Here is a 288,358-nt window from a genome sequence, read left to right as displayed (position 1 = left end):
GAGATGGACATCGAAACCCGCCTAAACAAAGCTAGAGGTGCTTTTGCCCAGTTAAAGCCGGTATGGAGCTCTAACGTCATGACCCGGCGTACAAAAGTGAGGATTTTCGAGTCTAACGTAAAGTCAGTCTTGCAATACGGTTGCGAAACATGGTTCGTTCGGAAAGGCCTATCCAGCAAGCTACAGGTATTTATCAACAAATGCCTAAGGCGAATTTTGCGGATTTAAGCACTGGCCACGAACCATTTCGAACGCGGAATTGTGGAGGCTGACTAAGCAGAAACCCATCGAACAGGAAATCCTCACAAGAAAATGGAGGTGGCTGGGTCATACCCTCAGAAGACCCGAAGAATTCCCGTCGAAGCAAGTGCTCAGCTGGCAGCCAACCGGAAAACGTAAACGGGGCCGCCCAAAAACAACCTGGCGACGTTCTGTGGAGAATGAGGCAAAAGTTGTGGGAATGAAGTGGGAGGATCTCGCAGCCGCTGCCCAAGATCGAGCCAGATGGAGAAATCTACTCAAGGCCCTTTGTCCCTGCTGAGGGACGTCAGGATGGATGTATGTATGTATGTATTTGTTTTAAAATATGTAATTGCGATAACTGTTTTTAAGTGCGTGTACCGATTGAATGAATAAGAATGAGCTGTGTTCGGCTCCATCAAAAATAACGCCAACCCTTTTGAACTAAAAGGTTAAAAATCCATCTAAATCTATTTGATACTGAATTATCTTATTTGAAAGCTTATGACAATGTTTTTAAACTGAAGTGCACAAAAAAATGACATATGAAATTCTTTTTTAATTTGATTTATTTGTTTTTTTAGGTTTTACTTATGCAAAACATCAAAAAAAAATTAAAATATGGCTAGTTATTTTTATTTTCGGTTTTAATCATACATTTTTGGCAAAAAAAATAAAAAAACTTAAATATTAAATATCTTAGAAATGGTTAAGTTTCGCATAATGCATTATAGGGTTCAATCGACTGGAAATGCCTTCCTCTATCACCTCCTGAAAGGATCAGGTCTACTTACCAATAACCCTGTATATAGGGGCGCCGCTTAACGGCGCCCCTTAAAGTCCGGCGCCCCTGGGCGGTCGCCCATACGCGCCCTACCCTAACGCCGGTACTGGCTTCACTAGAGTACTGACTTAATTATTCAAGCTCAAAGTTGCATCGGGGCAGGAGGGTTACTCTATACTGGCGAAAAACTTACAAACGAGAGCTTTCGTGCGCTCGGCATCGGCACTTTAATACAACGACATAGAGTTGAGGTAGAGTAACCCCCCAGTATGCAAAGAGATGGAGTAGACGGACTATACGATATTTCATCGACCAGCAAACTATGGGGCTCTAGCTATTAATCAACCGTAGTGGCAGTTAAATTGTTAAATCCAAATGCCAATATCAATTTGCATAACTTTCGATATAGGTCACTGCAATAAAAGCTTTCACCGTATATTAGTTCGTGTGCCTACTTAAATCTGAAAACAGAGGCGAGGCTTTTAGGCCAATTCAATCTGATTTCATCACTATTATCATCATCAGCCTATGTCAACGCACTGCAGAGTACTTATAATATGTTCAGTTTCTTTTCTAATGTCATCGGACGAACGGTTAAGTGGTCTCTACCGACTAATCGGTTTTAAAAGTAAGAAATAATTTGACAACTGTTTTCGGAAGACCTAGCTTCTATCGTCATAGGTATTATCATAAATATGGACTGTACGTTGTTGTACCTAAGTAAACTTACTGGTATTATCATATCTAGAAACTCATAGAGTACCTATGCAAACAAAACTTCAGAAATACATAAGTAGTTTAATATTATACACGGGTATAATATCAACCATTTCACATTACCATAACGGTATTGCTTTCATGGCTATATTGCGTACTCTTACGCATGCAAGCTCACTTCTATATTGGCAATTTTGCGGAGATACAAAACGTACTTAAATTATAAGGAATGAAACTTTAGTTGCACCTGTTTTTTTATACTTTATCCACTGTTGGACCTAAACCTTCCCAGAGTAACGTACGCGTATGCGGGTTTTTATTGAATCAGTCTGATTTACTTTAGCTAGATAATGATGTAGCCCGAGTGTGACATCCCAGGCGCCTAGCATCTGCAGCAGTTACTGTTTGTTTGTTATCGACTTCGATAAACTTACTTGATGCACATTCCACCAATCACAGCGCCATATTTATAGCGAATCGAGATATAGTGAAGCTCATCTATGTCGATAACAAACCCGTGTAGCGGCAGCTGATAGAGCTAAACGAGAGCCCGTTATTATATTCTGAGGTATAAAGTCACATATAACTTACCTTCCCATTGGGCGAGCTCTTCTTGAAGACCCTGGTGGCCTGGCGCTGCTTGTTGCTGCCCGTGTCGTCCATGGCGCCGCCACGACCGCTTCACGGCTGCGGGGATATACAACACATTAGACACAATGTTACTGATACGCTTATTAAAAGCAATGAAAAAGTTTCAACGACAAAAAGCAAAAAATGGCGCCATTTGTTATAAACATTTAATTTAAAATTTAAACACAATACACCATATTTAAGTTTTGAGTTGGTGATATTCTGATGCGCTGTTGAATGAACTACAATTATGGTCGACGGCATCATTAAGCTAGCATTTTCAGCATTAGCGTTTAGGAATAATTTAGTGCTATAGACTGAACATTTAAAACTACTCAACGTTTTTGATGTCTGGTATGCAACAAACTGATACCCTAACATAAAGGCTACTAGAGGAAGAGCCTATAATAGAGAGGAGGGGAACAGAAGAAGACTACATAAGGTACCACCAACAACAAATTCATAGATCGCAACGATACCGAACTGTTCTGCTGTGAATAGGGTAGCCATTGCTTTGCATACAACTTTTTCCGGACGCTTTCTAGGAATGGTTCCATTTTAATCTAAAATTAAAATCACAGTTTCGCGGTTCCTCGGATATTTTCTATACAATAACTGTAACAATTTCCCCGTCGACTGTTAAGGATCTTTATCATTTAAATTAAATTGAATATATTTATGTGCCTATCTCAACCTGTCTTAAGGCTGTCACTAAAGCTGGAAGAAAATCAGAATCTGTCAAATCTAGTGAGGGGGGGTTGAGGTATGCGGGGCGTTCTACGGACAATGACATGAAATTTTAACATAGTACTCGAAAACATAAAAGTGAAGACATGCCACTTTGTTAAAAATATACTAAGTAAGTAATATTGTTTTGTGATACGAAAATATTTATTTTTATTTGAAAGTATTTTTAATATTTAATAATTAATTATATATAAAGTCGTACCCGTGCCGATATTTATACAGGTTGTTGCAAAAAGGGTTTAATACTATGCCGAAACCTACGTGTGCAGCATGTTATTGATGTTATTTCTAAGCCAGGAAATGAAATCAGAATGTAAAAAAATCGCGAAAATATTATCAGAGTTTAATAGTTCAGGGTGTTGTATTAAACTCTGCCCCCGTGTAATAAAAAAAGTATAGTTAGCCGAAAGGGCGTTACTCAGGCGTCACTCTGAAAAACTTTTATCCTACGTAATTTTTTATATTCATGAAAAAAACGCTTCTTCATATAATTTTTTTTTGGTCACGTGACCTTTTAGTTAGACGACCTGTTTTTTTTTGGTGTTTCAAAAGCAGAACAGTAGTTTGCAGAACTCTGCATATACAGGGTGTCACAAAAGGTTACGTAGCTGGCAAAGGGATATGGGGAGGTCACCAGAAAAATAATAACATGTAAGTACCCCCGCAAGGGAGTACATTAGTACAAGGCGAGAGTGTGTATTTTTTTTTTAAGTACTTATGTGTATTTGGGATATGATAGAAATAATATTTTTGTTTCTTAAAAACCAAAAAATTTACACCTTGCTGCGCTCTTTTGCTCACTGTAAGTACACCTACAAATATTGCTGTATTAAAAAAAACGGTTTTGTTATAACGATTATAAAAAAAAAGTTATTTTCATGTCAAGGAGTCATTTACCTAATTACGATTTCACTCAACAGCAGGTGAACTGAAAAAATAAGTTCTAGTTCTATCATCACTTTAGATCGCAAACATTGTAACTCCACTTTTCTCGGCGAAAAGTACTCTTTGGTGTCAATAGAAACGTTTTTTGAATTCACATGTTTTCCTCTTTATTCGAAAAAAAAAACTGTATTCCGCATTTTACCATTTGTTTTCCTCTAAACCCCAAACCGTGATTTTTAAACAAGAAAACTTAGTAATTATACCCTTTATTCTCATATACAACGTGCGATGTAGGCGAACGTGAACGAAAACTATGCAATAAGCCTTTGTTTTTATTACTACTTTAGTAAATTACAATAACATACTCAACAATGTTAATTTTTTTTTGCAATGTTATGTTGTTAAATTAAGATCTAATATTTTATTAACATGAAGTTACTTTCAACTTTTTTTTGCATCTATGCGTCGAATCACAGCATGACGGCTGCTGCAGCTTCCTGGTGTCCTGTCCTCCAACCAATCCCACCAGTACTGCAGGTTGCGTCGAATACGAGCCATTCTCTTCGACTTGACAAGACAGGTGCTCCCGGAAGGATCATAGATCGCACGGAACCCGTACCGTATAGAGGCAACGGACTCCTTTGCAACAGCCCCCCAGATTCGGAAGTAGCCCATGCACTGCATGGCGAGCACAGCTGCAGCAATTTTTTCGTAATGAATCATTGGGATGTCATCCCCGAAGGAGGCTCTCAGCCTACTTCACGACCTGTGTGACATTAGAAAAATGCACTGTGCTAACGCCGTTTGCGAGCTTGATTTGCAGGACCGCGTTGTATGCCAAGTTCCACAGCAGAGGGGTCCAAGACCTACCGCTGTGGAACTCCGCAACTGAACTTCTTCAGTGAAAACAAACCCTCTCTTTTCGCATCCTTAATGTACTTGTTAGACACGTATGACCTCTGTCAATTTTCTGCAGATGATGGTATACAAGAGCCGCCCTAAAGGTTCGCCCTCTAGGGGATAGAGTTGAACGCGGTTACTATTTTTAAGCAAACAGCCAGCGCAACAACTCGCCCGTGGTTCTTATCCTGCTCCGAAAGTGAACGAACGCAAAGTATTGTACCCACTATTCGAATCCGCATTTCGGATCCCAAACTGACTGTCCGAAAGGTCGAAACCGTACCACCACAGAGGTATGACTCGTTCGAAGAGCTTATCAGGCTCTTACAGCAATCAGATGTGTCGGTACATTGAAAGATAATCTACAGGCCTGCTTTATTTATTTAGGAGCACTAATGGCCTCCTTTCAGTCATTGAGTCACTGGCACTCAGGCTGCGGTTGAACAGGAAGATAGACTGTCTAAACAAATCATTTTTAGGCTAGTTAAAAAAAACTTTAGGTGGGTAGTATGCCAACTAGAACTACAAATAAAACAGTATTTTTGTCTCCTCTAAAATTTGGTCACGAGGAGTTACGATGATTACGATCTAAGGTGACGCTGACGATATTTTATACCTACAAGGTATTGAAAAAAGGGTATAAAGCTTAGCCAAAAGTGGATTTAGGTGCCATTCTGATCCACTTTTCTTCTACAATTTTGAAAATTCACGTAACAAAACCTTTTACATAGAAACTTATTCGATCACGTGACTTTTTACTATAGAGACCGAATTTATTTTTCGAGAATTTCCAAAACTTGGAGAACAAAAGTTGTTCAGAATAACCCCTGAGTCAAACCCTTTCGGCACAGTATACCCTTTTTGCAACATCCTGTATAGGTAATATCAGGTTTATAAAAGACCTGGGCCTGTAGAGTGAGACTCGGCATGGGGAGTCATAATTTATAGATCTTTTAGGTTGCAGTGGCGAATGGGCACTGGTAGCCCTGCCCTTTTCTATAACTATAACTATAGGTAATTTTATGGCAATTTAAAAATGGTATAAAATTTATCTATTTGAAAAAATCATTAAAAATATACATTACCTATCACCCTAATTTAAAAAAAAAATTCAGCCCTTACTTTAAACTTATAACACCCCTCTATTTCCTTCAGGGGTTAAAAAACCTGTGTATTTAATATTTTCTTATGAGTTTTTTTTTTTTAAACTAGGCTCTTACATAGTTGTACATAATATTATGCGGTATTTTATTCCACTTGTAACGCATTAAATTCATAGCTACAGTAAACATTTAATTTTTTTCATGGCGAGATACAGTCGCACTTAACCGCTTTTTTGCAAAGCTTGTTAAAAATAGATTTAAAAAATTATGTAAATTTTAGATCTTCAATTTTTAAAAATACTTACTTATTTTTAACAACCTGTAGTGTACAGACTACCACATCTTAAAATATATATATTTTTAATTAACTACGGTTTTTGGTTTCAAATAAAACAAATTATGAACTTACTTTTCAACACCCTGTATATTGTGTAGCTTACCTACCATACACAACCGTTAAAATAAAATAAATTACCCCTCAGAATATAAACAGGCTCGCGCTTTGGCATACTGCATTGACCGTATAGTTCTTATTCGGAGAATCTAATAAGTGTCTTTATGTGCAATGTTTACCTTTATCTATGCATCTGTAACTCTATAGTAAAAAATGTAAACAAATCGAAAAGGCGAAATGTTTTCTAAGAATTTTCGGCTTTTCTGCATCTAAAATGATTAGAAAATTAACTTTCCATAGCAAATGCATATGTATTATAATACTTGTAGTCATAATTTGTTGATTTAATCAGTTTTTGTGAAATATTTGATAAAAAATAAAATGGCGTGGGTATCGCTCCTAACAGGCCGCCACCAGGGCGACGACTGAAGAAATCTGAAATCTGTCACGGTGTCATCATTTTTAAACCGGAATTTATTAGTTTTTTGCAAAAAAAGTTGACTTCTGGTCCATTAAATCCAACTCTTTAAGGTAACTTTGTTAAGAATTTAATTACCTACACATACATATAAGATTCCATGAAAATGGGCCCTCTGATTTCGAGGGTTTTTTCATAATAAGTCAAAAAATGGCAAAAGACATGGTGTGTTTGCAATTTTTTTTAACATACTTATTATAATCCTGCACCAATTTATAAGCAAATAACATGTTCAGTATACCCTCTGCTACAAAATATATTTTTATCAATGTGATAGAAGCCACCGTTTTTCCAATCTAATCAAGTATATCAAGCCGACTTTAGCATTTTAGCTTTAGGGATCCCCTTAATCCATAATACGAGTATATCATTATTAATTAACGCACAATACGATACACCTCGAAAACTTATTTATTATGTAGTAATGCCATGAATACGGGAGATACGAACACATGAACAGTATTCTGGCACGGAAATAATAAATTATGTAGTCTGAAGAGCATGAAATCGATTGTTATATAATCCTTGATGGGAAAATCTCTGTTCTCGGTGGAATGTAGGGGAATCCCGCTTGCAGCTGAATCACTACGAATATAATTTAATAGCATTATACTATTAGAGAATGATTTTGCCGAATATTTGGAGGCAACAGCTGATAATGCATGCTGAGCTTCAGGTCTTTGATGTTGTGCTCACACACCGCTGTATTTGAAAATTAATTCGTGAGTAGATGTTACTTATCCCAAACATTTTCAATGACAACGGTAACTAGAAACAGCGTTCTCTACGTATGTGTTAAAATTTCTTTGAACTATTCAGCATTATATAAATTACTTAACACTAAGTTACTGAAATGTACAGATTCAAATGTTCATCACGTCCCAGCAGCCTTCTAAAGTGGCAATAAAATCCAGACAGATATACCCCTCAGGTGCGTACTTAAGTTAAAGGATACACTTAAAATTCCGGGCCTGAATTTCGTGTCGATAGGTACCTAGTAACGGTAATCAAATCGATTCTCTTCGGCAAAGCTCAAACGTATGTTTTATTTAGTCTCTCATTCGCACTCAAGGAACGTAAGTAGGCACTTCTCTAACGAGAAGGTCTCTCTGGCTACTATGTGCACGAAAGGAGTGACGTTTTGCAACTGGACTAGCTACCGTACCACTACCGAAACATTAGTAATCCTTAAGCAGCGTCGCTCCCCTATCAAACATCTGTCAGATTGATAGAAGTTACGTCAGATTTTGAAACGAGCAACGCTGCTTTTGGGTTGTTAATTGATAATGTCCGGTGGTGGTAACCCAGACCTCACACCCCATCGTGTGTCACAGAGACGCTGAAAAGAGAGACTAGTATCATCTACTGTAACCTAAAGCTAGACTAGATTCGAATGCGTGCGTCAAATCGTCCATGTTTGCAGCTATTTGACTCAAAGCTCACAACAAACGCACAAACTACCGGAGCGGCCAGTGGGGCGCACTCCCCATTAATGTTTAATTGCGTCCTCCATGCGTAATAGATTTTATGTCCGAGGGAAAGCTTCATCGCCGGGAAAAATAATAACAATTTGTTTTTAAGGTCAATCACCAAACAAAATAATCAAACGTTTCAGTATCACATACGGCTACGACCGCGCACAAACATAAAACTTCGCTCTTTGTCGGAAGACGATTAAGCATTTATACAAAAAAAAATAGTAATGTAAGAAGTTGGGGAACATAAGTCTGGAATTGGAACAGAAGTTCTTCAGCAGCTTATAATAATGACGTCATGAACGATATCTCCAGGGGCAAAGTGGAAGGAGTCTTGGGAACTTGTTGAATGTTATGATGGGTGAATGTCCTCAGATATACTTAATACCTACTTGTATACTTGGGAGAAAACGTACATGCTTTAGTTTGATAAATATGTTTAATTAAGGATAATTGTATCATTTCTGAAATTCACACAATAGACAAACATTTAAAATATCTTTCAGACGAAATGATCAAATCTTGAGCGGGGTAAAATTATCATGAATTTTCATATTAGATTTTTCGAAGACCTCTTTTAACATGGAGGTGTTAACCTCGTGGAAGCTTCGAGAGTGATATGCTCATCGCTTATATTCACAGTGACGCTATAAAAGTTTTACGGGCAAGACATGGGCAATATCCATGGTTATACATAACACGAGGTGGGGTAAATTAATTTTCTCTGCGGACGGGGTGGCTCCGCTCGTATAGTCACTCCGTTTTATTGATATCTTGTGCTTCGGCGCTTCGGACGACTATTAGGTTAGGTTAGGAGCACTTTGCATGATAAAATAAAGTGTCCTGGCTGCACGGCACTGTTAACGACGTAGATAATCGTCATTAAATCGCTATTCGCGATAAACTCGTGCATAAAACCAGTTTATATCTACTATAAAGACGCTGTGCTAGGTTGCAGGTCTAGGAATCAAACAGTTCACAGTAGCTGACCGCCTAGAGTGCTTACACTGTAACTGATGTAAGCTACAGTTTATCAATCATTTAAGGACATTATTTTCCTGCACCCCTGTAAATCTTGTCTGTTATGCTTGGGCTGATATCGACTCAAGGAATTGGCAGATACTTATTTATCAAGCTCAGGAGCGTTACTCTATACTGACAAAAAACGAAACGAACGAGAGCTGTGCATTCGGCACGTTTAATACAACACGATAGAGTCGTGGCTCGCGCAGCAGAGCTCCGAAGCTTAGTTTTTCGTCATATAGAGTACTTACCAGAAATATAGCTGTTAAAGAGCTCGCGATACATGGGTGCAGTAATGCAAATAGGTGCAGGCGCCAGTGTATTTATGTTGGAGACTTAGGTAAACACACATGTATGTTGTGTATGCAAATATGATAATGACCATGAACAAGTCAAGGTTAGCCCACGGCACGACTTATTTTTCAAGCTGGCTTATGCTAATGCGCTATAGAAAATGCATGGTCGGCTGAAAACTGGCAAGCCGGCAATGAAGGAGGAAACTACAATTGTGAACATAAACCATATTTAAACATTATAATATTATACTTAAATATGTAGAGGTATTATAACTATAATTGAAGTAGCCATGATAAAGGAAAGCGTTAACCTATCAGTATCGTACGCAACGGACGCATCGCATTCAGTATTATTTGTATAGAAATTCACACAAGTGCGTCACACGTACACTTCATCAGCATTGCCGACGTCGTTTCCCCATACATTTAGGTATGATAATCCGTTTAATGCGATCCGTAGGATACTGAAAGGTGGACGCTTACATTTAAGGGGATTCCTTTTTCCACTAGACTAGAATAACAAGGATGTGGATATACTCACATGTCCCTGATGTCGGCTCCAGGGTGCGCGTGGCACTAGCACCCGCCTGCCGCGCCGCCCTGCAACAACACACACATTTACATTTTACTACAGAGAATTGTGCAGTTCAGCAGTGTATACGACACACAGTGTGACTACCCAGGGTGCACTTGATAATAAGGTACAGTTGATACATCATTCGGGAAGGCTCCTTTCATGCATCCCCTACGATACATGTATGTACTACGTACGTTACATAAAAAAACATATTGCGGCATTCTTTGTTGGCGTTATTTGTTAAGTATAATATTATGATTTTGTGTGTAATAGTTTTTTTTTGAGTTAACAAGATAAATTCATAGAAATATGTATTTCAATCATGCTGAAAATGAGAACTTTGTTTAACCATAACAAATAACGCTCGCAGCTCCGAACATATTCAATTATCAGAATCAAACGAAAACAAACACACAACTAAACAAAGTATATTATTTGATGGACACAAGCTAACAGTAATTAACGGAGCGAAACTGTTATGAACATTAAATAATAACATTTTAGTGTTGGTTTTACCATTCATTAATAATATAATCTATCCTATTCCTAGGTACCTCGTAGCTATTAAAGCGGGATTAGGTATCATATCATACAGGATATGTTACCGATTTATGACGTTCCTATTATAAGGGTCTGTTTCACAATGTCTGGTTAGTGGCTACCTGACGGATAAAATACATGCTGTCACTCTCTGTTATTATTTTTTAGACAGTGACAGCATGTATTTTATCCGACAGGTAGCGACTAACCAGACATTGTGGAACAGGGGCTAAGTCTAATTAATATCCTGCCTATACTCCGGGACTCATGGGTTATACGGTTATGGGTTACGGTACTACCTACTTATATCCATAATGATAAGCGAAGCGACTGATTTATTTACTCAAATAATTTAATTTATTTACTTATTTTCATAAGGCTTAAAATTTGTGAATGTGCCTAACTGTGAATAATCGCCGGGAATTTCGAATTACCAAGATCAACAGTGCACAACGTAGATGTATTTGATATGTATACATTTAAAGTAAATACATATTTAATATAGTCTTTAGTTCTGCAATGGTGAATTCAACCACTGACAATGATGCCAAAAGAGCGACAAATAAAACACCTCTGTTTTCGGCCGGAGCGGAAAACTGATACCTTTTATCTCGACACGTGTAGAAATATTTAGCGCCACCAGATAATGTTGGAAAGTGGGCGGGAAATTGGAAGTGGCGAGCGCTACTCCGATATTCCAATAATTTGTAGGCACCTACCTACTACCGATGCCGCCGCGAGGGAATCGGTATCACGGGTGTCTATCATATCAACGGAATATTTGATAAAATCATAATAGAATTGAGGCACATGGATATTTCATTTTATTTCTTCTCATTCACTTTTTGTGTTAGTCATAATTCTTATAATTATTATACCTGAATCGAGGGATAAGTGTACCTACAAATGTACAATCTCGATAGATGACATGGATTACTCTACGTTCCCCTGTGACCTACTGCAATACACGGAACATGTCTGACGTATTAGATTGTCCCTATTTAGCAGACACAGGTACTAATGAAATTTGCCAGAAACAAACAACCATCACAAATTTGTCTCAAGCCAAAAAAATCCGCCAGCAAAACAGTATGCGTATAAGTACGAGCTTAAGTTATATTGACGATTCGTATTTTTTTAGCATACGTAAAAATGACATATCGTCTTTTTATCTGAACTCTTACGAATCGTCAATAACGTGTACCTTGTGAACGCACCGTTACTGTGAACTCGATCCAATATGAGGACACGGTCGTGGAGCAGATCGGATCTGAAATATCACGTGAAACTGAACCGGGGATCTCCGCCGATCAAATAATACGATCGTATATTGAATGCGCTTGTTCGTAAATGGTTTGTAAGAGGAGAATATCAGAAGACAACAACATTTTGTTGCGGTTGCGTGGGGGCCCTTGCGGTTACAGCAAAGAATATTTTTATAAAATAAGTCAGGTATCTTTCACGTAACAAGTAGGTACTTTATAAAATTAATTCTACTAAATATCTGAACGCTTACAAGTAACACCAAAAGTAGTTATACGGATAATTCGCGTGACGTAACCTTACGAAAAAATTCTTCGTATTCTACATGGGTAACTCAATTTATACAAGAATACAAGCTTTTATCCACATAAGGTTTTCGTACATAGAGACAAAACGCTTATCTCGACAGTTTTGTGTGACTGCATTCGCATATCTTACCATAATACGGAAGAGGCGGGACGTGAGGCGGCAATGTTTAGATAGAGTCCGCGCCACCACTGAGGTCTTATTTATTGGGTACAATTTAAATCATCACCAAAAAAAATAATTGTACGCTAATACATTGCACCAAAAAAAATAATTAAAACCAAATTAATTAAATCAACTCCAAAATCGAAACCCCAAAAAAAAACGTTTACGTTCCAAAATAAATAAACACGCCTCCAAATAATTGCAAGTTTACAATAGAAAATCTTTTTCGTCGCCAAAACGGATAAACCATCACCAAATTATGCTATACTAAAATATAAACATTGACCCCAAAACTAAGTGTTCAATTTTTTTTTTTATATCACCAAATTATCCTACCCAAAAACAATATAAAATATAGTATAAAGGTGATCGATTTACCTGTTAATTTTAATATATAGGCATTTGCGGCTTTAAGAGTGGTGCGGCATGAATTTTGAATTTGCGCGATGCTTGTGGACGCAATGTTGATGTCTAGTACGTCGACCTCAATACATCGCGGCAAATTCACCCCTTCTGGACAAGGTCAAATTTGAGCGGCGCCATCCCCCCGCGCCCGCATACTCATATACATACATTTACCTATCATCATCATGATCATCAGCCAATAATCATCCACTGCTGGACATAGGCCTCTCCCAAGGAGCGCCACAACACTCGGTCCTCGGCCTTCCTCATCCAACCACAACCCGCCTAAGGTCGTCAGTCCAGCGGGCAGGAGGGCGTCCCACGCTGCGTTTGCCTGTTCGAGGTCTCCACTCGAGAACTCGTCTACCCCAACAGTTATCGGTTCTTCGGCAGATATGACCAGCCCACTGCCATTTCAGCTTGCATATTTTGACAGCTATGTCAATAACCTTAGTCCTCTGACAGATAACCTCATTTCTGATACGATCCATCAGAGAAACCCTAAGCACCAAGCACTTAACTATAATAAATTGTATTTCAATTCCTTATTTCTATAGAATTTATTGGTACATGGCAAAATTCAAACCCTCGGCCACACGAATGGGAGTCGAGATGGCGTAACGGATAGATTTTACTAGGCACATACTAATGATTTAATTAATTCATAAAGCAATTTAACAAGTGACTTTGTTTTGGGATAAGCTATTTATTACTTGGTATAAACTTAATTTTTAATATTTACTTTTACTTTTTTTGGTTAGAAAGGATTATTAAAATGATACTGATAAAAGAATATATTGGTTACATCTATATAGCGATGATTTACTTTATTTGGTTTGAAATAAATTTTAATGGTGTCAATATAGTTTTACAGTATGCAGTAAAAAATAATTTGGTTCATTTCAAAAATATTTTGGGAAGCATGATTTGGTGATGATTTATCCGTTTTGGCGGAGATTTCGAATTTATTGGCGGCAGTATCATATAATTTCTGGTGGAGGTTTAAATACAAGCCTTATTTATTTATTTATACTTAAATTGTACTCTTTACAATAGTAATAATATACATTACAATACAATACTCTTTATTTGCACCAAAACTGAACAACATATACAAAATAAAACTTAAAAATAAAATAGTACAAAAAGGCGGCCTTATTGTTTATAGCAATCTTTATCAGATAACCTTTGGATGGAAGAGAGTAAAAAAATATATAAATAAAATAGGATTAGAGGTAACTGAGGTGCAAGTGTACAATCAGGTGGACTTAGTGCTAAAAGTATTTTCTGCCGGTCAACCTAGTCTTGCGGCAAAATCGGGAACTAATCTCCCTTTCATACTATTTACTTCTATGTGTGCAGCCATAGAGTAAATAATACTACCTATGTTGAATACAGCGTCGCTGCTATCGGACTTCAGTGCTGGCGCGGTCACTAGTACCAGGAGGAATATACTGACCAAAAACGAACGACCGAGAGCTGTCGAGCAATCCGAAACTTAGTTTTTCGTCATATACAGGGTGTTGCAAAAAGGGTACTTATACTAAGCCGAAACCTATTTCAGTTTCGGGCTTAGATATAGGTACCATGCTTCAAATGTAGGTTTCGGCTTAGTATACCCTTTTTGCAATACCCTGTAGAGTGACCCCACAGTACCACTATAACCTACGTCTAGAGTTGCGTCTATATCGAGCACACTGCTATGTGTTGATACTAACTCAGAACAAACTTCACAAAGTGTACCGCTGTGTACGTAATGTTCAATGAAACGCAAAACATCGCTGCTCGCGTACAAAGTGCGCAGATAAGTAATGCCCGCGCTAAACGAGGTTTTTCAACCTAGTGTTAGTAAGATAGCAAGCTAATAGGTACTCATGGATTTAGAAATGAAGACAGCTTTGTCTATAGCTTAAAAACTAGTGTAACCCGCGCATAAGAAAACACGTTGCTATCGTAAACTACTGCTACGCTTACGGAATATTCGTTTTTACAGCGACAGTAAAATCGTTTGTAGCTGAAACTATTGGTAAACAAAGTAGATATCCGTAAACGCTGTAACCGGTGAATTACCGGTCCGACATTACACCTGATGCTGCCGTAAAGTTTAAATGAAGTGATCGTTAATATCGCAATTTTTCTGGCTTTCCCGTTTTACCGTAGCTGAAGCTATACCGAGGATGTTGCCAACGTGGTATACTTAGCCGATGGCGGATCGATGACTCGAGTACTCATTCTAAACAACTTTATGAAAACACGTGAAAAATCAAATTATATACCGTCTGTGCTAATTCACGGAAAAAACATACATACAGACGAATTGAGAACCTCCTCCTTTTTTCGAAGTCGGTTAAAAATACAATAAATCGCGAATTCTACAATAATAGAATAAAAAGTTGCTCAGAAAGATACCCTCAGCTCAGAAAGTGACTCTCAGCTTTTACAAAATCCAGGTTTGCTGCTCCAATTTAAATGGGATCAATTTAGGCTGGCTGAGCTGAAATTAGGGGGATATGTACGGTCAGGTGCAAAGAAACCTGACCTCCCTCTAATACTAACAATGCTTCTGAGGGGGATCAGGTTTATCTGCCCCTTACTGTACAAAGACTGCATTCGAGAGAGCCAGGTACAGGAGCTAGAATAGATACCCTCACCACCTTCGGCTTCCATTTTAGAAACACACTGTATAGTGTATGCTATGCCACAGCTGCATACATCTGCATGTTGTGCATTAATGTGAATATAAAAACCTAAGAGAGGTTTAGAAGAGATAAACCTGCACCAGAAGATAAATGAAGACAGGTGATTTACGACATTACTTAGAAAACTCAACTAAAATTTATTGCAAGTTTGCTGGAACCGAATGACCTGAATTTTGCACATAAAAATAGCTGGGAAACGGGTAATTAAAAACTCAAACTACTTCGATGAACCGTATGGCGAGTATTCCGTACAAGTTTTATAGTTTTACCTTGGTAAAGTCATGGTAGGTACGCAAGGGTACGTATGTAACGAAAAACTTGTTTCTTGATCTTGAGAAAATACTAGCCCCCGAATTCTTGTAAAAGGTTAAAAAAGACGTTGTGATATACGAATAATTACTTTTTGAGTGACACAAATAGTTTAAACTTCTGTGGTTCGAATTCCCTTGTAAACGTCCTCTGAACTTAAAATACGGTCTGTGAATTTGGGGTGTATCTTGGTGTCAATGCAAGATTTACATAGTCTTTATGATTATTGTCGGTATTGTTAGGAATATCATTGATTCTAGAACATAAGGCGTGTTATATTTCCGCGGCTCACCGCAGAGGACACAGAGGGCACCTCACACAATCCACTTGTCACCTGCCACTACACCTGTAGACTGTTGGCTACATCATTATACTGCAATATCTGAATGTAGTGATAGATTTGAAATCAAATTGATAAAATGCATTCGTAAAAACGATGACATCTCAACGCGTTGAGTAGAAAAGGTCAGGGAAAAGCTAGCTACACCTTCGGGTATCACATTCCTAAGTAAAATGATAAAAAACAGTACAAATAATACGACTAAACGTATATTGATTCATAGATAATGCTGCTGAATCCTGGGCAACCCATGTAAGCTGTCACATCCATAACACAATTTCAGAGCTTTTTAAAGAGTCCTTTTAAATGGTAAAACAATGTCACATAAATTCACTTCACATAGCTGCGAACGAAGCTGCTTCGTCCAGAAGTTAACTCATTATAACTTTTCCAATACATATTTCATCTCATAGAAATCTGTGAAATCAAAGTTTGGAATTGGTTGTGACACGACTAGGTCAGAAGTGCGGAGTTGGGACGTGTGCTCGACACGAGTAGTTGCGGGATACAATCTATTCAAGTGGAAAGTTATCAGAACGACCATCGGAACATGCGCCAGGGACCGCTTAGAAACTAATTGCCTGCTCCACAGTGTCTAGATAAAAATTAACTACATGATAAAAATATGAGCACTAGGTGTATCATAATAATCATAAGATCAGAAAGGTTACCTGGGTACACGGGAGTGTATTAGTTACATCTAAAATTGCTTACTAATATAGATTCCAAAGCTTAAAGATCAGAGCGGACTTTTAATAAGTATAATCTTTTGAGACTACAAGATAAAAATTAATAGTCTGGGCAAATAATTAGTTTCTCTTTTAAAAAGTAATTATTGCTTGCCAAAATGGGTAAGGAATTTTAAGTTAAAGGCTTTTTATACTTAATTAATAATTCACTCTATAAAAAAAAATGGGAGAAGGCTCACATTTCCTGAAGGAACGGAAAACCCTTTCCAATACGGTCGCGTTATAAATTCAATAAGCAAACAAATTGCGTTAGCCTGGCGCGCCTATCGCGAACTCAATTTGTTACATTCGCTTCGACGTTTTATTAAATTGTTAAATTAACAGCCTTACTTAATCCAATATTAATATTTATAAAGTATTAAGTATGTATTAGTAGAACCCTCAGTAGCAACAAGCAACTTTAATAACTAAACTAAGGTTGGCACTGGATAATGCTCAAACGCGCGCGCGACAGCGATACCGCGTCTGAGTAGTCCTTAAAATTAATGTCAAAGTGGAAAATACAAGACTTCTTTCAATTTGTTTTTGAGAAAAGCAGATGTTTGTCAGGATTCATTTGCGAAGTTGAGGGCGCAACAGAAGTTTCGGCGAAGGCAAGATTACTCCGAAGCCAAATAAATGTTTGTTTAAATGTCGCGTTCGCAATTTGTCCGACAACCTTGGATTATTTAATCGCGAGCGACAACAACTTGTCAAAACAGGATAAAATTGCTCGGCCTATTGTCATTTTTAAGACAAATTTATGTAAGGCTCGACTGAATTATATTATCACTCTTCGTTGTAGTTGTATTAATATTTATTTGGAACAAGCTGTCCCCGCGAGCTTCGCTTTGCCTTAAAAACCTGTGGACACTCCGGGATAAATGTAAATAAAAGTAACCTTAGATGTGAATGTCAGCTTATTACATACTAAATTCCATGTACTTACCTACATCCGTTTATTTTCAAAAACCTGAAAGAGCAACAAATTACGAGTGCGAGTAAAAAAGAAATGAAAGTTTTAAAAAGATGAACGCATCATTCTACGACTATTTCCGATTGAAAAGCCAAGTTCAAATAAAGATAATCCCGGCTAAGAAAAATAAAACGAGATAAAATATAGCAGGAAACCGCCATCTTCAGATTTTCACTTCAATGCACTTACGATCACGCTGAGAAATAAACAAATAAATATTTACTCGCTCAGAAACATTCTAAAGAACAAGAAAATAATCGACTGAAAATAGATAAGGAAAATCCAGATAAATGGGACGTTTCATAATAAAATCTAACTTTCTTAACTTTTTAAACTTTCTTAACTTTTTAAAATATTTTGAGTCTCATAATAATTCTATCACTAGGAACGTTTTACTTGAACGGGAAACACAGAAAAATAATTTCGATTCAAAAATAGAAGAACTTTAATGGCTGTTTTCATGAGGAATATTAGAGGATAATAAGATATCAGATTGAGATTAAGGGGCAGTTTCACGATGTCAAGGTAAATGGCATCTGTGGGATAAAATTCATGTTAACAGTCGGTAACACTGTGAAATGTTTAAGACCGTTACAGCAAGCTTTATGGTACAGATAAGTATTGTCCAGATATCGCAAACTAAACCTGGCATGCGTTGTAATATTTGTATTTCATTAGCAAGAAACTAAAACATAAGTAAATTTCAGTTTTTTTTATCAGCATAGCTAGTCTTCCTAAGCTTATCTACCTTAAATAGAAGCCAAAGCTCTAACTGTAATGGGGATATTGTTATAATGAGGCAACCATTTTAATTAAGTGTTTTTAGAACTGTCTAGCTGAAGATCAGGTTTATTCATACACACTTCCTCGGGAAATATTTTTTTAAGTTAACGCGTGGCCCGAGGGAATAAGCTAGTAGCAAATAAAGTTACACAGAGAGGATTATAGAGAGCCTTTTTCTTTGCGGGTAAAATCTCTTACGACCCTACAATGTAATAGAGTAACACCCGGTTTCAGAATTGAGTATTCAAGAAAACCTCAGTAGAGATTTGCTCAATGGTTGAGTAGATACTTAGGTTTTCTACGTTTCACAAGTCGAACATAGTTTTTATCAAACAGTACTTAGCTAAGTATTTAATCAAGGTGCCTCTAAGCACGACTTTACGTTTCATTATATGTACAAAAAACCGGTTTTAATCGATAAAACTATTGTATAGGATTTTTGTTAAAAAATATTGACGAATTTAATTTCAAACACGTGAAATTATTAAAAGAATTATCTATTTATAATATATTAGGCCATAATGTTATACATTCAGATATTTCTTTTAATTTCGAATCACCAGGATAGACAACGGAACGCATTTCAAAATCCAATCTGTGAAAATCGAAATGTCATTGTCATTTCATTGTCAATCAATCAAATCTATTGTCATGAATTTCATAAATATTCATCTTCAAAACCAAATATAATCTTGTGTATTTTACCATAGTTATCCATTAAATTAAAGGATTCTAACCAAATATTAAAATGGAAAGGAAGATAATAATTAGTTAGTTCAGTGACTGGACCCAGTGAGCAACCAAGTAGAGCACTGACTTGGTAGCCCCGTGTGAATGCTGGAATAAATAACGAAAACTGCCTTCCCTCAACTCGGATCTGTGTGGGACTCCAACATGCTCAAGCGTTGCGTAAAAACCCCTCTTCAACTCCGTGGTCAAGTCGCTTCTGCTGTTAGATTGTGACTAAGGGCCAGTTTTTTGATCCCTAGTTAACTCAACCATTGGTCAAAAATGGCTACCATTGGTTAAAAACCAACGAAATTCGTATGCAGATGTCATGCTTGACACGTGATTTGACTAATGGTTAAAGTTGACCACGGATCAAAAAACTGGGCCTAAGGGATCGATGAACCAACTACATATCGAGTAAGAAGTCGCATGGAGAATTGGAGATTGATCGGCCACACTATCAGAAGGGACGCACCACCGCAGACGCGGTCGCCTCGTGCACACATGGCGGCGTACAATCGACGGCGAGCTGCGAGCGCAAGGCCTGAGCTGGACGGAGGCCAGAGCGGTTGCTGAGGACCGGACGGCGTGGCGCACTCTCGTGAAGACCCTCTGTACCACCAGGGTACCTTAGAACAACAACAAATCAAACCCGGAGCATTATTTTGATTTCTAAGTAATTACTGTGATTTTTGTTGTTTCCTGATAAAGCATAAAATTAAAGAATATAAAAGTTTAAACAAATATTTTTATTTATAGCCATGAAATCTAATATAAGTCCTTACATTCATAAATATTTAATATGTCTCCACCAGTGCTGTTCTTACATGGTTCTTACAGCATATTTTTCTTGTTTTCAAAACTTTGCAGTTCTTGAGGCAAAGGCTGCACAGCATATGGTTCCTCTTCTATTTCATTGTCCAGAACCACAAGTATAATCGTCTAGTTCTAGAGCCATGTTGTGCAACATCTCATAATGACCTTGTAAACCTTCTGCAATTTGAGTTGCATTCCATAATGTAGATATGGGAATCTTCTCTTTAGCACCACAAAGCATCACTCAATGGTAAACACCTTGTTGGGTTCTGGGCTCTATTAAATGCTTCTTGTGACGGTATGGCTGCATTTATGAATGGTGGTGGACATTGTACAGCAAACAAAACTCTTGTATAATACTTGATATTTCACAATAATCACGAGTAAAAATATTTGATTAAGGTTTAAGTAGCCGAAATTGGTTACTTAAATTTGACAGACTCAACTTTGAGAAAGTACGGTTTGAGCGCTGTCAAACGCGTTGTGAAACGCATTTTTGTCGCTAAGCATGAAGTTAAGCATGCCAACTGTCAAATTTGAGATTTCTCAAGCTCTGTTGCTCAAACCAAACTCAATCATAAGAAATCTCAATTCAGAAACAGAAATTTAATAAGTATGAACTTAAGTAGGCTTTGAGAACGACTCAACCTCAAATACTCAGTTGCGAAACCGAGGGTAACTGTATCTCTGAAGTCGACTTTAGCCGCTCAGGATTGAACAAATTGGTTTGCTACTATTTTGTATTGTGTTTTCTAAAGATAGATATCAAAAGTCTTCGGTGAGTTGTAATGCTGATGTAGGTAACTGGATATTTTGAATATTCGTCTTAGTTTATTACTTTTTTTTATTTTCCAGGGAATTACAAACAAACAAACACACGCACTCACGCCTTGTACTAATGTACTCCCTTGCGGGGTAGGCAGAGGTGCATTGCTGCACCCACTTTTCGCCAGAGTGTTATGTTAGTCCCAATGTAATAGGGGGCGGGCCTATTGCCATTTTACGGGCACATCCAAGACCAGGGAATTATTATTAATTAATATTTACTAAATTAATATTTTTTGAGTATTTTTAAGTTTCTTACTTTTTTCGAAAGTTCCAGTGACATAGCGTAGCCGATAGTAGTGCAAAAACACGTTTATGCAGTGTGGAGTTGCGTTTTGTATTTTAAAATTATATTAAAATAAATGCCTATTTTATTTATACTACTTTATGTAACCACATCGTCTTCATAATTATTTTGAATAACTCCTAGAAAATTTATTTTTAACCGTCACGCGAATCATGGTTCTAAACAAAATAATGGACTCCATAACAAATGTATGACTTTAATTTCCTCTATGCTAATAATAAAATTTGATAAAGCTCGGAGCTTAGCCGGCTACTTGCCTCGTGTAGGGTATTATTCTATTAAAGAACTATGTGTTTTTAAAGTTACATCAAATTTACTGTCAGGCTTCGTAGGAACAAGATATATATTTCGATAATACAATGCACGTAGCATGGGAAGCCTTCCTCTCCCCTAGATCGACGACCTTGCAACCATGCTCGATATCTACAGATGTAGAGTTAGCGAATAGGGGCAAGTGTAGTCGATACCGAGTCGAGAGCAATTATACTGAAGCGTCGGAAAGAACACTTCATTTACCACTGTATTACCTAAGAGCTTCTCGGAAAGAGGTTCGAAAGACAATAACTATTAGAATTTATGTATCCGATGCCCAATGAAGGAGGGGTAATAGAATTCTGCTCGAGATACCTATATTAGTTATAGGAGAGTGAGTATCTGAGTATCCATCATTGGGTCGAGAGGCCGCTGTCGGGGGAAGGGACGGGCGAGGGGGGGGCTAAACATTGTTTACAGTAAGACGTCCCCTCTCTAAGCCCACAGAGGATTCATTCAAGCGTAATTATATCATTTTCGACTAGATCGGTAAGCCAACGTAACTGTATTAAAATTCTCCGAAACATCTTTCCAGCGCAACAAAGTAGCAGGATTTATTTTCAATTGAGTGCCACTTTTCCCTGTTACATAATTAATTTCCAAATTGAAACGGGGAATTATTATAATAACTGAGATTTCGGTTCTGCCTTCAGAAATGAACATTCGGGATCCCTTTCACAAGATCCCTGACCCGTCGTCAAATGTCACAGCGAGTTTCAGCGTCGTGCGGAGATTGGAGGACCCCGACTGTCAGTTGTGGGTACGCTCGCAGAATCATGAAGGACGAGTGTGGCTGGAGAGGACGGTAACACGTGTACGCGAACATAAGGTTAACAATGTAGCATATTCTCAAGTCAAGTGTTCTCATTTGAATGTAGTACTCTCGTAAGAAGGATTAGATGCAATTCTTAGTCGGGCACGATGAAAATGCATAGTAAATACGCTTACCGGTTGTGCAAACATCTACTTGTTAGCAAAGATAACATTATGCAAGCGTTGGGAAAACGTAAATATTTATGTAGGAGCTGTGTGTATTTTTGGAAAATAATAAGCTAGTACAGCGAGCGAACTGCAGAGTAGTTTGTTAATGGGCAGGTACTAGGGTCGCATGGCTCGCTGAAGGTGTGAAGAGCGCCGGGAGCGGGTCACGAGCCGGACGCCGCGACTACTCCGCCACCTGTCTACCACTCACTCCACCTCAACATGCACCAGCGAAACTAGGTCGGAAAACTTACACTCTCATCGTAACGAATGGGCGGCTCACGAAACTCGGGGAAATATAATCCTGTCTCCCGCCCCCGCACAACTGCCGGCAAATTAGTAATGAATTGTCCAGGAATTTATTTGCGTAGGAATAAAGGCTTCCAATGAATATCGAAAACAAAGTAAATGGTATAATGAAAATATTAATTGAACTGATCTGATGGAGCTCAAAGCTAAAGTTTTGTCACTCTGGCGATCCGATCACTGCATGAGAGTCGAACCACGACAAATTCGAATCAAACGTCCCAACCCAACACAAAGGAAGCGTCTCTATGCCTTCCGGACGCAAGAAATATAATGTACCAGGGATGCAGGGACTGACAGGAAACCGGATGGTGAAATAACAGGCATTGTGTCCGCGCGCTGCCAGCCGCCAGCCTTCAGTAATTGTCACCTTCCGGCCAATAAATGCTACTGCCAATACTGGATACCAGGATAGCAAGAAAATTAGAACTTGGAACGGGTTTTTAAGTGTGTTAGGTTTTTTTCTGTTGCAAATCGTAATTTGAGGAGGAATGTAAATCTTTTATTTTATTTCAAGTACCCTATCTATTATCTAATTCTGTAGTACTTAATTATACAAAATGTTTAAGTACTTATAATATTTTTTTAACATACCGCTATTAGTTATTACATTACCATGGGATCCCCCTCCCCAGTAGTTCATGGATAGATATAAAATATTTATTATTTCTCGATTCAGAATGATTAAGTACGTCCCGTAAAGTCCAGTTAAAAATTCAAATATTTATTAGTATCCATTCCACCTGTGACCTTGTTTATGGGGGGGGAAGGCTGAATAATAAATCGCATAAATAACAAATACATTTGTAAAGGTGTCCAAGAGATGGAAATTATGGAATTCAATTTGTGTGCGTTATCTTTTGAAGGGCAACTGCGGGAATAAAATGTTTCAGTTGGAAATGTAAATTTGTATCATTGAACACCACCCGTGTTATGACGCATACCCATACATATAGAGGTCAGCAATAATAAAAATCACGAATATTTACACTGTTCATAGACTTTTGTAAGGTAGTTTTTGTAAAGTAGAGTGACCCCCGGCACGTGGGAACACATAGCACCCCGTACATTTTCATTAGTGTCAGCTCGCCTTGCCTAAGTTTAATAAATGTGGGCAGAAAAGTAAACGCAGCGAAAGGGAAGGAATAATACTAAAGCATTTTCTGCATAAAGGCCACGCATAAGGCGCAAGCAGTGCATAAATAAACAACAATACAATGTTGATTAATAAGTCCAGTGCTGCAAAATGAAAAATACCCATTGACGTCGCTCTTTTCCCGCGTAACAATAGAAAAATATAAAACGGGCACTAGTTGTGGTCACAACTGTGCAATGTAAAAATGCGAAGGAAGAAAAACATGGCCGCTAAGCCAATGCTAAGCTCAGCAGCTAAGCAATAAACGCTAAAAGGTCAGTTCATAAAGACTGTGAACCCACATATCCTACTCTATTCTATGCGGGGGTGTAAGGTGTAAGCACCTGCACCTGGCTCTCTCGAATGGAGCCTTTATGAATTCCCCAAGGTCCAAACTCCCTTCCATTGCTTGGTCCATTTCCCACCATGCTGGTGAACTGCGGGTTGATAGGTTCATACATCTAGATGAGCTAAATCTAGATGCAGGTTTCCTTACCATGTTTTCCTACACCGTAAGAGCGTTTTTATACATTGTATTTAAATTCCAAAGAACTCATTGGTACCTACATGTCAGCGCCAGGATCCGAACCGGCTTTTCCGGCGTGCGAAGCGCTTACCCGACAGAGCTACCACCACTCTATAAACCCACATACACATACATTACCTACAGGGCATACTGTAACCAACATACATTACCTATAGAGCCTACCGTAGCGTTGTCATATAAAATCGCTCGTGAAGCATAAAAGCTGCACTATCAGGCAGCGCTGAATGGGCAGAAGGAGTGAATGTTGGGCGACTGGCATTGTGGGCGAGCCCTCGACTGAAGGGCGCTAGTGGTTCAAGTCACTCCAGCGTGTGCTCGAGTCGGCGCTAACACGGCACGCAAAAATGATATGCACAAGATCGAAATATACAGGTGGAGCAACGATATTTTAGTATCAGTGCATTAGCCCTACCACTGAGCTCTTAATTTGAATTAGTTCGGTTAGAAGATTTTTGACTTTATTCATGCAATGATGTCTAAAACGGTTTGACAGTGAACAAGATGCGGTCAATTTTTACTTTGTTTTTGTGTGTGATACACGATCTTGTTCGCATATAGTTAATCCATGGAAGTAGAAAAAAAGATAAGCCCCTTAGCATGATACGGAGGGTTATTCCTATCATCAGAAAAATTATGAGCGTTGATGAATTTTTTCGGACATAGCAAATTGTATTTACCCGATTTTTCGGGAAAATTGGTTTTGTAATGGCGACCCTACGCACCCACACACTCTCATGATGCCGCCATTGTTGTGCTTCAATTTGTAGTTCTCGAGATTCCTTCCGTCTTTTTTTCTACTTCCATGAGTTAATCTTAGGAAATACAGGTAGGTTCACTAAGGTGCGCCTAAAATAAGTGTGTGCTCAATTGAATTGATCTAATGGTCATATTGGTGCTAAGGGCTGCCTTGGTGCCTTCAGAGCTTTTACCAAATGCATAGACAATACCTTTTCTTTTGATAAGCGCATATACTTTTGTACCTTACAATAAAATTGCATTTATAGGTAGATACCTACATAAATATTTTAAAAAATACATCATCATTTTCTAGCACCATTCGCTATGTTGTCCCAGGTGTAAATCAATATCAATATTCTCCTTACACACAACATGAATATGATTTACAAGCTGATTACCCGTGTGATGGATGTTGACGAATGTGTACTGTGGTGTCGAGCGCCTCGAGGGTTACTCTATACTCTATACTGACGGAAAACGAGCGAACGAGAGCTGCCGTGCCATCGGCCAGTAAATTCAACGAGCCATGGTCTTAGCTCGCGCAGCAGCGCCCCGAAACTTACCCTCAAATTCATAGAATGTATTGTAAATTTACAACAAGGTTAAAATTTACTATGAAACAGACGAGATTTGACTCTTTACGTCAGTGAAAAGGTTTAAATTCGTATATCACACCATCAATTTTAAATCTATTGTAAAGTGTCAAAAAGTTCTATGAATTTGGGGGTTAGATTTCATCATATAGAGTGACCCCCCCTGTCACCGAGACACGGTGACACTCGCGGCGTCGCGACGGAAACGAAATCATCTCGATATCGCGCGCGTGACGTCACCCGCCGCCGCCGCCGCCGCCGCTGAAGCCACGTTTAACCAAATTAGGTTGCCCATTTGAGTAAAAAATACACTCACTGTAGAAGACCTACTGAAGAATCTAAGTTTTAATAAAAATAATGTTCCATTTAAGGAAATTTTTCGTGGAACCCTGTACTTATCGTGAAAAAAAATCCTAAAAACATAATAACACGTTTTTGGCTAATCTGGAGCATTTCTCAAAACAGAGCGTGTTCACGAACCATCGCACACTGTAGTCACATTACGTATTTACATTTACGATTCCTGAAACTATTTGTTTGTCTTACACATTACAGTTTACACACTCGTGGCCGCCGCCGCCGGCTCCCACCGGTCGGTCGCTTGCGTCACGACGGTTCTCACACTACCCGCATCACGCTGCGTTTTGCGTGAGTTTTATCAACGCGTTTTTGTTAAGATTATACAGGGTGTTGCAAAAAGGGTATATCAAGCCGAAACCAGCATGTGCAGCATGTTATATCTAAGCCCGGGAAAGAAGTCAGAATCTCAAAATACGTTACCGTTTTTGAGTAATTAACGTCCAAAGTTTTACTCGAAAACTGGGTACCAACAACCCTATCGTGACACAGTGACCTACATATCAACGAGTGTCAACGACCTTATAAAATCACGTACCTATGGAAACCGATCCGTTCATTTTTAAATATTTTATTCTTTAAGCCCGCGCTACACTCGCGCCGCGAAAGCGTAAAATGCGAGTTCACGCCGGTATTTATTTTTACTTGTCTCTAATATTACGTAAATAATAGACAGTGAAAAAAAAGACTTAGTAAAACTATTTCTGTTTATTTAATTGGGTTATGAAATCCGACGAAATAAAAATGCCGGAAACGGGAACGGGTCTTCGACTTACTGGTTACTGGCAACATCGTAGTTTATTAATTTTCTCTATTGGCAACAAGGCAACAATATGGCAACGGGTGGAAAAATTGCTTTCTGCTTTTTTATGTTTACTAAATAATATTACTAGTAACTAATTTGGAAGTTCATAGGAATAATTATAATCGAGATTCAGTGCGGATTTAAACTTTAGCATAATTAAACCGAAACACTTGGAACTTACACAAGTCTGACCGATTTAACCTTTTTCTCGTGGTTCAAGTGTTTTGTTGTTTTTCGTGTTAAGTATTACTTCAAAACAGTTAGTATTGTGAAAGTGAAATGTGATTAATGTGATTATTTGAGGCTGCGGTGGTTCATCAGATGTCTGTGAAGAGTTGAAGATGTAGTGTTGTGTTTGTTGTGGAAAAGGATTGTTGTGAAAATGGATTGAACTTTGGAATTAACTAGGTATGTTTTTCTTTGATTGTATCCCAAGAATGTTCTTGTTGCAATGTTTCAAAACTAGGGAGGTATAACGTACAAATTCCAAACATACTCTTGTGTTTCTAATCAGTAATATTTCTAATTTGCGGCCTCCGATTTATCATATGTTTTTGAGGTTATGTTTTTGTTTACAATAAACACGTCAGCTTTTGACGTAATGATATTAGAACGTAGGGTTGCCAAAAACGATACAGACTAAAATATGGATTAAATTTTGTATGGGACGATAAAAATGTCGTGCGCCCGATTCCAACATCGAAAACGTTATCTCCGGGATAAGTTGTGTGGACCCTTTTCGGCTTAATATACCAATTTTGCAACACCCTGTATATATATAGGCAGATTTCTTTATAGATAATTTATAACAAACAAACAGAGGCGCCACTTGGCGGATAACTAAGTAAAACTCTAAAGGCACAGATCACTTTCTTAACGGCCTATTATAAATTTACTTCCTCAACAGTTTTGTGTATTGGTCTGTGTGTCGGCTACAATAGCTACCAGAGAGCACACCAGAGAAGCTCGCGGTTACGTTGACGGTCAGGAGAGATCATCATCAGATCATACAAACGAAGATACAAGCAACGTTTGGACACGCATTCACGCAACATGCAGCATGATGCTTCACAGTGTGAGAATAGCCTAAATACTCACAGACGCCGTGAGACGCCCAGGCTCAAATAAAAAACTTTTAAACAGATATAAAGTAAGTCGATTAATCCAGACTCTTTCCACTTGCGAGAACGATTATTTAATACCCGGACCAATTACGAACAGATTTAAATTAAACAATCTTAGAGAAGCAGCTATTTTGTACAATTATTTCACAGGATAAAATCTGAGTATTTACTTTTTACAGTCTTATTTTAATTAAGTGTTTCTACGCGAAACTAAATGTATTCACTGGAGCAGACTTAATTTTCTCAAAATTTAATTACATGGTACTTGTGTTGGTATACATAATAGGGATTCCTTGAAATGAACATCGAAATAGATGAGTAGGTACTTTTGAAAATGTGTAATATAATAATGTACTATATAACTAGTTTTCTGTTTCACGTGAAATCCCCGGCGGCGTAGGTGGGAATATAAATAATAATATTATAGGCTTCGTAATTGGGAATTCGTACTACCACCTGGAGCTGAAAATATGAATTTCAGCAACATGCTACCAGAAGCCACGCTGCCTGTACGCCTTAGGGGGTTGTGGCGTTATGCAGACTCAACGATCAGGGATCAGGGATCACGGGTAATAAAATCAGAATTTAAAAAAATCGCGAAAAAAATACTTATTCTCCATAGTAAAAACTCACGTGACCAACAAAGGAAAATGAAATTTTTTTTCACGGGTTTTGAAATTCTCATTTTATTTTTGGGCTTAGATATAACAAGCTGCATATGTATACTGTATTCATTCTTATTTGGCGAAAAGGGTAAACAATCTTTGTGTGTCTTTTTAATTAAATACTATTAAACAAATAAACTACGCCCAAAATAAAAGGTCAAAAAAAATCAATCATTTTTGCTTGTAAGTATTACATTTGTCTTTATGTTTTATTTTATCGCTTAGTTTTTAAATTAATTCAAATAAAAATACACTCCAAGATTGTTCAAAATCTACGACAAGTAAGAAAAAATACATTATAGGTTTCGGCTTAGTATACCCTTTTTGCAACACCCTGTATTATAGAAATGCGTGGTACGTACGACGACGATTGTATCGTCGCGTTTTCCTCGCCTATGGAGTCGGCCCTAAGGTCGTCATTCCTCACTGACGTCACAGCCTGTCGGCCTTACTTTGTACACGGTTCATAAATGGAACTGCGCTTGCACATTTAATTCATATTTATGTAAGTACCTACTTACTTGTTACTGTTTATTTGATGCCATCGTATCGGCTATTCAGCTAACCGCTACAGTCGGAGGTTTTGTCACATGATACTAACTATATGGAGACAGTCAAGTTGTATGTAAATGATCTGTTTTAACCTCTACCACAGAATAATAACTAGTACCAGGTACAGAAGTCCATCTTCGCAATGGCTATCAAAGAAAAATGACTCCATCCCATAAGCAATAAGATCTAATTTAGATCGCGCTCCAGCCGCACACGTTTTTATTTACTTACCTACCAATTTATTTTTGAGGGAATATGCGCCTTATTTCACTGGACTACGGTGCATAATATGTTATACGTGGTTATACGCATTGAAAAAGAAGCCACCCTAATAAATACCTAAATACGACATTTATAAACTAGTAGGAAATAGGAACAAATAGCGCGCGCGTGTATCGTCTTCCGCTTGCGGCAGCCGACTAGATTCGCCCCCCCGAGGCGGCAGGCGCCAGGCCGGCGCCTGCGCCGCCTACGCGCGGAGTGACACAGGCCTGCTCTACTACGCATCTGTTTAGTGAGAAGTAGTATTCATAAATCATAATTATAAAAATAAAATATTTTTAATTCAGATAATAAAATCCATAGTGACATTTAGATTAAAATTAAAATTATAAAAAATAATCATTTAATTATAGGTTTAACTCGTGACTTTCACATCGCTTAGAAAATCAAGCCCAAAATTTTCATAGCTAAGCTATCTGCAATTGCATACTATGCAGGGTAAGAAAAAGAAAACCAATCAATCTTCAGTTTATTATCTCAAACATATTATTAGATATGCAAAAGCTCAGCTCTGCGTTACCAGACAAATGAATGTATGTAGACCGTATGAAAATAGTTATTAAATAGGAGACAAGTTGTTTGACTACAACCCGCTCATAATACAATGAACATTTTAAGGGATAGCGAAGCTCGCGGGACCTGCAAGTAAATAAAATATGTACATGTTAGTGGCCGAGCCTTTGTTTCTATTCTGATAGGAGGCGAAAAAATTATAATGGAACATTTGTAGGTACATAAGCCCCTTATTTTCAGCCATCCTACAGCCTGTTTTCTAGTGGATTCTGCCGACGTCACGACACAGTGAGTGGTCAGCATCAAGAGGGTTACTCTATAATGACGAAAAACAAACGAACGAGAGCTGTCATGAAGTCGGCAGTCGATAGAGTCGTGGCTCGCGCATTAGCGGTCCGAGACTTCGTTTACCGTTGTAGGAAGTGACCTCCCAGACAGTGAGCGCGCAGACATTGCATATTTCATGAGGCGCGATGTGCCGTCCGCCGCCGCCGCCGCCGCCGCCGCCCTGGTGACACGACGGCGACGGCGGGGCAAGGAACCTACTGCTCTGCATCAATTATATTACAAGTATAATTTTAGCTTTTCTCACTTAGCCGGTTCATCTATCATCTACTAGACAACGACTAGGTACATTTGATAATAAAATTTGAAATGGTATTTGGTTTGATTTGGCCTGTAATGTAATTACTGATTATAGATACAGGCAGACTAATGGTGTGCTTACACCGTGCGAACGATCGCCAACATCGCCAAATAATGGGTTTGCTTGGCTCACCTAGACAAAAGCCCAAGCACAAAAATGCACGAAAGACAAGATTTGACGATTATTGGAAAGCTTCAAACAGAAAAAAACGTGTTACTACGCTTGGGATTTTGGCTACAACTTGGATGGTTTGGCAAACGATTGTTTTTCATTCATTAAATTTTCTTTCATAATTTCATAATTCGAATGTATAACTGAATGCAATTGAGTATAGCCACTGTGGTTACTCTTAATTACTAACGAACGTTCGGTCGCTCGTGGGCTAGGTACGTAGCATGAAATATCCTAATCCCTAACTAATATTATAAATGCGAAAGTAACTGTGTCTGTCTGTTACTCTTTCACAAAACTACTGAACGGATTTGAATGAAATTTGGTATACATATGACCTAGACCCTGAGAAAGAACATAGGCTACTTTCATCCCGAAATTCCCACGGGAAAACTTTTTAAGGCGAAGCGAAGCTCGCGGGAATAGCTAGTATTTTATAATTTCTTTCTTCCCTCGTATATTGCAGGGTTGCAGGTTAATAAAATATAAACAACAAGCCTTTTAATTAAACCCGACTCTTTGTTTCACTGCAAGCTGCATATTATATTTGGCGTCCGTAAAAGTTAAATAATGAGCAATGTAAAATGTCAGGAAACTTGTAGAAAAATTAACCAGCCACTGTTGGCGGCGAAGTGTAGCCCGCATCTCGTTAATTATTTGTGTAGAGTGTGGAGCGCCATTACGGAACATTCCAGAACAAAACATGGCGTTGAAGCACATTTGTCACTCACATATCTTTGCTCTTATCTACGATACTATAGAAGTATAGGCACAGTTCGTCTGCCCTATATTGAAGCGGCCAAATTCAATTGAGCGGTTTCCTGCCGAGAGAGTTCTCTCCGCAGGACAAATAGCGATTACTCTTCAAAGTTGGGGAAACCTTTAGTAGAAACCAGATCTGATCAACGTCTAGTTCATCAAAGTTATTACTTTTTTGATTAGAGCTATTTTGTAAACGGTAACAGTGACACTAACTTTTTGCATTTTTTTTTAAATGACTTTATTAAGTTTAGTACTTATCCCACGTAACAACTGAAGTAACCCGCCGTGCTGAGCTATGACGCGACTCCATTACGCTCCCGTGGGTCTAAAGATTGGAAAATAAATGGATGAGAAGTATAAGCGACGTGCACTCTCATCACAGGAAACTTTGCAGCAATGTGGGTCGCCGGTTCAGTTTTGTTAAATCTGTCCTGTGGGAAATTCACAATATTTTTACACCAATTTTAGCCATGTATTTGCACCTGGCTCCTCTAGTAAAACACGAATTATTTATTAAATATTGTCTTGCTGCTGTAATGGAACAACGCGGACTCGGGCGTACCACCCTCAATAATGGTAGTTTTTGAACTTTGTAAATTAATGTTTATTCTGAGAATCCCCTTGAGTTCCCCTGCCGCCGCCGCCGCCGCCGCCGCCGACACAGTGACTCACGGCTCACGAATGCTGACCAGTGACCACGCGTGGCCACGTCATCATAGGCAAAGGGGCCGTCCATTAATCACGTGAGGCTCAAAGGGGGGGGAGGGGGTACTGAAAACCTCACGAAACATCACGAGGGGGGAGGGGGGGTTCTCGTTAGACATCACGTGTATTAATTTTTTGTCAAAAATTAGGTAATTTCTGAACCTATATTTTGGACGGCGCAAAAATTTTAACGATCTGTAGTATGACCTATATTTTTTCTAGTCAAAAATTGCCTTTACATAGACTTCCAAAAAAATACACGTGATCCAGGGGGGGTTGGTCCCAAACCTCACCAAATATCACCAGGGGGGAGGGGGGGTCAAAAAATGAGAAAAACTACCTCACGTGATTAATGGACGGCCCCAAAGGACATGTCAGAATTTCACTAAAGTTTTTTTCTTAATTAATCCTAAACATTACTTACATTACTACTGTCGTACAAAGGTACCTTAACTAAATGGTACCTACACTACTGGTGCCTCTTCTCAAATTCTTCTTAGCGTGTCCAAGACAAACATTATTTGTGATTTTTTAGAGAGGAACCATTTCATCGCAGATATCAGCGGCAGAACCAAATCATCTTTGCCAAGTCCAACATATAATTCACATGATTTAATGTTCTAATGTTGTACATAGGAACTTAAAAAGCTATGTTAAGCTTAATTAACTACGCTTAATTAACTAAAATCATAATACGAGTACAATAATTCTAGCGTTTTATAACAAACACTTACATTAATATCATACCATAAATTCTATTAGCACCTAGCACACCTACATGGGTACTATAAAGTCCTCGTAAATGGAGTATGTACTTATATGTTTACTGGAATTATAATAAACCTTGCCTGAAAATTACTTTTACTATTAAAGCTAAAATCCTTCAGCGTATACAGTCATGTCCTGATTACATTTTCAGCTGAAAGAACTTAAGATGAAGCAAGAAATCTAATTTCACGGGAAAGTGTAGTCTTTAGAATCTTTTGATCTCGTCCTAACAAGCCATCAAGAATATGTTTAAAGGTTGCTGAAACATTCCACTTAGTAGGTAACAGCCTCAATTTAGGAAAGCGTCTCATTATACAGCCTTCAGGGAGATTTCGCAATCAACTAAGCCGAGGTACAACCAGTCATCACTACGGTTAGGTACAGACATAGCGATTAATATGGGACGTTTGTTATTTTGGCTAATTTCGAAAGAAGGCTCATTATGAAGTTTTCAATGACTTCAAGATGAAGGTAAAACGATCATAGTTATGATGATTCCGCACTAAAGGTCTCAATATTTTTGTAAATGTGTATAACATACTACAAAGTATGTACAATGTACATTTATATGAAAAAATAGAAGTTCTAACGTGCAGTTTACGGTGACTGGCCGGAAAGGTACAAATAATACAACTCGAGGTTATATATACAATGTATATTCCAAATATATATATATATATATATAATGTATATTCCAAATATTAGCACTAAATATTTGTGGTAGAGCTATGTTTATTTGCCGTTTATTTTTAACACGAATGCGTATTCAACAAGGGAGCAGACTGTACTATGGCAATTAGGTATTCATTTAATTATGGGGATCGCTATTCACGTAATTACACTTCAGTCTGTAGGGGCATTCTATAGAATGCTGTGAACCCGACTGGGCCTTAATTTATCTATCACGTTATTGATTGTCCTGTACGGGAGTATGGCATACCGTAATAAAGTAACAATGGCAGTCTCTACTCTATCATCATCACCTAAATCATAATTTAACAGGCGATAAAAATCAATAATGCCTTTCTGATACAGACCCTATGCTCTATCCTATAAAACACAGCACAAAGATTAAGTGTAGAGTAATCTTTCTGCCTATTTCTTACCGATAAGGTTTCGGTAGTGCCTGTAGTGCAGAATATTAATTTCGAATCATTCTTAATTCATAATAGCCTGATTGCACAGTAGAGTGGTGAGACAGTATTCTCGGCCGAGCACTCGTTCAATTGCTATACTGTCTCGCCACTCTACTCGGTAGGTGTAATCAGGCTATAAACATAACATAACCCACCACGCTAGCTACTCACGATATTTTCCGTCGCCGTGAAGGATCTGCTGCTTTAAAAGGTTGGAATGTGTGACGCGAGTGTGTTGTGCGTCAACATAACGCGCCATGACCATTATGTATACTTATGAATCTAATATGTACATAAAAGACTTACAATACATACGCCGACATAGGATCATATGGTTTTCACGCTACTTTGATTCATGCCATTTTTCTTTGATTCGCCTTCACCTTTACATAACGGTTTTTCCGATCCTGCCTTACTTCGACAATAGTGTGACTCCTTTGAAGACGTATGATACCGACTTGCAAAGTTTATATTGGAAAACTATGCCTTGTGTAGATAAACTAGACTCTAGACTCGTATTTATTCGTAAGAAGCAACTTTAAAAAACTTGGGCAAGTTCCACACGCAGAGGCAAAAGTAAATAACCTAACCAAATAAACAAATTTATTTCAGTCGCATACTTCGCATTCCTGACACAGATCTCCGAGACTTTCCAGAGATCCCGCTGGAAGAATCATTTGCTTATGCAAATATATTACATTGTACGGTACGAATGTTATAAATCTACGTTTCTTATAAAAGCCTGCAAGCAATGTATGAGGTAACTAGCTTGTCAGGCATGATGGACGAGCGTGGATGTCGGAGGGAAATTATGGATGACGCTGTGGAATGGTAGATGATCGTAAGAGCTCTGTTTTCGTCGCGTTGGTATCTCGTGTGACCAATTTAATAGGTGTTAGTGTAAAGTGGAAGTGGGGAGCGGGTCGCCGCCGCTGAAAGTTTAATGCTGTCTGCTGTTGTAGCGACTCGTGGCGAGTAGTGGCCGTGAGATTAAAGCTCGGGTTTTGCACGGGTTTTGATCGGCTTATGATATTTTTTGGAGTTTATTTTTCCAGTTTGAAGTTGTGCTTGTTTTCCAATAGCAATGGGGCTTTATGTATGTAGTGATGTGGACTCACTTGTTGGAAGGCTGCGGCGGCGCGGTCCGGCCGCGGTCCCGGGGTGACCTCCCTCATTAACCTGAAACAAACGAACAATATTCATTACTTTTACTAATTAAATGACAGAGTGACTGATACCTAAATATTGATGAAAACATTAAAACCGTAGGTTATATTACTTTTGCTTATTTATTTAAACAAAAATCACAGGAAAGACTACTGCTGGGATCACCAATGCAAAAGTGAAGGAACATACTGGATATCAAATAAAATTTTAAAAAACTATTAAATCAAATTTTAAATCTATAGGGACTTCCTTCAATATAATGTTCTTTAATAAGTAAATATTAAACACAATTTCTAAATAGCTAGTGCTACGAAAAGGTATCCTCCTACCGGCTAATGTATAGTGAGGTTGAGGCAATAAAGTGTTCCATATCATTGATCCCGGGATTGAACGAAGGGTTTGGGTTTAGGATCGTGAACTGGAAAGCACCTACCTAAGTATTTTATTGCATTCTCTTTACCTATACATGTTTTTTTTGGGTAAAAATCAACTTCGATAATCTAATAACACTCTGCCGTAAGATGCAGATCCAGCCTACACCGAAACTTTCACAATTCCTAATTATCAAATCATCTAAGTAATTGCAAAATAACGCACATCCCAGCAAAATAACTATTCCAATACCATAATGGTTAGAATTCCGAACTCACGTAAAAGTTTAATTCCCAAAGAGCCAGGCGGTAATTACGCGACCGCCGCGCAGGTAAACGCATTATGCAGCTACAAACAATTAGAATTGCAGCGCCTAGCGAGCTTTGTACTAGAGCTTTGTACGGAATTACTGTACCCGGTGTTATAGTGGCGACACAGGAGGGGTCACTCTAGCCTGCGAAAACCAAGTAGCCTGCCGCTGCTTTTTTATATGTATGTGGGGACATCTCACACACGGCCATCCGACCCCAAGCTAGGCAGAACCTGTGTTATGGGTATCGGACAGCTGATATATCTACACAAATACATAGATAGATACATTCTAAATTTAAATATCAACACCCAAGACCCTAGTACAAATATCTGTCTTTAAACAAATATCTGCCCCAGCCGGGAATCGAACCCGGGACCTTCGGCATAGCGGTCAGGGTCACTAACCACTACACCATTCAGCCGTCAACTTTGACCACGATTCTAACTAGTTGTATTAAACATATCGATTGTACGAAAGCTCTCGTTCGTGTTTTGTCAAGGTAGAGTAAACCTTCCTGTTCACCGTATCAACCAACTGTAGAACGTGGATCAATTGATTAATTACTGTCTCTACCAAATGAAATGGTGTGGGTTACCACCAATTCACCGGTTGAGCTATAATATAATAGTATATAGGTATATTATTATTATTATTATTTAACTCTTTATTGTACAAATATTACAAATAAAAGTACAAAGGGTGGACTTAATGCTAAAAGCATTTTCTGCCAGTCAATAATGTCAGTATAATACAATATAATAGTATAATGCAATATGCACCCTTTCAACCCCTTCACAGATTCACGCAAATGTTGTCTAAAGTAAAATTTATGTTGATTTGTAATTTATAGAGGTTTCAGGACTACTTTCAGTAATATACCCAGAACAACATCCGGCTTCTACGTACACGCCAGAACAACCTACGTATAGCATCTATGTTTACTCTATCTTACGAAAAACTACGTTTCAGACCGCTGCTGCGTTAACCACGACTCTATCTCTCCTGCCAAATGTACCGATTGCTTGACAGCTCTCATGCGTTCGTTTTTATTCAAGCTAGAGCTGTACAGGAAATCTCTATCGCTCACTACATCATATTCCGGTCGGTTCAGTGACGTCACTACTCTAATCTGCTACCAGTGGCGTGCTGCTACCCATCCGCCGCGGTACAAAGGGTAAACACGTCACTAGGAAACAGCGCCGAGAGAACATTTGCGTCATTGTGACGAGAGCAAATGTCATCCGCAGATCATGAATACCTTCTGCGTAGGCCTGAGGTCCTAGTACCTACTGTTGCTGTCACTCATGGAGGTATAATTTATAGTGTGTGATAATATCAAGAGGCTAATAAAGCGCTAAGATTTTCTGATAGAGTAGTGAGGCAACAAGTAGCTACTGGTATGAATAAACATAGCTTTCCTAAGGTAAAAACTGCAAGCCTTTTGAATATATTCAATGAATAGCATAGCACAATTCTAACGCCAATTACAACTAATAACGTAGCTAACTACCTAAGTAGTTTGCCTGCTGACATCAACAGATTTCAGTTTCAAAGTTTGGCTTCAATTCCCTTTATGTAGTACATAGGTCTGTTGTCACCTTCATCTTTACAACTAAATTAAGTTCCCGACTCTGACATAGTTCACCAGTCTACACGTGTTCCTAGGTACAGTCGGGGCAAAGAAACCTGACCGTTCTCAGAGTCACAATGGGGGGTTTGAGGGGTCAGTTTTTTTTGCCCTTGACTATCATACCCACAACTACATATTCTCAGCTGTAACTATGGTAATTTAATATGCTAGCTACCCGAATGCCCATGCTTGTCCAAAGGGAGATAATTTTATTATTCGTACGAGTCTAGCTACAGGAAACAGTATTAAGTACATAATAACTTTATTATAATTAGGTGAGGATGACATGTTCGGTAGATTATATTGCAATAAAATAGACGGGTGGACACACCTTTTAGTATATTTTCTTCAAATTTCATGTTTTAATATGGCTATTTTGTTGTTTCTGTGTGTATGAAATACAAGTATGTATATTCAGACTTTCTTTCTTCCAAAACAAAAAACTTACTGAATCATATTTACAAAAACAGTTTACTGTAGCCAAACAGTAAACAATACTGCAATATCAGCCCATTTCTACATAGGTGAATTCTTTCAGACCTTTTTGTTCCTAACTACTTTGGGTCCGGTTATTTACCGAGTCGTGAAGCCGAATATTTACCTGGCATTTATGTTAGATCGGAACTTTAGGGGGGATGTTAGAAGAGTATAACAATAATTTATAATACATAATCTATATTCAATGTTTATACTTAATCTTCAACATTCGTACCAAGTGAAGAACTAATAATAAACCTCATATAATAACATTAGTTTATAGAGGTCGTGACGAAACCACATAATAATAATATTTATATCGCCAAAACGTGGATCCATCCGGTTTTTTAAACTTTAAGACAACACTTGTGGTCAAAGCATGTTAACTTTGTTTAGGTTATAGTATTGTAGGTTGTTTTGGTCGGCGATGGACCTAGTTTATAATTTAATATCCGTGCCCTCCGCGGAATTCAATTTCCCTTTATGTAAAAGCAAAGTAAACATCGAAATTGAGTTGCGCCCTGTCCCTGTGCCTTTATGAATTGACTTTGCCAACCAACTATCGATTGCTCTCCAGGAACCCATGTTTTTAACACATTAAAAATAAAAGTCGATTCAACTGCGTATGTATACTTCAATGTTATAGTATGTGCTTACATACAATTATTGTATCAAAATATGCGCCTATATGCGATTTCAAATACGAGATTTAACGCGTGTATAAACACGCTAGTCTGAAACGATGGAACAATTAATCGATATCTGATTGATATATGTTTCTGGCATACATTTCAGACACGCAATTCACCGAAAACTTACTTAAAATTTTCGCATGCCTAAAGTCGATTCGTCTGTAATGTGTATAAATGGATCCCCACACAAAAAATTGGCGGCAGGTATACTTAATTAGTACACACTTATTGCCATAAAGAATTTCCATGCATGCTTTTCTGGCAGAGATCATTAGTTTCTAGGTCGCGCAGCAGTGAGAGGGGCGCACGTGAAAACATCGCAACCAAGTGCCTCGTTGTAGCGTCGTAACTGCATTATGAGCAAGAGCCAGGTAACCCGCTCTGGACCAGTGATATACTTCCTGCATGTTTTAATGATACATGGGAATAAAATGGCGGTTCACAACTTAAAACATATGAATTCATGACATGATGACCTACTCCTAAGCAACAAAGATTCCTCCGGATTTTCATGATTTACCGGTACTTTACGTATACATACTCACTTAACTAAATCTTAATTCATCAGAAAACGCAGAGTAAAACTTAATTAAAGTTGTATCTTTCTTATGCGTAAAGTAAATGAAGAGATATTCTGGTTAATATAAAAATTCCGTTGTAATTTCACCATCACCATAAAATAAACTGAATATAATAACTTAAAGTTTTGTTTGTATTAGTAGCATCGAATAAACGAATATTTTGTTTGAAACATGACTTTTATTTGACTCTTCTGTGTTATGAAAAGTTATGATATAATATAACACTGTATACTATAGTCTATATAAAACGGTATTCCTCGTCGTCACATTCATATATATACCTAGGTATATTACATGAGTATAAAACCTTTAATATTGTATATAAATAGCAATTCCAGTAAAAGAAATCATTTGTGATAAAGCAACCGCGTCTTTGTCAGGTTTTCTGAGTCCTTTGAAGGCTTCATTCTACTTTGTAATATAATTGCTTTCAGAAAACAAGAAATAACGTTTATTATTATTACGTCCGTTTCATAAAGATATTACATAGAGTTATAAAGTTAAAGTACCTGCACATTTAAATTACCTAATTATTAAAATTTACGTTCGCGGCCAACATTTGCTTGGAGATTAGGTGTAAGTCTCAAATTGAATTATGATTGTATTATATTTTTTTGACTATGTGAATAATAGGCACAACTAAAAACGACACCAGTTTTATATTAAAGCTTGCTCAATGGTCATATTTTGTAGGTAGAGGTAGATACAGAAAGAGTGGCCAGTATCATCTGATGTTCATTATACATTTACATTATATATATTTCCCATTTAGCTGGTTATCATCTTCTTTAGAATGCTTGCTTAATGTACATGGATTGTAGTGTTGCCCAAATTCAGTCTTGGTCTTGCAGTCTTGGTCTTGTTCTTGCGTTTTTGCAAGACCAAGACCAAGAACAAGACCGCGTATTTTTAGCAAGACCAAGACCAAGACTGACCGTGCATGGCTTGAGCAAGAACAAGACATAGCCTGCAAGACTCTTGCGTCTTGCAGAGCGCTATTTCACTGAGTAGTTAGGTGTAACAGTTCGGTGTATAGGTAAGTACGCTTAGGAATTCTATGAGATGCAAAAAACTGTATCAAAGAAAATGAAAAACTGGACCTATGCGCATTACGACTAATACCATAAACATAGCGAATAAAAAAATATCTATTAAAATCAAAAAGTAAACTTTAATAAATAGTAATAGACTAATAGGTAATTGCAAGACTTGCAAGACTCTTGCTGCAAGACCAAGACCAAGACCAAGACTGGGAGCGCAAGACCAAGACCAAGACCAAGACCAGGTGTATTGGCGCAAGACCAAGACCAAGACCAGGTGTATTGGCGCAAGACCAAGACCAAGACTGGCTAAGTCTCGTCTTGTTCTTGCATTTGGGCAACACTAATGGATTGATACGTCACTAGAGGAGGCTACTTTATTGTACTATACCCATTAGCAGCGAACCATAACAATTATTGTTACAATTACAACAACACTGGGGAACACCGGAAAAGGAACAAGATTACATAACGAGGCGACCGATACCGTTGGCTGACGTGCGCGGCGATAACTACTGTTCACTTTGTTTACTTATGTATAAGACTATTTACTATACCTAATGTTTATAATAGTATCATAACATGTCCTAAACAGTTAGGCACTACAGAAGGAAGATAAGGTATCCTTAGAAGGTATTTACCATCTTGAAGAATGCTGTTGACGCCTTTAAATACATAGGTATTCTTTGCTTTACTCTTTTAGGACGAAGCAAAGTTAAGGCTAGTTCATACATACAGACGTTAAACAAACCTAGGTATATTTTGGTCACGGGCGAATTAAATAATCAACAAACACGATTGCAGCTCTAGGCAATAACAATTTAAAGGACGCAGTGTACTGTACACATTACTGTGTAGAGTAATGTACAGTAAACCAAAGAGACATGTGTACCCACCAGTACCAACACTATTTAAATATTCAATGAAAAGATTGACATATAAAGAAACTCAATCAGCTTGTTTGCGTGTATCCATAATTAATATTATTTGATTCACATTTTTCATCTTCACCTTGTATGAGTCTCAGGTTCCCACTGCTTACTATGGGTGCGGTTAATCTTTTTTGTTAACTGTACATTAATGCAGCAGTGCACGCGTGTATCCTGACAGATCAGATTGAAACGGCTACATTCAAGTGGTAATACATATTTGTCGCACAAAAGCCGGCCATGTGTGGTGGCACTGGCAGTCCGCTAATGGACCGGACGCGCCGGACGGCGATCAATTCACTATGGATTGAAAATATTACCACTTCTGCAACATTGCTGTAATATTTTTCTATGTGATTTCAGAGTATAAAGTCTATTTACGAAAAAAAATATGTAATTGAATCTATTTAAATAACTAATACCGAAAAAATATCAGTTAACAAACTATGCGACCGAATTTTCAATACACCGCCCATATGTGGTCTCACACTCACAACACCACATCAAAGCGCTAAAACATACCAGAATTCGCACCCTAGCACCGTTTAATGCCGCCATTAACACTACTATAAATACAATAATATCTAACACAGCACTGGCACTGCGCAGGTTTTCATAATGCATTATGGATGCGGCACGACTCGACTGACTTTGACATCATTGTTGACGGACCCTAGGGCTTAGTCTGCTGTTAAATGCCAGCTCGAGGATGTTCCGTCATAACGTCAGGTTGTATTGTACGAAAATTTCGGCTTTTCAGCAATAGACCTAGGCAGTTCTGGAATTCCTGCAAAGATTTAAATTCGAATGTCGCCAAATTAACGTGTTGTCATATCTGTACAACGACGCTACAAGTCTGTCTAAGTACCTACTATACCACAAAAATTGCTATACAAATGCAACAAGGAGTGTGTACGTACTAAGAGATACTATGGGAATTCCGTCTCTACAATGTTTACTGCATAGCAGACACAGCCCTCTCTTCGAATGTATTGAATATGTAAAATTGTTTTTATGATTCCTTGATCGTGATGTCTGGGCGCCTTGTGAAGTGAGGTGTCGCGGCTCTACCGACGTATATATAATAACTAGCTGTTCCCGCGAGCTTCGCTTCGCCTTAAAAAGTTTTCCCGTGGGAATTCCGGGATAAAAAGTAGCCTATGTTCTTTCTCAGGGTCTAGACCATATGTATACCAAATTTCATTCAAATCCGTTCAGTAGTTTTGGCGTGAAAGAGTCACAGACAGACAGACACAGTTACTTTCGCATTTATAATATTAGTTAGGATAATATAGATATGTATTTGTGTACACCTATGGAACTACGAGTATCATATGAATTGTGGCCATACAAAACGAATAGCTTAGATGAACCGTGTCAAATTCTATACAATCTTAAAGCGTTGGAATGTGTTTAACTGTAAATAATAAGTAAGTTCGGTGAATGCTACAATGCTATAACTTCAGCATCTCCCTGGTTGTGGTTGGCGGTTTCATTGGACATAAACAGCGGATTGGCCAACCACAACAACAGCAGAAAAAACCATCATTCAAGGCCCTCGTTTCAAGTTGATTCAATCTTCAAAAGAGATTTTATCGTCAGCTGAGTGAGACGAAAGAGCCATCGAGACGGAGCGACTGGGGGTCACTCTATATGTCGTAAAACCACTCTACCTCGTTTTATCAAATGTGCCGATTGTACGACAGCTCTCGATCGTTCGCTTTTCGGCAGTATAGAGATAGAGTAACCCTCTTGTCCCGAATGAATGAATGAGACAATAACGAGCGGAACCAGATAGTTTCAGATCCGGCGGTGACAATGCAAACAATCCTCACACAATTACAATTGGAAATGTTCAATTCGGCAATTATAGCAATAAGGAGAACTTAATTCTGTGAACAAAAGCGTTCTTCCCAGAAGATGGTTTATATTTCATTTCGGTAATTCGCTCTAATTTCGTGACTGGATCTTTACACTAAAGCGTTGATTGAATATGATTTTTATTTTCTGGGATAAAAAATATATTTTTTAATTGATGTGAAATCATTAATCTATCTGTATATATAGGGTACATAATAATATAATCACTTAGCAGCAGTTAGGTACTCGTAGCAGTCAAAGTTTAGTAATGTCAATGCACGGCAAATTCCTGTTAAAATACGAACAATTTGCATTTAAATGATTTATAATCTTAAGAGAATCCTGATACAGAACCTATATAGGTAGGTATGTATAGAAACTTCCTAAAAACCATAATTCTTTGAAGAACAATACGCTTTTTCAAGTGTGAACGCTCGTTTGTAGTCGTTGAGCACTCCGGTCACGATTTACTCCACGTTAATAAAGTTTTGGCAATTTATTCCAGCTCCCGCCGGCCCGCCGGAGTCGGTAAGCCATCATTATTTATGTTATCAGAACTGTATTATATAGAAGCTGCCGAGCGAATCTAAAATGATAATAATTCTCAGGCGATTACTCCACTAAAGTCTGTCGTGAGCGAAACGACGGCTGCTTTCGATTTCCAAATGTATTTGGCACTTATTCGGTAAACAGAATTGCTAACATTCGCTGTACATGTACATACGCGAATAAGACTTTACTGGAACTGAAATTGCCTAGATTTCTGTTGTTGGTGTTATATCGATGTAGCGGCTTGCCGTCGTCATAGAATGAAAGCCTTTGTAGGCTCGCAGTAAAATAATGTTATTGGATACTAAAACGAAGAGAATAAAAATATATCGCCGGCTTTATTATAATGGTTAGCGTTTCTAACAAATTTCGAAATGGAATAATTAACGACACCATGTTTTAATTATGTTTTGTATTATGTACGCCGCATTGTAACCGTTGGGAAATTCGCTACGTATATTGAAATAGCCTATGTCTACAGATGACCGTGCTGTAAAGGAGTTTTCGAAGAACCGACGAATAGACAAATGTAGCAATCCTCGCTCTGCCGTGTAAATGTTATTTTTTTACCTTTTTAAAACATAAGCATTTTATCTAAAAATTTAAATACGTAAGTAAATCATAGCGTTGGATGAACCGAATACATAATTAATATGTATTAATTTAAACTGTACCTACCTAACGTGTGAAGCTTTTGGCGAGAGGACAATAGTAATATGTTGCATGGAACAAAATAGGGTATCGAATCCTGCCAAACTAGCTTGTAGGTACAAACTATAATTGAACTAACACATTACGACGGTGATGTTGCCCCTAAACCCTTATCATCAAGCACGTAGGTACATCAGAGTCGAGTGGCAACTGTTATCAGACGAATGACGATGTTAACGAGACAAGCTATTAGCGTTTATCTGGAAACCTGCGGCCCCATCAGGAAAAATCGCCAGTAAATATCGCATGTAAATTTTCATAGAAAATTTGTAAAAACATTAATAACTCCTAAACTACTAAAAATCGCTGAACATACATGGGGGTGATTTGGCTACCCCTTGACCTAAGGAATCTTTTTTTTTTCCTTTGGACGTCACTCTTTGGGACACCCTGTATTTCTATTTAATTCTCCTTCACATGAACATATTTACCTTAGTTCAACATCGTCATAAGCCTATTAAGCAGTCTACTGCTGAACGTAGGCCTCTCGCAAAGCACGCCACTGGATGCGATTTATAGCTTTCTGTATACTCTATAATACCTTAGTTATGATGAGGTAATCAAATAGATTAAGGTAAATATGATTTCACGCCTGAAGACCAATTGTTGAGAGAAACATTTAGAAGACATCCACGCCACCTGTTTTGAAGAAAATCACTGCGATATGAGCATATGACATGCCACTTATTTGATGCCCAGCGTTGTAGTATCCCTCTTCTATCCTAAAAAAAGCAAGGAAACTGGAAAGACCAATATCTTTCTCCTCCCCCATTCAAACAATACTAACTAATCCTAACTAATATTATAAATGCGAAAGTAACTGTGTCTGTCTGTTACTCTTTCACGCCAAAACTACTAAACGGATTTGGATGAAATTTGGTATACATATGGTCTAGACCCTGAGAAAGAACATAGGCTACTTTTTATCCCGGAATTCCCACGGGAAAACTTTTTAAGGCGAAGCGAAGCTTGCGGGAACAGCTAGTTCTAAATAAAGCAAGTAAACCGAAAAGACCAATATCTCTTCTCCTCCCCATTCAAACAAATAGAGACACGTATGCAATGAACATTGAGCGCATACCGCCGCAACATACGGCGCTCGAGATCAATAAATGCCAAATACGTCTTGTAGATGGGTATAAAAGATGCAGGCGACAAGGGCAAGGCGACCTAAATACCTGAGGGGTCACTTTACACTGACGCAAAACGAACCAACGCGTCGTGGAATCTATACGATGAAATAGAGTCGTGGCTCGCGCGTGACTTTGTTTTTCGTGATTAGAGTGAACCCAGTGCAGCGATCGGACGGAAGGCCGGCGACATGTAATCAAAATGTTATGGAACTTATGCCAAGTTTGATAGCGGAAGTAGTGGATCAAACAAATGAAAACGCACTACTTTTTATTTAACAAACGTTCGTAATACCTCCTGTGATTTTTTAACACAATATACCTACCCGTTATTTGTCAAAAAAATCACAAGAGTTAGAGGTATCACCTTCTGCAACCGAAATAATAAATTCATAGGGAAATGATGTTGCTAAACAGATAAATCTGATGATATAGAAATTCAACTTCACTACGCTCTGACTTCTACTGCAAATAGAAAAGGCGACGAAGAATAACTATACGTTAACCGTGAACATCATTATTCCGAAACAAAATCGGTACCCAACATAAACATAATAGAAGAAACGGAACGTGACCTAAATGTAATTAAAAGGAAACTTGATGATACAGAAAATAGGTTCCTAGAATAACAAAATAGGAATGAACGAAAAAGACTAAGAAAATAGCGAAGCAGACCAATTAGCCACAGTACATACTCGTGTTGGGTAACTAAACACCATGTTGTGCTGAACTATCACTCTTATCTTGAAAGATGTTGGATAAACTATCCGTCTCCGATATCCTTTTGGCGCTACGCCAAATTTCATATTATGTGAATATTTGAACAAGATGTACCTATTTCAAATGGATACGTAATTTTACTAAATTCTACCAATGGTAGCAAATGGACAGAAATAGCCCAAGATCGTAACGAGTGGGCATCGACTGAAAGAGACCTACACCTTTAAGGTTGAAAATGGCTAATTCAAACCGGAGTAAAATATATTTCTCGAGTAAGAACAGAAATGCTCCCTATCCTGACATTAAACAAATAACCTCAATCATGACATGAACCTCCTAATCACATATTTACGGTTCCAGTGGCTCCGTAGACAATAATAATCAGGGGAGGAAGAAGGATTGATCGTGTATTTGTAATAACATAACTAACTCAATACAAATATTAGCTAACAATATACGATTATACGTATTCTACGTAACTTGTTTCCGGGTACCATGAATCATTACGATTCGGAAACGTTTATGTTGATAGTAGCTTTTCACGTGAAGTTCGCTTCGCCTTAAATGATAACTCGTGAAAATTATGGGATAATAGAAATTGGTCTCTAGCTCTGTGTTCCCGTGAAAGACTTACAAACATCCATTCATACTTACAAACTTTCGCGTTAATAATAATGTTAGTAGTATCCCTGTGACTGCGCCAGGGTGCATTGCGTTTCAAAAATGCTAAGTAATGTCGGCTTCATTGTAACATCATTCACATTGAATGCTAATATTGTATTGTATTATCAACAAAACGTAAACTGCTATATAGACGTCAAACTCAACCACAATGTGTTATGAATTAGAACTAGCAAAGTACCTTTGAAAATCGTATTTAACTACTTAAGAACAAAATAAATTGTGCTGAAGGAATTTCCTGCGGTTCTAGCAATTTCCAGAAGTTTCATTTAGGGACAGAGTTGAATATCTGCAGTTAGAGGAGCGACACCGTCACCACAAGTTGGCAGAACCTTGACGTAGCAACAGCACCTGCTTGTCCAATGCCGGTCAGTGCAGCGGCACCTGTTCACGTCTATTAAAACTTTTTTTATATGTAAAAACCATTCGGTGCTATTATTGTACATTACATAATGTACAAACACAACCCTAAATTAAGGGAAATGAAAGAACTCAGCATGGACTTAACAAAGGAGTTTTATGTTTAGCATAATTAACAATTAGGTATTTTTGTATTGTTGGCTTCTATACGCATTGTAAGATAGGTAAGTTAATCAGGCAGCCAAAAACTGTATACATACAGATACAGGTAAAACCTGGTAGTTCTCCCACACATGCACGGATAATCCACTTATCTGGAACGTGAATCATCACATCATCAGCCACACCGCATGCTCGGATCAGAGGTCGATTAACCAATACTCAATTTGTCGATGAGATCTATTTGACATGACCCGCCTGTAGCCCGCACTGCCGCTCCAAGCTGTAAAACCGAATATTCCGTTCACCCATACCCTCTAAGTCCCATAAATTCAGCCGTAAGGTATGCTTCGTAACCCTTATGAAGCGACGATATGGATTGTTTTCCGTTGCCTTTCGGCTTGAAGGAGGTGTTGCTATGGGACGAAACACAATGGACGGATTGTAAGCCGTTTACGTCGGAGCAAGTGTAAATTGTTATTGTTTATTGCTATGCCTGACTGATGCGTTAACAATCGTAAAGGCTATTGTTAAATCTAGATCGACAGATTTAGTTCAACCAGACGACTGAGTCTCAAGGACTTCATTTCATACTTGTTCGTCTCAAATTACGCATCAATTGGATATAACTACAACCAGAACTACAACGTAAGGCAACAAGTATATAACAGCTTCTAGCTTTAAAAATATTACATTTTTCAACTACCTACCTATTATACCTTTATAAATTTTGCCCTAAGCCATTTCGAGTAAAAAATCGGGATTTTCAGGCACTGTATATTCTAAATAGATTCCTTAACACGTCACCGATAGGGCGTGTCCTTTCGGATCAATGAGTAATGAAGAGCTATCCACCAACCATTAATTAAACCAGTTTTCTCTAAAGCATTCGTAAATAGAAACGGTTTCGATCGAATTACTTGCAGTAATTGAATCCCATTTCTTGCCCCCGTGACCGGTTTAATTGCGTTTACTTTATCAACTGCCCGATTGCTTGCTGATTGGGAAATAGTTACAGGATCTGTACAGAATACTGACATGAAAGTAGCCTCCTAAAGTGAGGTATCACATGTTCTTAATATAAGGGGAGCGGGGGGCTAGTTGTAACAGGGGTAAGTAGTAACAAGCATTTTTTACCTACATATTAGAAGAATATTAATTTAATTTTCAATCCAATGTACTACTTTATACGCAATGTATCATTTAAGCGTGGTAAGCATCCCGCCGGACGGCGCAGGAAGCGGTGCTGTGCAGGCGCTCCGAAAAAGCCAGGTTTCGGACTTTTTTTTGTTTATACGAAATTGACTAGCATAAAATTGATATTGTTTAGCAGTTTTTGTTTAACAAAAATACATTTAGAATTTGTTTAGTTTCATTATAATTAATTTTAATTTTACAACAAATAAGCGGTTTATTTTTTAAAAATATTATTTTAAAAACCTGTCCTATGGGGTATGTTGTAACAGTTTTACGGGGCTAGTTGTAACATGTTATAACTTACCCCCTTATGTATTTCTTAGTTATGAAATGTCGCGTCCGTACTTAAATTTATTCTTTTAGTATTTTGAATACTTCTTCGTTTAACTTCCTTAATTTTTATTTTAGAATGATACACTACTAAAGAAAATCTACACGTGCTACCCAAAGTTAAGATGTTTACGAATTGGCCTCTGCTGAAGTCTTAGAAAATAAAATCAGTGTACGAAAAGCCGCAAAAACTTTTAATTTATGTCATGCATTTTCATATAGATATGTGAAAAAGAAGAAAAGTAACAATTCTTTATCAGTTGGCTATATCAAACCCAGATTGGTTTTTCAAGAGGAAGAAGAAGCTAAAATATCTTAGTACTTGCTTACTTGCTTTAACATTTACTTTGGATTGCTTGATTACTTGAACATTTAAAACCTGTTAAGTGTGTGAAGTATTTTTATGTCAAATAAATTTTAAAAAAATGTAAAACTGGTATTCTATTCCTAATGTTACAATTTGCCCCCAGCTTGTTACAACTAGCCCCAATCACGGGGCAAGTTGTAACACCCGCCACTTTTTTTTCAAAAGCGTTTTTACAAAAAGCTTTGACAGTTTTGATTATAATTTTCTTTGAAATTGATAGATGGATAGTTGTTAATTGGAATAGTATTGCTAGATTTCCTGAATACTAAACAAGTAAGTTTTCATAGCCAAGAAACCAAAAAATGTTACAACTAGCCCCCCGCTCCCTGTGCGGTGCTGAATCAGCTGACTGTACCTTATGTCGTTATGAATTGATTTGTATACCTATACCTACCTAATAATAAGTTCTTTTTTCTATTAATTGTAACCTAGAGGAATGACTAGTGGTCGTACAAACTGTAACAAGTTTCAGAATCACTAGGTTAAGCGAAAAATATATTGTAAACTTTTGTAATTAAATAAATAATAATAAAAAAATGTTAGGCGCCCCCTCGGCAGTGGACGACTGTCGCTAATCTCACTGTCCAATCCTTACACCACGGTGACAAACCTTAGTGCAGATCTTGTGTTCGTCACTAAGACGGTAAAGAGAAGACTGACACTATTGTCTAAGATGTCACGCTCGTGATACTAGACTATAGAAGTGAAGCAGAACAGCATAATAGCGTCGCCGTTGATATGGAATCCTACACTGTGACCTTAAACTAATAACACTCCCTTTTTTACAACGGGGTAAAGAAGGAAATGCAAATTTCTCAATCCCGATATAGGCAATTTCAAATCGTAGTGGGAGTGCCTATGTAATATGAAAACTACAGTTTTCTCTCCTGAAGGAAATCAAGTTTCACACCATTTCGCAGAACAGCGGAAACGCGCGGCTGTAATCATGTGTCATGTGTCTACGCCAGGTGGAACCTCATTACGACACCTTCAGTGACAACTTACCCTCAAAAGGAAGTGAAGAAAACATGTCTTTTGAAGCGGAATTGGAACGAAAATACAATACCCGTGTATCGTTGTAAAAGTGAAACGGAATGTGGGGTATTACATTAATGCCTCCATTTTGCCGGGTTATTTCGGATCATTCCACAACTCTATTTGCAGAAGGAATCCATTTGATGAAGCCCGCTCGAGTAGCGCTTGTTCTTTACATATGAAGTATATGAAATTAACCCAGGAGTACGCCTACCAGTCTTATAATTATACATTAATGTAACTGATACTGAAGCAAATAATATGCCATTTCGAGGAGTTAGAACTTCAGACAGAAAATGAGACGATGTAAATGTTTGAGTCAAATAGTTCACTACTTACACACTTTAATGCAACTTTTCGTTTGGTACTGAGACCAGCTCTAGCGAAACACCCCGTGAGCCAACCCTGGAAAGGACCCTGTCTAATTGCAATTAGCACCTTTTTCCACTAGTGAAAAACCCTGTACAAGAATCTTTTATTATTTCACATTGGTTCTTTGAAAGGTCACGGTTATACTTCAGTTCAGTGGATATTTCAATTTAGTAACTTAAATAATTTGTGGTTTTTTATACATAGGTATTTTCCAAGAAATAATATTTCATACGTAAAATAACTTGGTAAGCGGAGCGTGTAACTAGATCGGTCCAAATCCGAACTGAAGCTATGAAAACATATCAAGAAACAACAAGCGCTAGACAGCTTTCCACGAAAATGTGAGTTCACGTGAGTTACCGGCATAGAAATAGTTCTAAGGAGAGAGAACAAGAGAAACACTCACATTAAATATCATTTATATGATATTCATGCTAATATGCTGTTGGTGTGTTTAAAACATAAAAGTAAATAAAAAATAAATAGTATTCGTCAGTGCAGTTGCAATTTGAAATCACGAGCAAACTTTAGATCGAAGTTTACAGACAGACAACCAATACAACATGTCCGATAAATAACGTTTTGCAGTTATGGCACGATATTATTATCTGTAACCATCCTCATCCAGCACCAAGAATGTCTGAGGATATCTGAATAAGTTTTCAGTCACAGTCACGGCCGTTCAAACAGTTGACACGGTGTAGTGGAATGCAGAACTAGACCTGATAATGAAATCAAAGGCAAAAATCGTCGTTCGGGAATTATACTACATACAATCGGACAGTAATTATATACTCTACACGTCTCACTTTCTAGGCAATAAAAACACCAGGTATAATGTCCAGTCCACTATGACGGCGGTGCGTCCGACAACCCCGCTGGGCTTTAGCGCTGTGAATAATGCATTTTATTTGCATTCCTGCTCCTGCGAACAACGGCGCACCTTGCCGTGACATATTTAAATGAGTTTTATTTTCTTTTCATTTCAACGCAATCCTCTGAAGCTGTTCTTTACAGTTGTCCCAACAACAGCGGGGGCTAAAAATGGTTTGTTTCTGGCGATCACTTCGCGATATGAAATGACGTTAATCTTTTCAGACAGTTTCCAGTAGCGGTTGTTATCTTAATTTAAGGCGCGACGGGCCGAATGTTTCTAACTCAAACCTGCTTGAATATAGGCGAGAATTACACGATTATTGTCGGTCATTGCCGTGTATTTAAGACAACAGTAGATTGGACATGGAATAAGCCTGAATGATGTCACATACATAACAAAATAATTCTATTATTTAATCAATAAATTATTAATTTACAAGCGCGACAATAACAGTCTTAATAAAACTACCGAGCTCTTACAATGAAGCGTTGAACATTCCCTCCGCCTTAGGCCGGAAGAGATGTACCTCCTGAGTCCTGGCTACCGCTCGCTCGCTCGTTAATTCATTCGGTTTACGTAAAAAGTCTGGAAGTTAAGGCGTCACTCTCGATTTCTCGTCAGCAATAAGTCTGTACAAACAGCCGCTTGGTACAGACACGCCGGCTAATTCCATTTTCTCAGCCGGGATTAATGCCTAACATTGTTCTCGGGTTTCGCGCCCAACGGACGTATCAAACTTGATGAACTGTCTAACTAACCCTCGTAAGTAAGAAAGCATGATTCGCATCTGCTCACTGGCTGTTTGGCTATATGTCGATACGACTACACGTTAGGAGTGTGAGTATCTGAATAGTTGCTCAGCCCTTGCGTACATTTATCGCGAATACCCGAGTTGGCTAACCCAAATTTAAACCCAAAATAATACTGATAAAAACATTCAAAACTTAAGTATCTCGTCATCATACTTAAAAATATATAAATCTTTGTTCATTTCTGACTTAGATTGCCTCTTCGATGCTTATTCAATTAAGGTGAAATAGTCAATTTACGTGACCGGCTCTCTCAAAGAGGGTGGCAAGTTCAGTGGACCTTTCTATCGGGACCTCAAATAGGCGCTCAATGCCGAGGGTCGGGGCGGCAGGTCACAGTCAGCTGTTTGTCAATTCAATTGATACTATACATACAGGGTTATTGGTAAGTAGACCGGATCCTTTACGGAGGTGATAGAGGAAGGCATTTCCAGTCGATTGAACCCAATAATGCATTATCCTAAACTTAACCATTTTTGAGATATTTAATATTTAAGGTTTTTTTAATTTTTTGCCAAAATTTTATGCTTAAAACCGAAAATAAAAAAAACTAGCCACATTTCAATATTTTTTTTGGTTGTTTTGCATAAGTAACACCTTAATAAACTAATTAAAATAATCAAATGTGCACTATTCGACTTAAATTAGACATAATACCTCAAAATGGTTAAACATTTTGAAAAAATATTCAAAACGCAAAAACAAATAAATTAAATTAAAAAAGATTTTCATGTGACATTTTTTTGTGCACTTCAGCTTAAAAACATGGTCAACTAATAAGCTTTCAAACAAGATAATTCAATACCAAATCGATTAAGGTATCACCAAGATATGGCCAAAACAACCAGCACAGACGGACAAAATTCAACAGAAAAACTAACAAAATTAGCCCAATTTAAAGGTAAAAAGTGTGATTGTTTTCAGTCCTGTTAACTTTAGTATGGAAACCCCTGCTCAGTTTTCTCCGCTTTCTCTGGTTGTTGTATAAAAGACAATGAAGAAGCGTTAATTTTCTTATAAACTACATGAATTAAAATACATGGTAGCTAATGTGTCTTGTCAGATAGACAACTACTTACTGATGCTATAAGGGATAATTTTTAATTAAGAGCTGCGGAATCCTACAAAATGAGCTGACGGGAACTGATGTTGCTGAATAATTTATGACAGTGCCTCCACACTTCCGACCCGCTCGCACGCAGTCCCCGGAGGACCCACACACCTCGTGCTACACACTACACAGTGTGCACACTTGTTTATATGCAGAGTTACGAGTCATCATACAAATCTACACATTGCCCAGGTACGTCCCAAGCGCCGCGCGGGCATTCCGTCTTTAAAGCGCAGTTTTATATCTCTTTTTTACGGACTTCGCTTGCGCCGCATCGTAAAATTAGATCAAACGCCTCGATCGCGCCGTGACGTCACAAGGTACATTGACTGACAACGAGATTAAATTAAGACTTTTACTGTGTACCATTCTTGGATACTTAATTAGATTTCTAATCTTCCTATCGCTGTTTGATTTGGCTTCAAAGGATTCTGTAGCCGGAATGTACAGATTGGAACAGAATTCAAACGAATACAGGATGAAAAGCCAAATGGACAAAGGCAGCGAACAACGAACATCGGCGACCTATCGGAATTGGGACTTTTGTTCCGTGTCAAGCCTGTGGACGCTGTTACTTGTTTTCCACTTTGTGAAATTACTTTTTCATTTCAAAGATAACAATATAAACAAAAACAAACGCTTATTATTTGTCGTGCGCATAATCGAGATATCCATGATCGATTACGTTACTATCGGTACAAGTTAGACAGAGCATGTCGCGGGCGACAAATAAAGCGGAACAAATTGCTGTGGTCGCTAACTGGGGATAGGGAATGAGCCAGCACTAGCCAACAATTCAAGTCCGACCCTCATTGCCCTGATATAGAGTCGAAATTAGTGCGTGGCTGCGGGATAGCGCCCCGTGGGAACCAGCGGGTGGACGCACATAGTTTTACGGCGCGGCTCCGCTCGTCTCATGACTCGCAATGACTCACTATAGTTTACAAGCTAACACATGCCCGTATTAATCATCGATGGCCACACTAACAACTAATGATAGCCTCCTTGACTATTCACATATGGCAGATTAAAATTCTGTGAAATAGTAAAGTATTGTAGCGCAAAAAACCCGTCATGTAATAATACGTAAGTGTGTTTGGCGGAAACCTTGATGAGCTGACAACAAACGGTTTTGGACCTCGCCCGCCGCCGTCATGACTCATGAATCTCACGATCGCATAAAGTTTGGAGGAAAACGGCTTTTAAATAAACCGTAAAGTAAAAAGTTATGGAGATTGCGTCAAGGAAGAAGACGCACAAGCGGAAATAAGATCGAGCAACATACTTCTACTACCTATAAAGTCCATAATATGTATAACGGAATATTACGACTTCATTGTAGCTCTTAGAGAAAAATACATTTTGTAGTAACATTGCATTCCACAAAACCATCTTTCAAGACGTGAAAAAAGTACACCACTATCTAGGGCGGTAGTTCTGACGAAATATAGGCCACAAGTGACCACTTGAGGAGCGCAGGATCTCAAATGGTGGCCGCCTTGAGTGAGAGTGTGTAATAAATATAAATTACGCTCTTCCACACCCTCGCTGCCGGTGGAGCCTTTGACTTTGACCTCAGAACAAAGATTAGTGTGCGGTGCCTTCTGTCGTCCTCGTCCTTTGCCACGTATAGTTTTAGGTAGGTATTTTAACCCCCTTTCTAGTCAGTCTATTACTGTTCGTAGCAGTCCCACAGGACTCGTCCACATCATCCATTATGCCTTTCCGCAAACTTTCACATGTAGGTATAATGTTGTATTTATCAAAATACAAAGGTAAAATAAGGTAAGGTAATATACAATGAGGCAGTTTCTGGTTCAAAATGATTTCATAAAGAATTCCACCTCTATAATTTATAATTATGTAGTAAGTAAATAATACATAAGGAGAGGATGGATATTCAACATCATGTAAAATACATATTATTATGTACTAACTACTATTTACATGTAAGAAATAAAATATACAAAACACCAGACCATGTGTTATCCTAGATAGGTTTTTACCTTTTATTAATTAAGCAAAAAAAAAAGATGAATATTGAAATAGATGTTTAAACATTAGATGACCGAATGCTGTAGTGTAGTGGTTAGTGACCCTGACTGCTAAGCTGAAGTTTCCAAATAATTTAATAACAAAATGTACATACAGAAATTATAATACTTAACACATATTTACTTATTGTACCTACCACATTTGTAAAAAATCTAGTGAAGTGAAGATGAAGATTCAGATTAAAATTGTTACCGGTGGACCAGTGTTTCTTCTTCACAGAATCAAGCTCATTATTTTTTGTGTATCCAGTATACAAATAAATGGCTTTCATTTCCTTGTCATAGCATATAGGTAGCTTTGGCTAGTAGGTCCAAAACTAAATGAGCGAGTTTTTTTTCAATACCTATAAAAATTCAAGATATACCTATAAGCTATTATTATAAAGAGGGGAATTTTGTATGCAACAACTGAATAAAACATGTTATTTTGTACATTTGCAACTCAGTTAAAAACCTGTATTAGAGGGACTTGGATAAGTGGGAAACCTCCATATCAGGGACTCATGCTGAGGTCCCGGCACATTTTTAATCAATTACCTCTGTTAATGGGACAAAGCAAATCTCTATCTAAATATCAGTAAGTAGGTACCTAACTTGAACACATACATCAATATCCCTTGTCCAATGTCCCTTTAAGGCCCACTTATCCTGGTTTTGCTTTATAAGCTTTCTAATATTATTTTTTATTATTTTACTTGTTTTATAAAGTATATGGAACATAATAATTTACTGAATTAAGTGTGTATTTGATGGACTACACTTAGATTGTGTATTTTTCATAATATTGTCAACCGCATAACCTATAGAACATGCAAGTAGTCTACAACGTTAATCAATTAAACTGAAGCTTTATTGCTGAGGAGTGAAGTATCATCAAAGAACGTGCTTAATTACTTAACTACTTTAAACATTTTACGGCTGTACAAAATACCAAAAACACACCGAAAACCATAATTATCAACACTCCCAGACCGCCTAATTATGAGCTAAAATAAGAATGTGAAATGAGTGCAGTACTTACAGATAACGATGTTGAAGAACGAGTTCCTTTATTTACAATAAAAGCCAGAAGTCCACAATAGTTGCTGAATACACTTGAAATACACAAGACTAGTAACTTCACTATTTCGCGCAAAAACTTCAGGTATGCAGGAAGAAAACAAGGAAGCCTAACACTGCGGAGTACAATATTTACAGATATGAATAAGCTTTACACTATAAGCAAGCACAAGGGAACAGTCCACCCAAATTCCACACCACCATTTGCGTGCGTATTGTTCCTTCGTCGGCCATTCGCTCGCGATGGCAGCTGACATTAAAATGATACCCGATGTAAAAAACAAATTTCCCCAATTTTATTTTAAAAAAATTAGCTAACACAGTCACATAACATGTTATTTTATTTAAATTTGTTACTTTTGAATGGTTGTTAAATAATCATCAGTTAGTAGATAATCATTGAAAGCCAAAATATCGACATATCTAAGAATCACTGACTCATGAGTTGGTCACGCATAAAGTATGAGTTATGACTGCCTCTTTCTAATGCTTATAACAAATTTATCTTAAGGCAATTTTGATTATTTTCCAGGATATTCTAATTTTTTATTTACTGGCAACTATAATACTTTTTAATGAGTACAGATAAGAAAATCATAACACTTCATCTACCTACTCCATAAATAAATTTTTGAACACAGTCATCAAAGACAATCCAAACAAAATGTCAAACCGCTGTCAAAAGTCAAAACAAAACAAAAATCTGTCAACAACAAAACTGACGTGTACTTTAACAATATTTTTCCTTGTAAATGAGCAAAATCTTTCGTTAATGGTGTAATCAGTGCAACAGTAGGATGTCTGAGACAGAGAAACTGCCTGATGCTGCGGGCAGCTCGTCTGCGGGCGCCAGTGGCGGCGGACAGGGCGACACTCCCGCCGCTGCACCCTCGGAGCGGGAGGCTTACTTCCAGGCACTGAGGCTTTGGATACAACAAGCACAGCTATACCAGAACATATCTACGTGCTTTCCATACTACATTCTAACATTCCAAGGCTTACAGAATAGCCAGTCCAGTTTTCCTCTGCTGAATAATAACTATCAGTTTCAAGGACAGCAGTGGCAGTTTCCTCTGCCGAACAACCCTCCCAGGAATGCGCCAGAGAACCGCCATGATGTCCTGTCTCCAGCTGAAGGTAAACGTTATAATCCTAAAGTAATAAGGACTCTTATAAACATACTTTTGTTGAATAATAATATGGGGCCTTCGGGCTATAGTGGTAATAATTTTTACTGTTTCTGTAAAAGTTGGTTTGCTTGAACTGTTTTTCACATCATTCGATGTTCCAATTAAAAAGTTTAATTTTTTAATTGGTGTTAATCTTAATTTTATAAATTAAAATTGTTTCAGTGATAGCGAGGCACGGGGGCTACGAGTATGTGATCCCTCCGCTGTACAAGAGACTGCTAGCGGAGTTTATTGATTTCGTTCTCCTCTTCATATTGAAGCTCCTTGTTACATTTATTGCTGTGGATATGTTTGATATTATGTAAGTAAACATTTAATTCATTGTCTCATAATTTCAAATTTAAGCAGGCGCGGATCCAGACCACAAAATAGGTGATGGGCAGGTCAAAAAAGGTGGTTTTGCCTCGCCTTGATGTACTGATAGCAGATTTTTTTGTATGTTGGTAGTAGTAGGTAGATTATTTTATGGTTATAAATGCTAAATTAAGTTTTTCCTCCTCTAAATCCCTCTGGATCATCATTGTTAAAAACCGGTTATATTTTTTTTTACTGATAAAATTCTGTGTTCCGGCAAAAGTTACTAAGAGTAAAAAAATGTAGACTTTTTATATTGTTTAGCGATTTCACCATGTCGCACTTAAATCTAGTGGTTTCAGCGCATGGTTATTGTACTATAACTTTATGTAATCTTACATGTGTTAAAATAAATAAAGAAAAAAAAAAACGAAGACTAAATTCTCATTTAATTGATGCTAATTTTATCTTGATAGGCCAAATAGTTGTACATAACTACAGTTATTTAAAATAAAGCCTTTTTTGACAAAACAAATGTTTCACATTCCTCAATTTCGAATACATAATTATTTATGCATTATAAAGGCAAAAGTTTCTAAGTTTGGAAGTAGGTATGTTTCTTAATCATTCACGAGAAAGCAAATGTAGATAACTGACAACCTGAACCTAAATTCAGGCTAATTTTGTATTGGGTAATTCCCAAGGGATATCCCAATAATAAAGCATAGCAAGCGGGAATAGTTAGTTACTAACTTAAGAAAAGTACAGTTAGTATATCTAAATAGTAATTATTGCGATATCGCTGCATTTTTAGGGTTCCGTAGTTTACTAGGAACCCTTATAGTTTCGTCATGTCTGTCCGTCCGTCCTGCAACGAATTCTGGTGGAGAGATATGTATGTTGTTGTTGTCGTCCTAAGGTACCCCAGTGGTACAGAGGGCCTTCACGTGAGTGCGCCACGCCGTCCTGTCCTCAGCAACCGCTCTGGCCTCCGTCCAGCTCAGGCCTTGCGCTCGCAGCTCGCCGTCCACTGTGCGCCGCCATGTATACACAGGGCGACCGCGTCTCCAATGGCCTCCTAGCGGTTTCCACTCAAAAGCGATGCTTGCCATGTTATATCGGCTCCCCTTCTTATAGTGTGACCGATCCATCCCCATTTTCGCAATGCGATTTCTTGCTCTATGGGCGACTGTTTGCACACCTTCCATAGGTCAACGTTCGGGATTGTGTTCGGCCTGAAGATGCGGAGGATCGACCTCAGGGATTTGTTGACGAACACTTTTATTTGGTTCAATCCCTTCAACCCCTTAGTCAATCTCCACGTTTCTCAACCGAACATCACGGAGCACCGACCGACTTCACCACGGAGTTGAAGAGGGAGATTTTCACGCGACGCTTGGAGTAGCACATTGGAGTCCCACACAGATCTTAATTGTGCGAAGGCAGCTTTCCCCTTATTTATTCTGGCTACGACGTCTTCATCTGCCCCACCCTGGCTTGTGATCGTACTGCCAAGATACACAAAGCGAGGAACAGACTGCAGGCTCTCGTTATCCAGAACAAGTGGATCGGTCTCGGTCGATTTTACGCGCATGTCCACAGTTTTTTGTCGGTTGATTCGAAAGCCCATCAGGCCAGCAGCAGTTCGCAGTTTCTCTAGCTTTCCTTCCAACTGGGCTAGTGTTGGCGATATCAACACTATGTCATCCGCGCTTATACCTACTGATAATCCAAAAAGTGGTTTTTAAAATTATCGAAAAATAACGCTTGTTGTTTTTTACCCTCTTTCCCATACAGTAAAAAAGGTATCTTTAAATATAACAAAAATTGCCTTGAAACCATGTGGATCAAACCCCCCAGTCTCGAGATATATTAATACAAAGTTTAAATTAGAGCGTCCCCCCTCTTAATTTTTGGAATATTACAATAATTCTGAAAAAAATGTGCTGTACCTATACTTCCAAGTAAGTAATTTCAACGAAAACTATAGCGGAATCTGTATCATACATAGTTATTTTTATACAACTCGACCAACTTATGACGTGCAGATGCGCTAACTAAATGGTAATGTATGGATTTTATGGCTACGGAGCCCTTTCATGTGCGTGACCGACACGCTCTTAGTCTGTTTTTGATAATTACGTATGTTGTATGGGATCCTTCTCATAGTATAATTCAAATTTTGCGTCACTTTTAAATGACCACGCGATTACTATAAGTATATATTTTTAAATACCTACCCATATAAGGTAGGATAGCTTTCTTATCTGAGCCTGCCAGCTACTATGGCTTTTTTAGATAAAACAAAAAATATTTTTAACATGTTAGTTTTTTGGTCATATTACGCACGATTATTTAAAAGTGCTGCAAAATTTGAATTCTAATATGTGATGGATCCGTTAGGATCCTTTACCTATAAATAGTAACAAATTATCAATTTTTTTTAACATTTTTGAAATCAATAAAATCTTCATGATTTTTTAAAATAACTGTATATCATAAAAACTATTTGGTTTATTGAGATCAAACTAGTCTCGTTGTATACTTCAATAATGTTCCTGTAAGCCGAAACTCAAACTCTTGGCACGACCGAAAATTTTATGGTTTTAGAATGATTTAACAACTATCTGGAGGGCTTTCGAGATGGAAAAAATATATTAGCATAACCCGAAATCGTCACCACCAACATAATTACAAAAAATAACAAATAAGTAAGTGATAAAATAACAAAATTATTATATTGAAAACCCGTGGTGTGATATGGCAAGTGATTTAGGTGATGGGCATGCCCATCTTGCCCATATGGGTGGATCCGCGCCTGAATTTAAGTTAGGTATGTTTTTTATGATTGGTCTGGAAGTGTGCTGGATTTTTGGCTTGGACCCCTTTCTTGCTTGTGAGACACAAGCATTATTCAAAGGAATGATATTTTAATATTTATATATACCTACTTTAAGTTTACTTGTGGATCTTAATTGATTCTCCTACTACTTATGTAGATTTATTTATGGTTATTGAATGTAGCCACACTCCACTACAGTTAATGTATGTGTGTGTTTAATTTAGAATTTAATTTTCAGTGACCTGGAAAAGTTTGATATTTACAAGATTGGTGAAAATTTTGATGACTACAAACTGGCGATAGAAATCACATCCGAAATACTATTCCTGGAAATCATATACAGAGCACTTGTTTGTGTTTATGAAGTGAGTATGAACAGAAAAATAGATATTATTCTTATGTCTAACGGAATCATAGAATAACAAGTAGGTACAGTAGTGTTATTCTATTGTTGGAATTAATAACTCATAAGATTACTTGCTCATGGCATCCTGAATTCCAAAAGTAGCCTGTGAGTTTCCTGCTTACTAATCCATAGTTTTTACATGAATGAGTAACAAACATCCTTATAAACTTAAGCATTTATATTATTAGTGAGATAGGATATTCATATTAAACATTTTAACGTCTTTAAGTACCTACCTACCTCATAAAAGTTTATTATACTTTGGGCATTCACACATGTACCACCAGGTTATAAATAAACAACTAATCACTTCTGTACATTCCAGGCATCCTGCCTGTGCAGCAGCGCGGGGCGCGCGGGCGGCGCCACCCCGGGCAAGGCGCTGCTGGGGCTGCGCGTGGTCACCGCCTCCGCCATCCTGCCCGTCGAGCGGCCGCGCGAGACCGTCCTGCTCTACCCCGGCCGGCCCCTCACCTTCCCTCTCGCTCTGGCCCGCTCCCTACTCAAGAACTTTCTCATCTCGCTACTCTTTCCACTGTGTTTCATACTCTTTGTCTTCAGACACAACCGCACCGGCTATGATTTGTTGTGTGGAGTTATTGTGGTCGAAGAAAATATGTTTCCGCCTCGGAGAAATGCACCGTAAGGGAGTGTCAGATGGATTGATGTTGCCAGAAAATGATTGAAGATATGCATTACAAATAGGTGTTCTAGGAATAAAAAGTGATAGTAAAAATATATACTTAATACTATGTATTACATTTTTGGTTGATAAGGTTTAAAAGTATGAATATACTTATAAATTAACTACGGGCATTGAGGAAGTTTTTTGAGAGGCTGTTGTAAAATGTGAAGTTTAAAATTTAGAGGTACAGTGGCGTGGATGAGTTAGTTTCAAATATTTCAAATGGTGTCAAATATATTTTTACTTAGGTTTGAGCATGGTCAAATGTTGTATTAGTTCGATAGACTGAGGTGCCATGCCTTAAATTTGATTCCTTTTAGATATTATTGAATGGTATAAGTAATTAAGTATTTCAAAGATTATGTTCGTAAGTTCATATTATATGTATTTATATCCGAATTTGTGTTTTTAATTACTAGCAAATGCTATAAGTACCTAATAATATTAACATCAGAGCTAAGTCCTATCCCAGTTCGCCGTTGTACTCATTTATGTTACGAGGTTTAAGGGTCTGCAATAGGGAATCGAGGGTTGGCATTGTCATAGAATTATGTAGTAAATGATGCTCTACAGCCTTGAAAAAAATCACACAGGTAGTTGAAGAGTCTAGCTAGGTGCTGAATCATTCGAATTTAAGTAAATGATTATGGATAACTGTAAATTAATTTCAGAATATCAAGAAAAACCAGTCAATCACACTCCCGTATTGTAACAACTGTGTCGTAATTATAAAGAATTTTCATATGATTTTTATCATATTATAAAGTTAAAGGCTTGGACTAGGCGCTAAATACCTTGTTTTTTAATAAACACACACTTATTTTGTGTAAATTAATCCCAAACTTGAGCAATTTTTTTCCCTCAAATCTTCATACAAATATCTATGGCGGCTTTCTGTGTTATAAAATCATAAACACAAGTGACGTTTGACTCAGTTGGCCGCTGGCCTCCAAAGAAGGGTCACGTCGGTTTAGGCAGCACTGACAGCTCGCGATCTTATCGTGTACAGATACAAAATCACTGCACATTGGTTGTCATTGCACTTTTTCAACTTTTATGACACCAACATAATTTGATTTGAAATTGAGGAAGCATAATTCTTCCAGTATATTCAATACATTAAATTAAATAAGCGTGATATTACAGTCTCGTAAAGGTCTGATGAGGAGCAGGAATATAGCGAATGGATCTAAGTGATGACAATACGCACGAACATTAGGTTAGGGATCAAAAATACAGTCTCTTGGTGCTGGTTGAGGTATGGTCTCGTGAGGATCTGATGAGGGCAGTAACACGGTGGTGGCTCAATTTTATTTCAAAGATGTTAATAGCTAAAAGCATCGAGTTTGGGCTATTAAGTATGTTTTTCAGAGAGAGAGAAAGAGATTTTGTTTTTCCTCTGGATGTGTTAGGTTTACTGGGTTTACTAAGTTCATTCTGTTAATGGCATCAAGTTGTTATGTGTTCATAAGTAATAATTATTTATTAACAAAATGCTGTTGATTCTCCACGAAAATGTAAAAATAAAAATAAAATAAATAAAAATAAATTCGTAACGTAAAATTGTCAATGACGGAATTTCTTCTATAGACAGTAGCCACAAAAAAAAACAAACGATAGATGGCGTGATTTGAAGATAAAGATACATTTTTTCGACACATAGACAGCAACAACAAAAAAAATACAGATTTAAAGAAAAGAAACACATACTTATACAAAACAACAAAGAAAAAAAAAAGAATACACATCAAAATAACTGGAAAAAATATAAGCCCCAATTTACTTGTGTGGGACAGGTATCTATGCGAAATATAAGCTTGATATCTTTACCCGTTTCTGAGAAAAAGGGCGGTGACAGACAGTCAGTCAGACAGACGGACAACAAAGAGATCCTATAACGGTTGCTTTTTTTCTTTTGACGTTCGAAACCCTAAAATTAAGTAAAAATATTATGCTGCCAAAAAATGTACTTACAGGTATTGAAAAAGCGGTATATAAACAAATTATACCAGCAGAGGGTTCACCATTTAGCTGAATGTTACTTAGAAAACGGCCTTGAGTGGCGGTCAAGTTGGTCCCCGCCTGCGATACTTTCCATTAACATTGGGACTCGTTTTCATGTTTTTAGCGTACAGTCAGGTTTTTAGTTTTTTATAATTGTATTTTTTTATTTGTAACTTTTTAGTTGTTTTTATTTTATGAAATTTTACGTCGGTAGGTAGTTCATGATCATTTTTTATTTCAATAATTTTGGTGTTGTTATTTAAATACCTTAAATATGCATATTTTTGTAATGTGAAAATCAAGTCCTTTCATTTGATACCTTACACGGCAAAGTTGAATTATTATTTTTTCGATCATCACGTTATGTCCTCAAGAGGGCGCTATGTACATTTTAATGGAACGTCACATAGCCTATAGCGTTATATAGTATTATGCGTCTTATTATTTATAAATATATATATTTTACTTAATGTACCTACTTACTTATATCTACTTATACACCTACCTACCTTACTCAAATATACACACATTCCACACATACACACATACACACAACACAACACAACACATCCTAATTATATACCTCGCGTTCGTGACTGAGGTCACAACACAAAGGGCCAGCTGAAAACCAGCGCTGTGGCCTCTCTGGCCACAGCACACGCTGAGCTGGTGCCTTTTTGACGCTCTGGACAGCAACCTTGTTTGTTTATATTGTATTATTTTCTGTTTTTTCATATATATATTTTTTGTAGTATTCTTTTGTTCTTTTTGTTTCTGTTTTTATTGTTCAGTGCGTCAAATAAATGTTTCTTTCTTTCTTTCTTTCTATAGCCATCGCGCCATCAATACGCTTCTAACAATACCTCATACATCAAAATCTATCAAGCCGTTTAGGCTACAGGAGGGAACAAAGAAACAGACAAACATACATATATACATACATACAATCAAAAAACATTACCCTCCTCCTTCGGCAGTCGGGTAAAAAGGAGTAAGACAGGGGGTCATTCTGAACTTTTGCTCTTCGAGTTTTGGAAATTAACAAAAACAAACCTTTTTCATAGAAACTTTGTTGGACATGTGACTTTGAACCACCATGGAAAACGGAAACGAATGGAAAACGAATATTTTTTTTCGCGAATTTGCAAATCTCGTAGAACAAAAGTTGTTCAGAATGACCCCTTGAGTCATCCCCTTTTGGCTTAGTATAGCCCTTTTGCGACACTATGTATTTACTTTGCTTTGTCGTCGGGGTTCAGTTGGCTGGAGGATGCCCGAAACTTATTATCTACACTTTAATACTTTTAGTTACCTTTCTACAAGTAAATACCACATTTGTTTGAGAAAGCTAATCGGGTTCCGAGTATAGAGTAAAGTGGCACCAGTGAACATAATTGTCAATAAAGTTGGCGAGTAAAAGTTTATCGACCCACTGTGCAAACTTACATGTGTGCGTGTCACTGCGTGTGCTGTGTGAAGAGCATTGAAAACCCAAAATTGGCGCGGCACGTCACCCTGTACGGGCCCTTAAGAGGAGAGAAATAAAACTTGTGCTCGCTCAATATGGATGGCATTTGTAACTCAGAATAATAACAGTCGTGTGCCATTTGGACCTTTTTGGTATGAATTTTAAAATCAATATTGCAACGCCGGATTTCGTTCAGAAACAACTGTCAAAAACGCCACAGACCAACTTACATTATAAACCGAGTAAAACAAATAGGTCTTTATTGGCACTTCTGATTATTTGCTCGAATTGATTTCTAATTTAGGAGCGTAATAAATATGTATGTCTTGGTTCTAGTTTCTCAAGAGTTTTATATTAAGTTAGTGTCCGTAGAGATTAATCATATTCTTCTTCAAATACAAATCTAGTCATGTTTTATTTAAATATTTAATTTAAATATTTTTTTATACATTAAAAATTTTGCTGAGTTGGCTAGCGCGTCGCTCAGTCAGTCCGTCGGGAAACGTGGCGGCGCTGCGTTCGTGCGGCGAGGAGTGGCTCAAGTTGTCATCGTTCATGTAGTTTTCTGTGATAAGAATTTACTGTGAAATTATAGTTTAGCAAACTAATTTATACATTCACGATGTCTGCGTCTGGAGAATTTGCGAATCCCTTACGCAAGTTCAAGCTGGTGTTCCTCGGAGAGCAAAGCGGTGAGTTGGGGTCATAATATCGTACCTAATCGTAAATTTTTAATCCATACTTTTCGATTTTACGACACGTAAGTATAGATTCGTCTAGACTGCATAGAATTACTGACCTACATTGGAATGGGATGGGTTTACGAGATATATTGACAGGGTAATAGGTCGCCGACCCATGAATCTGTGGTCCGTTGTTCTACGGTGTATTACGTTACCTAGGTACGAGATGTAGGTTACGGTCTCTAGAGGGTACCTACACGTCGAGACGAGGCCCCACGAGCGGCTCTCACGCTATGAATAACTGAACTCCCGTTATGTCGAACTTTTTGTATCTAATTAATTGGGTCACTCACAATGTATGACATAGAACTTATTGTTTCAGTGGGGAAGACGTCACTGATCACTAGGTTCATGTACGACAGCTTCGACAACACCTACCAGGTAAGCTTTCCAACTCACATTCACAAGCAACAACTACACACTGTCACATATGTTGCATTCCTGAGCCAGAGCTGCTATGAGTCATCTTGTAGAACAGTTACAATATGAATCACAGTAACAAAGTTGACATACAAGTCTCTTATAAGATGCACTCAGTAAACAAGCATGAGTTACCACAAAAAATTACATAATAAAGTAAATTATAATGTTGTAAAAATGCTAATGTACTCTTTTGAGTGTGAATTAAGTAACAGAATTAAAGAAATGCAACATTTACCTTTCACTATCTCTTGATTTTGATGTAATTTTTAATCCATCTTCTCTCACATTGTGACTGCGGCAGTAAAATATTTTAGAATTGATTTGACTTGCCATTATTAATCTATCTATTCACACAAAACTTGTTAAACTTAAGGGTTTTTTTATGAATTTTTGTAAATACTTCAGATTATTGTAATGTTTTTACTATAACCTGTTATGTTACAATGAGTATCTATAAGTAAATAAATAAAGTCAAAGGTACAATAATATTGTAATATCACAAATAAGGGTGCTTAAAGGAGAAAAGCAGATAATAGATTGTTGAATACATCCTTGCACAATGATACTTGATTCTGTTCTGATTATGTAAACATATTAACATTCCAGGCGACCATCGGGATAGACTTCCTGTCCAAGACCATGTACCTGGAGGACCGCACGGTGCGGCTGCAGCTGTGGGACACTGCGGGTCAGGAGCGCTTCCGCTCACTCATCCCGTCTTATATACGGGACTCCACAGTGGCCGTTGTGGTCTATGATATCACAAGTGAGTATTTTGTGCTTATCTTCATTGTTTTTGTGTATTTGCTGGTAGATTGTGGACATTTGTGCTTGCTTTGTCCTTATACCAAATTCAGAATATTTCCATGAGTAAGGATATATAAACAAATCTAATATATAAATATTGTGACCCAGTTCACTAAGCTAAGCAAAATACAAAGTAATTGTAACAGTTCATTGTTCACATTATGAATGAACTGTTTATTTCTGTTATCTTCCCATCTCGATCATAATGTTGGTGGTAATAATATTATGTCTGGAAGGAATATTCATCAACATGCCTAGTACTTTCTTACATCGTATGTGTATTACTTAAATAGGTATGATATGCATTTGACAATATTATGTATGTTTTACTTTGTTCTCTGTTGGAACAAAAGATAAACTATCAATTTTACCATTTAATCCCATTTCTTTGATAATACTAACGATCAAGGTATAAAATAACCATATAAGACTATAAACAAATAGTGTGTTTGAGTTCATAATAATTTTCAGGCAGTAATTAGTGGCATGCAAGTGTCTGAAACGCTGAAAGTGTGTCAGTGACCGTATTGGTACGAACTACTGAAGGCCTCTTCTGTTCTTTACATTTCCGCAACTGCGCACGTGATATAATAATCAGTTATTATTGTAATTGGTTTAAGAACCAAAAGGTTAGGTGATCATGACTCAGTAGGGATTATAGTGGGTTTTATATGCTAAAGAGTAGGTTTTACTTTGTTTTTAGTTAAGGTCTGCCAAAAGCTATTTAGGTACCTACATACTTTTATTGAAAACAAGTTTGTATTGATCAAAGTATTATTTTTACCTTGACAGGCTACTGAAGTGAATTAAAGGTCCTTTATCGTTTATCAGTTTTATCCCTTATCAGTATAACATAAAAAATATAGTACATACAGTAAACAGAATCGCCTAGCTATTAAAAATAATTAAGTACATAATATTAGACGGTCGAATGGCGTAGTGGTTAGTGGTCCTGACTGCTATGCCGAAGGTCCCGGGTTCGATTCCCGGCTGGGGCAGATATTTGTTTAAAGACAGATATTTGTACTCGGGTCTTAGGTGTTGATATTTATATTTAGTATCTATCTATCAATGTATTGGTGTAGATATATCAGCTGTCCGACACCCATAACACAGGTTCTGCCTAGCTTGGGGTCGGATGGCCGTGTGTGAGATGTCCCCACATATTTATTTATTTATATTATATCGATCATAATAGTGTTATTGACCATGACCTGTCTCCACGACTGAACGATGTACTTAATGGTTTTTTTTGTATCTTTCTTTGATTTGTCTGTGGCTATGCCTCGACACGAGGGGATCAAAGCTTTGCGTTTTACGTGTCTTGAATGGGAGTCACCTAGCTAAATTCCATTATCCTTTAGAATTAAAAAGTAATTCACCAAAACATAAGTGTGCCGATTCAATGCCTTAAACCAATCGACGCAACATCAAGGCATCCCTATCACAAATAGGTTTATTGGGCCAGTCTAGTGACCTTGCGGGAAGCAAATATTTACTCCTGCCCACTAAACCCACACCCCGAGTCTCTCAGTGCCTTTATGTACCGAGCCCCTATTTACATAGAGTTACTTTTGGCAGTTTTATCCATTTTGCCTATCATGAAATAATCCGCTTTATCGATGCTAGAGATAGAGGTGTTACGGTATGTGTATACTGTGCGTCTGTATGTGGTATATTCGAAAGGCATGGTCACTGGTCAGTTTAAGCCTGTTGAATGCGTTCCTAGTCTTCATTATAGTGCAATAGTGTGCCTAACCTGCCGTGTCACCCAGATTAAAAACAATGTGATTAAACACCAGTACTGCCCTTGGCTCAATTGCTTATCGAAAATAATAAAATTGTAAACGCATTTATTATTAAAAAATGGCTGACTTTATTATGGTTGTAAATGCGAATATAAATATACCTAATCTGCATAATAAACGTTTCCCAGCGATAAAACAAAATATATCCACTACAGGTGAACCTTTATCGCATTGAAATCTAATAGGTAATAGTGCGGTAAACAGCTAAGTACTTAGGTACTGACTCTATATAATATTTTTTATTTATTTATTTATTTATTTAATCCTTTATTGCACAAATATAAAAATAAGTGTACAAAGGGTGGACTTAATGCTACAAGCATTTTCTACCAGTCAACCCACAGGAGGTGCAAGAAGTGTAATATGTAGATTAGCTAGGTGTATCGTGGTCTCACACGATTAACGATTAAAACAATGTTTAATTAAATAAATATGCATGTAGTAGTATTGAGATTATTATTGCTGGAAACAATAAAAATTCTAGATTAGTTGATAGGCCATACATTACTGTTACTGGACTATAATTTTAGGGTGATTCTCAAAAAATGGCTCCAAAAGCATAATTTCTTTGGCGCATTTTTTTTTTCATGATGTTTGAATATTATACCCCACATATTGTAGAGGCTTTAGACCTATTTAGTTATCTCTTATTGGCCCTAAAATCTATCGAGCCGATTCAAAGTTACAGCGATTTTAAACAATTTTGGGCCAATGAAATTAGATTGGCACCAATGAAATTAGAAAACACACCAAAGAAATTATAAAAGGTCCCAAAGAAGTTAGTTTTAAGAACAAAGAAATTAGAAATTATTTTAAAGAAATTAGTTTTATACGTAGATTGCAAATAATACACAACAAAACTATAAAAATCACGCATATCTTTATTTGTTTTTAACATAATTACCTGATCACGTAAGGGTGCAAGGGTTCTAAACATCCGAATGAACCAACTGCCAACCTCACCTGCCCGTGGTGCACTCTGCTAAATAACAGACGAGGCTCTGGCGACCGGATGATGGCGGTATAACCATCCAAAAACAGCTACTCTAAATCCCATAGCCCGGCGATGGGCAGCAGCGTCACCGGTATAAAAAAGTGTAAAGAGGACGAGGACACGATGCCCCTGGAGTCCGGCCACATGTTCTACCATCAGGAGGGCGACCAAGTGTCCCAAGGTGGCGTAGGATTCCTCGTCAACAAGACCCTTGTCAACAACGTAGTGGAGATCAGCAGTGTGTCAAATCGGGTAGCGTACCTAGTACTTAAACTAACCGAGAGGTATTCCTTGAAGGTCGTACAGTTATATGCACCAACCTCGGCACACTCTGACACAGAAGTCGAAGCAGTATACGAGGATATCTCTAGGGCATCACGTGTACTGCTAGGACCCAATACACCGTTGTGATGGGGGACTTCAACGCCAAGTGGGAGTACAAGAATGCGACGAATCGAGGGTTTGACATCATGGCTTTGGTAGCAGAAACCAGAGAGGGCAAATTGTAGACTTCCTCGAAAGGGAGGGGCTTTCTTTCTGATGAATTCTTTCTTTGAGAATCGGCCCCAGAGGAAGTGAACATGGCAAGCCCCGATGGTAGGACGAAAAACGAAAAAGACTTCATTATGACTGAGACAAGCTGCACATTTTCAGATATGTCCCAGTGATCAATAGGTTTAAAACTGGAAGTGATCACCGACTTCTCCGAGGCACTCTGAATATCAACTTCAAGTTGGAGAGGAGATATCTGGTGAAGTCGACCCTTCGTCCCACACTGCACCAAATTGGAGCTGTCAACACCAGCTTCTAGAGAGGACTACAGTTCTTCAGAAGGGTGACCAAACCCTTCTGAAGAACTATAGACCGATCTCGCTTTTAAGCCATATATACAAGCTGTTCTCAAGGGTCATCACGAATGGTCTTGCCCAAAAGTTAGACGAGTTTCAGCACCCGGAGCAGGCTGGGTTTCAAAAAGGCTTTAGTACAATAGACCACATCCACACAGTAAGGTAGATTATACAGCCTTTGTGGACTATGAAAAAGCCTTCGACTACATCGAGACCTAAGCAGTTTTGGAATCCTTGCAGAGATGCCAAATCGACTGGCGCTATATCGAGGTGTTGAGGTGTCTGTACAATACCGCTACTATGACTGTCCAAGTACAGGACCACAAGACAAGACCTATCCAACTGAAACGTGGAGTGAGACAGGGGGATGTGATATCTCCGAAACTGTTCACCAATTCACTGGATGTCTTTATTAGTAATAATATTATTATTATTATTATGTTGTGTCGTTACCATCACGGGACCATGGGGTCCCGGGCATTTGGAAGGCGTGCATGGGGCCGAAGCCAACACGTAGAGGCCCGTTTGACAACATTAATCTATATGAAATGTGACACCAACCGACGATTTTCCCTGTGTAAACTATGGAAGTAAACCCAAGGAAAACCCCCGGTTAGTGCAGGACTATTGTAGGATATGGAGAAAACTAATACAGGGTTATGGAAGGGGGTGCTAAATGGACTGGGTAACTGGGACTATGGAAGGACTATGGCCCCTGCCTGACCTATATGTTTCACACACGGATAAAAAGGCAGGGGGTGACTCGCACACACAGTAAATGGGCCCCCCAAAACAGTCGCTAGCACATTACAGTGACGTAGCAACAAGGGGGCAACATGGCATGAGGTGCTAAGGATGGAGAGGTATTCCACGGCTCTCAGGACAATCGCGTTATCGGTCAAGATCCCTACAAGCACCTTACTGGGTAATACATCCTTCCTCGAGCATTGCTGCTCTAGCGGTACACCACTCAAGCCAACCAATGAAGGCAAGCAAGAGGTGGGAGATCCTGTTCCTCGTCAGTGTTCACTCTGGACAACCAATAAAGGCAAGCCAGAGATGAGGAACAGGGGTTCTCCCCGGCATCGGGTGGGTGGGGTCGCTAATGCCCAACAGCTCGCCACAAGCTGCCCTGCTTATTTTATTTTTATTATTATTATTATTATTATTATTAGTAATAATAATATTGAATCTGCATATTTACTAGGGGACTTCAATGCACACCCTAATGAACAATTTTATTATGAACTTAATGGTTTTTGTGTGCAATCTAATTGGCAGTGTGCGGACATTGAATTGTTAGGGGTAAACTCTGATACCTATACATTTATTAGTGAAGCGAACGGATCCAGACGCTGGCTCGACCATTGTGTTGTGACTGACTCTGCCATGATGACTGTTTATAATGCGTATGTTATGTATGATGCGCTGTGGTCTGATCACTTTCCCCTGGTTATACAATGTAAATTAAATTTAATAAAACCGAAACTTTATAACAACATTAAAATCAGGGACTGTAATAGAATAAGATGGGGTGATCGGACACTTGACCAAATTGACATGTATACTAAATTTTGCAATGATAATTTAAAATTAATTGACTTTCCTTTAGAATTAAGTGCATGTTGTGACTTTATGTGTAATAATTTGAACCACAGACATATTATTGATAAAATGTATAATGACATTATTACCGTGTTATGCCAAGCAGCGAGTGAGAGTTGCAATGTGACCTCTTACAGGCGTAAAAAGCCAGTTATAGGGTGGAACAAGCATGTCAGTGACGCTCACAGGGACGCCAGACAAAAATTTGAGTTGTGGGTGTGGTATGGCAAGCCAAGGGAGGGTCATTTGTGGAATGAAATGCAGGCCAGTCGTAGGCTGTTTAAATCTCGCCTTCGATGGTGTCAAAATAATAGAGAACAAATTAAAATGGACATCCTAGCGTCGCTGCATTCTACAAATGACTTTCGCGGTTTTTGGAAGGCCACCAACAAACTGAATAGCAAGCCGGGACTGCCTGTGAGTGTTAACGGCATCAGTGACTTAACCGGTATTGCGGAAATTTTTAAGGAGCAGTTCACTGTAACCTCACATTTGGGACCATCACAGTCGTCATGTGAGGGTGGTGGGGGCCAGGAGGCTAGTGTCCGATTCTCGGCAAAAGATATACGAAAAGTGATAAAATCAATGTCGAGGGGTAGGTCACCTGGCCACGACGACCTGAGCATAGAGCACCTCAAGTACGCGGGTCCACATCTGCCCAGAGTGCTGGCAATGTTCTACTCCTTGTGTGTCGGGCACTCGTACTTGCCGGCGCCTATGATGAGGACTGTGGTGGTGCCGATTGTGAAAAACAAGACTGGCGATATTAGTGATAAGGGCAATTATAGGCCTATCTCATTAGCCACGATCAGTGCTAAGGTGCTTGACAGTTTGCTTAATACTCAGCTGGATAAATACCTACAAATACATGACAACCAGTTTGGTTTTAAGTCAGGTCTATCTACTGAAACAGCGATATTGTGTTTAAAGCAAACTGTCAAGTACTACACCGACAGAAAGACGCCTGTTTTTGCTTGTTTCCTTGACCTATCGAAGGCGTTTGACCTGGTTCATTACGACACACTATGGAAAAAGCTTCATTTAACATCAATGCCAGAGGCACTTATAAGCATTTTCAAATATTGGTACCTGAACCAGGTTAACGTCGTTCGGTGGTCAGGCGCTTACTCGAATCCGTACAGGTTGGAGTGCGGGGTGAGGCAGGGGGGGCTGACCTCTCCAAAGCTCTTCAACCTGTACATGAACGCGCTGATTGAGGGGCTCAGCAGTACTCATGTTGGCTGCCATATTGGCGGAGTTTGCCTTAACAACATTAGCTATGCAGACGACATGGTACTGTTGAGCGCCTCAGCGGGCGGGGTGTCGGAGCTGCTTGGCATCTGCGAACAGTACGCGCTTGAACACGGCTTACTTTATAATGTAAAAAAAAGTGAATGCATGGTGTTTCAAGCCCGAGGTAACTATCTACATGACATACCAGCCATTAAACTTAACGGGTGTCCTCTAAATAGAGTGTTTAAGTTTAAATATCTTGGACATGTTGTAACCTCGGACCTGAAAGACGATGTAGACATAGAAAGGGAGCGTAGGGCGTTGTCTGTTCGTGCGAATATGATAGCCCGCAGATTTGCACGCTGTTCAAGAGACGTCAAAATCACTCTTTTCAGAGCATTTTGTACTTCGTTCTACACGAGCAGTCTGTGGGCGAGTTATACGCAGAAACAGTACAGCGCTCTACGGGTCCAATACAATAATGCGTTCAGGCTGCTGTTGGGGCTGCCGCGCTTCTGCAGCGCGTCGGGCATGTTCGCGGAGGCGCGCGTGCAGTGCTTCCCCGCGACCATGCGCGCGCGCTGCACGTCACTGCTGCGCCGGGTGCGCGCCAGCCGCAACACTATCCTGAGCGCATTCGCGGAAAGGTTTGACTGCCAGTACCTAAACCACTGTAGCATGATACACAGGACTGCAGTCAAAATATTATTTTAATATCATTGATTATTTTTAGAAATTTATGTATATGTATTTTATTGTGTTTAAATTTGATTGTGAATATTAATTGTGTTATCTTATGGACTTTGAGTCTGAAATAAATGATTTGAATTTGAATTTGAAAAAATTTAAGACGTTGGACTGGAAAGGACATGGCATATGTATAAATGGCGAGTACATGTCACACCTCCGCTTCGCGGACGACATCGTTATTATGGCAGAATCTCTGCAGGAACTTAGCTGGATGCTAAGTGGCCTAAATGCTGCTTCCCGACGTGTAGGCCCCGGTATGAACTTGGACAAGACGAAAGTCATGCTCACATGAAACCGGAGCCGGTCGTCGTTGGTGAGGCAACAATCGAAGTTGTGCATGAATATGTCTACCTCGGGCAGACTATTCGGCTAGGCAGAAGCAACTTGGGCAAGGAGGCTGCAAGGCGCATCCAACTGGGTTGGGCTGCATTCGGGAAACTTCGTCACATATTCTCCTCGTCCATTCCTCAGAGCACGAAGACAAAAGTCTTCAACCAGTGCGTCCTGCTAGTGATGACGTATGGTGCTGAGACGTGGACACTGACGGTAGGACTGGTCCACCGATTTAAAGTCGCTCAGCGTGCTATGGCTCTCCATAGAAACCCCAAGCCTAACTCTCTAGTTATGCTTGGGGTTTCTCTGATGGATCGTATCAGAAATGAGGTTATCCGCCAGAGGACTAAGGTTACCAACATAGCTGTCAAAATATACAACCAGAAGTGGCAGTGGGCGATATCTGCCGAAGAACCGATAACCGTTGGGGTAGACGAGTTCTCGAGTGGAGACCACGAACAGGCAACCGCAGCGTGGAACGGCAGCGTCCTCCTGCCCGCTGGACTGACGACCTTAGGCGGGTAGCCGGTAGTAGTTGGATGAGGAAGGCCGAGAACCGAGTGTTGTGGCGCTCCTTGGGAGAGGCCTATGTCCAGTGGATGATTATTGGCTGATGATGATGATGAGAGAATTAACCATAATAGACATTGAATGCATAAAGTTAGCGTTATTAATGGTTTTTCATACTCAATACTAATTTCTTTGTATCAAAACTAATTTCGTTGGCGCAGAATGCCAAAGAAATCCAAAGAAATTATTGCCAACGAAATTAGAAATCATCACTTAAAATTTATTTTTACAGAAAGCTGATGTACGATTGGAACCTCTTATTGACACGTGCATACTGTTTGAATAGACATACGTGGACAAAAATATGTATGCAACAAAAACAAATAATAGCATGAAAGTAACAATCGAAGAAATTAGGCACTTACCTGACCAAAACTCGTTATGGCGCAAAAAAAAAATTTTTTCGTCATACTCCGTAAACTTACGCTCCTCTGCTCCTGGTCGAAGATAGTGGGGGACTGAAGGGTGAGGGACGGATGGTGATTATGTCCGGTGATCGTTTAAACTCAGAGTAGGAAGACGGTATCGTTACGCCAAAGAAGTTAGTTTTTTTTCTCGGACAAAATTGAATGCGTTATATTTTTGAAAACTAAACCTAAGAGTGAATAGAAACCTAATTTACAATTACCATAAGTATCTGTTATAATGATAATATATAAATCATAAGCTTATTTTACTTTAAAAAGTGAATTTTTCTTGACCTAAAAATAAAATCAAGTGAAGGACGCGCCAAAGAACTTATGATATCGAGTTTTAAAAAATCATTGTCGCTTTCTTTATAAATTTATGCATTACATTACTAATGTATAAAAACGATCACAAGATACATTATTCAAAAAAAAATACATCCTGGTATAAAACTATCAATTTCATGTATTTTATGGCTTGGACATACCTAAATCGCGTCATTTGAGAATCACCCTTTAGACATAGACACATCGTTTATTTACTAAAAGAATACACATCGCAATTTTACCTACCTATTAGACTTTACAGGGTCCCAGCTCTGTTAATAGATTTCATTAAGAACACTTCTATAATATTTGCTTGTCTGTATGCAAGAATTAGGCTTTATTTTATCCCGGAATTCCCACGGGACACGTGAAGCCAAGAAAGTAATAGGTAAGTATGTAAGAGTTTTTAGTGTCCATGAAACGATGCCATAAACCCGTCTAGGCAACAAAATGAATTATGCAAAACGTCGCGAAGGCACTGACGTGAAAAATATTCAGTCTGAATTACGATATCAATATTTCAGCAAAAGTGACTTTCACGGCTTTTAGCTGTTTAAGCCACTGAACATAAATTATATGGAAAATAATTTTCCCGTGTCCTATGATTTTTGCACTCCTTTAATAACCTAAATATAGCCATGGCTTCTTGTTCTATAACACCCACAGATAAAGAAACATAAAAAGGTAGATGTAGTCTTGGTGTCTTGCCCTTTTCGTGGTCTGTCAATATTCAATCCCACTCTTACTTTTAGGGACGCCTGGCTTATTTGTGTTGTTCCTATAACTACGCCGATAACTGAAAATGTGCGGTTTAAGCAAACATCTGCACTTAGGTGCTACCCGCTTGGTTTAATTGAATGGGAGGTAACGCGTGTGAATTTGCCGCTAGGGGCGCTGGCGTCGACTGAGGTCAAGTGACATTTACTTTTCACTAGTTTTCACTGGTATAATCATAGAGAAAAAATAAATAATTGGGTATAATTTGGCGGGCTTCGTAACAAATTATATATTTTTGTTCATTTCCCTGTTGAAAAGTGACATTTCGTGAAATTATCGCAAATATGGATTATTTGTCGATGAATGTGCACGATTTGAAAGCTTTTCTTTCCGAACATAGCGGAGCAGCACAACATTGCGGCATAGTAACTCGATATGGTGATAGTTTTTTTTATAATTAATAAGCTTATGACATACATACATACATATGCTCACGGCTGTAATCCCCGAAGGGGTAGTCAGAGGTGATTCGCAAGCGCAAGTCACCCGCTTTCCGCTGTATATTATATTATTTGTACTCACGCGATAGGTCGCGAGCCGTATCGCCGTTTTTGAATGAGTACAATGCACTGAAGTTTTCGGGTAGGTGGGCAATCCGACTGTCAGATTATTTCAAGCTGCCCGAAGGCCTCAGAGCCTGAAGACAAAAGTCTTCAACCACTGCGTCCTGCCAGTGATGACGTATGGTGCAGTAACGTGGACACTGACGGTAGGACTGGTCCACCGATTTAAAGTCGCTCAGCGTGCTATGGAGAGATCTATGCTTGGGGTTTCTCTGATGGATCGTATTAGAAATGAGGTTATCCGTCAGAGTTCTAAGGTTACCGACATAGCTATCAAAATATGCAAGCTGAAGTTTCAGTGGGCTGCAGGACGATCACGAAAAACAGAGCTAACGTATAGAATCGAATGCGAGTGCGACAACTGTCAATTTTATAGGTAAAAAGGGTTCGAAAGTGTTGTCAAGTTGACACTAGTCGCACTCGCATTCGATTCTATATTTTTCGTGATCGCCCTGCTGGTCATATCTGCCGAAGAACCGATAACCGTTGGGGTAGACGGGTTCTCGAGTCGAGACCACGAACAGGCAAACGCAGCGTGGGACGCCTCCCTGCCCACTGGACCTTAGGTGGGTAGCCGGTAGTGGTTGGATGAGTAAGGCCGAGGACCGAGTGTTGTGGCGCTCCTTATTGGGATAGGCCTATGTCCAGCAGTGGATGATTATTGGCTGATGATGATGATGAAGGCCTCTGACTAGGCTTAAAGACTGCTGCCGAAGCAGCACGGAAGCGTCCGAAAGAACCACTTGAAATCGGTCTCCCATCCAACGGTTGACCGTGCCAGTTGTTGCTTAACCTCAGTGATCAGTTACGATCACTGAAGCCGGCTCGACTACGGACGCTTCTAAATAAATAAAATAAATAAATAAATATGTGGGGACATCTCACACACGGCCATCCGACCCCAAGCTAGGTAGAACCTGTGTTATGGGTGTCGGACAGCTGATATATCTACACAAATACATAGATAGATAGATACTAAATATAAATATCAACACCCAAGACCCGAGAACAAATATCTGTGTTTAAACAAATATCTGCCCCAGCCGGGAATCGAACCCGGGACCTTCGGCTCAGTAGTCAGGGTCACTAACCACTACGCCATTCGGTCGTCTAAGCTTCTAAGCTTCTAAGCTTATGAAATTCAAGATTTTATAATATAAAAAGTCTAAGTAATAGATAAAGTCGCCTTTGATAAGTTTGACAGCTATACCTCTTGACCTCAGTCGACAGTGGCGCCAACTGGTGAGCAAAAAAACGGTAGTCCCCATTGAACTGTACTGCATCTAAATTTACTAACCCCTGATGACAAAGAGTATAGTTTAACGTGTCTGTATCTGTCTGTGGTAGCGTAGCTCCCAAACGGCCGAAGCGATTTTCGTTTTGTTTTTTTTGGGTCTTAGGTAATTTTACCCCGAGTGTTTTATCAAAGTCGGCTTAGCCGAACATAAGTAATGCTACTTTTAGTAATCAATGTCGGGGGATTTCAACGGTTAGATGATTCTTGTGTTAAATATGTGTGTTATATTTAAGTTCACCAAAAAGTGTAACCACCTATCAATCCCCCCACCCCTCATCTTCCAGACGCGAACTCGTTCCACCAGACCTCCAAGTGGATCGACGACGTGCGCACGGAGCGAGGCTCTGACGTCATCATCATGTTGGTGGGCAACAAGACGGACCTGTCGGACAAGCGGCAGGTCTCCACTGAAGACGGGGACCGGAAGGCCAAGGAGCTCAACGTCATGTTCATTGAGACTAGTGCGAAGGCCGGATACAATGTTAAACAGGTTGGTGTTATGAATGATTATAATCATTTTTGGGGACATCTCACACATTGATTCTGTGGTTATTGGGCAACCAATCATTAAATAACCAGCGGAGTTTAGAAGGGCTTAACTTTAAACCCTAAGTCAAAACCCTTACTTTAGTTAAGCCCTCCGCTGCCGCTGGCACACAGTTAAACTTAATGTGGTTTGAATGAGTGGTGTTGATTTATTTTACTGGTTTCTCTCTTACTGGTTCTCGCTCCAATTTTATTGTTTGACCTCTATTTTCGATCCTGATCATTACAATGTTAAAACTGCTATTCAAATATCGATAATTAGTTACATGGAAACAGTCCTTTTAGTTTTATTTACAGACTAAACAAGGTCCAATAACTAACCGCATATTTTTTCTGTAAATTTCCAGTTGTTCCGAAGGGTAGCGGCGGCGCTTCCCGGCATGGACTCGGCGGAGAGCAAGCCTCCTGAAGACAGTATCCTTTTTACTAGTCACTGTGACACTAGTGCGGTAACCCGTTACCTCTATCGGATTATAACCCTACTCGGATCTTTGTGTCTTGGAAAATCGTTTATATTGCCGTGCAGATAGAGTTTACTAGTTCAAAACTGTGTGTTGATGGAATAAGTTTGATTATCTCTGTAGGTGGAGGTGGACGATTATGGGCCAAAATATGTAGGCCAAAGCCAGTCGCTGCAGCGAGTCATTTGAATCAGTCAGCCACTATGGATTATGGTGTCAATGTTCATACCCATATTTTTTTTCGCAAAATATAACAGAAATGTCAAATCTGAGTTCCAAGTTAAATCTAAAACTTCCAGACACAAAGTTCCGTTGTGATATTATAAAACTGCTAATTTGGTGAGTCGACAGCTACCCTACAATCGTGTGTAACCCTGGTCGATATATCCCAGTAATACAACCGTCAAACTAAACCCAACCGCCATTGGCCATCATGTGACGTCACGCAACGATATTCACACGCCCATACGACAGCACCTCACATTATTTATTACATATTATTATTTACGTGTTCGCATATTAACATGGGTGGTTTTGCATTTGCCGTGGACATTCTGTGTGTGGCTAATCGAAGACAGTTGGAGAGTCGGTGGTGGTATAACCGTTGTAAGTAAGTTTACGTTACTAATCTGTCCTTCACTGTCCTGTCCCATGCTTTTGTTTTGAGCTGAGGTTTGGTGTACACTCGAGTATGTATCGCTTCGAGCTGGCACGAATGTGTTAATTGGATTAGTGTATACTTAAACCATTTTTATTTGGGATTTGAATTAGTTTATTGATGTTTATAACCATTTGCATGCACTTATCATTGTGGAGTACATATTAGTCTGTGTAACCGTATGTATAACAACATTTGAATATATCATCTATTTATTTATTAGTTAAACCGCTTTTTACGCTTTATAAGACATCTTATAACCAAAAACCCGCATACGGAAAAGACACGTGACACGCTTGGCGACTTTCATTTGTTTCCGTATATTATTTTGGTTTATTTTCCTTAATACTAGCGTTGTACAGTGCAAGAGGTGATCCTGAGACAAGCCCCTGGAGAGAACAAGGAACCCGACGGAGGCTGCGCGTGCTAGAGCGAGACAGAGCGATGGACGGTGCCCGCGGTAGAAAGAGACAGAAAGAAGGAGAGATGGCGATGGAAAATGTGGCGTATAGAAAGTGTCGGTCTGAGACCTCTACTGAAGTGCTTCGTGTGCTTTTGTTTGCAGAATCCGCTGTCTACATTCGAAATAATTTAATTTAATTAGGTGATGCATTGGTGTTGATACTGCGAATTAGTGATCATTTTACTGCTCCTTCTTGCATTTGATTTTTTAGATGTTGTGAGTGCAAGTGAGACGCTAATAAAACACTCGCCATTTCGTTTTCTCGACTCCAATGTATCACCTTATATGACTTATTGAGTGAGTCTCTATATTTTGTTTTGTAATAGAACAATGCGGCGGCCACGAAAGCACATCACGGTATGATTCGGGAACAAATCTTAACGCTCGCTTGTAATGTAAGAGTAACCACTAACTAATCAATCCAGTGTTAATCATAAGGCCTAGCATGGCGCACGGGATAAGTGACAAGTGTTTATGGTGCGCTCCCTCGCTAGGCCATGCAATGGGGGAGAGCTAGCTACGAAGCAAGGCTTATGCACCCCATGCTAGACCCACTGTAGTTGGTAAAAGATAACCTTAAAACTTTGCTCACTTTATTTTCATTCAGGGTTCATTGTACTTCGAAATTGTGGTTAGTGGAGATCTCATTAGGGCTCACCTTTGTCTGTCCGACGTTAGTGTTGGGTGTTTTTATGCACTGCGCTTTCGTATTTTCCTGCAACTGAATATTCCCGTTGGCTGTTATACTTTATTTCACACAAAGCCACCACCTGACAGGATCCCTGTTGTATGCTATTAAGAATCACAATGGCTTTGACACTGTGGATCTTAATTGTGAAATGCGGTATAGAGATTATTTAGTGCGATATGTGATTATTTCAGCAGTGTTGTTCCTTCGGGTCTGTTGATGTATATAGCGATGGACGCGGTCCCTTTTAAAATTCAAAGTGGCGTCTGCCAACAACCAATCAGAGAGCGCCAGTGGCGACGCCGACGTCTAGCAATAAGTACTGAGGTCCCGCGATCCTGTACATTAGTATTATTTATTTATTTAGAGCTTAAGAAATGATAACTATCACAATGTGACTTGCGTCGATACGTCTTACATTTATTCATAATTATTGTTGACTAAACTGAAGACTTTAAGCTTGATAAATATGATATAGTGTTGATGCAAGTGATTTTGTGACATAAATGTTATTTAAGCGGAATATTTTAGTGAGATTGATCACTGACCTTGAGCTTTTTATATTTACACACCGACTGACACCCTGTATAACGCTGAATACTTTAGAAACGTGTCATTCCAATATTTGTGAATATATTTTTATTTATATCGATTTTCTATCAAGATTTTGGGCAATATTTTAATTTTTTAATAATAAGTAATTTGGCCTTCGATTTTCCTAAAAAATGCTTGTAATATATCTTTGTATGTAATTTTGAGATTGGGTGAATCAATTAATATGTAACTTTTAAAGTAAATAATGTTTTATTTTGCTACAAACAAGCGTATGTTTTCCATAGACAAGGCTATTCTATATTGCACCTACTTGATAAGCACAGAGTTTACTTGCTTTTACAACATATCCTTAATATATAATTGAACTGCCAGACTTAAATTATAATTATGATGCAACAATATACATATTTCTTATGGTTGTAAATTTGAAAAATGACTTGTAAAGATAATAATTTATACTTATTGATATTATAGCCTTGTGTGTGCAATATTAAGAATATCGTAAGTTGCGCACGCTTCGCATTTGACCCAGTGTTTTATGCCTTAAATAAATGATGGAGGCTTAAACCTTTGTGTCCAGGATAATGTCAACTCTATGTTTATTTACTTAAGGCATAAACTCGTGTGAGCGTCTGCAACTAGGTCTTGTAAATACTTGTACCTCACGCTAGTTATATTTTTAATAAAACCTTTAAAACTACTGATTCTTATTATTTCAACATCAATCCACTATGTATAATAATCAGGGCATTGTGTAGACTAGAACAAGATGCAGGTACAGAAAATGAAACTCGATAAAGAGATAAATTAAAGCGTCATACAGTAAAAAAATTAGTACCTACATACAAAATGCATGAGAAAATGTATTTGCTTTTGTATGGCTGTATTTATAAATTGCAAGCTTATTTATAAGCTGCTATCACACAGGAACAAAAACACTACTCTGCTAGCAATGAGACAATCGACATAGCTGACTTGTAAAAATATAACCTACCTGAAATCTGCCGAACCAATTTCCTTACATAAGTCGCGCAGCCGTGGACCTCCAGACGCAGTCGCCCATGGGCTCCGAGCAGGAAGGCAACGAGAGCGGATGCGTGTGCTGAACACTGCCTACCCGCCGCGGGATGTGGCACTCACCCACCAGTGTACACACCGACACTTTACACACCACACGATATACTTGGGGAGACCTCGATGTATCGCGATCACTGGGTATGGTTGTGTCTTTGATTATATGTAATCAAAAGGTTGTGTATGTCTACTCTACACACTGGTGGTGTGGTGTAGCACATCCTTGTACCCCCCGGCCCCCGCACACCGCTTCAAGGCACGCCTTGCCGCGTTTGGTCCTCACTTTGGTTAAGAGTTTCCGAGTTTTAGACTAGTAAAGATTGCTGGGCGATTTGAAACACCTAAAGGTTTTACCTTATAATACGACGAATTTGTTAAATAAAATACAATCGGCTATTTATTACAAAAGTATAGGTAGCATGTAATCGATCAAAGAGCGGTTGCTAGAACGTTAGATTTTGAATTAAATATTAGTGGTTTGCATAGCGATAAAATAAGGCGTTGATGACTTTGCTTTTTAGGTCCACAAAATGTGTGTAGACCAACAGATTTGTTTGTTACCAAAGATTCTTAATACAGGAGAGTTAGTGAATGCTACAATTTTTGATTTGCAGTAGATTACCTACTAAGGTTTTTATTATAATTTATGCAATAGTCTGCTAGCTACTAAAGATTTAGGTATGCCAAAGAAAGTCGACGTCACAACATAAGGGTGCGGGGTGTGGAGGGTAGAGGTAGAAAGAAAAGTTCAGAAGGAAGTGATTTTCTAATAATTATTCTTGTAAGTTTACCACGAATTTCGATAGAATTGCAGAAAAGAGATGTAAAGGCTGCCTGCACAAAGGATCTGATTTTATAAATACCCTATGTTTGAAGGTGTGAAATTAAGGCTTACTTGTAAGTTCATAATATTTGACATTGCAAAACTGTGAGATTAAAAGCAAAGAGTACCGTTTAGTCTGAAAAGCCGAGAGCTCACAGATTTTGGTAGTTTTCTTCCACACAATGTGGCGCCTCTATCGGGGACTTTAAAAAACTAGAATGGTAAACTATCAAAACCATCAGGTATACTTACATACAAGTATATGCCTTAAGCGGATTTGAGTTATATTGAGCCTAAACCTTCAAAGTGAAATTAATTATAATCTTAGCTAAATCTGGTTTTGTTTATCGTTGAGTTAGGTAAGAATATTTTTTTAAATATTAATATAGATGTGCCTCATATACCTAACTACTTACTTATTTTAGTTTATTTTACTGCGATAAAGATTAATGTGACTTCCACTACCCATGGTTATATGTATTTAGTTTATATTATATTTATTTACTGAGTATGGCCACTAATGACTTACGGTCGCTAATAATAACTGCCATTTTGTTTATTTGTGAGATTTGCTTTTTTAAATATTTTCTTGTAAGTACAAGGGCGTACCCAGGATTTCAGCTAGGGGGGGGCAGCTCTTGAGATGATGGTCGGTCGGGTATATTGAAACAAAAATCATGAAAATTGTCTTTTATTAAGGTCAACTAGGCCAATTGCGTCTACGGGCCAAATTAATCTTTTCGATCCTTTTTGAAAACGGCTTTATCAATGTTGAAAAATGCCATCTAGTTACGGTGGCTTAAACAAAATACTTTACATGAACTGCAGACAGATGGTGTTGTAGTCAACATAATATTATCCAAGTATTCAGTCATTTTGTGATTTTTTTGAAAGTTTGGTACTGTGACAGGTGATTGAAAATGTGAATCTAAAGTTTTCTTTATCAATTGATTTTATTCAGTAGGTATTCTAAACAATAGTCATTGGGCTACTTATATAGACACAAATTTTCAATGAAATAGCTTTATTTGATGAATTAATTATGTTAATTTTTTTATGTTTGATAAAAGTCTTGGGGTAAATGCGTTAGGCGTAATGGGGCTATTGCGATTGTTGCAACGCATTGCCTCAAATCAGAAATCGTCAACCTTTTAACATACATAATTATGCTCACGACTGTAGTCACCCGCTTTTCGCTGTAAATTTGTATCGCCGTTTTTTATTGAGTACAATGCACTAAAGTGGTCAGGAAAACTGCCCGAAAGCCTCTGACTAGGCTTAACAACTGCTGCCGAAGCAGCAACCGGGACCCACGGCTTAACGTGCCATCCAAAGCACGAAAGCGTCCAGAAAAGAACCATTTGAAATCGGTCATCCATCCAAGGCTGACCGTGCCATGTGTTAACCTCAGTGATCAGTTACGATCACTGAAACCAGCTCGATAAGGATTTTTACTATTTATGAACACTAAACTTATTGAAGAGTATGGGTTTTGCCATACACATATTTTAATTGATATCTAAGTTTAATACCCGTATTTGATCCAATCTTACTATTTTTCTAAAGAATATAAATGAGAGGATGTATGGATGTTACTTTATTTTATTCACAACTGTCACTCACCACTATTAAATCTACATTCTTACTCACTTTACAGGTGTACTTAGGTAGTTCTTTTTTCATAAAAATGTTATTAGGATTTATTTGGAGTAAATGCGTCGATGAAAATTAGACGCATTTTCCTGATTTCTACTAAATCATCTGTGAATTCGTCAATAGTTTCTTTTGGCTAAATTAACTGCCATACTATTGCACAAAAAATTAACTGGATAAAGTCTCTTATTTTTTACCCGACGGCCGAAGGAGGAGGGTAATGTTTTAAGATTGTATGTTTGTACTTACCCGACTGCCGAAGGAGGAGGGTAATGTTTTTCGATTGTATGTATGTATGTATGTCTGTTTCTTTGTTCCCTCCTGTAGCCTAAACGGCTTAATAGATTTTGATGTATGAGATATCGTTAGAAGCGTATTGATTGCGCGATGGTTATAGGCTTTGTGACGTTATATTAAAATGTATAAAGCGCCCTCTAGAGGACATAAAGTGATGATCGAAAAAAAAATATTTTTCCAACTATGCCGTGTGGGGTATCAAATGAAAGGGCTTGATTAGCACATTACAAAAATATGCATATTGTAGGTATTTAAATCACAAAATCAAAATTATTGAAATAAAAAATGTTAATAAACTAAAACGTGACTACTAACATACTATTTCATAAAATAAAAACAACTAAAAAGTTACAATTAAAAAAATATAATTATAAACAAACAAAAAACCCGACTGCACGCTTAAAAGATGAAAACAAGCCCCAATGTTAATGGAAAGTATCGCAGGCGGGGACCAACTTGACCGCCACACAAGGTACACCTATCTAAGTCATATTCAGCTAAATGGTGAACCCTCTGCTGGTCCCTGCCTGCGATACTTTCCATTAACATTGGGGCTTGTTTTCATCTTTTTAGCGTGCAGTCGGGTTTTTTGTTTGTTTATAATTATTTCACGGAAAGCTTACCTATTGAATAGTTACATACTAAAAACACATTTGCCTCAAACAGAAAGAGAAGACACTAAATAAGAAACTTTCATAAGATTCCAGCAAAGAAATCAATGCTTTAAATTTGTTAAGAAATAGTTGTTCAATAGTCGTTAGTTTCTTAAAGTCACTTTTACATTAAATTTTTCATACCTTTGCTCCCATTATTCCGAAAACTTTTAGTGATCTAAAAATACAACGTAACCCCAGTTGACCTTAATTAGTTTGATTAAGATACAAAACAAAATAGGTAGGTAGGTAAGAGTAGATAACACGTTTTTAATTCCGACTTGGCAGGAAAATTTACGTTTATTTTATCTTCTAGGGGGGGGCAGCTGCCCCCCCCTGCCCCTACCTGGGTACGCCCTTGTGTAAGTATAATATTATATTAAACAAATATTTATTTTTATATTGGAGTTTGGATGGACAGCAAAATTAAAATCATTTCGGCATTTGAAATTACTGATGTGCCAACGGAAATTGTACCTTCATATTTGATTTGTTAATACACTGCAATGTATTTAGACTATTTTTACATTAATAACGATTGTTGTAAAGAAATGTATTAAATACCTACTGATAGAACAACTTGGATATAAACGGTATCGAAAACTAATATCCATTTTGGATGGATAGTAGACACTTCTTATGATAATAACTGCGATTTTGAGGCATCATAGTTTTACTGTGGTCATAGAGCAATGTGGATACCTTCATGACCACGACATGTCTGTCATGGATAAAATAATTAATTATGTCAAGTATAACGCGCGCAGATAAATAAGCCATATGGAAATGGCGGATAGAGTCGTGCTATCTCGTTCTACTTCTCTGTCAACACTCCTAACTGGCTGCTATGTTCATACTGGTTATTTATTTGCGCGTAGTATAAAGCGTTGCGAATGACTTGAGTAATAGGTAACTATCTCCATAAATGGTTTTCAAATGTGTGTGCCATTGTGAGGTAGGCATACCTTCAGCAAAGTCGAGCGGTGTTCGTTAGCCCTCAAGCTGTCACGAATTGGACTGTCGATGTCGCGTCGGTAGAAAAGTCACGTTCACGTTGCTCAATGACTGCTGTATTTTTAGGCTTAAAAACTATTAGAATTTCATTCCTATTGAGTAATTTTAATCTAGCTATACTGTAGTAAATTTTTGGTTGGAGCGGAGAGAGGTCTATCTACGTGCATCTTTCTTATTACCTTGATCAATAATGACTTGCCATGATCAGTTGTTTATGTGCTAAATAAATTATGTAGGTACTTATTATTACAGTTACAGGTTTGTAATCAAGATGATTGAGAAAGATGTCTACATAGGTAGCATGCAACTGATAATAATGACCAGAATGCAAGTTGGACGGCGAATACTTTTACTACATATTATAATTATAATAGAATAATAATTATTATTATCATCTTAAAACGGACCGTGTACGCACATAGTGACTCAACCGCGTGCTTTTCACTACAAACTTGTTTTTTAATAATGAACTCTATGTCGTAAGCAATAAGGTTGGGTGAGAGGCGCGCTTCACTTTGCTACAATTTTACACAAAAGCTGAGGCGATACGCACGAATGTATGAGGTGTTAGTGAAACGAATATGCTTCATAATAAACCATGTGTGTTGCCGCTATTACCCTCTTTTATTTATAAAGCCAGTTGTTTTAAATACTTACCCTACTCACTTCTTCCACCAATACCAAACATCACGAAATTTTAACTTTTAAGCGGGTTTACACTGACAATAAAATTTGCAGAAGTCGACGTATAAAATCACCTGTTTATACACCCTTGCACAAGTTAACCATCTGCATTTTTATTGGTAGCCTACATAAGCGGTAACTAAAGCCCGATATAGATGGCGCCACTGTTAAGTTAAAAACTTATGCTTCCGCTAAAATCAAATAAAAACGATACGTAATGGAGGATAACAAATAAAATACAGTTTTAAGTTGATCCATTTTAATTTGAAAACTTTTTGAGAAATATAATATTTACAAAATGCTGATTTAACAAGTTGATATGAAAAGGGCAGATAAGCTTACTATTGCTTTATTAACTTTATATATTTGAATAAGTATATTTAACGTTCAGATTAAAGTCTAACTACGTTTAAACCTATACTTGCATTCAAACTAGCTAGAAGGTTGAATTTATTAAAAAAATAGTGTATTCCCATATGCATCTTCAGCCTAGACACCGTAAATAATCAGAGATACATACGATTTACGCATCTTTTAAATCAATGTAAAAATATGAAACCCTACATGATAAATTATAACAAAACTTATTTTAATTCAGTCTACAGTAGTTAAAAAATAATGGAAGCGTATATTAACAAAAGTAGATGGATAGATACTTAAAGACAGATTTAATTATATTATAATTAAATAGAGGTAACGATCTCACTGCTCTCACATAATATGAGTGACAAATATTCTACCTTGCACTTAAATAAATACCACAACACACTTTGCAGTTTTTTTTACATAATCAAGTAAAAAATGATGTAGGTACCTTATTTAATTGAATTTAATTATTTCAGTGTATTGTTGTGAATTATATATAACGTTTTTATTACTTACCTATAGTAAAAAGATTTATTCGTTGTGAAATTCTACATTCATTAGGTTTTCAAGGAAATTTACCAGTCATTGTATAACTGTCTACTTAAATATTTTTAAAGCTTTTTAACAATGGTGGAAATTTCTCATTTTAAACCTTTGACTACCTTAAAGTTAACCCCCAAATAACAAATTTGACTACATATCAGATTTGTTTTGAGTGTTAAAATTATTGTTAGTAAACTTATAATACTGATAGTTAGAAAGTTTGGCCATAAGCTGTAATAGTTCTAATGCTAACACTTGATATTTACACCATTTAAGTATTAAACACTACAGACCAAATGTTTACCACTAAGATAATTTAACGCATGTTTGCTAATTAACAGAAGGTATTTTAAAAAAATATTCTTAAAATATTTCACTTGCAAATATTTTTATTGCTAAGTAAATGAATATGGCACTCATGTTTTGATATACAAAACATACCAAACTTTAGCGTTCAATTACGTAGGTAACACGTAGGTCACGTAGAATGGGTAGGTATGTGCCGACACATACTTAATACACGTGCCTAAAAATACTAAATGTTCATCTTATAAAAACACAATAATTACAAGAGTTTGGTCCACAAAAGTCGGATAGGTATCCAATTAAAGGTACTCTAGGTAAAATTACGAATAACTCCTTTTAGCCTCTTTTAAACGTTACTCTACTGATGTATTGACAATGCCATCTACCGGTATTAAACATAACCAAGTGTTTTATTAACTATACCATAATCTGAGTTGTGAGTTTTTAACAATTTCAATTAGGTACTTGGGTTGGGAATAAATCAAATCACAATCTCACCCAAAAATTAAACAAAATTCCCCCAAATGACAGCGCCATCTATGGCGCTATACACGACAACACTTCACGTCCCACATCACAATCGTTCACTAATCCTCGGAACACGGATAAGTCCTTAAACGTCGAAAAGCAGCGCGATATCGTGCTGCTTGGGTCGTCGCTAGTAATGTTCTGGGGCTCGATAATTCCGGGTGTAGGTTCCGTAGGCGCTGTCGTCGGAGGCCAGCGGGCCTCGTCTCGGGCCTGTCGCGCCGTATAGCGAGTCTCGGCGCTCTTGCACTGCCGCTCCTAGGGGAATAAAACATATATGGTTAATTTTAATAAATTAAAAATAAAATAAATTACATAGAGCGGTGAATTGATTTAGAGGATCAAAGAGGAATTGACCTTTCTTGTAATATAGTTATGCTAGTGTTCCTAGAGTTGGAAATCAGTAGTCAATTTGACCTAAGTACTCTAACTTAGGATGGACATCAACATTCCAAAACTCTTCCGTTTTACTCATCAACCACTAACGGATACCTAAGATCATCTATCATTGCCTTGTCCATGACAATCATGACCAAAGAACATAATTAATCGAATGCTGCAACTCACCAGCAGGCCCAGGCCTGACCCCATTCGGCGTGACCCCATACGCGGGCTCTCGCTGCGCGTTATGAGCGTTCTGGTTGTGCGTCATAGCGTGCTGCGTCATGCCCGGGTGCTGCGTCGCGGGGTGCTGCGTCATGGTCGGTGCTCGTAGCAGCAGAGACTGAGCAGCTACTAGCGGCCCGCCGGCGGCTGAGCTGCCTTTGCTGTAGACTGACTGTGACCTGAAGGGAGAAGGGCGGGTTAGAGTTGTAATGTAAAAAAAAGTGTGGAGAGGGCTGCTGTATGAGCGACTACGGCTGGTGGTGTGGTGTAGATGGATGATGTTTTGTTATGGCAGTTGTAGAATAGAAATAGAAATAGAAATAGAAATATTTATTTGCTGAATATGGGTTTACAATATTAGTTGTTTTACATTAATTTGGTTCCTACATATTCTGCCTGGTAAGGCTTGCAAATTACAATAAGTGGTATTACCACTCTCAAAGCGTGCAATAAATTACATTTTATTATAAATGATTAAGATAAAATTACATTAAATTAATACATAACTTACTTTATAAATACCTAATTAAACTTTTATCAGTCACATCACATGCCACATTTAAATTGTAGGTATACCTAGGTGTTTAGCTCTAGCTACTGATGGGTATCTTATGATTGTATATAATTATAAATTCGACAGTTGGCTGTAAGATTTGTTTTGGTAAACAGTTTCAGAGAGGCATAGTGACTAGCGGAAGATTGGCATGATAATGGTTTTTAGATGTAGTGTAAATATTTAAGCAGATTGTAGAGTTTGTCTAGACAAGAAAGTGTTTTAGAAATGTTTGTTAGTCTAAACTAGATTCATTCGACTATAATCTACGCAAATTACCAACTTCTCAACACAAAGGTTTGAAACTACGTTAAGCGTTAACTCCAACGTAGTTTCAATCCCAACAGCACTAACTAGCTAACTACGAACTTCTAGACAACCTCCACCGGATAATTACATTGAGCATGTCGATATGGTCGTGGTTCCCTGGGCTGACCTGTGCAGCGTGTGTCTGGCCGGCGGCGGCGAGCGACAGTACAGCGACTTGGTGCCGGAGTACAGGGGCTCGGCGTTGTCTGGTCGCGGGGCCGACGCGGAGCAGTAGGTGGGCGCGTGGCGGTAGTGGTGGGGGAAGGCGGGCTTGTCCAGGTCGTCGAGGTCGCGCGGAGAGGAGGCGCGGGACGCGGGCGCGGGGCGGCGCGAGGCCCACTCGTGCAGCAGCCCGCAGCCCGCGCCGCCGCCGAGCCCGCCCACCCAGCACACCCAGTGCGACTCCCACTTGGACAGCACGAAGGCCGGCCCGAGGGTACGCGCGGGGTTGAGTGACGGCATCTGTGGAGGAAGGTGGTGGTGGTAAGTGATCTGGATTTGGTTAATTGATTGTTTCATTGATGATGATGATGTTGATGGGCAGAAAGAGGTCAAAGAACTCTACGTACTGTGTGCAAAATACTTATTTATGTAAGTAAGTAAACGGATATTGGAAGGTACGTATATCCTGAAAATATAATACATAATAAATCACCATCCACCAGCCCGGTGTTTCATCGAACAACATTGAATTTCCCGCTTCAATATAGGATTTATATCGGGCGGAAATTGTAGCACATTTCAGTAAATTCGTACCGCGATTTACGTTCCTTTTAAATAAATGATACTGTCGCTATCGCCCGCCGCATCACCATCAATCTTTACCTTACAATTGCCGATTTCGGCAAGTATACATGTAGGATACGATATACGCAAATGCTTATACAAAACTCAAATGGTCCCGAGAATTCTTCAGTATTGTGTGCACTTTGCAAAGGGAGCAAGGGCGTATTTAAAGGAAAAGCTACCATATTTCGTTGCAAAACGATTGATTAGCAGGGGCGTATTTAAAGATTGCGCGCCCTGGGCTCCTGTAGTTTTCCGCCCCATCAAGGAATGAAAGAAAAATAAAAAACCGACTTCAAAAAACCACCAAAAAGTAAGAAATAATTTAAGGTTTAGACCAATCCTAGGTGATAGTACAAATATACCTAAGCAGGTACTGTCACCTAGGAATGGTCTTAAGGGTCGGCAATAGGCAATCGAGGGTTGGCATTGTCATAGAATTATGTAGTAAATGATGCTCTACAGCCTTGAAAAAAATCACACCGGTAGTCGAAGAGTTTAGCTAGGTGCTGAATCATTCGAATTTAAGTAAAAGCTTATGGATAACTGTAAATTAAATTCAGAATATGACGAAAAACCAGTAAATGACCCTCACGTATTGTAACAACTGTGTCGTAATCATAAAGAATTTCCATATGATTTTTATCATATTATAAAGTTAAAGGCTTGGACTAGGCGCTAAATACCTTGTTTTTTAATAAACACACACTTATTTTGTGTAAATTAATCCCAAACTTAAGCAATTTTTTTCCCTCAAATCTTCATACAAATATCTATGGCGGTTTTCTGTGTTATAAAATCATAAACACAGGTGACGTTTGACTCAGTTGGCCGCTGGCCTCCAAAGAAGGGTCACGTCGGTTTAGGCAGCACTGACAGCTCGCGATCTTATCGTGTACAGATACAAAATCACTGCACATTGGTTGTCATTGCACTTTTTCAACTTTTATGACACCAACATAATTTGATTTGAAATTGAGGAAGCATAATTCTTCCAGTATATTCAATACATTAAATTAAATTAGATAGTGTGCAATATTCTCGTGACATTACAGTCTCGTAAAGGTCTGATGAGGAGCAGGAATATAGCGAATGGATCTAAGTGATTACAATACGCACGAACATTAGGTAAGGGATCAAAAATACAGTCTCTTGGTGCTGGTTGAGGTATGGTCTCGTGAGGATCTGATGAGGGCAGTAACACGGTGGTGGCTCAATTTTATTTCAAAGATGTTAATAGCTAAAAGCATCGAGTTTGGGCTATTAAGTATGTTTTTCAGAGAGAGAGAAAGAGATTTTATTTTTCCTCTGGATGTGTTAGGTTTACTGGGTTTACTAAGTTCATTCTGTTAATGGCATCAAGTTGTTATGTGTTCATAAGTAATAATTATTTATTAACAAAATGCTGTTGGTTCTCCACGAAAATGTAAAAATAAAAATAAAATAAATTCGTTACGTAAAATTGTCAATGACGGAATTTCTTCTATAGACAGTAGCCACAAAAAAAACAAACGATAGATGGCGTGATTTGAAGATAAAGATACATTTATTCGACACATAGACAGCAACAACAAAAAAAAATACAGATTTAAAGAAAACAAACACATACTTATACAAAACATCAAAGAAAAAAAAGGATACACATCAAAATAACTGGAAAAAATATAAGCCCCAATTTACTTGTGTGGGACAGGGAGTACCATAATATTTTTTTTTGGGTTACTCCCCATCTATGCGAAATATCAGCTTGATATCTTTACCCGTTTCTGAGAAAAAGGGCGGTGACAGACGGACAACAAAGAGATCCTATAACGGTTGCTTTTTTTCTTTTGACGTTCGAAACCCTAAAATTAAGTAAAAATATTATGCTGCTACCAAAAAATGTACTTACAGGTATTGAAAAAGCGGTATATAGTACTAAACAAATTATAAACAAACAAAAAACCCGACTGCACGCTAAAAATATGAAAACAAGTCCCAATGTTAATGGAAAGTATCGTAGGCGGGGACCAGCAGAGGGTTCACCATTTAGCTGAATGTTACTTAGAAAACGGCCTTGAGTGGCGGTCAAGTTGGTCCCCGCCTGCGATACTTTCCATTAACATTGGGACTTGTTTTCATGTTTTTAGCGTACAGTCGGGTTTTTCGTTTGTTTATAATTGTATTTTTTTATTTGTAACTTTTTAGTTGTTTTTATTTTATGAAATTTTACGTCAGTAGTTCATGATCATTTTTTATTTCAATAATTTTGGTGTTGTTATTTAAATACCTTCAACATGCATATTTTTATAATGTGAAAATCAAGCCCTTTCATTTGATACCTTACACGGCAAAGTTGAATTATTATTTTTTCGATCATCACGTTATGTCCTCTAGAGGGCGCTATGTTCATTTTAATGGAACGTCACATAGCCTATAACCATCGCGCCATCAATACGCTTCTAACAATACCTCATACATCAAAATCTATCAAGCCGTTTAGGCTACAGGAGGGAACAAAGAAACAGACAGACACCTTTAAAAAAACATTACCCTCCTCTTTCGGCAGTCCGGTAAAAAGGAGTAAGACAGGGGGTCATTCTGAACTTTTGCTCTACGAGTTTTGGAAATTAATTTTGTTGGACATGTGACTTTTTACCATGGAAAACGAATATTTTTTTTCGCGAATTTGCAAATCTCGTAGAACAAAAGTTGTTCAGAATGACCCCTTGAGTCATCCCCTTTTGGCTTTTGCGACACTATGTATTTACTTTGCTTTGTCGTCAGGGTTCAGTTGGCTGTAGAATGCCCGAAACTTATTATCTACACTTTAATACTTGTAGTTACCTTTCTAGAAGTAAATACCACATTTGTTTGAGAAAGCTAATCGGGTTCCGAGTATAGAGTAAAGTGGCACCCCTATTAATTTCTACTCTTCCCTGGTGCCTACCAGTGTAAGTAAGAATTATACTTACTTACCCTAAAATCACCCAAAATGTACTTGAACATAATTGTCAATAAAGTTGGCGAGTAAAAGTTTATCGACCCACTGTGCAAACTTACATGTGTGCGTGTCACTGCGTGTGCTGTGTGAAGAGCATTGAAAACCCAAAATTGGCGCGGCACGTCACCCTGTACGGGCCCTTAACCTTAAATTATTTCTTACTTTTTGGTGGTTTTTTGAAGTCGGTTTCTTATTTTTTTAAATTATTCTTTTATTTTATTATTTTTCGTTTATTTGCAATAATTATCAATCAAAAGTAAGATGCAAATGATACCAATAAGTCCTACTTCTCAATACGAATCATTTAAGCCTAAACACGAGGTAGTTGCTATATACCGTTGAGGAGTTCCCTTGACTGCCGTCCGTTTCCATCATCAGATCAGCTCAAGGTCACCATCATATTTTTTTGTTATAAGAACTATATTTACGTTCTAAATTTCATTAAAATCGGTTGATAAGTGCCCAAAATGGAAATTTATACCCCTATTTTACCCCTTTACCTTGTTTTTTCTCCCTTTTTCGAAGTCGGTTAAAAACAAAAAGAGCAGTCTAGTATGTGTATAGTATCTAGTACCTACCGACCTACATAATATTTATGTATAAGAACATTGTGGTGATACATTTGCATAGATAATGATATCTTCAAAAAAAAGATTTTTCTGGATAGACGAGAACATTTTAGAACGTTTAGAAATAAACTTTGACAACTGAGTGAGGCAATTTTTTTTTCTTTAGATTTCCTTAAAAAAATACAGAGGCGGAAAAAAATATGATTATTCCACCGGCACCCGTTCAGAAAAGAAGAGGCCGGCTTTAATACTAAAATACCTCAAAGTGACCCTGGATAGATCTCTCACGTACAAAACCCACTGCCAAAACACCAAGAAGAAAAGCTCTCGAAACAACCTTCTGCGACGGCTTACGTCTACCAACTGGGGCGCCTCTCCGCAAGTTCTACGAATAAGTAGCTTAGCACTCTGCTTCTCAGCCGAATTTGCCTGCCCTATATGGGTAAGATTTCCATTTCTCAGAGCCAGAAGACAAAAGTCTTCAACCAGTGCGTCCTGCCAGTGATGACGTATGGTGCAGAGACGTGGACACGACGGCAGGACTGGTCTACCGATTTAAAGTCGCTCAGCTTGCTATGGAGACAGCTATGCTTGGGGTTTCTCTGCTGGATCATATCAGAAATGAGGTTATCTGTCAGAGGACTAAGGTTAACAAAAGCTGTCAAAATAAGCAAGCTGAAGTGGCAGCGGGCTGGTCATATCTGCGGAAGAACCGATAACCGTTGGGGTAGACGAGTTCTCGAGTGGAGACCACGAACGAGGCAAACGCAGCGTGGGACGCCCCCCTGCCCGCTGGACTGACGACCTTAGGGGGGTAGAGCCGGTATTGGTTGGATGAGGAAGGCCGAGCGCAGAGTGTTGTGGCGCTCCTTGGATGGTTATTGGCTGATGATGATATAGGCAAGGTCCGCGCATGCTAGAGAAGTAGATTTTGCTCTTAACGACACAATTCGTATAGTAACGGGATGCCTCAAACCGACACCGCTCTACAAAGTCTACTCTCTGGCTGGGATAGCACCCCCTAGCATACGGCGAAAAGTGGCATGTTCTTTTGAGAAGGGCAAACAAGAATGCGACTCCAGACATACACTTTACTCACATACTGCCGCACCTTCCCGCCTTAAGAGCCGCAAAGCGTTCCTAAATAGTGAGGTGTCCTTAACGGATGAAAACCCACAAAACGCAAGGCTAAGGCACTGGGAAGAAAAGAAGCCTCAGGATCCTTTCCTACCTCTTGAGGAAAAACGTGCTCCCGGTATCAGTCTCCCCTGGCACATTTCAAATACACTAAATCGGTTGCGAGCAGAGGTAGGCTGATGCAAGGACAATCTTTGCAAGTGGGACTATACCGTTGGTACCAACCTATGCGACTGTGGTAGGTACCGCCCCCCTGACTATGGAGCATTTACTCTAAAAAAATAGACTATTCACCGACCGGTTCAGAAAAGAACGAAGGTGGCTTTCATAATTTAAATCATATTTCTTAAGACATGAAATCAACATTTGGAAAGATGGCTCAGGGCCGTTCTAGGCTTACGTCCTAAAATATTGTTCTGTACTTTTTTACTCCTCTAACCTAAAGCCCAAGGGCGGCCTGCCGGCCGCCCCTGGGCCGCCCTTCGGCGCCTTCCGCCCCGGGCTGTAGCCCTTTTAGCCCTAGGGTAAATACGCCCCTGATTAGAAGTGTTTACCACCCGCTGGTTCGTTCATAGAACTTCGTACACAATTCGCGTGGAAGAGCCCGGTTCGATACAAAAAGCTGCGTCCATTCAATCGAAAGAATTCGATGCAATTATATGCCCGCGTTTAGTAGAATACAAACTTGCGCTTTCTACAGACAATTGAAATGAGAATATTGGAAAAGCATTCGGTTCGTAGACTCTAGGTAGGATTGCTGCATAATGAGAATTTCTGTATTCAGGAGTCCTGAAAATCCTGAATACCTTATGTTTCTTGTAACTACCTACCTTGGTAATAAATAGTAAAATAAAGATTACCTACTACCTACCTAAGTACGAATATTTAGATGCCAATTTTTATAGATAGGTACTTTCATACTACTATTTTAAAATTCTATAAGTAGTTTTTTTTCTTAACGACATGAATCAGACCAACAAAAAACAACCACATGAATCAAAGTTATCTATTAAATAAAAATAACGAACATATGTTCGATCTGAACACTCGCAGGCCATGGCAATATCAAGCTAAACTTGAACAAGATACAGTAACTTTTTGTTTGTTTTTTCTCAACACCTGCCGGCGTACAAGACGTGGTTCTAGTTGGCAGATGTATTTTTTTTCATTCCTCGGATAGTACGGGTGTTGCGTTGCACAGAAATAACTGTGAAAGATGTCCGTCTTCAAGTTATCATCTATTATAAGCCTGGGCTAAAAAAAATATAACTATAAACGTTTTATCAAGTACTTATTCCAAGACTTTTACGAACCTAGGCAAAATCAGTCACTCAGGTCAGACACTATAAAGTCTATAAATTATGTAGACTATGTAAATGTTGCTAAATAAATTCTCAAGACGATGATGGTAAAAGAGCTTTTTACAACCTTGCCAGTTTATGTCTTTTGTAGAGCAAACAAAATTAAGCAACATTTTTGCAGAATATTTTTAAGACGGGAGTTTTATTTTACGAGTGCCTTGCCTCCAATAAGTGTCCATGAAATGGAGATTACTTTTAATTGATTACAAACAGTAACGAAATACCCTGTTGACCTGCTACACTAAGGTTGAGACCATTTCTCTCTTTATTCCTTGTTGTTTTCAGTCCGGAAACATTATTTCAAATTGAATAAATAAATCAGCATACAAATGAGATGCTTCCACGTAATCAACACAAAAATCACACGTATTTTGATATGGTTGCATCATCATAATATCCTATCATTTTTAAATAAATACGGGTTTTAATGTTTTGAAACATATTTGAAATTTGAAATGAAATGAAATATTTATTCAAGTATACAGGATAAGTTATTCAAAAAATATCACTAGCCCCACACTAGGATACCCTGTGTTGTGGGTACTAGTCTCTTCCGATATTGTGCAATATAACTACTTATAACTAAATCCAACAATCATTAAAAATCGTGAATTACTAATTAACACAATTACAATCCAAAAATCATTATAAAATCGATTAAAGATACTTATAGAGAATCTTAGAGCGAAAACTATCGCTCTGTAATTTCCTTTTACCTTGCAAAAATTGCTATTTCATGCAGACACTTTAGTATTATTTATCTACATTCCCCCGGAGCTGAAACGGAATTCCTACGATGCCTTAGTGAAATTGGAAAACGTAGCCGGCGCACAATTTTATGGTACACCTACTTACATAGGTGTCGAAATCAGAAAAAAGTCAACCCAAACGGTACCTATTGTACAGTATTGTGCAAATTAATGTGAACACAAGTGAAAATTTGAAAAAAAATACATTTATTAGTTCTAGAATAAAAATTAAGTTGTTTTAATAGAAAATGTGTCTTCCTATAAAAGCCAGGGAGGACAAATTTTCTATTAAAATAACTTAAATTGTATTAATATATCTCTGTTTTTTTTATTTTAGAACTAATAAATGTATTTTTTTTCAAATTTTTACTCGTGTTCACATTAATTTGCACAATACTGTACCTATGAATCCAATAGAGAATATTTTCGATTAATCGATAAAATAAATATTCTTCTTAGCGTATCGGTACGGTATAACTACACCGGTGGTGAATGCTGACTGTCCAAGGTGCATCCGAGCAGTTGATATCTCCATCGGAGACTCGGGGACTCCTTTCGTGGACGCCAAAAATCTAAACTCTCCTTTAAGCCACATATTTTACTACCTATTTATCTATGCCGCTGCCGTAGGTACCTACTCGGTGTAACTACAACATAAAGCACTGGTTTCAATCACATGGGCTATTCGACATTCGTTCCGTCGTAGCCGAGACTCCGGCCATCTGCCCCCGTCTCTTGTCTGCATTCAGCAGAACACACAAAAGGCAGGTAGTGCGTCCTGCCGGCGCACAATGCGGAGGATCCGAGGACTCGGCCCCATTCAATACGCAGACATGTTTGGAACTACCTATTTGTTTGTCGGTAGGTACAGTGGAGGGTATGTGAGACACTTGCCGTCGAGTGATGTAATGTAGAAATGTAGATCTTGAGTACCTAATGTACATCTTGAACTAAAATAATCGTGTAACTGCTCCGTATCTTTTCCAGGTAGGAAGTGCGTTTGTTTGTGGCTAACTGAATGGTGGATCACAGAAATGTGACTAAATTTAAGGTATTCGTGCCTATTTATTCGTCGATTAAGTAGAAAAACTACTTAGAAACGCAAAAGGAAAAGCCTAATGCATTATACGCTCTATGACAAATATTATACCAAAATTCATACCGCCTTTATGTAAAACAGTGGCTCGGTAATAACTATTTAGCTAAATAAAACCCATAATAAAATTACACTGTCTCCTTTGTTTTCGTCCGGGCTCCCAACTTTTATGAGACTTTGCGACCCATACTGTGTGTGTGTACAGAGGTACCTACCTACCTATACTTATAGTTACTCATATAACGCAACCGACCTTCGCTACTTTCCATATAATGAAATCGTAAAAAAAAAGTATGGGAGCGTCGCAAAATTCTCCGCTTTTTCTTTTTAGAGTGAAAAATATTCTTTGTTTTTTTTTCGTGTGCACTCCACGTTACGAAAGGTGTTGAAGTCCGTATTAGCCATTTTAGCTCACTAGGGCTTTATTAGCTTTTATGAAAAATGTGGAATTTTCGAGAGATTTTTCGTGCTGTGTCCCTGAAATTTATGTTTTATTACTCCCGCTAGTGTCGTTTTATGATGGGGACGGGATATAGGAAGATATGTACCTAGGTATAGTCCATATAGTCGTACATATACCTATAACTACATAATGTACAGTTACACTACGGTATGATGTCGAACGTTCTATCAGGCAATATTAAAATGTATGTACGGTGGCCTGCGCCTAAAAGTATACAGGCGGAGTTTTTAAAATAGCGATCTCTAGCTCACATGCTGCTCAAGCACATCCACATAAAGACCACTGCTACACACATCACACACAACACGTCCCCGGATTTATAACAGATGTAGCTGGTCCCTTCATCATCAGGGAGCTATTTTAAAAACTCCGCCTGTATACTTTTAGGCGCAGGCCACCGTACTAAGTAATTTAAAAAAAATATCACTTATCAGTTGGTTATCAAAAAGTTCGAATATTAACTTACGTCCTTATCTACATTACATTGCTTACAAAGGATATACGGTATAGAACTATACAATTCCTTCAGTACCATACCTATACACAAAAGAAAAGGCTAATAAATTTACAACGCAACCACAAGCCCAAGAGTATTCAGTGATTTTATTACTCAGAAGAATGGAAAGTGCATCTGACCATAAATTCAGTATCACCTAGATTACCCGCAAGCCCCCCGAGTAACGTAGCTAGTGCGGCTTATTGCACCTTATCTTGCACAGCAGTGCTATACACTAGCATGATACATGATACATAAATGACACACTGGACTAGTGGGATTACCAGTAGGCCTAGCACGGAGCGCAGGACGCGCACGTCAAGTCGTGACAAAAGTTTTCGTCGCAATCGCTCTTTAAGCCGCGAGTAAGTGAACGAGACGCAAATTTTTTGTCGCGGTTTGGCGTGTCTTGAGCCCTGTGCTGGACTTTCTGGTTCAGGCAGGTGCTACAAGCTCGCAAATTGCATTAAACTTCGCCTTTACGATATCCACACTTGATCATATCGATAACCCACTTGATGGAGCTGCACTTACGTTATTGGATAGTGTCTTGTGTCGGTTGTTAAGATATTAGTGGGCGACGTTAAATTGTTGTTGTTCTAGGTAGAGCATGCGCTACTAATATTATAATGGCAAAAGTTTTCAGTATGTTTGTTATTGTTAGTTACTCTTTCACGGCTTACCTATTTTGATAAAATGGAAGCTGGATTAAAACATATAGTCAACTTTTTATCTCGAAATTAACACGGGAAAAGGTTGTCAGCTTGTGAGCAACAGCTAGTGTGTATAAACAAGCTGTTAGATAGGTATACATACCAACTTGAACTATAGATATGGTAGGGTAGACTGTAGACTTGATGAAATTATAGGGTAAATAATCAAATTATTCAGAAGTTCCTATCGATCATGTTGGTGTAAGTATAATCAGAAACTCATTGCAATTAAAAGTTCGAGAGCTAGCAGTTCAGCAGCTTTCTTGTTTACCAACAGCATTAGTTGGCTGCGCACACAGAAAGTTGGAGGGAAATTTATACTATGGAGACGTAAAGAGAATAAAGAATTAGTACCGCCTGCGAATCAATATTTCAAAAACTACGAAGCTGAAATTAATAATGCTTCAAGACTGTGCCAAACAGGAATTAATAAGAGTCCTTTGAGTGGCGAGTGCGGGGGGCGCGGGGGGTCGGGGTAGGAGGATGTTTTTCCAACTTCCGTTTGTTATTGAACTGAATATAATATTTTAAGGAGTTATTGGTTTCTGAGCGGTTGCTGGGCTGCATCGTTTGCTTGAATCTTGCATGTATTCAAGTACCTAAGTAAAATATATTTCTTTGTGAAGAATTGGGTCAGTTAACTCTGAACAAAATGTCGCGAGTTGTAATTGTAAGGAAGTAAATAGATAATATAGCTCCGTAATATACTCTTCTTTATATTCTTTCAAGTTACAATTACAATAAATAAATAAACAACATGTAGAGCTACAATGTGATAACGCTGATAACCATCGACCGATTATTTAGAACCGGTTATTAAGCTACAAAATTTCCATTTGATTTCAAGTCTGCAACCTCAGTTCCTCAGGGAACGAACATGAACAGTATAAAGTTTATTTTCCTTCCCATTAGACTTTACAACGTATAACTCACCGAAACAAAGCTAGCAGCGCAATAAGCCGCCCCCAGCAGCGCGGGGGCCGCCCCGCTCCATCTCCTCTCCATGGCGGCGAAGTACGTGGCGGAGACCAGCCCCGACAGCACCAGCTCCGCGCCCAGCCGCTCCCACGCCGCGCCGCCGCCCGCCGGCAGAGACGCTGACAGGCTGCCCGCGTAGCCAGGGACGCTCACTCTGGGGGAGAGAAGGGAGGTTGGTTATGGTGGGCTGAGAAACTGGTGGGAAGATGGGTAGGAAGAGATCGCTTCTGGAGGTACAGCTATTATACATTCAAGAGCATTGAAAAAGTTCCAGTGATAATAGCACCAAATGACTCCTAAAAGCCGTCTGGAATATTGAAGTAATTTAAGAGCGTCATGATATTTCCAGGATATTTTGATAAAATTCTAAATTAAATGTTTTAAATACTTGGAATCATTTGGTGTCGTGTCGACATTTTGCAAGTGGAACTTTTTATTGCTCGTGACTCTCGTGAGGGTATTAATTATCTTAGTATGTTGCTCTTTACAATCTAGACTCTCCTTTGCTGGTTTTATTTATCACGATCGCTAGTTTGGACACTATATTTATTAATATTTTCGTCCAAACTACCGATCATTAAAGTTATAATTATGTGTTGTGTTGAAGATATAATTATGAAATTATGATACGCGGCAGTGATAAAATGTAGGTACACCGTGTTTTACGTGATACACAATAAAAAGTTTTGATTGTTTTCTCAAGTCTACAGCCTTCAGTGAGCTTCAACAGCGTTCAGCCGTAATCCTAGATGAGAAAATAGAACAACGGAAACTGTAATCAGTGGAATTAGAAAACAATTTGTAACAAAACGTGCGAAGACTGGGAAGCGTTTCATGAAAAAAACAAACAAGTCGGTAAGTCTATGTTGTAGTAAAAATAGCGCGTGTCGAACCGACAGCTCGAATGGACAGTATGTGCGGTCCAGTAGGGGCCTATCCCGACATCTCCTGGTACGTATTATTAGATTATGAGCCACGTAGGACCCGCGGGAATAGCCCCCCTCGGGTTCACGCGACCGGCATACGACGACGACGCTCAAATAAGGAGAGAATGAAAATAAGACCCCTGCCACCATCCTTTTTGATCAACGATAAAAGCAATAACATAGGCGGTGTTTTACTTTTAGTTGTCCGATCTATTCATGAAGTCACGTAAGGTGAAGGTACGTTTATATATCTACCTACAATGGACCGTAACAGCCCACGAAAGTTTAGCAGCCTCTCGTAGAAATAACACTCAGCGAGAGTACCACTTACTCCTTGTGAGAAGCGATAAAGTTATAATTGAACAAAAAGGTGTGACCCGACCTGTGTCCACTAGGTTGCGAAGTTTTACGGGAAACTTTGTCGTGGGCGTGTTCCTGAAACTGAAACTGCAGTGTGCGAGGTAACGGCCCCGCCGGGCATTGCTCTGTGTAATTTGGAACTTATCGGGCATTACCGAGGCAACTTACCGGAATTGCTAGTAATTTTAGTGCTAGGAAAGGTTTCTTGGTTTAAACTTTATACATATGCAAGTATACTATAGGTCACTGGATAAAAATAAGTTTCTTGTCGTGGTCAGTACGACGTGCGAAAGACAAGCACGATCCTATAATAAAGTGTTTCTCCGAAACTCAATCTAAAGTTGCTGACAAACAAACAGATTAACCGAAATCCTTCGATCTTATCGGTGACTCCTCTGCCGGCTGAGCTGGCCGCTCTAATGTCAAGTGGGGTCAACTACGGCATAATGTGTTCTACTAAAAACGTCCACTATTCTGATATGATATAACCGAACGTGTAGGTATTAGGATATTTTAAAACATAATGGATCATGGATCAAACATGGATCATAATGGATCATGGATCAAACATGGATCGGTAAAACGGACTGTTGTATTAATAAACCATTCCACTTATATTAAAATTTAACCAACATTCATTTTATATTTTCTTAAGTATTTATATTGTTCTTTTATCTGGCGTTTAATTAAGTTGTATTAAATTCTGCTCGAATCATTGTAAGATGTTCCTTTGTTTGAGTTAAACGAACCTCCGTCGTTATTTGATGTGCTACTTAATTGATTAACCTATGTAATTTCTGAAGCTGCGTTTGATGTTGTGAATTTAATAACGTTTTCCAATATACTTACATACGAACAATCAGTAGCTGGCCTGAATTATTATGTAGTACAGGTTGATAAAGGTATACTATAGGAATCACGTTCCCTTCACAATTTCACATACGAGTACTTATAGTGCAAGACACACTGAAAGTGTACCCTTGTGTTCGGAATTTACATCTTACGGCTCACGACATAAGAACTATGTAACCGGCAGTAAGTATATTCCTTTGTCCTGCCTGGGTATGATACGGAGACACAGCGGTGTGACTGGATGTCAGCCCAAGTCAGGCCTGTCAGAGGATAGGCGTCTTGATAGAAATAATAAAACTTACAGGGTGTTGGAAAAGTGACTTTAGACGAGAAGGTGACTTTTAAAATTCAAATAAAAAACTCTACTTACACCTTATAATAATAATGATTATAAATACTTAATAAGTAAACGCTGACTTCGGTATATACCTACTTACTGTATTTTCATAAAATTAAATAACAAATCAAATTAAAATATGTAGGTACCTACTGTATTTTCATGAAATGAAATGAAATTTATTTTTGTTTGCTTAACATCTAACATCCTTAAGAATATGCTTCAAAAAAATAGATAAAGTACCTATTGTATAATAAAACAAGATTCTTAGTACAACAGATGGTATTTAATTATTAAATACGGCGTCCTCATTATTTTGCAATGAAGAGCGACGCGGTTGGTTGGCAATCTTCGTTTTAATTACATTTTAAACCTGACAAATAACGAATTCGATGCTATCTTACGATTCCCGTTTTGTACCAGCAAACTGTGATTTATTTGACTAAGTACCGTATTAACCTAATTAAGTACTTACCAAATCAAATTAAGGCAAGCTTGAAATACATATATTTCGACTGATAACCATAATACCTAATATCTTTTATATAAATAAATACGTTAACATACAGCATTGATTGTTACAGTTACCCCATGACACCCCAATTTAATTTGGATGCGGCTACACCTGAATTTTGTTAGAAATTTAGATGGTATCGTTGCATGAATTAGACATAAAAAAAACTAATGTTTTCTAATGCTCGTCGATGGTTGATAAAAAGCTCGCATCCCTTATTCGGGGGCTCATCTAATGCTCTTTATTTATGCAAGCGAATTTGTGTGTTGGGTTTTTGGAGATTAATGTGAATTTAGGGTAAACATTAGATTGTAAGTGCGATACGAAGCGATGTGTGGCATTAGAACTAAGTACTAACATTGATTCATTCCACGTATTCTATTTGGGTTACCTTTGTGTCTCTTTCGGAAAAATAAATAAATAAGAGTTGGCATTTGTGTGCGGGCATGAAACAAGCCACCGGAGAAATGAATAGTCGGCCCACGTTTTATGTAAAAAATACAACAATAAAACCTAGGAAATGTACACAAGTTGAGGATGTATTGTTAAATATAAACGTCCGCTTTTTCTGTTTTCAGGCTCGCAAGACTGAGAATTAATATTTACCTATACGAATAAAATTAATTAATTACTTAGATAAAAACCTCACATGGTAATAAAGTACCCTAAAATATAAAATTTTACTTAAGTAAACGTTTTTTCGATGTAGACTTATCTAAGTTCTGTTAGAAGGTAAAACAATTTAGGTGAGTACAGGATGCTGAAAATAATTATTGGAAGTAGGTAGAAGGAATTGTACCCGCATTGATCTTACGGTCGCCACTGATCCCTACGCTCGACTAGGCCGATATTGGCAGATGATTGTGCATAATTTATGCATAGAGTAGGGTCAAGTGAGCATAGACGGGGGGACGGGCGGGGTCGCGGCGGTCAGACATGGTGTTTTATGCGTGTTACTGAATGCCCACCAAATTGGGAACATTCACACCTTATGTCGCGTCACTGGACCATTCGGCCACATATTTTTTTTCTTTTGTTACGTTTATGATATTTGCTTATCACGTTCAGAGGACAATGCACGAATTAGCGCGCTTCTTTTTATGGGCAAATAATAAGTTAGATAAATATTAGATTGTATTAATTCTAGAATGTGGCGAATATGTAATATATAATTTTATATTTCTTCGCTTGATAGACCGACCTGTTCCGAAATAGTAGTGGTAAACAATTTATTGTTTCTTGCAATGTTACTTTGAATAAACCGTTTTGAATCTTGAATCATGTTCTGTAACCTAATCTAACGAACGTAAACACGAGCCGTATAGTGCCACAATCTTATCTGTTCCGGTGGTCAAAATGTGCAACTAACGAAACGTCATTGTCAAACGTCATTTCATACTCTGTGCGTTATTTGAGTTGTCAATTTCAATTGTTGTTATTTAATTTGTTTTGTGATTTTCTGGGTGAAATACTGCCAAAAGCGCTGTAATGTAATGCAAGAAAAGTAGTACTATATTTATTGGCTTTTATGCAGGAAGAATAACGTATTCAGGCGCCTTTAATTCCGTTTGAAAAATTGGAAGAACGAGTTGCAGCGGCTACAGGTTAGTGTTGCCAAATATGACGAATAATTTTACCCATATACTCCATGTAATTTTATGTAATATTTTCCAGAGAGGCCCGTGCCCCAGCAGTGGGGACGGGATGAGTCGTGATGAAAAGTATATAATCTTTATTTTTCTTTGATTGCAGGTGTGATGACATGACATGATACTTTAAATCTTAGGCAGTATACCAAGAAGAATTTCGCGCACTTGCAGCGATTTTAGACGAAATAATGATGATTTATGACATGTCATTGTTTTCCCAACCAATCAAGAGTTGGCTGATAGAAATTGCTTTTTGGCAATTAGCCTTTGGAAGGAGACCCGTGCCCCAACAGTGGGGACGTGATGGGTCAAGATGATGATGATGATGATGTATTAGCCTTTGCACAATGTCTGAATTTATTTTAATTGTATGCTCTTGTTTCTTGTTACTTTAGAAAATGTAAAATAAAGTGTTCAAAAATAATAATAATACTTAATCAATTGTTTTTTTTAAGTCTATCTATCTCGTTATTCCCACGACCCACATATAATCTAGATTTAATCTCCTATATCAGAAGCAGAACATAATCAGAACTACACTGAAACAAATGTCGTTTGATATATCCACTTTCATTTACTATCGACCCTATACTTTGATTTATCTATAGTACTATACTTATGAATGTACCTAATTGCAATAGGTACCTAATAGCAGAAATGCATTGTCGTTTAAACCAGAAATAGGTAAAATTTAATCGAAAGCAACACTGGATTCGATCACAGCGATGTCGCCACCGGAACAGATAAGATTGTGGCACTATACGCCCCGCTGAGGTAGGCAAACGTCAAATATGATTGTGCCATTTCACAGTGTTTGCTGTTTCACATGCAAATGTTTAGCAGCCTCAGACTCAGGTGCTCATCTAACTACCTTTGCTTCATTCCAAATGTACGTTTGAGTTATATATATGTGTCTACAAACCTTAAATACATTGTGTAAGTAACTACTTACATGCTAAGTAAATACTAATATTTTTTAATCTATTTCAATAGTTATTTATAAAAATCATAACCAATGCAATAAACATTAAAATCTATATCCCCTATCTAGCTAACAAGCGAACAATTACATTTAATTTACTGATGCGTTTTTAAAGCACCCCAATATGTGTCCATATTCCGTGCCAAACTATTAAACCGCTATCTTTTTGTGTGTCGATAATCTACCGCGACATTTGTTAAAAAATATATTTCAAGAGGGTATCGCGCGAATGTTTCGATTGTTCCCGAGTGCCACTTGTCAAAAACCGCGGTGTAATTTACCAAACTTTTTGATAACTATCAACCTTATGCTTGACACAATATGGGGTAAGTCGGTAAACGCTTTAAATTGTAAAAGGGGCGCGATGTGATAGGGAGACAAGTGCGGGCGATTTAATTCCGTAATAGTTAATCCACTGTTCACGAGATATTTAAATAATTAAATATGAAGTGGTTTAATAATATGGTTTTAATATCCGTTTCAATATCAATTCATGGAAATGGCTTAAATTTTCGCATTTATTGGAAACTAAAATTGGACACAGACATAAAATTTTCACCCTAAATCTAATTTAATATATTTGTGGACATTAATTATTATTACGGATTTATAGAACGCTATTCCTTACATTTATGAATTTTATGATAGAGACATCACTATAACTGCACAATTTACCCCTTTTGCCAAAAAATCGCATCCCAGCGGGGGGCGGGCGCGATCCTGTTGCCCTTTGCCCTTTGTTTAGATAACCACATAGACACATTTCATATCATAACCCTCTGCTGCACAAACACTTTTTATGGCAAAGTAACGGGTTGCAGGAAGCGTGTTAACCCTTCGGTGCAAATGTCAGTGCGGTGTCAACCCGCGAACGCCGGCGGTGCATTAGGCCCACAACTGTGACCTCTCGAGGAAGTGAGGGTTATTGTTCGGGATGGGCTTTTTATTGCACATGTCCTCGCCGCATTACTCGCATATGCTGCGATTTGCTATAATCCGTTTTATTATTAACCCCCAACAGACAGTTTGACGTTTATTTACCTATCTGATGGTGCAAAGTAGAAAAGTGCTGACCGATTTGAATGCCTTTCTCTTATTTTTAAATGATTAATTTTAACTGAAGGTCAATTAAAGCTTCGCGACGAAACAAAGAAATGCATACTTACCCAAATATAACTTCGATAGAGACAAAGAACTTTCGAAACACCATCAAAATGTGATGTACAAGAAGAAGTAGATTTATAAGTAAATCTTGTAACCTAATAAATCATTCTTGGAGGAATCTCCACAGATCCGGGACACGTGACGTGCGTGTAGACGCGGCTTCCTTAAAATCCTGAAAGAAAGTTAGCTGAATGGGACTTAATTTGGCGATCGTGCGGTATACAGAAACGCTGATGTACTACGATTACACGGATAGTCATCGATCGAGTCAAGGCAGGTAATAGAGAACCAACTGTTAAGATCTTAGATGAACAATACACTAGCGTTCTTATTATTAAATATCGTTACTTAAGTAAGATCGATGATATGAAAAATATCACAATTTATAAACTAAAAAATAGCAATTTTTGTGTTTAAACCTTAGAAGATTACTTATGTACAAAGAAGAAACTAAAGGAAAAAATATGACCTGTACTAGGTACTTACCTATAAGAATAACACGTAGCCAAATCGAATGAAATGTCCCAATTACGGAGTAATTGGCCGTCCCTTTTCATAAAAGGAATAATGTTTTCAATATTACCTAATAAAATATACATTGAAAAGAATATTGACCTCTCGAAACGAGATATTATTTTATAGGGTTTAAATAAACAGTTAGGTAGCTACTTCGGGAAATTGAACAGTGTCAGTGTCGGTCCAAGACTGCCATGCCGCTATAATCTGTCTTTATCCCACTGTGGAATAATTGTTGCTTTTAATTTTTCTATGAAAAAATGCTGGAGCCATATAAATACAGAAGTAGTAGGTAGGAACGTATGAAGTAGTTTTATATTTCATACTGATGCATATTTTACAAAATATTTAAAAAGAAAACGAGTGACGACAATATTTTTTTGCAACATCCTGTTTTGAGAGGAAATACTTCTATTGAATGCGGGTGGTGGGCGACAGCACAGGATGCGATCTACATACTTCTCCTCAAATAGGTAGAACCTTATCGAAATCAAAGATCTCATACAAATGGCCAAAGTTCGTTCGAACTATTGCACTTCTTCCTCAACTGTCCTCATAAACTTACCGTTTCCCGCCTACTTAGGTGAATGGAGTTTTGTTTAAATTGAAATCTGAAAAGTTTGGCGCTCCTTTCATTGAGTTTCTGATTTCAGATTACGTTGAGTCCGAGTTTGCGATTGCTGCATTGTTTTCTTTGAAAGGCTGAAACTGAAACTTTAAATTTTATTTTATGTAAGCACTTACCGCTTTCTTCAAATACTTCTTAAATTATTAAGTTATTTTTAACACTTGAATAAAGCAAGCAATAAGCCGTTCTTTTTGTACCTAATTACTGTTTTTTTAGTTTTATTTTATTTTCTATTATTTTGTTGTATAATTTTCTATTACGGTGCAAATAAAGAGCATTGCATAGTATTATAAAGCAGTTTATGTTTGTCTTAACATCTCAAGGGTTCACTTACCCCTTTCGTAACATAAACACAAAAGACGCGTTAATTTTCCACCATCACTCATGCGGGACAATGGCGCGGCAGTCGCTGCCAGGAGGGTCACTCTATAGAAAGAATATTCTTTATTTGTACACAAATAGAAAATAATCCACAACAATTACACATAGGCCAAAATTGTGATAAAAGCATTTTTTTAAGACAAGCTTTACAAACAACCTTGACCAACTCTATACCGTCGAAAAACTAACGATCGACAGCTGTATCGAGAGAGCAATCGGCTCGTTTCATACCACGAGATAGAGTCGTAGCTCGTGCAGTGGCACTCCAAAACTTAGTTTTTCATCATATACCTCTTGTATATTATAGAGATAGAGTGACCCCACCTTCGTGACGAGCTCACACGAGTGCCGGGGGGTGACACTGAAACTCAATAACTTTGTACCGGGGGCTACACTTACTTGGCGAAATGCCACTGTGTGGCCATAATTTGTTTATGATTTTTAAAGAAGACACAGCTACATTTAATTGGTAACTGGGAACCATCATAAATGTTGAAATTTCTTTGTTATCAAATAAATATTGATTTCTCCAAATATGCTGATCCCTTTTAACACTCAGCTTGTCCTGGGGCTACAATATTCAATTTACGTACCAACAAATCCGATGTTTGGAATCATTTAAAATTCGCACGATTCTGAGAATATTTCCATTGTGTAATTTTGTGTTGGAGAATTCGTGTTTACGATTCATTAAAATAAAAAGTGCTGTATTTTATCCTACCGTCAATGAATAATACGAGTATCGCTATAATTACATAGGTATAACAGGAAAGTACATAGCTTTTAGCTTCTAACTATAAAATGGCTGGTAGAAAATGCTCTTAGCATTAAGCCCACCTTTTGTACATGTATTTTTTATATTTGTGCAATAAAGAATTAAATAAATATAAAATAGGACGAGATTGATGCCGTTTGCATTTAAGTATGTACTTCTATCCCGGAATTCTCACGGGAAAGTTTTTGGGCGAAGCGAAGCTAGGGGAAAAGAAAACATAGCTTTTGTTCCAACTTATTGAGCATAATGTTCTAGGATATTGTATTCACAGAGACGTAATTTACCTAAAACAGTACTTTTTTTAAATCACAATATCATCCATCTAGTTAATTTGAGATGGATGTCATCTACAGTCGTATTCACAGATAACCCGAGCCGCCTGTCCCAAACATTTAATTGAATATGTTATCTTTTACAATTTACTTCTTTCCATGCGTGGGATCAGTTAAATGAAGATTAATTTATGGTAACAAAAGCGGCGGGTCACATCTCAGCACAGCCCGCATAATATGTTCATTCCAGCCAAATAAGTAGATACAGTCAGGGGCCAATGAAATCAAGCCGACTCTACTAAAGAATAAATCAGCTCTTCAGATGCAGGAGTTAAGAGCTACCTAGCTTTTAGCTTCTAACTATAAAATGGCTGGTAGAAAATGCTCTTAGCATTAATACATGTATTTATACCTTTTGTACATGTATTTTTTATATTTGTGCAATAAAGAATTAAATAAATAAATAAATATAAAATATGTACTTCTATTCCGGAATTCTCACGGGAAAGTTTTTGGGCGAAGCGAAGCTAAGGGATAAGAAAACAGCTTCTTATATTTGGCGAGAAAATTCTGTGATTTTACTTATTTATAGTGCATAAAGATTGCTATAAATCCTGCTTTAATATTATGTTGGTAAGTCCTTTTATCCCATAGTCTGATTTTATTGAGCTTAATTGAAACATCCTGTGCAAAAGATTGAAGTAAAGTACCTACTTAATAACAATTGAAATAAGCATCCTAATTAATTTTTAGTTTATATTCCCCCTTACAAGTACTGATGCTGTGATTAAAACGTGATCTCAAAATTAAGTTTTTGTAATATTGATTGATATCTTAACATGATGAAATTTAATATTTAATCACAGACATGAAGCAAACATTTTCTTAGAGTGGAGACAAAGAAGCGTAACGTCGCCTTACTTTAGTTACGATCACTGAGCTAGCTCGACTACGAACGCTTCCTTACAATACAGAGTAGCTGGCACTAACTAAGTAGGGTAAATCGTGGTATAACTGGCATGTGTCAGTAACTGGCACTTTGACTATAAAACATAATATATTAAGCTTTTGGATATAGTAAGACCATTTTTGATGTGTTTACAGCAATCTCCAATTATTCATTGATATTATAGTTTAATTTTACGCCGCTAGGTGGGTATTTTCCGGCGCTGGAAATTATCTCAGTCAAAGCGGCGAAGATCGCCAAAAAAATGCACGTGCGTTAAGTTTTTCTTAAGGAGACACCAAAATTTGTATAGCCTATTTTCGCGAAAATAAATAAGTTTTTGATAGTGTGACAATAACAAGGAAGTAGGGGAAGGTCTAAACAATATCATAATAGCCCGATTCACTGTGATTTTAGTTGCTTTTGAGTTATATTTGAGGGTGCTAGTTACTGAAATGTAATTTATATCTTCACTTAGTAACTGGCACCCCCCTGCCAGTTACTAATATTTTGGGTTTTGTGATTTTAAGCTATATTATACCTTCTATCGACAGAAAATACGATTTAAAGTGCACTGTAAAAACCCCCAGTGTCTAGGCAGCTTTGTTTCAATAACTGGCACGGGGCTGCCAGTTACTAATCTGCATACATTTTTTTTACGCACCAATAACTGGCACTTACTGGTGCGGTAAACATTTCTTTCATGTTTCTTTTCAGAAAAATGACTAAAATCAAGGCAATCTGCAGTAGTCTGTAATTGTCCACTGCTGGACCTTTCACCAGCAGTGACACTGCACTCTGTTCTCGACCTTCCTCATCCAGCCACTACCGGTCAGCTTTATAAGGTCGTTGGTCCAGCTGGCCCGAAGGTATCCGCCGCTACCCTTGCCTGTTCGTGGTCTCCACTCTAGAGCGCGTTTGCCCCACTGGTCATCGGTTCTTCGGCAGCTATGGCCAGCCTAATGCCACTTGAGCATACAGAATTTAAGAGCTATATCGGTTACTCAAGTTCTCTTACGGATTACCTTATTTCTGATATGGTCCTTCAAAGAACCACCAATCTTTCCAATGCCCGCTGATTGATTCGGTGGACCAGTCCAACCGTCAGTGTCCACGTCTATGATCCATACGTCATCACCAGTAAGACGCATTGACTGAAGACCTTTGCCTTCAGGCATTTATGTGAAAATTTGTCAAATCTTCCCTTATGCAGTCCAATTCAGTAATACAATTCAGTAATTCAGTAATAATTGTTTTATGCACCTTACAGCTTCGTTTTCGAAGTTCCTTCTGCCTAGTCGAATAGACTGTCCAAGGTAGACATAATATACTGTTGCTGCATTAAGGCCGCTATGCATGTTACAACGAGGGAATTCCAGAACTGCGCAGGTCTAAATGGAATCAAAGGCTTTCTTATAGTCCTTGAAGAACTTGATAGAAACACGGTTCGTGATGACCTTATAAAACAGCTTGAAAACATGACTTATAAACAAAATTGGTTAAAGAGCTTCGAGAGCTGAGAGAGAAGCTGTTCGAGAATAGTAATAGCTTTCAGAAGAGCTGTACTAATTCTGTCTTTACCCAGAGCTGAAAGCCGTAAAAACCTTCAATTTCCTCAAGAAATTTCAGCTTAGAGGCAACTATACTACTGTCAGCAGTCTTCAACTTAGCCAAGTCACTTCTCCCAAGCTGCTGAATGAATACATCAAGGTCCACAAGCATTTGCTTTCTCCATTTCCGTTTCCAAACCCAAGGGTTTCTCGATTTGTTGCATTCATATGGACTCACGATTCGTCGCATACTTGTACTGTCATTTTGTCGTAGAAGTCGACCATTACAACGGTGATTTTGAGTCTTACCAGTACAAAACCTAGACAGGTAATTGTACATTACCTAATATCAAATATATTATTGATTTTAGAGTACTTATTGACCTAATTGCATGATTTTTTAAAAGGTGCCAGTTACTGAAACATCATGTGACGGTTACTAATTTTTACTGCCAGTTACTAGGTTTTTTGGGGGTAGTGGATATAAACTTCATTAAAATCGAATATTAATCATATATCTTTACCATTTATGCCTATAATTGTTCGTCATCTTATTGCCAGTAATTCAAGCCTACCAGTGCTTAAATCAGGCCAATACTTTATTTTTAATATATTTTTTTGTGTTGCTAGTCGCTTAAACTGCCAGTTACTAGTACTTTACCTATATTGGTAGTTGCTATAAGCACCTGAAGTTTCAGTATGAAGTGGGTTACAGTTACAGTGTGCAGACTGTGGGAGGGGCACGTTGGCACTTGGACTTACCTACTTAACGATATTAGCGATACTTATAAGACATATTTCAATAAAGTTACATAAACGGGTAAGTATTTTAAGTAAGTATTTTTCATTGATTTCCAGTAAAGATTTTGTTACATTCAGTTATGTAGGTACTTAACCATCAAACGGGTTTCCCTTTAAGTATCTATACAATTTCAATGCAACTTAAAGCTCTCACATTCGTTGAAAAATGAAAAGTTGAATTGTAATAGTTATAAACAAACATAAACTAAGCACCTTTCTATAGCATCATGTGCATACATACGCTCACTAGTCAAATTCGACTTAGCGTTAGTTAGTGCAGTTCTCACAGTGACGTTTCGAGGCCAGGAGTCAGGCTGCTGAAAATATCATTAGGAAGTTTGCTAAAACTGTTTAGCTTAATTTCGGCCTGACCTACTTGTATTGTGAATACTGACGTCTGTTTGCATAAGAATAGACAACAAGTTCGTACATATATTGTATACAGAATGTTGCAAAAAGCGGAAAGGGAGGAGGAGGAGTTCAGGAGTCATATAAAATAAAACCTTTTCATACTCGAATTTAAAGTAAAATGTCACGTGTCAAGACGAACAAACTTTCTATAAAGAAAGAGATTTTTTTTCTTATAACAAAAGTTGTTTAGACTAAGCGTCTTGGAGAGGCCCTGTGAATCACTGCCTTTTTTAACATCCTGTACAGTGTTACTGCTCCAGTTGTTTAAAATGGTGCGCTGAAACAAATAACTAGAGTAGTTTGTTGCGTGTTTTTAATTTTCATGTTCTCATTTGTACCCAGTTAGTTGCCTAGTTTGTCTAGAAGTTTTAAGTACTTACTGGGAAGTGCGAAATACTACGAAAAACATTTGTTAATCAAAACTCGGAAATACTTCGCCGCTCGTGAATACGTGACCCGAGCCGCGCCTCACGGCGATAATCCCGACATACATTTTTAAAACGGACTAGTGTTTTACGAAATGTACGTGTAAATCCTACTGTTTTTAGCAAACAACATATCTAAATGTAAATACATAATACTTAGGTACTTTTATCATTTATGTAATGTGTAAAGTACCTATGCTTTAATTATATAAGTACTTACCTATGGGGTATGCGATTAACGATTATGGGCAAAGAAATCTCCGACTGTCCATATTGAACAGCTACAGTGTCGAGTGTGAACTAAAGTAAATATTACTTAGTTATTCATAATATTATAATTAGGGCGGCTCGTAATCGCCCGCGTTAGTCAGGCGCCGTCTGCGAGCTACTGCTCAAGTTTGTGATGTATTAAAGCCCGCAGTAAGCTGAGACTAAGTGCGCGACTACGCCTACTCGTCGGCAACTTTTTAAAACTTCACAAACTCTTGTTTTATGTCGTTGACAGCAGAAATACGACGAGTTTCGCGCCCGTTCGTTTTGATGTAGTCAAAAAACTCAAAAAGGACTCCGGGCACGTTAAATTTTTTTATAACGGCACTTTCCGCCCTTTCTGAATTACCGGGGCCAACCGGGTCGCATTCCAAGTTTCGGCTGTAATTAGCTCAGTAGGTATCACAATTTAGTTTTTATAGCTGTTTTCGTAAAAGCTACGCGTCGTTTGCAGCTGATGACCCGTTTTTTCGAATATTATTCCTTATCTCCCTGTTGTATTAATTCAAAGAGGAGAATAACTCTATCAAGCTAAGTTATCAATAAGGTGTATTCTTTCGCTGTCCTCGAACCTACTATAGTCACCTTTATCCATAGAAGATTCTAATGAAGGGCAAGGATAATTATGTGATCTTTGTTATCGCCATCATTCGGCTAACAGAGAACCGCAGTTTCATGAATAAATTTGAAGCTAGGGTCGAACATTTAGATAGCCCGGTGTCAGATAGCAACATTCTATATAAACCACCACTTTTGAAACATCCTGTATAGTGATGTTTTGTGTCGTTTGCCCTCAAGCCTGTGGCTCGACAACGGTAGACTGTGGCTCGACAGCTGCTGTTGCCAGCATGATGCTGAGGCGATTATATCCGAGGCGTTGCACAAGGCACAAGAGATGCTCCCTCGTATCTCTTGTGGCTCTCTGCGAGTGATGGGAAAATAAAAATGATAATATGATATGGTACACCCCTCAGGTCCTTCATTGATCGCCTTTCTTCATTTTACTAACTTATTTTGTAATTTTGTTACCTGTTTGAAAATATCTTCATGAAATGCCAGCTATCGATAAAATATCCTGGGGGTCTTGAGAATCCCATTTTTTATGTAACTTCATTGACACTTATTAAGACTTTTTGAATAACTGTAAAAAAAGTTTATTAAAAATAAACCTAAACTTTCTAAACACTAATCAATCTACAGGGAGAGAATAAATATGACAGAGGTCAGAGTCGCGAGCAGGTGGAATTTCACCAAACGCTAAACGCATTTAGTAGCGTGTCATACGTCTGTCAGTTAGTACAAAATGTATTTAAAATTTGATTTAAATACGTTTAGCGTTTGGTAAAAGTGACCCTTCGTGTAGATTCGAAAATAGTGTCGAATCCGGTGCTCGCTGCACAGATCGATTATTATAGCGAAAATATTGCAATGAGCTTTTCGCTAAAAGCTCGTTTTTCAGACCACGCCGACAACTGGCTACATCAGCCTCTTAACGCTGTAAGCAGACAATGATGTATGGGCCATGTGTACATGTAACTACTTTTACTGTACTTATATTTTCTTACAAAAAATGTGGTTTCATTTCTACCCATCGTAGGTACGGTCGGCTGCATGAGTAGCTATACTCTTTTGTACATGTTGTCATACTAAAAACTCGTCTATGTGTGAATGAATGAAAGCTGTTTGTGAGTTTTACAAGGTAAAATAAAAGTAGTAGTTATTTATGAAGCTGACTGTACCTCTGTAATCTTTTAATTAAGGAAGAAACCACAGATTTTTGTAACATACAGCTTTATCGCTTAGCAGCTGTTTGCGGCATTTAAAATTAATACCTTATTCATCTTATAAAAGTTGTTACCTACACTCACGTTTGTAAAACCTTACAAAGGTAATGCACATGCTACTTTAGTAAAGAGTTCATGCAGACAAGAGTGAAGCATAAAGTGGGGGGAAGCTGAAAAGGCATCCTAGTTCCGGCAAAGGATGTGGGTTAAATAAGTACCTCCAAGCTTACGGTTTCAGCGAGCAGGCGGGAACTCAACACTCTTTGAGCACAAGTAGAGCGGGCTGATAAAATAACTAGGTAACTTGGCTAATTAAGGTTTTGCCACTGTGAGATAGCGGTTTAGCTGCGGAGGGCAGTGTTAATGTTTGCACAGGTTAAAGAAGCTAAATGCGCCACAAATCGTTTAGTTACTAATTTATCGCATGTAATAGCTCAATTGCTTTAATTTTCTAAAGGCTCAATGATACTGAAACAGTGTCATGTAACAGAGTTGCGACACTCGATGCACTGCGTATGTGAATGGAGGACATACGTGTGGAACTGGGCCATACGTAGAACAACTCGGCTCGGGTATAGCACACTGCACAGGACGAGATGACATCGACGACCATTCAAGTATCCATGTCACATCTCTCTCTCTTTATATTTACTCTAATAACTATATATTTTAATATATATTCTAATATATGCATTATAGGGATCTAATGGCATTTTTCTCTCACCCAGTCGAAGGTTGGCTGGAAGCAATTGCTTTTTGGCAATAAGCCCGCCTTTGTATACGTTTGTGTTTTTTGATTTGTAACTGTTATCTTTTATGTTTTTATTTGTATGTGTACAATAAAGTGTATAAATAAATAAATAAATATATATATAAGAAAAAGAACGGTATAAGTAACTTTACATTTTACTCTAATATACTTAGGTATCTTTAAGAAAAAGAAACTGTATACTTACTTCTATAGTGTATACAATTTGAACATGGTAATCTTTACCTGTAATAATCGTGATGACCTCATATTGTGATGACGTGTTTTTAAGTGTATATTGATAGGTCTATAAAAGTTTGAATCTCTCTGTAATAAGTAATATACACTTCAATTAAATATATACCTAATAAACGGTCAATTATATTTCACGATAGACATACATAAAACGCCCAGCCGCAACTATTTCAATATTCTTTCATAACTAGCTCCAAGGTATTCGCTGGCTGCCACGCGCGTATCATAAGGGAGGAATGTGTATGTGTAATATCCACATTCTTACAACACCTATTCACACTCTGTACATTGTGTAGGTATACACGTACATGCAGCATTGCCCTCTTTATTTTCGCAGCGATATTACAACGCGAGCCACGGCGAACGGCTAGAAGTAGGATAATTCTTTTTCTTAGCAAGTTTTTTTGTTCATGTCGGTACAATGTGAGCAACAGAGTAATTTTGACGTGCATTATTTATTTGTAGTTAACATTCGGCCTTATTCTGTTTTATTTTTCAAATCACCGGGATAAAAGTTTGCGTGATTCTATTGATAGTGATAGGGCTATGCGACATAACTTAGAGTAGTCCGATTGATTAGACCACCAATTTGATGAAAATCGTCTGGTCTGGTCGGTATATATGACAAAGATTGTCTGATCATTAGGTTATCATCAACAATACTAAAACTCGTCTCTTTAGCGACAATAATAATATTATGATGTCTTGAATACTCACTTTCCACGTGAAGTTGAGAAATATTATCTAAAATTAAGATCGCAATACAGCAAACTTTTTTGCCGCTGTTTAAGAGGAAAGCAGCCATATACTCGCTTCCTCCCACGACGTGGAATCCGATACCGACATTATAATATCTGGATCAGCCATACAGGTCTTCCCTACTCATTGTACTCATTGCGCACCAAACTTATCCCTCTTTCTTTTATTTGATCTTTCATTTCGTTGGGTATATGTACTAATATGTAGTGTATTTTGTTATTCTTGTTGTTGCTATTGTCGTGGGAGATGAAGGTTTCCTTGCCACAAATGGAAGCTAATTAATTTGTGTTAAGATAGGCTTAACACGCCATTATGAGATGATATGGGCACAATACACAACATACGCTCTACAAATTTCCCTGTTAACTCAACGGCACAAAGTACAAAATTGCCTGCCTACATTAATTTTGTGTTTACATACAAATACATTAATACAAATGTGTTCTACAAAACTTTTCAGTCTTGAAGATTGCTCCCATTCCAAACATCTTAAATCAGCATTATACATTTTTATTTATATTTATACTCTTACTTTCTACGTATACATAATGACTGTTGTTTGGCGCCACATGTAGGATAAGTTCCCATGGTTTCCTGTTTAATTCCGAACAGGAACTGCCGCCATTAGGGCAACAGTTAATGTGACCAATAAATGTCTGTCACCCCGCAAAGGGTAAGGAACGTTGCTCTTTCGGTGCTCCGTCTGTGGTTTAATTTAGTACACGAGATTGTTTCGGCAATGGTCGACTTGGTTGTTAGGGCATAGGGGGTTACTCTATGTAACTAAAAACTCAGTTTCGGAGCGCGAGCCACGACCCTATCTCGTTGTATTAAACGTTTCGATACCACGACAGCTCTCGTTCGTTCGTTTTTGGTCTGTATAGAGTAACCCTCTAGACTACTGACTTATGGAGCTATACCTGTGCCCTGTGTGTATGTTTGCACATGCCTATTGTAACTGTTGGTAGGTATATACATAGAGACCATTCCAGACCAGGATTACACGGCTTTGTGTATGTATCTATGTCGGATATGCGGAATCTATGTAGTAATGATATGAAATGTAAGTATAAATTATTCAATATTAAAATTGTAAATGAATCAACAAGTCACACGTAGCTGTAACTATAATTTGAAATGCATTTCAAAACGTGTTGTTAATATCTTTAATAAACAAGACACTAATTCATAAAATGCTGTTGTTGCATGCAGTTATTATGTTAATGTGGCCGGGCCAGCGTTGTTGCAACGTTGGAAAAATGAGAATTTTAAATTTAAATGCCGCTCTCAGGAGACATGCCCTGACTTCGAAGTAATTCCCAACTTTATTTATGTATTTACCTGTGTATCGCTTTTTTTTCACAGTGAAAAGAAATGTAGTTTTAGATTAAGAAAAAAATATGCTGTCCTTAATAAACAATAATAATTATCCCAATCACTCTCCGATAGTAGGTACCGACTTACCTACAAAATACCTATGTATTTATAATAGAAGTTGCTAACGCATAGGGCGGCATTAATTATGTCTTGTCAAAAACGATTTAACCTAATACTTACCTTATTTAACCAGATATACTTAATTTGATCAACACGAATGGACACAACTGCTGCTGGCCCGATTTAATTAATAGTCTGATAAATGATTTGTAGGGAAACCTCAACATTCTCTGCATTTTTTTACAAGTCGGCTAGTGCTTCGGCCTGCTCGAAGCTCGCATACATTTTTAACTCTCCCAGTCAAACATAGCCCAATTTACAAAGGACGGCGCAATGATACTCGGTGCATAATTGAATAAACCGCTATTATTCTCCGCGATGTAACCTCGTGTTACATCGTTGATACACGTGTATAATGTTCCACACCACATGAAATAATAATAACGATGCACTGAAGCCGAAATAAGCTCGTTTCTACATACATACATCGTTTCACCAGCACAGCTTTCTGTCTACACGTGTTAAATTCACTGATATATATATTTCAGAGTGTTTAGAACGTAATTTTGGGAGATTTTAGCATTCCCCGAGGACAAATCTTTTTCTAAGCCTTAAGACGGTATGATAACAGCAGGGGTCCCTGAATTTTAAGTAGGCATTACACTTTAGTCGACCTTCTGCGGGTTCGCTGAAATTTAGGAAGTTCAATGGACTCGCCCAGCGAGAATTTTGTATGAGTTACCTCAATTAAATGTCTAATTCCCTGATGGAAGGCAATTAAGTGTAAGGTAACGTTCATTTGGGCGAAATAATTATTAAATAACGGACTATTTTCATATATTTTTTGGTTTAGGTACAAGGCTAACATCGTGACAAGTCAAACTCAAACTTTTCCCGCTGCAAACAAAGGAACTGCCTAAAAAAGTTTATTTACTTGTCCCGCCGCGGGGCCCGTTCCGCGAGTGAGGCGGAGCCCCGCGCGGCCGATTGCTGCCGGAGGAATGGCAGCAATCTGTCGCCAGAACACGACTCGCGACTGAATAATGTAGCAGACCAGAGGGTCACTTTCGCTTACGATAACCTAAGCAACGTTAAAAAACCCCATTATTCAACATTAAAACTCTCATATCTTTTGAACGGATAAGCCGATTGTTATAAAATATCGCTAAGATCACTCGGCCCTCGGGTAACAATGAACCTAAAAAAACAAAACGAAAATCTATTCAGCCGTTTGGGAGCTACGTTACCACCACTGACAAACAGACACTTTAAACTTAAAATACCCCTCGTTTTCGTCGGAGTTAGAAAACGGAGTTTCGGAGCGCTCACGCTCTATCTCGTTGTATTAAACGCAGCTCTCGCTCAATCGTTGGGTTGTTAAGGTAGAGTGACCCTCCAGCCCCCGGCTGTTGCTGTAGCATCCACGACAAAGGGAATAAATACCCTTTTATTGTTACGCGAAACTGGATATTTAGGTTATTGTGGCGCTGAGCGAGAGCGCTGTAGAACACTGATAAAAGTTGCATGTGTTTGCAACTCACTGCCGGTCTCGCTACTGAGAATACGTATAGTACCTAACTAGCAATGCTGTCATTGGTTGAACAATGATTGAGCAGGACTTCATATACTTACAGAGATTTATATAAGTTTGCTGGGGATAATCATTAATGTGACCTATATCTACATCTACATCTACATGCTTATATACATGGCAAGTCATTGTTCATGTCTTTACCTATAACCAGAACCTCTATATTTCCGACAAACACTAAGCATTAACCGAATAAACGGTTAAATTGCACGTGACGGGTGTAGTGGATGGCCATTGCGAATCTATCGACATTCAATAATGCGTTTAACGCGAACGTGTTATCAATGAATCAAGAGAATAGCGCGCGTGGGCGGACACGGTACCTACTACCAACTACCACATGTACAATTGTACACTTAACTAAGTAGATACAGAATACGTATCTACCACAGCACAGTTTGATCCTGAAATATAGAGATGGATATTATTTTTAACCGACTTCAAAAAAAGGAGGAGGTTCTCAATTCGTCGGGATATTTTTTTTTTTTTTATATTTTTTTTTATGTATGTTCACCGATAACTCCGCCGTTTATGAACCGATTTTGAAAATTCTTTTTTTGTTGTATTGGGTTGAGCTTCCAGGTGGTCCCATTTTTTTTTCAGCATTTTATCTCACCCCTAAGGGTGGGTAAAGGGGTAAAAACAGGGTATGAATTTCCATTTTGGACACATATTAACCGATTCTAATGAAATTAAGAACGTAAATATAGTTCTTATAACAATAAAATATGATGGTGACCTTGAGCTGATCTGATGATGGAAACGGAAGGCAGTCAGGGGAACTCCTCAACGGTATATAGCAACTACCTCGTGTTTAGGCTTGAATGATTCGTATTGATTAGTAGGACTTTTTGGTATCATTTGCATCTTACTTTTGATTAAAAATTATTGCAAATAAACTAAAAACTATAAAATAAAATAATAATTTAAAAAAATAAAAAACCGACTTCAAAAAACCACTAAAAAGTAAGTAATAATTTAAGGTTTACACAAATTATATGTGACAGTACAAATATACCTAAGCAGGAACTGTTCTTTTTTGAAGTTGGTGCCATATTTCTTCAGATTACTTTGTCACTGCACCAACATCAAAAAAGAACAGTTCCTGCTTAGGTATATTTGTACTGTCACATATAATTTGTGTAAACCTTAAATTATTACTTACTTTTTAGTGGTTTTTTGAAGTCGGTTTTTTATTTTTTTAAATTATTATTTTATATCCAACATACACACAAGCTGTACCTATCTAATTCGTCAAACCATCTATCTTTTATCAGTGACTTCTAGGATCAAACCGTTTTACATATGTATGAGGTTTTTACTCTTTTGTTGACTGTACCTTTGTACCTATTATTCCGGTGCACTATTCGAAACTGGCCTGTGAATTCCCAGCACATTGCTGAACAGAAAACTGGCTTATGTGCGGAATTTTACGATCGACCGTCGGTGTACTACGAATTTCAAAGTATTATCTAATAATCATTTATTTTGGTTTTATTCGTCATGAAGTCATGATTATTACCACTTATAAGTTCTAGTCTATTCTAGAGGGATTATTTGCCTTGTTATTTTGTCGTTCTGATATTTCTGTTGATATAAAAGATGTTGCAAAAAATTTTTTTCCGTAAAATTCGTATTCCCTATTCGTCTCAGCACATTTCACAGATCACGGTCGCATGTTGTCTTTACCCGACGTCAAATAAAGGAGGAGTTAAATTGTTTGTATCCCACGGCCATTAGCGGGGTTTGTTTACTTCACGTAACCCACAGCGGCTCTCAAATGGTGCTCACCTAAACGATTGTTGAACCATATTGTGTAAACATTGTTTGTTGCCGTGTAAACTAACAGAAGGGTACGAATATATTAATATCGGATTAGAGCATTGGTGTGGCGAAATTGAATTATCGATTTGGTTAAATTAAGTTAAATTTATTCGTGAAATGATCTAGAGGTACTTAGTGCTGTACATTGTTATTGTCTGAGTCGGAAATTTCAGTATGTATTACAGGTAAAACTTAATCATTTTACGTTCGTAATTACATATTAATAAGATGGAATTAGTTACATACGATATGTAAGCTAATACATACTCGCATATTCTTCTTATAAGTAAGTTGGATATTACGACATCACAATAAATTAAAAAAAAAAAGTTTAGGAGCACCACAGTAGCAGTGTCCAATGTCCATGTCCATACAACAAGACTGCGTGGGCGACGGACGACGCGGGACACGGGGGCACAAACATTCCCACGGGACTTACAAGTATGTTGACAAGCGCATTGAGCATCTTTAGAATTACCTTCATTCATTGTACTTTATTCTAAGTATTCTTTGGTACGTCGGCTCAAGGAACGATATCCGATCAAATCTCATAAGATTAAGTCAGTGATGCCTTAAATCTGCTCAATCATAAATTGCACCTTTCAACATTAAATTAAACGACCACCTTTATCTTATCCTAAACTAACACAACTACGAAACGAAAACACAACGTTTGAAAACTAATTAGTTATTATAGTTATAGCAAACGTACTTGAATGTTTTAGACAGCGAACTTGCTTTACAAAAGGTAATTAACATACGAGGGCCGGTGGCGTGTGAGACGTAGAATAATAACAAAGATGGAGTAAGACTCGTAGACACGTGTGCTACTCGGCTTTACGCCGCGACTACACTCTCGCTTCACAAAAACAAAGTTTCAGAATAACACTCATCTAACCGCGACTCTATTGCGTTGCATTAGGTGTAACGTGTAACGTTGTAAAGCTTTGTGAAGCCGAGGTGCTCTGGCTTACAAGAGTTACAAGTTTTACAACTGAAATCCCACTCCTGTAAATTGGATAGGCGCTACAATGAATTGTTTAGCGTAAATTTACATGAATTTATATTCTAATCTGTACAGTAAATTGGTCATGCGTAATTGAAATTAATTATTTTAGTGATTATGTTCCTGACAAAGAACATTACATGCAACAGGATAAAATAAGTAAGGTTAGTTATAGTGTTAAGGTTCCACCATATGGAGATTTTAAACTTTTATGACTTAAGTGCGATTTATTGCAACACAAATTTATTGATAAAACGATAAAATACAATACCTACATAAAATATCCATAATATATTATAAAAAAAAATCATTCATTAAAGATTCTACTGAAGGCAAATCCGCAAAAGCTCAACGTACTTACAAATACGTAGTAAAAGTAAATGTTAAAGCTATTGTTTACAAAAGCAAACAAATAAATATCGCCCTAATGAGGGTTCGTTGATCTGTTAAAGTGTTGTTTGTTATTTCGGCCGGGCCGTCCTGGGCGAGATCGACCCGTGGGAACAAGTCCTGTTTACCGTCCACCACGTGTGATAATTACCAAAACAAATATCCATAACACATATACACAAACACACGCATAAACACCTGAAATTATACCCCTTTCTATAAAATCCTTGATTTTATTGTTTCTTAATTTGCTACGCGGCCGGTTGCTACGACAGTCGTAGCAGCTACGATTTGCTACGAGATTGCTACGCGGTTCTATTATGAAATAGTTGTAGATTTCATAGCGAATATGGATTATAAGTTTAGTATTTTATTGTCGTTTCATTTTTATCTTCACAATGCAATTAAATATAAAATGTATATATTTATTTATTTATGTACTTAAATAATAATTATTAATTAAAACCAAATATAGCACACATAACAAAAGCGGCAAAGGTAATGATTTCGCGCTGCGCTGCTAAATGCAATATAACGGACCGCCTCATTAAAATACGATAGCACTATGTAGCCGAGAGAGCTCCGTCAATGAGACGTGACGTCACTGCTTCCCGACTGAGCATCATTGTTATACCTAGGAATAGATATAGATATACTATCTTGGAGAAAATTCTGAGAGGAAATTCTGGGATTAATGAAGTGTGTAATTAAATTACTTATACAGCAATTCCCGGCTGTAATTTGCTATTTGAATGTTCCGAAAGAGTTATTATAAGCACTAATACAAATCTATTCTAATTATTAAATTTTATATTTGTATAATGTAATGTACCAAATTACTAGAGTTGTTTGATTATATAAATGATGCTACGTCTGCTTGTGAAATTCAAGTTTTCAGTGCAGCGGGAATGTGTTTGTAGACATAATTACAATCTGAATATAATTAATTATAATCGCAAAATTTTCAGCATAATTTCAGTGAATGAATTTATATTAATTGAACCGTTAAATCAATGATTACGTATGATTATTCGGCTGTTTGAATATTTGTATGAAGTATTAATAAAACAGTATTTTGTGTTTGAATGAAATTACAAAAAAACACACGGTGTCTTATTGACTTGCAGGCAATATACATATACATTATTAACGTGGGTCCGTTCAGAACTCGAGTAAAAAACTCCTGGCCAGGAGCCGAACCGAGGACAATGGGCGCAACAATCGGCGTTTCTAACCACTGCGCCATGAGGTCGTCTATCTTCTTCTTCTAGTGCCGTCTCCTATCGAAGGTTGGCAATCATCCTGCTGATTTCTGTCTTGGAGGCCGCCGCACGGAACAATTCTCCAGTGCTCAGCTGGAACCACTGGCGTAGATTTTGCAGCCATGATGTCATTGGCCGAGGTCGTCTATATAAATTCTAATTTAATTTATTTATAGACAGCGTCAAACTCATTCATCGTTCCCTCAGGCTATTCGAGTTGACATTTAAACAATATGCGAATATAGGCTCTGTATCGATCGCCGGCCGCTTCCCGCGACTAGAAATATAGATATGTACACTGTACAGATAACAAAAAATCAGCTTGATATCTTTACCCGTTTCTGAGAAAAAGGGTGGTGACAGACGGACAGACAGACGGACGGACAACAAAGTGATGATAAGTGTTTCTTTTTTTCCTTTTAAGGTACGGAACCCGAAAAAGAGCAAGACCCAGCGCAAACAGTTTGTTCCTAAAGACCATTGTCATAGGCCGAAGATTTATGAAGATTTATAATACAAACTCTATTGATTAAGTATTTTGCATGATGAGTATTATGCCTTATCACCCTGTGGTTCTACATATATCTCTATTGCTGACTGTACAAACATAACTATGCACTGCTCCAGTGTCATTGACAAAGGAATAAAGAGAGGACATGGCATATCCACGAAAAAAATGCGCCTACCTAAACTTTGGTTTCAATTAAAATGGCGGTTTTTTTCTTGAAAAATGTAAACAAACAAATTGTTTGACAGCTGAAGTACCTTGTGTTTGGATGTCAATCAACATGGCGACCGGTCGCAATGTTGTAATTTTAGGCAAAGACAAAACTACTGTTGTCCTTTTTTACGTAGGATAGCACCAATAAGTTAAAAAGAGACGACGATATATTTTTAAGTACCGATTTTTATGCCAGGTCCTCTCTTTATTCCTTTGTCAATGTCCAGTGTGCACATACAGCACACACTCTGGCACACTATGGGTATGCCATAATTGGATTTGTATCGTGATTGAAGTTAGACGTTTTTACCCAGTTTCCTCTGACATTTTCATTTTCATGTCAGATGTAGTCCGGATTAGCGATTATTGCATCAAAATTGGAGAGCAAAGGATAGTTTCGTTTCTAGAATGTTTCATAAGATCGGTCATGACAGTCATAACACAACAATCATTGTTTGATGAATAAACAAACAAACATGTCAATTTGAGCATTGTTTTATACATAAACACTTGAGCAAATCATGAATGTCATTAGATAATTAGAATGATTAGGTTCTCAATCAAAATATTGTTCTGCATGGCTAGTCATAAGTACCTATGGAGACACAGGTTCAGTTTGAAATTGAATTATTAATAGCCCAGTCGATCGTTTATGTATTTGCATAGCAATAACGTAATAAATAAAATGTGCATATGCAGTTTATTTTATCAATGTTTGAACATTCGCAGAATTTCTCCATGCTACGTATTTTTATAGATTAATCAAATAATAGCTCTGCATCGCAAATTCTGGAACGCTACATACTTTTGCATATACATAGTACTGACGAACCGTCAATATTTCAATGAATGGATAGGCGGTTTCATTTTGACAAGGTACAAAAGTGTATAGCTACTTATGCAGCTGACCGTACATTTATGTATGAGTGGTAGACACATCATAATATTGTAAAACTTATGTTATTTATTAAGCTTCAAACTCCAAACCCAAAGACGAAAATTTCAATAAAACCAAACTAGACTCTCCCGATAGGAGTTTTCCTTCCGCCCCTGAAACTTTCCTAATGACTTCGATACTCGCAAAACTCATTGAAATATCTTATTGATTCAATTACGTATCTGTCTATATTTTGTTCAGGTAAATACCTAGGCTAGAACGTAGAACAGAAACTAACATTAACAATGCAGACTTGTGAGCAGAGATTGCTGGAGGCATCAAACTTTCATTAGCACAAATTGAACACCCACTTGTTACTTGGTACGGACGCCCATTATAAACTGAGTTCACTATTGTTGCGCTGAGTAATCAATAGCTTAAGGGTGCTTTTCCACCAGAGATGTGCTATGCTACGATGCTATGGATGCGTTTGATATCCACCAATCATATTATTGGTGCACATAGCTTAGCACTGGTGGAAACGGATTCAACTAAGATATGTTTTTTGTATGGAATGATGCGTGCTATGGATGCGTGCTATGGATATGTGCTATGGACCATCGCGAGTGGTGTAGCTATGTATGTGCAGAGCAGACCGCGGCAGGACACGTGTGCGCCTCTCCCCTCACCGCGCCGCCGCCCTCGTCGTTTCCCTACTATCGATACATAGCATAGCTCGAGATGCGCATCTTTCTCGCACAGCTACCTAGCGTAGTATTGGTGGAAACGGTCACATATTTTCGTAGCGTAGATATCACATCTTCGCAGCATAGCTGCATAGCACATCTCTGGTGGAAAAGCACCCTTTCTCTATATAATAATGGCTTCGCTGATTTTTTTAGTTTCAAAATATTATGTAGGTACTTACCTATGATCATAATAATCTTTTCTAAGAACATCCTTCTAACCACTAAGTTATTAAACCAACTCATCTGTTCAAGGAAAAAAGTCATCCATTACTAATTAAGCAGCATTAAATTCAAAATGCGGAAAAGTCGGTCGTTAGTACGATAAAGCCAATCTTTCAGGGCGACCTTTTTCCATCACCGCAAAAGCATAAAAATTAAGCGGACGCCAGCACCTTATTACAGGGTCACCGGTCCTAACTACCCGCGGCAGGTTACTTCATGAATAATTTCGTTTGCTCGAAAACGAGATGTTACAATTTGGTGTATTTTATTGTTGAGAGAGATGTTTAAGTGCAAGCGAGGGTCTCCGTCGCAAACATGTAAGTATCTACCTACTTTGAAACCGTTTCAAGATGCAGGTTATACCTACTAAAGATACTTGTGAATAGCGGATTTGCGATTTACTTTTTTTAATGCGACCCTGAAGCTGAATCGTGATAGAAACGTCTACGGTCGATAGATCCGGAACAAACTCACGGGAACTTTTAGGTAATACTCGTAAATCTGAAAGATAGGGAGCTTTCAGATTAAGGATCGGAAATGTAATTATTGCACGTAGAATTTTAGGTACTCGTAAATCTGAAAGCTCCCTATATCAGGAATCCCTATATCTAATTATTGCACGTACGAGTAAAATACGTCATCAACATGAACATAATATTATGTTAATTATTTCAGTGTACTAAACGAGACAATTTAATAACCAATACTGGAAAGTTAGCCGGTCGGAGCTGCGCCAAGCAAACTGTTTCAAACGCTGCACTCCGCAGTTATAGCTTGGCTAATAGCATTCCCAGTTATTGAATCACTTATGTATTCCGTATACAATTCCGTATAATAATATGTCTACTGTTTTCCGCATACAATGCACTTTGGATTATTAAGCAGTGGAAATTAGAACACATTAGAATTTAGACTCTTTGTCATACGATATACTTTTGTGTCCAGTGGCGTGCCTTGGGAGAAGAGACATATAATTAGTACCTAGCTGATGATGATAAAACGATACAATAAAATTAATATATAAACTACAACATAATGTATGGTGTATTATTATGTATACATATTCCTATAAGTATGTCGGATAAACACATATTTAGAAGTAGGCTCATCTCATGAGTAGCTTCACTGTGTATTGTAGGGTGCAACTTCATACGGGTTCGCGGCACTTTTAAAGTGTCAACTAGATACTGGCGGGCAACTTCCTCTGAGGAGTACGCTTGAGCCTGGTGGCTGAGATTCTCAAACTTTTCAACATTTAAGTATATATCTTAGTAGTTTTAGTTTGTGCCGAACTAAATGAACACAAATCGCCTATCAAAGACAACTTAAACCGAAATAACTTATGCACACATATAAATTGATAAATTGCCCTAAAAAAACATATAAAATAAAACAAAAGTGCTTAGGTTCCGACGAAGTGACTAAATTTATAAGTGCATGCTTAAAAGTTTACACGCAAAATTTAACGCTACATTAAAATTATTACATAAGTATTCTATATATTTAACTTTAACCAGATTTAAACTGCAAGTGCCACTTTTACCAAGCAGTGACTACGACTAGACGAAGTTTGTGCACCCTGAGGCACAGTGCCCCCACGTGCACCCAACACGTGGTGAGTCCCGTGTAGCATCTGCCGGGTTCACTGCACGCCGGGCCCGGGGTTTAATCACCAAGTCGGAGATAAAAGACGATCGCTTATGCCGTCACGAGAACTTTTTATTGGGTTTTTTAAGTTTGTCTTGGAGACAGAATTAAATAGGAAACGGGTTCAGTACTTTTAGCAGGCATTACATACCTTAAGATTATGCTAATGTGTTAGTGGTCTGGCACCTTTAGTGTAACCCTGTATTATCTTCTTCACCTTTAGAATACTCTACTATAGCAACCGCAAAATGCAGAATTACGTTAGGTGCGGCTTTTTTTACCTAGCATCGTAGCATTTTTTGCCTATCCTCCCACACACGAATATCAGAAAAATAAATAACTAAACTGAACAAATAAAATCAAAGCCATTGAACGCAAACCGACCCGACGAAGCGTGCAAATTCTTTCTGTGCACAGGTAGAGTTTTACGAAAACGAAAAGTGTTTAAAAAAAACATTTTCAAAATGCGTTCAACATAACTCTGCCCCATACATGTTATTATCCTAAACTTTATTTCAAAGGTATTACGATATATTATTGTGTATTCTAACAGCATCAGCAGGACATCTCTGAACGGATATCAGAGGGGGTGGTGCGTTCCCTTTTGTCGGGTCTTCTCTATTCAGTTGCGTAAAGTATTGTGTTTTTGTATGACTCTCGTATGTTGAATGATTGGTAGTGAAATATTGGATCACATTGTGTTCGCAGGTAGCAAGACGTGTGTGACATTCCCATTCGAGCTATTGTCAGAAATTCGGTGCCATGCTTATTTAGTAGAGATTCGTTGATATTACCTACTCTTATTTTATTATTAGAGGTGCCTTGGTGTGTTGCCTTGGTTAAAGTTATTGCAGAGTTGCAGGAGGTGCTATTCTGCTTCAGATATATAAAAAATATGGATCAGCGTCAATGTAGCCAATTCTAGGGGCACCCAATTTAAATTCAGCATGAACCTAAAAGTCCGTAGAGAAAAAAAATCAACTGCTGCAACTTAACTTCAATTTGTGCTTCTAGAATCGCTCTGAATTCTCTTTTATTTTCTAAATATCAAGTCAGAAGTATCATAAATTATGTATAGATTGATAAGTATGTCCATTTTCAGTACCTAGACATATTCTGATAGGCAGATAAAGTTTCATTAAATTAATGAAATCTTAACAACGAAATCTTATCTTACTTAGCTTCTTATGTTTCATTTTAATTAAAATTAAATCAAGTAAGTATTGCGCTCTTCACATCGTAATCCCAAAGAAGTTATTCTTGGAAAATGAAACTACAGAATAAAATGGGGTACACGGTATACAGTCATATAGCTGTGTACCTACATACCTGTTCATATTATACAAGAGCTCTTACCTAATTAAGTAGGGCGTAGTTAGATAGGTAACATGTAACAATCTAAGGGCGTCTTGCACAACAAAGTTAAATAAAATTAAATCTATGACCTCTTGCTCTGACATTATACTGTCAGAGCAAGAGACAAACTATTTAATTTAATTTAACTTTGTTGTGCAAGACGCCCTAAGTATGTCTGTTTGTTTGGGTAAGTTAATTCAATAAAAGAAAACGTATATCAGTTTTGACAACTTCAAATATGGATAGCCTAAAATAAACACCAACATACAACATTTCAATAGAGATAACAACGTATCCTAGCGGCAAACATGTCGATACTTCCCATAAATCATTTGCCTCTGGAGATAAATAGTAACTGCACACGATACGGCCGTTCGACTAAACTTTAAACTGCACTTGTGACAGGAAAGTTAGGGAAAAATCCGCCTTATCTACAGTGAATACGAGCTCACTCAATGATGTGACGTGAAGCCCATCGAGCAGGAGGGTTACTCTAACTATACAGGGTGTTGCAAAAAGGGTATACTAAGCCAAAACCAGCATGTGCAGCATGTTATATCTAAGCCCGAGAATTGCAAAATTCGTGAAAAAAAATCTGATTTCAGTTTCGGGCTTAGATATAACATGCTGCACATGCTGGTTTTGGCTTAGTATACCCTTTTTGCAACACCCTGTAGAAAAACACGAGTTGTCATGCAATCGGTACGTTTCATGACTTTATGCAAGAATATAGAGTGGTGGTTAGCAAAGCGAGCGCCCCGAAACAACGCTTTTCTTAATCTGAAGAGACCCCCCTGTATTCTCGCTATACAAATATGATCTCAACTGACAAACTGTGTCGATATCGATAAACAGGGTAAACAAGTTGTCAGATCACATTAAAGTGACGAACACTTTCCGATATTGACTGCCTAACAACGCGGAGAGCTTTAAAAGATAAAGCTAGTTGGAATATATTGGAATATTCAAATGGAAACCCTCGGAAAAGAGTGGAGTTGCATGTCGTAAGTTGGCTAAGTTTAGCCAATTTATAAGAGAAATGAAATTTTTGACGCGCTACGCTATTTTCTGACTCGGAGAGAAGTTTTCTAGTTACAACTTTGATCTAAAAACCAGTACGTCCATACTCTCCATACGTACTTACGGGTCTATAACCTTACAAGGTTGGACCATTTTGACAAATACTTAACAAATCCCTAATAATAAGTACAAAATGATTAAGGAAAGTAAGGTAGTGTAAGTCCAGCGATTTCATTTCTGCTAACTAAGTATGTATAATGATTTGATTTCAAATCGCCATTTATGAAATTCAACCGATCCGCTACATACTTTGGCAACGAACGTGTCTCCCTAGGCAATACATTTTTCGAAGTACACGACACCAAAGAACAGTAACAGACACATTAATTGAATACCTGGACATTGCAATGCAAACCCATTAGACAAACAAAACTTCAATCTGAAAAGTAAAGTGAATTTAATAGCGATCCTGCCTCTGTGCAAAACAGCTGGCGCGGCGGTGAATGTAGGAAAAGCTTCTTTATTGGTGTGGGACTAAATGCTTTTTGCTCTAATTGATGGGTTTTGCAAGTTGGTGAGGTCAGGTTTGCAGCAGCTGGTCAGAGCATTTGCATCTACGTGATATAACCGCGAATAAGCTAGGGGCTACTCTATACTGACGAAAAAAAACAAAAGAGAGCTGTCGTGCAATCGGCTCGTTTAATATAACAGAGAGATACAGATCAAATATAAAGTCGTGACAGTAAATAATGCGATTTTGCAAAGAGATTTTTTTATCATTGTCAGTTATTTACCACTTATTTACTTACATTTACATACTTACCTACATTTTAAAAATTAAATACCGATCGACACTGGCGTTTTAACGGATTTGTCCTTAAATAAATATAATTAAATACGGTCTTTAACAATTCGTTAGGATCCACTTCCGTTTTCAAGACTTTATAATTTTACCGTATAGTCGTGGCTCGTGCAGCAGCGCTCTGAAACTTCGTTGTTGGTCATATAGAGTGACCCCCTGTTCCGATTTCTTCCTGCCAACCTGTTTCGGACGGTTTTTTCTCATCCGCCGCGCAACAAGCGTAATGAAACTCGTAAACTGTTTAATTAAGCTGTCGGCTTATCGTCTTAATAGATGGAGGTGTCCACTTTATTCGGACATAAAAAGTATGTCTTCTGCACAATTATTTCATTAGCTATTTGATCTGGCAGTTAATCCTCTATTTAGTAGAGTCTTCTACAACTTGGCCATTAATAGTTATCCAGTTGTAAAAGTTAGTGACTTAGTAACTACATAATATGATACTATCTGTAATGTATACGTTTTTCGGTCTTTGTTTTGTAGAGCGCAAACTATGTACCTAAGTACGTTATCCATATTATTATGATAATGCTTATATCATTATTAAATCAATGTTTAAGCCACTAGTGTTTACTTTTATACCGTCATGATTCCCGTCCCTACATGGCGACGTTGCTACTAACTCTGGTAGTACGTACCTAGACATCTCCACACACGAGCAGCTTCGCCCGGGAACGCCGCAGATCAATTAGCGCTAGCCATTGGTCCCTCAGGGCGGTCATTCTACCTTACGAAAAACAACGTTTCCGTGCGACCCACCAAGACCCTGTCTTAAATGTAGCAATTGCATAACAGCGATCGTTCGTTCGTTTTCTGGCAAGCTAAAGTAACCCTTCAGCGTCTGATCGACGACCTTGCCTTCCCGTCGTCACGACACTGAATGTGAACCGGAACTCTGTTGAATGCAATCTTGACCAGCAGTCATGTGACAATTGATACATTGTGTTCCCAGAATTGGAATGGCTTTGTAGTTGAACACTAGCTTGATGATATCTCGTGTGTGGTGAGTGGTGTGCCAAGTTGAAACCCGAAGTGCCAATTACGATGTAACCTATTCTATTTAGTCAATAAAGTGGTATTCTATTCTATTCTAACCTATTCCGCTGAAGGCTTTCAGTTTCCGATTGATTACCCGAGAAAATTGTACCAGGAGATGATAGATTTCTAGGAAACTTTCACATACATCACGTATTCAGGGAAGACAAAGTAACGATGAAATCATATAAAATCGCGTCGTCGTACGCTTTAGATGGTTGATAGGTTCTAAGAAAAGTTGAGCATAATGTTTATTTATTTATTTATTTATTTATTTATTAAGCTTACATATTAGTTGTAGTTTAACAATGAGTCCCACAAAACTGTTTGTATACAATTTGCCTGTGGGATCGGAGTCTCTTATACTAAACAAAATACTTTTTTATGTTTTAGGTATTGTTATACATATTGGCTTGGCTTAGGTTTGATATATTGGCTAGGATAAGAGCAGCTAGATGATTCTGTAATAAAATCATCTACGTACCTATTCACGGTGAAAACAAAATGTCTTTTTCGTAATGTACCAGTAATAAACCAGTTAAAAGATGTAAGTAAGTACTTCGCTAAAAGGGACACAGACTAATTAATTCACACAAGTAGTAACAATGGGAGATTTTCAACCATACACAAAAACCGATTATAGATGGCGCTAGCAAAACTCCATACTCAACAGCACTGCATATTATTTTTAGCCGCCATGGATTCCAGTCATTTCAGCCAATACAAAAACTCAATGGATGTGAATTCAACCATATGCAATAACTACCTGTTATATTATGCATAATATAAAGTGTTAACTAGTTTAAGACAGCTTTGTACCATTTATGACATCTTCCGTCCGCTCAGAAGAATGCAGCTCATTAAAAACGACAGGCTGGATGCCATCTATTGGTCGATTTTGGAACTTTTAAACGTCAAAAGAAAATCTCCCATTGCACACAAGTAGCAGCTGCTGATAGCGGACTCAACATACCATACAATTTTCATCGCGGGACAATCCCTAAAAGCTCCTTACATAAAGCACTTACCCATAAATGGCGGCAGCGCCGGCGATGGCGCCCCCGCACTGGGCCGCGATGTACAGAGCAGCCCGCAGCGGAGACACCTTGCGCCGCACGCACAGCGCCGCGGACACCGCCGGGTTTATATGCGCTCCTGGTAGGAAGAAGACATATAAGCATTAAAACTATGAATTTCAGAAACGAGTACTTTATATAGGCACACCGGGAAAAAGTCTTTGGAAGTCTTTGTTAAGCCCTCGATTACCAGCTGATCTGATGATGATGATAAATTGAATGCTGAAGGTAAATAGAACGGATGGGTGCACCTAGGGTGCTCTTAAGGTCTTAAGGTGTAAACGACAGTGATTGAATTTCACAAGATAATTGAGATTTTACAATAATTATTTATACTTAAGATATTTAATCCTCAACAAAATGTGGAGTCGACGAACTCACGCCCTTGCGGCTGATTGAGTCAATTAGAAATGTTGTCGCTGTAATCCTCTAATTTAACTTGTTAAAAATTATGTTCACGTAACACATAATTCACGTTGACAAGCTAATCCACTTTGCATAACTGTTTAATCTCAATTTTCGTAGCTTTAATGTTTTAATTAGGTAATACTACGCCCCTTACGAGATTGATTATGTAGCTTTTATATGTTAGGTCAGTGATTATATTCATGTCTGTTATAGGCAAGCCATGATTATAATAATAGGTACTGGTACCCTTTAAGAACTGGTTCTGGCAGAATTATCAGCGCTATATATATATACACACTTATATATGTAGCACATGCTGAGTCTGAACCATTTCGCTATCACTGTGCACGACATGGAGATTGGCAACCATAAAATATTGTTTATTTATTTAATGTATAAGCTGTGTACCTACCTAATTTGTATTGTTATTTGATTTTCCATGTTGTGTATTCTTGAAGGCGAATAAACTATTTCTTTCTTTCTTTCTTTACTTTAGTTTAGAAAATACCATCCCATTTTTAGCAAGCACCAAAAGTTTCATTATTATAATTTTGAGACTGCTTTTTAAAGCTGTCTACTCGTATTAGAACCCCAGACTGCAGCAAACTGCATTTAAATCTGTCCGTTTCAAAATGATATTTACAGCGGCGGCGGTAAGTTTTCAGACGAAAGGTCAGCGAGGCTATAAATGTAATATGGCATAATTTATGCATCGATTCACACTCCAGTACACAATCATTATCGGGAGCCAGTCGACCAAGCCACTGATCATAACGTAGCTAGCATAATGGTAGCATCAGGGCACGTGTCGACTATTATCAGCCAGCTGCTGACAGTTTTTTTTGTTAAGGTTTTTGTTACTGCTAAGCAAAGGCTTAACTTTCTTCACCTTTCTTCCTACATCACCTATCAAGGTAGTCCCACCATCACCGTCTAGTCTAGACCTATATTAGTTACCTTCGATTATTCGAAGTATATTACCTATAACCCTCATCAGTATGACGGCCTGTCTTTACATCTGACAGGTTTATTAAGAAAATGTATTGTAGTTACTGAAACGGGCCATTGATAGATATACTTAACTGTAACTTGTGGGAGAGTTATTACTTGGAGGATAGTTATATCTATAATATAGGCTTGTTTACGCTATCTGTACAACTAACGCTAGACTGTCACTGTGCTCATAAGCTCAGCTCAGCTTGGTTATTGGCTGCCCTAAATGATCATTGCACTAAATGGCCTACATTATCCCTGATAATTACCACCATAGGGCAGTTAATTGGAACTTACAGCTGTAGCTTATCAGAACAACATCTTTCTTTATTTTATTACCTACTTAATTATGTGTAAGTATTCACCTGTTTTATTTCAAAATACTTAGTAATTTATATTTCTAGATAGGTACTAAGTTAGCGTAGATACTGAACATAATTTAAGATATCGGCGAACCCTACTAGCAGTTCTAAAATGACCTCTTTAACAAAAGCTCTAGTGGTCAAAGATAAATTCGGTCAAACAATACAGTTATGTTTAGTTCTCCATTAGAGGAAATTAGCGCGGCACTAAGCCTAGCGAGCGAGGGCCAGAATTAACCGTGCATTTTGAATTAGGTTCCAATTGTGGAGCTCGGTGCCGAATTGTCAGATGAATGTATGATATAATTTAAAGTGTTATTGTCCGCGAGTTTTTCAGTCCATAAATAATTGGACGTCATAAAGTTTATGGGCAAGGGGCGGAAGGGTAAGCAAGGGTGCGATGACACGCGGTCGACCGCGGGCAAGGGGCTGTTGTTATTGTGAAAAAATTGGGATATAAAGGGCACTTTCTGTGAACATCTTTTGATATTATTTATGATTATGTTTTGGGTTTCCACCGACTACTTACTTTTACCTAAGTATATATATAAAGATAGGTGCTTACCTTAACTACTATTAGTTAATAGATTGTGTAACAGAACATGGTAGAGTTTCTCAATCATATGTTTATTTCTGCATTAAATATAAATAACAACTTACTAAGTTTTATTTGAAATTAAAAAATGTGTAACTCAGTGTGTGTAAGTAGGACTGTAAAAGTCTGTAAGTATATTTTTATCAAAATAATATCAAAAACAATCCCTTTGCTCCAAACTTTAATGTCTTTCGAATGGACGTCATTACAGGCAATTTCCTGAAGGGATTTCAAAATCTTTGAAACAAAAAACTGCTGAGGAGAAAAAATGTCGGAGCTCAACTGATGAGGCACAACCCTCGTTAAAAAAAAGGTAGATAATTGTGAACATCTGCACGCTACGATCTACCCCGTAACTCAGCCGCCGGCACCGTTATCAAATGGAAATAAATTACGAAATGATATCCATATAGGCGACTATTATACATGGATGCCCACTTGATTTTGCCTGCGAGGCACAAGCTGAAGCAACATCTTTTCTTTAGTTCATTGGGTTGGGTGGGTTGTAGGTACCTAAGATTGTGTTTTGAAACAAAGCGGCAAAACAAACGACATTCGTCACGAATGTACCCATAATAATTTCTATCGTATTTTTAGGATTCACTCTACCACAATTATATCAAATATTATAATTCGTGTAAGTAGATTCATATACATAGTTTGCTTCAACGCAACTAGGCAGCTCCGGGGTGCACCTTGCGGGTAAAAAAACTCGGAATAAGGTATTCCTCGCCGCAGGTAATACACGTGCACGGGACAGATGCGGAATGCTTTTGTTTTTTTTTCGCGCAACCTCCTTGTTGAAAGCTTTAACCAAGCTGAATTTACAGTGTACGATGATCTTTATCTGGTGAATTTCTGCAACTGAATTTAATATGCTTAGCTAGATATACCTAATACCTATGTGGCTAGCTATCGCTCGTACGTAGGTCGGAATATAGGTAGGTATATTTTATAAATTTACTATGGGTTGGTTTTGATTCAAGATTTATAGTAGATGTCAAAAGCGATTCCGTCTACGAAAGCTGGCCAAAGTTTGATGCAAACAAGATGCTGGATGGATGTGATACGAAGTCACATCCATCCAGCTGACTGCTGTCTTGGACTTAGAAGAACCAGCTGTGGACTGTGCCTGCTGACTACGGCGTACAAATGATGGTATGATTTAGACATTTCAGGACCGTAATCTTACCAGAAATATTGACGAAGCATAGCGTGAGTGTGGCAATAGCGCATCCCGAGGCCAGCGCGGTGGCCAGCAGCACGGCCGAGGCGGAGGCGCCCACGCCCGCGCCGCCCGCCGCGCCGCACACTATGAACACGTAGAGGAAGGACGCCGCGCACTCCGCCACCACCGCCTTCCACAGCCCCAGCGACCGCAGCTCCAGCCGCGCCGGCACCCGCCCGCACGCCCCCGTCTCACCCCCGCGCCCGTCCCGACGCATACACTCCAACTTCTCAAACAACGTCACGATGTGCTGCTCTAAATTATCATCCGCCATGGCAAAAACTTGCTCACCCATTTTTACAAAAAAAAAATTTTGGAACACAACCCGAATTTTTAAACAAAAAAAAACAAAAGTTTATTTTTAATTACGCGCGGATGAAAATCGCGGCAACCGGAAGCCGCGTAACTCCCACGCGACGGAGCCTTGTCGAGAGGCGAGCGATCGGACCGCTCCGAGACGATTGAATGGAGAGCGGGCTCCGGGAGTGAATGGGCGGGGGCGGAGCGCACTTGTTACACCCCCGGCCCTACGCTGCACGCGGCGAGGGTGTAATCAAATACAACTTGCTCATGCCCTGCACGACAATAGCACTTGATTAAAAAATCTAATTTATGTTATCTGCTTAACAGCCGGTGCAATGGTTGCGATTCGCGCATCGTGCTTTGAAAGTGATTTCTGGGATGAAACTTGCTCTCATACTAGTTAACTAGTCCAATAAAATAAAATAGTGAACCAGTTAGCCTGCTACCTACGTTACTACTTAGTTCTCTATGTATCTTATTATAAGATGTTATTGTTACAATGACGACATCGAAGACGTGGATTTAAGGCAGATTAGGGTAACAACATAACTCTGGTATCTCTGGATGAAGAGGAAATGGACATTTATTTATTTATTTAATAACTTAAAACCTATGATTACAGCTACTCGAAATGATTGCAGAGCTTCTAAAAGCTGGGCATAAGTATACACACCACGAGCAGCTCTAGAGGCTTTTAGGTGCTATTTTTCAATCTGGTAAGTGTATGGAAAAGAAACACGTAGGTAGGTAGGTAGGTAGGTAACTGGATGGACCATAAATTAAAATAGTCCCTCCGGAAATAGATATTATACTTAAATACAAGCAAGTTTTCTGAACGGTCACCAGCAGGAATCTACATTCTACATACATATAACTAATATGTATTCCGAAAGGGTGTTCTTATCGTGTCAGAAATAAATTATACATGGGCTTAACTATACATAAAAAGGGCGTATCACCATGGTGAAAGGACTGCCCACGATCCACGGTCGTGCACCACAAAAGGATTCGAAAAGGTTATAAAGTAATTACCGACTTCTTAAAATCTGCAAGCTGAAGTAACAGTGGCCAGTCATCTACTACTCTACTACTAGGTACTATCTGTATATTATGTGGATATTGCCGATGAACTGATAGGTAGGGTAACGTAACGTACCTAGGGACATTTTCGACTACCCCAACTTTGAATGAAGCTATCGCAGCGTACAACTAAGATATTAATGTGAAATTTTCTTTATTCGGTAGGATATATAATCTATTATCACTAGTATTTGTGCTAAAGCTTTAGTGTGGCCAGATTTTATTAAATTAAGATAAAAGTAAAAATGCTTGTTTTGACCTAAGGTACGTTACACGTTTTTACCTTGGGACACTGTTTCCTATAGCTTTGTACTATGGAAAATGCAAACTTCTAAATAACGCCTTATATCTCTGTTCTTATTGATTAACTGCATCTCTATTCTATCTAGTTTCACTCTGGCACTAATAAGAGCAGAGATATAAGGCGTTATTTAGATGTTTGCATTTTCCATAGTACAAAGCCATAGGAAACAGTGTCCCAAGGTACAAATTTAATCGTGTCCCAAGGTACAAAAAAGCAATATTTAACCAAAATTTAAATATCTTTATTATTAATTAATAGGAATCTTTCAGATAATTGCCATGTCATAAAATTAAATAACTGAAAAGTTATACGTGACATCCATGTCTTTATTTTGAGCATGCCTCAATGAGATAAAGCAACACAAAAAACTATACAAAAGCTACTTTTGACTCCAAAAAACTTCATATTGTCTTCACCACACACTCGATGCTGGTATGATCACGAGACTCACTAGTTTTGCCAAGCGAGTAAAATACTATGCCTAGGGTAGAATTTTAATGTGTTTATTTAGCCGGTTTTTAAAATACAATCAATGTCCCGAGGTACAAGCGTCCCAAGGTACGTTACGTTACCCTAACTGTTGGAGTAGAGGAGAACCACAAAGTTACTAAAATAAGTTTATTTATGAGGAGACCCAACAGCCTGGCAATCTGGAATCTGGAAAATAGATTAGAAAACGGAAATGAAAACAAAACAGCCTGTCTAATAAATGTAGAAAACGGAAATGGATATTATGTTTTCATTTTTGCCGCTTCGAAACTTTTTGTAGTGTGACCAGACAAAAAAATGATTTGCCTTATTATGCCCTTTTGCCTTTTGCACACGTTGGCACTGAAGTACGTTTCAAAATCAATGAACGAATAAACGTCAGCGAACATTTGACGTTTTTGACATTTTGACAGTTGCACACAGCGCCCTCTATCGTAATTTTGCGAAAATTTATTGTAATGGTGGTTTTTGTAAACGATTAGCGAAATAGCCTGTATTTTTATTTGTTTATAATTGATTAGCATTTTTACGTATTAATTCGTGTCGGGGCTGCGGCCGTATCATGCTTACATGTCTGAATTAGCAAAGACGCCTGTTTTAGCCGAAGAAGGCTCAAATCAGTGTAGAAAACGTTCTTTACCCAACAGTGAACAGTGTAGCAAAAGAATAAAATCGGACGATATGAATGTCAATGAGAAGAAATCAAACTTTTCTAAAACTAGAACAATAAAGTTAACATCGTCATCGATGAACAAACCAGGAGCTACAACAAAAAAGCTAATTATAAAGAATTTCAAAAGTGCGTAAACATTTTGTTGATGATATTTTTTTATAACCTAAGTTTTTTTTTCTAAACGTTGTTTATATCCGCAGGCACACCGAACCTTCCAGAGAACTATCAGGAAACGACATGGAGCAAGTTAAAGGAAGCCGTGATCGCCATCCAGACCTCAAAGGCTATAGATTATTCTCTAGAGGAGTTATACCAGGCAGTTGAGAATATGTGCAGCCACAAGGTAAAATCTCACGGAACAAAATCACGCTATATCCAATGGGCCTAAGCTCTCATTTAAATACAATAATCCTAAAATATGTTTAATTTCATTTTAATGTAATTTTTAATATCCGTAGATGGCCTCGCAACTGTATGTGAATTTAACAAACCTGGTAGAAGCTCATGTGAAGGCCAACATCGAGCAGTTCCTGTCGGAGAGCATGGACCGGCAGGTGTTCCTCAAGCGCATGGACGACTGCTGGCGAGCGCACTGCCGACAGATGATCATGATACGCAGCATCTTCCTCTACCTCGATAGAACCTACGTCTTGCAAAATCCTAGCATACACTCTATTTGGTAAGTAAACCAAGACTGAGCTGGACGCAGGAGAGAGTAGTTGCTGAGGACAGAATGCAGTGGCGCTTGTAAAGGCCCTCTGTACCACTAGGGTACCTTAGGACAGCAACATCAACAAACCTTTGCTTTGCTTTGTTTTGCTTCACCTTTAAAAGTTTTCCGTTCAGTAGTTTTTGTGTGCAAATGTAAGAAACATCCATCCATACTTACAAACTTTTGCATTGATGATGAGAAAAATGTACTTGTTTAACCTTCACACCATTTGTCTAAAGGCTGGGCCATAATAAGAAACATAAGGAAAGTGCAAGAGATATTTAATTATTTAGCCATTGTCACCTTTTACTAGCCTGCTGGAAATTAAAATCCTTGAGCCATGATTAATAAAACATAAGAAAAGCACAGAGATATTAAATTTAAATGAAGTGTTTATCCATTGTTAACTTGGACAAGCCTAACATAATTAATAAACATAGCTAAAATAGCTAAAAAAAAATATTATTAAAAGTTTTAGTCCTAAATGCTAATCCAATTTCAATCTTCCAGGGACATGGGTCTAGATTTGTTCCGGCATCACATAGCAATGAACACACTGGTGCAGACGCGCACGGTGGACGGTCTGCTGGTCATCATCGAGCGGGAGCGCGGGGGCGATGCCGTTGACCGCTCCCTGCTCAAGAGTCTTCTGAGGATGCTCTCTGACTTGCAGATCTATCAGGAGGCTTTTGAACACAAGTATGATTTGATTTTTCTCTGCTTATGAGGTAGATGGTATAAATATAAACATACGGGCAAGAAATAATATTAATCATTTTCTTTTTGGAATATGTCTGGATTTGGTTACAATAACAATAGATTCATGAAATTCTTGGCTTCTTGGCTGAAATTCTTTAACAGAATATGATAATATTATCAAGGAATGACTAATGCATTATATTAATGTAGACCTGTTTTCAGTATTTTAGTGTAACAATAGAGCATTGTTTAAATATTATTCTATGAATAGAGTGAAAGTGTTTAACTTACTGTTCCGAAGCATTCATAATTATAATGAAAGTAGAGATTAATGCATACTGCAACATTAGCTACTTTCTATCTTGCAAGAAACTGCACTGAAATCTTGAAAGAGTTTTATAGAAATAACTCTTAATTCCATTAAACTTAAACGAGTTTGATGTGTATTATTTATCAATGTTATCAAAATGATATAATGTAATAAAATAACATATCTTTAGCTCTTCTAGCCATCATTGCTACATTATTAAAAATATAAAACCTGGTCTTGCCTACAAAGCAATCACAAACAATCCAAACAACTGCTTATGGTATATCAAGACTCTTACCAAGGTAAACCTGAAAAAAAGTAGCCACTACTGCTGTGAGTTTAACTCAACAGTCTCTATCTCCCTCTAACACCACCCCCTCTCCCTACAGATTCCTGCAAGCCACAGAGCGTCTCTACGCGGCGGAGGGGCAGCGGCTGATGCGCGAGCTGGCCGTGCCCGAGTACCTGGCGCACGTGGAGAAGAGACTGCGCGAGGAGAATGAGAGGCTGCTGCATTATCTGGACCCTTCCACCAAGTAGGTTTAGCGGCTTTTGTGTCTTGAGACTTGTGAGTGATTGAGAGACTGGCATGACTGGACCCTGCCATTCAATTATGTTTATAGTGGATATATATGTGTAAAGTGAGTATATGTGAGTCAGAATAACGTTAGTCACTGACTGCCCAGCAGGACGTATACAAACAAACCCCACCCTGTACAACTTACACATATCCACGAAACAATACAAAAATATTAAAAATCTACGCTAAAACCCATATTTTTTTGCAGATAGCTAGTCTGCATAACAATATAAAACTATCAAAATCACCTCCCTAAACTCCATATCCTCTTCCAGATGGCAGCTAGTCCACACAGTAGAGCGGCAGCTGCTAAGCGAGCACCTGGCGGGCATCCTCAGCAAGGGACTGGAGTCACTGATGGACGGACCTCGGCTGGCTGACCTGACTACACTGTATAACTTGTTCAGTAGGGTCAAGGATGGCCTTAATGAGCTGTGCAGCCATTATAACGCTTATATTAAGGTTTGTGTTGTGTTTGTCATCTAAAGTGTGACAAAGAAGATATTTTTGTCCTTTGAACAGATTATTGACTAAAACCTATGACATGAATATTGGCGTACAGAGATTTATCACTCATGTATTAGATTCTTTTACCTACTGGAGTGTAGTTGCTTTAAGCTGTTTTCCGTAGCCTGGACCATTGCCCACCACTCTATTCTCTATTTCCTCACGATATTTTCCTTGATTACAGCTTTATCCAGTTTCATTACTTTACCTCTCAACTACAGCTCTTAACCATTGTCCCCCCACATTGCCTCTTGCAGAAGAAGGGTCGCACGATAGTGATCGAGCCGGAGCGCGACAAGACGATGGTGGCCGAGCTGCTGGAGTTCAAGGAGCAGCTGGACCACATCGTCACCACCTGCTTCCAGGTAACCTAACATATTTTAATTAATTCACTTTATGACATTACCAATTTACCATAATTCATAGTGAATTGATCAGTATGTAGTATGATGGGTACAATGCAAGGGAAAGGTCACTATACATTCGTTGAGCCGTCATTATAAAACGGATAGTCATAACGTACTACGACGGATTACATGATCCGGCTGCGACATGTATTTTCTTTATAGTCTGGTGATGACTTTTTTAAAAACTTCTTAAAAGTCGAATATCTTGAAACAGGTCACCTTTAGACCAGGGCATCTCATGGTCAAAATAGTTTGTACCTACCCCTACTATCACCCTCTGAAAATTATCCGGTCTACTTACCAATAACCTGTATATTTATTTTTACAGAGAAATGACAAGTTCCTGTACAGTATGAGGGAGGCCTTCGAACACTTCATCAACCAGAGACAGAACAAACCCGCTGAGCTTATTGGTACGATTATGTTCATTTTTACACCATATATATTAATAAATCATTAAATTCATTAAATTATTTCTATAACCAATTGTTACCTCTCTAAGCTCCCAGCTATCCCCACCACATACTATACTCTACCTGTTACCACTTACGGCTCGACAAAAATATACCCCAAAATATTGCAATACAACGAAAGTGTAACCAAAATACTCTTTTTACAGCCAAATTCGTAGACGTGAAACTGCGCGCAGGCAACAAAGAAGCAACGGAAGAGGAGCTAGAGCGCCTTCTAGACAAAATAATGGTTCTCTTCCGATTCATCCACGGAAAGGACGTTTTTGAAGCATTCTACAAGAAGGATCTGGCAAAGAGGTTGCTGGTTGGCAAGTCGGCCTCCGTGGATGCAGAGAAGTCAATGTTGAGTAAATTGAAGCAAGAGTGTGGCGGTGGCTTTACGTGTAAGCTAGAGGGCATGTTTAAAGATATGGAGTTGTCGAAGGATATCAATATTACGTATAAGCAGGTGAGTGTTTTTGCGATAATTATGTAGTTTTGTCTTTGAGAAAGTTAGTTAGTGTAGTTAGTTGTAGATTGAAATAGAAATAGAAATATCTTTATTCATTTACAAACATCGGTAGTAGTATACAACGTCAATTTTAAAGTAGGTACAACTATAATAGTGTGAGCATAAATGTTAACCTAACACAATACACATCGAAAACCAAACTAGGTAAACCCTGTATTATGGCTTTCGACGCCACCCTACGGACATCTTAAGCACACACTTAGAAAGTAGGTATTTATTTTATCATAGGTAAGGAAAGCAGTATCTAAATAACTAACTTAATTAGGTACTTACTTACATAAAGTTATCAACACGTAAAGTTAAGCAATACAATTTAACGGTTAAATATAGGTAGGTACAATCACCAGAATAGGTAAATAGGTATACTAATCATTTAATCACCCTCCTGCATGCCCTACGCTATTAATCGGTCGTAGTACGAGTCTCCTAAATCGATTTTATATACTACCAAATTACAATATTACATATTGGTTCTATGATGCCTTGACGCGGTTCCGTGATAGGTTTCCAGATTATTGACTAGTGCTCGTGATAGCCTTTGTTCCTTTTATATCTAAGGAATTGTCACCGTGTTAAAACGATTAGCCAGTTAGATTAGCGTCTGACGCTGACAGCTCATGGTCCTCCTGACGTATACAAATAAAGTTATTGATGTTGACGTCACTTAGTAAAGCTCCTTTCTTACACCGCAACAATCTAACACCCATTCTCTCCCTACCAGCACCTGCTAGCCTCCGGCGAGTCGTCCAACCTCGAGCTGTCAGTCTACATATTAACCGCGGGGTTCTGGCCGACGTACGGCGCGGGCGCGGCGCGGCTGCCGGCCGAGCTGACGCGGCATCAGGAGCACTTCTCCAAGTTCTACCTGGCCAAGCATAGTGGACGGAAGCTGCAGTGGCAGCCGACGCTCGGGCATACCGTGTTGAGGGCTGGGTTTCCGCAGGTTAGTAAGCTAAAAAACCTCCGACCATTTATAAAATATAGCTAAAAACACTCGGGGCTATGCCTATAAAGAACAAATCTAAATTTTGTTCAGCCGATTGGGAGCTACGGTACTACAGACAGGCAGGTAAACATATAACACACCTCTTTGTCGTCGGGGGTTAATAATCCGTGCAGTAAACCAGGAGCACTTCTCCAAGTTCTACCTGGCCAAGCACAGCGGGCGCAAGCTGCAGTGGCAGCCGACGCTCGGGCATACGGAGTTGATAGCTGGGTTCCCGCAGGTATTTATAGTTAATAATACGTACACTAGTTAAAGTTTTGAGTGTATTAAGACAAAAAGGTTTATAACGGCAGTTTTAGGGTGATGGAGATGACCGATTTTTCGGTAACGTTTGAAAGTAACGAACAATCTATTGAAAAGTGAACAAAATTAATGCGTTAATTTTTACAATTTCTTATGGCGCCGAAATAGTGGTCAATATAAATTCGCGTTTAATCGCCACGACTCGGATTGTGTAAAAACTAACACTTCGCATGCAGTTGGTCTAATCCATTATTATTTTCGTCCCCAGGGTAACAAGGAGCTGCAGGTGTCGCTGTTCCAGGGGCTGGTGCTGCTGCTGTTCAACGACGCCGACTCGCTCAGCTACGAGGAGATCAAGACTGCCACTAACATTGAGGTAAACTCATACCCGCCTGCCAAGCGAGAAGGTTGTGGCAAGAAATGTTTAGGGTTTGAGGAGTGTGTGTTGTATTGTTCTGGTGCTTACAGGTGCAGTGGGTTTTAGGAAAGAGTTAATGATCTGACGTTGTTGGTACGGGTTGCCTGTCAAAGACGTAAAAGAAGAATATCAAACCAATGGCATTGGTCTTCATGTATTCGCGTAATCCCGCAACTCCAAAGGGGTCTTAAAATGCCTTCTACGAATAGTTTATGTTATTGGAAAAATGAACGTTGTAACGTAACCTGGGGGTTTGCAGTCGTGAGCATAATGGTTATGCTTGCAAACCGTTCAGTCAACTTTTAAGTAATTTAATAAGATCCTTTTCGTACATTGTCGCCTACATAAGGCACACCTAATAATCATCATCATCATCACGACCCATCACGTCCCCACTGCTGAGACACGGGTTTCCTTCCAATGAAGGAAGGGTTTTAGGCCTAGTCCACCACGCTGGCCTAGTGCGGGTTGGTGGATGAGTTAGGCCTAGTAATAACACCTAATAAATATTACCACCCCCCCCAGGACGGTGAACTCAGGCGCACACTACAATCCCTGGCGTGTGGCAAAGCTCGCGTGCTCACCAAGACGCCTAAAGGACGAGAGGTGGACGCCGCCGACCAGTTCAACTTCAACGCCGAGTTTACGAACAAGCTGTTCCGGATCAAGATTAACCAGATACAGATGAAGGAGACGGTAGGAAGCTTTCTATAGGGTGTTTAAAAGACGAATTGTAACTGTTGTAAGAATGGTTTGATCTAGTAGTGATGGTAATTTCACCAACGAATGCTCTATAGGTTATCTATATACATTCTACATTTAAAATTACATAATATGTTTGATTTAATTGTGATACATATTACGTCATGACGGCGTCATATTTGGTTAGTCACATGACTTTAACATAAGAAAATTATTTTTTCCAAGAATTTCTAAAAGTTTTATTGTTGCAGTGATTCCTTTCATTTCGAGTTTAGTCGCCCTCTCTCTGCCTAAAATGCCATATTTAGATTTGTTTTAAAAAATGGCAGATCGGTATACTACAGAGATATACCCCTGTCAGTAGTAATGTCACTGTAAGAGGGGTCAGGTTTCTGTACATAAGACCTTATTCGCAAATAAGTTATGAACGCATAGTATATGATCGTTTACCATTTCACCACACAGAGCGAAGAACAGAAGGCGACGGAAGAGCGCGTGTTCCAAGACCGGCAGTACCAGATCGACGCCGCCATCGTGCGCGTCATGAAGATGCGCAAGCAGCTGTCGCACAACCTGCTCATATCGGAGCTTTATAACCAGCTCAAGTTTCCTGTCAAGGTGAGGGTAGAATACTAGGCTAGTATTGGGTTCTAGGGTAGTTTTGTAGGAGTTGTCTAACAGAAAGTCAAAAAGTAGCGTGTCCAAAGTGTTTATATCACGTCGGGGTCACCAATGTAGGAGTTGTCTATCATGTAGTCATCATATGTATGTTCAGTAGTGTTGTGGAACCCACCCAGTGGAGCAGCGTGGTGGTAAATGGTCTCAGCTTAGGAAGGCAGTTTAGATCTTAAAGGGATATGCGCAACGGTTCCAACGGAGCTAGATGCAGGTACTAGTACCCCCACAGAGAATAGAAAGCAATGCACATCACAGAGTAGCAGGAGACCGGCAGTACCAGATCGACGCGGCCATCGTGCGCGTCATGAAGATGCGCAAGCAGCTGTCGCACAACCTGCTCATATCTGAGCTTTATAACCAACTCAAGTTCCCCGTCAAGGTGAGGTTCACAAACACTTACTTACTTACTCCGCTGGCTCAGCGACCCGAAGTGGATCTTGGCCTCAGAAACAAGAAGTCGCCACTGGTCTCTATCCTGCGCAGTCGCTCTGCAGTCGCCTGTCTGTAGCTGGCACCTGCGTCAAAATACAATATAAGTAGTGTTTAGTACCTGTCCTAAACACTGCTTATATTTTATTTTGGAGTAGTCTTACGGGGAAGGAAAACATCGTGAGGAAACCTAATCTACATAATGTGAAACCATCTAGTGGACCAGCGTGGTGAAGGCAGTTTAGATCGTAAAGGGATATGCGCAACAGTTCCAGCGGAGCCAGATTCAGGTACTACAGGTAGCCCACAGAGAATAGAAAGCAATGCACATCACAGAGTAGTAGGAAACCAGCAGTACCAGATCGACGCGGCCATCGTGCGCGTCATGAAGATGCGCAAGCAGCTGTCGCACAACCTGCTCATATCGGAGCTTTATAACCAACTCAAGTTCCCCGTCAAGGTGAGGTTCACAAACACTTACGCATATGTAAAGCCCCGCCACCATTTTCATACTGTTTCTTTATCTGGGCGTGTTATAATGTCCGTTTGTATGCGTCATCAAATACAAGAGAAAGTCTTGTGAACTTTAAAAAAACTTTTTGGCCCCCACGTTAGAAGCCTTTTTCCAAGTATTATGTACCTACCTAACTTCAGATTACATGAGGAACTAATGAATCTCCATCCTTATTTCCAGCCGGCAGACCTGAAGAAACGCATAGAATCGCTCATCGACCGCGACTACATGGAACGTGATAAGGACAACCCCAACCAATACAACTACGTCGCGTAGTCCACCCGACACTCACACCTCCTTGCTCACAGAGAATGCGACCGGCCAGTACGAACGTATGCAAATTTTTTTAAACAAAGGCTTATTCTGAGATTCCATAGACAATATAACTTTTTAAAATTTTCAGCCAGCTAGCACATAATAATAAGGCCAAACTGTAAACCTAAGGACGAAATTGCATACTTTTTCGTAACTGGGTCAGATAAGTTGGTGGTACCGTAGTATTTGTATAACGATGTAGACGGTTAAAATAATAATGATTTTATGTGTTTGCCGTGGATCAGTCTGTTGGCAATTATTTCTTCGGAATTCTGTGATTGATCAATAATTAAAATGCAATACTAGAACGGAGCCAGTTATGATGAATATCAATGAAGTGGCAATGGACAGAAGATAACTTTTCGCTATAATTAATTCCTAAGAATAATAATTACACTAGATAGCGTGTGATATTAGAAAAACGATCAGCGACCCTCGCTTTATGTTTCTTTTCACTTTCTGTGTTAATAATTTGTATAAAGTTGTTCCCAAGATTACGGAATTCATATGAAACCCGCGATTTTTTCTATTGCATTAAATAAGTATTGTGCAATAGGTACATAACAATGTTTCCCGGTTGTGTTGTTTTATTTATATTATGAAATAGAGTCGTCAGTTTAATTTTGGAGGGATCACTAATTAAAGACTATTTATAATTTTACACGTGGTTTTATTTCGTGTCTAAGGGCGTCTTGCACAACGAAGTTAAATAAAATTAAATAGTTTGTCTCTTGCTCCGACAGTATAATGTCAGAGCAAGAGGTCATAGATTTAATTTTATTTAACTTTGTTGTGCAAGACGCCCAAGACTAATTGTACAATAATTTAATTGTAGTAAACTTAACACTATTAAAAAATATAACAGAATTTGATATTACACTAAATGAGCAGCTCATACTAATAACAGATATGGAGATTGTGAACCTCATTCACCAGATATAAGCACCATACAATATTTACACAATACTTAACAACCCTATTTCCTGAATCAAATGATATCATACAACTTCAAAGACCAAGTGGCAGTAGGAATTGTAAATGGTTTTCATATTTCTACAATATTGTGATAGATCATTTAAGCAATACCATAAAAGCAGTAAAGGTGCAGAATTTTAATATTGCTCTTTGACAATAAATATACAGTCTCTTTAATTATATATATTTTTTAAATGTATTTATTTATCTAATCTTGAATACTGCTTGTAAATGGTCTCTGTGGTAGTCTAGTTCTTCTGCCAATGCATTTGCTAGTTTGTCCGGAGTTATTTCTGTGTCTAGGTAGTCCCGTAGAAGAACCTGAGGAAACAAAGAAGATAACAAACCATTAAACATTTATTACTGACTTTCCCTGAGTGATAATTATGTCAACTGCTAAGCCCCAGTTTCATCGTACTAGATAGGGATTATTTGTTGACTTTTGACAAATATGTCAAGAATTTAATATTAAGATGTCGTATAATTGATGAACTAATCCCCTGTTATGCTCTAACCCACTATGGAGAAATTGGCACTAATCCTTTCACCCCACAGGGGTATAATCGTGACAGTTCTGACATTGCGAAAAAGAGACGCTTAGCTACATTAAGCGTAAGAAAGAAACGTTAAGCTGTAAATGTTTTTTGTCCTTTTTGCTGTGGCGCCTGTTTACGTCAGTTCTCTGTGCCAAACAATGAAACAAATGAAAAATCTGTGCCAAACAAAGGCTGACAGTTACAACAAAATTTTCTAAATGCTACCTATTTATTTTTGATTTGCTAGTGATTTGTGGGTGTTTATTAAGTTTATTAGACTATTATCATCACTTAACGAGTGTGTGACATGGGTGGGTGGATTTTGTTCGGTTGTATAGAGCATATTGAACGAAAACACGATGGAATGATGGATGAGATATATTTTCACATGTAAGTAGATACTATCAAGTTTAACAAGCTTACATTCATCATAGTACTATCTATTGGCTCGATTTTAATATAAAACGATACTAATTTTAATACTGTAAGGTCTTTTAGTATCAGTTTTAAGTAAAAATTACGAGGTACCATATCATAACAAATCACATGGTGTTGCAAGTTATTGAAAATTTATTTTACCCACAAATATTATAGTATGCAAAGAAAACACTAGAACGGTGAGAGAAACACGAATTCGGTTTTTGTGAAGATTGTATTTTGTAGAAGTCATTCTCCTCTTTCAAATGAGGTGCCTCTCATTGTGAGGAAACGTTCGTTTCGTTTTTTTCTTCTATGTGTGATTTCTTCTGTATAATATAAAGTTTATTGTATTGATACGAAATACGTGTTTCCTTTAAAAAAAACCCCATCACATATTTGGCCCACGATTATAATGCTCATGCTCATCCATTTATCTCTGCTTCATAGGTTTCCGACAGAAAAAAAAATATCAAGAAAATGGATAGACATTACCGGTCGCACAAATTGGGAACCAAAGAAACATACAAAAATTGTGTTCGGCACATTTTGAAGAGGATTGTTTCGATTGGACGAAGACAATGAATCATACAATCAACTCAGTTTGTGTATATTAAACAATTATATTGAAATCAAATAAGTATGAGTAAAGTTTTTTTTCTTATATCGTCGGTTGACAGGAAAAACTCACTAAGGCAGATTTTTCAATATTCAGATAAATGTTATCTGGGTAATACAAACATTGAGAAACATTGTGACGCAACAGTATCAAAATTATTTCCCAGCAAAACTTTTATCTGGCTATTGAAAAATTTGCCTTTAGTGTCTTTTTCCTATCAACCGACGATATACTCAAGTTTTGTTTTTGTTATTATGATAAGTTAAATTTCCCCATATTTAGGTTTAATTTTTTTGTCGGCAACATCTATGGTTTGAGTGAGAAAGAGAATAGTGCACACGGCGATTGCCAGTCTAGAGGTAGTAGGTCTATGTTTCACCCTATCACCACGATGTCAAACCCTCTTCCGCCGTCATTAAACAAAAGTCAACTCTAACCCAATCCCCTAAAGCCTCATCTCACCTGCGGCGGCACCGCCCCCCCGTGCCTCAGCACCCCGCGCCTCAGCCCCTCCCCCGCGGCCCTGCTCAGAGGGTCTGCCTCGAAGTGCTTCTTCCAAATGCTCCAAGCGATGGCTCGGGATATGAGGTAGGAGTAGTATTTAGCGCCGTAGCCGATTAGGTGGCTGAAGCGGTGTTGCCATGCCTGGAAAAGAAAGTCTTTAATCTCACACAACGGTCATAAATAGCATGAATTCATTTACAGTTGTACATAGATTCTATTTCTGCCGTTCTAGCTGTCTAGCATCCAGTAGCAAGAACAAAGATATCCGAGTCTGTCAGTTAAAACGATTTTTTTTTAAAGTATAACTCGCCGAGAACATGATAACACCAGGGGCGTATTTACCCTAGGGCTAAAAGGGCTACAGCCCGGGGCGGAAGGCGCCGAATGGCGGCCCAGGGGCGGCCGGCCGCCCTTGGGCTTTAGGTTAGAGGAGTAAAAAAGTACAGAACAATATTTTAGGACGTAAGCCTAGAACGGCCCTGAGCCATCTTTCCAAATGTTGATTTCATGTCTTAAGAAATATGATTTAAATTATGAAAGCCGCCTTCGTTCTTTTCTGAACCGGTCGGTGAATAGTCTATTTTTTTAGAGTAAATGCTTCATAGTCAGGGAAGCGGTACCTACCACAGTCGCATAGGTTGGTACCAACGGTATAGTCCCACTTGCAAAGATTGTCCTTGCAGCAGCCTACCTCTGCTCGCAACCGATTTAGTGTATTTGAAATGTGCCAGGGGAGACTGATACCGGGAGCAAGTTTTTCCTCGAGAGGTAGGAAAGGATCCTGAGGCTTCTTTTCTTCCCAGAGCCTTAGCTTTGCGTTTTGTGGGTTTTCATCCGTTAAACCTCACTATTAGGAACGCTTTTCGGCTCTTAAGGCGGGAAGGTGCGGCAGTATGTGAGTAATGTGTATGTCTGGAGTCGCATTCTTGTTTGCCCTTCTCAACAGAACATGCCACTTTTCGCCGTATGCTAGGGGGTGCTATCCCAGCCAGAGAGTAGACTTTGTAGAGCGGTGTCGGTTTGAGGCATCCCGTTACTATACGAACTGTGTCGTTAAGAGCAAAATCTACTTCTCTAGCATGCGCGGACCTTGCCCATATCATCATCAGCCAATAATCATCCAAGGAGCGCCACAACACTCGGTCCTCGGCCTTCCTCATCCAACCAATACCGGCTCTACCCTCCTAAGGTCGTCAGTCCAGCGGGCAGGAGGGCGTCCCACGCTGCGTTTGCCTCGTTCGTGGTCTCCACTCGAGAACTCGTCTTCCCCTAACGGTTATCGGTTCTTCGGCAGATATGACCAGCCCACTGCCACTTCAGCTTGCTTATTTTGACAGCTATGTTGGTAACCTTAGTCCTCTGACAGATAACCTCATTTCTGATATGATCCAGCAGAGAAACCCCAAGCATAGCTGTCTCCATAGCAAGCTGAGCGACTTTAAATCGGTAGACCAGTCCTACCGTCAGTGTCCACGTCTCTGCACCATACGTCATCACTGGCAGGACGCACTGGTTGAAGACTTTTGTCTTCTGGCTCTGAGGAATGGAAATCTTACCCATATAGGGCAGGCAAATTCGGCTGAGAAGCAGAGTGCTAAGCTACTTATTCGTAGAACTTGCGGAGAGGCGCCCCAGCTGGTAGACGTAAGCCGTCGCAGAAAGTTGTTTCGGGAGCTTTTCTTCTTGGTGTTTTGGCAGTGGGTTTTGTACGTGAGAGATCTATCCAGGGTCACTTTGAGGTATTTTGGTGACGAGCAGTGCTGGATTTTTTTAAGTATGAAAGCCGGCCTCTTCTTTTCTGTACGGGTGCCGGTGGAATAATCATATTTTTTCCGCCTCTTCAAAAATCAAAAATCTTTTTTTTTCGGAAGATATCATTATGCAAATGTATCACCACAATGTTCTTATACATATTATGTAGGTCGGTAGGTAGGTACTAGGTACTATACACATACTAGACTGCTCTTTTTGTTTTTAACCGACTTCGAAAAAAGGAGGAGGTTCTCAATTCGTCTGTATGTATGTTTTTTTAAGTATGTTCACCGATTACTCAGCCATTTATGGACCGATTTTGAAAATTCTTTTTTTGATGTATTGGGTTGAGCTCAGGGGTGGTCCCATTTTTTTCAGAATTTTATTCCACCCCCAAGGGTAAAACAAAAAAACAAGGTAAAAGGGTAAAACAGGGGTATAAATTTCCATTTTGGGCACTTATCAAAGGATTCGAATGAAATTTAGAACGTAAATATAGTTCTTATAACAAAAAAATATGATGGTGACCTTGAGCTGATCTGATGATGGAAACGGACGGCAGTCAAGGGAACTCCTCAACGGTATATAGCAACTACCTCGTGTTTAGGCTTGAATGATTCGTATTGAGAAGTAGGACTTATTGGTATCATTTGCATCTTACTTTTGATTGATAATTATTGCAAATAAACTAAAAATAATAAAATTAAATAATAATAAAAAAAAATAAAAAACCGACTTCAAAAAACCACCAAAAAGTAGGAAATAATTTAAGGTTAAGACCAATCCTAGGTGACAATCCTTGTACTATCACCTAGGATTGGTCTAAACCTTAAATTATTTCTTAGTTTTTGGTGGTTTTTTGAAGTCAGTTTTTTTTTTCTTTCATTCCTTGATGGGGCGGAAAACTACAGGAGCCCAGGGCGCGCAATCTTTAAATACGCCCCTGGATAACACACAAAAAGGTAACTATAACTGACCGTATTCTCAACATAAGGCAGCCCGTAGTACTGTTTCTGGACCTGCTTGAGCACGTCCGTGGTGCGGCCGCCGGACGACGCGTTCTCACTGTGGTAGTGTTGGTCTAGTGCGGAGTAGAACACCTGGGAATAAGACACTTGATTGTAAGTAGGGCAAATAAATGTAAATAAGATAAACATCATAATGAAGTATCTTATCTCAAAAGTTACCATTCGTGATGTTGGTTTATTTTACTAATGTAGGTAGTAGGTAAGTACCAATAAGTCTAAACCACTAATACAATAAAAAGGAAATATGCAATGGCAATGGCGATATCGCGAAGTCAAAACGAAATAATTTACGAAGAAGTGTCAACTTCAATACATTTTGAATCCGAAAATCATTGTCAAAACAAGTTCGCGATCGCTGCACTGAACCTACTAGACCGCTTTTATGCTACTGGACTGCTATTTATAGTCTACTTTTTACTCTGGATTTCCCAATGACACTCTTTCAAAACCCACTACAAAATAAACACAAACAGTACACACCTGCAGCTGCATCTCGCTGGCCCCGAACAGGTGCTTGGAGGCGCAGAACCGCTGCAGCATGTCTTCAGGCATCGGCTCGCGCGTCTGGAAGTGCCGCGCGAAGCGACGTACCACCTGACGAGATATTATGAAGTTATTGGTTACTTAGATCGCAGTTAAAAGGCAGCCTCGTGAAGGCACAGATTACATCTCCGCGATCATCTCGTGACGTGATATAAAAAATCCCCCTTTCGGTTTGATAGAACCCTTGGAAGGTCGAAGCGCAGATCCATGGGAGACACATACAATTTTATTTGTCTGATTTCCCGGTATGTAAGCGGATAAGGTCTACACTTCACCAATATGCGAACGAGATGAGAAATGGAGAGATGGTCTTACAACCAATAGGTTTTTTACTAACACATTTCCGCTAAGCTTCTGTAGCACTCGTAGTAATGTATAATGGTGTATGTTTTAAATCGGTATGGCGCGATGGAGGCGGAAATGTGAACTGTACCTAGAACTGAAACTGAAAAGCTTAGACAGCCCGTGGACGTTACGGTGTCGTCAGATCGCGCAACTGGGTGTTTAAAATATAGAAAATTCCATAAATACAGCGTCCCGTTGTTTACCCTTAGGGCACACTTATCTCTTTTACCCTATATACCTGTGGGCTAGTGGCGAAGTGCTCGAGCAGCACGCTGGGCACCTCGGCGAGGTCGGTGGCGCAGCGCGTGCCCGACACGTGCTGGTGCGCCGGCCGGCCCAGCATGGAGTGGAGGGCGTGGCCCATCTGGAAGTGGGGAGGAAGAAGGTGAGTGTTGTAGTTAAGTAATGAATAGGATGTATCGGGGCATCTGGAAGTGGGGAGGGAGATGAGTGTTGTGCTGAAGTAATAGGGGATGTTGCGGGGTATGCACAAGAGTAGCATTGTAACAGGATGCGCCGGGTGTCAGCTCTAGACTACTCAGAGGAGTCATGGGAAAGAATAAAGAAGCATTAGTAAACGTAACTAAACATTACGCACGTTTTTATAATGTAATGAATGATGATGATGATGTCTTCCAAGCCGATACAGCTACGGCGACTGCTAATGGAGATTTAGGCTTCGTTGGTGTGCCCGGATGTGGCTTATGTAGCCAATCTTGGCCAATGTAATGAATAATATGACTATAAATCGTAGCAATCGCGATGAAGAATCCCAAGATCGTCCGGAGGTATTGAAACAACGGTGTCCCAGTTATGAATGAATAACAGGGGGGGGTCAGTGCCTTAATGGCTGAACTTTTAGAAGAAGGTAGTGCCATCTCTTTATATTACTCTTACTACCAAAAAAGATGTAAGATGGCGTTATCAACAAGACCATAGAACAATAACAAGACACATAGATAAGTAGTATTTGAATGTTAACATTGTCATGATCTATGGCTTTTATGAAGAAATTGCGTGTCAGTGTCAGTTCAGTTTTCTTACAATGTCTCGCAAATAACATTTTTGTAATAAAAGCCTATACTCTCGGTATATCGTTATTTATAAATTTTATATACCTACAAATAAAAATAAACATGGTGTGTCAAGAAAAAGCATCTTTATCCGCAAAAAGTGTTTTTATTAAATTCTTGTGACCTGACAGATTCCATATGGATCCAGGTTCCATGTGGTTCCACGGGAACCGAGCTGAAATGGCGGCACTGGCAAAGAGCGATCGACATCTTCATATCCGCTGAAGATTAAAATACTATGTGTACCAAACTGATATATGTCGTCAAAGATTTGCCTCGCGAGGATAAATGATGCACTATTGGACGAAATGACTTTATCACCACAAGTGACAAGATTTGCTTCTCTTGGGAAACATAAACTAGCAAAACATGAATTGGTTTTCATGGTGAAAGGAATACACACACCCACTCGCATATTATTTTACAAGTGACATGAACAAAACTGAACTAAAACATTGTTATATGCGATGTAATAAAGAATTATATAATAATTTGTTTTTTATTTATTGTTGCATGTATGTAGGTACATAAATAGATTGAACTTAAATTTAGATGATAAATGTAATAACTGTTGTGTGGTGTAACTACGTTAACGCAAATATGTCTTATATCTTTATAGATTGAAGTTAATAGCCGGATCCCCACCAGACGATCCAACGCGATCCGATCGCGCGATCCAAGGAATCTTACATACTAAACTTCTTGGATCGGGCGATCGGATCGCATTGGATCGTTTGGTGGAGATTCGGCTATTAACTTGTGATAACAATATCTATATATACAGGGTGTCCCAACAGGGCACCCTGTATGTATGTACAATGAGGTTGAGCAATATAAAGAGATGGCGTTGTAGGCTCAGTATGACGTATAGAGTATGACAAAAAACTCCTCGAGATGGCGCTCTTTTCACAATTGTTTATTTTTTCTCTATGATGAATAATATATTTGATTGACACAGCTTATATACATACGGTAGAAATCTGACTATTCTAAGTATGAATTACACCCTCTGTAGAGGTTTATAGCCCTAAATATGCCATAGATATGTCACTAAATACCATCTAAATACATAACACAGACAATAGATATCAAAACCAATTAGTTACAAGTAAACCTAATAGAGGTCGTTGCCAGCGCCTCTGATAGCGATTGAACATACCGCCCGCCATGGACACACTGTACATCAAATAAACTGTAGAAATCGCTATACATTGAAATAAACAAAACTAAAAGTACACAAATCTCAGTAACAAAACAAATAGTACACATATTGCAATACCTAGACAACACTTAAAATATTAAATAACAACTTAACAAAACAAATAGCAACTGGTAAAACACAAAGTTTGTGCTTGATCTTTTGACAATCTCATTAAGTACATCTAAAACTAAACACACGGGACGGGTGAGATTGTCCAAACCAGCATGCCTTGCTGCTATGTCACCATAAAGTCCATGAGCCCGAGCCGTACTATTCTCCCTTACAAAACAATATCTCCGACTCTAGGTTCAGGTGTAGGATGTGCACATTTGTACTTTACATACTTGCGTACATAATACCTTACAATGTTTGTCACACAAAAAATCCAATACTTGAATCGTGAATTCAATTTGAGTGGCCTGAGGATTAGTTGTTTAAAGTATTCATCACCATAAGCATTATCAACATCACCGCCCACCCTCAGGGCTCTCTTGGAACCAATGAACGGGTTCAGATTGGTGTTTTTTGGACCTTCACAACAAACAACAGAATCTGTTTCATTGGACTTCAACTCTAAACCAGCTTCTGCTACCTGTTCGGAGATGCTTAACTCTTCGGCATCTTCAATCAACAGATTGTATAACAAAACTACTCCATACGACTCAACATGAGGTACGGAGATCTGTTTGATCGGAGCTACCGTCTGAGCAGTGACTAAGTTCACGTGATCTTCCTCCCCCCTTGCATCTACGATGCGAAACTCCACGGCTGCGGCAAATGCTTCAAAAACTGTTTGCAATAGATCTGTCACCTGTTTGTGAATTTCGAAACCTTGTTCTACAGATTGACAGCCAGCCAGTACATCATCCCTGACAGCAGTTTCTGTACACATCTGCTCGCGCTCTAGCTCTACCTCTACCTTTTATTTTTCTTCGACTATCTGAGAATGCTGTGACTGTAATTGCCAAAAACCTTGAAAACCATTCTCAGATATCTTTGCATGATTATTAACAACACTTGTGGTCGAACAGAGCTTATTGTCCTTGCATTCGTTGGTGACTTGGCCGAAAAGTATCCAACCAAGTTTTGTGTTTTGGGCCAATGGGGTACCCGGAGGGCCCCTGATTAAACCATCGACTATAATTTGGCCACAAACCTCTGCCCCTAACAACAAGTCAATCTTGCTGGGGGTTGCGAATGTAGGATCTGCTAACTTTACCTGATATAACTCTGACCACCATTGAAGCTTCACTTGTTGATCAGGAATAGAACTTGTCAGTTCTCTCAAAACGTGTGCCTTGACTTTAACCATACTAGCAGGGTCGTGTAGTGATTTTAGTTGTATCTCTACTACCTGCTTAGAAGCACAAGAAGGCTTCTTGTCACTACCGACACCTGAGACAACACATTTGTGGGGCACTCTTTGTAACTGCAGACGCTGTACGGCAGCTTCGGTTATGAAAGAGGCTTGGGAACCCTGATCTAACAGAGAGCGAAGCACGTTGTTCCCTGCCGAAGACTCGACCTGCACTAAATCAGTAGCTAGGAGAACCTGACTCTGCATATTAGTGGAACAGGAAACAACCTTGTTTGATTCACCTGGGACAGTTGGTGAATCGAAGGGCGTAACTCCTTCCTCGACTTTGTTCTCGGACAACCTTACGGGACATTTTTGTGTATGTAAGAGATAATGTGATTTCTTCTTTGAGTCAGTTCAAGAATATAGCATTCATAGGCGATATTAATATAGACATAAAATCAACCAGTAAAGACAAAAATTATCATGAATATTTAACACTTGCTGCCACTTTGGGACTATTACCGGCTCATATATTTCCGACTCGTTTAACAAACTGCCTCGATCATATATTATTGAAAACCAAAGATCCTGCCAAAGTTATCATTCTTAAATCGGTAACTACTGATCATTTGCCTGTAATGTTAAACTTAAAGTCTAGCAGCATCAAAAAATCGTCAACGGTCGGTGTAGCTCAGCGAATAAATTATGACGCGATAAAAAAAGAGCTGGACCAAACCGACTACTCTTCAGTAATGAAAGAGACTGATGCTAACGATGCCACAAATTCACTCATAAACCTTATACAACCTATTATAAAAAAACATACAAGAAATACTAAAATCAAAAAGAGCCAAAACTTATCAGACCTTGGATGACAACTGGTCTTCTGCGCTGCATCCGCCATCGAGATAAAATGCACTTTAAACTAAAGAAAGAACCTAATAATGAAAGGGTAGCAATAAAACGAGTGACTGTAAATTACAGTTCTAAGTGTCAAAATTAATTAATTTGGGTTATAGAATTACTAAGTGAGCGACTGACTGCGAGTGACGAGAAATCAACAGAACAGCAACTTACAAACATTAATTTGAGTTACTTAAAATACAAAATGAGCAGCTTCATAATATTTGAGCGACCTAATATTTGTTTGAGTGTCAACGTTACGTCCTGCATTTTTTTAAATATTTGGCAAATGTATTTTTTATACTGAGCGGCATTTTATCTTAAATGAAGTGTTTCGAACACAAAAACCACTTTGAAAAATACACTAATGAGCAGAGTATAAAAAACATACACTCACGCCTTGTACTAATGTACTCCCTTGCGGGGTAGGCAGAGGTGCATTGCTGCACCCACTTTTCGCCAGAGCGTTATGTTAGTCCCAATGTAATAGGGGGCGGGCCTATTGCCATTTACGGGCACATCCAAGACCCGAGAACAAATATCTGTATTTAAACAAATATCTGCCCCAGCCGGGCAATCGAACCCGGGACCATCGGCTCAGTAGTCAGGGTAAGATAAAAAAGATAAAAAATATTTATTCGGTGACCAGCTCCACACACCAAAAATACACAAGGAAACAACAAATAAAACAAAAGAACTTATATGACTAAACTTATAGTATAGTTTAAATCTGTAGCATTTTCGTTGCAAAGCAAAGCAAAAAGAAGCGTATCAAAATAAAAAACATAAGCCCTCAAATAGAATATCAGTAACCAATAATCATTAATAAAGCAGCATACAAAACTTTGCTCAAAGTGAACTTTTTAGTAGTTCGCTAAGTATAACCTCACTTAGAAAAATCGAATCTATCTTAATATTGAAGTTGCCCTCTCTGTATTTCCAGTCGCTCACTTAGTAATTAAGTCGCTCGGATAAAATTTTACTATCTGAAATGGCTTTATCATAATCCACTTTTTGTAAGCTCGTTTTGGATTTTATTATAAATCAATATTCGTCGTCAGTTTAGTTAATTTTTCGCTTACTAAAATTCATACCGCTCAAGTTATTAAAACAGTATGTCATCATCAGTCGCAAAGTTTTTTTTTGTTCGCTCGTTTTATAATTCCCCATAATGAAATTCTTGTAACATCGTACAAGCGCTACAGAAATTTCTGCAACAATCTAATTAAAAAAATAAAGAGAGCCTATGATAAAAACTTATTTTTGGAGTCCAAAAACAATATTAAAGCAACCTGGAACGCTATTAAGTCTATTAACAATACAAATTGTGGTAAGCAAAAAACATCTGAACTTTTAAATATAAACCCCGTCCCATCAGTATCTGTTGGTATGGTGAACCAAGCTTTTGTTAACGTTGGTAGAGATTTGGCATCTAAGATCTCGCCTTGTGCCCAGAGACCCTCAACGCCCAAATATGGTTTATCCTCCCCTATCGGTAACTCACTTGTTATTCTTCCAGTTGATAATGCTCAAGTGGAGCGACTCGTAAAGAGCCTTCGCTCCAATTGTGCGACAGGCTGGGATGATATTCCAGCAAAAATTCTCAAGAACTCCTCAGACGTTCTTGTACCACCCATCACACATCTCTGTAACCTTGCCATAAACAGCGGAATCTTCCCACTAGCTCTAAAAAACGCTATCGTGCACCCCATTTATAAAAGCGGAGATAAAGAAAGTGTCACAAATTACCGGCCTATTTCTGTTTTAAGCTCCATCTCTAAAATTCTTGAGCGTATATTAAATAACTGCCTAACGGAGTACCTCGACAAATATCACATAATAGCAAGAAACCAATATGGATTCAGAGCTGGTGTTTCCACAGAAGATGCCGTTGCTGACTTCTCCTGCGCAGTCGTGAGTAAACTGGACAAACAATTTAAATGCTACGGTATTTTCCTCGATCTGTCGAAGGCTTTCGATACTGTGTCTGTACCCATCCTCATGACCAAACTGGAACAGATCGGAATACGTGGTATTACACTCCAACTTTTCTGTGACTACCTCACTGACCGATCACAGTGCGTCAAGATTGACTCCTATGTCAGTAAAAATGAACCCTTAAGTTACGGCGTTCCTCAAGGGAGTATTCTGGGTCCAACACTTTTCCTGGTCTACATCAATGATCTGTGCACGCTAAAAATGCCTAATACTGAGATATTTACATATGCAGACGACACTGCGCTCCTTATCTATGATGTGGACTGGGAAAGTGCCAAATTGAGAGCTGAATCTTCCCTAAGAGTGGTTATGGAATGGTTATCATCAAATTTGCTAACACTCAACCTTAGTAAAACACAATACCTCTGTTTTAATATATCTAACCGTGTAAAGCAAAATAGTGATCTCCGTATAAAGGCCCACTACTGCTCCACCTCAACTAATTGCCAATGCCCAACTATTGGTAAAACTGACAGTATACGATACCTAGGGGTCATACTGGATGACAAACTGAATTGGGGTTCGCATATAAACAGCCTCTGTAAGAGAGTCAGAAGACTGATCTATTTGTTCAAGAATCTTCGTCACTGTCTTGACAAAGAAACTCTGATTACAGTCTACAAAAGTTTATGTGAGTCTATTCTGTCATACTGTATTCCAATATGGGGTGGCACTTACAAGACCTACATGTTACCTCTGGAACGGGCGCAAAGAGCGGTTTTGAAGGTTTTATTGTCCAAACCAAGAGACTACGCTACCGTGAAAGTATACTCTGAAGCGCAAGTCCTTACTGTGAGACAAATATACCTTCTCAGGACTGTGTTGCGCCGCCACTCATACCTTCCCTTGGATGCCAAAGTGCTAAACAGACGACAGGGTTTTTCTGTTTGCGAGTTAAAAAGTTGTCGTACGGTATTTGCCCATAGCCAATTGGATAACCTTAGCTCGAGAGTATATAATAAAATATATAAAAGTTTGCACATTTACCCCCTTAATAAATTTGAAATTAAATGTAAATTAAAAAGCTGGCTATCAGACTTATCATATGAAGAGACTGAGAAGCTCCTGACTATGACTTCATGATAACATAACTAAAAATACCTTGCAATCAAAATACTTTTCCCATAAATTATGTATCAACTGCATCGCTCTACTCTATAACATTACTCCATACTCACATCACACATACACACACACACACACACACACACACACACACACACACACACACAAACACACACACACACACACGCACACACACACACACACACACACACACACACACACACACACACACACACACACACACACATACACACTCAGAGTCATACACTTACAACTTAGGCACACACTCTTATTTTAATCCTAAATCAAGTTACGGCGTTACTTAAATTTATTTTTAACCGACTTCGAAAAAGGAGGAGGTTCTCAATTCGTCTGTATGTATGTTTTTTTTTTTTTTTTATGTATGTTCATCGATTACTCAGCCATTTATGGACCGATTTTGAAAATTCTTTTTTTGATGTATTGGGTTGAGCTCAGGGGTGGTCCCATTTTTTTTTCAGAATTTTATTCCACCCCCAAGGGTGGGTAAAGGGGTAAAAACAGGGGTATAAATTTCCATTTTGGGCACTTATCAACCGATTCTTATGAAATTTATAACGTAAATATTGTTATTATAACAAAAAAATATGATGGTGACCTTGAGCTGATCTGATGATGGAAACGGAAGGCAGTCAAGGGAACTCCTCAACGGTATATAGCAACTACCTCGTGTTTGGGCTCGAATGATTCGTATTAACGAGTAGGACATATTGGTATCATTTGCATCTTACTTTTGATTGATAATTATTGCAAATAAACTAAAAATAACAAAATAAAATAATAATTTTAAAAAAATTAAAAACCGACTTCAAAAAACCACTAAAACGTAAGAAATAATTTAAGGTTTAGACCAATCCTAGGTCACAGTATAAATATACCTAAGCAGGTACTGTTCTTTTTTGAAGTTGGTGCCATATTTCTTTCTTCAGATTAACTGCTTTGTCACTGCACCAACATCAAAAAAGAACAGTACCTGCTTAGGTATATTTATACTGTGACCTAGGATTGGTCTAAACCTTAAATTATTTCTTACGTTTTAGTGGTTTTTTGAAGTCGGTTTTTAATTTTTTTAAAATTATTATTTTATGTATAAGTACCTTCTACTGTTTCATTATATCGGAGAAACATCATAACCCTATAATACAGGATCATTCCTAGCTTAGGGTTATGATGGTTCAACTCACAACGCATTTGTTCAACCTATTTTGTCTAGATTAAGTCAGTAACGTTGTTGCTATTTTTTATTGAAATAAACTTTTATTTATTTATTTATTTATATTTATTTATTTATATAATGGTGCTTTTTGTGACACACTCGGCATCGTGTGGTCACCCTACAAAGGTACACGGTGTGGTTCGCTGCGAGACAATTAAAACAAAGCTTGTTGGTTTGGACAAACTCACGCCGCGTCCCTACATCCTCCTTACCAAAACTTTTACAATTTGCAATTTTGTGGGCATCTGAGCAATATTTACAGGTTACTGAAGAACTTTCAGTTGTGTGCAGTGACTTTACATGATTATTGTGAGCGTGTTGAGTTACCTTTGCATTACCTTTACCATCTAAAAACTCTAGAGATCTAAATCTTTGCTCAAGAAACTCTTTGAAATTATCTAACTCTGGGAGTTCTGATGATGAATCGCGGGTCCTAGCTTCCCATAACTTTCTCGACTCAGGATCCAGTTTTAACGAGATTACATAGATGACCATAATGTCCCATGACTTGATATCGACACCTAAACTGTCCTAAACTCAAAAGTGCATGAAGACATTCATTTGTTGTATCTAGCAACTCTTTGATTGCACCAGACGATTCACCTTGAAGAGGTTTCTGATCAAACATTCTTTTGAGTATACAATTTGCCAAATATTTTTTATTGTTGTACCGTGACTCTACCTGACCCCAACAAACTTCAAAATTATCTCTACTTATAGGGATGTGTCTGACTAACTGCTCCGCTTCACCTACAAGGTAGCCCTTTAAGTAGTGTAGTTTCTGAACTTCGTCTAAAGAATCGTTTGTTCGGATTAACGAGTCGAAGAGATCTCGAACACAGCAGAATTTCACGCTCATTCATGTGTGAAAACCCAAAAAAAATGCTTTATGTAATTTAATAGCTTTACGCAATATCCCTTAATCAAATATAGGGAAATTATTTCCCACTTAGTCTGAATCCAATAAAATATTTTTATTTTTTTACTGGTAAGTCTGATCAATACCAACATTAGAAACAAAATAATCTTGATTAAGTTTTAAATTTTATTAATTGCAACACTTTAAAAAAAACTGCAAGCTGTCATCTTACGTCAATGTCAAAATCACGATTTCAATTTTTCTGTGTCAAAAACCGGTTCTCGTGACGTAATTTCAAAATTTTTGGAGAAAAAAATCTGCTAAGTACATAAATACAATATTATTGTAAACTAAACTTGTTTTATAAATGGATTTTATGGTGATGGGCACGGTAAAACTGGTTTTTCTTGCTTTTTCGTAGGTTCAAATAAGTGGGAAATATTTTCCCACTGTTTGTTCCTACAGTAAAAATATACTAAATTTATCTATACATAAAATAATAATGTTACTTTATTGAACGAAATAATATGTATGGTTTTTGATAAGTACATAAGCGGTTTATGACTACTGATTCTTCTTATTTATTTGCAGCATTTTGAAAAAATGCACAACAGAAACGTAAAATATTGCTTACTACGAAGAATTTAGAAGAGACTGTCGAAAACATAGCTGACATTTCTGATTTATCAGGCACAGATTCGGAAGACGACTCATGCTATGCCAACAGTATTAATTATCCTTCCGATAGTTACCTCAATCAACATGACGACTGCATATTTCCTTATTAAAATATTGTTCTGTATCATTTTATAGCTTTTTTTCTAACACAAAAAATAATTTATAAAAAAACAAGCAAAGTAGCGGCAACTAGCTTGTATAGAAACTGTAGTAAATATTAATCAAAATTTGTGATCTGTACCGGTTAGTGGGAAATAGTTTCCCACTTGATATTATTTTGCTTTCCAATTACGAATAGTGGGAAATTATTTCCCATCGCAAAACCCCCCTTTCCCCCCACTAAAAAAAATTCAAATCATTTTTTTCGTAATCTACGGATCCAACTTACCTAAAAACCATACATGGTTTACATTTTTCTAAAAAAAAATCATCCATTTGATTAAGGGATATACAATGGAGACACTGACCTCATGGAACAGGTTGTCGACGGCGCCGGCGGACAGCAGCGCGGGGCCGCCGCGGTGGCCGCCGCTCAGAGATAGCATCACCACCACTATGGGGTTCTGAAACAAATATAATGCACAACATTTACATTTGAAGTATACACAGAGTTTATGTTTGAGTGAACTAAGGGCAGGAATTAGGACCACGACAATAGTAATCTAATACGACGACGATTTTGTCTCACAGCAGCAGGCTGATGGTGAATGGGTAAAAATAATATGACGCTATAAGGCTCATTAAAACCGCTTGATGTAAGCAATAGAGGCGTCTACGTAAGTTGATACGCAGAAGGCACTTTTTTTGGTGCACTCTGTGAATACCGCGCGACGCCATAGGTTTTGATCATTGATCGCGACGTTTATATAAATACACAGATACATATGGCCGTCATTCCGTTACCTGATAGGTCCCTTCCGGCAGCCGCCTGCCGCCGCGCACGGTGAAGTGGCAGTCCGGGTGCACTACAAGTTACCTGATAGGTCCCGTCCGGCACTACAAGTTACCTGATAGGTCCCGCCCGGCACTACAAGTTACCTGATAGGTCCCGCCCGGCACTACAAGTTACCTGATAGGTCCCGTCCGGCACTACAAGTTACCTGATAGGTCCCGTCCGGCACTACAAGTTACCTGATAGGTCCCGTCCGGCACTACAAGTTACCTGATAGGTCCCGCCCGGCACTACAAGTTACCTGATAGGTCCCGCCCGAAACTACAAGTTACCTGATAGGTCCCACCCGGCACTACAAGTTACCTGATAGGTCCCGTTCCTTGTGCACTACAAGTTACCTGATAGGTCCCGTCCGGCACTACAAGTTACCTGTTAGGTCCCGTTCCTTGTGCACTACAAGTTACCTGATAGGTCCCACCCGGCACTACAAGTTACCTGATAGGTCCCGTTCCTTGTGCACTACAAGTTACCTGATAGGTCCCGTCCGGCACTACAAGTTACCTGATAGGTCCCGCCCGGCACTACAAGTTACCTGATAGGTCCCGTCCGGCACTACAAGTTACCTGATAGGTCCCGCCCGGCACTACAAGTTACCTGATAGGTCCCGCCCGAAACTACAAGTTACCTGATAGGTCCCACCCGGCACTACAAGTTACCTGATAGGTCCCGTTCCTTGTGCACTACAAGTTACCTGATAGGTCCCGTCCGGCACTACAAGTTACCTGATAGGTCCCGCCCGGCACTACAAGTTACCTGATAGGTCCCGCCCGGCACTACAAGTTACCGGATAGGTCCCGTCCGGCACTACAAGTTACCTGATAGGTCCCGTTCCTTGTGCACTACAAGTTACCTGATAGGTCCCGTTCCTTGTGCACTACAAGTTACCTGATAGGTCCCGTCCGGCACTACAAGTTACCTGATAGGTCCCGTCCGGCACTACAAGTTACCTGATAGGTCCCACCCGGCACTACAAGTTACCTGATAGGTCCCGTTCCTTGTGCACTACAAGTTACCTGATAGGTCCCGTCCGGCACTACAAGTTACCTGATAGGTCCCGCCCGGCACTACAAGTTACCTGATAGGTCCCACCCGGCACTACAAGTTACCTGATAGGTCCCGTTCCTTGTGCACTACAAGTTACCTGATAGGTCCCGTCCGGCACTACAAGTTACCTGATAGGTCCCGTCCGGCAGCCGCCTGCCGCCGCGCACGGTGAAGTGGCAGTCCTGGTGCGGCTGCATTATAAAACCGTGCAATGCTATTGGCGCGCGCTACGCTATTGGTCTATTTTTTACCTGATAGGTCCCGCCCGGCAGCCGCCTGCCGCCGCGCACGACACTATGGTGTTCTTAGCGACTGCATTATAGAACCGTGCGATGCCATTGGCGCGTGCTACGCTGCTTGGTCGCTATTGGTCTACAAGTTACCTGATACGGTCGGTACGAATTTTATTATTTCGGTAATAAAACTATGATATTTAAATAAATGTGCGAACCATTTTGTTCTTCGTCCGCATTACCTGATAGGTCTGCGTTATACAGTAGTAGTATTGTAGAACCATGCAATGCCATTGGTGCCCACTATGCTGCTCGATCGCTATTGGTCTATTTTTTACCTGATAGGTCCCGTCCGGCAGCCGCCTGCCGCCGCGCACGGTGAAGTGGCAGTCCTGGTGCGGCTTGCCGGCGCGCGCGTACAGGTCGCAGTAGATGTGGCCCAGAGAACCCTCTGTTGAGTGGACCACGGCTAGCTTGTACACGTCCGGGGACCAGGACTCGCCTGGGGAAATAAGGGTAATTCTTCAATAGGTTTCAATTAGATTCTTCTTCTTCTGGTGCCGCGGTCAGCTCTGCATACTCCTCTCTATTCTTTGCCAAGCGCATCAGCTGTTCTACGCGAGCCACTCCCGTTCATTCTCTTATATAGGTATGGAGCCACTACGTTCTCCTTCTGTCCCTCAATTAGATTATGATAATCAGTTTCGGTCATGGCTTCTAAGCTACTCGTGTACTTTCAGATAAAATATCGCTCATTCAAAATATAATACAAAAATTGCTTGTCTATGTATAAAGAGGGGTGCCCGTTATAAAATGGAATTTCAATGGTGAAATAAAGTAAATCACACTACTATTCATCCGCTGTCGCTATGTGTTCCAAAAAGTTCATGTGTTTAGAATTATGATCATCATTTAAGCCTCTTCAAAATAAACATGTATAAAAAAAATAGAAAAACAATAATACAGCACTCACCAGCCATCATTTCCTCAGGCTTCAAGCTAATCCCATACAGCTCTTGACACAGCATATTTAAACCCTCCATGCAGCCTCCAAGCGAGAAGTACGGGCTAAAATCCGAATTAGCCACATTTAGCAGCTGAGTCTTAGCCTTGTGGGTAAAGTAAGGGGTGTCCCAACATTGGAGGGAGTCTTGGTGGCATTCGGTCTTCTTCATTGCAAGCATCTGGTCGAAGTCTACTTGGGCTCGGTCGTGCAGGTTGTGTGAGAGAGTGTCGAGGAATTGACGCACGTTGGATGAGGTTTCCATGGTGCTCGCTTTTATTGCTCTGTTGGGAGAGATTTGGAGTAAATGAGTTAGTTGTATGGGGAATTGTGGTTTGGAGAAAAAAGCCAATAATGTCTCTCAAGAACCATGGCTTCGTCATCCAACTACTACTGTCTCTGCTTACCTCATCTATCAGCGCTGGTGGGAACCTTACGCTATATACCCTATCTATGGTCGTATTCTAATGAAATGAACATAAATAAAAGCCCCACGGATCTAGGTGACCGGTAAAGATTGGATGCGGTGTAAGCTATAGATCGCGTCCACTGGCGTGCTTCGTGAGAGGCCTAACATCATCAGCGGACTACTACAGGCAAAAAAAAGTACCACCAACCTATCAGCATAACTGCTAAACCCGCATATCCCCGCCATCTCCTTCCTCGCCTCCAGCGTGGTAGTTAACAGCTCGTGCTGGTGTCGGTCCGGCGCCAGGTACAGTCGCACTCAACTATACCCCGGGACCCACTGTCCACTATCTACCTTTGTGTGCTGGAATGGAGACCGCGACTATGCAAACGCAGTGTAGGATGCCTTAGGCTAGATGGGGTGGTTGGAAAAGGAGGCTGGTAAAGATTGGACGCAGGAAATCTATAGATCGCATCCAGTGGCTGGTAAAGATTGGATGCGGAAAGCTGCAGATCGAATCTATTGGCGTGCTTTAGAGTCCTACGTTCATATTGGCTGAAGAATAAAAACACCTTACTAACCTATCAGCATAGCTCCCAAACCCGCATATCCCGGCCATCTCCTTCCTCGCCTCCAGCGTGGTAGTTAACAGCTCGTGTTGGTGTCTGTCCGGCGCCAGGTACAGTCGGTACGCGGCCTCCCGAGCCGCTGCCTCAGCGCACTCCGCGTACACGCCGCTCACGACTATCGAGTCGCCTTCTGTGCTGAAACTGTGAAACAGAGAGGTTACAATATTATGATGTTAAATTGTAGGCTAGACTACATAATAAACTTACGATAAGTTATATTAAGCATGAGCAAGGGCTGATGACGAATCCAGATCTATATTATTCAACATGGTGGTTGGATTTCACGATATTGAGTATTTGTAAACCAACTTCATACATAAAAGTACCTTTAAAATATCCTAGTTTATAAAAGCTCACACATGTGACTTATTGCTCTGTAAAGCCATAAATGAGTGTTATACTTATAAGCCCCTATTACATAAACAAATAAACAAACTTATTTTGAATAAGATGTTCAAAAAACTATCTCCACAGCAATACTTACAACTGTCTTACATTTTGCGGCACAATATCCCGAGGCACTTTCCTGGACTTGGAGGCTCCGGCCATGAACCTCTGCCCCGTCTGCAGGATCAGGTCATTGAGAGCCACCACTCGGTTCCGCGGACCCGCATCCAGTTGGATGCCACTTTGCTCAAAGTCAAATAAGAAGAGTTCTGCTAAGTGCTTGTCTCCTGACGTTCCTTTCTTCACTGAGTCTCGTAGCGCTTCGTAAAGAGCTCTGTCTGTGTTTAATCTGTGAAAAAGGTACTTTTTTATTTTGCGAATTTGGTAGCTTTGTTTAGCATATAATCTCTAATTTTTAATTGGAAAGAATTCTGACATTTTATAAGTGATGCTACAAAAAAAGTTCTTTACCGAAAAAAGGAAAAATTGCGATCCATTTCTGGGCAATATTTTTTTCTTAATATTTTTATACAAAAAGGTAAATCTAAATATTTACTTGCTCAAGTAAACAAATACAAAAATAACAAATATTTCAATATAATAGCTGTTCCCGCGAGCTTCGCTTCGCCTTAATAAATTTTCCCGTGGGAATTCCGCGATAAAAAGTAACATATGTGTTAATCCAGGGTGTCAGCTAACTCCATTCCAAATTTCATTAAAATCGGTTCAGCCGTTTTGACGTGAAGAAGTAACAAACATACACACATACATACATACATACATACACACATACACTTACAAACTTTCGCATTTATAATATGAAGTAGGATCACGACTCACCACCAATGTATCGAATTAATTTTAATTGCTTTATTTTATTCTTTAGCATGGCATCACTTCCTACTAAATTCAGGGATAATAAACCTTTTTAATCAATTTCAAAAAAAGATTGTCTATTCGGTAAGTACATGTTCGGTATGTATGTAAGATTATTGGAACTGCACCATATTGACATATGACAATATATTAGGGCTAATAAACAAATATTCAAAATTTTATAAATGTTTATGTACCTATGTATGTTTATATGCTTGTTGGTATGTATGTTTGTCCACGCATATCTCCTTAACGATTGATCCGATTGTCACTATTCTTTTTGAGGGTTCCGTACCTCAAAAGGAAAAAAGGAACCCTTATAGGATCATACTTTGTTGTCACCACCCTTTTTCTCGGAAACGGGTAAAGATATCAACCTGATATTTCGTATAGATGTACATAATTATGATGAAATTAAAAGGAAAACTACCTCAGGTAATTAAGTAGACTTGTACGGAACACTCAGTGCGCGAGTCCAACTGGCTCAGTCGGGTAAGCGCCCGCTTCTCAAGCAAGAGATGCGGGTTCGAATCTTGGCGCTGACATGTAGGTAACAATGAGTTCTTTGAATGGACAACATTTCATAAAACTAAAGCTGCTATAAATCGAAAACCATTTCGAGATTTAGCTCTAAAGGACACAAAAAAAATGTTTTTGTATTTTTTGGATGTATCATTTTCGAGAAAATCATAAAATAGTAAAAAAGTGCTGATGACGTCATGCATCAGGTGCGATGCATTTTGATGATCAAAGCCTATAGATTTAAAAACAAAGTAACTGTCACTTTCATTTTTGATTGAATTTGACGTTTTATCGTGACGTTGTTGTTTATTTGGGTCATTTTCATTAATTCTGTTCTGACACTTTCTGACTATTTTTTTATTTATTATTAACAGATGACCTCTATATCAGTGTTTTTCAACCTTTTTCATGACGCGACCCCCCTGGTATTAAAAAATATTTCGCGACCCCCTTGACCCTTCGGTTTTTTTAACATTTAGGTATGTATAAAAGGGCCAAAAAAAATTGGGTTTTGTTTTATTGGCGACCATTTAAAAGGTCCTAAATATAGTCAAAGTATCTTATTAGTTATGTTAAACACAGGGTGTTGCAAAAAGGGTATACTAAGCCGAAACCTACATGTGCATCATGGTATATCTAAGTCGGAAAATTAAATCAGAATTTCAAAACTCGCGAAAAAAATACCCATTTTGCAACATCCTGTACAATTCATTTCTGTTATTATTAACAGCCTCTGTATTCACTTTGAAAAATCTGAAAAGAGTAATATAATTAATTTAGACGTAATTTTGAAAACCATTATACATTATGTGTAAAAAGTATCGGGACTGGATCAATAAAACAAAAAATGATTGTTATTCATCCAAATTTATTTTATCACCTTCAAACTATGCTCCTTCAGAAACGATACACATACGCCAACAAATTATCCAATCATCACAACATTTTTTTAAACGCATTTTTTCAGAGTTGTGTTTAGTACTCGCGGCGATTTTTCCTTAAATTTCCCGATTTTATCTTCTATCGATTGAAAACAGTGCCTCGAAGTGGTATTTTGAGTTTTGGAAAAAAGAAGCTAGAAGCGTGATACCTGGTTAATATGGTGGATGCTCGATGGTATTTGTTGAGTTTTAGCCCAAAAATTCATTCACAATGATAGTCATTGTGCGAAGGCGCATTATCGCGGTGGAAATCTTTCTAGTTTTTTTTCCACACATCTGGCCTTGTTTGCTGTATTAAAATCCACATAACCCGCAAATAATATTCTTTTCCTACAGTTTGACTTTCTGGCAAGAATTCCGAGTGCACAACACCACGATAGTCAAAGAAAACAGTCAACATGACTTTGACTAACAATCGATGGAAGACAAAAGGAAAAATCGCCGCGAGTACTAAACACAACTCTGGAAACAGCGTTTAAAAAAATGTTGTGATGATTGGGTAATTCGTTGGCGTATGTGTATCGTTTCTGAAGGAGCATACTTTGAAGGTGATAAAATAAATTTGGATGAATAACAATCATTTTTTGTTTTATTGATCCAGTCCCGATACTTTTTACACAGAGTAGTATTTTATTAAGGTTAATATTATTTTCTGCATTCTTTGAAAGCAAACATGACCTGAATCAATCAAAAAACCTTCTCTAATTTAATAATTTACCGTGGAAGGCAAGATAAAATAAGAGTAGACCCAAGCTAATTGTAGGTATCAACAAAAGATTTCTCGGGAAAACTACAGATTTTGGCCAGATTTAGTAGTAGTTTGCTATAAAAATCTATGCTCGCAAGGATTGAGTAAAATGCCTATAAATGATCGCTGATCTATCATATTATATACAATATCAAGAAATATTAATTAAATGAACTGTCTTTATGATTTTTTTTTCACTGAAATACCCAGTTATTTCGATCTCTGGCGACCCCCCTACAGAAGCTTCGCGACCCCCCAGGGGGTCGCGACCCACAGGTTGAAAAACACTGCTCTATATAATATGTCCCAGAGCATGCCACTGCCTACACAGCTGAAAAAATGCTTCTGCTTATTTTTTTGATATGATAAGTACCTACTTTCCATCATCAGAAATATCAATGTCATTTGAAAATGACCCATTTGTTGGTTGGCATGTAAACAAAGTTTAAATATCACTTGTCAGTGTCATTTATGTTTTTTTTCGAGACTCAGGCAATAGACAAAAATTAAAATTGAGCCTAATATGTGACTTCACTTCCGGTTTTAAAATAATTAACTTTAAAGTTAAAAATAACATGCAAAAATTCATGTATATACAAAATAAAAAAATACGGGTCCACTAATTTTCTATAATCTTTCCGAATAGCTAATAAAAATATAGGGTAAAGAAAATGAAATGTTGTCCATTTAAGTACAATGTATACCATCTTTTGTCTTCAGGCTCTGAGGAATGGCCGAGGAGAATATGTGACGAAGTTTCCCGAATGCAGCCCAACCCAGTTGGATGCGCCTTGCAGCCTCCTTGTCGAAGTTGCTTCTGCCTAGCCGAATAGTCTGCCCGAGGTAGACATATTCTTGCACAACTTCGATTGTTGCCTCACCAACGGCGACCAGCTCCGGTTTGATGTGAGCATTGTACATGACTTTCGTCTTGTCCAAGTTCATACCGAGGCCTACACTTCGAGGTCTTCAACCAGTGCGTCCTGCCAGTGATGACGTATGGTGCAGAGACGTGGACACTGACGGTATGACTGGTCCACCGATTTAAAGTCGCTCAGCGTGCTATGGAGAGAGCTATGCTTGGGGTTTCTCTGATGGATCGTATCAGAAATGAGGTTATCCGTCAGAGGACTAAGGTTACCGACATAGCTGTCAAAATATGCAAGCTGAAGTGGCAGTGGGCTGGTCATATCTGCCGAAGAACCGATGACCGATGGGGTAAACGTGTTCTGCTGTCTTACTCCCAGCGATGAGTCGCTGACTCAATTTCACCTGTATCGCTAATTTGGTACCTCCACCGCACATTTTAGACGCACATTTTGCTGTGACGTCACGCAAGCCAGTCAGTGCACACAGTACTACGGCTACCGTTTCAAAAATAATTACTAGTGGTTTTTAGATATATTTTCTACGACAGCGATAATTATATAAGATAATTGAGATTATCTTTAATTGTATTTTTCACTGTTTGTGATATATTTAGGTACGGTAATTATTTCTCACCGTAGGTAAATCCCCTTTTAATTTGGAGCGCCGCACTTAATAAAATGGATACAGGGACAAAAAAATATATATTATAGTCTCAGATGTCCAGACTCGTATTGAAAAAGTGCCCAGCCCAAAAAGGTTTGTGATCTCTGATTTGTCTAAAATTGATAACTGTCAGAATTCCGTAAGATTACTAATTACAGTATAAGTGATATGTAAAGTATAGAATGGAGGGTACATAAACAATGGAAGACAATACATTTCGGTACTTGATTTTTACTTACAAAGGGTGATGAATTGGATTACTATGTTGCTCAATGAACTCAACACCTATTTACTAATGATGTCTCCAAGATATAAGTGGCTTAAAACATGACTCACTTCTCCACCACACCACTGACACTGATGCAGGCATCCTCAGCAGCACTGGCGAAGTGTGACTGCGGGTGGGCAATCCGGACAAACTCTGCCAGATCTGCCACTTGGCACAGGGTGTCCGACAACTCATCAAAGATCTCCACCATGGGCCGAGTGGGGTTGTTGGTGGCTTCTTCAATGAGCCGGTCTGTGGCTTCCACTGCCTGCTCCTTGAGAGCATAGAAGCCTTCAAAGCTGACTAGCTCAGGTTTGCAAAAGAGGCCCTGTCAGAGAAGTAAAAGGTATAGAGGTATTTATAGAATAAAAATGGACATAAATTGTACTCAGGCTGCATTAAGGAACTGTTAAATTTTCCAGTTTATTATATTGAAAGGTAAATAGTAACACTTACAGTTCTCTCTTTAAAATTGTTAAACAGTGGCTGGGTGCTGGGCCTGGTGTTGAAGGCTGTGGCCAGGGGTGACCAGGTGCTGACGGCGCGGCCCGGGCGCCGCCCCACCACCCATAGTGGTTTCAGGAGTTTCATTGCTTAGCTACTGAAATATTGTGAAAGGTATGAGGTTATGTATTTTTATTTATTTGTGTTACGTTTATGACGGTTTTATAACGGGTAACGAAATGATCATTTAGTTTGCATTATGGACCATGCGCTGTTTTATTCCTATTATCTTTTATCTCTTGAAAGTTTACCAAAAACGCAACACTTTGAAATAAAAAATATTAGTTAAATATAAAAATAAAATTGTCTTGTACCCACCTTGAATTGAAGTCGAATCTATTGTCTAAATGTGCAGTTGATCACAAATTAAATTTCAGTGAAATCATTTAGTAAATTAAGAAAATATTGCAATAAAAATCATGGGAATGGGAGAGCAAAATTCAGCAAAACATAAATTCACAGCATAAATTACATAATCCGACCATTTTCAGAAGAACGTATTTTTGACATTTCATTTCACAGAGTAGATTTTCTAATACTAAAGGTGAGTCTTCACTTCATTAGGGTTCATACCGGCCTCGATTTAGGCTCCATCGCCTGCACATACATACTAGTGATCTTGAAGTGAATATGGACTGAAACTTTTAGATGTTACCGGTCCCTAGGCCAACTATACCCACAACGCTCTCTACTATTATGTATTTGCGTATCTGCCAAAACTGCCATGTGACCATGGAAGTAATATAACAACAGGAATGCGCACTCACCAAAATGATGCAAACAAAAATAGACCTAACGAATTCACCTTAAGATTTATATTTGAAGTGAAAGAGGCCGCGAGCCGATAGAGAGGGTTACCACAGAGCCCTTCCTCTCTTTCTAACAATTGCCAGGATTTAGTTGTGTAAACTTTAGTAGATTTTGTACGAAGAGAGCTATGCAAAAAAATATTAGATTAACTCATAGACTACTGTATGTCATATCATTTTAAAAAACAAATTTATAATAAATCATTATAAACATGAAATTTTAATGAAATATTTGGTAGGTATTTGTATGAATAATAATTTCATAAAAAATATTGGTAGTTTTTCTAAATACTTTACGACAAGACCGAAGTTGTCAAGATGACGGATGACGTTTATACTGTTGTGAGAGACGTTATGGTTAGGGTGACCATTCATTCGTACTTTTGAATCACTTTCCATTAATTAGGACAATTCTGTTTCATTCAACTTTTTGTTTTATTTTATACCTAAGTAGGTATCATTAGGTATTATTGTGGCTGTTATCTTATAAGGCTGGTAAAGAGTTATGAGCTGTTGATTTTTTTTGGTGATAGAAATGAGTATTATAAGATAATTTATCAAGCTTAAAACCGGCGGAAGCACTTAGGTTGAGATATTTTTTTTTTAAATCTTATGATTTTCATCAACTAGATTATGTAAACGGAACACCCACAGAGTAAACACGTTTTAGGTACATATAGTGCCACAAACTTATCTGTTCCGGTGAGAGCGAACTAAATTGGTCCATACCTCATTACTTACTAAATGAATTTCATATTGACATAGATTATATGGACCAATTTAGTTCGCTCTCACCGGAACAGATAAGTTTGTGGCACTATAGTTGCGTTTAATGTTAACCTGTTTTGACACTTTCTTGTCAACACTACACCCAACTTAATTATATTTACTTACTTAAAATTATATTTTCCCAAATTTCAGCTTTCCTTCCAATGAAGAAACATAGCAAAGGTGGTTCCAAGTAATTCCCACAAATTTTCATCATTTTAAACCCGATGATAAATCCCGATTGATCGCAAGTGTTTATTATCGTTACAGTCGAACTATAAAGTCCTGAGAATAAAGAGTGCGATTTTGCTAAGACTTTTTATCATTGTCAGTTATTTATTTACCTGTACAAAAAAACATATCAATATTACATTGCAGTTTGCGCTGCAACAACACATCTATACAAATTTTACCTTCACCCCATTTGTTTACTCAATTGTCATATCACCAAAATACATTCGTACCTACATTGCAATCGAATTATTCGAATAATAGGTGACTTTGAGACCATCGACACCTATTCGCGCCATGATAGATTAGAAGTGATGTCTCATGAATTACCTAAAATTATGGTCCCCAAAAATAGAAAGAGATGGAGGGCTCCGTGCTGACTATCTCTGTCGGCTCGTTTTTTTGGTGCAGTGCGCATTCCTGTTGTATTATTACTTCCATGCATGTGACAGTATATTCGGCCGAATTTTCTTACATAGTATTTGTCAAATAAAGCATACAACAAATATTGACAAATATACAAATATGAATAGCCATGGAAGAAATAAGTACTTCCATGCGAATAACCAAGTGGGATGCCAAGCATTAGAGGTCTAATATTTATTCTGAGAATTTTATTCCACCACATTTTCACATGGTCGAATAATATTCAAGACGGCAACTTTACAAAACAAATCGAACAAAACGTCAACAAACGCGAAAAGTTACTTTTCCATTTACTGTTTGTATTTTTGCAATTCATGTGAAAATGACTGTGTTGTAGTGGATAAAACAATAGCGAAACCATATACTGACCCAACACCTTCTCCGCTACTGCAAGAGGAGATAATATGGTGAGTTTTAAGCATTTTTAAGTGATATCTTTTGTTTACTGTTGGCGCGCTTTATCAACGTGGGTTTAGTAGGCTGTTGCTCTATTTTAGTAATATTCCCCGTAATTCACCACTTTCTGCATTAAATTGTATACTGACGGGTAATTTTCCCGCTCTCCAGTCGACCCCGCCGCCGCCGTCGACGCAGGCGCGCCGCTCCGCCGGTGAAGCTAAGAAGTCCACTCCACCTGCGTCCAACATTGTCACCAGGAATGGTGCGAGAAAGGCCAAGATTCAGACACGGGCTATGTCCGCTGGAGCGAAGGTATGGTTTCATTTGATTTTTACATGAGAGCCATTTTTGCCTACACAGCTACATTGTGTAAGTTCTGTAGCTTTTATAGTGAATTTCGCTTCGCCTTATAAGGTTTTCCGGTGCAAATTCCACCATAAAAATACCCTATGTGTTACTTTGATGTATAAATTTTACTACTGTACAGTTTCATCAAAATCTGTTCAGTTTTAGTAACAAACTTACACACACTAACAAAATTTCACCTTTGTAAATAAGTATATTACATACTGCCACTTTGAGTCTGTTTCTTGTATTTAACTTTGGTAGGATTATAGTTACATGCAAATTACTTGAGTTATCTTATCTCAACAATGCATAATTACAGATCATAAAATATTCACTAAGAGTTTCCATATACATGCCAGATAATAATAATGATCTCTATTACATTGGTGTATTGTTCACAATGAGTTACACAATTTACACAAACCTTACTGTTTAAAATACAATACAAGTTTGTTTAATTTGAATACATTGTGTGTGTAGCCTTCGGCATCGGTGCTGGCTGCTAAGAAAAAGGCACAACTGAGAAAAAAACAAACTGTAGACACAGTTCTGAGGGACCACTACCAAGTTGTAAGTATTTACTCAAATATTATATGCATACTATGATAAACTTTTGTATGGTTTCATTGAATTTGCCCTTATTACTTTGTTTATTCTGTCTTTACAGTAACTATACATCTAAACAGGTCAATTCTAGGTAGGATTAGTCAGAAAGACACATGAAAATCTGTTTATCTCCTGAAACCTGAACACAAGTGTGATGTTTTTTGTATTCACTTTAAAAAAAAAAGTGGGAATCTATTCTTTTATTCTATTCTAAATCCCTATCATACATAATAATATAATTTCATAGCATCTCCTTATCGCTCATACTGATGGTAATAACCCATGTGTTTTAGGCAATGGAGTCCAAGTTGAAGGTGAAGGGCGCCACCGGGTTTGTGACAGAGCCACGCATGGCTGAGCACCGCTGCCTGTGGGATGACACCTACCCAGAGTGCCCCGAGAGACTCATTGCAGTTGTTGACAGGTATTGCATGCTTACTGAAGTTGCTACTTTTACCACACCATAGTGCTGAAAAATCTGATTGACATTAGGACCACTTAAATAAATGTAATTTTAAGGTGGGCAAATAATTGTGGTTTAAAATAAGCTATTTTCAGTTGAATTCAAATGCCTATGAAGAGTCTGGGGAGTAAGTTCTGCTAAACAGATGAATTCTTATTTAAAACCCTTTCTCCCCACCATAGCATGAAATATTCCAAAAATGTAACTTTACATTCCTAACTCTGAACTTCTAGATGTCGTGAACTGGACCTCATCAGCCAGTGCAAGGAGTTCGCCCCGCGCGCCGCTTCCAAGGAGGAGCTACTGTCGCTGCACTCACCCTCAGTGTATGATCTACTAGAGACGACGCATCAGAACAATGACGAGAAGTTTCTGGAAGAAGTGTCCAGCAAGTTCGACGCCATTTATATACATCCGGTGAGTACAAAATAAAGCAAGAAAGGTTGATACAGAGATTTCTGTTGTCTGCAAGTTCCCTTATGTTAATCCAGGGTATTATCTTCCTACATATCAAATTACATCAAAATAAGTAATTACCAGTGAACCTTACAGTTACTGACTTTATCACTTGAGAGAGAACTAAGGTTAAAATGATTAGATTTATGACTGTTGTAGACTTCTTATCTTACACTTGTAAAATACTCTCGCTTTGACAAATATACATTTGATACAGGGTGTAATTATTTCTGTGATGAAATAGACAGTAGGCAAATTACAAAACTTTTGGAATGTAAGAGTTTATTTTGTGATTAGTACATTTTTCATTCATCTCGTTCTTCGGATCATAGAGACATTCCCATCCTGTATTTACTAATTAAGATTTTTATCTAATGTGGTTATAAAATTTAATCCTGCGAGTTTTCTTCATGATTAGTTTACAATAGATGATATTAATCTGGCGTAGATATTTTGTTATTGACATACACACTAAAAAGCCTTATATATTTTCGATTAATATTACGCCAACGATAATTGGGTGTTTCAATATGCTCCAATGTTGGTCAGAGGCCTTCCCTATTCATTCATAACCGGCTGCCTAATTTCCCCGTAAGGCCGTGTCCCCAGTAGGCAGGCTGTTAGCGACCGACAGAGTTTGCGGCGTATCGATTTTGTACGCTCTTCCATATATGTATTTGAAATGGAGTGTCCACAGTCTGCTAGTTTGCAGCGTTACTAGCGCTGACTATCGCAGTATCTGGCAGGTAACAGTTGGCCTAGTGGGGCCACGGACTAAAGCGGGCAAAAGTACAGCCCACTACACTTTCTCTAATCATATTTAACCTCCCCCACAGAGCACCCACGAGCTAGCCCTAATCGCGGCCGGCAGCACCATAGACATGGTAGAGCGAATAGTCAAAGGCGAGATTCAAAATGGCGTCGCTTTAGTTCGACCCCCTGGTCACCACGCCATGCGCGCCGAGCCCTGTGGCTACTGCTTCTATAATAATGTGGCGCTCGCGGCCAGACATGCCATCGACAAGCTGGGGGTCCAAAGGTAATTTAGTAGTTCGTAGACTTGGCTCCGCGACCGGGCCCGTTATCGAAAAACTGCGTTAATGAACGTTCCACCAATTACAGCGCCGTATTTATCGCTACATGGGTTAAAGTGACTTTTATCGTTTTGTGACTTCAATACACGCGATATAGTGACTTTTATCTACGTCGATAACGAACCCGTGCTGCGAGGACTGCATCTGGTAGAAACTTCTGTAGTCAGCAAAACTGTTACTGCTTCTATATCAATGTGGTGCTGACGGCTAGATATGCGATCGACAAGCTGGGGTTTAAAATGTATACATAGGTATTGTGTTACACACTATGATAGTCATGGTAGAGCGGATAGTCAAGGGCGAGGTACTGTATGGCTATGCACTGGTCCGGCCGCCGCCACCACGCCATGCGCGACGAGCCCTGCGGCTACTGCTTCTACAACAACGTGGCGCTCGCGGCCAGACATGCGATTGATAAACTGGGGGTTCAAAGGTGACTATTGTTTATGTATACGGTGTCTATGGTAGAGTTGGTAGATCAGGCTCCGCTTAAACTTATTTAATACGCGTTCCATTGATCACAGCGCTGTATTTATAACGACATGGGATAAAGCTTATTTTATCTATGTCGATAACGAACCCGTGCTGCGGGGATTGTACCTTGCAGAACTACTGTAGTGAGCAAAACTGGTACTGCTGCCATATCTGTATCTATGGGATTAGTTAACTAGAGGTTAGAACGTTACATAACTATGGTAGAGCGGATAGTGAAAGGCGAGGTACTGTATGGCTATGCGCTGGTGCGGCCGCCGCCACCACGCCATGCGCGACGAGCCCTGTGGCTACTGGTTCTATAATAATGTAGCGCTCGCGGCTAGACATGCCATAGATAAACTGGGGGTTAAAAGGTACCTAATTACATTTCCGATACTTCTAAAGGTCCCAGATAATGGACAACATTTCAAAAAACTAAAGCTGCTATAAATCGAAAACCATTTCGAGATTTAGCTCTAAAGGCCACAAAAAAAATGTTTTTGTATTTTTTGGATGTATCATTTTCGAGAAAATCATAAAATAGTAAAAAAGTGCTGATGACGTCATGCATCAGGTGCGATGCATTTTGATTATCAAAGCCTTATAGATCGAGAGAGAGCCAGGTGCAGGTACTTACACCCCCACAGAGAATAGAATAGAATAGAATAGCCTTATAGATTTAAAAACAAAGTAACTGTCACTTTCATTTTTGATTGACGTTGACGTTTTATCGTGACGTTGTTGTTTATTTGGGTCATTTTCATTAATTCTGTTCTGACACTTTCTGACTATTTTTTTAATTTATTATTAAGAGATGACCTCTATATAATATGTCCCAGAGCATGCCACCGCCTACACAGCTGAAAAAATGCTTCTGCTTATTTTTTTACATGATAAGTACCTACTTTCCATCATCGGAAATATCAAGGTCATTTGAAAATGACCCATTTGTTGGTTGGCATGTAAACAAAGTTTAAATGTCACTTGTCAGTGTCATTTATGTTTTTTTTCGAGACTCAGGCAATAGACAAAAATAAAAATTGAGCCTAATATGTGACGTCACTTCCGGTTTTAAAATAATTAACTTTAAAGTTAAAAATAACATGCAAATATTTATGTATATACAAAATAAAAAAATACGGGTCCACTAATTTTCTATAAAGTTTCCGAATAACTAATAAAAATATAGGGTAAAGAAAATGAAATGTTGTCCATTATTTTTTCAAGCATTTCAAACTAAAAGTGTTTTTATTTAGGTCTATTTTAAACTAGCTTGTCCGTTTACCCACTAAAAAAGTAAGTAATTTATTATTTATTTGTTTCAGGATACTAATAGTAGACTGGGATGTGCATCATGGGCAAGCAACACAACAGATGTTCTATGATGACCCGAGGTGAGAAAACAAGAGTCCTTCACTTTTTGAACTAAACAGTGTAAAAGGGATAAGCTGAAGGTGACTCAGCTCATAGATCATCACAACTTTTGTTCTAGATTTCAAAATTTGCATATTTCTTTAATTTAGTTTACTTTAGCTTTGCTTACCAATAGTACGCAATAACTTCACTACCAATACAAATCATCACTTCAATAACAACTTAATCTTCCTCTCCCAGGGTAGTATACTTCTCAATCCACCGCTACGAGCACGGTTCCTTCTGGCCGAACCTGCGGCAGTCCAACTTCAACTACGTCGGTAGTGGAAGAGGGAAAGGGTTCAACTTCAACGTGCCGCTCAACAAGACCGGCATGACTGATGGGGACTATGTGGCTATATGGCATCAGCTGCTGTTGCCTATGGCTTTTGAGGTAGGTGGTGGAATGTTCTTGTTATTTTGTTTATTTATTTTAATTATTTATTGTACAATATTCTGAATTGGAATAAAACACGGTAGGCAGACACAAAGTGATGTTTAATCAGTCAGAGAACGGCGGTAATCTGACTAGCTAATCCTTTCGCTAAGACGAGAAGTATTGTACAGTTCATTTTGAAAAAGTATGAGATTCAAATACTAAAACCTCATAAATAAACTTCCCTTTTGTATATGTTACAAAAATTCCATTCACATTCTAACACAAACCTTATTTTCCAAACGCAGTACCAACCGGAAGTGATCATCGTTTCCGCCGGATACGACGCGGCGGTCGGATGTCCGGAGGTACGCCATCTTTGACTTCACTCTGTAATGTAGACGTGTTGTCTATGCGTTTCAGTTCGCGCCACAACTAGTGCTAGTGTCTGCGGGGTACGACGCTGCTTTGGGCGATGAAAAGGTATTTTAATTGGTTTCATGTGAATCTTTTACCGAAGGTCCTGGGTTGGAATCCCGGCCGGGGCTAATATTTGCTCTCGGTACCTTGGATTTTAAATGTGCTTGTTGTTTGATATCGCCAAATCGCCACACATATCACAGTCTAGGAGGAGGCCCATGGTATGTGTTTGGGAGATGGGTTTAGAAACTTATAATGAACGAGAATGACGACAAAAAAAGTAAGGATTGTTTGGAATAATCTGCAAATAAATATACCTTTGTAAATAAATTGTCCACCAACCCGCACTTGCCCAGCGTGGTGGACTAGGCCTAAAACCCTTCCTTCATTAGAAGGAGACCCGTGCCCCAGCAGTGGGGACGTAATGGGTCGTGATGATGATGATGTAAATAAATAACTATAAGATATATTTACTTTCACCCAAACCGATATCTTCCACTCTCCAACACCACATTCACCACACTTCTCACCCACAGGGCGAGATGCAAATCACGCCGGCCTGCTACGCACACCTAACTCACATGTTGCTGGCCGTGTCGCCGTCAGTCTGCGTCGTGCTGGAGGGCGGCTACTGCCCCGCGTCGCTGGCCGAGGGCGCCGCCCTGACGTTGAGAAGTTTACTTGCGCACGCGCCGCCTACAGGGGAATATGAGGAGCCTTGTAATGAGTATGTTGAGACTGATTTTAGGTTTTTATTAAAGGTACCTACTATTCCGTGCATCGCGGCAGTCGTCGGCCGCGCGCGACTGTCATTTTGCCCCCTATATGTCTGTCGCAGCAGTGCCATACATTCATACTCAAAATTTGATCAATGAGCATAACACATCTTAGGATCCTTTAGGTACGACAGGAATGTATGTAAACCGCGCGACGCGACGCCATTGGTGCGCGCTATGCCGCTCGCCCGCTATTGGTCTAATACATCAAGGACGCGCTCTAAGCACACTTATCATTGCTAGATGCGTGTGTATTTGTCTGTGTCTCTGTGTGTATGTGCGCATGTGTGTGTGTGTGTGTGTGTGTGTGTGTGTGCGTGAGTGTGTGTGTGCGTATGTGTCTGCGTCGTGCTGGAGGGCGGCTAATGCCCCGCGTCGCTGGCCGAGGGCGCCGCGCTGACGTTGAGGGCTCTACTTGCACACGCGCCGCCTACGGGGGAATACCAGGAGCCTTGTGACGAGTAAGTGGTTTTTATAATGGTCAAGGACACATAATGTAGGTACATATTTCGCTAGCTGTACACTGGTACGTACATAAATGACCGGAAGACACTTTTAAAGACTCCGGATGCGGTTGTAATGTATCAAAACCGCGCGACGTGACGCCATTGGTGCGCTCTATGCCGCTCGGCCGCTATTGGTCTAATGCGTCAAGAACGCGCTCCAAGCACACTTATCATTGGTAGATGCGTGTGTCTCTCTCTCTGTATGTATGAGTATGTGTGTGTGTGTGTGCTGGAAAAACCGCGCGATGCCATTAATGTCTAGTGCGCGTTGACATGTCACATAGTTACCATTCATGGCTGCAACTGTATGTATGTCTCTCTGTGTGTGTGTGTGTGCTGGAGGGCGGCTACTGCCCCGCGTCGCTGGCCGAGGGCGCCGCGCTGACGTTGAGGGCTCTACTTGCGCACGCGCCGCCTACAGGGGACTATGAGGAGCCGAGTGACGAGTATGTTGATACTGATTTTAGGGATTTTACATCGCAACATCCTTTACGTACATACTCGTATAATACCACATAACACACGGCCCATCAATCGAATCACTGTTTTTAACGTAAATCGCGAAATAGTGACTTTTATCTACGTAGATAAAAATGGTGTGCAGCGGGGACTGTAACGCTGTTTGTATAATAATGCGAATCTGCCACATCATAAATAATCCCTGACCCTCCGCAAAACTGGGTTCCTAGATCAGCGATAAGAGGGATTGGATTGTCCATTTTAGATACCTACATTTATTTATTTACTGGTGCAGCATATTTCTGAATAATTAACAAACCTGCCATTTCATCCAACAGAATCCGAGAATCAATCCTCAACTGCATCTACACACACAAACCCTACTGGCGTTGCTTCAACTACCAAGACACCTACAGCACAGACTCAATACCCAACGTATGCGACGGAGCGAAACAGAAACATACAGTGACAGTGAGGTGGGAGGGAGACGAGACGAGGCCAGACAAGTTTGATACGAGAGACTGCTATCCCGTGCAAGATAATAAGACGAAGGAGGATATTGCGAAGAGGTTGAATCACTTGAGGATGGGTGAGTTGTTTTTTTAAATAACGTGTGTTTTTAAGTTTTGCCAGTTTCTATTTTTTATTGGGGTAAATAAGCAAGTTCAAGTCACGTTTCATCAACGTTTCATAGTTATCGTTTGATCATTTGGGCCTGTCGTAATCATGGCACCAATGATTGTTTCTCGGAATAACGACCTTGATATTCTCAAGTTCTTTTTGTGCTTCTTTTTTTGTAATCCATCATCACACCATCACAGAGTACATTATATTTCCATCATTATTTGTCAGTTTTTTACGAGTGTTATTATTGTTTATTTTTATACCTATATATTTTGTTAAAATGGTTCACTTTGCGCCTATACCGTCTGCGTCTTACGAACCTCACGAAGAACAGAAGATTAACCTAATAACAGACCCACTGCGGGTGAGCAGAGGTCAGTCTAAATCTACATGAATCTTATTTAATATGATTGTAAACTTGCACCCACCAGATACGCTTTGTCTTAAAACATTTTCTCGTAGGAATTCCAGTATAAAAGTGAAATCTAAATACAAACATAACAAGATAACTAATGGGGTTCAGCGATGAAGACGAAAGACTATTCCTAATCGGTCCGTTCGTTTGTTTCAGTGACCGATCTAACGATACCGCAACATGCCGTGTGCTACGTGTACGACCAGGCTATGCTGAAGCACAGGAATATATGTGAACCGTAAGTTTCCTATATAACTCCTTATGGTCCATTGTATGTAATATGTTATATACTCTCGTTGGTAAATAGTTTTCAAAATCAATGGTTACTGGCCAGAGTTTCTGTCTGCGCGGGGTTTGTGTGTCCATTCAGCAAGTCAATTTCTTATCTTATTAAATAATTACGAACTCATGTGTTATTTTAGTATTTATATAGCAGTTTATCATCACAGTCACAGCCGTATAAGGCGTCCTATACTCAAAAACCGCTCTAAACACCACACCTTAACCCCTAAATTGCAGTCACCACGTAGAGTGTCCATCTACTTCCACATATCACTCTGAAGTCCATGCCCCAATCTTTACATTGCAGTGACCACGTGGAGTGCCCAGAGCGCATCCAGCGCATCCACGAGCGTCATCGAGACTTCGGTCTACTCTCGCGAGTGTTGGAGCTGACGGCAAGAAGAGCTACTGATGAAGAGATATTAGCTGTGCACACAGAGAAGCATTTGAAGAGGTTTATTTAAGTTTGTTTAGGAAGTGCCGTCTTCATACGATAATTGTGTAACATTACAGTTTGCACTAAACTACCCTTATTCGAATGTATAAGGGTTCTGTCAGATCTCTTTCCCCGTGGAATGGGATATAGTATGAAACCACATATCCTATACCGACCGCAGAATCCAGACGCGTCTAAGGATACCTCATTTGTCAAATAACAATGAGTAGTTTTGAACATATAAACGTAAAAATCCATACATACATACATAATAACCCTCCTTTTCTTCGCCGTAGTCGGCTAAAAACAATTGATTCTTCATTCGGCTGTTATTTTCAGACTAAAAGAGCTGTCCACTACAAAGCTGCGCGACCTCAACAGTCAGAAGGAAGCTTTTGACTCGGTGTACTTCCACCCCGACACGCTGGAAAGTGCGGCCATCGCAGCCGGCTCCGTGCTACAGGTATAGTGCTTATGCTATAGCATAAGACCACTTTTTTTAAGCGTATGTTTATAAAGTGGGTCCACGCTACAGGTACAGCGAGAAACACGTATTGACCTAATTTCTGCAATGAGCCTTCCCTATTGACGTAATAACTGTTCCGTATATACGTCCTACCCATCCTAGGCAGCTACACATGGTAACAACCCTAATCTAGTATTTGTCAACGTCCCGCTACGAATGTGAAATCAATATTGGCCCGATTTTAAAACTATATCTCGGGGGCACTATGCACTCATCCATCCATGCCTTTTTTATAATATGACATTTTATTCGTTGTATGTACAACCTGATAATAAAAACCCTTACCCCCAGGCAGTAGACGCAGTGCTCAACGGGACCGCCGGCAGCGGGGTCTGCGTAGTCAGGCCACCAGGCCACCACGCTGACGAGGAGACACCTTCAGGATTCTGTCAGCTGAACAACGCGGCCATCGCGGCTAACTACGCCATCAAGAGCCACGGGGTTAAAAGAGTAGCGGTGTTAGATTGGGACGTGCATCACGGGAATGGCACGCAAGCGCTCACTTATGGTAGAGATGATGTGAGTATCTCTCTTGGTGTGTGTGGTATGGCTCCGTTATCGACGTATCTACATCGATAATGTACCCATACAGCGTTGGCTGGTAATGGTAGTGATAGTTAGATAGTGATCCGGCCGTGTTGTTTACGTTAAATTTTTGTCAAATCGGGACATCGGGTCTTTGTGGTACGGGTCCATTATCGACGTCGATAAACACGGTTCCACCAATCGCAGCGCCGTATTTATGTCAAATCGTTTATCTACGTTGATAATGGACCCATGCAGCGTTGACTGGTATTGTAGTTATAGTATGATAGTTGATCTATGTAGGCTACAATTTTATAAGTGAACATCTGGGGGGGCTCACACACAGTGCAAGTATCGTTAGTCAAGTCTGACTAGTTAGATTTTAGATTCTGAACGACGCGGCCATCGCGGCTAACTACGCCATCAAGAGTCACGGGGTTAAAAGAGTAGCGGTGTTAGATTGGGACGTGCATCACGGGAATGGAACTCAGGCGCTAACGTATGGTAGGGATGATGTGAGTATCTTGATCTGCTACTAGCAAAGTGAGCTTTGGTCCGGAGGTTCCTTTTAGCTGTCTCCAGGAAGTTTACAGAGAAAATTCCACATGTACTGGTTTGAAGTAGCCTCTGTTACAAGTTTGTGTTCTTGTTTTATGTGAATGATTATTTACAGTAAGTAGATTATTAAGCCATGCAAGCTATCGCTGAAATACCAATAGGTATCCTAGGTTACCTAAAGGTCCGTGCGCTGCAGACCGCAACTGCCGACCGCATTTGCAGCGGAAACTAACTAACTAAGCACCTTCAACTGTTTTACGATGCGGAATAGTAAAACAGTTTATACTTTCATAGTATTCAATTAATTTTGTATATAATATTGCAGATCCTGTATATATCGCTACACCGGTACGACAACGGCTCGTTCTTCCCGCACTCCACCGACGCCAACTACACCATGGCGGGCGAGGGCCGCGGCCTGGGTTATAATGTTAATATACCTTGGAACAAGGTATGGATGAGCTTTATTTACTTAAGTTTGATATATCCTGGTAAGGTAATTATGTAGTGGATTATATAAAGTTATAATCGACCACTGGATAGAAACTTTTAAGAGGTATTGTACACTTGTCCAAAATTAATAATGCACATGCAGATCTTCACACCCGAATCATTAAATCGTAAGAGCCTTAAAAAAACACTTGCATTTTGCACCTTGTTCGAAAGAAATAGGAGTCAATATCATGTGTCACATAATCGAAAACAACCGATCTGTCAAAGATTTCTATGCGCATTATTAATTTTGGAGCACTGTATGTCCGTAACCGAGCTCTTATATTCGTCAGCTAATAATCGTCCACTATCGAACATGGGCATATCGCAAATGTCGCGACAACACTCTGTCACGTTTTGCATTCAACCACTGCCTGTCTAAGGTCGGTTGAACACCAACTAGAAGGCATCATACGCTATCATAATCATGATCTCCACTCTCGAAGCTGTTTACACCAAGTTATCATGAAATGGACCTCACAACTACTTATATAATTATTTCTACAGCGTGGCATGGGCGACTCGGAGTACCTGGCGGCGTTCACACAGGTGGTGCTGCCGGTGCTGCGGGAGTACAACCCGGGGCTGCTGCTCGTGTCCGCCGGGTTCGACGCCGCCGCCGGGGACCCGCTCGGAGGTGAGATCACCATTATTATTATTAAATAATTTCTTGCACATAATAAAATTAGTACATAGCGAACTTAATGCTAAAAGCTATCTCTTCCAGTTAACCTTTGGCGTTGTGGAGAAAGTGATACCACCAAGTGACGATTCATTATAATGACTTTAAAAAATGACATATAGTATATCGATAGTCCACTGCAGGATATGGACTTCCTACAAGACTGGAGGGTTATTGCCATTATTACATAACAGAACTTTTAAAACGTGCAAAAGCGAGAACAAATGTCTTGTCTATCTAGATACCCTCCGCACAGCAGTCAATCACCACTGCGCCATCCAGTCGCCATGAAAAAGAGAATCTTACACATATCTAATGATTTGATTCGGGTGGCTAATCCAATGATAGGGCGAAAACTTGATGTACTGTCTACATTTTGTCTCTTACAAAAGCCACTCTACATCAATTAACCTTGTTATAAACGTTTCAGGTTGCAACGTAACCCCAGAATGCTACGGTCGCATGACGCATCTTCTCCGCGGCGTGGCGGGCGGCCGCGTCATACTGTGTCTAGAAGGAGGCTACAACGTCACCTCCATCTCATACGCCATGACCATGTGCACCAAGGCGCTGCTAGGCGACCCCATTCTACACTACTACAACCCCAAAACGACCTACCACTGGTCAGCTGTCGAGAGCATAAACAACGTTATAAGAACGCACAAGAAATACTGGAAAAGTCTCAAGTTCCAACTTGCGCTGCCAATAGAGAATGTGTTAGGGGAGCCGCTCCCAAGCCGCGGATTGGTTGTCACTGAAGATCAGAATTCTACTTGTGAGATAGAGAGACTGTCGGAAATATCCTCGTCAAGCTTAGACGATTCTAAATCGACGAGCTTAACGAAAAGCGACAGCTTGCTAGATGGCTCCATAGAACAAGCTTTGTCTGGCCTCGCAATAGAGAAGCCAAAGTGCAGTGACGGCATACACTGCGGGACGGACGATGAGGCTGAAGACATATCTGAAACTGGCCAAAGCAGCAAATCCCCCGATGCCGGTTCCTCAAAAGAAGGACAACCGCAAGCGAGCGCGAGCAAGGAGGCCGAACCACAGAGTAACCCGTTACAGGACTTATTAGATGAAGACAGGGGCGATCGCTTAGAAAACGGAATGTTTGCGATAGTGCCGATGGCGTGGTGTCCGCACATGGAGAGCCTGTTCGCGATACCCCCTGAAGTGAAGTTCGAACAAACACTCAAGTGTATCAATTGCGAGAATGTGGGCGAGAATTGGATCTGCTTGCACTGTTATGTGGTAAGTATTGGTACTATTTCTTTTTGCTATGCTAATCGCATTTGAGATAGAAAACGAACCTAAAGGCCCTTACACTTTGAACAAGTCAAATCAGGTACACCAAGGTGCACTTCTTACAACCCACATATGTACCTCACAACTCACAACTCGTTTGTCCACAGACTAAGTTATTATTATTTTCTCCACAGACGGCGTGCGCGCGTTTTGTCAACGGCCACATGCAAGACCACTTCCGGGCGACGTCACACCCGCTTTGCATCTCTCTACTAGACCTGTCCGTCTGGTGTAACGAGTGCGAGTTCTATGTAGACAACGCTCTACTCTACGACGCTAAGAATAACGCTCATAATTGCAAGTTCGGCGAAGACATGCCGTGGCCGTATAGTTGTGAGAACGTGGAGATGGGTGGAGGGTCCGATGATGAGGGCAGGGACTTGTAAGGGTGTGTTTGTAAACAGGGCATAGAATATCGATATCAGATAAACATAATGTGTCAGACTCTGTACAGTTTACAGGTTCATAAGTAGCTACTTATACGCTTTTGTACCTTGTCAATTTCATTAATCGTCTTTTCAAACTTGTATTGTTTGTAACTTTGACTATGTACAAAAGTGTGTGTACCAACTATTACTATTCAAGTTAGTTCTATTTATAGTGCTAACTCTTAGAGAAAATTTTGCTTTAGCATTTCATACTGACACCGATTTGCCAGCTATGGTCACTATTAAACCGAAACTAGCCAATCAGGCTACAGGATACAAATATGCTCAATGCTCCTCTGTCACAACCATCACTATATTTTTGGATTGTAACATTACGATAGGTGTAGGTAAACTGTTCTACATAGTTATACTCTATTATTACGGTGTCTATTTTTGTACAATAACAGTCACTTTCACAAAATAATAATATGTACAAATGCATGCCATTTAATTCCCACTGATTAAATTAATGTTTAGGCAAAATAACTTTTTGAAACTTGCATTTTGTAACAGTAATAACAACGAGTAGGTAAAAAAAACTACTAGATTACTAGATTTTAAATTAATTGAATGAAATTGATAATTTAACAGAAATATTAACGATGATTGATATATTTACAATACTTTGACCAGGGTAACTATTTATGTAATTTGTTGATAGTGTTCTGCAGTAGACATCAGTTATTGTCATGTACCTAATCAATGAAGTGCTTTTTGATAATTAGAGGTATTTTTTACGTTGTAAGTACCTTGTTTAACTATGCACTGTAATAATTGGCACAAAATATGTACCCATTTAATTTTTTGTACATAGATAGCCAATACTCGTGTAAAGGCATTATTAATTTTATATTTTAATTTTTTTTATGATAGTCTAATTTACTGACACGCCATAATTATTACTCTATTTATATTATAGGCTTCGTCGCGTCGTATAATTTGACTTTTGTTTTAGTCATTTAGCATATAAATATTTGGGTATGTTTTTTACCCGTGAATGGTCGCCATGGGTTACAAACATCGGTGTTAACTGTATCGCCTTTTTCTGCGTTCATTTAATATTTATATGCAAGCATTTGGTGTACGTTTGTAAAATCATCATTTTGACTTTAAATACGTAGCAAACCTCGAAAATAATTATGTCGAATTATTCTTGTAAATGGACAACATTTCAAAAAACTAAAGCTGCTATAAATCGAAAACCATTTCGAGATTTAGCTCTAAAGGACACAAAAAAAATGTTTTTGTATTTTTTGGATGTATCATTTTCGAGAAAATCATAAAATAGTAAAAAAGTGCTGATGACGTCATGCATCAGGTGCGATGCATTTTGATGATCAAAGCCTATAGATTTAAAAACAAAGTAACTGTCACTTTCATTTTTGATTGAATTTGACGTTTTATCGTGACGTTGTTGTTTATTTGGGTCATTTTCATTAATTCTGTTCTGACACTTTCTGACTATTTTTTTATCTATTATTAACAGATGACCTCTATATAATATGTCCCAGAGCATGCCACCGCCTACACAGCTGAAACAATGCTTCTGCTTATTTTTTACATGATAAGTACCTACTTTCCATCATCAGAAATATCAATGTCATTTGAAAATGACCCATTTGTTGGTTGGCATGTAAACAAAGTTTAAATGTCACTTGTCAGTGTCATTTATGTTTTTTTTCGAGACTCAGGCAATAGACAAAAATAAAAATTGAGCCTAATATGTGACTTCACTTCCGGTTTTAAAATAATAAACTTTAAAGTTAAAAAATAACATGCAAAAATTAATGTATATACAAAATAAAAAAATACGGGTCCACTAATTTTCTATAATCTTTCCGAATAGCTAATAAAAATATAGGGTAAAGAAAATGAAATGTTGTCCATTGTAATAATAACCTCTCATTATGAAATTAATAAACACAATGTTAACATTCAATGTTTGTCTTTGTTTATATTCCGTCCTATTATTTAGCACCTCTTATGACCTACAGTCCTACACGGATCTCATCGCTAGTCCTATTGAATCACTACGTCGGTAATGGCGAAGGATAGTGGGAATTCGAAATCTACTAACTTTTGGTACCGGTAACGGTAAGTAATGCTATCTTATACCCCATTTCATTGGGCTGCCGCCTGCCGCTGCCCCTCGCGCTACCGGCAATAATTCCCTAAATATTGCTACAGCAGGATCGAGAGCAGTTAAATTCGCTTTCAAATATAGTCAATGGCAGACTTCAAAATACGAGCGAGTACTGAGCGTCGGAGCTGAATGTAAACACGCACTGCCGGTCTTTTGACTTCCGCAAAAAAACCGTCTTTTTGGTAAGCGCCGGGCAGCGCGAGTGGTAATGGCAGCGGCATGAGAAGTATCGCGTTTACACATTCGTCCTGCTCACTTCCCTGATCACTACGGCTGAATGTAAACGAGGTATTAGAGTTAGAGAAAGAGATTGATTAGTAAAATCTCAGAATAATAATAACGGCGTCGCGCTAGTAAAATATTTCAATGGTCTGTGTCAGCTGCCAAAAAACGTCAAAATCAATGTTTTTAAATTATTGTTCGCCTTTTTCACCAATTTTCAAATCAAAACAATAATAATAGGAATGAATTAAATTAAATATTGGAATTTCATGATCTATTAAATAATGTTGTTAAAATCTAATATCCTGAAGGCAATTTCATTCAAAAATCCAGTGCAGCTGCCACTTTCTTACTGGTTATTGGTGTGTCTCCGGTTTCTGCTGACTGTGGTGCCGCAGAGGGGCTATCTACACCCCGATGAGTTCTTTCAGAATGTGGAAGTTATCGCAGGTAATAAACTAATCATCTAATTAGTCTCATGAAACTTAAAAGTACTTGTAAGCACAAAAAATAACCTATTATTTTTTAACCATAATTTCAGGAGATATCTTCGGAATCGATGTCTCGAAGACGTGGGAGTTCGACCCTCAGTTCCCCGTGCGGAATATCCTGGTCCCGAAGCTGCTCGTGGGCCCGCCCTTGTACCTCATCCGGTTCATAAACCCCTACACCAAGTTCTATCTCAACATCGATTTGAAAACTCCTTACTACCTCCTTGTAATACCGAGGCTGTTCATCTGCCTCCTCTCGTTCATTAACGACTACTGCCTGTACAGAATATGCGTATTATACGGTCAGAATTACAAGAACCGATTGAAAATATTTGCCACTTCCTATGTGGTGCTAGTGTATTGCTGCCGCAGCTTCTCCAACACGTTTGAGATGATGTTTTTCTCCATGCTCCTCCTGTTTGTAGCCGAGTGCATGTCCTTCTCAGATAAAGTCATTTATCATGATGAGTTCTTGAGACAAAAGTATGAACAAGCCAAAACACCTGTGGAGAAAGTGAAGCTTTTCAAACTTCAGACCCATCTACCCGAGCACTCTCTGAACAGGGTCATAGTGCTGGCCACCCTGGTGGTGGTGGGCATCTTCAACAGACCCACCTTTGTTGGCTTTGCCCTGTCACCCATTTTCTTCTGGCTACACAGAGGCTTGGGCTCTAAAGTAATAGGATTCAAGGATTTCAACTTTAGAATTTTCACTTTTATACTCTGTGGGATACCAACATTCATAGTGATGGTCATAGTTGATTCAGTGTACTATGGGTACTTGACGCTTGCTGACGTGGACTCGATGCAGGTGAACTGGGACAACTGGGTGGTGACTCCGCTGAACTTCCTGCGGTATAACATGGACAAGAAGAACCTGACGCGCCACGGCCTGCACTCGCGCTGGATGCATGTAGCTGTCAATGTGCCATTGCTGTTCAATGTGCTTGGAGCTATTGCCATCTTGCATTTCCTGTCCAATGTTTATAGGTAAGTTTAGCTAGATATTTTATCTGTGTGCAAATATAAACAGAAATTAAATAAAGTAAGCTAAACTAAATACCTAAACAAAGTCTTGTACTGAAGTTGCAATTTAATATACTAGCTCTCTAATTTAATATCTTGTATTAATCAGTATGTTTATAATTCCAGATTCATGCGAGGACAGTACAGCAAGCTGCCCAGAATACAGAGCATCACAGGACTGATGCTGTTCTCCGTCACCATCCCGGTGGCCATCCTGTCTGCCTTCCCGCACCAGGAGGCCCGCTTCATCATCCCCATCCTCGTGCCCCTCGTCTACCTCTACGGGAACCACTTGCAGAGCAACGAGACTGATGGACCCGGCTACAAGAAACTCAAAAACTATCTCCTCTACACTTGGTATATTCTAAATTTACTCCTAACATTGTTCTATGGTTTTATACATCAAGGCGGTATCTACCCGTTTACGAATAGTCTACACTACGAGATAAAGAGCACGTATGGCATGCACACACACGTGATCACGACGCATAGTTACAGTATACCGACGTATCTACTCCAGCTAGAAGATACTAAGAGAATCTGGACTAATCGCGCGACTGGTCACAAATACCGACTCTCTCCGTCGACATTTATTATGAAATTCGGTTCGATGCCGACTAAAGATCTTCTAGAGACCATAGACTACGTTTTAACTGATGCAGAGATGTTGCTGCACAAACGGCAACGCAAGTACAGGTTCTATGTCGCGACGCCGTGCTCGTTAGAGCGAGATATAGAGCTTGAAGCGAGTAAATATCCATACATCAAACTGGTTGAGGCATTTTCGTACTACCCGCATTTCTGTTCAGAGGCTCTCCCTCAGTTCCCCAGTCGTAGTGATAGAAATTGTCTCGAAAAGACAGATATTTTACCTGAACTTGTAGATCTTAATGTGATACAGAGAATCTCATGCTATATTAAACGTTTTTGTTATAAAATTTATAGCGTACATACAACTAGTAACACCTAATGTTATAAAAGTATCATAAGAATGTTTAAAAAAAGAAAGTGTTGTGATGAGCAATCGGTTTATAGATCTGATTTTACTGTAAATAATGCTCAATGTGTATTTTAATATTCATTTCTGAGATTTTAACAATTTGTTGCAAAGTATTTTTTGAATTGGATTGTTGTTGATAGTTTTAATATTATTATTTTTATTTTTATTTTTACACTAATCTTTACCCTTTATGTATAAACTTTTATCACAAACTGCAATCTCAATTTATAAACAATCACTTTGGTACCTATTGTACTTGTTTTAGTATCCAATCAGTTTTAAAACAGACTCTACACTATAATTTACGTAAATAGGAGGTTTATGCTTTACTTTGTTATAGAATGTGCCATTGGTCAATTGAATTTTTGAGTGAGTCAATAGCTCTCTGAAACCGGGTGGTGAGTAAGTAGTACAGACTACAGTATATTATGTACCTAAATGATGATTTACTCATATAAATGTTGTTTCATGATTTTAATGTGGACCGACTGTAAAAAATAATGTTAGTTTATCAATTCTATTGTGAAAACCGAACCGACAAATTAAATTATAAATGCTTTTAGATGTGCTTACACTGCCCACCGAATGTACCTATACGCTATACTAAAGAATCTCTGTAAATTTAGGTATAGGTAGGATATATAAATTGTTACGTATACATGAAATTTATTGCACGATATTGCAGTTTTATCGAAATAGGCATTTTAATTGCTTTTAGTGATTTTTTAATGTTATTTATTTGTATATTTTAAATTGTGAAATAATATTATCTGAATATGTAATGTTTTTACCTTGTTTGTATTAAACGCTAGGTATGCGTAGATCACATTGTGCCTAGGTAACTTATTACATTTTATAACGCTTCTCTTGAATTCTAAATATTAATGTTATGTGGTACCTACCACCTAAGCGAGAATTAACTTTAGGTACGTGTAAAATCACTGAATTTTAAGCAATAAAAGACATATTTTTATTATATTGTTTTGTATTACTTCTCAGTATTGCTCACATGTGAAGAAACATCATAATAATGGCGGACGGACTCACGCTGTCTCGTAGCTATTCGTAGGCCTGTGATTAGTCGTATTGGTACCTTGTGATACGAGCGCAGAAAGTGCTGCATTGCCGTCTGAGTACCTAGGCTAGTGTTTGCACGACACGTAGTGAAGTAGTGAGAGTACAACAGCACTAGTGCCACACAACCTGACACATGGCGAGAAAACACCAAAATAGGTAGGTATGTGCCTAATACGCAAAACATACAACATCCGATTACGATATCAGCGATACATGTAAGTATTGTTTTCGAGCCTAGTACACACTTTTAAAGCCCGTAAAATAATTTGGTACAACGGTAGGTAGACACCGGATATGGAAATATGAAGCCGGAAATGGAAAGTCTCCTATGAAACAAATAATGTATTTGTTTCGTTATACCCCATCCACACGCTCGGCGAACAATGGCAAACAGCAAACAGCAAACACTGACGTGTGGATGGGTGTTTGTCATTGTTTGCCTGTTTGTGTTTGTGTTCGCCAGTGTTCGGCATCGGTGTCGGTTTTTCTTGCCAGATCAAAGGATGTTCGGCAAACAGTTTGCTAGGTACGTATCCATACGTCTGGCAGCGGTCAGTATGCGCGCTAGCATTGCGGGAGGCCGACGTATCAACTTGCTACACTTTTTCGTTGGCGCGCATTTTTTTTATGTATGTTCACCGATTACTCCGCCGTTTATGAACCGATTTTGAAAATTCTTTTTTTTTTTGTATTGGTTTGAGCTCCCAGGTGGTCCCATTTTTTTCAAAATTTTATCTCACCCCTAAGGTTGGGTAAAGGGGTAAAAACAGGGTATGAATCTCCATTTTGGACACATATTAACCGATTCTAATTGTAGTGTATGTAATGTAGGTAGATATAGATTAGTAATAAAGGAGCTTGTGTGGGTAGGGGCCATATATGATTCATTCTGGAATAAACCGTAATGTACATAAGACGTTGTTTAATTTACTTCATTGGCTAACGAGGATTTTCAACGATATCGCGGAAGCATTTCAGTATAAGTAATTAGAATTATTTACGAATCAGCTGGGCATCGAATCACAACAATGTCGGTGGGGAGAATCGGCGAATTTGATGTCGCGAGTGGCAACTGGGCGAGGTACGTGGAGCGATTGGAAATGTATTTCCAAATCAACAAAATTGAAGAAAAGGATCGAGTGCCTATGCTTATCACGGTCATTGGTGATACGGCGTACGCGCTATTGAGCGATTTATTAAGCCCAGGGAAGCCATCATCAACAAAATACAATGTAATTATTTCCACGTTGAAAGATCACCTGCAACCAAAGGTTTCCATAATGGCGGAGCGTTACCGGTTCAGACAAAGGAGGCAATCGTGCGGCGAAAGTGTTAAAGATTATTACACGGAGCTTAAAAAGTTATCAAGTGAGTGTGATTTCGGTGCTAACTTAGAGGACAATTTACGGGACCAGTTAGTATGTGGTTTAAAAAGTGACGTAATTAGACAACGACTTTTTGCGGAGGACAGTCTGAGTTTCAGCCAAGCTGTTAAGATTGCGTGTTCACTGGAGGCGGCGGAGCGCGATGCGGCGTCGGTGGAGGTCATGGGTGCAGGGGGCGGCGGCGCCTCAGCCCATAGCAACAGCGCGGTACATGCGCTGACGTCATCGCGGGCGCGCGGGCCATCCGGCTCGGCGGCGCAGGGCTCCTACGGCCGCGGGCCTAGTGGGGCGCGGAGATGGGCTTCGCCGGACACGGCTCGAAGTGCTGATCAATCAGCTCAGTGTGAGGCGTGCGGCGCACGCAGCCACGGGATAAAAGACTGTCGATTCAGAAGGGCAATCTGCAGTAAATGCGGTAAAGAAGGCCACCTACGGCGTGTATGCCCCGCGTGGGCGGAGCGCGCCGGACACAGATGGGCGGGAAACAGAGGATACAAACAGAGCAAATCTCTGCATCATCTAGATGAAGGAGTACCCGCCCAGGAAGAGGATGACTCAGCAGAATGTGAAGAGGAGTTAAACCAACTCTGCTTGAGTGGCTACAAGCCGGTGAGTTTACCCATAAATGTAGATGGCCATAGATTACGTATGGAATTAGATACAGGATCGGCCATAAGTTGTATCAGTAAGGAAACATATGATTCCTTGTTTAGTAATAGGCAGTTGGAAAGCTATAATTTAGTTTTAAAATTCTATGATGGTAGCAGAGTACGTCCCTTAGGTTTAATTAAGCCTAATGTTAAATGGGGCAACATAACAAAACAATTAGAGCTCTTTGTAATTGAAGGTGGTACTACATCGCTATTGGGCAGGCATTGGTTAACTGAGTTGAAGGTGCCTTTGTTAACAAGCACAGATATGGTTGAACAATGTAATCAATTGGCAGATGGTAAAGAATTGAACATGTTACTTTCCAGACATAAGGACCTATTCAGCGGCGGACTGGGTAGATTCACTGGCGGGAAGGTGAGGCTGCGGGTGCGGGAGGACGCGGTGCCGGTGTTCTGCCGCGCGCGCCCGCTGCCTTTCGCGCTCAAGGAGCGCGTGGACGCCGAGCTCGACGCCATGCTGCGGGACGGCGTCATCGAGCCGGTGGACTGCTCGGACTGGGCCACGCCGCTGGTGCCGGTGAGTAAGGCGGACGGTGGACTTAGAATATGCGCGGATTATAAAATCACGCTTAACCCTGCCTTGTTGGTCGATAGATATCCGTTGCCTAGGTTCGATGACTTATTAATGACCTTGAATAAGTCGGTTATATTCAGTAAATGCGATTTATCCCAAGCGTACAATCAGCTGGAACTCGATGAGTCAGCAAAATATACGGTAGTAAACACACATAGAGGTCTCTATAGGTACAAACGGCTCGTGTATGGCCTATCATCCAGTTCGGGGATATTTCAGCGGACCCTTTCAAATTTGCTAAAAGGCATTCCTTTCACGGGGGTTTTCATCGATGACGTCATCGTAGGAGGTAGGAATATTGAGGAACATCTAAAATCGTTAGAGGAGGTCCTGCGTAGATTGTCAGAAAATGGGTTAAAATTGAAGAAAAATAAATGCGAGTTTATGGTGGACGAGGTGAAATACCTCGGATATATAATATCAAAAGACGGTATCAAAACCGATCCGGAGAAGGTTAAAGCAATGGTGGAGATGGCGCCACCAGAAAACGTAGCCGAATTAAGGTCATTCTTGGGTCTGGTTAATTTTTATGGCAAATTTATCAAAAATATGAGTCAGATATTAGCACCATTGTATGAATTATTAAAAAAAGATGTTAGTTGGGTATGGAGTACTAGGTGCAAGGAGGCTTTTGATACAATTAAAAGGGTCCTAGCTAGCTCGGAGGTATTAGCACACTACGATGAGGATAAACCGTTAATCTTAACGTGCGACGCAAGCGGGCAGGGGGTAGGCGGAGTGCTCACGCAGCCGGGCGCGCGCGGGGAGCGCCCCGTCGCGTACATGTCTAGGACGCTTAGCGACGCGGAAAAAAATTACGCTCAGATACAGCGGGAAGCTTTAGCGATTATAGTCAGCCTTAAAAAGTTTCACCAATATCTGTACGGTAGAAAGTTTTTACTTAGAACGGATCACAAACCATTAGTTAGTATTTTTGGATCAAAATCCGGCGTACCACCTATGGCCGCGAGTAGATTACAAAGGTGGGCGGTCATACTTTCGGCTTATAGCTATGACATTGAGTATGTCACAACGAAAGAAAATATAGCAGACGGTTTTTCGCGATTACCATTAAAGGTTAAAGAATATCCTAACAATCAGATACCCGAGCAAACCTACTTACATCAAGTACAAGACGCATTATTATTAGATGCTTCATTGATTAAAAGGGAGACGGCCAGGGACCCAATTTTGAGCAGAGTCGTTAGTTTTATAAACGACGGCTGGCCGCAGGAGATTGAAATTCAAAGCGTGAAACCTTATTTCAATCGCAGGAACGAACTTTATGTAGAAATGGGTTGCATTATGTGGGGCCACAGAGTGGTCGTCCCTGAAAGCTGTAGAAAAAAAGTGTTAGCAGAGTTACACGAGCCACATATGGGAATCGTTAAAACCAAAAGTATAGCGCGTAGTTATGTATGGTGGCCGGGGGTGGATGAAGGTGTCGAGGCGACGTGTCGCGCCTGCGCGGTGTGCGCGGCCGAGAGCGACGCGCCGCGCGCGCACCAGCCGAGCCCGTGGCCTTGGCACGGCCGGCCGTGGACCAGGCTCCATGTTGATTACATGGGTCCAATATTCAATCAGTTGTACTTAGTGGTAGTCGATGCTACCTCTAAATGGATGGAAATCTTTGCGGTGCCTAGCACTGGCGCGACGCACGCTATTGAGAAGTTAAGTCAACTTTTTGCGCAATTTGGGTTGTGTAAACAAATCATTTCCGATAACGGCCCGCCATTCTCGAGCACTGAGTTCGAATTATTCACAAGGTCAAATGGGATAGACCACATATTTTCCGCACCTTATCATCCCGCTTCAAACGGGGCTGCCGAGAATGCGGTTAAAACGCTTAAGAAAGTTATAAAAAAGGCGAAATTGGAAAATTCGAATGTATCAATGGCATTACAGAAGTTTTTACTACATTATCGTAACACCGAGCATTGCACAACGGGGGATAGCCCAGCGCAAATTTTAATGGGGCGTTCGTTGAGAACTAGACTTGATGTAATAAAGCCAGATAGGGAAAAAAAGGTGTTGAGAGCTCAGCGTAGTCAGGTCGAGGGTGCAGGGGGTAGTGTCAGGGAGCTAAAGGCAGGCGATACAGTATGGTGTAGGCAATACCAACCGGGTAAAAAGTGGGTTGCGGGGGAAGTGTCAGAGAGGTTAGGCACTACTGACTATACTGTCCGTAGGGAAGATGGTTCTGAGACACATAGACATATTGACCAACTAAGGCAGAGGTCGTCCTTAAGTGTTGCACCTCCGCCTTGCGATCCGGTTCGGCGTCGTGATTCAGGGCCGAGGGTGAGCGGTGCCTGCGACTATAGTCCTTCGCTAAGTGATAGCATTGATAACACGGATCACACGGTTACAAAATCGCCTACGCCTACTACAACAGTGAATCTACCACAGTCTCCGCCTACCGCGAAACCTATACGAAGTACTCGTAATCAGAATCCTGTATATAAATAATGGTTTAGTATTATATATGTATAACAAGTAGTAAGTAAGTATAATAGTTAAGTTTAGTGATCACTTAAGTATATGATTAAATTTAATTAAGTAAGTTTGTTAAGAGTATACTGTTATTTAAGTGGAGAGGATTGTAGTGTATGTAATGTAGGTAGATATAGATTAGTAATAAAGGAGCTTGTGTGGGTAGGGGCCATATATGATTCATTCTGGAATAAACCGTAATGTACATAAGACGTTGTTTAATTTACTTCACTAATGAAATTGAAAACATAAATATAGTTCTTGTAACAAAAAAAATATGATGGTGACCTTGAGCTGATCTGATGATGGAAACGGAAGGCAGTTAAGGGAACTCCTCAACGGTATATAGCAACTACCTCGTGTTTAGGCTTGAATGATTCATATTGATTAGTAGGACTTTTTGGTATCATTTGCATCTTACTTTTGATTAAAAATTATTGCAAATAAACTAAAACTATAAAATAAAATAATAATTAAAAAGAAGTCAGTTTTTTTTTTTTAATTATTATTATTATCTCACCATCGTCTTTGCTTTCTTCTTATTTTCCTTTTTTCTTTCTCTTGCTTTAATTTATATAATAAAAATATGTCAACCCGAAAGTAATAGCTCGTCGTCCGCCGTGTTTGCCGGTTCGGAATGTTATGAGCGTTCGCCGAGCATGTGGATGGCTGTTTGTGTTCGGTGATTGTGGTTGGTGTTTGGGACTTTGTTTGCTGTTTGCCGTGTTTGTGACAAACAGCAAGCGTATGGATGGGGCTTTACAAAATGAACGGATCTTACTAAACGTCAAAATTTTGACATAATTTATTTCATTCATTCATTTTTCAGTTTCACACAAAACTACAAAACAACATAACCTACAAAAACGAAATAAGTGCAGAAAGTAAATAATATAATACCTACCTAAGAATGGACAAAGATAATTTACAGTTGAACATTAAGATGTCATTAGAAGTAATACGCACTTACGAATGGCTATTGGATTTATTCGTTTTGGTAAGACAAGTCACAAAAAAAAGTTTCTTAAAAATGTATTCATGCCTACTGTTATTAATTGATAGGTACATTCTTTACTTATAGGATTTCTTCGTTGATGACCATTGGAATAAACTACCGCTGTCATGGCAAAGAAGCTTCCAAGACATGGATCCTGCTGACCTAGGAAAACTCTTGGTTGGACTGCCAACCAAACATATGCTGCCACTTTCTTTCATAGCCCTGTTAAACACCGTAAAAGCTCTTACAATACCACGGCAAACCCAGTCTAACTCATATGAAAATAACCCTAACATTGATGATACAACAGAATTTAATTGTGGAAACCACCCAAGATTGAAAAATCTGTTTCTAAAACATGTCAAGTTAAAGAAGAGGCATGAAATAAGTGTGATGGCTGATGTAGTCAATGCTGTCGCCACTAGGACCCACTGTAGATCTGTAATAGACTTCGGGTCTGGCCTCGGCCACTTGGTGAGGGTGTTGGCATACAAATATGACATCTATGTGGCTGGAATTGAGTGCCAGAGTCAATTGACTGACGAAGCTAGGTCTGTACACTTGGTATGTATTAAATAACATTATATTATAATTTAACCACTTGGTGTTTAGTCGATGGTATTGAGTAAGTACTAATAGTAAAAGTTTTAACAAAATAGATAATTATTGAAATACATAAGCTTAAGTATAAGTTATGGATGTGTCCTTAGGAGCATTTATTTTACTCACATGGATTTACCATCTGATTCAGTAATGTAAGGTTTGAAATATGTTAAAAATTGATGGGACTTGATTTGAACTTAGATACTTATATTATTTTGTTACAGAAAACTGGACAAGGAACTTGAATACACAGCCAAAAAACACCTTTCAGAAGACGCAATATCTAAACTGAAACAACCTGTGCATTTAAATGTGCGACTGTCAACAGAAGATCAGTTGCACCACCTAGTGCTTCCAGAAACTATGACCAACTATGGACTAATAGGCCTCCATCCCTGTGGTGACTTGGGACCGCTACTTCTGAAGCATTTTGTCAAAAATCCTCATGTAAAATTCATATGTGTAGTGGGATGTTGTTTCATGAAACTAACCAATGAGGGGTATCCAATGAGTGAATATGTTAAAACTTTGGACCACCATTTGTCATACACAATGACTGAAATATCTTGCCATGCCATTGAAGTCTACTGTGAGAGGCTTATTAAAGGACAGTATGAGGATTTAAAGGTAGGTTTTGCGCCTATTTTATGGTCCTCAATCTTACAAACCGCCATTACCAAGTAACAATAAATTTATGCTTGTATTGATACTTTCAGATTCATGCCTTCAGAGCAGCATTGGAAAGAGTGCTGGTTGGATTAGATCCAAAGCTTCACCATGCTCCAGTCAGAAGCATCAAGCACTCAAAGAACATGGATTTCAAAGGGTAAGGTTACTTTCAGTTGACTAAGTTGGCGAAAATATATAAACACTACTCTAACGACCATCGCTAATTTAAGCGAATTTAACGAGCGTGAAACGCGTCACTATAAATTCGCAAAATACAATCCATCTTCACTCCCCTTCCGCCTACTACCAGTTAGCCCTACAAACGTTCAATATCCCCGTATACTTCCGACGCGTTGCTGCCATGGGCGGAGCGCGACCTGGCCAGCCTAACGTGTAGAGCGCTGTTACACGCTTTCACAACAAGCGTGAAATACGACATCACCAATTCTCAAACTACTACCCTTGACCAAACTTTCTCCGTCTCTAGCTAAAGCCAGATCTGCAACGTCTTAACATCCCAGTCCTCACATGTCCCGCGGTGCTGGCACAAGCAGACCACAACCTACACGCTAATTCTAAACATAGGCGCTCCCACAATGAGCGTGAAACACGACACCATAAATTCTCCAACTACAACCCATGACCAATCTTCCTCCGTCTTCCAGCTACTGCCAGATGGCGCTGCAACGTCTCAACATCCCCGTGCCCAGTTCCCAAGAGGTGTTGTCACAAGCAGAGCGGGACCTGGCTCAGTGGCGCCGCGTGGTGGCAGTATACACGCTGAGACTTGCTCTCGCGCCGCTAGTCGAGACGGTGGTCTTGTATGACAGGGTGCTGTACGTTTTGGAACATGGTATGTATGTTGTTTAAGCTATTTAATTGTAGGCGGAGGTTAGCCTTGTACTATTAAAAATTAAATTATTTTACTAACCAGAAGAATCTACGAAGTAATTGCTACCTCCAAAACAAAGCGCTCGATTGCCGGAGAATATAATTGAGGGATAACGTCAGCGATAATAAAAAACACATATTTTTTGTAACGAATAATACTTTTATGTATGTACAGTCAATTCACGGATTAAAAAATACACATAACTACAATACAACATTAATAAAAACACTCATAATAGCAAAGTTCAGGTATAATTATTATGAAATGACTAGATTAGATACTTTGGCACTTTATTTTAGTTACTTAGGTCATAAATGTAGGCATGTAAAGCAGTCGGTCTTGCGCCTAGCTCTCTCCGTTGTGTCGGTCATCCGCCCCATTGGGTCATGAGATTGATGGAACAGAACAGACTGCTACTGTTTACTTAAAATCTACTCCTGCGCAATTCGAAGACAGTATTAGTATTGACTTTATCTCACTTTGCACAACTTGCAAACCCTGAGTGTCAATTTTGATAGTCACCGCTAACTATGTTTGGCTGTACAGACATTTTCAGTCATTTGTTTCATGATAGTTACCAAAGGGCGCTGAACTAATTATGTTTCGTTTCGTTTTGCGTCAACTATCAAAACTTATACTCGTCATACAGAACAGAGTTATTCATAGTAAGCCATTTCGTAATCATTACCATTTTTAAAGAGTTACATTTTGAATGTGTTCTGTTGTAACAAACCACAATACAATAAAACTGCTATTGTTATTATTTATTATTATTCATCAAACTTCTAGTTACTTATCTATGTATTTTTAATCAGAATAATTTGTGCAGATTACATTTGAGCTACTAATATAATCGGTTGAGAAAAAAATATTGTAGGTTTTACCCACAAAGCAAATACAAAGTAGAGCTGCCATATTTCGTTTTCTATATAGGATGAGATGAAGCCACTAATTGGGGTTGAAGGCTGAGGTGCGCGGGGGTGCGGGACGCGAACTCCATCTTAGTTCAAGTAGATGAACTTTTATGTAAAGCTCAGGTTAACGCCATCTAAGTTCAAGTAGAAAAAGTAGCCTCTGTGGTTATACATTGCGTAGCTCATATGATATCTGAAGGCCAAAGAAGAATAAATGACGTAATGTATTTCAAATTTATTTGTCATTGCGAACTGGTAGACAGGGACGGACTAAGGCATAATATAAAATGGGGCGCTAAATGGTCAGAATTAAATACAGTATGAGAAAAGGGAAACATGAAAAAAATATTTTAATATGTTTTGTTTATTAAATAGTTACCTATTTAACAGTTAACTTTTTAATTATTTATATATTAACACTTATTGTTAATTAAATGGACAGTACTCACTATCGTTATTACTCAATAGTTTTACTCGAAGTTGAGTAAAAATCTACGTATGGACCTCTGCAAAACTCAGCTCAAAAAACAGCTCGAAGGCTCGCGCCGAGCCGGCCCGATGGAATTAAATGAAAGTAATTTTCGTCGAACCTTCTCGAAGCCGCTCGAAATATGTGTATGTGAATACTAAACGACGCGCCCCGCTCGATAAATCAAAGCTGAGTGGATGGACGAAAGTCCATGCCATGGGTTATATTATACTCGACAGTTTAGCTCGATCGAGTAATACCGTATGTGAGTACGGACCAAAACACCAGATGGCGGGATCGACAGCTCAACGTGCCCTCCAAACACGGAATCGTTTTCATTTCGAATATTCATGTGATTAAAATCAGGTATAATATTAATCACTTGTAAAAAGAACAGTCTTATTAAAATGTTGTCGCTTTGTGACTGTTGTGTTTGGAAGTAGCAATATGCCTGAATCTAATATTTATATTATATTTCTCTATAATTTCTTTGGAGAGGTGTGTGATATGATTAAATAAAGGTGTCTGTTCTTGGATATATGCATTTAGTGAATGGAGCCAATCCTCATTTATGGCTGATAATCATAATCACGACGCACCCACACACTCCCATATCGGCGCCATTGTTGTGCCTCAGTGTTTAGTTAGCGAGATTCCTTCCGCCTTTTTTCAACATCGATGATTTAGTAATTAATTTAAGTTAGCTTTTCTTGTGATGGAATGTTAGGGTAAGCGCCTTCTCTTATTATTTTCAAACCTTATTTTCGTGTTTAGTAGGTATGTCCTCCGCATTAAAATGTAGAGAACATACTTTGCTGTATTTTGTTGGACTCATCCTGTGGATTAGTTTAATTCATTGCTGCTTCAATGCAGTGTCAGGAAATCTAAGAAAAACTAAATATTTAATTCATAATAAACATGACGCCCCCTATTTATTTTTTACGGGCGGCATCCGGCCTGAGTACATCCCTTACTAGTATTTCTTTTTGACACAAGATAGCGCTTCCAGCAATTTAGAATATTCTAGAAGTAAAATAAAATATAATTTAAAATATTACTACGCGTGAAAATATACTTTGCTTTCGTCCACAAATCTTCTATCATCACTGTAGCTCCAATCCAACAATGCAACAACTTCATTTTGATCGAGAAACACGTAAAATAAAATCATTTCAAGACTCAACTGTACCGCTCAAGCTCAGGACCTGTCACGCACTGATGTCAGCACCCCAAGCGTGGAGTAACTGAACTACATACCGTGTGACGACAGGACGAACTTGGCTACGTCACGGCTACGTTGCTTACAACAGCTCTACTATGTGTTTGCTTTGTGGTTTTACCACATTAGACACATTAAATGGATGTTTATACCATAAACTTCCGTCTACGACTTGTAATAGTATCAAACTCCAAGTGTATCGGAGTTTTTATCTATGGTTCCAATGTTAGCTAAATGCTACGGTGCTGCCACCTGTAACTCGAATCCTCTCACACTATTTTCATGAGGATAGAAGTTTGACGAAACTACATTTACTTACTGTAGCCTTCCTTTTGACAGGGAATTACAATAACGTATATTCATGGAAGTAATAATACAACAGGAATGCGCACTCACCAAAATGATGCAAACAAAAATAGACCTAACGAATTCACCTTAAGATTTATATTTGAAGTGAAAGAGGCCGCGAGCCGATAGAGAGGGTTACCACAGAGCCCTTCCTCTCTTTCTAACAATTGCCAGGATTTAGTTGTGTAAACTTTAGTAGATTTTGTACGAAGAGAGCTATGCAAAAAAAATAATTAAATTAACTCATAGACTACTGTATATCATATCATTTTCAAAAACAAATTTATAATAAATCATTATAAACATGTAATTTTAATGAAATATTTGGTATTTGTATGAATAATAATGAGCCGTTTTCCTTGACAGCTGTCAGTTGAGCTTTTGGGTAAGCCGATAGATGGCGTGAAAACGCAGTGTACCAACTGTCAAAAATTACATAGAGAGCAAAGAGTACTAAACTCAGAATAAGAACTCACTAGTTGTGATTAAATGAAATTAAATAATAAACTCTATCTTCAGATTGGCAAGGGACCATGATCCATAGTCCTTAGGCATTATTACAGTATAGCAGTCACTATCACAAGAGTCACTATCTCACAAGAGTCACTATCTCAAAAGAGTCACTATCTCAAGTGCACTAACTCTACAGTATCAAGGGAGGAGGAGCAGATAGCTCAACTACAACTCAATTAATACAGGAGAAACACAAGGAAACTGAGAAAACTTGAAAAGAACGGCTGTACGCACAATCGCACTGAACGCTGAAGCAACAGTGACATCGACATCATAGAGAAAATAATACTACAATTCTACCTACCTACGTCACTTTCACATTTCGTTAGCCTCACAGAATAACATATTGTGATCTGAGTGTGTTCTGAGGGTTTGAAAGTTGGTACAACCCCAGACAACGCCATCTATTTCTCCAAAAAGGAACTTTTTTTTTTTTTTAACAAACGCCTCATTTCATAAAAAATATTGGTAGTTTTTCTAAATACTTTACGACAAGACCGAAGTTGTCAAGATGACGGATGACGTTTATACTGTTGTGAGAGACGTTATGGTTAGGGTGACCATTCATTCGTACTTTTGAATCACTTTCCATTAATTAGGACCTGTTTCATTCAACTTTTTGTTTTATTTTATACCTAAGTATCATTAGGTATTATTGTGGCTTTTTTATCTTATAAGGCTGGTAAAGAGTTATGAGCTGTTGATTTTTTTGGTGATAGATATGAGTATTATAAGATAGGTAATTTATCAAGCTTAAAACCGGCGGAAGCACTTAGGTTGAGATTTTTTTTTTGAAATCTTATGATTTTCATTAACTAGACTATGTAAACGGAACACCCGAATAGTAACGTGTAAATAAAGAAGATCCAATAAATACCTACATTGTATTATACTTATTATAAAAATGTGTGTTGTTTGATTTCGCTCATCTTATTATTTACGTCAATCCTAACTCTCTAATTAAAACCAGTCCATCTCAGTAGAATTTGGTAAAAAGACAGATTGTTGTTGCTAGTTCAAACCTTGGGAATATCTAATTGATATGGAAAAAAAAACATATCAATATTACATTGCAGTTTGTGCTGCAACCACACATCTATACAAATTTTACCTTCACCCCATTTGTTTACTCAATGTCATATCACCAAAATACATTCGTACCTACATTGCAATCGAATTTAGGTGACTTTGAGACCATCAACACCTGTTCGCGACATGATAGATTAGAAGTGATGTCTCATGAATTACCTAAAATTATGGTCACCAAAAATAGAAAGAGATGGAGGGCTCCGTGCTGACTATCTCTGTCGGCTCGTTTTTTTGGTGCAGTGCGCATTCCTGTTGTATTATTACTTCCATGCGTATATTAGATACTTACGCATAGTTTGGTGTTCTGATATGTTATATTGTTAGAAGCGCAATGATTGGCAGTTAGTTTTTACTATCAGAAATAAGGCAGTAAAATAGGTTTACTGTCATCGCTGTTAATATCTGGAAGCTGAATTCTTACTATCTTATTTGTTTTAGGTAAATAAACTATTAGTTAAAAACTGTCATACTCAAACTGTTAAACGTTCATACATTATTATTACTATTATTTGTTTCAGGTTTGTCCTGTGACATCAGAGCTGTATTTGATCCGAAGTTATCTCCTAGAAACCATGTAATTGTAGGCGAACGGTAAATATATTATGTACCTATGTATGTAGTTGTGAGTTATTTCTTTAATACAAATTTTGTTAGAAAATATTATATTTGATTGTTTACTTCTTTACACTAATGTGGGCGACCAATAAGTTTATTATTATTATTAAGTTTACGTTAAAACAAACATAACGCTACGTATTTACATTCGATAACCATTTCAATAGCCAGGTCAATATTAAATAGATTTAGATCAATGAAATTTCACTTTAAAGTTTCTCAAATAGATATTATACTTAAATATAAAATTCTATGTATAAGTTGATATTTATAAGCTCTTTAATCGATACTAGATGAATAGAAGACTATGAAAAAATAGAGCTGAAGAAAAGTCGAAATATAATCTACCCTATCATAAAAACTGAGATCATAAATAAATTATCTAAAGGTAGCTACAATTTTTTAGGCCATCATACAATATATTGGAAGATATTTTCTATACGCCGAATTTGAATAGGCCTATTTTATACAACAAAACACATCAAATAACAACTCATCCGGCCTCGTGATAAAAGTAATTTCAGCGTATGTGATAGTTATAATAAGCTCAAAATAAGTCTGTATAAGATCAACTGGGCACACTGAAAAATATATTTGATACAACGTCATAATGTTTAAAGTAATTTCTTATCTAAATACCGAACTACCTACCTATAAGTTTAGGTGTTACTACCATATCTTTTGATTTTCTTTAAAAAAATGAATTCTATTTTATGGTGGGCACCGAAATAATAATTTTTATCTTTTATCTCTATTACTCTTTGTATTTTTCAGTGTGACCAGTTTATATCCCATACGCACAGTACTAAATTAGTCTATGTGAATTGGTGATTTTCCATGTCAAAATATATGAAAAGAAAAACTCCGTGGCCGAAAGAAGCCGAATAGAACGCTAAAACCGAAGGCATAAATCAACTTAACCTCCATTTGCAATGGCTGTTCCACTTTCAAAGTCTTTGAGCGTCTGACAGATGATTCAAGATGGCGGCATCTCACCGTATACTCTCTGGCTTCCTCTAATCTGTGGGGATCTATGGTATCCTAGATGTAGCAGTGTAGGTATCAGGCGTTGGCGGGGGGTTGTGGGGGCAGCATGGGTGCTGGTTCATCGTCGGAGTCCTCGGAATGTACTCTGGTGAAGCGTCTACGCTCCAGCAGCCGTCGTAGCTTGAACTCCCCGTGCCCGTACTCCCAGCGACGCCGCGGCGCGCCTTTACGACCTATGTTATTGGGTGTGTTAGTTGGTTATAGTGAGACTAACTTACAGGACCCAGTGACGTGGAGGATGGTGTTTTCTACTGAGACGAATCATACACTAAAGTGGGCCAGGTAAGTTAGTTTCACTATAAAATAGGAAATGGTTATAACTATTAGTGTGGAAGAAAAGGTGGTGCTAGAATCAGTTGATCTACTGGTAGTGCGCGTGTTGCAAGCTCTTTTAAGCAAAAAAGAATAATGGTGCGAAAAATAAAACAAAAAAAGCTGCTTCACAACTAAAATATATTTATCACATAAATTATTGTTTGCGGTTTATGGCTACCACAAACTTATTCATAACTTAAATAAATAGGAATAAGTACATAATGGAATGTGTCATCAGATCAATAAATAGGCGTTCAATTAATTTATTATACATAATTTTAGATATAACTAAATACTTTTCACTTGTATAAGAACATAAAATACTGTGTGTGTAAAATGCTAAGTATTTGATTATAGTGCAAATTGTATATACTACGGCTAGCTGTCTAGATTGAGATACTACTTCTACAAATAGCTCACCTGTCATGTGACAATCTTATCGATGATGGAAAACTAATTTATTACTCACTATTGTCCAATATATACAGTCATATAAAAACTAAACAAAGTCATCAACTTAAACTAAAGTAAAAAATTGGGCAAAAGGCGCGTACAGCGAGGTTGGGGGCGGTGTTCCATCTCAAAACATAATCTCAATATAGTTTAATAAATAGTGTCAACCAATGAGCAGTCAACGTCAGAATATACGTCACAAGTTGAATAAATAAGTAACAATGTAAAACATGCGATGACCGTGATATAATTTAAAGGTGCTTAATTGATTTGATACACAGTGCATAAATAATAATTATAACATGCCAATACTAGGAAGTTTTACATTCATATAATCGCAAACGGAAATCAAAACATTTTTTTCAATAAATAAAGTAAGAATTTAAGTGAGTAGAGTGATACCAAGTTATCTGAACAGAGAGGGGAAAATATAACAATAAATAAATCTCAGAATAATCTTTACATAAGTGTAAACTATGGTAGATTTCCTTTTCTCATATACAAAGTGGCGCCTCAAGCGGACACTACGATTAAAGTTTTTTCAGGAAGTGTATTCAACACAAAAAATCAATTTTCCTTTGTATTCGACCCTCAGATATCTTGGCATCACTACACCTCAAACATAAATAAACTCAACAAAAGACTACCAAATCGAACCATAGACAGCTCCAACTTTTTAAATAAACTCAACAAAAGACTACCAAATCGAACCATAGACAGCTCAAACTTTTTAAATTCAGTGCACAAGCGCCTCCCTCTCGTAGCTTTGTGCCATCTTACCGCGGTTCCTGGCCCTCAGCAGCGCCAGTATGGCCGCGACCACCGCCGCGGCTACTAGGGCGCCGCCCGCGCCGCCCGCCGCGCCGCGCCATAAGCCCCAGGAGGCCGGGGCTAGGGAGCTGCTCTCTGTGGGTGGGATGAAGTGTGGATTGAGATTGGGGCATTTATTTGTAACGGCGTTGAATAAATAAATAAAGTATGTTTGTATGCTTTCAGGGGTCAAATGGAAAAATATGCGTTAGATGAAAAATAAAATAAATAATATCTAACTGGATTATCCAGATTGGTGGATGAGTATGAGCGAGGCCCCATTAGTGCGTTGCGCTGCGTTGCGTTGCGTCGCCCCAAAGGTACGATCGTCTAAACGTCCCAAAAATATATGGCAGCGACGACGCAACGCACTAGTGGGGCCTCGCTCTAAGTGAGGTAAATTGGGTTCACTAGTTGTTTAACAGCAATGTGTTATAACATGAATAATCACAATGATTTACGTTATTCAAGTGTGCAATATTATTATTAGTAGAAAGCAAAAAGTGCCGAAATTCTCTAGATTTCGTTAGGTATGCCAAATAGTAGTATAGAGAAAAAAGAAATAGGTAAAGCACACTTTGTTTAGTAATATACGCTAACTTAAGCATAAAGTTGCCTTGACCAATACTAAATGAAAATAACAAATAATTGTAAATATAGTTAGATTTATTTCCAAACCAATAAAGCGCACAAGATGACTAGAATATTAACACAAACAAATAACATAAATAAAGTTATTCTTATTAAAAATTCCCCTGAAGATCTCGAACAGTAGCTTCAAACCACACCGTGCCCAGCGCACAAAGCACATAAAACACGCCCGCGGAAAAAATAAAATAAAACGCAAACTTACACCACTTACCCACTGTGGCCGTCGGCTTGACGGGCACGACCTCGTCGCTCTTTACAACCTCCTTGCTCAGACTCTCATTGCGGAGTGATTCTTCTGAGAACCGGTACACTTTGTACGGGTTGATTTCTGCGACGTAGACGTCAGCGCCATCTGGCGAGACGGCGACGTCGTGCGGGTTGTGGAAGTCTCCTTGTGGGGCGAAGGTCTGTATGAGGCGGCCGCTCGAGAAGTCGATGACGTAGCCGCGGACGGGCACCGTGGCTCCGGGGCCGTTCACCACGTATAAGCGGCCTCCTGGAACGTCAAGGACGTCATTATTGGAGCGAATGTTGTAATAAATATAGCAGGTAAGATGATTTTTGGTCTCGACATAAAAGTAACTATGACTGTTTAAAAACATCTCTCTGAGTTGGAGACCATCAGATTCTTACATCCTAGGTCACTTTAAACAGCGCGCATCGCTATAACCACTCCAGCGCCACCATCAAACGAAAAACACTCTAAAACCACACCATCACATTTCACACTCACCATGCACCGGCGAGTAGGCCACGCTGAACACCCTTGGCCCGATCAGCCAGTTCTTATAACTCGCCACATAAGTGCCATTATCAGTTCGGAAGCAGGCCACGCGTCCGTTCTCGCGGTCCGCCACGCACACCTGCCCCTTGTCCTCGGCCAAAGTGAGCGCGTGTGGCAGATTGAACGAGTAAGGGGAGTCGCTGCTGTCTGGAAGGAAAATATTGCTTGAATGTGGAAGTTTTTTTTTTATTAATCCGTAACTTTAGATTGTCTAGAAGAAAACATAAACACACACCCCATAAATAGTCCACCCCAGGACACAGGCCTCCTCCAAGACAGGAGGTTTATTGCCATAATTTCCACTATTAAATTGTGAAATTTCGGAAAAAGTTTCGTTATTCAATCGGTACATTTAATGCAACGAACTAGAGCGCATTATATTGATTCATCCAGAATTCTAGACGGATTGGCCTTCCTGCTGCCTTGAGAGTACCTATGTCTAGCTTTCCTGACCATCCATGTTCTTCCACCACACCAACACAACACTCACCTCTCCCCCACTGCAGTATCCGCTGCCCCTCGGCATTAAACTTGATGACCCTGGTGTTGCAGTAGCCGTCAGACACGAAGAAGTCTCCATTCCCCAGCACCGCCACGCCGCTCGGCTTGCAGAAGTGAGTCTCGTCTGCGCCGGGCACGAACCTGGGACGGGGATACAGGGTATTGGTGAAGTGGTGGGTAGGTATGGTAAGCCGAAAGGGGGAAGCTCAGTCGAAAATGCTGATATGACTTTTGACAAGTGATAAATAAAAATTGGTAAGTTTTAAAGAAATTTTGTCGGTAAAGTGCCTATTTGGTATGTGACTTTGGTTTTTTACGGATTAGAAAGTCTAGTCTAGTCGTTTTTATTAAGAAAATTTGGATTTTTTAACTTTAAGGGTCGGCAAGGGGGAATCGAGGGTTGGCATTGTCATAGAATTATGTAGTAAACGATGCTCTACAACCTTGAAAAATCACACAGGTAGCCGAAGAGTCTAGCTAGGTGCTGAATGATTCCAATTCAAGTAAATGCTTATGGATAACTGTAAATAAAATTCAGAATATCACGAAAAAGCAGTCCCGTATTGTAACAACTGTGTCGTAATTATCAAGAATTTTCATATGATTTTTATCATATTATAAAGTTAAATGCTTGGACTAGGCGCTAAATACCTTGTTTTTTAATAAACACACACTTATTTTGTGTAAATTAATCGCAAACTTGAGCAATTTTTTTCCCTCAAATCTTCATACAAATATCTATGGCGGCTTTCTATGTTATAAAATCATAAACACAAGCAGTCTGGCGAAAGACAGTCTGGGAAAAAATAAGTATGGAACGCGTACGAAAAATAATGGCGAGCACCGCTCACAGAGTACTTTTTACGCTATCATAGACATCTTTGGCTTTTGTCATCTGTCAGTGTCAGTCAGTCAATCGTTTAGTTTGAAAAATAATTTTAAATCATAAATAAATTAAGATTTAACAGTTATTTATATATTATTATTACTGTGGATAAGTGCAGTGTTTGTGTGGAGGTACCTAACTATTAGTGTTGCTTGATATTATTGATAATAATTATGTTTTATAAAACTTGTGAAATATGTGGTTTAAGAGCCGGTCGTATAGATGGCCAAAAGAGAATTTTCATGGCCAAATTTCCACTGGATGAGGAAAGGTAAGCTACATTAAAGGCTAAAGCATAGGATTTAGATTATTTATATGTATAAAAAAGTTAAAGTCTAATAAAATAACTGGAGGGTCAGCACAACCAACAATAGTGCATGAATGTTTTTTTTTATCGATATCGATATTTTTATTTATCATTAGTTCGCACAGCTCATCAATCAGAACAACTTTTGTCTACTAGTTTTGGAAATTAGCGAAAATCAAATTCGGATCTCCATACAAAAATTACCAGTGACTTTTAATATACCTACTTAAATAATATTTAATTGTTTAATAATAATTATAAAAATGTTGTTTGCAGATGTAAACAGTGGGTTAAGATGACCGGTAAGGAGGATCTGGTTTATGTGCCTATTGAAAAGCTACATCAACTTAATTTAACGAATTTACAATTTTAATTTACATTAACTTAAAGAATTTGTGGCAATCATTTTCTACCACAACATTTTAAGAACACAATTGAAAAAAAAAAACAATTCAATGTGTTCCAATTACTGCAGACACTTTATTTTATAATAAATAAATATAATTATATTTTTCCACTTTTATTTTATTTCAACATTATATCATAGCACTTACGTCAACGGAAAATCTCGAGTTTATTTTATGGATTATATTTTTGAGTTCAAATAGGAACATAACATAACGTTGAACCGAGACTTAACGTTGGTGTCATTGTGTAACACTGAAATCCTATTGTGTAAAGCAGAAATTAAAGTAATACATACACTCGCACTTTTTTTTTTACTAGTTATCGATAAAAATATCCATAAGAAGCACATCACTATTTCAGCGGGGCTATGTTGGCAGTTTTGTACGTCATAATTTTTGTTTTGTTGGTACCCTCTGTTAGTACGCGTGAATAAAAAAAAATAATACAAGTATTTTTTTCTTTTTTTTCCCTTGTACTCCCATCTCTTAAAACGTAGTGTTCTTTTCTCTATGAACACAAGCAACGTTTGACTCAGTCGGCCGCTGGCCTCCAAAGAAGGGTCACGTCGGTTTAGGCAGCACTGACAGCTCGCGATCTTTTCGTGTACAGATACAAAATCACTGCACATTGGTTGTCATTGCACTTTTTCAACTTTTATGACACCAACATAATTTGATTTGAAATTGAGGAAGCATAATTCTTTTAGTATATTCAATACATTAAATTATATAGTGGGTAATATTCTCGTGACATTACAGTCTCGTAAAAGTCTGATGAGGAGCAGGAATATAGCGAATGGATCTAAGTGATGACAATACGCAGGTTAAGGATCAAAAATACAGTCGCATGGTGCTGGTGGAGGTATGGTCTCGTGAGGATCTGATGAGGGCAGTAACACGGTGGTGGCTCAATTTTATTTCAAAGATGTTAGATTAGATAGCTAGAAGCATCGACTTTGGGCTATTAAGTATGTTTTTCAGAGAGAGAGAAAGATATTTTATTTTTCCTCTGGATGAGTTAGGTTTACTCGGTTTACTAAGTTCATTCTGTTAATGGCATCAAGTTGTTATGTGTTCATAAGTAATAATTATTGATTAACAAAATGCTGTTGGTTCTCCACGAAAATGTAAAAATAAAAATAATATAAATAAAAATAAATTCGTAACGTAAAATTGTCAATGACTGAATTTCTTCTATAGACAGTGGCCACTAAAAAAACCAACGATAGATTGCGTGATTTGAAGATAAAGATACATTTATTCGACACATAGACAGCAACAACAACAAAAAGAAAAATACAGATTTAAAGAAAAAGAAATACATACTTATACAAAACAACAAGGACAAAAAAAATAGAACATGAGACAAAAACAAAAATACAGACAAAATACAAAACAATAACACAACGGCTTGCTGTCCGGAGTGTCGAAACGGCACCAGCTCAGCATGAGCTGTGGACAGTAAGGCCACAGCACTTGATTGATCGGTGAGCTGAGCACCAAAATCAAGAAAATATTCAAAGTTTCCATCCTCGCTTTTCACGCACACACATCACAAACTCATACCTTGTTCTAGGAGCAGGGTCTACCCTGCTGCATTTCCATGACCACTTATCACTAGTGTCCCACCGGTTTCGGTGCTCAGCGGAATAGCACCATTAACCATTATTATTCTGAGATATCATCACTTCTTATTCTGAGTTACCCAACATAAAATCACGCCATCTATTGAAATCATTTTTTTAAATTAGGTTTTGTCTATGGTGTAATCCCCAAATTTAAGGGTAAAAGCTAAATAATTATATTTTAACCTTTTTTATACCTATTATATTAAAAGACCTATTCAACTATACCCTACCTACACCATCAAAATAACCGGAAAAAATATCAGCCCCAATTTACTTGTATGGGACAGGGAGTACCACAATATTTTTTTGGGGTACTCCCCATCTATGCGAAATGACAGCTTGATATCTTTACCCGTTTCTGAGAAAAAGGGCGGTGACAGAGAGTCAGTCAGACAGACGGACAACAAAGAGATCCTATAACGGTTGCTTTTTTCCTTTTGAGGTACGAAACCCTAAAAATAAGAAAAAATATTATGCTGCTACCAAAAAATGTACTTACAGGTATTGAAAAAGCGGTATATACTAAACAAATTATAAACAAACAAAAATGTATTTTGTTTGTTTATAATTATATATTTTTATTTGTAACTTTTTAGTTGTTTTTATTTTATGAAATTTTACGTCAGTTCATGATCATTTTTTATTTCAATAATTTTGTTGTTATTTAAATAGGTACCTTCAATATGCATATTTTTGTAATGTGAAAATCAAGCCCTTTCATTTGATACCTTACACGGCAATGTTGAATTATTATTTTTTCGATCATCACGTTATATCCTCTAGAGGGTGCTATGTACATTTTAATGTAACGTCACATAAACTATAACCATCGCGCAATCAATACGCGTCTAACAATACCTCATACATTAAAATCTATCAAGCCGTTTAGGCTACAGTAGGGAACAAAGAAACAGACAAACATACATACATACAATCAAAAAACATTACCTTCCTCCTTCGGCAGGTAAGGAGTAAGACAGGGGGTCATTCTGAACTTTTGTTCTACGAGTTTTGGAAATTAACAAAAAAAACCTTTTTCATAAAAACTTTGTTGGACACGTGACTTTTTACCATGGAAAACGAATATTTTTTTTCGCGAATTTGCAAAACTCGTAGAACAAAAGTTGTTCAGAATGACCCCTTGAGTCATCCCCTTTCGGCTTAGTATAGCCCTTTTGCGACACTATGAATTTACTTTGCTTCGTCGTCGGGGTTCAGTTGGCTGGAGGATGTCCGAAACTTATTATGTACACTTTAATACTTGTAGTTACCTTTCTACAAGTAAATACCACATTTGTTTGATAAAGCTAATCGGGTTCCGAGTATGGAGTAAAGTGGCACTCCTATTAATTTCTACTCTTTCCTGGTGCCTACCAGTGTAAGTAAAAATTATACTTAAGTACCCTAAAATCACCCAAAATGTACTTGAACATAATTTTCAATAAAGTTGGCGAGTAAAAGTTTATCGAACCACTGTGCAAACTTACATGTTGCGTGTCACTGCGTGTGCTGTGTGAAGAGCATTGAAAACCCAAATTTGGCGCGGCACGTCACCCTGTGCAGGCCCTTAAAATACGTATTTGACGACGATAAATCATCATCACAAACAGCATATAGTTGGAAAGATAATAAAATCAATACATATTTTACGTTAATTAAATTCAAGTATCGGTTATTATTTTGACTAATTAAACAAGCATCTAAGTATACAACATCCTATGTAGGTACGTATATTTACTGTGCAAATAAATAATAATAATAAATAACGATAAAATAAATAATAATAAATATAACTTATACATTAAATTGATTTATCATGGCAGTGTAAATAATATACGCATGTAACTGTTTCTGATAGTAAAATACCTAATAAGGAAAAATACTACATTGACGTCGTTTTAACCAACTTCAAAAAAGGAGGAGGTTCTCAATTCATCTTTTTAATTAAGTGTAGTTATCCAATGGGGTGCCAGCAAGGAGACAGTCACATAATATCAAATCCATGATACACATCTTCCATGATGACTTCCTTCTGCATTTATGTATTTAGGTTTCCATATACTTAGTATGTTTTTAATGTATGATCTCATGAAATACATAATTCATAACAACTTTTTCTCTCAACAATGTTATAAGTAGAACATTAAATATTATGTTCACTGCTTATTTATACACAATTAAACATACAAATGACATGTTTAATCAGGTGTAAAGTAGTGTGAACTCACTTCTCTCCAAGTACAAGTTGTGGTTTGGTCCTGTCTCCAGCGGTGAACTTGAACACTTGGTGCATGGCCACATCTGTCACCCAGTAGTTGCCCTGCGTGTCTATGGTCAGACCGTGCGGCATGTAGAATCTGTAAGTGTGTGAGGTATAAATAATTGAGGATAGAAAATATTATGTAAAGTACACTTTGTAAATGTGATGGAAAGTATGATTAACTTGTTGTTAGATTGGTATTGAAAAGTTTGATTGGAAAAGATTCTAAAACAAAATAAAAAGAGAGAGTTATTTTTAAAGAAAGCAATGATAAAAATACACTAACAATAATTTTACTTACAAGTTCTGACCCCATTTATCAACAATGGATCCTGTATCATTGAAAACTAGCAGAGTGGGTTCTGGAATAGGTTTAGTAGTTATGCCCTTATACACATTGTCCATATAAAATGTGGTGGCATCCCACACATTGGCAGCCCGGTGGAAGATCACCAGTCTCCCTGAGTTGTCCAGTGCCACTGCTGACACCTGCCCGAGGTTCACTGAGCGATCCGGCCACTCGGGGACCCATTCTGGAGCTGTGGATTGTTAATGAGCTTTTTAAACTATATATTTTTTTATGAATAAAAATCTAAATAAAAGTTTAAATTTAGTTATTTTGATAATGTTTTAAAATTTTAGTATTAGCTTACCATGGTCTAGCTTTTCCAAAGCCGTTTGTATCTTAGCATAGTGATTTTCTTGGCCTCTGTTATAGTAGCCAGGGTAATACCCAGGTTCCACATACTGTAGAAAGGGAAAATATTATAAATAGTGCTACTATTTCCCCACAATATGATAAATATTGAATTTATACGATCATATGTATATGGTGTTACTTACACTTCGACAGTAAATAGATGTTACTGACGAAAGCAGCACAATTAAAACTTTTATTTCAGTAGGAATAAAATCAATCGACCGAAATTGCATTTTAAAACTGTATCAACACTAACGACTGAGCCCGGCTGAGTGGCTGGAGATTAGGAAAATCGATTGATATCTATCAACAGCAGGCACTTAAACATAACAAATGAAATAAACCAGCCCTATTGGCATTATCAACATTTTTCCGATTTCGACTTTGATAGATTTTGATACAAGTGACGGTGTGGTGACGGTGACGTCAATGCGTCAACACGCGTCAGATGTGCGTGCGTCAAATAAAATAATCTGTGAATAATCATCTGTCAAACAAGAGCATTTACGACGCAGTAGGATTTTTTTGTTATTATTCTGAAGATGAGAATAAAAAACACCCTTGCCTTTGCGGAATAACTTTCTATTTTACGAATTATCAATGAACTACAGTATAATCTGCCCCAGTTCTTATATTAGGCAAAAGTATTTTTCCAGATTTTTCCGTTTCCTGTTCTTGTAGAGCTTGAAATATTTTGGATTTTTGTCGTTTGTCGTTAATAATAGTAACACCATTATCGGAACTGTCATTTTTATTTCGTCATGGAGTGCGAGTGAGACGTGTTTCGTGTTATTATTTTAACATGTATCCCTTTTAGTTACTATTTGTTGCTCTCAGTATCTTGGTGAAGGTGCAGAATACGTTTTGATTATGTTAATTTTAACACAGCCGAATATTAAATCGCTACAGCATTATGGAAGAGGTAAGTCATTGTTTTAGGTTACAATATTTCGTAGCTGTGTCACAACAATATTGTGTTACGTTTATTTACTCACCGCACTTGTGGTTTCAGGAGCTTAACGAAGATGAGCTGGAGGAGAGGCTCTATGCTATGATACACTATGCCGACGACAGCCAACAACAGGTAGAGCCGAGTGGTCAGAATGACAGCCTGGAGGAGATCGTGGCGGGCGCGCCGCGGAGCACCGTGCGGCGCTACTGGCGCACCAGCGGCGACGCGCCGCCCAACAACAACCCCTTCCAGAAAGTAAACAACAACAGAGATGTCGGCAATGTGTCCAGCAAAACAATCAACACTCCAACTAACAAAACAGTGGACACACCATCTAATAAAACAGTAAACACACCATCTAATAAAACAGTAAACACACCATCTAACAACGAAGTCAGCACACCAACAGTCACTGACAAACCAACAATGAAACCATTGATTCAAAAACCAAAAGAAGAAAAGAAAGAAGTGAAGGAATCACCACCACCATCCACTGTTGATATGTCCATCTTTTCATCCCCCATTACCTGCAATATTAAAACAACAGTGAAGAATATTGAGAATGACACTCCTGTGTTCCACCTGGAGTCGAGTGATGAGGATGAGGTAATTGAAGTGGAGCTGCCTCCGAAGCAAACCATCACTATAGAGAGCTCTGATGAAGATGAACTAACAGTCGTTAACCCACCACATTCCCAGCAGAGCCCTAACAAGCCAGAAAAGGCCAAAACTGGTAAGCGAGCAGCTGAAGATGATGCCAGCCAGTCACGAGAGGTGTCGGCAAGTCCTGTGCCGTCTGTTGTGTCCTCTGTGTCTGATGAGTTCATCAGGGGAGACTGCATTGCATGGAACATTTCATCTCGTCGGCCAGACAATCCCAGCTTTGACTTCAGTCTGCATGGTTCCGACCTGCTTGATACACCATCACGGAGCAAAAAGAAAAAGAAAAATAAAGACAAAGCTGCCTCCACCCCTCAGACATCAGATACTCCAACAGTTCTTGCAACTCCACCAAAGAAATCAAATGAAACAGAATGTTTTGCTACACCTAAAAATAAGTCTAAAAGTAAGAAGCGAAAATCTAAAACTTATGCTGTAAGTGAACACAGCATTCCAAATGCGGATGTTTATGATTCAGATAGCAACCAGTCTGTTGATCAGACCAAAAAGAACAGCTACAGTGTTACAGACAAGAGTTTGCCTAATCCAGATGTGTATGAGTCTGACTCGAGTCAGTCCTCTGTTGTAAGATCGCTCAGTAAAAATCTGACCTCAAAACCAATGAGCAGCCCCAGCAGTTCAGATGCAGAACCACAACCTGTTGCCAAAAAAGCAACCGGTGGAGCCCCGGCGGCTCCCACCCCTCAAAGAGGAGACAAAGAAACTTCAGAAATAGTGGACCTAACAGATGATTCCGTTGTCATTGATAATGTGGTTAATGTTGATGACACTATTGAGGAGAACATAGTGATGGCTAATGTGACTGGCTTTGAGGAGTCCAGTGACTATGATGACCACCAATCAGAGTCACTCAACCCTAGTTCGGGTAGGCTGGGCTCCACCAAGGTACCTGCCATTTTGTCAGAAGACCTGGACTTTGACAATTTGAAACGGAATGAGAAGGTGTGCAAGAAGCGGCGGTACTCGGTGACAACTCTTCGCGCTGACATGGAGAAGTTTTACAACGAGAGCTGGGGCGGTGAGGATTTCAATCACAAGGAGATTTTGAAGACCATGTCACGTAAGTAGTGTTGTTACGTAATTAAATACGCATTTATAATAGTTCCAAAAGCCATTACCTAATTGCAGTAACATAAATACTACATTACCATATTGTTTTTTTCCAGGTGACAAGAGTTTGTGGGAAATTGATCCTAAAGACAGAATGCCTACGCCCAGTAAGAGGAAAATAACGTAAGTTACTAAACTTGTTAGATTCCTTTCAACCTCGCTATTGCTATTTAACATAAGTGTAGAGTTTTTACTCCTACACAATTTCTACTCCTGTACAATTACAAAACACACATCAACTGAAATGGGACTTAACATACGTCACATAATATAATTATGACACATAATTATAATACATAGGTATGCATTATGTACTTATGTGTTCATGTTCTGCCTTATCACTAAAGACCTTTGAACTAGCTTGCAACTGAACTGTTTATCACAACACCTGACACCTGCGTGAAGGTATTGATTCTTATGTAGTTTAGGTGAAGGTAATGCATACTGTAATTAAAATTAATATGCAATATGGTTTATGGCCCATTCTATGATTACCATTTCTCTTTATTTACTTTTCGTCTTTATTTTACTTATTGCCATCAATCCTTAAAAAAAATAGTCTACAATTTTTTATAATCTTGCATTGTATTGCATGTCATGTGGGTTACAAAGCTGCAGTTCGTCACAATGGTGAAAGAATTATCCTGTCAGATTAGTTACCAGCTGCTGACTATCCAGAGTACACTGGTCATATTCGTCACTCAGAAGGGCTAGCACGCGGCGCATTAAAGACAAGAGCATCGCGCTCACACACATCACGTAGCCTCAAGAGCGAGCGCGACGGAGAACTTTTGTCACGTCTTATTAGCGCCTCGTGCTACAGGGCCAGGAAGGGATTTATACATCCCAAATATGACGACCGAATGGCGTAGTGGTTAGTGGCCCTGACTGCTATGCCAAAGGTCCCGGGTTCGATTCCCGGCTGGGGCAGATATTTGTTTAAAGACAGATATTTGTACTCGGGTCTTGGGTGTTGATATTTATATTTAGTATCTATCTATCTATGTATTTGTGTAGATATATCAGCTGTCCGACACCCATAACACAGGTTCTGCCTAGCTTGGGGTCGGATGGCCGTGTGTGAGATGTCCCCACATATTTATTTTATTTATTTATTATTAAAATAATACATATTCATCCCCTTTACCCCCTCAGCTGCAACTACTGCAACCGGGTCGGTCACCGCGACGACACGTGCCGCCAGAAGCCGGCCGTGTGCCACATGTGCGGCGGCGCCGGCCACTACGAGCCGCGATGCCCCAACAAGATCTGCGTCAATGTGAGTGTTGTGGTTTATGATGTTTGTGCTCCTAGACAGCTCAGAAGGGCTAGCACGGGGTGCATTTAAGTCGTGACAAAAGTTTTGCATCGCGCTCACTCATATCGCGCAGCCTCAAGAGCGAGCGCGACGGATAACTTTTGTCACATCTTAATAGCGCCCCGTGCTAGCCCTTCTGGAGAGTTTCTAAGGCGATTCAAACACTTGACCGCGCTCCGCCGCGAAGGGCGGATTATTATTGTATAAAAAAAATCAGTTTATACGCTTACCTTGTGCACACTGCCGCCGCCTCGCTTGAACATTTACTATGTTTAACTCCTCAATCCGCGCGGTAAAACTCAGATTTAATTAACAAGATAGACTGTACTGCTTTATAGGCACTGTTTATAAACACTTATGTGATATTATGTTTTTGTCGGTTGCTGAGGGCTGCGCGGGTTTGTGGGCCGCGCCATAACGTCATGAATCGTCGTCCAGCATCACGAGAGTGGTGGCGGCTCGAAGATAACCAATTTTCCCGGAGGCATAGTAGCCACGTTTTAGGTGTAAGCGTTCCGGCCGGAACATTGTTATAACGACTTGACCGTTAGTTATAGTACTCTCTTTTATATCATACACAACTTACAAAGCTCTAAAATTCCCCTTAATTTCCTCCCACAGTGCGGCACTCCGAACTACATGTATTCAACGTCGTGCGGCGCGTGCCACGGCTGGGCGGCGCGCGCGTGCGCCGAGTGCGGGCAGGCGGGCCACGCCGCCGCCGCCTGCCCCGACCTGTGGCGCCGCTACCACCACACTGTGAGTACACCGCGGCTGAGGAATGGAGAGCTTCATAGAGCATCTATTACACAGATGGTGAGCTGTGACGTGACGTCAGCGTAACTTGTCACATGAATTTGGTGTATATTGACCCGGCTGCAAGCTTGCGATGCGCCGGTATCGTCTAATATAAAATAGCATGTATTAAAACACCTGGCGTCACGTGAGCATCCCGTCGACGTCACGCTGTGTATCCAGATCTATGTCACGCTGTGTTCAGTTATCAATTAGCCGGCTCGAAGGACCATGAAAAGGCTTGGCAGTAGGTTAGGTAGTATGGTTTACGAATGAGTCACCGGACGTGAGTGGTTAAATTAATAGATTACTATTTGACTATACTTTATAATTTAAACACAAATCATTCAATTCCAGATCGACAACAACACCCCGCTAGTCCAGCTCCGCGGCGCCAAGAAGCACAGCCAGCAGTACTGCAGCGGCTGCGCCCGTCGCGGCCACCTCGTCCACTGCTGCCGGCTGTCGCTGCCCTTCTCCGGGCTGCCCATCAACTCGCCCTACGTCGTCAACTACCGCCCGTTGTACCCGCCCACACACTACCAACACCCGTTTGTGCCACAGGCGATGACGCCGAAGAACTTCGAGAGGAATAAGAGACAGTCGAAGTCGCCCATGGTGAGTGAGGGACCGGTTAGTAAGAAACGGAATATGTCGATTACGGAGGATAAAATTGGGAGTAGTCCGGCTATCGATAGTAACAGAAAGTCGATTGATGGGGAGCCCCGTGATGCGACGCCGAGAGCTAGAGTCGATTCGGAGAATACTCCCGTCAGCTCTGTAGCCGAGGAGTCGAGTAAGGCACCGGACTACATTAGAATCACTCCGGCGAGTGCTAATAACCATGACAAGCAGGGACAGATGATACAGGACAACGAGGTCTCTGACACGAGCGATGTCGTCACTTCCGCCCGGATCTACGTCTCGTCTGACATCATAGACAAGCTGAAGACAGACGAAGGCCAGGCCTGGGTCACACAGACATCTCAGGAGCACGGGGTCACAGTCTCACACTCGGAAGTCAACTGCTTCCTGAATATAAAAGGCAAGTTCGCCAACCAAGAAGCGTTCCAAACAGCTCTCAGGGACTGGACCAACACTAGACCCGTGACGCAATCACAGAGCACAGAGGCTGTCGTCGAAATAGATGATCAGAGCTACTTGAGTGACAACATACCTAAGAATAAAAACAACGTGTTGCGCAAACTCCGCAAGGCGTTCGAATCCTTGAAAGAGGATATCGGAGATCCGAAGAAGTTATTCAGTGAGTTAAACTACTTCCGGACCAATCACAGCAAGCTACTGAAGCAGAGAGTGATCAGTCCGAAACAGCTGCACAATAGCAAGACGAATATAAACGAGATGTTGAAGAAACTGAACATGGTACTGCTAGGCCAAGCAGGCCTGGCGGATGGACCGGCGCATCTGAGGGAACTTCATGCCCTACAGGAAAAGATTACCAACTTCAGAAACAAAAACATACCGTTGGACCTACGCAAGGAGGTCGGACAACATTTTCACTCGATCTTCACGGCGACGCCGCGCGACGACTACCAAGACTTGCTAGACAAGTACTACGTGTCGCGGCAGACGCCCAAGATATCCAAGAAACAGAAGAAGGCGTTTAAAATGCCTAAGATATTCAACCCTTCGCAGCCGATGCAGGACAATCGGAAGGGCGAGACAGAGAGGCAAGGTGGGGGGGATATAAAGCGCGTGAGAGTAGCTCAGAAGACGATGAGCAAGCTGACTTTCTTCCACCGGCGATTGGTCCGCGCTCAGCCAATCAACGCAGGGCTCAAGAAGGCCCGCACAGAGCTGGTGAGGAAGCTCCACAAGCAGATCTCTGCCATGGACAGCTCCGAGCAACTCAACGCGAAGACACTCAAGAAGATGAAGAAGCTTCAAGCCCAAGCGGGGCAGTTCTTGAGGAATAATGTCATGTAACGTCGTGTACGTGAATTAAACTTACTCTTAGTGTAAAGCGCACCTGTTGTATCATTTTGGGGAGGTGTAGAGGTTTAAAATGAATAGGAGGGTCTTAGTTAACGTAATCCATTTATTTGATATTTACAGTAGGTACGATAGGTTCAATAGGGTGAGTGTTTGCGTACAAGTATTCAAATTAAATTAGGTTGCACACGTATTTCATTCTGAAAGGGGTTAGCTGGTTATTTTTAGCCATCGGTCGAAGTATCCGCTTACTATTTCCGTAATGTTTCTGAAAAACAAAACACATCGACATGTAAATGATAATTTAAAAAAACATCTCTATTTATACAACTATACAAATGATGTATCTACCTTATAGAGAATCTGGAGCTTAGGGGAATGTTTTTCTCTGGAAATAGTGCGTTGACGACCCTTGCAGCTGTCTGCTTCACTCCTTTTGATCTCCCCACCCATACTGGTGTACACTGGGATCTGAAAGACATAGGAAAGGAGAATTTAGTTAGACCATAAAATGTTGTTAATGTCTTCTCAATAACTGATTAAATAAGTAATTCTACTGGGTGTTGCAAAAAGGGTATACTATGCCGCATGGGTGACCCAGCAGCTTAGACACAATATCATAGCCACAAAGTGGCCAATGTAGGAATCATTTGGTCACTTTGTAAACTTTCCTAGTAAGGTGAAAACTCTAAAACCTCTAAAGGAGAGGCCCCATTGATGCGTTGCGTCGCGTCATCATCCCAAAGGACCAGTCCTAAAAATATACGACACCGTCAACGCCACGCACCAATGGGGCCTCGCCTCAAAACTCACGCTGCAGCAACTCGTTCAACCTGCGTCCGCAACACCTGGTCGAAGGCTTGCACCGCCCCGCTGAACGCGCCGCCGCCCGCCCCGCTCGCCGCCCACACCACGCGCCCGCCCGGCCGTAGGTAAACGCTTAATGCTTCTAGCGACTGCGGGGGAGGGATTAGTAGTGTTACTTTAAGAGGATTAGATAGCACAGTACAGGGATGCCCAATTTTCTGGCTTGAATCGATCTTTTGAATCGTAATGGATCGTAACACCGTGAATCGATTCTCAATCTAAATCGTATGGCTTTGAATCGATTAAATCGATCTTGGAAGATCGTATCTTAAAAACGTATTTAATAGATTCTTGATATAATAATCGTATGGCTTTGAATCGATATCGAAAGATCGTTATATTTTAAAAAATTATGACACAGTAAGCATGTAAGTTTTTTTTATTGTTATGACTAAAAGTTATGTAAGATTTCAAGCGTTTGCATTTGACTGCGCGCTGGAGCTAGCCTATTACGATTCAGCCCCTCAATGGGGAAGAAAACCGAGTGAAACTACTATCATAATCGAGTGTATCTGACTTAATCTGACTAATCAACTTATTGGAGAACAAAACAGTGACTGAACCAACCAATAAGAACTGGGGAGTTTCGTTTTCTGAAGATACGATTTTTTCATACGATCTTCTCTGCATACGATTCGATTTTCCTAAAGATCGCATGCCATTGAATCGATTCAAAAAATCGCTAGATCGTATTGCCGTGAATCGATCTTCCAAAAGATCGATTCAGATCGGGAATCGATCTTTTGGAAGATCGATCTACACAGTACAGTAAGTACCTACCTAAGTGTTGTAAAGGCGTAATTTATGGGGTTTGTCTTTCAGTTCAGGGTCAGTAGGTATGGCATGAGAGTGATCGTACTACCGAGATCTTTATTGCTGCTACAAGGCAACTCATAATAATACTGATGAACTTTTTGGGACACTGTGTCTTAAAGAGCTCATTTTTGGTTACTGCTATTCAAGTTTCATGCTGTCTTGTACTTCTGTAGGTGCGTAAATTAAATTGTGAGACATTGATGAATAATTAAACAAACAACCTTTAGATTCGCATAGACATCTTCTGACACTAATCCACAGAGGCCATCGATTCCGTCGGCTGCTGGCTCAGCCCCAACCACTATCAGTGCGTCCACTTGGTTCACTTTACTATTATTATTCAAATAAGTTATTTCACTATTCGCTAAACTTGTTACTTGGTTCGCTCCCTTTGAAACTGTAATGTTATTAGAGTTTATCCCACTCCTCGCTACGTTTGTGTCCCGGATCGCTTCGCTCGTCACCTCGTTGTTCGCTTCGCTTGTCGCATTCGCTCCGCATGTAACGCGGCAACCGTGCGCTCGCAATAGGCTCACTAACTCCCGGCCTAGCTCGCACGATGTATTGGAGATCTGTAAATGATTAATATGTACTTGTTATTATTTACTCGTTAGTGCCTATACCTACTTATGTGTGTTATGCTAATGTCCCTTTCAATTCTACACAAGGTAAAGTGTTAGTAGGACAGATGGTGAGTATGTTTACTTGTCTCATTTAATGATTGGTCTAAAATAGGCATTTTCTTAATGAGTTGAGTATGGCACATACTTTGGTAGGTACTTAATAAATATAGGTAGGTACTTATCAGTTAAGTGACCTAAGTGCGCGCCTACGCGGCGACTTATAGCAATGTTTCATTAGGCGTAGTAGATAAAATGATGCAAGTCCGAGACCGGATGGTCCCTGCGTTTTTAACATTAGGTGATTTTCTAAATATATCTCCTCTATTACGTGAGTTTAAGTCAAGGTGAAGGCTATTTTTGAGCACGATCATCTTTCACACTTCAGACGAGAGTCAAGGCTTTCCCATTGTAAATTGACACTACTTGTAGGTCACAGCACTTGTAGGCTTTAGTGTAAATAAGTACCTAATATTTTGTTTGAGTCACGAAGATTATTACGAGTGTAGGTCACAGAGGTAAAGTTAAGTGTTGGGTCTTCTTTAGTTACCTTAAATAATCTCTAGATTCTTGATCATGTACCTAAGTATGTAAGTGAGTAAATAATTTTCTGGCCCAGCTACGAACTTTAAGGGTTTCTGAAAATTTCAGTAAGTTAGTTCTGTATTCCCAAATAGTGGATCTAGCACCTAGTCCTGAAAATTCAGGTTGAGTAGACGGAGGTACCTACCTAATCGCTTTGTAAGATTGTTATTAAGTACTTAGAGTTGTATATGAAATCAATGGTAGTACTTAGGGTAACGTAACGTACCTTGGGACACTTGTACCTCGGGACATTGATTGTATTTTAAAAACTGGCTAAATAAACACATTAAAATTCTACCCTAGGCATAGTATTTTAGTCGCTTGGCAAAACTAGTGAGTCTCGTGATCATACCAGCATCTAGTGTGTGGTGAAGACAGTATGAAGTTTTTTGGAGTCAAAAGTAGCTTTTGTATAGTTTTTTGTGTTGCTTTATCTCATTGAGGCATGCTCAAAATAAAGACATGGATGTCACGTATAACTTTTCAGTTATTTAATTTTACGACATGGCAATTATCTGAAAGATTCCTATTAATTAAAAATAAAGATATTTATATTTTGGTTAAATATTGCTTTTTTGTACCTTGGGACACGATTAAATTTGTACCTTGGGACACTGTTTCCTATGGCTTTGTACTATGGAAAATGCAAACATCTAAATAACGCCTTATATCTCTGTTCTTATTAGTGCTCGAGTGAAACTAGACAGAAGAGAAATGCAGTAAATAAATAAGAACAGAGATATAAGGCGTTATTTAGAAGTTTGCATTTTCCATAGTATAAAGCTATAGGAAACAGTGTCCCAAGGTACAAACGTGTAACGTACCTTGGGACAAAACAAGCATTTTTACTTTTATCTTAATTTAACAAAATCTGGCCACACTAAAGCTTAAGCACAAATACTAGTCATAATAGATTATATATCCTACCGAATAAAGAAAATTTCACATTAATATCTTAGTTGTACGCTGCGATAGCTTCATTCAAAGTTGGGGTAGTCGAAAATGTCCCTAGGTACGTTACGTTACCCTAATAAATAAAGTAAAGGTCATATGATGTTGGATGTGCGTCTGTAGTTAGGAACCTAAGCAGTACGTTTTGAACGAAATATAATGACACCTTGCAACGATATTAGCACCTCTGTAAATAGGTACTTACCTACCATCATATGAAAAGGTACTACGTTATGTACCTATTCGGATTACAAAAACATGCAATGTTGTATCTGTAGGTAAGATGAATAAGGCTGATTTTAATGTAGTTTCCAATTTAATACAAAATATTAGCTCATCTTTGATTTGTCGGTAGATAATTATTTTACCTATGTAGGTTAATATTTGTAGGTAATTTGTGCGATGGTCTGGTAAATAACTTTATATGCGGCAATGCGGCGCTTGTAAGGACAAAATTATTGAAAACGATGTCATGTTATTTACGTTCTTATATCGTTATAAGTAGCCTTTATACTTATCTAGGTTATATGATTTATTGCACCGACGTCAGAGGATAATCTTCTCTGTTTGAGGTTTACTCTACCTTGACAAAAAACAAACAAACGTGACCTATCGTGCTATATGTATGTTTAAAACTACGAGATGGTCTTAGTAAGCACAGCAGAGCTCTGAAACTTCGTTTTCCGTAAATTAGAATAACCCCTACTGATGTGTTTCAACTATCAACATAGTAGGTACCAATTTACGCAGACTATCATTAAATTTTCCATTTATCATCACATTCATTATCATCATTGAATAATCGTACAATTAGATACTGTATTCTGAAACTGAGGCTCTCGATAAGTGAGCGGTCTCACTTTCAAACCCTTGGTTAACTTAAAAACGTTGTATTTGATGCGGGTTAACTATGTTATTTTTCGTGTATTTTGTTTGCAAACCTTCCCTATAGAAACAGTAGGTAAGTAGGGTAAGCGTTAATAATTTATGACCAAATAAGTATATACTTAAAGATAACATAGAACCTATCACGATTTTCTAACCTTCATTAATTACAAAACGCGATACCAAATCTGTGTAGGTACATAACACAAGTCTATACCTAGGCATAGTATGGGACATCTATGCCACTAATTGATACTTTTATAATGAACATTATGTACCTATACGTATGGGAGTAGGCATAATGGAATTTACCTGATCATGGAAGCATTAAGTTTAGGTATTTTAGGTATTAGGTACCCAGGTATATATTTATATTCTATACACAAACCTTTGGGATGATTTCAAAATGAGTTAATCCCGTGGACCCAGGTGGCTTGAATGAAGATAGACACTCGTAATGGTTAGTAAAACAATGGTAAAATTTCGTTTAGCCAGAGAGTGACCACCCTGACTCAACGATGGCACCATGAATTGGCATAATACTATAATCATACAGTGTACCTGTGTATTACTTTACTAGAATTACACATTTTACGACGAAATGACTGTCGTAATTTTGCTCTCTACTGGTGCTTTAACTAAATCATACCGACCATAATTATTATTGTGCACTTAACCAGATTTATAATATATTTCTTCCTACTTATGTAATCTGACTAATTATTTGTGTAACTATGGAATTGTTTGTTCCTGCAAGATATATTAAGTGTTTCATATAAAATAAAGTCCCGTAACTATATTCACGTTAACATGTACTTAAGTATAATAAGTACACTTTTGTACCTTGACGAAATAAAATTTCATATTAACTAACTCAATTAATTGTCAGTTTTTGAATTTATATCTTTGGAAGGTACAGTAGATTTATAGCGATGCCTGTAGGTATCTACAATTATTGTACATAAAATTCTTTTATATCTAAATAATAATCCAGATGAAGTATGTATTCGTTTTGTTTCTACTGAGAATGACCTTTATGTTATTAGAATGGACTAACACAATTATTTTCAAGGTATTCCAACTTCAACTCCGAACAAAATACATACCCGTGCACACCATAATGCAACTTTAATAGTAGATTTTTCGGCTATTTTATAGCTTTTATAATTGGCCATATTACATCTTATGAAATCTTTGATTTGGTACGTGTAATTGGATAGTTTATGGAAATCTTTTACGTGATTCAAGAAAATTATACCTAGGCAAGTTACGAATGTACGTACTTACCTATATTGAACATTTTAAGCTTACTTAGCAACTCGTCGACATTAATTTGTACCTACGTATCAACATGTGTGTGTGTACCTATGTGAAAGGTGGCCGGGAAACATCTAGAATATAGATACTAGCTGAGAAAAGGAGGGTGTGTCTAAACATACCACGACACTCTTGGGCGGCGGCAGCGCGGGCCCCCGGCGCGCCAGGCCCGCCAGCGCGGCGGCGGCGGCGCCCGCCAGCGCGCCTGTCTCCAGCGCCGACAGCACGCGCCACGCCAGCGCCCACCCGGGAGTCGAGGGTTCAGACATTGTGGATCTGTGGAGTGACGGAGTTGGTTTAGTGAAAAGATGTGGCATGAATGGGACACGCATAGCTTTGGAAGGGGCTATGCAAGTAATACATACGTATATGGTGGAAAAACTATTGAAAAGTATTGGTCAAGTTTGCAAGTTTATTTTTACCTTGTTATTTTGTGATGATATACTGCCAATGCCATAACAAAAAAGCATCAGGATGAAGCATAAAATTATGAATATTTAGATATTACTATATATAATAATATAAATATTAAAACCACTCTAATAACATGAGCACGATTTGTTCAATAATAATACTTTCTTCATATAAAAGAATTCAACGGGATGCGCAAGTTTTTTTGGTAGCTCTAGCAAAAATAATAATATGTATTATAAGTATACATAATCAATAAGTTGAACATGTAAGACGCATGGTTAGCCATTCTCCAGATTATGTACCTACAAAGTATATAAGTACAATATACATTGTCTGGTACACACACAATTTGATAGTCGTAGTAATTTACATGACTTTTGACCGATATGTACTAATTCACATACCACACAATTGTTTCATAGTAAGTTAATGGGTAGGTTTCTTATGTTAGGGTCGTATTGTTTATTATTCTCATCAAACGTAGGTATAATTTCTTATGTAGAGGTACATACCTACTCATATACTTATTTATAAACATTTGCATATTGTACTATTTAATGTACCTACCTACCTAATAGTATTTTACATAAGTATACAATACTCTTTATTTGCACCAAAAATATAAAAATACATAAGTAAAGTATACAAACTTAAAAAGAAATCAGTTCAATATGGCAGCCTTATTGCTTTTAGCAATCCCATATTGTGGCCATAGTATAGCAATGGGCAAAGCATCACGATTTAATATAATTTTGTGTAAATTGAAAATGCCAAGATGACAGCCTCTTTGATTTAAATGCAACCTCTCTGCGGCCCTACCCCAATCCAATTTAATAAGATGTACCTACTTACTTACAATGATGTAAAACGTAGCATTGTATAACACGGGGCAACGTTTCGTAACATTTTAAAAATAAACCCGGTTTGTGAGTCAACTTTAATTTCAACAACAAAAAATAAACAGGTTTCAGAGCGTGGTATCTTTGAATCACTTAATGTTGAAATGCTGGACCAACGCTGAGACGCCGAAAAGTGGCTTAATTCTTAATTTCGACATTATAATGTAATAATTGCAAGCTATGTATACATAATATAATATAATAAGGGGCCCATCCATACTACGATTGCGGTTTTTAAATGCAGTTGTAAGGGTAGGAGGACTTCCTATTTGAATCAAAGTTAGTAGGTAATACCCTAATACCTAACATTAACATGGTAGATACAGTAAAATTGTTGAGGCTAACAAAATGATCCTGTAATACCGTTAAACCATCGTTAATTTGAAGTACAGCCACAGACAATTCTGTGTGTCGCCAGCCTAACGTGACAAATATCGCAGCCGCAGCTTCCTTCCGATGCGTACATTTGAAAGGAAGCCCTCATGTCCTCAGTGGAAGGAGCAGCCGGGGTCAAGGCAAACGCTGCCACTTGAATCTCCTTTTATTGACGGTAGTTAGAATAATACCTCCCATTTGCTAAGTCCTCATTAAAATTTGTAGGAACATACGTTTTGTGTATTTAAGCATGCAGCTCATCTTTTTAGGGCTACCTATTACCTCCTATGTATTGTATGTAGAGAAAAAGGTGGCACTAGTTTCTGTACTGATAAAATTATGCATTACCTACACATTCTCATCCATTTCTTCAAATAATAATTCCATATATTCTGCTCTACATTATTCATTTCTTCAGGTACCTGCTTACCCAATAACTTAGAAAATTATATACTTACTGCATAATTATATAAGTACCTACGCAATGTATTTTCCCTCTGACTACGGACAAGTTCCAATGTGGTGGGTAATACCCCCCAACTCAAGTAAGTATATCTAGAATCATATAAGTATATCATTCTTGTAGTAGCTGCGTGTTGTTTGTTTCATGCCATAATAAATCCCAAGTACGAATAAATTTATTCTGATATGTGACGTGAAAAAACGGGTTCATTATAAGTAGGTATGTTATGTAGTTACATAATATTGTACTTATTGTGCCGTCCTTCGCGGGCCGCTGCACACTAAATACTGTAACCATAGACTATAATAATGCTATAACTCTACACTTTATTTTAAAATTAAGTTTAGCAGTGCACCCTTGGGAAATCATATATTGTAGGTACCTACAGTGAATAGTAGGTACCTATTTCGTACGCAGTTCAATCAAAGTAGATAGATAAGAAAAGAGATGGCTTATGATTTTGATCGGTAAATAGGTCATCTGTAAGCTCTCTCTTCTCTCCTAAACTAAGTACTTAGGTACCTACATCAAAATGCTAACATGAACTACTTAGGTACCAGTGGTGACACCCTGTCTGTATAAACATTAACATCAAGAGTAAGTGGAGAATCTAATAAGAATCTCGATATTATGAATTAACGACTAATGAAGTTATTCAAGAATTCGCCTAGGTAATACTTGTAACCCTAATCTAGAGTCTGATCATAACGAACAGGTTTCCAGTTAGGTTCCGAGCTCAATGCCGCAAGCTTGGATAATATGGATGTAGGGACCGGTTGCACGCTCCTTTTATTTATTCATGTATTTTAACGTAAGGTTAAACGTGAAACTCAAACAATTTTGAGGTCACATGTTTTGTAGGTGTAACTTTAACTGCAAGGGAATGCAAGGTACTAACTAAGTTCTCATATCATTTATGTTCTTGGAAATATAACGTAAAGGAGTTTTGAAAGTTTTATTCTTATTTTTTATATTTATTTTTTATTATATATGTTACTGTAAAAGCCCGAACAACGGTAAATCCTAGGATTTACCAGTAAATCTTAGGATTTACCAACATGAGTTGGAAAATGTAAGGATTTGTGAAAATGGGTCATTTTTTTCGGGCTTTTACCATTAGAATTTGGTAAATGCTAGGTTTTACCACTGACATCTAGTAAAAGTTGGTTTTGGGAATAAAACAAAGATTAATTATTACCTATTCATTTATTTCAATCAAAAACTTAAATTATTTTCTTTCAGAATTTATATTATTTTTTATGAACAGTCATTTTAAAACCTTGAAATCAACATAATTATTTTAACAATGTGTAATAATCATATATTTTTTCATTTTGTAATTATTATCCACCTCTAAATTATTTCCTAAATAGTTAAAATTAAAACTATCAAAATGTCTTTTCAAAAACATAACAGAATCGATATTATATATTTTTTTTGTTAATTATTGGCATTTATTAGTAGGTACAGAAATATACTTGTTGAAAACAAATTAGCTTGTAACTTAACCAAATAAATTGAGAAAAAAACAAAAGATAATTACCTACTTATTATTAAAGATAGGTAGCTAGGTTAAAAAAAAATTAATAAGGGATGGAAGGAAGGGTTTCGATCTAGTCCACCACGCTGGCCTAGTGCGGGTTGGTGGACCCCAACACAAGCAAGCTTGTGCTGAGCGAGTTGTCGGGTAAGTGGGCAACCCGACTGTCAGACGTTTTCAAGCCGCCCGAAGGCCTCTGACTAGGCTTTACGACTGCTGCCGAAGCAGCAACCGGGACCCACGGCTTAACGTGCCGTCCGAAGCACGAAAGCATCCAGAAAAGAACCACTTGAAATCGGTCACCCATCCAATGGCTGACCATGCTGGTTGTTGCTAAACCTCAGTTATCAGTTACGATCACTGAAGCCCGCTCGACTACGGACGCTTTTTTCGACTACGGAGGTTATAAGTTATAACCTGGCTTTTTCAACATTTACCGTGCCTTAATGTAAATCCTAAGATTTACCAAGTGAATAGTGGTAAAAGTGCGAATCGCAAAATCTTTCGGGCTTTTACCATGAAGAGTTGGTAAATCTTAGGGTTTACGCGTAAATTTTAGGATTTACCGTTATTCGGGCTTTTACAGTAACATATATATAACTTTTATTTTTTTTCGTTTTATATGAAATTTTTAAGCTAAACCAAACTGTCGTGCTACCGATATAGAGGTACCACCTAACATAAATCTAGTTATTTTATTTGTTGCTACGAGTACATACCTACATAGCTAGATTCATGATTAGCTAAGTTTTACAACATTTCCTAGGTTTAAGAAATCTATGTAGATCTAGTTAGCAGGTGGACAGACTCGTTCCCGTTTATTATTGCAGACCAACTTTACTGTTATGTCACTTTATTCGATAGTATGACTCAACTCAATTAGTTTTCAGTTTCTAAATAGGATAAATAACTGCACAAAACCATACAACAACGGGTACTTAACAACATTATGGTGCTGCAAATAAATTATTTAAAAAAATTAATGATCTCTCTTTAGTTTTTATATTTATGTTAGTGCTTAGCAGTGCCGAAATATTGGTACTTATACAATAACTCATATTATGTATTTGCAAAGTTACATTGCACCGACAAATAATCTTCGATAGGTTTAAGGGACTTACAGTTTAAATATAACGTCGAAGCAAATACAATTTGCAATACCTTTACTCACTATGATGTTGATAGAGGTACTGTTGTATTTAACTTTTCGGACAGTTAACTTACGGATAGTTTCCCTAAGGGTAGGTAACCATTGACCTAGCTAGGTACTTTCATATTTTATTATAATAGTTGGAATCGCATTTTTTTTTCATTTAAGTAATCATTTTTTGTTGTTAATGCAAGCATGGACAGAAATAATATTTAAGTAAGTACGTACCCAGGTAGCACACTGGCTGATTAGATGTCGAACCTGCCTCTTATTTAAGTGTAAAAACGTCATATAAGATGTTTAATGGTTTTCGTATCTTCCATAGGCTGTTATAACGCTTTGAAATAAGTTAGTTAAAAAATGGTTGGTAAAAGGTACATCTAAAATACGTAATTAAGCTATGGGCTGTATACGAGTTCATATTTAGTGTTTTATAACGTTTTTTGCTGTTGAATGGCTGAAAAATATTATTTTATAACGCCAGCTGGTTAACAGTACGGACCAGTGGTGTTCTAACGCTAAAAGCTGGTGTATCATCTTGAATGCATCTTCTATCAAGCCTTTACACTACTTGTGGTTTATTTTAAAACCAATAGCCAGACGGCTGGTTAAAACTGTAAAAGAAATACTTTAAACAACCTGCAGCTGCTTAAAATACGTCAAAGTATAATCTTATTACTCTTGAAGCTGTAAACGTGTATCGAATCGTTTATTTTAACAGTTTGGGTTGCAAAGCTGTTTTGTGTAATTTTACAAGTGTCTTATAATTCTTATAGAAACTAAGTGTCATTTATGCGTACTATTATAAAGATTATCACATCCCGGTAAACCCCCATGAAACTTGTTGCTCTTGATGACTCCCTTTTACAGCTTTTATTCCCAACATTACTATAATCTTTTTTTAAGACTGTATATTAGGTCAAGCGCGAGCAGAAAATATTAATAACGGGTGTTCCGTAGAAATAGTTTTAAAAGCTCCTCTTTTACCTCTTCTCCATACCTACCTACCTATTTAAATTAAATTATATTAAAATAAAACCAAATTATACTTTGATGAACACTTTTATTATTTATTAACTACATTTCAAAAATGATGTAATTAGGGTACTTAATCGGTAATTATTCAAAGCATATCACAGGATATTTTAAAATTCCTTTGTTCTCTCACTGGTTGGGGACAGTACACAGTTTAGCTTTACTATCTTCAAAAGCTTTCAGAATTTTGATCGACATCGCATGAGTGAGCTGAAAAAAATAGGCAATTAGTAAGGTAATGTATTATTCCGTTAACGTCATACTAAGCATGAAAGTTACACTTATTTAAATAATAATAAAAATAGTTAATTAATTTGTATTATTTTTACGAGTACATCATTATCACTGCTTTATAGAAATTAATTTTTTTTATTTAAAATACGAGTTAAGCTTTTTGTTATAAGTAACACTATTCTTAATTAAAATTAAGGCGGTTTCTGGTTCAATCAAACATTTCTTTATAGGTTATATTTTAGCAATGCTAGTATTTTCTATATTTAATGATACCGGGTAAACGGATTTCATTATTTGCCAGAGGAGCCCCAATATGCTGCATAAAGTAATTGCTGAAATACGATATACCTCCTTAGTCATAAGAACTGCGTATCCCAAAACCTTGTAAAAACTAAAAGTGTAAATGAAAGTATCTTATGCAGAACATAAGCAACCTGTGGCTGATTATTGGTATTCTTTTCGGCAAATAGAATCACAAGATCTTTTTTCAACGAATTAAGCTGAAAACCTTATGGACGCCATAACTAACCTAAAAAATATAGTTTATATCAAATTTTAAAGCCTAAATTCTGCAAAAATACACATTTATTTCAAATAATAACTATGTCTCAATTTAAAATAAGTTCGTAAAAGGGTATTTTATATGATTAAAAGTAAAAAAATACCAAATGATTTTTCAGTCGAAATTTATTTACACATTTCTTTCAATATAATTAAATAATTCTAAAGGCGCATCAATTATTTGTTATTAATTCATATAAACTACACGATAAAGTTGCACTCGCAATCTGAATCCGAACTTATTATTATATTCACTCGTTCAACTTACCGTAACTCCAAAAACAATATTTTATTCAAAATGGATGCACTGTTAAATAATATCAACTTCTTTCTTTTTCTTGTTATGACGTGACGTCTTTGGAAATATTTTAAAAATAATAAATATTTTCATATGGAAAGCTGCAAAATAAGTTGTAATTGGATACCGCGTACGTCAAAAGCTGCACAAGGGCTGGATATGATAATCTTAAGCAGAATGAAACGTTTAGGAAGAGTTTATTGCAGCTTTAATTAAGCCTTTTTTAACGTAAACCACAGCCAATTTTCAGCTATTATAATACCGCAGGCTGGTTAATTTGGGGCCCTTTTTGGCTGAAACAGAGCCACTACAGCTATAATACAGCCAATTTTAATACTATATTGCAGCATTGGTATTCTTATACAGCACTTGTTCAGCGCTTAAGCAGCAATTTTGTGCTACCTGGGTAGTACATAACTTAATTAGTTCTAAGAAAAACGTTAGCTGTAAACCTTCAGACAAAGTTCAAGACAACAACCTTTTTTTTCTTCATAGTTAATAATAACTCGTAGAGTAGGTAGGTAATAAAGAAAATGAATGATAATGTGTTAGAAAAACCAGTAGTTAGAAGTAAATATCCTCTCGCGCTAGGAACCGTCGCTGATGGGCGAGCGACCTTCGATCAAACATCAGACGAACAGTGATGCATTCAATTTTGTCTTAAGTATAAGTACTTACCTATGTTTATTGGGTCTTTTGTGTTTTTGTTACTTGACTACTAAGGCCCAAATTCACCATTGTAGAATAAGGATGTTCGGAGAATAAGTTGACGTATGAAGTATGAAGTCGGTTACACTCAAGTAAATAGACGACTTATTCTCTTCGAAACCGAGACTAATTAAATTACTTACCTACTACAATACATAACAAGAAAAAAATACAATAATTCTTATAAGCATTTACTTATGTAGAAGCTGGTAGCTACGTTTATGTATACTTATGTATAATTATGTAGAATGTACGTAAAAATTTACTTATATACATACATACTACCTAAATAAGATTAATTTAGTAAAGACGAGATGTCCAAATAAATGTAGAGCAAATTGGTCTAACCTTTTCAATAATCCATTATCACCGAGCGGACAGTCACACACTGACAAGTATTTGAACAAGTTTGCTGTAAATGGTCATTTTGAGCTTAATAAAATTTCACGTAAAACACAAACACACGAGACAGCCAAAGGAAAAAACTTTTTTAACTTTTTAAAACAAAAAGCGCGGGAAGCCGCAACGGTTTATTCAGGTTTATTCGATGTATTGACAGGAGTGCGTTCGGAAAGGCAACCTGCGAGCGTGTGCTGTGCAGTCAAACTCACTCAAGTGAAAAACAACACTGGCCGCCGAGAAAAAAACAAGAGGCTCCATTAACCTCGCCTAGTGAAGCTTTAACTTCTAGTTAGTTATGTAGTTAGATGGTGCTGATGCTGACTTTGATCTTTGATGATAACGTGATATCAAGATAGGTACCAGAGTCCATGGTATAATCGATCACTAGAGTACTAGAAATCGAGTCCGCGTAGTTCTAAGTAGATAGTAGTAGTAGAGTAGAGTTAGGTATAGGTAGATATGTAGGTGCTTCCCAAAAGTCGTAGAACTAACGAAAGGTTTTGAAATGGACCCCTGAGTCACCCCTTTTTGGCTTCCAATAACACTTTGGGTAGCAGCTAACTATCACCAATCGGAAGTTAAAAAATCTATAGAATTGGCTAGATTTTGTCAATAGCAACTTGCATCATAAAATATAAAGATGTCACAGGAAAAATTGCGAAATAAATTGTTCCAAGTTTACGTGAAACTCGTTGATAATGAAAATATAGTTCCGCTGCTGGGCAGGGTAGCCTAATTACACAAACTTCTTCAATGTTGGCAGTTTCTACTTGAAAGTGCAACGAGTGGCAAAACAATGGAGTACCTCGTAACCATTTACGAAACTAGTTATAGGGCTTTATTTATAAAATGTAACACGGGGTAACGCCCACGTACCACGTAACTTACTGTAGGTACGTTGCTGCAAACTTAGTAAATGCTTGCTTGTACAACTAGGAAGGTTAACTTCGATTCACGAAGGAGGAACAATACTTTCTGAAAATGTTTTTAGTATAATTATATCAAGGTCAGCTTTCGTACACCAGCAATCTGTAGGTACGTAGTTAGAACAATATGCATGGAAAACGTGGAAATGCGTCAATTCAATAGGCAGTGACAGTGTCAGCAATTTGAGTCTAAATTACGCAGCAATGGCGGCACTTAGCTGCAGCTACCTGATAATTTGTATCCACGCAACACTCAGTACCAGCGGATGGTGGATTATTACGTGAATAATGCCTATTGCCTACCTACTTTGCTTGGGAAAGCCTATAAAACAACGGAAAGCCATAGCCGTAAAAATTAATTGAAGCAATATTTTTTGTGTATTTTTTAAATTCGTCGTTTTGGGTCTGTGCCGCTGCTGCACTAACCAACGACTCTATCACTTACCGATTGCATGACAGCTCTCATTCATAAGTTTACGAGAAGCTAGAGGCGCCGAAGCGCCTCTTCATACCGAACGCCCAATTACCATAGACCATAACGCCGTGTACCTACTACCAAACCGGCGCGGCGGGCGGCCGCCGAGTGTAGACATGTATGTGAACCACAGATGTGAACTTTCACACTATGCCTACCGAAGGTCATGGCCATTCGCTATGGTATCCGGATCTTATGAGCATAATAGTACAGAATAAGAGTGCTCTTATTGTGTACTATCATCATATTTTAAGTTCGGGCCAAAGAGGGGGAATCTTACTTAACTATGAACTATTATTTAGTCTATTTACTATTGAGTGTTGACTATCGGCTGTTTTATGTGTTCTTTATGGATGATCGTTTGCTGTCAAGGTGTTGTGGTTAGTTGAGGGCCGATACAAACAGTTGTTTGCATATGTACCTATTTTTAGTGCCTGTTAGTTAATTACCCAGTGAAGGCTGTTGCTTGCAGCAGTCGTTAACCAAATACCTACTTACGATTTGCTGATTGGAAATCTTAAGGTCAACATTATGGTTCAAGACGACGCGTAGGCGCGGCATTCGAATCCCGACTGGAAGATATTTTTTTAACATGGACAGGTACTTTGATTTGCAGGAAAATGTTTGGACCAACTATCCACTGAGGCAGTATATCGTGAGCGTGTGTACGGTGGCCTGCGCCTAAAAGTATACAGGCGGAGTTTTTAAAATAGCGATCCCTGATGATGAAGGGACTAGGTATACATCTGTTATAAATCCGGGGACGTGTTGTGTGTGATGTGTGTAGCAGTGGTGTTTACGTGGATGTGCTTGAGCAGCATGTGAGCTTGAGATCGCTATTTTAAAAACTCCGCCTGTATACTTTTAGGCGCAGGCCACCGTACTACTAGATGGCAGCTCTCCTGCACTACGATTTCGATTATTTCTTTTCCTATGAATGAGGAAAAAAACTATTATGTAACACTTACTCAGACTTTTATTTCATCGTGCTTACAATTAATGTAGGTATGTTGTTACAACACCTTATGACACTGAGGACAGCTCATTATTTTGACTCTAGAACAAGTTAAAAGGTATTTTAGTATTCTCTAAAGTATAAGATATTGGATATTCATACAACAAGTAAACCAGGCAATTTTAGATAATACCTAATTAGATTATAATTCATTGATACTTTAATACTGTACATGGCTACTTGTATTATTGAGGAAATCCATGCTGTAACAATTTTGAAACTGGACATATAGGCATACTTCAAGCCTTGGCACAAGGATACTTAAAAAATATATTTAATTTTAGTTTTTACAAAAAAAAGTGACTTACCGCTTAGCGGCCTGTTCAAATCCATTCATAAAGATCAATTATGTTAGGCTATTTTTGGTATAAGATGGTCAAAGCTTTCTTCAGTGAAATGGTATACAATACAAACTGCTTATCTTGATCTTTTGAAATAAAAATGAATGATTTGCTCGATGTATGAGATGCTTTCGGCATATTTCAGTCTATTATCCAATTTAAATACCTTGTCTACCTTTGTATAGAATAATAAACTTCAGCTTCAAAATTTACCGGAATGTTAACAATATTATAGTCATAAGCTAAGTTTCTGCATTCTCATCTTCCTCTTCACTCCCACTGCTGCTCTCTTCCTCGCTGGACTCCTCCTCGCTGCCTTCACTTGAGTCATCATCGGAGTTGTCTCCTCGAGCTGCTTTCTTCGCCATCATCTCTTTGAACTGTCTCACGGTAATCTTACGAGGCATGATCTCTCGCAGGAAGTCTAATGTGTCATCCTCCTGGACTATATCAGCTATGTTCTTGTACTCCAGTATGTTGGCTTTACCAGTTTTGAAAGCTCTTTTTGCCAGATCCATTACAAATAATTCCTGAAATCACAAGTGAAAATCTGATTTTGGAAACCGCCGCACCGGTCAGTTGGCCGGAAATAAAATATTATGTACTTAAAAGTGTTCATTGACATGTAGTAGTGAATAAATATTGATCAGTAAAGTGATAAATTTCCGTTTATTTTGGGCAATTATAAATTATTGCTAAATTGCTATCATAGGTTATATTTCTTACCGTTACTTTAGTGACTAAAAACAGAGGTTCAGGCCCAACGGCTTCCACATCAGGGGAACTTTTCATTATAGTCTTTACTCTAGATAGTGGTAAATGTAAATCTTTGGGTTTAGGAGTCAGAGGCTCTTTTTGTGGAGTAGACATGACTCTCGTTTCTTCGTAAAATGTAAATCACAACACACAATCGCAAAAATAAACAAAACAAAGCAAAATTTTGCAAAGTGCCGCGCTGCCTGCCTGTCACTCCTGTCAGTGTCAGGTATTTATTAACAAAGTATCCTGTGGTCAGTGTACTCTATACTCATAGGTACTACAGATTTTTGAAATTATTATTCTGAGTTTAGTTTGTAGGACTCGTATCAATAATCAAAATAAATTCCATCTAGCGGCCAACAGATAAACAAAAAAATAAGCTCTATCTAGCGGCTAGTGGTGGAACTAAGAAAAACCTTTGTACACTACAAACTAACGCTACTTTTCGTATTACTCTGCCATTATAAAGTAACGAAGTCTATTACTTTCGATCCGGCTACATTTTATAGGCAACAATCAAGTAGCTAATAGCGCGACACAGGTGTATAAACCGTTAGTAGGCAGCTATTAGCAGACATGATTTTATGATCAATATGAATTAGTCAGAGGTATACTTGTCTATTAGTCATGAAATTCATCTTAAAAGTACCCATAGATACTGATTGGGTGCTTGGTAAGTACCTTACCTAGTAAATAAGAAATAAATGTTTAGCTGATTCATATAAAAATACTTAAGGGAATCGTATCCGTGAGCTTTGGTAATAAATCAAACACAAAAATGGTCTTAACACTAGCTGTCTTTATTTTCCATTTCCTTATAGAAAATACATTTGTATGGCTAGTGGGCCAACCGCAGCCGCCCGCCGGCGATCAGATGCCGGTGACTAGAGTCAGGTCGCGGGGCCCGACCGCACTTCCAATACTTACGTACGTGAAACGATAAATTATAATAGAAAAATACTGTTGTCGCGAGATCGCTTACAGGGACTTCTCGATCTTGATGAGCTCGGCGATGCCGTCGTACATCTCCTTGACGGCGTCGTACTCGGTGAGCCCCATGCGGCGCTTGTTGGAGATGTCGTACACGCCGCCCTCGGCCTCCGTGTGCTCGCCGCGGGTGCCGCGCACCTGCAGGTGGTACTTGGACGCCACCTCCTCCAGCTTGGTCTTGTCGGCGGCCAGCTTGGGCAGCTTGATGTGCACAGAGGCGCGCACGGTGGTGCCCAGGTTGGTGGGGCAGAAGGTCAGGAAACCGAGACGGTCGTGGTGCGAGAACGGCACGCGCTTCTCAATGTCGTTGACGGCGGCCACCAGCCTGGCGTACACGGCCTTCAGGTCACCACCCATCTGCATGGAGATCAGGCGGAGGTGGTCCTCCTCGTTGCACCACACCAGGAAGGTCTTGTTCTCGTTGTGGAAGATACCACGTCCAGAGGGCCAGAAGCGGCAAGCGTTGGCAGCCTGCAGGAAACGGTCTCCCTCCTTGAACAGGAAGTGGTCGTCGATCAGCTTCTGCTGGGTCTCCTTGGACATGCCGGTGAGGGGGTAGAAGGTACCCTTCAGCTCGCCTTCGAGTCCGGACAGGGTGGCGGCGACCTTCTCCTCCATCTCCTTGTACTGGGCCTCGGTCAGGCAGGGGTTGAAGGGGTAGCCCTCCATGGAACGTCCACAACGCACACGGGTGGAGACAATGAACTCGCCAGCGGCGTCCAAGTTTCCGAGGGTCTCAACATCACCCCAGTTCTTGGGGGGGTGGGTGTCAGTCTTCTTGAAGCCGGTGTGGTAGTCCTCGATGATGGGGTCGAACAGGTCAGCGAACACACTGTACGCCTCGGCGTCAGGGGCATAGATTCCAACACCAGAGTCCAAGTTCTCCACACCTGGAAGGGTTAAGGTTAAAAAGTTAAATTGATGACTCAGCAATGAATAAACATCATAACCGTTTAATGAGAATTAATTGAGACTGAACAAACATCTTAATCATGTAGCTGTAGACTTCATACACAATAGAAGATAGGTAATGTGACCAGTAATTATTCTGTGGTAATAGGAAACCTTTCACGAATTTTATTACATAATGCATGGAAGTTGACATTGCTATAGCTAGGTACCGACCTGACTGAATGCAGTCTAAAAGGGTGGAGCCGAAGGAAGTCTTCTTGTTCTTGAGAGCGTCGAACACTTCCCTGGTCAGGTACTTCTTCAGCAGTGACTTGGAGTCAGAGGCGGCCAGCTTGCTGAAGCCAGCCTCCAATTTCTCAAGAGTTGCAGCGTCCACCATTGCTCCGGCTTTTCTGTAATTAGAAAAAGAAGATTTACAAATGTTACATACCGCATGATTAACATAATACTTTATAAAGTTTCTAACGCTTTTAAAGCAGCACATGTTGCCCTGGAACACATTTTGGTGAATTTAATGGAAAACAAAGATAGTTAGAATCAAGTTGGCCTAAAATAAGTGCATTCACTTTTCACAATTTGACAATGACAAAATAGAAGATGGATGCCAAACTGCCAAAATGCAAAATGGAGAATGGAGGCTTGCACTGTTTTATTTTTAATTTGGGAAAACCGGAAATGCAATTACGGAAGTTTCAAGATGATGGCAAAAATCGATAGTGTTGTGCAATACTGACCGGAAGTCATTTATAATCATATTCAATAGTACAATAAGCTTAAAGCAAATTGTAAAATTTACTAGATTTTTATTGACTACCCCCTTTTACTTTACTAAAAGACTGAGTAAGTATATAACGTAAGAATGATCTTATTTTTTTTATTTTACACAAGTAATAAAATAACAAACGCGTAAGTAAGAATTAAAGTTCATATTGAATAAAAAATACACGAAAGTTTGCTACGAACCGTCTGATGAGGTAATATACCAAAACAGCACCACCGCATACCACAACTGGAATTGTGATTTTAAGTTTGTAATTCATATTGAGAAACTTTTTCAAACACCGTGGCTATTATCTTCTTAGGTTAACCGAGTACTGGAATGGAAGTGCTTTGCGGACTGCCGGAATTGAAATGTTTTCGAACACACCCAAGAAACCACTCAGTTTGTGGAAAAATTACGTAATTTCCAGAGGTCGCTTTGACCGACACGCGCAAGTCGAACGGATGTGTCAGCTCACTGCGCAACGGAGCCGAGCTTCGCGCAGCGCAGACGTACCTCCCACTCGAGCTCTAGGAGACCGGCAAGCAAGAACAGCTATTGGACTCTTGTTACCCATTTACACTCATTATTATACAAAGAGGTGCTCCAATAATTACGCTGTATCGTCGGATTACAGTATCATAAGCTGATGCTTATCGCGGATATGTTTTCCACGAATGACATCATAATGAAATATGACTGTCCGAACATAGTCAGAACAGAATAGATGCAACACATTTTTATTGTATGAATCATAATTTAAGTTACAATTAATTAACGTTACTTTATTAACCCACTTTAATTAAGAACCGACAACTATATGAATCTACGTCCGAAATTACCTTCAATTTGTTAACATTACTGTCAAAATACCTTAAATATGACATTAATCTGCAAAAACCCATCTTAAATTAATGTGGTTCCACGATCACGATACTAATCAAAATTGAGAAAAACAGTGTTGTAATCTTTAAAACACTATTGAAACCTGATCACACTAAATACTGCACAGATCACGAAACACGGGAGATGAGGCTGCTGGTCAGCGAATTACGTACCCGTCGGCCTCGTCCACCGGTTTGTTTTCCTTGTTTTCTTTCGTTGCACAGCCACCCATTTTCACAAATAAGTACTATCCAAACTAGCCGCTAAAACATGCACAAACGCTCAAAAACTACAGCTTAAAAATAAATGGAATGGAGGATTCTAAATGCAATGATGGAATGCTATTTTGTCTAAATGAATGTATCGGAGCCGGGAGCCGGGAGTGGCGAGGGTGAGGGTCGATCGATGCGCGACACGCGGTACGCAGCACGCACGCCTGTCTCCTTCCCGCCCTTCGGGAACTCGCTTCAAAACTTTTTGGAGGGAGTTTTAGAACTCTGCGCCGCCGGTTATCTTTACGAGTTGCAATAGAACTTTAAATGCAAATTGTAACTATTGTCCCTAGATTGATATCACCTTATCAGTAAACGCACTTGTTATCTTCGCACATCAAACGGTATAAGTTGTCACACGATAACTTTTGTAAAAGTAGCCGCGATACTATTGTTTTTCGCAAAGTTGATGGAGGAGGCCGGATACACGAATTAGATCAGATTAAAGTGACCACTGCTTACCTTACGCTTGTACAACCGTTAGAGTCGACTGCGAGGTGCAGAATGGTCGCTGTGTGGGAGCGCGCGGAACGTTAAGCCCGAGCCCTCCTCCCCGCACCCGCCCCCGGTTCTTCCTTCCTCCGACAACCTTGGCCTTGCTGCGGCGATGCCGGCTCAACTACCCGTACATTGCTCGCCAGAGTCGCCAGCCAGCAGAAACTCATTTCGAGCCTGAACCTGAAGTTATCTATTATCTATAATATGACACAAAAGTGGGTAAGTACCTATTAAAAAAGAAACGAGTAAAATATTATATTTTAATATTATAAAAAATATAAGAAGAAATCAATGCTCCTACAATAGTTACGGTTTAATTTAGAGTGTTCCAGCAGCAATTTTTTTTATTAAGTAGGTAGTAGTAGGTACGCAGCTATCATATTTATTTGTCATTAACAAAAATATTGTATAATTGATTTTGCAATGTTTTGACACATATTTGCTTGGGCAGATACTAGTTTTAATACTTTAGGAAACATGCTAAGTATTATAAATATAAAATTATCCTGCATTAGGAATGTATTGGTTTTAATTTTATTGCTCGTAAAAACAATCGATCGATTATGTTTCTTTTTGTGACGTCATGCAATTATGGGACTTCACTCATGGCACGCTATCAAATAAAATAGGTGGGATTTTCAAAATAGAAAGTTGCCAGTTCGTTTTCAGCTGGATGAGTTCCAATATCACTATCGCGTTCATGCCAATGTCAAGTTTGTTATTTTTTACTTTGTTGCATAAATATCGTTGCTATTGCTAATCTATTAGAACTCTATCTAGTGTAGATAGATTGATTATGTAATCGCTCGATGTTGTATCTGTGGGTAATAGTGTACGTGTAGGGGAGACCGGGGACAAAAGTAACAGCGGGTAGAAAGTAACAAAGACTCTGTGGACTTCCTCAATAGCCTTAACGTCCCAAGCTACAGCTGGTAGTAAGCATGCGATGCCCTCCGCGCATGATATCATTTTCCGCGCCCGTGCCGCGGTGCAAGATTGTTTTAGTGAGCATTTTGTGATTTTACACACCAAAAGATTTTTTTTTGGTGTTTATTCATTTAGTGTTTACGTAGAATTAAGATGCCAAGAACCATATGACTATTTGTTCATTGATTCATTATAAGATTGTCTGTAGCATGTCATAAATTGTTTTCGAATAACACGTGCTGCTTTAAAGTTATGTCGCCTAATATTTCAAAAATGGGGATGGGTACAAAAGTAACAGCTCGCGGCAGGACAAAAGTAACGAATTACTTACGTAAGTTTGCCATGTCACATTATAAATTTTTATTTTTTGTTGTTTTGATTAGATATTTGTGTCATAATTGTATATTATGGCACAAATAAAACAAGTTCTTATCAGTTAGTCAGTTTAAATGATGGATCTCATTTACAGTTTATATTAAGAAGTTTTTTTTTGTTTTGTCAATAAGTCATAAGTTTTTTTTAGTTTCGATAGTTTTTTAAGAAGTTTTCTTAACTAAATAATTTGATTGTTTTTTTTTGTTCTTTCTTTTGAATCGTATTTATAACATTGGGCAGAATTTATGGGTTGTTACTTTCGACCCATGCCTTGTTACTTTCGTCCTGACCATGGGGACGAAAGTAACGATTTCCCTTTTTTTTTGAGGCCTTAGAAATGCTAAAATTCTAGATGTATTAAGTAAAGTAATAATGGATATTTGTAGACTATATACGAAAGTTTTATGTGACTATATTTATTTTATCGTAAATGTTATTTATAACGAGAAATCAGACAGAAGATGCAAACTGTTACTTTTGTCCCCGGTCTCCCCTACATAGACCTACACACTGTATTATGCTGCTGCTGCTGCAATGCAGATGATCGATGCTCTGAGTTCCGAGACCATATATTTCTGAATGTAAAAGTCTGTAAAAGTACCAACCCAATCATTATGTAAGTTACCTATAAATAAATCAATAATATAGAATTATTTAATTACTTATTATTTTATTACTTACTGCTTATGTATTTTTTACTTATAACAAGTTATAACATTACAACATTACCAAGTCTGTTGACCCCTGAACCATCTGTTCTGTGCATGAATGAACCAGGGTGTCCTTGAGACGGCGGCCTTGACCTACCATACAGGATTAACAAACGAACGCGGCACGCGGCGAGAAGCCATAAAAACACCCTCGCTTGACTTACTTCCCTAGGGCCTAGCTGTATTTCTTAAACGAGTATAGTTTTTATTTTGCGATTATGTTTTCAGGCCTGGCAAACACGGGTTCCCTACCTATATTGATAAAACACGAAACAACTACGCAAAACTTTTTTGTCAACTTATTATTATATAAAAATAGCTTAGCTAAAATTAAATTTTAATGTCTAATGTAAGTGTACCATACCCGTAACATCGTATAGTTGGCGTTGTTCTATGGTAAGTAGCTAGCTCTTTAGAACCATAAGTAGGTAGGTAAGTAGACAGTTTATGTAATAGAGGAAAGTGTTAAATGATTAAAACCATTGCTCTCGGCCTGTTTTCATTCATAACTTCTGACGTACGGCCGTTATTTTTAAATGCTGCCGCTGATTATGCATGTATTGTACATATACCTGCCTACCTAGTGTAAAAACAAGCGTTTTTCGGCAGGCCTTGGCATTGGCAGTGAAGAAGCAATGAAGTGTGCCAATTTTAGACTCAACGTTGTAGCTCGGGCAAGTCGGTAGTGCCTGTGAGCTACCTCTTTCAAAGTAAGTACTTACTTACCTATGGAAGCTCAATTTAAGGACAATAACACATAATTTTGACTTGTTCCTTAATTTTGCTCCGCTGAACTGTAAATCCATCATTGTAACTAACAAAAGCAGATCCTATCCTATTGGGTAGGTACATTTTCTTATTCAACTTATGAACGAAGGTTTTCCAAGAGAAACCACAGTCAGGTTATACTGACTGTGACTTCCACACCTGAGAACGTCAAGAGGCAGAACTTGAGTATGACATGCAATTCGGCTAGCTAGATTTACTCAAATGAGAAACTGGGCCTGAGCCTCTCTAAATCTGCAGAATTGATAAGAGCGATGAGATTTTCTATATTTTTCCGCTCCGCTCCCGAAGTCCCGACCTTGGCTCGGCTATTTCTCGCGGCAGTGGAGCGGACAATGTCAGTGCCAGGGGGGTTACTACCAAAGTTGAAACGAACGAGAGCTGCCATGCTATCGGAACGCTTAAAACAACGCGATACGGTTGTGGTTAGCGCAGAATTCCGAAGCTTAACAACAAAACTGCTACGCTAATCTACGACTCTATCCCTATGCATTACCTGTATCGATTGCGTGACAATTCTGGTTCGTTAATTCGTCGATTTAGAGATTTTATAGAGTAACCCAGAAGACCTCTTGATGGTTTACAGTCTGCGTTTACAGTTGCTACTCTTGCCACGCCCACTTAATGACTGTTTTTCTAAGTTAAATAGGTACTGTTTATCCACATTCATGTAAGCACCGATACAAAGATAGATAAAATAATAGATATGAAACCTATGCGATAAGCCACATAGACAAACGTCTGACTAGGGAAGAAATAACAGTGAATTTTCAGGACTTCATGAGAAAGAGTCAGCGAACTATAGTTCACTGGTAGGAGTCGTGGTGGTGTAGCGAATAAGGTCGACTACCTACCATTCGTGAAGCCGTGGGTTCGAATCCTGCCAACCACCAATGAGTTCTTTAGAAATAATGTTTTTAAGTAAGTACCTATATACTTTCACCAAAGGTTAACTGGTAGAAAATGCTGCTAGCATTAAGTTCGCCTTTGTACCAATTTATTTTGTGCAATAAAGAATTTAATAATAATAATACTTACTACAAAGTTACGACGACGATTGATATCGAACGACGATAAATAACACAAGTGTCACAAACACAAACATAAGTACCTACCCTACTACATAATCCGGTACCTACCTATTGTAGGTAGGAATGGAAGCAGTTGTTACTTACGTGGCGTTATCTAGTCTCATGACCAAGTACAGGCTACAAAGAGATAGCAAGACGACTCCAAGTGCGCTCCGTCGAAGTATCGTGTTGGTCCTTCGTCCTGACGACATGACTCCGTGGAAACTTCGAGAAATTCACTTTCGCACAACTGTCACCGAGTTTTGGCGATAATAACGATAATGTTATGATAAGCAATGCTATAATGTTACGATTTTTGATAGCTTAATTTCGATAATCAAGTAGGTAGAATGGTCGTTGGACCACCTGCCATGCTATCATACCGTTTTAAGAGGGTAGGAAGTAAAAAGTACCTTTCTGTGTTACCTACTTACTAAAACGTAAAACATTGCTTTTATCATTGATTGCACCTAGTTGGTCATAGGATATAATAGTTTATCATTTTGCTAACCGTTGTACGTACTTACCCAAAAATGTCTTGTTCTCATAGGTTCTCCACACCACAGCTATCAGATTGCAGATGACATTATCTTATCATTGTACCTACCTAGGTACCCTATCTAAGGTTTCAGTGAGTAATACAAATATCACAATATACCTATCTACAAAGATAGAGAGCAGGGGCAGGCCTGAAGATCTATGCTAATGTTATTTGCCTTATTTTGTAGTCACCAGTAGTGGTCAAATACCTATGTCCACCATATTTTGATATAAGTACCTAAGCAATTAACTTAAGGTCCAAACTAGGAATCTTTCAAGTATTATAGACTTGAGTGTTGATCACCATCATCATCATCATCAGCCTTCTATCGCCCACTATTCGGAATAGGCCTCCTTTTGAGGTGTTAATTCCATGGCACAATATGGCTGCCCTCTGATAATACGGTGATAGCTAAAACGCCCTAGAGGAGGTAGGAGGACCGAGGAGGTTTTGCATTTGTTTGCACGAAACCATCGCTCCACAACTTCAGCTCTGCGCATAATCTCAGTAGACAGACAATAAACACTACTTATACGCACATACAGGCATACCTACATATTCACTGCCGACTGCTGGCCGGGCGTGCCACCGGAAATTGGACTTGATTGGCCCCTCCTTCCGTCTCCAATAGATCAGATGCATGTAGTTGCGAATACTTTAGCATTCGCATAAATTGCAACGAGACAGAGAGGTAGGTAGGTATGTGACTTGATTCTGGGACTGCATTGGTCCCGATAACTTCAGCAATCTTGGGTATGTTAGTAAAATAGTTATGACACAATATTATAGTTTAATAGGACAGTTTTCATAATACGACATGATAATTTTTAAATGACAATGATGATAGTTAAATCTCTTAAGTAATCTTTATAAATATAAACACTTACTGAAGCATACAAAATATCCATGAACCTTACATCTATCCATAAGTCTACAAGATGTAGATGGGATATTTTTCGCTGTACCGTCGTCGTCATCAGATTGGACAGTTCTACATATTCCTAAACAGACCAAGGATCCCGGCCCTTTCATTACTTATGTATCCGTCCGTTCTGGTACTTGGTCGGTTTGATTTAGGTGGTTCTGATTTTGAACGTTCTTTGGTTTTAAATAGCTTGGTTTTCTTTTTGCTTGTACTGGCATTTTCATTTTTCAGTCCATCTGTTATTGATTCCCATAATGAAGGTTCTTCCGATTTTATTGAAGGAGAAGGAGCTTTTTCTGTTTTGAATGGACATATTTTTGATAAAAACCGTTTTAGCGATTGGCTTCTTTTGAGGTCTTTTTTGGGTTGGTCTGCTTTGGCTGACCGTGACGATGTAGGTTTGTCTGATGTGGTCGGTTTCGTTGATTCTCTCGAGGATTTTAATGGGCATAGTTTGCTCAAAAACTCTGTTCTTGATTCGCTTGGCTTGGATTGTTTGGTTTTCGATTGACTTATTTTGTCTTCTCTGGCTTTTCTTCTGGTTTCTTGTTTTTCTTTGCTTATTGACTTTCGCCCTGTTTTTCCAGTTTTGCTTTCATCTGTTTTCGCTTGGCTTTGGTCTTTTGGTATCGGAAGGCTGTCTCTGTAAAATACAAAACTGTAAGTAAATTACTTTATAATTTCACTAACTAAGGTCAGTATCAGAAAGCTAGTCTTGTTCTAATTGGAATGGGGCTAGTACAATAAAATTAAAGAAGTAGTGTGCGTGCACCTTTTTTGTACCTGTCTTCCAGACCCAAATGTAGTTTATTTAGTTAAGCTATAAATTAATTGCTAATTTAAAAACAAAACATCGATTTCATTCTCATTTGTGGTCTGCGACTCTGCAGGGATATGCGATACGTCGACCATAATAGAAGGAATACATTTGAGTTTCATTGAAATCAACATGGGAGATTTTTTAAAATCGCGCCTAGTTATATAATTTCTTTCAATAAGCATACTTAAGTAAGAATAAACTTGACGACTACTGATCTGCCTACGTACCAGCCTACCAGTTGAAACCAACAGTAGGTACCTACTAAGGGATAAGTACCTATGTTTTTATTGCGAGTGCAGGAGTGTAGTCAAATATCTTTTACCTAACTGAGGACGTCTATACGATGGTTATGATTATGATGAAGCGCCATAAGCAAAACAAAGGTTTCCAGTGCGAATTCCAATCAGCTTCAATAGTAAGAGTGCAGTTAGGTTAGACAGAGACACCCATTCGCATTAGTTCAGCATGAGTCACGCCGCGAAGGCGCGGGTGACTGACCTCACCGTCCCATAAGCGAGGTACTACTGACTGACTGGTCCTGCCTGTACTGTATACCATACCAGCATTATAAATGCAAAATTGAGTATGTTTGATCTTCATTGATGTCTCAACAGCTTTTCTCTGGCAGAGAGATAGAGTGAAAATCTTCTAATATACAACTGAGAACTAGCGGCTAAGTATCAAAAACAGAATAAGAACTTAAAAAATATGGAAAAAAATTGAATCTATAATATCTATAAGTGAATTTTATTACTGTAAGTTAAGGTAGGTAGGTAATACCTATTTAGGTAAAGTGAGAAGTCTGTGTTTGTGTCAATATTACAGTTCATATTTCATTGCTATACTTTCACTTTCATAATGGTAGCGACAATCTCCATTGTTCCTTTAAGATATTTTTGTAAGAGAAAGTTATACTTACCTATCCAAATTGAAATTTTTTATCTGAAAATATACTTACTTACAGCTAAAATATCAATAAGTAACATGACACTTGAGTCTCACATTATTTTATGGTAAGTTTAAAATAAAAATAACCAGTTCATGAGAAGCCCAACAAGGATAATAAATGATGGTATAATTTTTGCAGTTGTTGATAGCGGAAATGTTTCTGTTTTGGTGACCGGAGAATGACTCACGCTGGTGCCTATTAGGTGGACATGACTGCGCGAGACATCACTCCTGTCCTGACGCAATATTTGACGATGTTAATTTATTGTGATGAAATAATCAAACTAATATGAACGGAGGCAACTATTTGGATGGTACACGGCTGAGATATCGCTGTTATGAAGCCGTGCACCACCGCTCAAGCAGACACACCCTTTCACAACAACAGAGACTATCTTGAAGGGTTAAAAGACGTGGGCTTCACATGTCCTCATCACGCAGTCATGCGTGACGTGGTCAATGCCTCAATGGTCATGTCTAAGGCCATCTGAAAGCCATGACGATCACGGTCCGTCATAGGTATATACCCGGTCATTATCTATTAGTGATTCACAATATTATAATCTTCCCTTTAAATTGTTGGACTTTACAACGTCAGATCAACAATAACTTGGTCTAAGTTTACAGCATCGTTTTAGAGAGAATCTGAAACTGTAAATACCTTACGCAGCCTGGTGCAAGTGCTGGGTGACCGGCACTGGCCAGGTCGGAAGTTGTTAGCCCCATTCTGTCCAGACCGCTGAGATCCTGGCGTTTGAGATCCGTTCGCACGAGATCCTGGCACATGGGATCCCGGCGCATGGGATCCCGGTGTTTGAGATCCAGGCGCATGAGATCCTGGCGCATGGGATCCCGGTGTTTGAGATCCAGGCGCATGGGATCCCGGTGTTTGAGATCCAGGCGCATGAGATCCTGGCGCATGGGATCCCGGTGTTTGAGATCCAGGCGCATGAGATCCTGGCGCATGGGATGCCGGTGTTTGAGATCCAGGCGCATGAGATCCTGGCGCATGGGATCCCGGTGTTTGAGATCCAGGCGCATGAGATCCTGGCGCATGGGATCCCAGTGTTTGAGATCCAGGCGCATGAGATCCGGGCGCATGAGATCCTTGTGCTTGAGATCCCCGATGTTGCGCTCCGGGTGGTGGAGGCGGTTGTTGGGACGGAGGCGGCGGCTGGCTTCGACTGCCATCAGCATCAGGTTCCGCTGGGATTGAGCCCCTGCCATCAGATAATTAGAGTTGTAAGTGAGGTTTTGGAAAAGCTATTGTTTGTTTAGGATGCTTAGGTGCCTAAGTCTGCCGCCGCCTCCCATATCCCAAAGTCGAAAATGTAGGTATGTATGTCTTAATCAAACCATTGTATTTTAACATTTATCCAACTCAGATCTAGGGTACCCTAGCTAGTAAATAATGTATCGTAGTCTTTGTGGAAATGTCCTATCTACAAATTCTCCAATCTAAATACCGAGTCTATATTTTTTCGATGAAGCGATATTCCTAATCGTCAGATTGTTCTAAATAAAGTCTGTTCTAAAACAAAACACATTCAAATTTGTTCATCTGCATTTGTATTTTGAAGGATGTGACGGATACGACGTGACCGCAGTCACATCACATCACAACCTTATCATGAAAATAATGAAGTTTTATAGACCCTCCTCTTTCGGACGATTTGTCGGGATATGGACTGGAAAAACCAACATTGTTAGATAGGTACTTGACTTTGTTTTCCCTTGACAAAATATGAATACGCTACGATAACCAATCAATAGGTAGCCTACCTACGCATTCAAAGATAAACTGATTAATTTTGACACAATCTGAATTTCAGTTCGACATTGAACTTGACTTTGAAACGGGCTGTTTGTATATTTCATGAGAGGCATGCAAAATTACATCGAAAATACAATATACGTGCTGTGCTCTGCTCTTACCTAAGAAAATTATCACCTTTAGAGACCTTGGACAGTAAACTCGACGATGCTAACAAACAGAGCAGTAACATGTGAACAATCTATACTAAATGCATTATGTTTTACAGATGCTTGCAACAGACATACCTATATTACATATGGTTTAGATAGGTGAAGTATATTATATTATTTTTATGGTATTATCGATTACTATTTATTCTTCTTAGGTGACAAACACTAGAGCTAGACTAGGGTTTGTCTCCGTGGTGTAAGTATTCATGGAAGATATAATGCTACATACCTATTATGCAGTAATATGTATAAACTAAAATCATCATTGTCTCGTTACGTTATTTCATTATTCATCACATCATAGTCACAGCCACAGCTAAAACAAACGACAGACTCGGTCCTCCTTGAACAAACAATCGAAGTTTATTGAACAAATAAAAATCACATTTTATTGTAGATGCGATCAAAATAATCTTGTTTACCGAGTTTTTTTTATTGGGTGCCAAATGGGTTATTCTTTGGCAATAGGAATGCATTAGATTGGTCGGTCGGCACAATAAATTTCAGGGCCGATTCGTGTAGCGTAGTAACAAGAGGATCAGCTGATTTCAGTGAATATTTTTGGATTCATTTCAGCTGGCACTGGGTGAAGTGCGTAAGATCGTTTTTTGTTATAAGACTTCGTGTTTTTTTCTGTGAATTTTCCCGAATGTACTATACTATTGTAGGTAACTCCTGAAGAGTCTGACGTAGGTATAATCAGGTATATTTTTTACTTAAATATTTGTTGAGTTATGAAATTACCGCTGGCACTAAGACGGACTTTTGCGTAAAATATACACACAAAAAACCTGAAAATTGCAATACACAAAAAGTCCTATGATGAATATTGCTGAATAGGTCAATAACGAAATTCCACCCAAAACGCTCTGATATTTGCTTTAATAAATCGTGTTTTCCTAGGAATCAGATAAAATCTTTAGGTATCTGTTAGGAAAATAAAGGGCTCATTTGAAACTAAGAGCAATGGAATTATACCAAAGGGCGCGGCTTATAATAAGATATTTCCTGACAACTGCCGTTCTATTCTAATGCCAAATGCAAAGCAGTAACAATAATCGTCTGCTCCCTGTTTATAAGCTAGTTGGCTCGGGCCCAGAACCGCGCTCCCTTGATGTTATAATGTCTAAAATCCACGCCAGAATACGAATCAAAACGCATAACGTAATCTGTCTAAAGCTTCAGTCCAGAGTAATAAAGATAGGTCAGTGCATAAAGATGTAACTAATGTAAACTGAATAAGTATACACAACGTACGAACGTACCTACTTATAAGATTTAAATGCATATGACGCGCTGTGTAAACTATATGAAACTAGCTTTTCATTCCAATGCAACGATGGAAAATATGGAATATTCAGTCGTGAGTCGTCAGATCACAACAGGATAGTGTACTCCTTAACAAATTGTAGACTGATCGATGAGCCTACGATGTTAATTTATTGACATTTAAAATTCTTTCTACCAGTTGGCCTAACTCCACGTTGTACTAAGTGTTATCAAGAAGCAACATCTGGAATGTCCAGGGGAGGTGTATTTATACGAGTAAGTATAACAAGTGCATCGACCGAGTTGGCGCGACAGAGAATGCAAATTTTGTCGACAAAACAAGCTTCTTATCATCACTACAACCACTTGTAAATTTCGCCTAGGTTGCAATCTGGTACACATACTTCTGAGAATTTTCCCTATGCTAGGTAAAAACATCGAAAAGCTAAAGCAGTGGTGAAGAGGGAGCGAATAAGTAGCACGTACGCTCCTAACTCGCAAATTCAAATAGGAAGTCCATTCATCAAATGGTGCACAACTTCAGGTTCATTAAAACCGCCGCAGTCCGCATCCCACTCTTGGAATTGCATTTCGCCCACACCGGATTACTTTACACATTATATTATACCAGTTTAGGAGACACCCTTGCTGCGACGTGATAAAGATTATTTCAGGTCAGACAGAACTGTTTAGTTGGTATGTAAATCTCAGACAGGCTGGCAGGATGCAGTGACTGAGCTAACGAGCGTATTCGACGCGGTTGCTAACAGAATTCGCGTCGCCGTCGCCCGTCTTTTGTTTCAATTTCAATTGTTTCACTGACGATCGCCAATTCGTCATTTGGCTTGAGCAAAGTTAAATTAAACCAAGTTAAAACCGTCAAGGCATTCATATAGATAGAATATAGTGATGCAATCTGATAACCCTTAATTTTTTCATAGAACACCTACTACAGAATAAACTGTTGCTAAATAACGGCGAGAGGATAAACCTCATTAGCTAAGTATAGAACTAGCAATAACCAGAGCCAGAACTTCCACAACGTCTCTTGCCTAAGAAGTAGCCAGTATTTAGGTAATAAACTGAAAATAGTGGGGCCGCCACTTGCCAACGACTTGTTTACGGATAACTCGAAGTCGATGACGCGCTTGGGCCACAATGACACAATAGGGAAATAACTATAAACATACGCGCTTTAAAAATGCCAATCTCGACGGAAGTCTGAAGAATTCACCAGACCAGAGCATCCCGTAGATTTGTTATTGAGATGCTCCTTTGGAGACACAAAATATGTGGACGTTTGTTGGCTGACAATAAAGATATCTCCTTATACAGCATTAGGTATGAGGGTGAATGGTGACTGTGATGATTAGAGCAACCTTGGGCTGATGAAAACTATTGTTTTTAAGAGGGAGATGTGAGCTGAGTCACGTGTGCTGACAGCACTGCAGTGGAGTTACAAATCTCAATGCTAAATCGATTGATAGCAAAAACTGCAATTGATAACTTGATAACTTGATAAGAATTGATAACTACTGATTCGCGTACCTATGCTTACCTAGATATTATTATTACTCATTGATAGCAGGTACTTATAAATATCTCCGTATCATTTTATTCAGGCTATCAGTCATCAGCTATCTTAAAATTTTCCGATGGCGTCAATAAAATCAATGAGAAAGTCAGCAGTTTTGGTTCGAGAAACTTCTTCATATATTTGCAGTGTTTTTTTTTTTTTTTTCACAGACTTCATGTCCGTGCCTTTTTGAGAGATCAATATATTGTGAGAGTTTGGTTGTTTTTTATCTTCATCTTTTAACTACTCACTACTCAATGTGCAAGCTTATTATATATATATTTTATCTTTTATATATATATATATATATATTATTAATCACATTATTGTATTATTATTTTTTTTGCACTCCTGGAGGAAAATCTACACAGACACCTGGGAAGGGGACAGTCTTTGCAGTGTTTTATCCAATGTGATTGAGATAAATTTTCCAGTTTAGCTTGACTACCTGGTAGTTAAAATTGGGATCTATCAGCAATGATTTTATTGGAATGAGATCTTAATTACGTAACGCACTAAAGCTAGCCCTAGCTCTGAGTTTAGTGTGAAGTGGCAGAGTGATGGTACAGTAATCCCTGCATGGAATATAGAGCTACATTAGCTACACAAGATTCACTTGTGAATTAGTGTTAGAGCAGGAGTAGTATTTCAAAAGACAACTGCTAGTTAGTAAATTTAACTTAAATAAGATTGATGTTGGAGTGTTCCATGGCTTCCTTGCTGAACCTTGGCCAGAGGCAGCCGAACTATTATTTCAGTTTACATTATGCAGGTAAGTAGTTAAATAAAATGGTCTGTGATATTTAGTATTTAAGGGTATTAACGATGGGACTGGAATCGTCACTCAGTGACAAAAGTCCATAAATAAATAAAGTTTACAGTGAAAAAAGAATGCAGTACCTAACCTTTACTTATATCATAAATCATAATGATCCAGTTGAGAGGTATAGTCCACCAATGGACTGTAAAAAGCTGAAGATGTTAAATTTACAGGAGGAGAGTCATGGGTTACGTATTACTGAAGTAATTTTATAATTTTACATAGCACAGAAAGTTGGAGACAGCAGTTGCGGTTCTAAATCGGCTGTGACCATTTATGGCGCGTTGCGGAGATCCTGGCAGGTCCTGGCGCTCCCGGAATAGCTTAATTACTTATTGACAGGGTTCACACAAGAATAAATGAATTTAGGTGAATAATTAAGTAGTTTTAAAAGAACAATCCTGAGTATACTCAGCGCAGATGTAGACAAACTTCTAATGTTCTGATGCCGCTAATTGCAAAACCATAGAATAAATTACTAATCAATTAAAATAATTAGTCCATCCATAAGTACATTCAGTACACAATTTTTACTCAATTTAAAAAGTAGATAAGTAACCTTTAAACAGACATAGAGATTCAGAGAAAGTTAATTGCAAGTGGGAACCCTAAAATGGCAAATAAAGCGAGAGTGTACGGCCCATCATGGCGCGATCAGCTCGACGCTAATAGAAGTGCAACAGAAGCAACTCGAGTGGAGGTGTTGTATAAATAGAGAGGATTCGTCGCGGTTGCCATGCGCTTCTGAAGATAAAACGTATCTGTGCTGGGCAGCGTATTTGAAGAAAAACATTTAAGTACCATTTATTTTACCGAATCAAAAGGAAATAATCAGTGGATAATCAGATATCCATGACCAGATTTCAGCTAGAATACCGATACATTAATCATGCCTAGGTACATAAAATAATCTAATATGAACTTACTAAAGTAAAGTAAGCAATCAATACGGCACGAGAGTCGAAGCACATAAAAGCTAGATAGCAGATACTTATGTAGAAGCAGACAGGTAATGAAAATGAATCAACATTGAATTATAACCAACTGCCGCTTCCCTCTGCGACTAACATCCACCGACCACCTGTCTCACATGATTAAAACTCCGAAAAACCAGACCACTTATGGTTTAAACCTTTAGGTTATCCCCACCTGTCTCGCAAGGTGGTCGAAATCCCAAAATCCACTCTAATTTGAAGGTCAGACCTTGCACCATCTTGTTGCGATCCAAATTTGGCTAAGTTATAGGAAAGCCCTCAATTCCTCAGTTATGTCACTTTCATTAGAACCGCTGGTGAGGCGACTGAGGCAACCATAGAAGGAAAATCGATTGGAGACAGAAATAGCTTCGTAACCACTTGGTAGCGGTCCCGTGGTAAATGGCATGTGGACAATTGATTTTCAATTGTTCACTGCGTTACTTATTCTGAAAATAGCCAAGGCGCTGAGAATCGATAAAGTTAGCTTTGTTTCTTAGTTAAATATAAGTAGGTAGTTAATTAAATAAGTATATAACCGAATGGGACGGCTAACATAAACGTAGCAACAAACCGACACAACTACAGATAAGTTATGCATGCCCATCCGACAGCAATCGCATGATCGACATTCTCTGTCCTAAGGAAAAACATTAAACCGCCATTGAAAACAGAAATAGATAGGTAAATAAAGGCCCCAAAAACAGCCAACCGTGAGCCCGCGAGTGGGGCCCTCTGGGCCAAGCGAAGATGCTCAGTAAATCAAAGAAGAGGGTAAGTTAAAGCTAGTGAGTTTGGTTTATCTTCATCATTAGACTCTATAGATTTGAACATGGTGATTTTAGCAATACGCGTACCTTATGGCGTACACTGGTTAAACAATATTGAACTATCTTCATAGTCTGCACCCATCACCCATCACCCATGGCCCCAGTTGACCACATGACCCATTGTTAGGACATCTTCGACCTTCACGGACCGTGGGAATATACCCATGGACAGATGGACACTATTATAGTATGAGAGCTAGATGGATGGACCGGCGGGCATTATTAATCGTTCTTCATACGTGGGTGGCAAGGGTTAGATTTGACTGCATGCTGCAGTTAATGTGTCGTCTACTGTACCTACTTATGTAGATATAATTTATTTACATATTATAGGTTGGGCTGCTATTGTGTGCGGTGATTGGCTGGGTCACAATCGATCTGGTTGAGTCGTCTATAATGTCGCTTTATATGACGTGGAAGTCATATTCTCGTATGAAGTAGGCAGTTAAGGTAATTATAATGCTAATTGCATTATTGTTTTATGAATATTTATTTATTGATTCTTATGTAGGTTCTTATAATGGATGTTAAAAAAGTTAGCCGAAACTGGGTGACTCAGGAGCTAAAAGCAACTTTAACATTTTTCCGAGGTCCCAAATGTAGTAGAACAAAATTGTTCAGTATGACGATAGTTAAGTCTATATAATCTATAATAGTGTCCCTACCTTTTCGAAATCCTGTAAGTATATATACAACTGCTTGTCATTATATCTATGTATACTTAGGGTGGGTTGCACCATTTAACTTTAACTATTACAAACGTCAAATCCCTTGACGAGAGAGATCAATCTTCAAGAGATTTGACGTTTGTAATAGTTAAAGTTAAATGGTGCAACCCACCCTTATAGTTCCGTAGAAGCAGAAACGCAATGATTGCGAGATAAAGGATAGCAGAGTTTTCAAAACGAAAGTTGATCTTCTGAATCATGAGTTTTATTTCATTTCTGCAAGTACTTATTATTTTTCCATTACCCACCACCACCATTTGTATAAATTATAATTAATACTTACTATCTATCTACTAATTAATTGAATATGCATTTATACTCGTTTACACTTACTTAATTGAATTTCTTATCTTAATTACTGTAAGAAATTTAACATGTTGTTGATAATTACTAACCTTAGGTCAGAATAATTCATTAATTGTTAAGTAAGTATGTTTATAAGTATTTCGGATTTACTTTTATTAATTTGTCTTCATCTAAAATCCCCAGTAATGTTTTTAAAAAAGTTTTTCCTATATACATTTAATCGTTTGCAACTAACTATATTCTCCAACAAACTCTAACAAGAAAAAACCGACTTCAAAAAACCACTAAAATGTAAGAAACTAAAGTGTACTGTCTCATACGAGTAGAATTTGTGTAAACCTTAAATTATTTCTTACATTTTAGTGGTTTTTTGAAGTCGGTTTTTTAATTTTTTAATTATTATTTTATTTAATAGTTTTTAGTTTATTTGTAATAATTTTTCAATCAAAAGTAAGGTGCAAATGATACCAAAAAGTCCTACTAATCAATACGAATCACTCAAGCCTAAACACGAAGTAGTTGCTATATACCGTTGAGGAGTTCCCCTGACTGCCTTCCGTTTCCATCATCAGATCAGCTCAAGGTCACCATCATATTTTTTTGTTATAAGAACTATATTTACGTTCTTAATTTCATTAGAATCGGTTAATATGTGCCCAAAATGGAAATTCATACCCTGTTTTTACCCCTTTACCCACCCTTGGGGGTGAGATAAAATTCTGAAAAAAAAATGGGACCACCTGGGAGCTCAATCCAATACAACAAAAAAAGAATTTTCAAAATCGGTTCATAAACGGCGGAGTAATCGGTGAACATACATAAAAAAAAATATATAAAAAAAAAAAGATCCCGACGAATTGGGAACCTCCTCCTTTTTTTGAAGTCGGTTAAAAATATATGAAAAGTCAAACAGGCACGCTTTACACGCCGTTAACAGTTTTGTTTAACAAACACTACTTTACAACCACCGACACCGACATGAATCGCTTATCTTTTCGTAAATCACCAGTGTACTATAATACCGCCGGCCGAACCGTATATAGGTACTCTACCACACTACCATCCTTTTTTATTAACCTTTGACGAAAAAGAGGGGTGTTATAAAAGTTTGACATGTCTCTGTGTGCGTATCAGTCTGTGGTAGAGTAGCTCGATCCTAAACGGCTTAACTTATAAGTACAAAGGTACACTACACAGCATACAGTCATACAACCACCTACGACGAGACATTACGAGACTGTCAAATCCGAGCTAAGCGCTAATAATCCTCATTAGACACTTGAGTCAATTGGCCCGGCGACCTCGCGAGGACGAACCACAGATTATCCCGTAACTTCCGCTGACTCACAGGGGGGTCACTCTATGTGAACAAAACAACTTTTCGGAGCTCTGCAGCGCGAGCCACGACCACGACTCTATGTCGATTTATAAAAAGTGCCGAATAACACGACAGCTCTTATTCGTTCGTGTTTCGTCAGTATAGAGTAACCCTCCAGACACAGTGGATGTTTTGTGGCTTCGTCACACTTCAGTTATCATTATTATTTATACAAGACTGGATAATTGCAAGACACCAACCCACACTGGGCCCGCGCGGTGGAATTGGCCACCCTCCCCTTTTTTGGAAGGAGACCCGTGCCTCAGCAGTGGAGATGTGATGTGTTGCGATGATGATGCCAACTGATCGTCTACTGCTAGACGTTGGTCCCTACCGAGCAGCGTCTCGTACTATTCTGTCCTTGACCTTTTTCATCCAGCTTATACTGGCTAGTTTTCTAAAGTACTTAGTCGGTCCAGTGAGTAGTAGGGAAATCCATGCTACGCTTGCCTGTTGGTGGTGGTGCCACGTGGTCTCCACTCAACAACTCGTTTACTCACCGGTCATCGGTATTTCGGCACATACGGCTTAACAAGTGAAAATAAATATCTCTCTGTATGATGTTGAAGAAAATAATAAACAACGGAAAATGCCGCTGATTGTTATGATCAGTTTAAAAATATCAAATAGCTCGACTTGTTAGTGTATGGAACAAGTAAACCTTCGTAAAATAATTAAAATACTGTCTGTTTTTCTGGAGTATTTGAATTGCAATAACAGGAACATATGAGTAGCTTCCCGCCATAAGAACCGACGCAAAACATCATCTACGTACGCCGCGCAGCTGCAAACAGCCACCATCCTCATTGAAGCTTATAACCCCAGCTACATATATCTTCATCTACCTAGGTCTCAGTACAAGATCTAGGCTACCTAGTCACGGCCATGTATAAATGAGTCGGGCACAGCGGTCCGAAGTCCTCGCATTGTAAACATTGGCAAGCCCATTGATTGAACGCATCGTCAGAATGTATGGCCTGTCGACTGTATGATGTGATGTGCATAAAAAGTAAGGCTGAGTACACATTGATGCACAAATTAGCTCACAGAGTTAGTAAGCAAAAAACACAGCCACATAGGCAATGGGCTCACATCTGTCGAAGAACCGATTACCGATGGGGTAAACGTGTTCTGGAGTGGAGACCAAGATTAGGCAAAAGTAGTATAGGACGCCCGGCCAGATGGGGTGAAGACTTGCGAAAGATCGCTGGTAATGATTGGATGCGGAAAGCTATAGATCGCATCCAGTGCCGTGCTTTGGGAGAGGCCTACATTCAGCAGTGGACTGCTATAGGCTGCTGATCATGATGAGCTCACATTGGTATCATTTCGCCGTAAAGCAGACGCTTAGCCGACTGAACTACTACCGATCTCGATCTCTAGTTGGGTCAAATATTCCATTAAAGTAGCGACCATAATACGCGACGAGGCATCATAATTCGAAGATACAGAAAATCATTATAAAAGTGTGAATCCGACTTTAACTGTTATTGAGATCATATTCATAAGTTTTATGAGTGAGTACGTGACTAGGCCTGGGCCAGCTGAAAAGTTTTGTAGCATGGATAAAAACGTTCGTCTCCACTACCTCCAAGAGCAGAACATTCTGCCTAACTGATCCCTATCTGTGTGATGATGATGATGATGATAGTAATTTTATGTACTTAAGTATGTATTTATGTGTGTAGGTATGTAATGTATTTATTTAGGTATCATGTGTATATTTATATTGTATAGATAGGTATATATTAAGATATTAATATTTCCGTTAAGTACTCAATATAAACCATCTTCTTTCTTCAAAGCCTTAAGCACTACCAATCACTTTTTCAACATCACCAAAGGTTAACTGGTAGAAAATGCTGCTAGCATTAAGTTCGCCTTTGTACCAATTTACTTTGTGCAATAAAGAATTTAATAATAATAAAAACGAATAAAGATGTTTTTATTCAGAGATTTGAGAATAAAATATTAGTAGTGTTAAGTTGTAATAATAATAATTTACAAGATGTACTAATTTACTTCCAAAGAATCTAGTTAATATGATTGTATCATTTCTGTCCTGGACTAACGCCAAGTGCCAAGTAAACATACCAATTCTATTCGACTGGCTATTAGTTTTAACAAATAAATGCAACCAGATCTTTTCTTACGAGTATTAGCATATCACTAGAGCTGGGCTATGCATGGTTGGTCACCGTTGTGAAAGGATTAGATTATAATATTAAGTTGATTCTTCTTCATAGGGTGTCGGTGACACTATATCGCGATTCGGCATAAATACACTCTCTGATTGGGCTCTGTGATTGGGGGAAGGCCCATTAAACGAGTTTATCGACGTCGATAACGAACCCGTGTAGCGTAAGGAAAGGTTGTTAATTCATTATTGGAGGATCCTTTCGTGCGCCCAGATATTGGAATAACAATAGTGACGTTAGAAATCCTAATCTATAATGTATTTTATGCGATCGTTAGTATAATTAATTATTGCCTTGGCATCGTTGAAGATGTAAATGCGGGTTCGCGCAGTAATAACTCCTAAGCCGTTTGGTATGTAGGTACCCTTTAATTGTTTTTCATATACCTTCTTTTATATCCGTATAATGCATATGTACGTACCTACGTAAAACTCAAAGAGAGCCCCACAGTTCGCATCGTCAAAATTCCCAGCGTTGCTAAAGGTCAGCCAGCATCGATCGCGCTTGCATAACACCCTGTACCACGAGCTACGAGCACCCTGTACCACGGCGGGTAGCACCCTGTATACCACAGGCGGGTAGCAACTACCACCCCGCGAGGCATGTTATGTCACCAAACGATCGATTCGACACGCGGTTGTTGGTCAAGGTTCTGCCATGAGTTCATAATTTAAAGTTAATGTTAGAAGGAAAGTAAAAGTGGACTGCTTTTTTCATAACATAGGTATTAAACTGCCGAGTAGTCCAGCGGGCCGATGCGAGTCGCACCAGTGGTACAGTAAATAAATTATACAGGATACCACCGGTTACCACCTTTGATTTGAACCCAAGAGCTTCTTCAGCTCATCTATCGTACACCTGCGTCTCTTTCTTTTATACGGTCAATCTGTTTTACTGCGGGTTAAGTTAATAACTACTACGTATGTATTCCGTTGTCTCCATTTAAATAATCCCGTCTGCTCCAGCGGTTTTCGGGTCATCAGCAGATAAAATGCGGTTTAAAAGTTAAGGTTTAATCTAACTGCCTGTCCGTAAGGTAGGTAATTCATACCACCATTGCATATTGATTCCGTCTATAAAACAATAAAGTGGCGGTACGGAGCAATCTACGTCATTTGAGTAATAACGATCGCGGGACCTGTACCAACCCCCCCAGAGCGGGGAGGGACCCACACCATTCCCAGGTTATGTAACTGCAAGCTGTGACCTAGATTCTGAGCGCCGGGATACCTAGATATAAGCTACGTATGGACTGGAGCGCGTGTTGCATAACGTAGCTTTGCAGAGTTTGAAGGACCATTTCAGTTATTAAAGCATTTGAAAGTTGAGCACGAATTTCCAAAAGTCATAGAACCAAAATTACTCTTAACCCCTGAGTCACTAATTCATTTCGGATTTTTATACCACCACGCAAAGGTTATTTTTTAAAATTAAGTATAAATAAACAGCTTTAATACTGTTTCGAATCAATTAGGTATTTTTTTTTGGATTTGGACTTTATGAGCTGATCAACTTGTTTCTTTTATTGCGATTTTTCACGTACTTAGCCGGTTTCCATGTACTTTTCAGTTAGGTCGTTACTATATAAAAGATTAGATATATAAAAGTACCAACTCACGTGTAATAGTTGTAAGCGATGAAAATGTACCACAGTCCGAAAATGAGTATCAATGGCAGCTGCTCAGACACTTCCGACATTACGACGAGGTGAGATGTCCACCTGAAATTATTATTCAATCATAAAAATACGTTTCACCTGCGAAGCTTTGGAAATATTTATTTAAAAACTTTTTTGTCCTACACAGAATGTATAATATCAATGTATAACAAATAAAAAACACAGTAAAGCATACAAGGGTGGAGTTATTGCCAAAAAGCAATTTTCTTCCAGTCAACCTTTGTTGGTGGATAAAAGAGTTACTTACTAGCTAGGAAATAGCTATAGATATAGAATGATTATACATACATAGGTACTTACCTACGTTATAATACGATACGACGGTTTACGAAGGGCTTTTGAAAAATGGGTAAAATAGATATGAGTTCCCGTGTAGAAAATGATTGATTATTTACAGTAGGTTATGATTATGAAACTTATGAAGTATGTAACTACCTCTATGTATAGAAGAGTACAATTATGAACAATCTAAGAATACTTGCCTGATACGTAATGTAACTGTCGATGTGGGTTTATCGGTGGAAACATTTTTCTGTATTTTTACATGATTTCCGAAATTTGCCGCACTGTCACTACGTGTCTTAAGATTTTCACAGACTAACAAAAACGTAATGCACGAACAATTGAGTAGGTACCTTATTTGTAGTTTCCTCTCAGCAATATTAGCGGCTATTTTCCCATTCAATAAAGCTTTAAAAGATACATATACCCATTCAATAAAGCTTTAAAAGATACATATACCCGTAACGTAAGGCCGGCACCTTATCATTAGAGAAGTGTTATGTTGCTTGGTAAAATATATTTAAATAAAATAATAAAGATCTCAAACCAACGTATCATAAAAATCGCAAAAGTATTTATTATACCAACAAATGTAAAATTTAATGATCAAGATAAGTAATTAGTCAATCTACTCAAATTCATCAAGATTCAGAGTCGGTTGAGCCGTAATTTCAATCTTAGCGCTTTGCTCTTCTAACTTTACTTCTATCTCTGCGGTCGGCTTAACTTCTGACTTGACTTGTTTAACTTCTGGCTTAGAAGGTTCAGGGGCCGCTTTCACTTCTACCGCCAGAAGTGGTTTGTTAGATGTATTTGGAGGAGGTGAGGAGGTAGTGTCTGCGGTGTCTTTATTATCTTCAGTGCTGCATGGGAAGTCGCCACTGTAATAATGTGTTAGATACTATGGGTTTATTTTTCAATTAGGGTTTAACTATTTAGGTATTTGTGCCGAATACTTACGTCAAACTTTTACACACGCCTGGTAAAGGCCTAATAGTTTGCCTACTGGTAACGCGGCCGTTAGACGTTTTGAATTTGGGACAGCATATTAGTGTATTAGTCTATCTATGGCATGGATTTCTCCAATTTCCTACGGTGGGATCAGTATGTAGGTACTTACTTATAATATTTATAGCCGATGAAAGCGTACCACAAGGCGAAGGTCATAAAGAACGAATTCCCAACCGCTTCACTCATCTTTTTAGATTAAGGTTATCCTGCTGTGTAAATTTGACCGTTTTCACTAGTTTAATAGATCAGAATATAATTACAAATTATAGATAAGTAAAGCCAAAAATATAAAAATGTATGCCATGTTAATAAATATTTCAAAATGTAATGTTGCAGAATCCATAGGGCCATGCCTCCAGAGATTGAATTAAATACTTTACATATGACTTGAATTATCGGATTGCGCTTGTAGGTTCTATTCTGTATAGAACCTACAGGCGCATATGTTGCAAAAAGAGTATGATAAGCCGAAAGGTTTGAAAAAGGCTATTGCTTCGCACAACCGGTAGAGATTTGTTTCTTACATTATTATTATTATCAAAGAGAGGCAGATAATAATTTTACATGTTTCTTTATTTACTGTAAATATACATAAAATAGGTTATATGGCTCAAATCATACATCTATACATTTTGTACAATTTAAATAGTAAATAATCATATATTTTCACTCATTATTTTATACTGTAGGTACTATTAATATACTTAGTATAAATTTTGTAAATATATTCCGTTTTCATTGAGCAAACTTTGTTTTTTCAAGTGTGTATTGCTTATTATACTCACAGTGTAGAAATGTATAAATAAACAGATATCTAATAAATCACCATATACATATAAATCTTTAAAATACAATACATGTTATATAAAAATATATTACAACGCCATCTAGCGACGAGTAGCAAGAACTACCAGTCGAGTATGACATAATCTCGTATTAAAATATTGTTGGACATCATAACGTAATAACAATAACAAAGTACTACAGGTAAAAGCATCAGTATTCTTCAAAATATTCAAAAACTTAACTATACAAACAATATTAACTTATATATTGTTCATAAATATTGTTCCCAATGGCATAATAACATTTGTACAAACCGCAAGACACTTCTTACATTCCTGCCCACATCACATACAGCATGATCTAATTAGCGGCGACCGGGAACCCCTCCTTGAGTCTCCGCAGGTAGTCCTGTCGCGCCGGCACCTCGTCCGCGGGCCGGTTGTACGGCAGCCACACCGGCTCGCCTATGAAGAAGCGTTTGGCTCTTATGAAGTTCTGGAAGCGAATAGAAGATTTGTGTTAAAATTTATGAACTGTAGGAAAAATTGTAGGTATTTTTTCATAACATTTAAAATGTTTTAATAACCATTCTCTCTCTTGCTTTTTTAAAGTTTTTAATGATTTTTTATTTATTTACTATTATACAGGGTGTTAACTAGAATGCGTTTGAGCGGGAAATGGGGGTTAGTATTAGTCTAACCAAGCACGTTTCTAAGAAAAAAACATCAGAATCTCGAATATTTATGTTTAAAGTCTAAAGTAAAGTGGAAAGTTTTACCTTAATCAAAAACATGGTCACCCTACACAAACACATAACCAATGAGACATTCGATTGCAAAAGAACACACACTGTAAATTTGTTATCAACTTCACTTTTCATAATTTATTTGATGTAACTATGATTGTAATTAATTACACAGTAGGTAATAATAATTATTAAATAAAATTGAAATTATTCATGGTGATTAATGACATACTAATCAACAATTAAACAGCTGCGTGCATAAAGTTTCATAGATCGTACAGAATATAATTTATGACTTTCTAGGAGCTCAGAACAATAATTAAACCTTTTTACTCAGAATAAGGTACGCGTTTAGTATTCACCCTTGATACTCACCACGTTTTATTTTTCTTTTATTACCTAAAGATGCGTACAGACCGGCCCAACGAACGCCCACCGATGGACATTTATCATACATAATACAAGGGCAGATTGAGCAACGAAGTTCAACAAAACCCGTTCGTTGGCGTTCGTTTGGCCGGTCTGTACGCAGCTAAAGATAAAAGACCACAATGCATAACAGGATGATAACAGGGTCTACTTCAATGACGAATTGGTTTACTTACACTCGCTCATCTCGATTTGTGATGTGATTTGTGTTGTGTACTTGCGATTGAGACGTCTTTGATGACGAATAGTACGGAAATCCTCATAATAAGTATGGCCTTACTTTGAATACTCAGTAGAATAATAACAATCTCGCGTATCATAAACATCAAGTATTTATGATAGTCATTACCTTCTCTGTGGATCTAGTTTGTCAGTCAGTCATTGTTGTTTACTTGTTTACAATAATTTTTTACAATTATTACCTAAAAGGGAAAAGGTACCTACAATTTTTTGACGACCGAATGGCGTAGTGGTTAGTGACCCTGACTACTGAGCCGAAGGTCCCGGGTTCGATTCCCGGCTGGGGCAGATATTTGTTTAAAGACAGATATTTGTACTCGGGTCTTGGGTGTTGATATTTATATTTAGTATCTATCTATCTATGTATTTGTGTAGATATATCAGCTGTCCGACACCCATAACACAGGTTCTGCCTAGCTTGGGGTCGGATGGCCGTGTGTGAGATGTCCCCACATATTTATTTATTATTTATTATTTTTAATTTTATCTTTTGATTACCAAGCCTTGTTCCTCATCTCGTTTTATGTTGTGCTGTGCTGTGAATACGTGTGACCTATGTTATGAAGCATAAAATGAAACTGTTCTGTATTCATAAAAGATAATTATTGTGTATCAATAAAGTGATACTTATGGAGTAAAATGAAATGTCTACAATGGATTGGGTACTTTGAGTACCCAAAATCTCGGTAGGTACCTTGACGATGTGGCTCCAAGTGTGGTGCTGATGCACGCATACTTTTTTATTGACCTTGGCTTTGATTTTTTTGGCCTTGACCTTGGCTTTCAAGTTCATGGTCATTCTGTCAAACGTACCTAAACATGAATAGGGTGACTATGAAATTTTAAAATGAACTAAATAAAACTGTTTTATGTTGGTCAGCTTAAAGCAAATAAAATACGTTTTTTAATGTCTTATCGTGTTCAGTATCATCAGCTGTATCTACCATTTCCCGCTCCAACGCAATCAAGTTAACACCCTGTAGTTGATGCAGGGAAAACATGTGCTGAAAAAATGAGCCTTTATAGCAGCTTAGATAAAACAAATATTGATTCATACTCACATTGGTGTCCAATGTGAACCGATGGTAGATGCCGCTGGGGATGACGATCATGTCACCAGCCGTGACCTGGATCCTGATCCACTGCTCGTCCCCATCTCGCACATCAAAGTAGCCCGAGCCATCCAGCACCAACCTGGAATGAACAAGTGATAGGCATTTAATACAATGGAGTTTATTAAAAGGCACCAATATTATATATTTTATACTGTCTAATGGCAATATTGTTCTTTTTCATGATTGACCATGTAAAATATATTTTTTAAGGTGGTAAAGTTTTCATAATGCAATAATTCAGTTTTGGCTACATCATTTACAGATTTTGCCTGCAAGCTTTAAAAGCATTAAGTTTTTTAATTAGATTGATCATCAATCAATGTTATATTGTTACTTAATTAAATCATTAGGTTTTTTAATTAGATTGATCATTAATCAATGTTATATTATTACTTAATTAAATCATTAGGTTTTAAATATGACTGTGCAACTTGCGGTTGCAGTAACAATATGAACAAGACAACAGATTGATTGTGAATGGTACAACAATTATCATAATTTTACCTGATTTCCTCATCAGTGTGTAAATGCTCCTCAAAGAATGACTTGAGTTTCTCCTCGTAGTTGGGAAGACATTCCTTGGAGCAGGTGATGTCATCTTCATATGTGTATCCTCTTTCCTTCTTTATTTTATCAAGAACTCCGTCAGTTAGGTATGTGTCAACATTGATCTGGAAGCATACAAGATCTTTATGTTTATTTCAATATGAGGACTAACTTTTTAGCTGAACAGAAAAAACAAATCCTTATTATTTTTTAAATAGATCCAAATATTTCCTCGGCAGTTGTAAAATTAAGTTAATAAGCTAATTCCGTGATTCCTTTTTTTCGGTGGCAACACTGAAAGCGCTAACATCGCGATCTCAAAATAAATTGATAATATTCTTATTTAGAAAGTTATTTATAGCAAAATAACATTCTTTCACACCGCAATTACTTAATATTATTAGTGATAGTAGTATTTTACAGTTGTGATAGTGATAAAAAGTGTTAAAAAATATAACCTAAAATTTCAAAAAATAACGATCAAAATTTTGATTATACGTTATGTTCATCGTAAATAACATGGAAAATGGATAATAAAATGAGTGATACAGAAGATTCCTCGCAAAATATAAACATAGATAAGTCGCTTTCAATGCGAAATGAACAAAATGTTAACCCCAATAAAACCCTAGTGCAACAAGTTTTCCACAAAGGTCTCTTTAACATTGGCTCTAAGCCTAGAAGCAACTCTTTAACGGATACTAGTGAGCTGGTGAGAATGCGCAACACTGAAAAATCATTAGATTCGCGTTCACTTACTGGCGAACATGATATGCCAACTGCCAGTGACAACAGCTGTGAGTGGCAAACTGTGCCGATACTTAGACAAGATAAGAAACGGAAAAGAGTTTCTAACTCACCGCCATCAGAGTCTCCAAAGGTACAACTGACTAATAGGTTCTCAATACTACCTATGTCAGATGTCCCCATCCAGTCATCTACCGAAAAAAAGGAATACAAACCACCGCCAGTGATCCTCTACGGAATTACAGATATAAACAAACTATCTAACCTTATTCAGACAAGAATCACAAAAGATAACTATGCACTCAGAACAGTAACTAAACAACAGCTACGAGTTACATTCACAGATCTTGAAACCTACAAAGTGTTTATGTCTCTAATGCGTGAACATAAACTGATAGGCCACACATTTACCCCCAAATCTGAAAGGGCCTACAGAATTGTAATCCGAAAACTACACCCATCAACTCCAACAGAGGAAATCAGAGCGGCGATAGAAAAAACTGGAAATACCGTTCGGGGAGAAATCATCAATGCAAGGTTTGGTCAAAACAAGATCCCCACAGGTACGTTCTTTGTTAATTTAGAACCAAGCCCAAATAATGGTTGTGTAAAACAAATTAAATACATTTATAACACCTCAGTAGTTATAGAAGACCCGAGAAAGAAAAGTTCTATAGTCCAATGCAAGCGCTGTCAACAGTATGGACACTCGAAAAACAATTGCTTAAGACCATACCGTTGTGTAAAGTGTGCAAAAAGCCATAATACAATAGATTGCCCTATTAAAGATAAGAACACCCCTGCCACTTGTGCGCTATGTCTTGAAAACCACCCTGCTAACTATAAAGGTTGTTCTGTTTACAAGGAAATTAGAGACCGGAAACACAACAGTAAAAATAGATTCACAAGGAACACTCCCCACCAGAAACCAACTGAGACCACTTCTAGTCCTCAAAGCGAGACCCAGCTGAATACTGAAGATAAAACTCAAAATAAGCCAACATACCGCACCTACTCTGAAGCTACAAAGCAACAGCCATTGCCATCATCAAATGATACTGAACCATCAACACAGAAAGATAACTATCTCCAATCTATAATAATAAAGCAGACTGAAAAAATTGACCAGCTTATCACACAACTTGGGACATTATTAAGCCTAGTGACCATGTTGGTTGGAAAAATTCAACACTAACTTAAGAATAGGAACTTGGAACATAAATGGGCTGACCCCAAACAAATTAGAACTGAAAACATTTATACAACTGCACAAAATGGACATTATACTTATAACTGAATCACATTTGACGGACACCAGCAACTTTATACTGCCTGATTTTAAAATTTACACTGCAAACCACCCAGATGGAACTGCTCATGCAGGTGCTGCCATTCTCATTAAGAGTAGCATCAAGCACTATTTGCTACTTCAATATCAAAAAGCTTTTCTACAGGGTGTTGCGGTAGTGATTGAGGACACAGGGGGTGATTTGGTAGCTGCGTCAGTATACTGCCCACCGAAACATAAAATAACACACAACATGTTTAAGGATTTCTTTGACAGACTAGGAGGAAGATTCCTGGCTGGTGGTGACTGGAATGCTAAGCACACTGTCTGGGGCTCAAGACTCATAACCACAAGAGGAAGACAACTAAAGAACTGCATTGATGACAAAAACTACAGAATACTCACTACACGTGAACCAACTTACTGGCCCACAGATAGGAGTAAAATCCCAGACCTGCTAGACTTCCTAATCTCCGGTGGCATATCAAATTTATATACAAAGACAGAGAGCTGCTATGATGTTGCAGGTGACCACTCCCCTGTGATTGTCACACTTAGCACCTCAGTAATTCAACAAAAAAGACCCGAAAGATTGTCGAGTAATAAAACTGACTGGGAGGCTTTTAGAAAAATCATACAGAATGAAATAAACCTAAAACATAAACTTAAAACCCGAGATGACATTGATGATGCCGTTGTTAAATTCACTAACCTTATACAGGAGGCAGCTTGGAAAACCACACCTACAGTAAAACACTCTTATCAAACTAACCACAACTTCTCCCTGGAAGTAAAAGAGAGAATTCTAGAAAAGAGACGTTTAAGACGAGTATGGCATGTCAGTCGACTTGCATCTGATAAAACAGCACTAAACAAAGCTGCAGCTGAACTGAAAAGATTCTTGGCCAATATAGAAAATGAAACTGTACAAAGCCATCTTGAAGCCCTGTCACCACAATTAAGTGTCCACTCTAAATACTCGTTGTGGAAAGCCACTCAACATCTAAGCCAACCCCAACTAGCTGAACCACCAATTGAGTACAATGACAAATGGGCAAAAACAGATGAGGAAAAGGCAGAAGCATTTGCATCACATCTTAAATCGGTTTTTCAAGAGAATTCCGGTAACAACCAGGAATCTTGGGAAAAAGAAGTGGATGATTACCTTCAGAGTGACTATCAAATGAGTATGCCAATACGAGCTGTATCTCCAAAGGAACTACAGAAAGAAATAAGAAAACTAGAACTGAGAAAGGCTCCTGGCTTTGATTTAATCACTGCTGAGATACTCAGAGAGTTACCACAGAAAGCGGTCATCTACCTAACATACTTAATCAACAGCATCTTCAGACTTTCCTATTTCCCTTCCATCTGGAAAATCTCAGATATTATTATGATCCACAAAGAAGGTAAACCTCCAAACCTAGCTAGCTCTTACCGACCAATCAGCCTCTTGCCAGTAATGTCCAAGCTGTTTGAAGGATTATTTAACAACAGACTTCAGCCCATAATTTCTAAGGGAAACCTCCTACCTAACCACCAGTTTGGGTTCAGAAAAATGCACTCAACAATAGAGCAACTCCACAGGGTATGCAATAAAATCAGAGAGTCATTTGAGAAGAAAGAGTACTGCTCGGCAGTTTTCCTGGATGTTCAGCAGGCCTTTGATAGGGTGTGGCACAAAGGCTTACTCTACAAGCTAAAAATGGTACTACCACATACATATTATTCACTACTGGAATCTTACCTCAGTGAGAGACTATTTCGGGTAAAGTGCAAGGAAGCCCACTCAAAACTTTATGACATAAAAGCTGGTGTTCCACAAGGCTCTGTGCTTGGCCCCTCCCTGTACAGTCTTTACACAGCAGATATACCTCAGTCCAGAAATGTCACCACAGCCACCTATGCTGACGATACAGCAGCCCTATCTAGCAGCAAGACGCCAGAGCAAGCCTCGAAGCAACTACAAGAATATCTTGGGGAAATGGATAAATGGTTGGAAAAATGGAAGATAAAGGCAAGTGCATCCAAATCAGTGCACATCACATTCACCCTAAGACAAGGTAACTGCCCACCAGTCAAACTAGGAGGAGAGGCACTCAAGCACGTAGATAATGTCAAGTACTTGGGTATGCACCTGGACAGAAAACAGACATGGAAACATCACATTCAGCAAAAGAGGAACGCAATCAACCTGAAGACACGAGAACTAGAATGGCTCATCAACCCAAGATCAAGACTAAGCCTTGAAAATAAATTGTTGGTATACACATCTATTCTCAAGCCACTGTGGACTTATGGCATAGAACTTTGGGGCACTGCAAGCACTTCAAACATACAAGTCATACAAAGGTGTCAAAATGCAATCCTTAGAAAAATAAGCAACGCACCCCTATTCACCAAAACATCTGAAATACATGAATACTTGAAAGTTCCTACCGTGTTGGAGGAGGTTAGATCTCGAACAGCTAGATACAGAACGCGACTGCAGATGCATGTGAACCCACTCGCCGCCCAGCTCACTAACGAACTGAATTGTACCCGACTCAAGAGACACAAAATCCTGGATCTTGACAAAAGGGGACTAGTTTAAAACATGGGGAAACAATCAATGGATGACAGACCCGACATGTGACGCTCACAGAAAATACCTGCTTATGGTCTCAGGACCGATCGCAAGTGGCCATTAAATAAGAAAAAAAAAAAAAAAAAAAAAAAAATTCCGTGATGACGGTGACTCAAGGAAGCTGAATTTTTAGAAACCAACATCATCAGCACAGCACATAATCATGCACCGCTGGACATACATCTCTCCCATTAGAATGATCCGGAAATAAATGGGTGGTAGGTCAATTTGGGTTACGTTCATTTGATAAGAATTAAATAGATAAGCAATGCTCCCAAGACAAGCACAATACACACGTAATGGTGTAATGAAATTAAAGATTGGATGAACTTACGCTGAAGTATTCCACTCCGGTTTTTTCATACAATTGCTTCAAAGAAACAAACTGCGGAGGATTCTTGTGGTGCTCCAACCGCTGGTCATTCTGTTCAGTATCCATATACCAAGCGTTAACCATTTGATTAAATTGATAAAATAATTTAAATAATAAAAACACTGCGCAACGAAGAAGTACTAATCACAGATTAGTTCGAGTTAAATAAATGTCAAACTTTTGACGTCTAATTTGCGTCTAATCTATTCGCACAGATTATAAATTTAAACGAGCTAACATCCTTCTTCTGAGTCTACTCAAGTGGCGCTGGTCCGCTATAAATGCTACACAATAAAATTAAATGTTCAGTACCTGTACCTACCTACTTCCGAAAAATTTCATGTTATTTCATTTGATGTGAACTTGGGACCTATAGCTTCTCCCAAGAAGCACCACAAGACGCTGTCCTCAGTCTTACTCATCCAGCCAGTAGATAATCACGGACTGACGATGATACGTAACTCGGGGAAACTCTTCATGCACCCCAACTATGCAATCTAAGGAACTCATTCAAAATCACCAAAACCAATAGCTGATCAATTATTTATCATCATATAATTATATATCATATTTGATGGGTTTGTTATAGTGATCGTACCCTTACATCAATCATGCCTTCACCCTATTCCATTTTATCTAATTACTTATTTATACTTAACTACTACTTAATTAGTAGGTATCTTACTACTACTACTCAAATACTCCATCAGTAGTTAAACATATAGATAGCAAACATAAGTGTATAGCTATCTTCCTAGATCTCTCCAAGGCCTTCGACACAGTCTCTATTCCTTTGCTTGTGAAGAAGCTAGAACAAATAGGCATTAGAGATTTCGATATATTTAAAAACTACCTAATAAATCGCACTCAGTCCACTAAAATAGGAGCTCATGTAAGCTCCGAAGCCACCATCAATTATGGAATTCCACAGGGCAGTATCCTCGGGCCGACTCTATTTCAGATTTATATAAACCAGCTGTGTGAAATGGAGCTCGCAAATTGTGAAATCTACACGTATGCCGACGATCGATACTGCCCTGATAGTTCATGGCTCTGACTGGTCAGCAGTGAAATTATACGCGGAGAGTGCTTTAAGACAAGTAATGCTTTGGCTGTCCTCTAATCTCCTCACGATAAACTTAAAAAAAACCAACTACATAGCTTTCTCCTTAAACAAAAGATACCAGCCCGACTCAAATTTTACAATTATTGCTCATCAATGTACACCACCGAAAATAAACTGCAACTGCAATATAATACCAAGAGTTGCCTCTGCAAGGTATCTAGGCATTTACATCGACGAAAGGCTTGACTGGCATGTCCATCTAGAGGCTCTCACTAATAGAGTAAGGAAAATTATGTCAGTCTTTAAATGCCTTCGCAGAGCTGCTGATCCTGAGACCTTAAAAATGGTATACCTGGCCTTGGTGCAGTCTACTCTCAATTACTGCATCAATGTTTGGGGAGGGGCAGGTAAAACTGCCTTTCTGAAACTAGAAAGAGCCCAACGAGCTGTGTTAAAGGTGATGATGTCGAGACCCTTTCGCTATTCCACTAGGCAACTTTATTTAGATAGTAATTTATTAACAGTCCGGCAGCTTTATGTGCTCAAGGTAGTATTGCGTAGACATTCGTCTCTATCGACAGAAATGGTATCAAGGTATTCTAACTCTAGGACAGGTAAGAATATTACTCCCACAACAAAACATAGAACTTATTTTTCTGGACAAAATTACTTCCATCAAAGCGCTCGTATCTATAATAAAATAAACAAACAACTCGGTATTTACTCCCACAACAAGCACGAGTGTAAAAATATAGTCACCGAATTTCTTTTAAAACTAAGTTACGATGATACTGAAAACTTGCTCAAACCTTGGCTCTAACAGTAACAATTATTGTTTTATTACCTATATTTTATGTAAATTTAGTCATGCTTCAATCCTTCCTTGGATTTTTTTTCTAGTTGAAATTTTAGTACCTATACCTATATTTCACATTATTATAATTAGCTCATATTTTGTTAATCTTTTAATAGTAAAACCATTGTATTGGAAATTTTAATAACTCGCACACGAAC

At 38.6% G+C, this 288,358-nt stretch overlaps 16 protein-coding genes and 2 long non-coding RNA genes across 35 annotated transcripts in view; 8 read left to right on the top strand and 10 right to left on the bottom strand.

Annotated features, from left to right (window-relative positions):
- Window positions 1-57,381, bottom strand: part of LOC105383930 (arrestin red cell) — a 75,605-nt gene extending 18,224 nt beyond the window's left edge. For 2 of the 4 annotated variants that reach the window (XM_048633343.1, XM_048633344.1), the window contains exons 1-4: window positions 57,083-57,381; window positions 35,657-35,717; window positions 10,214-10,272; window positions 2,333-2,428 (exon numbers count right to left, since the gene is read on the bottom strand). In XM_048633343.1, coding sequence (XP_048489300.1) covers window positions 2,333-2,404 — 72 coding nt within the window. In that variant the 5' untranslated portion in view covers window positions 2,405-2,428; window positions 10,214-10,272; window positions 35,657-35,717; window positions 57,083-57,381. The remainder of the gene's footprint in view (window positions 1-2,332; window positions 2,429-10,213; window positions 10,273-35,656; window positions 35,718-57,082) is intronic. The other 2 variants (XM_048633345.1, XM_048633346.1) reach the window with 1 other exon arrangement.
- Window positions 49,002-49,620, top strand: LOC125491418. The gene is made up of 2 exons (XR_007268286.1): window positions 49,002-49,181; window positions 49,515-49,620. It is a non-coding gene; the product is annotated as an uncharacterized LOC125491418 (long non-coding RNA).
- Window positions 57,382-57,797: 416 nt separating the features above from the next.
- Window positions 57,798-62,936, top strand: LOC105383902 (protein FAM8A1). Its single transcript, XM_011554039.3, has 4 exons — window positions 57,798-58,257; window positions 58,473-58,611; window positions 61,685-61,811; window positions 62,178-62,936. Exons 1-4 carry the CDS (start codon window positions 57,918-57,920, stop codon window positions 62,496-62,498), a joined length of 927 nt encoding a protein of 308 aa, XP_011552341.3. The 5' UTR covers window positions 57,798-57,917; the 3' UTR covers window positions 62,499-62,936.
- Window positions 62,937-66,481: 3,545 nt separating this feature from the next.
- LOC105383900 (ras-related protein Rab6) lies at window positions 66,482-84,226 on the top strand. Of its 2 annotated transcripts, none has more exons than XM_011554037.3 (6): window positions 66,482-66,701; window positions 67,075-67,133; window positions 67,782-67,941; window positions 79,779-79,984; window positions 80,388-80,454; window positions 83,901-84,226. In XM_011554037.3, the coding sequence occupies exons 1-6, from the start codon at window positions 66,632-66,634 to the stop codon at window positions 83,969-83,971; spliced, it is 633 nt and encodes a 210-aa protein (XP_011552339.2). In that variant the 5' UTR covers window positions 66,482-66,631; the 3' UTR covers window positions 83,972-84,226. The 2 variants fall into 2 exon arrangements, with proteins under 2 accessions (XP_011552339.2, XP_011552340.2); XM_011554038.3 differs by lacking the exon at window positions 83,901-84,226 and adding an exon at window positions 81,522-83,565 and having other exon boundaries at window positions 66,484-66,701.
- A 6,162-nt stretch (window positions 84,227-90,388) lies between these two features.
- LOC105383929 (neurogenic protein big brain) lies at window positions 90,389-142,238 on the bottom strand. The gene is made up of 6 exons (XM_048633360.1): window positions 141,536-142,238; window positions 137,938-138,064; window positions 103,561-103,759; window positions 92,363-92,736; window positions 91,374-91,591; window positions 90,389-91,064 (listed from the first exon to the last, which is right to left on the bottom strand). Exons 1-6 carry the CDS (start codon window positions 141,864-141,866, stop codon window positions 90,937-90,939), a joined length of 1,377 nt encoding a protein of 458 aa, XP_048489317.1. The 5' UTR covers window positions 141,867-142,238; the 3' UTR covers window positions 90,389-90,936.
- Window positions 142,239-144,182: 1,944 nt separating this feature from the next.
- Window positions 144,183-153,585, top strand: LOC105390222 (cullin-4A). 3 transcript variants are annotated; one of them, XM_048633340.1, is made up of 15 exons: window positions 144,183-144,546; window positions 144,621-144,763; window positions 144,879-145,099; window positions 145,643-145,831; window positions 146,531-146,677; window positions 146,997-147,183; window positions 147,486-147,593; window positions 147,964-148,048; window positions 148,255-148,556; window positions 149,341-149,562; window positions 150,137-150,244; window positions 150,812-150,982; window positions 151,454-151,507; window positions 151,947-152,045; window positions 152,790-153,585. In XM_048633340.1, the coding sequence occupies exons 1-15, from the start codon at window positions 144,318-144,320 to the stop codon at window positions 152,883-152,885; spliced, it is 2,361 nt and encodes a 786-aa protein (XP_048489297.1). In that variant the 5' UTR covers window positions 144,183-144,317; the 3' UTR covers window positions 152,886-153,585. The 3 variants fall into 3 exon arrangements, with proteins under 3 accessions (XP_048489297.1, XP_048489296.1, XP_048489295.1); XM_048633339.1 differs by having other exon boundaries at window positions 144,184-144,546; window positions 151,454-151,537; window positions 151,977-152,045; XM_048633338.1 differs by lacking the exon at window positions 151,947-152,045 and having other exon boundaries at window positions 144,184-144,546; window positions 151,454-151,606.
- Window positions 153,586-154,102: 517 nt separating this feature from the next.
- On the bottom strand, window positions 154,103-180,479 carry LOC105395962 (mitochondrial intermediate peptidase). Of its 2 annotated transcripts, none has more exons than XM_048633341.1 (13): window positions 180,343-180,479; window positions 179,977-180,121; window positions 179,589-179,848; window positions 174,730-174,981; window positions 174,198-174,386; window positions 173,178-173,491; window positions 172,543-172,706; window positions 170,443-170,538; window positions 159,882-160,007; window positions 159,236-159,349; window positions 158,705-158,827; window positions 155,934-156,116; window positions 154,103-154,220 (listed from the first exon to the last, which is right to left on the bottom strand). In XM_048633341.1, the coding sequence occupies exons 2-13, from the start codon at window positions 180,109-180,111 to the stop codon at window positions 154,104-154,106; spliced, it is 2,073 nt and encodes a 690-aa protein (XP_048489298.1). In that variant the 5' UTR covers window positions 180,112-180,121; window positions 180,343-180,479; the 3' UTR covers window position 154,103. The 2 variants fall into 2 exon arrangements, with proteins under 2 accessions (XP_048489298.1, XP_048489299.1); XM_048633342.1 differs by having other exon boundaries at window positions 179,977-180,118.
- Window positions 180,480-182,492: 2,013 nt separating this feature from the next.
- Window positions 182,493-196,851, top strand: LOC105390228 (histone deacetylase 6). The gene is made up of 19 exons (XM_048633359.1): window positions 182,493-182,665; window positions 182,826-182,969; window positions 183,486-183,575; window positions 183,905-184,035; window positions 184,308-184,491; window positions 185,367-185,569; window positions 187,424-187,492; window positions 187,713-187,905; window positions 188,196-188,255; window positions 188,844-189,034; window positions 190,387-190,637; window positions 191,244-191,325; window positions 191,677-191,823; window positions 192,145-192,268; window positions 192,623-192,850; window positions 193,740-193,865; window positions 194,414-194,543; window positions 195,019-195,842; window positions 196,031-196,851. The coding sequence occupies exons 1-19, from the start codon at window positions 182,663-182,665 to the stop codon at window positions 196,280-196,282; spliced, it is 3,432 nt and encodes a 1,143-aa protein (XP_048489316.1). The 5' UTR covers window positions 182,493-182,662; the 3' UTR covers window positions 196,283-196,851.
- Window positions 196,852-198,821: 1,970 nt separating this feature from the next.
- LOC105390221 (GPI mannosyltransferase 4) lies at window positions 198,822-201,423 on the top strand. The gene is made up of 3 exons (XM_011561496.3): window positions 198,822-199,139; window positions 199,231-200,170; window positions 200,333-201,423. The coding sequence occupies exons 1-3, from the start codon at window positions 198,974-198,976 to the stop codon at window positions 201,174-201,176; spliced, it is 1,950 nt and encodes a 649-aa protein (XP_011559798.3). The 5' UTR covers window positions 198,822-198,973; the 3' UTR covers window positions 201,177-201,423.
- A 6,824-nt stretch (window positions 201,424-208,247) lies between these two features.
- LOC105390220 (methyltransferase-like protein 25B) lies at window positions 208,248-215,782 on the top strand. Its single transcript, XM_048633347.1, has 6 exons — window positions 208,248-208,403; window positions 208,488-208,954; window positions 209,231-209,633; window positions 209,723-209,832; window positions 210,341-210,528; window positions 215,638-215,782. Exons 1-6 carry the CDS (start codon window positions 208,317-208,319, stop codon window positions 215,712-215,714), a joined length of 1,332 nt encoding a protein of 443 aa, XP_048489304.1. The 5' UTR covers window positions 208,248-208,316; the 3' UTR covers window positions 215,715-215,782.
- Window positions 215,783-216,060: 278 nt separating this feature from the next.
- Window positions 216,061-226,888, bottom strand: LOC105390219 (peptidyl-alpha-hydroxyglycine alpha-amidating lyase 1). 2 transcript variants are annotated; one of them, XM_011561492.3, is made up of 9 exons: window positions 226,627-226,888; window positions 226,437-226,530; window positions 226,085-226,322; window positions 225,752-225,880; window positions 220,285-220,436; window positions 219,744-219,941; window positions 219,222-219,506; window positions 218,330-218,455; window positions 216,061-216,954 (listed from the first exon to the last, which is right to left on the bottom strand). In XM_011561492.3, exons 1-9 carry the CDS (start codon window positions 226,714-226,716, stop codon window positions 216,797-216,799), a joined length of 1,470 nt encoding a protein of 489 aa, XP_011559794.3. In that variant the 5' UTR covers window positions 226,717-226,888; the 3' UTR covers window positions 216,061-216,796. The 2 variants fall into 2 exon arrangements, with proteins under 2 accessions (XP_011559794.3, XP_011559795.3); XM_011561493.3 differs by lacking the exon at window positions 216,061-216,954 and having other exon boundaries at window positions 218,283-218,455; window positions 219,213-219,506.
- A 331-nt stretch (window positions 226,889-227,219) lies between these two features.
- LOC105390218 lies at window positions 227,220-233,328 on the top strand. Its single transcript, XM_048633335.1, has 6 exons — window positions 227,220-227,405; window positions 227,496-229,176; window positions 229,283-229,349; window positions 230,382-230,505; window positions 231,166-231,303; window positions 231,697-233,328. Exons 1-6 carry the CDS (start codon window positions 227,397-227,399, stop codon window positions 233,284-233,286), a joined length of 3,609 nt encoding a protein of 1,202 aa, XP_048489292.1. The 5' UTR covers window positions 227,220-227,396; the 3' UTR covers window positions 233,287-233,328.
- Window positions 233,329-233,380: 52 nt separating this feature from the next.
- Window positions 233,381-247,637, bottom strand: LOC105390217. Its single transcript, XM_048633353.1, has 6 exons — window positions 247,359-247,637; window positions 239,456-239,609; window positions 235,197-235,547; window positions 234,106-234,248; window positions 233,644-233,763; window positions 233,381-233,560 (listed from the first exon to the last, which is right to left on the bottom strand). Exons 2-6 carry the CDS (start codon window positions 239,600-239,602, stop codon window positions 233,503-233,505), a joined length of 819 nt encoding a protein of 272 aa, XP_048489310.1. The 5' UTR covers window positions 239,603-239,609; window positions 247,359-247,637; the 3' UTR covers window positions 233,381-233,502.
- A 2,134-nt stretch (window positions 247,638-249,771) lies between these two features.
- Window positions 249,772-251,149, bottom strand: LOC105390216 (chromatin accessibility complex 16kD protein). Of its 2 annotated transcripts, XR_007268283.1 has the most exons (3): window positions 250,896-251,149; window positions 250,137-250,699; window positions 249,772-249,869 (listed from the first exon to the last, which is right to left on the bottom strand). XR_007268283.1 is itself a non-coding variant. In XM_048633357.1 (2 exons), exons 1-2 carry the CDS (start codon window positions 251,037-251,039, stop codon window positions 250,412-250,414), a joined length of 432 nt encoding a protein of 143 aa, XP_048489314.1. In that variant the 5' UTR covers window positions 251,040-251,149; the 3' UTR covers window positions 249,772-250,411. The 2 variants fall into 2 exon arrangements, 1 of the variants encoding a protein (XP_048489314.1); XM_048633357.1 differs by having other exon boundaries at window positions 249,772-250,699.
- Window positions 251,150-251,707: 558 nt separating this feature from the next.
- LOC105390215 (arginine kinase) lies at window positions 251,708-255,365 on the bottom strand. Of its 6 annotated transcripts, none has more exons than XM_011561488.3 (3): window positions 255,210-255,365; window positions 253,044-253,222; window positions 251,708-252,808 (listed from the first exon to the last, which is right to left on the bottom strand). In XM_011561488.3, exons 2-3 carry the CDS (start codon window positions 253,207-253,209, stop codon window positions 251,907-251,909), a joined length of 1,068 nt encoding a protein of 355 aa, XP_011559790.2. In that variant the 5' UTR covers window positions 253,210-253,222; window positions 255,210-255,365; the 3' UTR covers window positions 251,708-251,906.
- Window positions 255,366-260,429: 5,064 nt separating this feature from the next.
- Window positions 260,430-276,136, bottom strand: LOC105383839. 4 transcript variants are annotated; one of them, XM_038113015.2, is made up of 3 exons: window positions 276,031-276,136; window positions 263,009-263,567; window positions 260,430-261,222 (listed from the first exon to the last, which is right to left on the bottom strand). In XM_038113015.2, the coding sequence occupies exons 2-3, from the start codon at window positions 263,542-263,544 to the stop codon at window positions 260,646-260,648; spliced, it is 1,113 nt and encodes a 370-aa protein (XP_037968943.2). In that variant the 5' UTR covers window positions 263,545-263,567; window positions 276,031-276,136; the 3' UTR covers window positions 260,430-260,645. The 4 variants fall into 4 exon arrangements, with proteins under 4 accessions (XP_037968943.2, XP_037968942.2, XP_037968945.2 ...); XM_038113014.2 differs by lacking the exon at window positions 276,031-276,136 and adding an exon at window positions 269,148-269,281; XM_038113017.2 differs by lacking the exon at window positions 276,031-276,136 and adding an exon at window positions 266,793-267,050.
- A 788-nt stretch (window positions 276,137-276,924) lies between these two features.
- Window positions 276,925-278,011, bottom strand: LOC105383840. Its single transcript, XR_007268284.1, has 2 exons — window positions 277,493-278,011; window positions 276,925-277,253 (listed from the first exon to the last, which is right to left on the bottom strand). It is a non-coding gene; the product is annotated as an uncharacterized LOC105383840 (long non-coding RNA).
- A 354-nt stretch (window positions 278,012-278,365) lies between these two features.
- Window positions 278,366-286,440, bottom strand: LOC105383841 (acireductone dioxygenase). Its single transcript, XM_048633355.1, has 4 exons — window positions 286,240-286,440; window positions 281,203-281,369; window positions 280,645-280,777; window positions 278,366-278,664 (listed from the first exon to the last, which is right to left on the bottom strand). Exons 1-4 carry the CDS (start codon window positions 286,360-286,362, stop codon window positions 278,530-278,532), a joined length of 558 nt encoding a protein of 185 aa, XP_048489312.1. The 5' UTR covers window positions 286,363-286,440; the 3' UTR covers window positions 278,366-278,529.
- Between the last annotated feature and the right edge of the window lie 1,918 nt (window positions 286,441-288,358).

Source organism: Plutella xylostella, chromosome 5, assembly GCF_932276165.1.
Source record: "Plutella xylostella chromosome 5, ilPluXylo3.1, whole genome shotgun sequence".
In the NCBI taxonomy this organism is placed as follows: domain Eukaryota; kingdom Metazoa; phylum Arthropoda; class Insecta; order Lepidoptera; family Plutellidae; genus Plutella; species Plutella xylostella.
Note: the sequence above shows the minus strand (reverse complement) of the source record. Positions and strands in the feature narration are given on the sequence as shown.

Coding starts and splice junctions, on each gene's coding strand:
- LOC105383902 (XM_011554039.3), top strand. CDS start 57,918: ATGTCTGAGACAGAGAAACTGCCTGATGCTGCGGGCAGCTCGTCTGCG. Junction 58,258..58,472: donor TGTCCTGTCTCCAGCTGAAG/GTAAACGTTATA, acceptor AAATTGTTTCAG/TGATAGCGAGGCACGGGGGC. Junction 61,812..62,177: donor CACTTGTTTGTGTTTATGAA/GTGAGTATGAAC, acceptor TGTACATTCCAG/GCATCCTGCCTGTGCAGCAG.
- LOC105383900 (XM_011554037.3), top strand. CDS start 66,632: ATGTCTGCGTCTGGAGAATTTGCGAATCCCTTACGCAAGTTCAAGCTG. Junction 66,702..67,074: donor GTTCCTCGGAGAGCAAAGCG/GTGAGTTGGGGT, acceptor TTATTGTTTCAG/TGGGGAAGACGTCACTGATC. Junction 79,985..80,387: donor CCGGATACAATGTTAAACAG/GTTGGTGTTATG, acceptor GTAAATTTCCAG/TTGTTCCGAAGGGTAGCGGC.
- LOC105383929 (XM_048633360.1), bottom strand. CDS start 141,866: ATGGGTGAGCAAGTTTTTGCCATGGCGGATGATAATTTAGAGCAGCAC. Junction 103,760..137,937: donor GGCGCTGCCGCCATTTATGG/GTAAGTGCTTTA, acceptor TCTCTCCCCCAG/AGTGAGCGTCCCTGGCTACG. Junction 91,065..91,373: donor GGTCAGGCCTGGGCCTGCTG/GTGAGTTGCAGC, acceptor TTATTCCCCTAG/GAGCGGCAGTGCAAGAGCGC.
- LOC105390222 (XM_048633340.1), top strand. CDS start 144,318: ATGTCTGAATTAGCAAAGACGCCTGTTTTAGCCGAAGAAGGCTCAAAT. Junction 148,049..148,254: donor CAAACCCGCTGAGCTTATTG/GTACGATTATGT, acceptor CTCTTTTTACAG/CCAAATTCGTAGACGTGAAA. Junction 150,983..151,453: donor AGATACAGATGAAGGAGACG/GTAGGAAGCTTT, acceptor TTCACCACACAG/AGCGAAGAACAGAAGGCGAC.
- LOC105395962 (XM_048633341.1), bottom strand. CDS start 180,111: ATGAAACTCCTGAAACCACTATGGGTGGTGGGGCGGCGCCCGGGCCGC. Junction 179,849..179,976: donor ACAATTTTAAAGAGAGAACT/GTAAGTGTTACT, acceptor CTTCTCTGACAG/GGCCTCTTTTGCAAACCTGA. Junction 174,387..174,729: donor CCGCAAAATGTAAGACAGTT/GTAAGTATTGCT, acceptor TCTGTTTCACAG/TTTCAGCACAGAAGGCGACT.
- LOC105390228 (XM_048633359.1), top strand. Junction 184,036..184,307: donor CTCATTGCAGTTGTTGACAG/GTATTGCATGCT, acceptor CTGAACTTCTAG/ATGTCGTGAACTGGACCTCA. Junction 195,843..196,030: donor TCTGCTTGCACTGTTATGTG/GTAAGTATTGGT, acceptor TTTTCTCCACAG/ACGGCGTGCGCGCGTTTTGT.
- LOC105390221 (XM_011561496.3), top strand. CDS start 198,974: ATGTTGTTAAAATCTAATATCCTGAAGGCAATTTCATTCAAAAATCCA. Junction 199,140..199,230: donor GAATGTGGAAGTTATCGCAG/GTAATAAACTAA, acceptor CCATAATTTCAG/GAGATATCTTCGGAATCGAT. Junction 200,171..200,332: donor TTCCTGTCCAATGTTTATAG/GTAAGTTTAGCT, acceptor TTATAATTCCAG/ATTCATGCGAGGACAGTACA.
- LOC105390220 (XM_048633347.1), top strand. CDS start 208,317: ATGGACAAAGATAATTTACAGTTGAACATTAAGATGTCATTAGAAGTA. Junction 208,404..208,487: donor TATTGGATTTATTCGTTTTG/GTAAGACAAGTC, acceptor CTTTACTTATAG/GATTTCTTCGTTGATGACCA. Junction 209,634..209,722: donor GACAGTATGAGGATTTAAAG/GTAGGTTTTGCG, acceptor TGATACTTTCAG/ATTCATGCCTTCAGAGCAGC.
- LOC105390219 (XM_011561492.3), bottom strand. CDS start 226,716: ATGCAATTTCGGTCGATTGATTTTATTCCTACTGAAATAAAAGTTTTA. Junction 226,323..226,436: donor TTTGGAAAAGCTAGACCATG/GTAAGCTAATAC, acceptor AACAATCCACAG/CTCCAGAATGGGTCCCCGAG. Junction 219,507..219,743: donor GGCCTACTCGCCGGTGCATG/GTGAGTGTGAAA, acceptor TTGACGTTCCAG/GAGGCCGCTTATACGTGGTG.
- LOC105390218 (XM_048633335.1), top strand. Junction 229,350..230,381: donor CCCAGTAAGAGGAAAATAAC/GTAAGTTACTAA, acceptor TTACCCCCTCAG/CTGCAACTACTGCAACCGGG. Junction 230,506..231,165: donor CCAACAAGATCTGCGTCAAT/GTGAGTGTTGTG, acceptor TTCCTCCCACAG/TGCGGCACTCCGAACTACAT.
- LOC105390217 (XM_048633353.1), bottom strand. CDS start 239,602: ATGTCTGAACCCTCGACTCCCGGGTGGGCGCTGGCGTGGCGCGTGCTG. Junction 234,249..235,196: donor ATGTCTATGCGAATCTAAAG/GTTGTTTGTTTA, acceptor CCTCCCCCGCAG/TCGCTAGAAGCATTAAGCGT. Junction 233,764..234,105: donor GTTGAACGAGTTGCTGCAGC/GTGAGTTTTGAG, acceptor TATGTCTTTCAG/ATCCCAGTGTACACCAGTAT.
- LOC105390216 (XM_048633357.1), bottom strand. CDS start 251,039: ATGTCTACTCCACAAAAAGAGCCTCTGACTCCTAAACCCAAAGATTTA. Junction 250,700..250,895: donor TTTTAGTCACTAAAGTAACG/GTAAGAAATATA, acceptor TTGTGATTTCAG/GAATTATTTGTAATGGATCT.
- LOC105390215 (XM_011561484.3), bottom strand. CDS start 253,870: ATGAATTACAAACTTAAAATCACAATTCCAGTTGTGGTATGCGGTGGT. Junction 253,223..253,793: donor GTATATTACCTCATCAGACG/GTTCGTAGCAAA, acceptor TTCTAATTACAG/AAAAGCCGGAGCAATGGTGG. Junction 252,809..253,043: donor TTTAGACTGCATTCAGTCAG/GTCGGTACCTAG, acceptor TAACCCTTCCAG/GTGTGGAGAACTTGGACTCT.
- LOC105383839 (XM_038113014.2), bottom strand. CDS start 269,211: ATGGTGCAAGGTCTGACCTTCAAATTAGAGTGGATTTTGGGATTTCGA. Junction 263,568..269,147: donor TCGACCACCTTGCGAGACAG/GTGGGGATAACC, acceptor ATCTGATGGCAG/GGGCTCAATCCCAGCGGAAC. Junction 261,223..263,008: donor CTTGCACCAGGCTGCGTAAG/GTATTTACAGTT, acceptor TGTATTTTACAG/AGACAGCCTTCCGATACCAA.
- LOC105383841 (XM_048633355.1), bottom strand. CDS start 286,362: ATGGTTAACGCTTGGTATATGGATACTGAACAGAATGACCAGCGGTTG. Junction 280,778..281,202: donor CACACTGATGAGGAAATCAG/GTAAAATTATGA, acceptor TGTTCATTCCAG/GTTGGTGCTGGATGGCTCGG. Junction 278,665..280,644: donor GGTTCACATTGGACACCAAT/GTGAGTATGAAT, acceptor ATTCGCTTCCAG/AACTTCATAAGAGCCAAACG.